Raw genomic sequence first — 288,358 nt, 5'->3', positions numbered from 1 at the left:
CACACCGTTTTAGACAAACACAACCGTGTTGTTATCTTCCCTTAGGACAAGGAATCTGCTTCTTTTTTGTCGTCGCATGTGTCATCAACTATTATTGGCCAGTAATTGTTTCCTTTCTACCTCTTTTCTTGCAAACACGGCTATCCATTTCACGTCGTTGCTATTGCGACCTTTTGGTGAACTACACAAATCACTTTTTTCTTAAGAGTGTTTTGTGCAGTTGTACTAAAATGTCACACGGGCAACGTCTCTACATTTCAGTGCGACTGCACAAAGGGAGATTGGTTTTGCTCTATCCTCCTCATCCAACTCCGAGCCTAATCTTCTCCAACTAGTTAGTCTTAAGAGAGACTGCAAAGGTGACCGGCTTCTATTAGTGTGTTTATTGTTTCATCAGCAGTCCTCTATTATCGTAATCACACTTGATATCTTTGGAACAGGGACGCTCAACTCTATTTTAGTGAAACTGCACAAAATGATCGGAATGTTGCATGCTCCAGACAACTACTTTTTTTCCCAACATGCCTTGTTGATTTAGACAGAGCTGGGGGGACGTTGCTGCCAATGAAAGCATGGATCAATTTTAATTTAACACCTTCTCACAACTTTGTCTTCAGTTGTGATGTAATTATTAGCTCTGATCTGCTAATAATTGACATGCATTAGCAAGGAAGTTAGTTTTTTATTGTTTCCGAAAGAGCATCGATGGCAAGACACGCGAAACAAAAGCTGAAAGCTCACACCATTGTACAATTTCATGTCGCTGGAAAATTATTTGTATAGTACGTCAATTATGTTAACAAATGATGGAAGTTTGATAGCATTGCCAGAAGCCTCTTCATCATCCGGGTCCATGTGCCATGCACAAAATTATACTCCTTCGTTCCTAAATATTTGTCTTTTTACAAATTTCAAACGGGCATATTTTAGAGTGTAGATTCACTCATTTTGCTTCGTATGTGTACTCCCTCCGTTCCTAAATATTCTATTCGTCTTAACAGAGATTTCAACAAGTGACTACATACGGAGAAAAATGAGTGAATCTACACTCTAAAATATGTCTATATACATCCGTATGTGCCAGTCCATTTGAAATATCTAAAAAGACAAATATTTGAGAGAGAGAGAGAGTAGTCACTCGTTGAAATCTCTAGAAAGACAAATACTCTGGAGTATATTTAAGAACCTAGGGGGTAGTGCACAACCGCATGGGAGACTCAGCCCGGTCGTTGCGCCACATTAATGTGAGTAATGAGCAGTCAAATCATAAGCCCCACCTTTCCCACTGTAAGTTTCTCTGAAGAAACAACCATCAATACGCTCTTCTTTGAATCCTCTCATACTACTCCGTCCGTCACTTTTTATACAGCGCGCTTCAGAAAAAAGAAAAAATATCTGTGGGACCAAGGCGACTAGCGATCGGCCTGAAAAATAGCATTGTTAGTTATAGAACGGCGTCTATTACTAGAGGGAATAATGCGTACACACATGCATGCAGTGCTTCCACCCCGGGTACACACATGCATGCACTCCATAGTAGTACAGTACATGGAGAGAAAATTGTGGACTTGATTGCGGTTACCACGCCCTAATTAATTGAGCATTATACCAAACGCGTCTAAAGTCTCTCTGGTGGTGGAAATGCATTGAGAGAAATGCATCATAATGAAGCGCACCCTGTAAACTATGATGGAGGGTGGAGTAGTATGAAGGTGCAAAACCAAGTACGCGTACTACTGCACTTGGCTCTTCGCCCCTTCGTGAAGTCGAACAATGATGGTACTCCGCATGTTGGGTACTACAGTGTATGCCTCTGACAATCTGACACTGAATGGACTGATGCATGTCCACCGAGGGTAGGTTGCATTAGTCAAAAGGCGTAAGCGAGCTTCACCTTGTCCTGCAAGCTTCTCCTCGTTCTGCGAGTTGACGGGACACACCAAAAAGTAGTGCTAGTCCATACTCCCTCCTTTCCGGTTAATATGGCTTAATCTTTTTTGCGGGTAAATGAGAGAGCTTTATTCATATATAAGCATTCTTAGGACGATCAGCCAATACACTGGTCACTAGGAAGCGAGGTACCCCGCAAAAAAAGAAGTAGGAAGCGAGGTGTTTCATCAAGCCAGCTCTCGTCCACATTCAAAGTGCAGCAAGCATGGTTCGCACGAAGATGCACCACAAGGTTTGCTGACCTGTTTACATGCTGAATAACAAAAAAGAGCAAATATTATTGAGCGCTACTATTTTTAACATGATATGAGACAGAATTAAGCGAGAATTGTGGCGAGTGTTCCAATCAATCAACTTCCATTATCACATGCGAGAGCCCTCGAAGAGAACCAAATGTGTTGAAGATTGCTTTATCACATTTTAAAATTATAATAAGAGTGCAGACGCTCCACCATCCGGTTCCTAGTACTAGTATAGTACGTACCTTTATGGACTATAGTAGTAGTACTAGTAAACTTTGTGCTTGGCTGTTCGGGAAGTCGAACAATAATAGCACTAGTAGTATAGTGTATGCTTCTGGCAATCTGACACCGAATTAACTGTTGCACGTCCACCGCCTGAACGAGGGAGAGCTTGCATTAGTCAAAAGTTTCTCCTTGTCCTGCGAGCCACCGCGCGCAAGCTTCTCCTGCCCTGCAACCTTCTCCTCGTTCGGCAAGTTGACAAGACACAACAAAGTAATGCTAGTCCATGCTGCCTCCTCTCCGGTTAATATGGCTTAATTTCAAACGAGATAAATACACTGTCTGTCACTGCATATTTGTAAAAATACGGTCAGTGGACTTCATAATACGCTCATTGCGCTCAATATATATACTTTCCGGTGTTCATACGGTCACTAGCTCACCCTGAATGAGTATGTGTGTGCATGCACGTGTAGGTTGAGCACTTGAGCGTGACCGTGTGTGTTCCGTCGTGTGCTCGAACATGCATGCATTAGGGCGTCGTGCGCGTTTTTGCGTCCATGTGTGCGTGTGACTGTTGCATACACGTAGGGGGAGTACGTGTAGGGGCCACTAAGGAGCAGACGAATCACACAGTAAGTTAGTCGGAAGAAGCAACCATCATTTCACTCTTGAATGACACGTACACAATATAAAATGGTTGATATGGAGAGAAAAAGAAACCACTATATATACACTAGCAGGAGCCTAATCTACAAGCCTGCTTGCTTAGGTTGCTCTCTTCACAAGCATAGAACGACGGGCCTGATCCCGCAGCTAGGGGAAGGGAACAATGTTCTGTGTAGACGCAGTCGACATCTGCGAGGGAGAAAACCCATAGTCGGTGCGTCCCAATCGGGGGGTCACCGAGGTATGGGCCGATGTCGCGTCCCAACCGCCCTTCTAGCTACAACCCGACGTCCTAGGTAGTCCATCTTCCTTTTGGAGCCGGCTTGCTCCACTGCCGTAGCTCCATTTCCATGTCGATCTTTCTCTACTTCTACCGGCTTCTACTTGTGATGAGTTTATGTCTCAGAACTAGTGCCAGTACTATTATACTAATCACACTTCTTCAATATCTTTGCCATCAGGGATACTCAGGTCGATTTTAGTGGAACTGCACAAAAGCATCGTATGATCCGAGGATGCCAGCCGTCTTTCCTTCGACAGGTTCTACCTGGCCAGGAAATTAAATCATGTTTAGGGTTTAGGGTTTAAGTTGTAGTGACCCCATCAGTAGTTTTTCTATCGTACACGCTCTCACAACTTTTTTCTTTAGTTGTGACGTAAATATTGGCTATGATCTGTGAATCATTGAGATGCATCGGCATGCGTGTTAGTTTTCCTTTGTATTTGATGGAATGTTGCAACGGGGCAACCTTGGAATAGGAATGAAAATGGAGTGGAAAAGTTTCCGTTTTTCTGGAGAAAAAATGGAAACGGAGAGAAACCAACGTTTCGTTTCGTTGGATCGCGCCATCGAGCAAAACCAACATTTAAATCACGTCTGTCGTGTTCGTGTCTCACCCTCCTCCACGGCTCGACCCCACACAGTCGCTCGGCATGCCACTCACCGCAAACCGAGTAGTATACCATAACTTTCCCGCCTGCTTGTCGATGGATCGCGCCATGGAGTACTAGCACTACTAGAAGAGATTGACGAGTTGGGGGAGGACAGCTAGCTATAGCACGGACTCCCAAGAACTTACTACTGGAAGAGATCGTGCATGTTGTAGCCGGCTATTGCGACCTTTGAACACGGAGCAGCCGCGTGCACCCAGAAGCGGCGCGGGCGACGCTCTCTCGGCCGGCGCACCGCAATCAATGTCGGCGCCAGTGAGAGGTGGCGTCCGCTCTGGTTGGGCATGAATGCGGCACTGACTGTTTTGGGCGGGAAGCACGCGCGGGTGATGAAGAGGGTTTGGGTTGGTCAGGACCGGCCGTGGCAGCGGTCCGGACGTGCGCAAACAAGAGATGTTGTACGTTAATATTGCTGCGTATATAATTAACAACATAAATAATGTGCCAGTTGGACAAATATGATTGGAGATGGAGATGGAAATGGAATTTTACATAAACACGAATATGCATGTCTATGTCTATGTGTGTGTGCGCGACGACTCTCGCGACCTGGAAGCGGGGGCGTGTTTTTGATCGAGTTTTCTTTCTTGGTACGTTAGAAAATCAGTTTGTCTAATTCACATCTAGATGTTATTCAAGGATATCACATCTAAGCTCCCACAAGTATATAATGTAGCAACAAGAAACAAAAAAAGCTAGGAAAATACCACAAACAGAGTGGACATCAACTTATATGTGACATAACTATGTCACATCTAGATGTGTCCTAGACAGACCCTTAAAAAATTGTCCGCCAGTTTTCGTTTCTTTTTTCCGGGAATGCGCGTATTCTATTTAAAACCACTGCTATGGAGAGATTTTTTTACTCCATTATAGCCTCTCGTTTGATAGAGTTTCTCGCATCTCGCTCTCTCACCTTCTCCATATCAAAACAAGATGACAGTGTCCACTCTATCTCTCTCCTCACCGGTGTTCACAGATCCGGTCGAATCCCGTCCGCTGCGGGAGGTGAGGAGGTGCAGCGTTGACATTGTCGCCGCTGGCGACGGAGGAAGCCGATGTGCACCGTCCTCTCGGAGCCGGCGCTAGCACGGACGAAGATCCTCCGCGCCCTTGTTCGCTGCCTTCGTGTGGGCAGATCCCGCCCGCTCGCCTAAACAACATCTCGCCCACCTGAGGTATAACTTCTTGTACTGGTCCAACTCCCTAGGTCGCTGTGTGCGGGTTTTCTTCTATGCGACTACTCCCCAGCTCCCCATGCATAGTAGCTAGGGTTCGTCGGCTGGTCCAACATCACCTACTAATACTATTATAGAGGAAATGCCACTCAAAAAGTTGTCCTGATTTATGCCTCGGTGGAGGTATACATGTTGTTTCAACAAAAAGTACATGGTGGTTGTGCGGTCATTGTCCATTTGGCTGTTGTTAATCTCAGAATTAACTACTGATCTGTTTTAAAAGAATTTCTCTGTTAATATGAATCAATGCAATCATTTTAGAAATGCCACTGTCCTATACTTTGTTCTCCATCAAGATAAGGTAGATGCTTCTTTTTGTGGCCGCATGTTCCATTCTCCTTTATTGGCCAGTAATTGTTTTCTTTTTTGCCTCTTAAAATAGGGATATCTATTCAACTTGTTGCTATAGAAAACTTAAATGTCACACCAGCAACTTTGCTTGATTTCAGTGCAACTGCACAAAACGAGATTGGATTTCCTATTCGTGTTGGCAGATTCATACGTGATCTTGTGTGCGTCATGATAGGTTGGTACTTGCCTTCATCCACATGATCGTGCAGTGTGTTTTGAGATGCTGTGCTACTTGTATTGGTACTGTTTTAAATAAATGATGAATTGAAGCTATTGTATTGTTGTCTTTTCCCATTAAGTAGTGAACAAAAATGGGACCAACCCAGACATGATGCTTGTTGCTTTGTTACAACAAATTCAACATCACCCCCTTTATAAGCTTTGTCGTTCTTTATACATGTTGAAACAAGGCATTGTTAAGATAATGTCTCAGTCAATATGAATGAATCACACTGATGGAGAATTGCTACTCTCCTGCTTTGTTTCCCATTAAGATAAAGTAGATCAGTAGATGCTTTTCTTCTGGGAGTACAAGTCATCAACCGTTATTTCTTAGTAATTGTTTCCCTTATACCTATTGTTGCTTACAGGGATATCAAAATTAAAGCTCGGTTTTATTCCGACTTTGATTTTAGTTGAACTGCACAAAAGGAGCCAATGTGTAAGGCAAACTGCTGCATTACTGGGTCTAGTTGGTCGTTCCACTTTGTAGAAAGAAGCAGTCACTGTTTATCCTACATTACAGAAGGAATGACCGAGAATCTTTACAGAGTATTATTAGACACCAGTGACATGACTAGTCTGCAGAGACCATTGGCAATTTAACAATACGTGGAGTGCCCTGGGCAAAAAGTGCCCAAACAAGTATAAATGCTACGACAGGACTCCACGACCATAGGCATTACATATTTTGAATGGGAAAAGCTTGTCAAAGTTTAATCATTGATGTTAGAAAGAAGACGTTAGTTTAATATATTGGAATTGTAAAACCTTGTCAAAATTTGCTCATTGATGTTAGCCAGAAGACATGCATTTGATATTTTTGAGTGGGACGCCCTTGCTGTGAGCAGCGTCGAGTGTTTTTTCCTTTTCCTGTGTTCAGTTTAGAAGTAAATAGTCACTCTGCTGAGATATTCCTGTGTTAAGAGTTTGTTCTGAATATTGTCTATGTAATGCCAGGCCTTGTGTTCGATTGCAAAGTTGAGCTTGGAATGTTGTGGCATGCGGCATCACGAGTTGTTCACCGTGCCTCCTGAGAATAATGCTTCGCATTGTTTTGCATGTCGATCTAATGCCAGTGATTTGCTTGTTAAGAAGATCATCCTCTTTTGTTGTTTCCGTGCTTAAGAAGTTCATCGTTTGATGTTTCATTCATAGCCTATACGACAAGTCGGGTAGGTTAGACGTGAAACCATATGATCTTCCGACCAACTCATGATATTAGGCCGTGATTGGATCGTCGTTTTCCAACCAAAACCACTTGTAAAACTGACACTTGTAAATTAAAGCAGATGGTCTCGGGCGAAGGCGCTTGGTTGGTCGATTTCGACTAGTAAAATATTGGAAGTACTTGACACACGATAAAAACGCTGAACGACACTTGGACGATTGCTAATCCAGCCATTAGGTGCTGTTTCAACCTTGCCCATGGATGGCATGATATGCACGTCGTGCATGTATCGTCTGGTAATGTCGTCCATATAGCAGTGCTCGTAAAATATACACTGGTCTCTGAAATTACACGCGTAACCCACCGATTTTACTTACAGACCTCGGGCCCTCGGTTTCATTACACCTGTATTTTACGCGTTGTATGTTAATACATGTTTGAAATAAACCAGAGCTCCCAAGCATGGACTTACCGTTTCATGCCGTCTCAGTTTCTCGAAGGTGCTCATAGGTGTCCAATGATCCTGGCTTCCTGAATGAATAGCGGGCGCTGTATCAGACCATCCGTAGGGCCCACGAGGCCCTCTCCGTTGTCCTTCGAGTTGTTGCGCTCGCCTGGCGCCGAGCATTGTTAACATCGTCAACGAACATGAGGATTTAGGAGATGACTTTATTTTGACTAGATGACAGTAGGGACCCACTAGGGCCATAGCCGTACGTACGCAAATGCCTCCTTATTATGTACGACTATATTTTTTTTGCTTTCTCCTGGTTTTGTGACATCACGGTCCCACACCATTGTCAACCTATGTAGTCAATATAAACGAGAGAATTGCACAAGGTGTGGCCGACAGCTGGGACCAAGCAGCTCGAGCAGTATTTGTGTTTTTGAGGCATGAGCACTGCAGAGTTTTTATTGGCGATGATTTCATTGTTGTTTAGAGGAGAGTAGGGTATTAACTGGGCGGGCTGTGGCCCGTCTAGCCCAGCCCAGATATCCAGCCTAGATACTAATTTTTTCAAGATGAAAATGGCTAGCCCAGCTATACATCTTTTTGAGGAATACCCATGCAAGGTCAACTTGTTATTCTCCGCCCCGCTGGGCTGCAAATCTTTCCTAGGAGGGATGCATTAGGCTTAACAGGAAAATGGGCTTTAAAAAATAATAAATGGGATGTAATTATAAAAACTGGGCAGTAACTATAAGAAATGCACCAAACACGAAATTAGTTTATAAAATATTATTTATGGATTTTGAAAATCTTAAATTTTCATTGTTGTGCGCGCAATGTTTCATTGGATTTTTACGTAATATAAATTTATATTGAATCTGACTAGAAATTTCGGGATAAAAATATTTCGGAGCCCATCAAAATGTGGGAAATTTTATTGAATTCTGTCTTCAACGGTTGGTTGAAATTATTAATCATTGTCCTAGCTAGAAAATGGGCTGTACTTTTAACAAACTGTAAATGGGTTGTTGTAAATTCCATTAGAATTCCAAATGGGTTGTACATTCTTACAAAACGCAAATGGACTATAAGTTCTCTGCCACACACTTGTGGGCCTACTAAGTGACGCGTCCCCTAAAATACTAAGTTGACGCGTATGCAAGGCTTTGCCAACTTATTATAGTCAACACACAGTTCTAGCAAAAGTGGCCGTTGGATGTCTATCCAACGGATGTCGTGCTTCTTCTTTAATCTCGGATATTCTTAACTTCGGCCACCCAAAAAATGATTCCTCCCCCTGACATCTGGGGTGCACCATTTCGGAGGCTGACCTATGGGCCTACTAAGTTGGAGCGTACCAAGGGCTTTGTCAACTTAGTCAATAATAAACGTTTCTAGCTTTAGTGACCGTACGATGTCCATCCAACAACCGTAGTGCTTCTTCAACCTATGGTCTTCTTGGTCCAACCGCCGAAAGCAACGCCGGTCGTGCCGCCTGCTCCTACCTCCCGTGGTCGGCTGTGCTGCCGCGGAGGCCTCACCGCCCCCATACTACTCCCACCGCTGGCCAGGCCATCCCTCCACTCACCCACACCCCCTGTTATTCTGCAGCGACGGCAGCCTCACACCGCAGCCGAACGAGTGAACCCTCGTACTCCTCTCCGTGCGGGCTTCCACTGCTGCGTCTTCCCCGGCTCCGCGTCATCCCCTTCCTAGGCCTCGCCGTCGTCCAGACCACCGCCCTAGTGCTCTCGGCACGGCGTGGTCAACGTGGTCAACGACCGACTTCCATCGGAAGAGTACTGTACGTGGAGAGGCTGAGAGCTGGGTCCAGGCGGCCGCAAGGAAGTGCCTCCTTATTACGCGCAAAATAATTATTCCTCCACCTTATAGCAGGGACCCACCGGACGGGCCACCTTATTTCGCAAAAAAAACGTTTCCCCCCTGACTGCTCGGACCCACTGGACGGGCCAGCGTATTTCGCGAAAAAACGTTCCACCTGCTGTCAGCTTGGACCCACCGAAAGTGCCTCCTTATTACACACAAAAAATTGAATACTCCCCCTGCTAGCTGGGACCCACCATGGTGGGAGGCTGACTTGTGGGCCTACTAAGTTGACTGGGACGGGGGCCTTTGTCAACTTTAGTCAATATGAACGATTCTAGCTCCAGTTACCGTACATGCCCATCCAACGGTCGTAGTGCTTCTTCAACCTCTAGTCTTCTTGCTCCAGCCGCCCAAAGCAGCGCCGGTCGTGCCGCATGCTCCTGCCTCCCCTGGCAGGCTGTGCTGCCGCGGAGGTCTCACCGCCCCTACTATTCCCACCGCTGGCCAGGCCCTGCGGCGGCGGCAGCCTCACACCACAGCCGAACCAGTGAACCCTTGTACTCCTCTCCGCGCGGGCTTCCACTGCTGCGTCTTCCCCGGCTCCCTGTCGTCCCCTTCCTAGGCCTCGCTGGCTGGCCCGAGGCTCAGCTGGGCCGGGGGGGTGGTCTAGGCCCAGGGGGCTTCCCCTTTTCTTTTTCTGTTTCTTTTGTTTATTTAACAGAGATAGAAAGGGAATTATTTGGGCAACTATTTAACTTAGCAAAAATTTGGGAGGTGTCCCATTAAATCCCTGGTGATTATAGACAGTGCCAAAAAATATTTTGGAGATCGTAAGAATTCATTTGGTACTTTCCATGAATAGGATAGCATTTAAAAATGTTGAGTTGGTGCTGTTTTAATTACTAATGCTCATCTTTGCACAAGAGTGATGTTGTGTTCCTTAACAAATAACTGTTATGGAATTTGTGACAAACGATGAACATTTTTGCAGCAACTTTTAGGCAACTTCAAACTTCACTTGAATTTGATTTGACTGGAATTTCCAAATGGGTATTGAACAAAGGTGATTAAGAACTATTTGGAAAATGATTAGTTTAATCACATAGGGTTACTGTAGTACGACAATTGGTGTGTTACAAATCTCCTCCACTACACGAAATCTCATCCCGAGATTTAAGTGCAGAAGTAAAGAGTAACTTCGAAAGAACTGACCCTTATATGGTTAATTATCTGGTAAACAATTCAGGGAATGTGGCAGAAGTGTCTTTCGAGTTGAAACTTAAGAAAACATCGAGAGCAAAAGATGAAGGTACAATAGGAAGTTTCAAGCGAATGGACAAACGATCGATACCTGAATAGAGTGTGAGAATGGGGTTCAGAGCAACCGGAACAGTTCATCTCTTGGACGGTGGCTCGTGACAGCACACAAAGCCAAGAGCAATTGATACTTCGGAATATAGGATATACAGGAGAGTCAGATTCCGATCCTATGGAACTGTGGGTTATGGGCCCACCATGTGGGTTAAAATAGAAGGAGCGATGACATCTTGCACGGTCATGATAGCAAGGCATGTCAGAGGGTAGCCTGTCAGTTATGTCGGCAATAATGTCGGTACCAAGGGCGAGGCACAAAGAGAACCATTTTCCTGCTCGTTGAACGAGGCGAACCATTAGGCAGAGTTCTCGTCCATCGGTGGCTACCAGAATGTCATCAACAATAGTAACAGGGTCTTACTGACAGAGTGATACAACGAGGTGTTTACATAAGCATGGAAATAAAACTGCTTATATAATATAGATCACAATAAGGTTTAAACAAACCAATGGAAAGGAAAATGTAATTGTCACATTAAACAGAACAATGGAAAGGAAAATGTGTTTAAACACATATTTCAGGGGTATATCCTTCCCAAGGACAAGCAGAGCATGATATCCATGACAGGATAGAAGTATAAAACCATTTAGGTAAGGGGAAAGAAATTTCATGACATTACCCATACAACGGTGTTTGGATAATTGATAATGAAAATTTAGTATCATGCTTCAAATGTTCTTATTGGAGAACGGATTACCACGAACATGCTTCGAGATAGCATTGACATGGTTTCAAGCAAAGGTCCGACTTTGGATACACCAAGGATCCATCGGAAACAACTTAGAAAATACAACAACAACAAAGCCTTTAGTCCCAAACAAGTTGGGGTAGGCTAGAGGTGAAACCCATAAGATCTCGCAACCAACTCATGGCTCTGGCACATGGATAGCAAGCTTCCACGCACCCCTGTCCATAGCTAGCTCTTTGTCGATACTCCAATCCTTCAGGTCTCTCTTAACGGACTCCTCCCATGTCAAAATCGGTCGACCCCGCCCTCTCTTGACATTCTCCGCACGCTTTAGCCGTCCGCTATGCACTGGAGCTTCTGGAGGCCTGCGCTGAATATGCCCAAACCATCTCAAACGATGTTGGACAAGCTTCTCCTCAATTGGTGCTACCCCAACTCTATCTCGTATACCATCATTCCGGACTCGATCCTTCCTCGTGTGGCCACACATCCATCTCAACATACGCATCTCCGCCACACCTAACTGTTGAACATGTCGCCTTTTAGTCGGCCAACACTCCGCACCATACAACATTGCGGGTCGAACCGCCGTCCTGTAGAACTTGCCTTTTAGCTTTTGTGGCACTCTCTTGTCATAGAGAATGCCAGAAGCTTGGCGCCACTTCATCCATCCGGCTTTGATTCGATGGTTCACATCTTCATCAATACCCCCATCCTCCTGCAACATTGACCCCAAATACCGAAAGGTGTCCTTCCGAGGTACCACCTGGCCATCAAGGCTAACCTCCTCCTCCTCACAGCTAGTAGTACTGAAACCGCACATCATGTACTCGGTTTTAGTTCTACTAAGCCTAAACCCTTTCGATTCCAATGTTTGTCTCCATAACTCTAACTTCCTATTTACCCCCGTCCGACTATCGTCAACTAGCATCACATCATCCGCAAAGAGCATACACCATGGGATATCTCCTTGTATACCCCTTGTGACCTCATCCATCACCAATGCAAAAAGATAAGGGCTCAAAGCTGACCCCTGATGCAGTCCTATCTTAATCGGGAAGTCATCAGTGTCGACATCACTTGTTCGAACACTTGTCACAACATTATTGTACATGTCCTTGATGAGGGTAATGTACTTTGCTGGGACTTTGTGTTTCTCCAAGGCCCACCACATGACATTCTGCGGTATCTTATCATAGGCCTTCTCCAAGTCAATGAACACCATATGCAAGTCCTTCTTATGCTCCCTATATCTCTCCATAAGTTGTCGTACCAAGAAAATGGCTTCCATGGTCGACCTCCCAGGCATGAAACCAAACTGATTTTTGGTCACGCTTGTCATTCTTCTTAAGCGGTGCTCAATGACTCTCTCCCATAGCTTCATTGTATGGCTCATCAGCTTAATTCCACGGTAATTAGTACAACTCTGAACATCCCCCTTGTTCTTGAAGATTGGTACTAATATACTCCGTCTCCATTCTTCTGGCATCTTGTTTGCCCGAAAAATGAGGTTGAAAAGCTTGGTTAGCCATACTATCGCTATGTCCCCGAGACCTTTCCACACCTCAATGGGGATACAATCAGGGCCCATCGCCTTGCCTCCTTTCATCCTTTTTAAAGCCTCCTTCACCTCAGACTCCTGGATGCGCCGCACAAAACGCATGCTGGTCTCATCAAAGGAGTCATTCAGTTCAATGGTAGAACTCTCATTCTCCCCATTGAACAGCTTGTCGAAGTACTCCCGCAATCTATGCTTAATCTCTTCGTCCTTCACCAAGAGTTGGCCTGCTCCGTCCTTGATGCATTTGACTTGGCCAATATCCCTCGTCTTCCTCTCCCGGATCTTAGCCATCTTATAGATGTCCCTTTCACCTTCCTTCGTGCCTAACCGTTGGTAGAGGTCCTCATATGCCCAACCCCTTGCTTCACCAACAGCTCGCTTTGCGGCCTTCTTCGCCATCTTGTACTTCTCTATGTTGTCTGCACTCCTATCCAGGTATAGGCGTCTGAAGCAATCTTTCTTCTCTTTAAGCGCCTTCTGGACATCATCATTCCACCACCAGGTATCCTTATCTTCGCTTCTCCTTCCCCTGGACATTCCAAACTCCTCCGAGGCCACCTTACGAATGCAAGTCGCCATCTTCATCCACACATTGTCCGCATCCCCTCCTTCCTCCCAAGGGCCCTTCTTAAATACCCTCTCCTTGAACACCTGAGCTACCTCCCCCTTGAGCTTCCACCACTTCGTTCTAGCGACCTTGGCACGCTTATCCCGCTGGACACGAATCCGAAAGCGGAAGTCAGCAACCACCAGCTTATGCTGGGGTACAACACTTTCCCCAGGTATCACCTTATAGTCTAGGCACGCACGCCTATCTTCTCTTCTCAAGAGGATGAAATCAATCTGGCTAGAGTGTTGGCCACTACTAAAAGTCACCAGATGTGATTCTCTCTTTCTAAAGAGGGTGTTAGCTACAATCATGTTGTAGGCTAGAGCAAAGCTTAAGACATCTTCTCCTTCTTGATTCTTGATGCCATAGCCAAAGCCCCCATGCGCCCCTTCAAAACCTACCCACGTGGCCATTGAGGTCTCCTCCTATGAAGAGCTTCTCACCAATCGGTACACTCCTAACCATGTCTTCCAAGCCTTCCCAGAACTCCCTCTTGGTGTTCTCATTGTGGCCTACTTGCGGGGCATATGCGCTGATAACATTGAGAACCAAGTCCTCAGCTACCAGCTTGACCAGGATAATCCGGTCCCCACGTCTCCTGACGTCTACCACTCCATACTTGAGGCTCTTGTTGATCAAGATGCCTACGCCATTTCTGTTTGCAGCCGTCCCCGTGTACCACAGCTTGAAGCCGGTATCCTCCACCTCCTTCGCCTTCTGTCCTCTCCATTTGGTTTCTTGGACGCAAAGGATATCAACACCTCTCCTCACTGCTGCATCAACTAGCTCCCGAAGCTTCCCTGTCAGAGACCCTATGTTCCAGCTACCTAAGCGAATCCTCCTAGGCTCGGCTAGCTTCCTTACCCTTCGCACTCGTCGAGTCAAATGCGAAGACCCTTGCTCATTTTCCACTACATCCGGGCGCCGATGTAGTGCGCCACTAACGATGCGACGACCCGATCCTCGCTCACTTGCCACCGTATCCGGATCAAGATACGGCGCGCCACTTGGGGGGTGACGGCCCGGCCCTTGCCCATTTTCCACCACACCCGGGTTCCGATGTGGCGCGTCACTGAGAGGGTTACGCCCCAATGAAAATATTTTGGGTTTCATCTCCATAAGAGTGGCTGAGTTTTTACGTTGGCTCGCCAAGCCTATCACAACCCTCCTCCTTTACCCGGGCTTGGGACCGGCTATGTTGAGACAACATAGGCGGAGTTGGAAACAACTTAGAAAATAAGTCACAGAATTTTAGCAAGGAAAATATGAGGGTGTGGTCGACGGGCTCAGCCACAATCCATCGACATGCCAAAAAGGATGTATTTCCAAAATTATATGAACCAGTTTGTGTTTGGGAAGGCAAGAATGTTATCGATGATAACATAAATCATCGAGGGGGAGGATTGTATTTCTCATCATGAATTCGATTGATATCCTGGAAAAGCTTAGAATGTTGATGATGATCACGACATATTTGTCGAGATATTTCATGAAGAGGTAATCGATCGGCGATGACATCCAGTCAAAGGAATGATGAAGCGAAAGGTTATTGGAACCATGGGTATGACACAAACTCGAAATTAAGCTTGATGTTCAAGGCGAAATGATAAGATGAGGATCGACGTAAGCTTAGCTCATCGTCGGAAGTTGCTCTGGGCATAAGGACCAGGTAGCCCAGTTAAAAGTTGTCACGATAACAATATAGCCGATTAGGCTAGGAATGATGTGATGGGATATAATGTCAGAAGGTAAATCGGAGTAGAGGTTGGACGGGGGAAAATGATTTGTAGAGGATAAGTAATTTTAACTTACCCAGTAAATGGGATCAAGGAGGAAATATGGTCGGGACCATAACTACAAGGGATCCAATTCATGATACCAGAAGAATTATACAAATGAATAAATATCCTTGCAAGAAGCTTTCATGATAAGTTCCACACCGTGTCCGTGGGCATGCACACAAAGGTTCAAGGTCGACTCCCACTTCTACAATGCATAACCTTTCATTTTACTTCTCGCTCTTGATGAAGCTGTAGTATTGAAATTCTATCTGACGAAAAGCCAGTGGATTATAACCGACATAACTTTCGAGTTCACACAGATTAGGGAAGGCATAGTTTCAACCCATCGGGGCATCTTAGGAACGTATGTCATAAATTTCAAGAAAAAATAACACAAACTCGGTAGTAGAGCATGCTTGAGAAAGCAGATGATACAATTTACCAAAAGCATTATGTATCTGAGGAAGGCTCACAAGCTTATTGAATATGAAGGACGTTGTCGGATAAAATCCGAAAAAGGGTCTGGTGGTCCACAAGGGATCTGATGTGAGCCTCAGCATTCAACCAGAGGAAGAAAGAATGCAAGGAGATCATATTATAGAAACAACTGACTAGCTCAAAGCATCAATTGCAAAGGAATTATGAATTCCAGGACAAGGGATCAGAAGCAATGCTCTGATTAGGGATGGATAGGTAGAATAGCCTTAGGGGTACAATCGATGGCGATTTGATTGGTCAAGATTCAGCACATGTTAAAATGACGTCCGAGCCAGAAGGAAGAATTCTAGGATCTGATTGATGATTGCGATCATTCGCAACATATTGTATCAACGGACTCAAAATGATAATGACCAAGGCTGAAAATAAGATTACTAGACTTATGGTATTAACCATAATGCAAGCAAGCACAAAATTCAAGAATAGTAGGCTGTTGAGGATTTTCACAAGAACGAATGGTATTACGAAGACTTTTGTGAAGTACAAGAATCAACTGAGGATGAGCAGATACTCGATAGGTGCACAAGTTATCCATAGGGGTATCCAGGTGACAAGGAACTGCAAGGCAGTAAGCTCAAGGGATTCTCGGAACAACGGAGAGCAGTTCAGGGCATCTTCTAATAACAAGATCAATGGGATAGAATGCAAGATTGGCAAGTGTGTGTAGTTATCCATAAGGATATTTCGGTGGTAGGGAATTGCAAAGGCAATAGGCACAAAGTCTCGAGAGAATATCATAGAGTATCTTCGGAATCTTCTGATGCAGCAAGCGATCATCTGAAATAAGGGGCTCTCCGGGCGGATGTGATCACGAGATCCTAATGTTCGAGTTAGTAAACCATTTAACCAGAATAGAAGAGAGATCAGAGTCCCAAATTATAGACGGGGAGTAAAAGATCCTAATACCACCCAATGGCGACATGGGCCCGTAGGCCACACAGCCATGTTAGTAAAAAAATTTGTAGTGACTAGACTTGACTTCGGTCAAGGAGTTGGAAAGGGGGCTACCTACAGGCAGTCGGCTCTGATACCAACTTGTGACTCCCTCAATTCAATCGTACACTAATCATACACGCAAATGTGTATGATCAAGATCAAGGACTCACGGGAAGATATCACAACACAACTCTAGACACAAATTAAAACAATACAAGCTTTATATTACAAGCCAGGGGCCTCGAGGGCTCGAATACACCAGAGTCAGCGGAAGAAACAATATTTGAGTACAGACATAAGTTAGACAAGATTGCCTTAAGAAGGCTAGCACAAAAGCAACAATGATCGAAAAGGCAAGGCCTCCTGCCTGGGAGCCTCCTAACTACTCTAGGTCATCAGCGGCCATCACGTAGTAGTAGGCACCCGTGGGGTAGTAGTAGTCATCAGTGGTGTCGTCTGGCTCCTGGGATCCGTTATCTGGTCACAACAATCAGGTATAGGAGGAAAAGAGGTAGCAAAGCAACTGTGAGTACTCATCCGAAGTACTTAGCAAGCAAGGATCTACACTACATATGCAACATTGTCAAAGAAAGGTTGTATATATGGACTGGGCTGCAGAAATGCCAGAATAAGAGGGGGGAGAAGCTAGTCCTATCGAAGACTAGCATCTTCTAGAAACCAGCATCTTGCAGCAACATGAGGGAGTAGGGTAGCATAAAGTAAAGTATTAGTAGTGTTATCAACCTCGGCCAGAGATCCTTTCTTGACTCCCTACGAGAAAGCAATCCGAGAGCCAAACTATCCATTCCTCATATCCATTTCTCATATCCATGTCTCATCTCAAGTATCCAGTTCTAGTTGTATCGATCGGATGCAACTCCAAGTGTCCGTTGCCATAGGACAGGCTATCGATAGATGTTTTCTTCCCTGCAGGGGCGCACCAACTTACCCACCACGCTCGATTAACTCCAGCCGGACACACTTTCCTGGGTCATGCCCGGCCTCGGCCAAACAATACGCCACAACCCGACCTAGGCTTAAGAGAGAGGTCAAGCATGTCGGACTAAACCTATGCCTCCTAGGGGTCTTGGGCCATCGCCCCGGGAACTCCTGCACGTTGCGTGGGCGGCCGGTCAGAAGACCTAGCTACCTCCTTCAAAAAGGCAGGTGCTTACCAGTCCAACCCGGCGCGCGCCGCTCAGTCGCTGATGTCTAATAAGCTTCGGCTGATGCATATGACATAGAACGCCCATACTATGCCCACGTGATGGTTAGTGCTATCAGGCCAGAGGCCCCTCGGATCAAATATCCAAACCGTTAGGGTGTTGGTAGTGCGGTCACGAGCAGAGACTGACGAAAGATGTGACCCCATCGCCCCGTCTTGAGTACTTGCGGCAAGGGCTATGAATGCCCGACCACGCCTCGTAAATATCTCGCGGGCACCTTCCAGGTCAACCGGACTCCACATCACTCGCTATTAAGCTTGCGCGGGTACCCCTCAGGGCCGAACCGTCTTTAGTAACACTGTTCAGTGTAAAGTCATAGTAACCATAGTAACTGTGTGTCTAACACCAAGGGGAAAACCCGAGGAATCACCCCCGGTGAATTCCACTCGATGTTATCATCAAGGTGAACGTAAGAGGATCCACCCTCACGGTTCACACTTGAGGGGTTGCACGACAGAGCCGTAGCGGAAGTGGTTAAGGAGGAAATCACCCTCGATGACCTCGACCGTATAGCTACACTATAGAGCTCTCATCAGGAGTGATGTAAGAGGTTCCACCCTTGGCACTCGATGGTAACTCTGCAGAGTCGTACAACTAGGGGGTGATGTGTGCTGTCGGGGCCTAGACATCGATTATATTGATCGAGTCATTGAACATAAAGCAGGGCAACTTGGATAAGGTGGGGGTCACTGATGGATCACTAACCAACCTATACTAAGCAGTTTAGGATAAGCAGGTAAGGTATGAAAACAGGTAACAAAAACGGGCTATGCATTAGAGTAGGATCATACAAAAAGCAGTAGCAGTTCTAATGCAAGCATGAGAGGGAAAGAAATGGGCGATATCGGAATGCTCAAGGAGGGTTCGCTTGCCTGGAAGCTCTATTGAAAAGGAAGAAGTGTCGTCGTCAACGTAGTCGATCACAGGGGCAGCATCAGTCTCGGGGTCTACCGGAGAGAAGAGGGGGAAGAAACAGTAAATACCGAGCAGACAAGGCATCACAAGGCATAACATGGAAATACGCAGTGCTAGAGGTGAACTAACGCGGTACTACACTTTGAAGACGAAGAGGGAAAACACCTGGAGGGGTTTTCCCGGTGTTAGGCATTTTCCGGACGGATTAAAGAGAGGGGAAAGTTCCATGTTCAGCATTCTAGGGGCATGTGACAGATGAACGTACCGCGCATTTGGATTCATTAGATTTTTCTGAGCAACTTTCATGTAGAAAACATTTTCATCCGAGTTAAGGATTATTTTTTATGATTTATCAAAGATTTAAACAATTTTAGAAATTTAATCTAATTAAAAAAAGCGAAAAGGCTAGGTGCACCTGGTGCAGTGCACAAAAGATGCACCAGTGTGACTGACCAGTGGGTCCAGTCAGCTGTTGACTCATCAGTTGACTGGTCCACGGTTGACCAATGAACTGGTCCGATGGGACCCGCCTGTCAATGACCCATGGCCTATATACATTTTTTTAAACTAACTGTTTTTAATTAGTGACCTGGGGCTCAGTTGTTAATGGGGGGGTTAGTGGATTCAGTGGGGATAGTGGGGGGTTAACCCCTAATTAACCGAGGTAGTGGGTCGGCTAGGCTTCCGTGGGCGCAAGGCGCCGGCGGCCTCCCTCAGCAGCGGCGAAGGGCGGGGAGCAGGGGAAGGCCCCAGGCAGCAGCCCTGGTAGGCGCGGCTAGGCGCCAGCAGCGGCTCGCGGGCGGGAGGCTAGGGGGTGCGGTGGAGGGGGGCGGCCGGAACGCGTGGGCACGCCGAGCAGTACGGGCGGCGGGCGGCACGAACGGGCGCAAAGCAGCGACGGCGAGCGCGTGCCCTGGCGGCGAGGCACGACAGGCGAGGTGGGCGCGGGTCGGCGCGTTGGCAAGGCGTCAACAGGCGCGCGGGGTAGGGTGGCAGTAGAAGTACAGTGGCATTAGCGGCAAAGCTTCAGCAGAAGAAGCAGCAGCAGGTAACAGCGCGGCGGCAGCGGCACGGGAGGCCAGCGAGGCACGGCGGGGCGGTCGGCCAAGACGGGCGGGGGCACGGTTGAGGGGAGTAGGGCGCGTGCTCGGGTGCGAGTTAGATTGCGGTGGCCGCAGTAGCGAGGCCAACGGCAGCGGCTGGCTCGGCAATGATGGGGACGGCGTCTACGGGGCGAATGGGGCGGCGTACAGAGAGGGGAAGGAACGGGAGGCTCACCAGGAGCCTGTAGAGGGGCAACGCGGGCTCGAGGGAGGCTCCAGGTGGCCGAATTTCGACGGCGAGGGCGGTGGTGCCGAAGGTGGAAGACGACGAGGATCCGGGGCAGCAACGGCTCCCTGCTCGCGCTGCTGGCCGTAGTTGACGCAGGAGATGCCGTCGGTGCTCCTCGACGTCTTCACTTGGCTCGAGGAGGTCGTCGGCCATGGTCACGGCGAGGCAGCAGCGGCGGCCGCGTCGGGTGGACACAGGGGAGAAAGGGATCTAGGGAGAGGGAGAGTGGAGGACGGAGTGGGGAGCGAGGGGGCAAGTGGGGGAGAGGACCAAGGCGTCGCATGGGGCGGCATCCTCATCGCCTCTGCGGTGACGCCGATGAGCTGGTCCGGGCGGGATTGCTCGGTCACAGGCGCCCGGTCGCGTGAGCAGTGGGGAAGAAAGGCGAGCGAGGGAGTGCGGGGTTGGGCCGGCCTGGCTGGCCCGAGGCTCAGCTGGGCCGGGGGGTGGTCTAGGCCCAGGGGGCTTCTCCTTTTCATTTTCTTTTTCTTTTTCTTTTGTTTATTTAACAAAGATAGAAAGGGAATTATTTGGGCAACTATTTCACTTAGAAAAAATTTGGGAGGTGTCCCATTAAATCCCTGGTGATTATAGACAGTGCCAAAAAATATTTTGGAGACCGAAAGAATTCATTTGGTATTTTCCATAAATAGGATAGAATTTAAAAATGCTGAATTGGTGCTGTTTTAATTACTAATGCTCATCTTTGCACAAGAGTGACGTTGTGTTCCTTAACAAATAATTGTTATGGAATTTGTGACAAATGATGAACATTTTTCCGGCAACTTTTGGGCAACTTAAAACTTCACTAGAATTTGATTTGACTGGAATTTCCAAATGGATATTGAATAAAGCTGATTAAGAACTGTTTGGAAAATGATTAGTTTAATCACAGAGGGTTACTGCAGTATGACACTGGGGGTGTTACAGTATCGCCCCTAGTTGACCGTGGATCGTGTGATCTCTTATGTACTCGAGGATCTAGCATATGTGTGACTATTTCTTGTTGGTTTAGTGTTTCTCTCATGTTTTCCCTCATGTTTCCCCTCGTGTTCTCCGTGTTCATCGCGGGATCCGCTCCTTTCGTGAAAGATCGACTGAATAGGGTTCTACCCTACATCACATATCTTGCCCATTTGAGCAATTGAGCTAGCGTCTATCTAGTATTCGCACAACAAGAGCATTTTCCGTGGTTGCACATTTGAGCTCACCCCTTGGTTGTGCGGATCCCATTTATCTTCCGTGTGTGTGTTCCTAGTGATATCCTTGGGTTTGATCTATTTGCTTTACTTGCATTTTTGTGAACCTCTCAACCTTATCGATATCTTGTCTAACATTTGCTTGAAATTTGGCCACCCTCCTAACCGAGCTACTCCACGAGCCTTCTACTTGTAGGTGTGAGAAACAAACCCGGTTCCAATTCTACTATTGTGGCATTGCATTGAGTGACACTTGTTGCATCCTCAATCCTCGAAAAAGGTAACTTCGGTATTGTTCTCTCATTTTCCTACTCACCCACTTGGTTATGATGGATAGGCCAACTTCATCGGCGAACCCGCTTTTCGAGGAGCAAGAAGGTGATCACGGCTACGTCACCAAGAACCACTTCTTCATCGCTCGACGAGCTCTACATCAAGAGAGCGAAGCATTGGGTGAACGCTTGGAGCAACTCGCCTTCGACCTTCATCAATCGAAAACACGGAAATGAGACTACATCGACGAAAAGTTGAATACACAAATGGAGGAACTCCGCAACCTGATCATGCGACACCTGTCTTCCTCATCATCGTCATCAAGTCGGCTTAACTCATGCCGCCAATCAAGTCGGCAATCTTCGGACTCCTCCTCCTATGAATCAAGTCCTCCCTGAGCTCGAGTCCCTCACCGTGAAGATCCTCAAGATCGCCAACCTCTAGAAAATCCATTCCATGGCAATGGCTTACAAGACTGAATTCGAGCTCGTGAATGGTCGGGACAACAAGCGCAAGAACCAAATGACAAAGAGCAAGTACCTCCACAAGTGCCTCGTCAAGAGACTCTAGATGATGACGCCATTCATCAAGCACAAGCATTCGAAGCAAAATGCGCACTCCGTGAGTCCACTCGAGCCGTTGAAGAGCGCAACCGCCAAGTGCGAGAACAAGAGGAAGCTCTTCGTCGGGAGATCCAAGAAGAAGCCGCGCATCGCGAAGAACAACAAGAAAGGCACAACCAAGCGCATATTCCTCGTCCTCCTCCACGACAAGAACGACACCAAGTGGAACAAGTGCTTCATGACCCTCCTTTGTGCCGAGAGTGACAACATGAGGAATGAGCATTCGAGGACCTCCCTCCACGACAAGGGCAACATCACAACCGCTACTATGATGAAGAACTATGCTACGACAAGCTCAAGTTCACCATGCCCAAGTTCTCTGGAAGCAACGATCCCGAAGAGTATCTCTCATGGGTCTTGAAGGTGGACAAGATATTCCGTCTTCACAACTACGATGAGAAAAATAAGATCGCCACGGCCTCAATCGAGTTCCAAGACTACGTCCTCATTTGGTGGGAACAAGTGATCGACCGACGACAAGCATGAGGAGAACCACCAATAACAACTTGGACGGAAATGAAGGATGTCATGAGAGCTCGCTTTGTGCCTACACACTACACCCGTGATCTCTTCAAGAAGTTGCAACTCCTCAAGCAAGGCACGAAGACGGTGGAAGAATACTACCAAGAGATGGAGATTGCCATGATACGAGCCAATGTCAAGGAAGACGACGAGAAAACAATGGCCCGTTTCTTGAACGGCCTCAACCACCCAATCAAGCGGATTGCCGACTTACAACCATACTCAAACCTTCTCGAGCTAGTTCACCAAGCGACCAAGGCCGAGCGACAAGTGCAAGTTGACCTCAAATACGCCAAGTACTCGTCCAAGACTTTCGGCTCCTACTCTCAAGATCCCGCGACTTAGGCAACTTCTACCTCAATTAGAACATCACCAAGTAGCGGTGACAAGTCAAGTTCCATGCAAGCTATGCCTTCCTCGACTCGTTCTCCGGCAAGCAACTACAAGTCCAAGAATCCATCATCTTCGGCGCCACCAAACGACCCCGTCAAGACAAGTTCTTTCAAGTGCTTCACATGTGGTGGCCGAGGACACAAGTCCTTGGATTGCACCAACAAGAGGACAATGATTTTCAACGATGATGGCACATATGACTCGATGAGTGAAGAAGAAATGGAAGCCCTTGAGCACGTCGCAATGCACCGGCGCGTGAACGAAGATGAAGATGATCAACTGTTTTGTGACAACGATTCAAGTCCCTCTCTCGTGGTCTCCAAGGTCTTAACGCTCCAACACCATCAAGATGAAGACCAATGATGCCACATCTTCCACACCAAGGCCGGCATCAATGGGCGTTCCATGAAGGTCATCATCAACGGAGGAAGTTAACACAACTTGGCAAGCGACGAGCTATGTTCCAAGCTGCAATTGGTCAAGAAGAAGCACCCTCATCCCTAGAAGGTGCAATGGCTAAGCAACTCTGGCACTATCCAAGTGGAGCATATGGTACAAGTTTCTTTCAAGATCAGCGCCTACGAGGACACCTTCGAGTGTGACATAGTACCTATGTCTGTATGCCATCTTCTCTTGGGTCAACCTTGGCAATTTGACCGCGGAGTCACCCACAACAGAAGAACCAACCACTATAGCTTCAAGATGAAAGGCAAGGAATATGTGCTTCGACCAATGTCACCAAGCCAAGTAATCGCCGACAAGCAAGCTTCCACCCATCGTGGAGAGCCTAGTGAGAGAGTGAACCACCAAAAACAAAGTGAGAGCCACAAGCCAAAATTGAGCGCCTCTTCGCCAAGAGAGAAAAACTTAGTCCTCCTAGCCACAAAAAGAGAGATGAGAGACATATGTGAGAACCCATCAAGTGTCATCCACTTTGTCCTCCTATGCAAAGATGAGGTGGCAGAAACTAACAATCCTAATCCTCTCCCTCTAGTGTTTTCTAACTTTTTGCAGGAATTCGAAGATGTCTTCCCCGATGAGTTACCTCCCGGTCTCCCTCCTCTGCGTGGCATTGAACATAGGATCGACCTCATCCCCGACGCACCTCTTCCGAACAAGGCTCCCTACTGCGTCAATGCCGAAGATATCAAGGAGTGGGAGGAGTGCCTACCTATCTCCGAGTACGCCTACAACCATGCAAGACACTCTACCACCGGCAAGTCCACCTTCGAGGTTGTCTACGGTTTCAACCCATTGTCGCCATTGGACATCCTTCCCCTACCGCTTCAAGAATGAGGAAACATGGACGTTAGTGAAAGAGCCACCTACCTCAATAAGATGCATGAAGAAACACATTTTACGACTGAGCGCCATGTACAATGACTCACCTCCAAGCTCAACACCCACAAGTCTCCCATGGTGTTCCAACCAGGTGATCATGTATGGATACATCTACGCAAGGACCGCTTCCCCAAGGAAAGAAAGTCCAAGCTACCCCCGAGAGCCGATGTACCCTTCAAGGTGCTCGCACGCTACAACGACAACACCTACAAGGTCAACATCCCACGCGACAAGTACAATGTGAGCGACATCTTCAATGTCAAAGACTTTGCCAAGTACCAGGGTGATGACGATCACGATCCGTGGTCGGATCTCTCCCAAGGGGGCGAGATGATGCGGAGCATCCTTCCATCATCTCCATGGACTCTACACCAACACATCAAGCCCCACGTGGACCTATGACAATAGAGAGAGCACGCGCTTTGGAAACCAAGGTGAACTCGTTCCTACTTGACTTACATACGGATACGAATGGGACTTGGTTGCTACCTCACCAAAATATGCTACATCTCATTAGGTACGAAGAGGAACACTACCATGAAGCTCATGAGCATCACCAAGGAGAAGGAAGACCACCCCAAGGCCATGCAAACCAAGACGGAGCACAACAGCAGCAACACTGGAAGTCCCAGGTGACCCTGTGTGCACGGGCCTCCGAAACCCCGTGCCCACGGACTGCCCAGGAAGGTGGCGCTGGAGCACCCCGTGCGCACGGGCGTGTACCGTGCCCACGGGACCCCCGTGCGCACGGGCCCAACTTACCTCGTGCGCACGGACCTCCCAGGATGGCTGGCTGAGATTGAACTTCGCCCTCCTCTTCATCTCCTTCGACCCCAAGGCTATATAAGTCGTACCTAGAACCATGTTTACGGTTAGCAAAGTATTAGATAAAACATTATGAGCTTTGCTCCTTGTATCCCCTCCTCTTGGAGATCAGGACCCCTCTTGGGAAGAATCCTTGGGATTATCAAGCCCTCCTCTTGGAGAATATCAAGATCAAGACCTCACCTAGTGGGAAGAACTTACCTAGTGCTATTTTCCTTGAATTGTTCATGTAATCTTGTGGATCTCATGTATGCTACTCGAGTGGATGTGATATTTGGGTTTGTTTGAGTATTTTGTGCCTTGTGTTCTTGAGTGTTCTTCCTCTTTCCCCCTCCAAGTGTGAAAAGACCCCCTAGGGTTTTGCCCTACAACACTTTCTCGTTAAAGGGTGATGCTAAGATATGCCTTAATACTCTTGCTCCTGGTTGTGTGCGTAGTCCCCATGATATGATATGTCACATCTCTGAAACTATTTTCCTGTTCATAAGACACAAGCTACCTTACAGGAAATATTTAACTTTATGCAAATCGAAGAAGAGAATCTCCCTCGAGCTTGGGGAGGCTTATCCAATTACTTAATGCTGTGCCTGATCATCCTCTCAAGAAAAATGAAATACTTGACACTACTGGAATCAGGATCTTTGCCGTCAGCCAGCTCTTTGTCGTCCGCTAGCTGACGGCAATGAAGGTCTTTGCCTTCAGCTTAAAAAAAGCTGACGGCAAAGAAAGAGCTGACGACGAAGACCATGTTTGCCTTCAGCCAGTTCTTTGTCATCTGCTAGCACATGGCATAGAAGAAGACAACAAAGAGGGAGGGTGGCCTACTAACAAGAATCACCTAACGACCACTTTCTTTGTTGTCTGCTAGCAGATGACAAAGCTTCTTTGTCGTCCGCGAGCAGACGGCAAAGATAATAGCCAACCTAACAGTCGTTTCCCCTGGCCCCACCCCACTAGCTACGCTCTTTGCCGTCTACTAGCAGACGACAAAGAAATTAAACCTAACTAAAAAATGGCCAGCCCCGCGCCCCACCTGTCTCTCTCTCTCTTCCTCACCTCACCTGCGCCGCCCCCGTGCTCGCCGGCCCCGCCGACGAACCCCGCCGCGCCCGACCCCCACCGACCCCGCCGCCCCCGACCACCACCATCCCGACGCCCCCCGACCCCCACCGCCCGTGCCCCGACCCCCCGTCGCCCCGGTGCCCCGCTGCTCATCGCCGCTTCGTCCCCCGCCGCCCGACGCTCCACCCCGCGCCCCGACCCCCCACCGCCCATCACGCTCTGCCCGGCGCTCCACCCCGCGCCCCCGACACCCCGGACCCCCTAGCGCCCTGGTGCCCCGCCGTTCTGGCCGCCCGCTGCCCATCGTCGCTCCGCCCCTGGTGAGGTTTCTTTCCTTTTTTCTGTCTTTTTGTTGCTATTTTTGATTTGGGTTAGTTAGTTAGTTTTTTTAGGTTAATTAGTTAGTTGTTTTACGTTGATGTACATAAGTTAGTTAGTTATTTTTAGGTTAATTACTTAGTTAGTTTTTTAGGTTAATTACTTAGTTAGATAAGCCCAAGAACAAGAAAAGAAAAGAAAGAAAGAAGACCTAAAAGGACTAGGAGGAGAAAACATAGAAAAAAGAAGAAGAATAAAAAAGAAAACAAAAAGAAGAAGAAAAGAAGAACTAAAGTCTATTGTTGCTGGGAGAAGCTTATTTCCACAGTTGTCGCAACTAAACCAAGTGTAGCTGGCGCTGCCGCTGCCGCCGGAGATGCGGCGGATATAATAAGTCGGTCATAACCCCTCTTTAGTCTGGTTTGGTTTAGTTGCGACATCCTTGTTTTCATGTTCTTCGTCAATCACCATTCCAAATAATCTGCCTTATTCTCGTAACTTGTCTCAAGCGCGGGAATAAGCCAACCATTTGCTTTTTGATTGAGGGCAATGCTTGCTTTTCCTCGTTTTTAAGGGATGATGACACTGATTGTAGCTATAGTGGGGCAGGAGTGGTGATCGACCTAGCCACTATCTGATGCGGAGCATCCTATGGTCATCCCCATGTGCACTATGATGACTCCCCAAGACCCAAGAGGACATATGACGAGACCTCGAACATACGCCATTGGACACAAGGTGAACTGGCTCCTCTCCGAACCGTCACTTTCCACATGTGAGACATGGCTACTACCTCAAACGTATATGCTATGCATGATCAAGAACCAAGAGGAAGACCATGAAGCAGCTAGGAGCATCAGACGAGAAGGCGAGGACGCGGAGCAAGAGAAGGAGCTGCTCGGAAGCTTCAGCCACCGGACGACCGGACGACGCCAGATGTCCAATGCCTAGACACTCAGCCACTCAGAAGGGCCAGCCGACGGAATCTACCGCGTCCGGATGACCGACAAGTACCGGACGCCCCACACTCTCCAGCAACCGGACGTCCAACCGTCTTCGGAAATCCGGTGCCACCTATTGAGAGCCAAAACGCCAGATGTTTGACAAGTACCGGACTCTCGCGAGCCACCGGACGTCCGGTACCTATCGAACGACCGACGCCTGTCTGCGCATAGTGTAACGCGCCCGAGGCCCATGTACCCCTTCGCCCCTCACTTACCCTTCATGGCCCTAGACTATATATACTCCTCCACCTCCACCATTTGAGGGTTAGCCTAGGTTTAGCTCATTTGACATAGAGCTTTGCTCATCCATACGGATCAACTCCATCGAGAGAGACCGCGCCTCTACGGAGAAGATCCACCTTGGATTCAAGACCCCTTCATGGGATGACCCCTCAAGACCTCCTCACGGAGATGAACTAGTTACCATTTGTATCATCCCTTGTTGATCGTGTATCATGTATCTCTTTGTGTTTCGAGGATCTAGCACAGGTGTGATTGTTTCTTTTCTATTTGAGTGTTCCCTCTCATTTCCCCTCACGTTTCCCCACATGTTCTTCATTTGATCCCCTCCAAATCGTCAAAGATCATCCACTAGGGTTCCACCCTAAATCATCTTGGATCAGAGTAAGGTTGATCACGAATTAGGAGGCCCTACCCCTCTTTTTATCTAGCCTTGTTTTGTTGTGTTCTTCCCTATTTTCGAAAATCCTCACCAAAAATAGCCCCAATTTTTTTGTGATTTGCTGGTATGATGAAGTTCTGTAGATTTGATCCATGGATTTTCTTGGTTTATAGTGGATCTAGCATTTCCCCAAGTTTCCCCATCTTTCATCCATGAAATCTCGTCAATTTTGACCCCCAAACCCCCAAATTCCACCCAAAATCGCGTCTCGGAGCTCAAATCCCGCGTTGACCCCGACCCACCGGACGTCCGACCTTTACCGGACGACCAGGACCCCAAACCCGAACTGAAACATTGGATTTCCAAGCCCGACCGGACGCTCGACGACCGGACATCCGTCCATTACCGGACGTCTGATACGTGTAGTTTCAGACTTCGGCTAATTTTTGTTTTGCCCATAACTAAATTATTCGATCTCTGATTTTGACGTTCTTTAGCTCATTTTGAAGCTCTAGACACCCCCTTCCCACAAAAATACCACCAACATCATTTGACTCCATCAATTGTGAGGAACTTTGGCATCTTTGCCTAGGGTCTTCACCACATCACCCGCATTACCACCACCAACTTCCGCAACCTACCCCATTGTATTCACCATAGCATTAGTGGTTGTTTGAGTTGTGATTTGAGTCTCTTAAGGTGTTTTAGCTACTTAGGGGTGATCCTTCAACTCTGACTCAAATAACCCAATAACCCTACGCTTTTGCATTGCGTACTCCATAGCCCATCATTGCCATTCCGCAATCCCTTTCAGCTTTCACAAAACCACCTCTGCATCATGCTACCACCATTTGACATTTGAGATTTTGAGTTCGTGGTTTTTCAGTTTCCTAAGGTGTTTCGGCTAATTAGGAACAGGTCTACAACGAGAACACCGCCACTCATCATCGCCACGAGGTCGTCATCGTACATAAGGATGGTAACCTCGATGACACCACTGTATATTCCCCTTGCCATTGCATTGATGACCCCTAGCCTATTTTGCGTGACTTACCTATCGAGACTAGCCATTTGAGTATTGTCGGCAACGTTACTTGTGCACATTAGTGATCATTGATCTACACCTCCCATTGCATACATACCATATCATATTGGTATCATCTTGGTATCATATCATCTCGTGTGCCTCTAGTTTGTTCCCACATATACACAATTGCTATCTTGGTTTGTGCATTGTGCAAGAGTGGCCATACACAAAAAAAAGAATAAGATTTTAAGCAAAAGAGAATGAGCAAAGAAGATTGTGAGCAATAGCCATATCGTCATACCACATTGCATATAAGATTGTCATATCCGATCATCTTGGATCATACCACCGGAACATCATACATATATAGCATACTTGGGATAGAACTTCATACATTTCGTATATCATAGGCTGTGCACAAGTGTCATATCCGCCTATTGAGCAATCACGCTAGCATCTCTCTTAAGTTGTGTAACAGGAGCGTTTTCCGTGGATTCCACATTTTGTGCTCATTCCTTCGTTGCACAACCCCATTTATCTATCCGTGTGTGCGTTTCTGTGTGCCATTCATTGCTATTGGTCTACTTGTTTCACTTGTGAATTTGTGAATCTCTTTCAACATTATTGAATCTTGCTAACATTTTGCAATTTTTGTGCCACTATGCTCACCGAGCTCCACCAAAAGCCTTATTTGTGTAGGTGTGAGAAATTGACGAGTTTCGGTGCCAATTGTGCTATTTCCTTGTTACATTATTGAGTGATCATTGATCCATCTTCAACATCGGTCAAGGTACATTTGGTATAGTTCTCTCCTTTCTTCCACTCATATTTGCCCGAGTCTTGTGATGGATAGGAAAGGTATTTCATCTCTGGTCTTCCGCGACAACGACGGTGTGAATAACTACATCACCAAAGCGTCAATCTTCAATCTACAACGACAAATGCAAGGTGGACATTCTACCTTGAGAGAGCGCATCGAGAACCTCTCCATCAACATTCATAACTCTGAAGCAAGGAAAAGGGACTACATCGACAACAAGCTTTTCGAACAAAAGGAGGAGCAAGATGCAAGGATGGAGGAGATTCAGACTTTGTCGGCCAAACATTCTTCCCCTTCATCATCCTCGAGGCGGCGGCGAGCAAGTCAATCATCTTCGGAGCGCCCACACGATGCAAGCGCAATTCGTCCATGTCCACATCTCCATGGCAACGATCATCACATTCGTGATCCACATCATCATGAGGGGAAAGTCACCTCCAAGCATCATGTGCACGACGACGATGACCGACATCTACTACAAGCTCAAGCACAACAAGGACATCATCAACTTGAATATGCTCAACACACGCACACCTACAAGTCCCAACAAGGTCTACATGAAGCTACGGCCAAGCTTCATGAGCAAAAGAGAAGACCGCGAGACGAGCACCACCAAGACGACACTACGGCTACAACAACCACTTCGATATCTTCGCCAAGTGCTATCAATGCATCTTCTCCTTTGGACGTACGACATCTTCGCCTACTTCCCGTGAGTTCGCCTACATCGACATCTTCAACAACGAGACGACCACCTACAAGCGAGGGCGACACTTCCATGTTCGGAAGCCCCTCAAGAAAGATGGCCGAGCATGGGAAATTCCCTTTGGTCATGGAGACGAGCTGCGAGGTGCCACATCATATGGACCTCCAACAACAAGACGGTGAAAAGAAGGTCAAGCAAGGGCCATCCCATTTGACCACGACGGTGAGCATGAATATCTTAAACATAATGAAGACGGCACCCATATTGGACTCATACTCCGAGTCAAGCTACGAGACCGCACATGAGACTTCATCTTTGGTCTCGAAGGAGAGTGATGTTTTGCCACATCCTACGACATTCATATTTGGAGGCGTTATGGATGAGGAGGTTGAGCATGGGACTATCCCTTCAACCAAGGCGGTGATAGGAGTTGAGCATGGAGATGTTTGCACCTACACCTCTCCGACATCCACATATGATGAGATGCCCCAATTGCCATGTGAGGAGAGCCACCACCCCATGAGTGAGATGAGTGACTCCACCATACATGACATTGAGTGCATTTCCTATGAGAGGATGAGTGTGACCACCACTAGCACCACACTAACACGTCACGTGAGTCCACTATGATTTCTAACGACTTACCCTCTACTCTGAGTGTGTTTCCCTTTTGGTGATAGGTCTCCTACATGACGACACGCCTATCCTCGACGAGTCCATACCTCCAATGGAGACGATGATGGCCATGGTGGATGATGATGCACCCCCCACATGGTTCCATCAAGATGAATATGACCACGACTTCGTCTTCAACACCTCACCTACAACAAATCAGTGATGCTCCAAAGGTAACATAGGTGATGGTGCTTCTCTTGTCACACTAGTGGATTATCTTTCAAATGATTGCTTGCATGATGTTGATCTCCTTATGGATTCACCACATACTATATCTTCTACTTGCTTTGATATGCCACCCATTTATGATGAATATGATGATGAGCATGTTGAATTGCCTAGTTGTGATGCTATGAGCTTGTGTATTTCCTTAGAAAATTTGTTGTGATCTTCCTTGATGGCATATTCATACATCATGATCATATTGCCCACCATCAATTGCATGACAACATAATCACATTGAGCACCAATTACCATGTTCATGCTTTTGATACACCATCACATTATGACATCATTTTGCACAATGGTTGCATTGATCACATTCACAACACCTTTGTGCATACAACAAATGCTTTTGTTCCCATGAATGCTTTGCATATCATTCTATATCATCTTGATAAACTTCATGCGCTTTGTCACGAACAATCTTGCCGGACGGACTCATACTTACTTGATGGACACCTTGTGTGTGCTAACCATTGTATTTCCGAGTGTACTTTGTGTTTGCTCATTTTGCATGTACCACATACCGGAGACACCTTGGAGTACTTGGATTGCGCAATACCTTCATATATGTCCACCTACAAGTTCGTCCACGACAACCGTTTTCATGGTGATGAGGATCACGATCTAAGGTTGGATCTTTCCCAAGGGGGGCATATGATGCAGAGCATCCTATGGTCATCCCCATTGATATAGGCGGGGTGTCCCGATCTTTCCATGAGATGATAACTATCGATTTGGTGGAGACGACTTTGACGATCCAACTACAAACGTGCAACGACGTTGTGCCTTAGCAATCGCTAAACCAACTCCGAGAGGGTATTCACCACGCCGGAGCACGATCAACCTGACCACGAAGGTCTATTCCTACAAGCAATCGAAGAACAAGCAAGAATATAATAAAAGCAATCTGAATATGGCGAATATGTATGAAGTATTGATAATGGTGGGGATCCGAAAAGTGGTCTTGGTCTGGTCGTTGGACACAAACGAAGTACACGAAGTTGCAATGGCTAACTTTTAACTAAACAAATCCCAAGGAAAAGCTACTAGATGGATCTACTTATATAGGAGCAAGGGGTGGCGGCCAAGGAGGTGGGAGGACATCCCAAGGCAGCCTAAAACTAAATCTAGGTCGTACAAGGCCAATGGGCCCAAGTGGAGGTGATGTAACACCTTTGGACTTGTATTTTGACTCGGATTCTGCTGCAGCATCAGAGTTTCGTCCACAACTCAACGCTCCGGACGAATTTGAATGTGATTCCAATTGGGTTGGAAAGTGCACGAAATCTAGTTTCCAACAAAAAAAGAATCACCCAATTCGGAGTCCGTATGAAAAACTTGTGTGCGTTTTGATTCAGGTATGTCTGTGCAATCCGAATCTGAATCCAGAACGTGAGAGACTTGGACTCTATCTTCCCTTGGGCCAAAAGTGACGTGAGAGAACATTTTGGACAGCAAATAAACATCTCTTTCTTCCTTATCTTTATATGTGGATTGTACAAATGTCCCATACACCTGCAATTAGACAAAACACAAAAGTGTGTGAAGTATTTTTGTTCTGGATAACATAAATAGATTATTGAATAGTTTGCACTAGAAATCACCTGACAAATATGCATATATGCAATATTTTTGGTCATATCCAAGGTAGTCATGTCCTCATCATCCTCCCCTTCTTGAAAATAAAGCCGTCCTCGGCGTTGCTTAATCTGAAATGTGGCTAACAAAAGAGACAAGGTGTACATGTTGTATATGTATATGTCATCCATTTTTACTTCCCTTGATTTTTGCATATATGACACATGAATAGATGAGTAACTTGCATAGTTCATAAAATCTAAAGCCAAAAAATTAGCACAAGAAGTAGAAGGCATGAAAATATTGCAACTCAGTTTGCACATATAAGTGAAGCTCTTATTCATTTCAAAAGATTGACAATGTTCATCATTAAACCATCCAACATTGGTGAATAAACCTTACTTGCATCAAATTTACATGCTACAACATGCTTAAATAAGCAAACATGCAATAAGTCATTCAACACAGAATCATCACCAAGATTAGAGGTCATATCAAAATGATTAAACATTGGTTCTTTTGCATCAATAGTTAATTCAATGGGTGCACTCAAAATTGTTGGTATTTCAGTTGTTTGATCACATGGCAAAGTCAAATTATCAACGTAGTCCTCTAAAATAGGTGGTGTGATCAAAGTAGTGGGTAGCTCATCAGATGGTGCATTCAAATTGACAAGACATTCATCATTCTCATGTAGAGATGGAAGATCAGTACCTTTGTCATTACCTCTTATGATCAACTCAGATGATGTAGCCACTCTCGGGGGCGATGTGTCACATGGTGGAGGTGATGTAGTCCTGACAACAACGGATGTGGTTGTCATAGTATGCCTAGTAGTTGAAGGAACAATCATATCAACTCTTGGAATGTGCACCGTGCGCTTGTTCTCCTCGTGGCCAACACGTCATTTTATTTCCTGTTCAGCTTTGCAAGCAAGATGAAACAAATGGTCCATAGGATAACACTCTTCATGAATTAGTATCTCTTGCATATCACGGTTTAATCCTCCCCAAAATCTATCCATAAAATCATCTTCACTTTCTTCTAAAGAGGAATGCAACAAGGTAGTTTGTAAATCATCATAATATTTTGTTACAGTTTCACTACCTTGTTTTAAGTGTTGCAACTTCTTAATCATGTCACGAGTATAATAAGCAGGGACGAAAGTATGTCGCATGGCAAGTTTCAAATCATCCCAAGTAGTAGGTATATAATCAGGGTGTAACCGACAATATTCACTCCACCAAACCAAAGCATAACCAGTGAAAGAACCAACCGCAACCTTAACCTTTTTATGTTCATTGAAATTATGGGAAGCAAATATATTTCTTATGTCGAACTCCCATTCAATATATAAAGCAGGTTTAAAACGGCCATTAAATGGTGGTATAGATACATTAACCTGATCATGTGCATTTGGATGTTTGTGCACCTCTCGTGACGGTTGTGGTATTTGCAAAGGTGGTGACACGTCTCCCGCGATCGACAAAGCCCATGAATTGACTCTGGATCCTGTCATGATTAGTAGAACAAGAAACAAAACCCAAAAATAATGTTCCTATAACTACTAGGATGTGGTGGTAAAACGCTCACAGTAAAGCAAATATCAATGTCTTACAAGTTCTTACCATGCAGCAGGCGGTGATCGGCAACCAGCGGTGTCAAGTAACTCCGAATATTGAGTAAAGCGATTGCCAGGGGATCGTACGTATACACGGTGTAGAAATATGTGGAGCTGGGTTGGCTATATATGGTAGCAAAAGATTAGCAATAATCAATTCAAAGATGCAATGTTGAATAAACGCTCAACGACGGTACTGTGCTAGTCCTAGGCTAGACCGGACTAGAGACACGAGCCTAGAACATTAATAAGGTCACGGCGTAGCACAACTAGCATCAATGAGGGATACTAAGTAGCTCTTGACAGCAAGATATAAGTGAAGATCACAACGGCAGTGAAGATAATGATGAAAAACAACTGCCAAGCAGGATATACAACAACTCTCTCTCCAACTTTCCTCTTGAAAAGTTTGAGACAATTTTCTGATAAATTCTTTCAAAGAATGCTACTAACTCAAGCTTTCCAATGCAAAAAGAATCACTCAATTCCGAGTTGATATGAGGAGTCAAAGAATTCTAAAACTGGCCTAAAAAATTGGAATAAGCTGTGTTCACGAACTTCGGAGGGCAAAAAGACCTATTTAGAAGCCGATTTTGAGGTGTCAAATATTGAACTTGCTTCTGCAACTATTTAGATGCGGCTCGTCGCTATCTTCAATTTGAGTACTCATGGAGCCAAAACGGACTTCGTATGAGGAAGATACACCTGTTTTACTGAACAGTGCGCAAAACAGATTCCAATCCGAATTCAGGTACGAGATTGATTCTAGATAGATCCAATTTTTTTTTCTTCTCTCTTTTTTTCTCACGCTTTTTTTTCTTTTTCTTCACCTTTTTTTCTCTGACTTTTTTTTCTCTCATTTTTTCTCTCTTTTTTTTCCCTCTTTCCAAAACAAACTAGATCTCAACTATTATTATGACAATGAATGGTGGGTAGCACATGGTGGAAATTGATGGATGGATGGTGGACAGCGGAAGATATAATGATGCAGCGGTGGTGGTAGCGGTGGTAGTATATGGATACGGATTCGGAGCGGTGGCGGATAAGCGGTGGTGGTAGATGGCAGGGGCGATGATGATGGTGCGGCGGCGGCGTGACAACTTATGACCAGAACTCGAAACTCTAAAAGACTAGACTCTAAGACCAGCAACTAGACACGACGATGCAACCACAAATTCAACAAAGCAAACCCTAAAAAGATTATGCAAAGGCTCAGATTGGTTCGGATATGATGAACTAACCCTAATTTTTTATGGCTTTTTCGTGGACTGTAGGTATGAAGAACAGACTCGATCTAAACTACAAAAAACTGTAAAATCTCACCGAGCAACCTGGAAATCTGATACCACTTGATAGAGGCGGGGTGTTCCGATCTTTCGATGAGATGATAACTATCGATTTGGTGGAGACGACTTTGACGATCCGACTACAAACGTGCAACGACGTTGTGCCTTAGCAATCGCTAAACCAACTCCGAGAGGTTATTGACCACGCCGGAGCACGATCAACCTGACCACGAAGGTCTATTCCTGCAAGCAATCAAAGAACAAGCACGAATATGATAAAAGCAATCTGAATATCGCGAATATGTATGAAGTATTGATAATGGTGGGGATCCAAAAAGTGGTCTTGGTCTGGTCGTTGGACACAAACGAAGTACACGAAGTTGCAATGGCTAACTTTTAACTAAACAAATCCCAAGGAAAAGCTACTAGATGGATCTACTTATATAGGAGCAAGGGGTGGCGGCCAAGGAGGTGGGAGGACGTCCCAAGGCAGCCTAAAACTAAATCTAGGTCGTACAAGGCCAATGGGCCCAAGTGGAGGTGATGTAACACCTTTGGACTTGTAGTTTGACTCGGATTCTGCTGCAGCATCAGATTGTTTCGTCCACAACTCAACGCTCCGGACGAATTTGAAGGTGATTCCAATTGGGTTGGAAAGTGCACGAAATCTAGTTTCCAACAAAAAACGAATCACCCAATTCGGAGTCCGTATGAAAAACTTGTGGGCGTTTTGAGTCAGGTATGTCTGTGCAGTCCGAATCTGAATCCAGAACGTGAGAGACTTGGACTCTATCTTCTCTTGGGCCAAAAGTGACGTTAGAGAACTTTTTGGACAGCAAATAAACATCTATTTCTTCCTTATCTTCATATGTGGATTGTACAAATGTCCCATACACCTGCAATTAGACAAAACACAAAAGTGTGTGAAGTATTTTTGTTCTGGATAACACAAATAGATTATTGAATAGTTTGCACTAGAAATCACCTGACAAATATGCATATATGCAATATTTTTGGTCATATCCAAGGTAGTCATGTCCTCATCACCCATGTACACTATGACGAATCCCCAAGACCCAAGAGGACATATGACGAGACCTCGAACATACGCCATTGGACACAAAGGTGAACTCGCTCCTCTCCGAACCGTCACTTTCCAGATGTGAGACATGGCTACTACCTCAAACGTATATCCTATGCATGATCAGGAACCAAGAGGAAGACCATGAAGCAGCTAGGAGCATTAGACGAGAAGGCGAGGAAGCGGAGCAAGAGAAGGAGCTTCTCGAAAGCTTCAGCCTCCAGACGACCAGCCGACGCCGAACGTCCGACGCATGGACACTCAACCAACAAGAAGGGCCAGCCGATGGAAGCTACAGCGGCCAGACGACCGACAAGTACCGGACACCCGACACTCTCTAGCGACCGGAGATCCGACCGTATCCAGAAATCCGGTGCCACCTATCCAGAGCCAAAACACCGGACGTCACAAGTATCAGACGACCGAACCTTCTCGAGGCACCGGACGTCCGGTACCTATCGGACGGCCGACGCCTGTCTGCGCACAGTGTAACGGGCCCGAGGCCCATGTACCCCTTCGCCCCTCACTTACCCCTTCGCGGCCCTAGACTATATATACTCCTCCACCTCCACCATTTGAGGGTTAGCCTAGGTTTAGCTCATTTGAGTTAGAGCTTTTCTCATCCATACGGATCTACTCCATCGAGAGAAACCCACCTCTACGTAGATCATCCACCTTGGATTCAAGACCCCTTCATGGGATGACCCCTCAAGACCTCCTCATGGAGATGAACTAGTTACCATCTGTATCGTCCCTTGTTGATCGTGGATCGTGTATCTCTTTGTGTTTCCAGGATCTAGCACATGTGTCATTGTTTCTTGTCTATTTGAGTGTTCCCTCTCATTTCCCCTCGTGTTTCCCCTCGTGTTCTTCATGGGATCCCCTGCAAATCGTGAAGGATCGGCCACTAGGGTTCCACCCTACATCATTATCATTATCCGGCCATGTTCCAAATGCAACCCATTTTAATACACCTTTTACCCGTAAACCGCTTCAACCACTGTGGGGTGTATTATTGGTCTCACGACGTGGTTCCTACTACAGCTAGTGTAGGATTCAACTAGTTGATCCCGTTTACCTTCATTATGAAAAACCATTTTTCCGGTGCATCGAAGTGTTAAGAGCAACCAAAACATTTTTAAGAAAACGTACGAGACCAAATGTCTACGGACATGTCTGCCATAACCAGGTGCAGCGATAGAGGAGTAAGTCATCAGACCATAGACATCAAATAAGGGCCGATTCTTTTAGCGCTTATAGCTAGCTATGGAAATAAGCTGCCCCTCCCCAACTGATTTTAGAAACCTAACATAAATATTTTAGACAAGAGGAAGAAGGAAAATAAGGAAAAGGAAGCCAAATCACTGGGCCCTATACGAGCTCCTCGTGGTAAGTTTCTCCTGCATATTAGCCAAATCATGCACGTAATGTTTGTTTCATTACTAACTAATATGACTAACTTGTGAAAACAAAATGTGCAGCCCGTGTGCAAGAAAAACAGTCAGACCCCTCCGTCGATGCCCCAGATTGGTATAGCAGACACGGTGAGTTTCATTTGAATGGTCATTAGTTACTAGTATTGACATTTCAGTTGCATCATGCTAATGAGACATTGCAAATGATCTTTGGTGCAGCATGCCTCCCGACAAGCATCGACCGATCCTTCTCTGTCTCGCACTGGCGCAACCCCGACCCCAACCGGTCCTTCTCTGTCTGGCACTGGTGATGCGGAGCATCCCAAGGTCATCCCCATGGACCTACCTATGTCACCCTGACAAGAGCACGAACAAAGGCTATCAAAGATAAGGTTGATGAGGACATGACTACCTTAGATACGACCAAAAATATTGCATACATGCATATTTGTCAGGTGATTTCTAATGCAAACTATTCAATAATCTATTTATGTTATCCAGAACAAAAATACTTCACACACTTTTGTGTTTTGTCTAATTGCAGGTGTATGGGACATTTGTACAATCCACATATGAAGATAAGGGAAAATGAAAAATTTAGGTTGTGTTCAAAAAGTCCTCTCACGTCACTTTTGGGCCAAGAGAAGATAGAGTCCAAGTCTCTCACGTTCTGGATTCAGATTCGGACTGCACAGACATACCTGACTCAAAACGCCAACAACTTTTTCATATGGACTCCGAATTGGGTGATTCTTTTTTTGTTGGAAACTAGATTTCGTGCTCTTTCCATCCCAATTGGATTCACCTTCAAATTCGTCCGGAGCGTTGAGTTACGGACGAAACAATCTGACGTTGCAGCAGAATCCGAGTCAAACTACAAGCCCAAAGGTGTTGCATCACCTCCACTTGGGCCCATGAGCGTTGAGATCGTTCCCATCTTCGCTTGATCCAATCTACATCTTAGCTAGTTTGTTTTGGAAAGAGGGAGAGAGAAAAAAAAGATAGAGAAAAAAACGAGAGAAAAAAAAGTAAAAAAAAAGTCAGAGAAAAAAAAAAGAAAGGAAAAGAAAAAAAATGTGAGAAAAAAAAGAGAGGAGAAAAAAAACAAAATTCGGATCTATCTAGACTCAATCTCGTAGTTGAATTCGGATTGGAATCTGTTTTGTGCACTGTTCAGTAAAACAGGCATAACTTCCTCATATGAAGTCTGTTTTGGCTCCGCGAGTACTCAAATGAAAGCTAGCAACGAGCCGCATCTAAATAGTTGCAGAAGCTACTTCAGTATTTGGCACCTCAACATCAGCTTCTAAATAGGTCTACTGCTATTGTGATCTTCACTTATATCTTGCTGTTCAGAGCTACTTCATATCCTTTATTGATGCTAGTTGTGCTACGACGTGACCTCATTAGTGTTCTAGGCTCGCGTCTCTAGTTTGGTCTAGCCTAGGACCAGCACAGTTCCGTCGTTGAGCGTTTATTCAACATTGCATCTCTGAATTGATTATTGCCAATCTTTTGCTACCATATATAGCCAACCCAGCTCCACATATTTCTACACCGTGTATACGTACGTTCCCCTAGCAATCGTTTTACACAATCTTCGGAGTTATTTGACACCGCTGGTTGCCTGTCACCACTTGCCGCATGGTAAGAACTTGTAAGATATTGATATTTGCTTTACTGTGAGCACTTTACAACCACATCCTAGTAGTTCATAGGAACATTATTCTCAAATTTTGGTTCTTGTTTCTACTAATCATGACAGGTTCCAGAGATAGAAGTTCTTGGACGACGGACACATCTTCACCATCACGAGAGTTGGGACAACACACACAAGCATATGGTCAGGTTATCTCTTTACCATCATTGGAGGGTATATTTAATCCTGCTATTTATCTAGCTTGGGAGCTTGAAGTAGAAGAAGTTTTTAGTCACCATGATTTTTCTGAACTTGAGAGAGTACGAGCTACCATTAGAGCATTTACTGGTTTTGCTTCTGTTTGGTGGAGTGTACATTGTAAGAAAAACATTGATAACCAACCCACAACTTGGAAAGTTTTGAAAGCTGTAATGAGACAACAATTTTTTCCTCCTTATTATCGTCGTGAATTGCGTCGCAAATTGGAGCAATTAAAACAAGGCAGTAACACTGTTCATGCTTACTACCAAGAGTTCAAATCTTATATGCATCATTGTGACATAGAAGAATCTGAGGATGATACAATGAATAGAGTTTTTGGTGGTTTGAACCATGATATTCATGCAAGATTTCAGTATATTCCTCGTTGCATTACTGGTATGTATGTCCGTGCTTGTACCTTTGAGAGACAGATACAGGAGGATGCATTGGGTGACTACAACAACTACTATTCCAGTTCATGCTCACCACCGCCGGTTGGTTACTCCACTATTGCACCTACTAGAGCAGCCCCACCTTGGATTGTGAGCGCGATATCATCTCAAGAGTATGGTACATTGTTAATGTCCGTACCTACATCAGCTACATCTCTGCGAGGTAACAGTAAAGGTATTGATGATATAACTTCACATGAGAATGAAGCATGCCTAGTTAACTTGAATGCATCATGTGTTGAGTTACCTGTTGATTTGAGCACACCACCTATTTTAGAGACTCTTATTACTTTCACGAATGCGTCATGTGATCAAAGAACTGAAATATCAACAATTTTGAGTGCACCCATTGAATTAACTGTTGATGCAAAAGAACCAATGTTTAATCATTTTGATATGACCTCTAATCTTGATGATGATTCTGTGTCCAATGACTTATTACATATTTGCTTATTTAAGCATGTTGTAGCATGTAAATTTGATGCAAGTAAGGTTTATTCATCGAAGTTAGGATGGTTTAATGATGAACATTGCCAATCTTTTGAAGTGAATAAGAGCTTCACTTATATGTGCAAACTGAGTTCCAATATTTTCATGCCTTCTACTTCTTATGATAATTTTTTGGCTTTAGATTTTATGAACAATGAAAGTTACTCATGTATACATGTGACATATGTGCAAAAATCAAGGGAAGTTAAAACGGATGACATATACATATACAACATGTACACCTTGTCTCTTTTGTTAGCCACATTTCAGATTAAGCAATGCCGAGGATGGCTTTGTTTTCAAAAAGGGGAGGATGATGAGGACATGACTACCTTAGATACGACCAAAAATATTGCATACATGCATATTTGTCAGGTGATATCTAATGCAAACTATTCAATAATCTATTTATGTTATCCAGAACAAAAATACTTCACACACTTTTGTGTTTTGTCTAATTGCAGGTGTATGGGACATTTGTACAATCCAGATATGAAGATAGGGGAAAAGGAGAAGTTTAGGTTGTGTTTAAAAAGTCCTCTCACGTCACTTTTGGGCCAAGAGAAGATAGAGTTCAAGTCTCTCACGTTCTGGATTCAGATTCAGACTGCACAGACATACCTGACTCAAAACGCCAACAACTTTTTCATACGGACTCCGAATTGGGTGATTCTTTTTTTGTTGGAAACTAGATTTCCTGCTCTTTCCAACCCAATTGGATTCACCTTCAAATTCGTCCGGAGTGTTGAGTTACGGACGAAACAATCTGATGTTGCAGCAGAATCCGAGTCATACTACAAGCCCAAAGGTGTTGCATCACCTCCACTTGGTCCCATGAGCCTTGTACGACCTAGGGTTAGTTTTAGGCTGCCTTGGGACGTCCTCCCACCTCCTTGGCCGCCACCCCTTGCTCCTATATAAGTAGATCCATCTAGTAGCTTTTTCCTGGGGTTTTGTTTAGATCAAAAGTTCGCCATAGCTGCAACTTCGCGTACTTTGTTTGTGTCCAACGACCAGACCAAGACGTCACAGAACCCCACCTTGATCAATAAAGCTTTCATCTTATATTCGCAATATCCAGATTGCAATCTCAATTTCTTGCTTGTTCTTCATTTGCTCGCAGGAAACAGACCCTCGTGGTCAGGTTGATCGTGCTCCGGCGTGGTCAATAACCCTCGGAAGTTGGTTTAGCGATTGCTAAGGCGCGACGTCTCGCACGTTCGTAGTCGGATCGTCAAAGTCGACTCCCACAGAAAACGATAGCCACCATCTCATCGAAACATCGGGACCCTCGCCTCTATCAAAGGTGAACTTGCTCCTTTTCAAACTACCACTTTCTATGCATGAGACATGGCTCCTACCTCAAGCGGAACCACTATGTGTGATCAGGTACTTGGAGGAGAGCCATGGAGCAGCTACGCCCATCGGACAAGACGGCGAGGACACCAAGCGTCAAGCCCAAGGAAATCTGGCCAAAGAAGACTACAACTGCTGGACGTCCGACCTGGACCGGACGTCCGATGACTCCCAGGACACAAATGACCGACCATCTCCGGACGACCAGCGCTACTACAGCCGAGCGGAAATAGCGGAAGTCCGAGGAAGACCGGATGACTGGCGACCGGACGACCGGACCCCTACGGATGTACGATGCCACGATGACCGAACGTAATCTATGGAAGTCTGAAGACCTACGGACGTCCGGACCGTCCCGGGCCTCTGGACGTCCGATGCCCACCGGACGTCCGCCCCCTGGCTGTGTCCAGTTGCGGGATGAGGCCCATGTACCCCTTCACTTTACCCCCCTTTTGTACCACAACTATAAATAGACCCTCCTCCTCCTAGCTGGGGTTAGCAAAGGATTGGCTCATTTTGTGTGAGAGATTTGCTCATCCACTTGGTTACCTCCACCGCCCCACTTCCGCATACGCATTCCCATACCACCACCAATTTCCGCAACCACAATTGCTTACTCGCTTCGGACTCCGTACATATTTTGCCATGTTTTGCCTTTGAGAATTTGAGTTGCGGTTCTGTGTCCTATTGTGTTTCAGCTATATACGTACGGTACGGTTCGACATCTCCGCCGCTCATCTTCGCCACGGATTCGTCATTGACTACAACCACTCCACCATTTTGACACCATACCGTAAGCAAGAACGGTAACCTCATCTTGGTATCGCGATACATCATTCTTGCCATTACATTGATAGCCATCATAGCCCAATTTTCCATATCTTACCCATTGAGGCTAGCCTTTGAGTATTGCCGGCAACATGACCTGTGCACATTAGTGGTCATACATCACATAGCATACATACCATATCATTGGTGCATATCTTGGTATCAACTCTTGTGTCACAAAGTTGTTATCGCATACACAATTGCTATCTTGGTTCATGAAGCATTGCATGAGAAAAGAGCTCAAAATAGGAAGAGCCAACCATGCTTTTAAGCAAAAAGGAAAGATAAGCAAAGAGCTTTTAATCAAGAACCATAGCATCATACAACATTAAGATTGTCATACTAGATCATCTTGGATCATATCCTCAGAATACCATACATAGAGCATACTTGGGATAGAAGCCATTGCATTTTTGCTTAATAGGTTGTGCACAAGGCTTCATATCCGCCTATTGTGCAATCATGCTAGCGTCTCTCTAGTGTTGTGCAACAAGAGCATTTTCGTGGATTCCACATTTTGGCTCTCCTTGGTTGCATGACCCCACTTATCTCTTTGCGTGTGTGTTTCTGTGTACCATATGATGAGGACATGGCTACCATAGTTACACCCATATCCCCTGTTGTTTTACCTCTTGAATAGTTGCTAGAGCTCAGATACGCCAATTAAATTATCAGGTACTTTCGTTTCTTGGTAATGTTTCTAGTGTTCATGAGAATATGATGCTGCCTAACTTAGATACATTTGTGTTGCTTGCAATTTAAGGGCCTAACACGGACAAGAAGGATGAACATTGGAGCATGGTCAATCATGGAGATGAAGGTGCGTGCAAAGAGAACAAGAACGGAGGTTCAAGTGGAGATTTCCGGACTTTGAAGCCACCATGATGACATACAAGAAGATGGACGAAATATACAACATGGCCTTTCATAAATTTCCTCCATAGCTTATTATTGGTGTTGCGCCACCTTATTTTGGGCCAGGCCCATGTAATCTATTTTTAGAGTCCATATTGTAGGGGAAACAACTTAGGAGGTGTTTTAGTCCCACCTTGCCAAGGGTGGACAAAATCCCCTCTCTTTTCCCTATATATATAGCCCTTAAGGCTTCGTTTAGACTTGGGATTTGTTTAGTTAAAAGTTAGCCATTGCAACTTCGTGTACTTCGTTTGTGTCCAATGACCAGACCAAGACCGCTTCCGGATCCCCACCATTATCAATACTTCATATATATTTGCGACATTCAGATTGCTTTATCATATTCTTGCTCGTTCTTCGATTGCTTGCAGGAATAGACCTTCGTGGTCAGGCTGACCGTGCTTCCAGCATCGTCAGTAACCTCAGGAGATTGGTTTAGCGGTTGCTAAGGCGCAACGTCGTGCATGTTTGTAGTCGGATCGTCAAAGTCGTCTCCACCAAATCGATAGTTATCATCTCATCGAAAGATCGGGACCCTCGCCTCTATCAAGTGGTATCAGTTTTCAGGTTGCTCGGTGAGATTTTCCAGTTTTTCGTAGTCAGGTTGCATTTGTTCTTCATACCTAGAGTCCAAGAAAAAGCCACAAAAAGAGAGAGTTAGATTAGTTCATCCGTATCCCAGACAGTCTGAGCCTTTCGCTATTATCACTTAGTTTTTGCATGGTTGAAATTTTGGTTGCATCGTGTGTCGAGTTGCTGGTTTTTAGTGTCTAGACTTTTAGAGTTTCGGGTTCTAGTCACGTTTTGTTCATGCTGTCTCCACAACCACCATCATCCAGTTCCTTGTCATCATCCGCTGCCACTTATTTTGTTCACCGCCACCACCACCATCCATCCATTATCATTGTTCATCGCCGTCTTGGAGCATCATTCGTCTCGTGGAGAGAAAAAGTTGAGGAAAGATCCTACAAGAAAGAGAGAGCAGATTCATTTTGCAAGTAGAGACCGAAGCCAAAAAAAGGTTAGGTGCACACATCCATCGCTGGTTGCAATCTCTCACGGTTTCTTTAAAAAAATTGGAAGAAGCGAGAGAAAGCTCGGATCGGTTGGAAAGGAAAGAGACCGAATCAGTTAGAAAAAAAACGAGGAGCAGATCGGTTGGGATTGGGACGTGATTCCCTCCCACGTTGGTTGGGTTATTTGGAAAGTACTAGTCAGCCACGTTGGATATTGGAAGTAAAAAAAAACTGACCGATGAATTGTTAGCGGTGATCCGAATAAGTCAAGAAAGATTAAAGGAGGAAAGAGATATGTTTTTGTTTATTTGGGAAGGAGGAAATAAATCTGGACATAAATCAAGGAGAGGTGGTTGTTTCCACGCTTGGAAGAAAAAAAGGAAGTACAACCGGTTGGGAAAGCTGTGTTTTTCTCTTGTTGTCTATTTTCACATTCTGAAAGTTCTCTTGGAGGAAAGAAAGGGAAGTAAAAAAAAGAGTGCCCATATGATTCTTTGGAAGTTTTAGGGGTAGATCTGTTTGGAAAGTTTAGTACTACCCCATACGAGAATTCTAGCATTGGGTTTCTCTCTATTTAAAGAGGGACGTGGCTTGCTTTGGAAAGTGTGTTCAGCGCAAAGAAAAAAAGTTGGAAGGGAAACGAATTGAGAGAGAAAAAGTTTCTGCCATTAATTGATCCGATTTTTGTGCTACTGGTTGTTTGGAAGGCCACGTTCGGTCCTTACGAAGGCAAGTCAGATCAGCCAAAAAAAGAGATAACGTGAGGAGTTTGGAAGGTTTTGTCTGTGGGAGAAAAAAATAGAAGCTGCTTCGTTTAGAAGAACTGATCAATAAAAAGAAAGGCAGGTTTGGATCAAAAAAAATTTTGCCTTGTTTTTCTCTCAAGGAAAGTCCACGCTGGTTGCCTAAATCTTTGATTCGTTTTTGGCATGGAATAATTTCGGTTGAGATTTATTGTTGCGGGACCCAGCCATTGATCACGTGAGGAAAGAGATCCTTGTAGTTTTTTTTCAAATAAAAAAGGAAATAGTACGAGGATTGCACCAACGTGTGTTTTGCCTGAAGGTATTTTTTTGTATAGAAGGAAAGAGAAGAAGGACCGATCACAAAGGAAACTGGTAGGAAAAAAAGATTACGTGGCTAGTACTATTTTTTGTGGACAATTAAGCTTCTGGATTGGTACACTGTACCGTACCTTTGGATACATTGGATTTGACCGAACAGAAATAAAAGGTGTGTTAATTGATTTGTTTCGAAGTGTTATATTTCTCCTGTCTGCTGACTTTTGCTCACATACAAACTTGCTACTCTAGTTGATTCTATCGCGTGAATTCATTTGTGTCTTAGACTCGCGTCTCTAGCACGGTCTAGCCTAGGACCAACACTCGACCACTTTAAACGAATTTTCAGCTTGCATTAATCAACGTGGTTGTAGCATTTTTTTCACATATATAAAGCCAACCCAGCTCCACATATTTCTACACCGTGTATCCATACGTTCACCTAGCAATTGCTTTACCCAACTTTTGGAGTTACTTGACACCGCTGGTTGCCGATCACCGCCTGCTGCATGGTAAGACATTGTAAGACATTGATATTTGCTTTACTGTGAGCGTTTTACTACCACATCCTAGTAGTTATAGGAACATTATTTTTGGATTTTGTTTCTTGTTTCTACTAATCATGACAGGATCTAGAGTCAATCCATAGGCTTTGTCGATCGCGGGAGACGTGCCACCACCTATGCAAATTCCACAACGATCACGAGAGGTGCATAAACATCCAAATGCACATGATCAGGTTAATGTTTCTATACCATCATTTAATGGCCGTTTTAGACCTGCTTTATATATTGAATGGGAGTTTGACATAAATATTATATTTACTTCCCATAATTTTGATGAACGTAAAAAAGTTAAGGTTGCGGTTGGTTCTTTCACTGGTTATGCTTTAGTTTGGTGGAGTGAATATTGTCGGTTACACCCTGATTATATACCTATTACTTGGGATGATTTGAAACTTTCCATGCGACATACATTCGTCCCCGCTTATTATACTCGTGACATGATTAAAAAGTTGCAACATTTAAAACAAGGTAGTGACACTGTAACGAAATATTATGATGATTTACAAACTACCTTGTTGCATTCCTCTTTAGAAGAAAGTGAAGAAGAATTTATGGATAGATTTTGGGGAGGATTAAACCGTGACATTCAGGATGATGAGGACATGACTACCTTGGATATGACCAAAAATATTGCATATATGCATATTTGTCAGGTGATTTCTAGTGCAAACTATTCAATAATCTATTTATATTATCCAGAACAAAAATACTTTACACACTTTTGTGTTTTGTCTAATTGCAGGTGTATGGGACATTTGTACAATCCACATATGAAGATAAGGAAGAAAGAGATGTTTATTTTCTGTCCAAAAAGTTCTCTCACGTCACTTTTGGCCCAAGAGAAGATAGAGTCCAAGTCTCTCACGTTCTGGATTCAGATTCGGACTGCACAGACACACCTGACTCAAAACGCACACAAGTTTTTCATACGGACTCCGAATTGGGTGATTCTTTTTTTGTTGGAAACTAGATTTCGTGCACTTTCCAACCCAATTGGAATCACCTTCAAATTCGTCCGGAGCGTTGAGTTGTGTACGAAACAATCTGATGCTGCAGCAGAATCCGAGTCAAACTACAAGTCCAAAGGTGTTACATCACCTCCACTTGGGCCCATTGGCCTTGTACGACCTAGATTTAGTTTTAGGCTGCCTTGGGACGTCCTCCCACCTCCTTGGCCGCCACCCCTTGCTCCTATATAAGTAGATCCATCTAGTAGCTTTTCCTTGGGATTTGTTTAGTTAAAAGTTAGCCATTGCAACTTCGTGTACTTCGTTTGTGTCCAACGACCAGACCAAGACCGCTTACGGATCCCCACCTTTATCAATACTTCATATATACTCGCAATATTCAGATTGCTTTTATCATATTCTTGCTTGTTCTTCGATTGGTTGCAGGAATAGACCTTCGTGGTCAGGTTGATTGTGCTCCAGCGTGGTCAATAACCTTTCGGAGTTGGTTTAGCGATTGCTAAGGCGCAACGTCGTGCACGTTTGTAGTCGGATCGTCAAAGTCATCTTCACCAAATCGATAGTTATCATCTCATCGAAAGATCGGGACCCTCGCCTCTATCAAGTGGTATCAGTTTTCAGGTTGCTCGGTGAGAATTTCCAGTTTTCCTAGATGAGATTTATTTTCTTACCTATTGTCCAAGAAAAAGCCACAAAAAAGAGTTAGATCTATTCATCCTTGGTCCAAGCCAGTCTGAGCCTTTGCAATTTTCCTTTCATTGCTTGCATAGTTGAATTATCGGTTGCATCGTCGTGTCGAGTTGCTGGTCTTAGTGTCTAGGTCGTTTAGAGTTTCGAGTTCTGTTCACATTAGTCACGTCGCCGCTGCATCATTATCCCTTCCGCTGTCCATCACCCATCCATCAATTTCCTCCACGTGCTACCCACCATTCATTGTCATAATCATAGTTGAGATCGTTCCCATCTTCGCTTGATCCAATCTACATCTTATCTAGTTTGTTTTGAAAAGAGGGAGAGAGAAAAAAAAGATAGAGAAAAAAAAAGTAAAAAAAAGGTCAGAGAAAAAAAAAGAAAGGAAAAGAAAAAAAAAGCGTGAGAAAAAAAAAGAGAGAAGAAAAAAAATTGGATCTATCTAGAATCAATCTCGTACCTGAATTCGGATTGGAATCTGTTTTGCGCACTGTTCAGTAAAACAGGTGTATCTTCCTCATACGAAGTCTGTTTTGGCTCCGTGAGTACTCAAATTGAAGATAGCGACGAGCCGCATCTAAATAGTTGCATAAGCTAGTTCAATATTTGACACCTCAAAATCGGCTTCTAAATAGGTCTTGTTGCCCTCCGAAGTTCGTGAACACAGCTTGTTCCAATTTTTCAGGCCAGTTTTAGAATTCTTTGACTCCTCATATCAACTCGGAATTGAGTGTTTCTTTTTGCATTGGAAAGCTTGAGTTAGTAGCATTCTTTGAAAGAATTTATCAGAAAATTGTCTCAAACTTTTCAAGAGGAAAGTTGGAGAGAGAGTTGTTGTATATCCTGCTTGGCAGTTGTTTTTCATCATTATCTTCACTGCCGTTGTGATCTTCACTTATATCTTGCTGTCAAGAGCTACTTAGTATCCTTCATTGATGCTAGTTGTGCTACGCCGTGACCTTATTAGTGTTCTAGGCTCGCGTCTCTAGTCCGGTCTAGCCTAGGACCAGCACAGTACCGTCGTTGAGCGTTTATTCAACATTGCATCTTTGAATTGATTATTGCTAATCTTTTGCTACCATATATAGCCAACCCAGCTCCACATATTTCTACATCGTGTATACATACGCTCCCCTGGCAATCGCTTTACTCAATATTCGGAGTTACTTGACACCGCTGGTTGCCGATTACCGCCTGCTGCATGGTAAGAACTTGTAAGACGTTGATATTTGCTTTACTGTGAGCGTTTTACCACCACATCCTAGTAGTTATAGGAACATTATTTTTAGGTTTTGTTTCTTGTTCTACTAATCATGACAGGATCCAGAGTCAATTCATGGGCTTTGTCGATCGCGGGAGACGTGCCACCACCTTTGCAAATACCACAACCGTCACGAGAGGTGCACAAACATCCAAATGCACATGATCAGGTTAATGTATCTATACCACCATTTAATGGCCGTTTTAAACCTGCTTTATATATTGAATGGGAGTTCGACATAAAAAATATATTTGCTTCCCATAATTTCGATGAACATAAAAAGGTTAAGGTTGCGGTTGGTTCTTTCACTGGTTATGCTTTGGTTTGGTGGAGTGAATATTGTCGGTTACACCCTGATTATATACCTACTACTTGGGATGATTTGAAACTTGCCATGCGACATACTTTCGTCCCTGCTTATTATACTCGTGACATGATTAAGAAGTTGCAACACTTAAAACAAGGTAGTGAAACTATAACAAAATATTATGATAGAGTCCAAGTCTCTCACGTTCTGGATTCAGATTCGGACTGCACAGACACACCTGACTCAAAACGCACACAAGTTTTTCATACGGACTACGAATTGGGTGATTCTTTTTTTGTTGGAAACTAGATTTCGTGCACTTTCCAACCCAATTGGAATCACCTTCAAATTCGTCCGGAGCGTTGAGTTGTGTACGAAACAATCTGATGCTGCAGCAGAATCCGAGTCAAACTACAAGTCCAAAGGTGTTACATCACCTCCACTTGGGCCCATTGGCCTTGTACGACCTAGATTTAGTTTTAGGCTGCCTTGGGACGTCCTCCCACCTCCTTGGCCGCCACCCCTTGCTCCTATATAAGTAGATCCATCTAGTAGCTTTTACATGGGATTTGTTTAGTTAAAAGTTAGCCATTGCAACTTCGTGTACTTCGTTTGTGTCCAACGACCAGACCAAGACCGCTTCCGGATCCCCACCATTATCAATACTTCATATATATTTGCAATATTCAGATTGCTTTATCATATTCTTGCTCGTTCTTCGATTGTTTGCAGGAATAGACCTTCGTGGTCAGGTTGATTGTGCTCCAGCGTGGTCAATAACCTTTCGGAGTTGGTTTAGCGATTGCTAAGGCGCAACGTCGTGCACGTTTGTAGTCGGATCGTCAAAGTCATCTTCACCAAATCGATAGTTATCATCTCATCGAAAGATCGGGACCCTCGCCTCTATCACAGGAGATACTAATTCATGAAACATGTTATCCTATGGACCGTTTGTTTCGTCTTGCTTGCAAAGCTGAACAGGAGATAATAAGACGCGTTGCCCACAAGATAAACAAGCGGAAGGTGCAAATCCCACGAGTTGCGACGGTTGTTCCTTCCACCACTGCGTCTCCTATGGCAACAACATCCATTTTTGAGAGCAATACATCACCTCCACCATGTGACGTGTCGCCACCTAGAGTGCCTACATCATCTTTATTGATCATAAGAGGTCCACATGAGTATGATGAATGCCTTGTCAATTTAAATGAACCATGCGATGAGCTACCTACTACTTTGATCACACCAGCTATTTTAGAGGACTATGTTCATGATTTGACTTTGCCATGTGGTCAAACAATTTTGAGTGAACCCATTGAATTAACTATTGGTGCAAAAGAACCATGTGAATCAGTGAAAAGATCAGATTTGGATCAAATATGTTTGAAAATAGTTGTGCCAATGTTTAATAATTTTGATATGACCTCTAATATTGGTGATGGTTCATCAAGGTTGGGATGGTTTAATGATGAGCATTGCCAATCTTTTATTATGAATAAGAGCTTCACTTATATGTGCAAACTAAGTTGCAATATTTTCATGCCTTTGACTTCTTGTGATAATATATTGGCTTTATTTTTCACGACTTTTGAAGGGTGCTCTTGTATAACTGTGTCACATGTGCCACAACTGAGATCAGTTAAAATGGATGACATATACATATACAACGTGTACACCTTGTCTCTATTGTTAGCCATATTTCAGATTAAGCAACGCCGAGGACGACTTTGTTTTCAAGAAGGGGAGGATGATGAGGACATGGCTACCACAGTTACACCCATATCCCCTGTTGTTTTACCTCTTGAACAGTTGCTAGAGCTCAGATACGCCAATTAAATTATCAGGTACTTTCGTTTCTTGGTAATGTTTCTAGTATTCATGAGAATATGATGCTGCCTAACTTAGATACATTTGTGTTGCTTGGAATTGAAGGGCCTAGCACGGACAAGAAGGATGAACATTGGAGCATGGTCAACCACGGAGATGAAGGTGCGTGCAAAGAGAACAAGAACGGAGGTTCAAGTGGAGATTTCCGGACTTTGAAGCCACCATGATGACATACAAGAAGATGGACGAAATATACAAGATGGCCTTTCATAAATTTCCTCCATAGCTTATTATTGGTGTTGCGCCACCTTATTTTGGGCCAGGCCCATGTAATCTATTTTAGAGTCCATATTGTAGGGGAAACAACTTAGGAGGTGTTTTAGTCCCACCTTGCCAAGGGTGGACAAAATCCCCTCTGTTTTCCCTATATATATATAGCCCTTAAGGCTTCGTTTAGACTTGGGATTTGTTTAGTTAAAAGTTAGCCATTGCAACTTCGTGTACTTCGTTTGTGTCCAACGACCAGACCAAGACCGCTTCCGGATCCCCACAATTATCAATACTTCATATATATTTGCGATATTCAGATTGCTTTATCATATTCTTGCTTGTTCTTCGATTGCTTGCAGGAATAGACCTTCATGGTCAGGCTGACCGTGCTTCCAGCATCGTCAGTAACCTCAGGAGATTGGTTTAGCGGTTGCTAAGGCGCAACGTCGTGCACGTTTGTAGTCGGATCGTCAAAGTCGTCTCCACCAAATCGATAGTTATCATCTCATCGAAAGATCGGGACCCTCGCCTCTATCACCATATTTTTGCTATTGGTCTACTTGTTGCATTGCGAACTTGCGAATCTTGTCCAGCATCATTGAAGCTCACTTACAATTGCATCAATTGTTTTGCCACCATACTAACCGAGGTCCACCATAAGCTTTTACTTGTGTAGGTGTGAGAAACTGATAAGAATTGGTACCAATTGTGCTATTTCCTTGTTCCACATTGAGTGATCATTGATCCATTTTCAACACCGGTCAAGGTACGTTTGGTATAAGTTCTTCTCCAGCTCCCACTCACATATTTTCGAATGATGGATAGGCCAAGTACTTCTACCAACCCACTCTACATCGAACAAGACGACGACATGACCTTCTACGTCACAAAGAGTCACCTCTTTGGTGCACAACGTGCTTTGCATCAAGAGCAACAAGAAATGAGTGAACGCATCGACAACCTCGCCACTAACTTGCGACTCTCCGAGCAACGCACAAGAGACTATTTCGACCACAAGCTCGACGACCACAAGCAAGAGAATGATGCAAGAATGGACAAGATTTGTGCTTTGTTGCTCAACCGCTCTTCTTCCACTTCGTCCTCATCAAGACGGAGCCGCTCAAGTCGACACTCCGACTACACCATCTCCGGATCAAGTACACCGACATCCAATACTCTTCGCCATGCCGCGCGCCAAGAACGTCAAGCCAACTGCAACGCTCTACACGACAACAACTCTCAAGAACAACGTCATCGTCAAAACCAAGCTACCTTTGCGAAAGCACGAGAACGGCAACGCCAACGCCAACATGAAGAGGAAGTGCGAGCGCGCCTACACCAAAATGCACAAGATGCCGAGGCACAACGTCAAGAACAACAATTGCGAGAAGCTCAAGCACTTGAGGCGCAACAAGCCCTCCGAGAATCAAGTCGAGCCGTAGCCAACCGAGGCCGACAAGCTCGTGAGCATCAAGAAGCGCTCCATAATTAAGTCCACAAACGAATATATCAAGCTCGCATGCATCATCAAGCTCGACAAGTTTCTCCACAAGCTCACCAAGAACATCAAGTTCAGCAAGAGCAAGAAGACATAGGAAATCCTCCACGATAAGAGCAAGTTGTGAGAGACGATCCTCCTCGTCAAGGACGTCATCATCCCCGACTCGAACACAATGAAGAGCAACGCTACGGCAAGTGATAGAGGCAAAGGTGTCCCGTCTTTCGATTAGAGGATGGATATCGCTTTGGTGGCAGTCGACTTTGACGATCCGACTACGAACGTGCAAGGACGTCGCGCCTTAGCAATCGCTAAACCAACTCCGAGATGTTATTGACCACGCCGGAGCACGATCAACCTGACCACGAGGGTCTGTTTCCTGCGAGCAAACGAAGAACAAGCAAGAAACTGAGATTGCAATCTGGATATTGCGAATATAAGATGAAAGCTTTATTGATCAAGGTGGGGTTCTGTGACGCCTTTGTCTGGTCGTTAAACACAAACGAAGTACGCGAAGTTGCAGCTATGGCGAACTTTAATCTAAACAAAACCCAAAGTCTAAACGGTGCCCTAAGGGCTGTATATATGGAGGAAGAGAGGGGGAATTTCGTGTTCCTTGGTGGAGGGGTCCGAAATCAACCCTATCTCTAGTTTCCCCACACATACGGACTCTAAAAATAGCCTATACTTATGTATTTCGAAATTACATGGGCCTGGCCCAATAAAAAGGTGACGCAGCACCTATAATAGCCTCGGGACGAAATTTATGAAGTGGCATCTTGTATATTTCGTCCAAGGCTTCATGCACCCATTATGGTGGCTTCAAAGTCCTAAAATCATCACTTGTAACTCCGTTCTTGTTCCCCTTGCGCATAGCATCATCTCCATGCTTGTTCTTGCTCCAATGTTCATCCTTCTCCAAGCTAGGCCCTTCATTTGTAAGCAAAACAAATGTATCCAATTTAGGCAGCATCATATTCTCATGAACATTAGAATCATTACCAAGAAACGAAAGTACCTGTAATTTAATTGGCGTGCGCGAGCTCTAGTAATTGGTCCCGTATATGTAGCAGTAGGGGCTGTGGGTGTAACAATGGTATTGATGTCCTCATCATCCTCCCCTTCTTGAAATGAAGTCGTCCTCGACGGAAGCTCATCTTCCTCACCCAAATAAGGCTTCAAATCTGCAATGTTAAAAGTGGGACTAACCCCAAAATCTGCAGGCAGCTCAAGTTTATATGCATTATCATTTATTTTCTCTAACACCTTAAAGGGACCATCAACACGTGGCATTAGCTTTGATTTGCGCAAATCAGGAAATCTATCCTTACGCAAATGTAACCAAACAAGATCTCCAGGTGCAAACACAACATGTTTTCTACCCTTATCTCCAGCAAGTTTATATTTAGCATTCATACGCTCAATGTTTTCCTTAGTTAACTCATGCATTTTTAAAATCAATTCAGCACGTTGTTTAGCATCAAAATTAACCTTCTCCGAAGATGGAAGAGGCAACAAATCAATAGGTGCACGAGGTAGGAAACCATACACAACTTCAATAGGGCACATCTTAGTAGTAGAATGCAATGAACGATTATAAGCAAATTCAATATGAGGCAAGCATTCCTCCCACATTTTCTTATTATTCTTCAAAACAGCCCTAAGCATAGTAGACAACGTTCTATTGACTACTTCAGTTTGTCCATCAGTTTGGGGGTGACAAGTAGTACTAAAAAGCAGTTTAGTCCCCAACTTAGCCCATAAACATCTCCAAAAGTGGCTAAGAAATTTAGTATCACGATCTGAAACAATAGTATTTGGCACACCATGCAAGCGAATAATTTCACGAAAGAACAAATCAGCAACATTAACAGCATCATCGCTTTTATGACATGGTATAAAGTGTGCCATTTTCGAGAATCTATCCACGACAACAAATATGCTATCCCTCCCCTTCTTTGTTCGAGGTAAACCTAAAACAAAGTCCATAGATATATCCTCCCAAGGAACACTAGGTACAGGCAAAGGCATATATAAACCATGAGGATTGAGTCGTGACTTAGCTTTTTGACATGTAGTGCATCGAGCAATAAAACGCTCAACATCCCGTCTCATCTTTGGCCAAAAGAAATGTGTAGCAAGTACGTCCTCCGTCTTTTTCACGCCAAAGTGTCCCATTAATCCTCCTCCATGCGCCTCCTGCAACAACAAAAGACGAACGGAGCTAGCTGGAATGCATAGCTTGTTAGCACGAAACACAAATCCATCGTTAACGACAAACTTGTTCCACATTCTACCTTCTTTACAATTCTGCATTACATCTTTAAAATCAGCATCATGCACATATTGATCTTTGATGGTCTCCAAACCAAATATTTTGAAGTCAAGTTGTGAAAGCATAGTATAGCGACGAGACAATGCATCAGCAATAACATTTTCTTTTCCCTTCTTGTGTTTAATGACATAAGGGAAAGTCTCAATGAATTCAACCCATTTAGCATGTCTACGATTCAGTTTAGCTTGACTTTTAATATGTTTCAAAGATTCATGATCAGAATGTATAACAAATTCTTTGGGCCATAAATAATGTTGCCATGTTTCTAAAGGCCGAACAAGAGCATATAATTCTTTATCATAAGTAGAATAATTCAGACTAGGCCCACTCAATTTTTCAAAAAAGTATGCAACATGTTTGCCATCTTGTAATAACACACCTCCTAATCCAATTCCCTAGCATCACATTCAAGCTCAAAAGTCTTATTAAAATCAGGAAGTTGGAGTAAAGGAGCATGTGTCAACTTATCTTTCAATACCGAGAAGGCTTCTTCCTGTGCGGTACCCCAAAGAAAAGACACATCTTTCTTTGTAAGCTCATTGAGAGGTGCAGCAATGGTGCTGAAATCTCTCACAAAACGCCTATAGAATCTAGCGAGGCCAAGAAAACTCCTCACTTGTGTGACCGTTTTGGGGTGCGGCCAACTCTCAATAGCTTCAATCTTGGCTTTATCAACTTCAATTCCCTGTGGAGTAACAACATAGCCAAGAAAAGATACTCGGTCGGTGCAAAAGGTGCACTTCCCAAGGTTACCAAACAAACGTGCATCACGTAGAGCAATAAAAACAGCACGTAAATGTTCCAAATGTTCTTCCAAAGATCTGCTATAAATCAATATGTCATCAAAGTAAACTACCACAAATTGTCCAATGAAAGCACGTAAAACTTCGTTCATTAATCTCATGAAAGTACTAGGTGCATTAGTTAACCCAAAAGGCATGACTAACCACTCATATAATCCAAACTTAGTTTTAAATGCTGTTTTCCATTCATCTCCCAATTTCATACGAATTTGATGGTATCCACTACGCAAATCAACTTTGGAGAATATTGTAGAGCCACTCAATTCATCAGGCATATCATCTAGCCTAGGAATAGGATGACGATAACGAATGGTAATATTATTAATGCCTCTACAATCAACACACATACGTGATATACCATCCTTTTTCGGCACTAGAATAATAGGAACAGCACAAGGACTAAGGGATTCGCGTATATAACCTTTGTCGAGAAGCTCTTGTACTTGACGCATAATCTCCTTCGTCTCCTCTGGATTGGTACGGTATGGTGCACGGTTTGGCAGTGAAGCACCGAGAATTAAGTCAATCTGATGCTCAATCCCTCGAATAGGCGGTAATCCCGGTGGCACGTCTTGTGGAAAGACGTCAGCGAACTCCTGCAAAATGTTAGTGACAGCAGGAGGCAAAGAGGAAGGCATGTCCTCGAATGAAAATAATGCCTCTTTGCACACAAAAGCATAGCAAACAGATTTGCTGAAATCTAGCTCATCAATATCAGATTTGGTGGCAAATAAACATGCACTTTTCAATTTAATTTCAGAAGCAACACTAGATGGTTTATTATTAGGCTTCATTTGTTGCTCAAATTCTTTTGCCACAATCTGATTTTCACTCTTATTCTTCTCCTGTTTTGCTTTATTAGCTCTATTAATATCATCTTTCAAAATGGAATCAGGAGTCATAGGAAGCAAAGTAATATTTTTATCCTTATGAACAAGAGTATAGTGATTGTTTCTACCATGATGTACAATTTTTTTATCAAATTGCCATGGTCTACCAAGTAATAAGGAACATGCTTGCATAGGTACCACATCACAATCAACATAATCAGCATATGTAGAGATACTAAAATGCACACGAACAGTACGTGTTACCTTAACCTTGCCGCTGTTGTTGAACCATTGGATGTAGTAAGGATGTGGATGTGGTCTTGTGGTGAGAGAAAGCTTCTCCACCATCTCCATGCTAGCCAAGTTGTTGCAGCTCCCTCCGTCTATGATGACGCGCACAGAACGTTCCTTCACAACTCCCTTGGTATGGAACAAATTGTGCCTCTGATTTTGCTCAGCTTGTGTGACCTGCACACTCAGAACACGTTGAGCAACTAAACATTCATACCTGTCAGCGTCTTCAGGAGCCATGTATTGCGTCTCATGATCAGAATCATCTCCACCATGTTCTTCACGTGTAATAAGAGCCAAGGTCTCCTCATCATAGTCACTAGTGGACTCATATCCACCATCCGCGGTAGCAATCATCACACACGGAGATTTGCATTCTCTCGCATAATGACCTCCTCCCTTACAACGACGACAAATAATATCACTTGTATGCCCTGTTGATGCTATGGAAGAAGAAGAACGCTGTGCAGGCCCCGCAGGTGCGCTCTTGGCAGATAATGGTGGTTGTGCCTGTTTTCTTGTATCACGGCTGGAGGTGGCACCTGATGGAGGTGCTGGTGCAGTTGAAGTAGAAGATGCATGTGGTGTCCATGATGAAGGTCGGCCTGCAGAAAAGTTAGTTCACGCCAATGCTTGTCGATCCTGCACTTCACGTTCAGCTTTACAAGCAAGATGGAATAACGAGTGATATTAGTATACTCCTTATAGTATAGAATGGTCTGAATCTCTCTATTTAATCCACCCAGAAAACGTGCAAGCATAGCTTCATTCTCCTCAACAATACCGCATCTAATCATGCCACTTTGTAATTCCTGATAATATTCTTCTACAGAATTTTTTCCTTGTCTTAAGCGCTGTAATTTTTGAAGCAATTCACGTTAATAATATGGTGGAACCCAACGAGTACGCATAGCAGTTTTCAAAGCAACCCAAGTAGTTGGAATAGGATATAATCTACAATGTTCAGACCACCATACACATGCAAAACTAGTGAAAGCACAAACAGCAGCGGCAACCCGTCTCTCCTCGGGATATTGTAAACATGTAAATCGTTGTTCAGTTTCTAACTCCCAAGTAAGATATATATCAGGAACATATCTACCCTCGAAAGGTGGAATATTCAATTTCAGTTTAGGAAGATGGTCATGATCTCGTACCTGAGGGAAAGCCCTACCATTGTGATTATTTGCATGTGGACGACCTGGTGGTTGTGGTGCAGGTGGTTGCACGTAGTTCTGATTTTGAGCAACCTCATCCTCGTAATCTCCCACATAATCATCCTCCTCCGCATCAGCAGCAGGAGCCACAGAAGTATCAACAGCAGCACCAACAGTTTGGCCAAACGCAAGAGGAACACGGCTCGCTCGGCGGAGGTCTGTTTCGCGACGTGGAGGTAGTCGTTGTTGTTGTTGTTGGAGAGGTGCGTTAGGTGCAGCGGGTGGTGGTGGTGGAAGACGCGCGAGCAATTCATTAAACTTGTTATCGAGCTTTGTTTCGAATGTCTTCTCCATGCCATCTATCTTCTCCATGGCCTCTTCAAATCTGTTTAGCACATCTTGCACCTGTCCACTCATCATTTACTGAAATTTATCATGCAAATTGATAGAGGCAAAGGTGTCCCGTCTTTCGATGAGAAGGTGGATTTCGCTTTGGTGGAAGTCGACTTTGACGATCCGACTACGAACGTGCGAGGACGTCGCGCCTTAGCAATCGCTAAACCAACTCCGAGAGGTTATTGACCACGCCGGGGCACGATCAACCTGACCACGAGGGTCTGTTTCCTGCGAGCAAACGAAGAACAAGCAAGAAACTAAGATTGCAATCTGGATATTGCGAATATAAGATGAAAGCTTTATTGATCAAGGTGGGGTTCTGTGACGCCTTTGTCTGGTCGTTGAACACAAACGAAGTACGCGAAGTTGCAGCTATGGCGAACTTTTAATCTAAACAAAACCCAAAGTCTAAACGATGCCCTAAGGGCTGTATATATGGAGGAAGAGGGGGGAATTTCGTGGCCCTTGGTGGAGGGGTCCGAAATCAACCCTATCTCTTGTTTCCCCACACATACGGACTCTAAAAATAGCCTATACTTATGTATTTCGAAATTACATGGGCCTGGCCCAATAATAAGGTGACGCAGCACCTAAAATAGCCTCGGGACGAAATTTATGAAGTGGCATCTTGTATATTTCGTCCAAGGCTTCATGCACCCATTATGGTGGCTTCAAAGTCCTGAAATCATCACTTGTAACTCCGTTCTTGTTCCCCTTGCGCATGCCATCATCTCCATGCTTGTTCTTGCTCCAATGTTCATCCTTCTCCAAGCTAGGCCCTTCATTTGTAAGCAAAACAAATGTATCCAATTTAGGCAGCATCATATTCTCATGAACATTAGAATCATTACCAAGAAACGAAAGTACCTGGTAATTTAGTTGGCGTGCACGAGCTCTAGTAATTGGTCCAGTATGTATAGCAGCAGGGGCTGTGGGTGTAACAATTGTATTGATGTCCTCATCATCCTCCCCTTCTTGAAATGAAGTCGTCCTCGACGGAAGTTCATCTTCCTCACCCAAATAAGGCTTCAAATCTGCAATGTTAAAAGTGGGACTAACCCCAAAATCTGCAGGCAGCTCAAGTTTATATGCATTATCATTTATTTTCTCTAACACCTTAAAGGGACCATCAGCACGTGGCATTAGCTTTGATTTGCGCAAATCAGGAAATCTATCCTTACGCAAATGTAACCAAACAAGATCTCCAGGTGCAAACACAACATGTTTTCTACCCTTATCTCCAGCAAGTTTATATTTAGCATTCATACGCTCAATGTTTTCCTTAGTTAACTCATGCATTTTTAAAATCAATTCAGCACGTTGTTTAGCATCAAAATTAACCTTCTCCGAAGATGGAAGAGGCAACAAATCAATAGGTGCACGAGGTAGGAAACCATACACAACTTCAAAAGGGCACATCTTAGTAGTAGAATGCAATGAACGATTATAAGCAAATTCAATATGAGGCAAGCATTCCTCCCACATTTTCTTATTATTCTTCAAAACAGCCCTAAGCATAGTAGACAACGTTCTATTGACTACTTCAGTTTGTCCATCAGTTTGGGGGTGACAAGTAGTACTAAAAAGCAGTTTAGTCCCCAACTTAGCCCATAAACATCTCCAAAAGTGGCTAAGAAATTTAGTATCACGATCTGAAACAATAGTATTTGGCACACCATGCAAGCGAATAATTTCACGAAAGAACAAATCAGCAACATTAACAGCATCATCGCTTTTATGACATGGTATAAAGTGTGCCATTTTCGAGAATCTATCCACGACAACAAATATGCTATCCCTCCCCTTCTTTGTTCGAGGTAAACCTAAAACAAAGTCCATAGATATATCCTCCCAAGGAACACTAGGTACAGGCAAAGGCATATATAAACCATGAGGATTGAGTCGTGACTTAGCTTTTTGACATGTAGTGCATCGAGCAATAAAACGCTCAACATCCCGTCTCATCTTTGGCCAAAAGAAATGTGTAGCAAGTACGTCCTCCGTCTTCTTCACGCCAAAGTGTCCCATTAATCCTCCTCCATGCGCCTCCTGCAACAACAAAAGACGAACGGAGCTAGCTGGAATGCATAGCTTGTTAGCACGAAACACAAATCCATCGTTAACGACAAACTTGTTCCACATTCTTCCTTCTTTACAATTCTGCATTACATCTTTAAAATCAGCATCATGCACATATTGATCTTTGATGGTCTCCAAACCAAATATTTTGAAGTCAAGTTGTGAAAGCATAGTATAGCGACGAGACAATGCATCAGCAATAACATTTTCTTTTCCCTTCTTGTGTTTAATGACATAAGGGAAAGTCTCAATGAATTCAACCCATTTAGCATGTCTACGATTCAGTTTAGCTTGACTTTTAATATGTTTCAAAGATTCATGATCAGAATGTATAACAAATTCTTTGGGCCATAAATAATGTTGCCATGTTTCTAAAGTCCGAACAAGAGCATATAATTCTTTATCATAAGTAGAATAATTCAGACTAGGCCCACTCAATTTTTCAGAAAAGTATGCAACAGGTTTGCCATCTTGTAATAACACACCTCCTAATCCAATTCCACTAGCATCACATTCAAGCTCAAAAGTCTTATTAAAATCAGGAAGTTGGAGTAAAGGAGCATGTGTCAACTTATCTTTCAATACCGTGAAGGCTTCTTCCTGTGCGGTACCCCAAACAAAAGGCACATCCTTCTTTGTAAGCTCGTTGAGAGGTGCAGCAATGGTGCTGAAATCTCTCACAAAACGCCTATAGAATCCAGCGAGGCCAAGAAAACTCCTCACTTGTGTGACCGTTTTGGGCTGCGGCCAACTCTCAATAGCTTCAATCTTGGCTTTATCAACTTCAATTCCCTGTGGAGTAACAACATAGCCAAGAAAAGATACTCGGTCGGTGCAAAAGGTGCACTTCCCAAGGTTACCAAACAAACGTGCATCACGTAGAGCAATAAAAACAGCACGTAAATGTTCCAAATGTTCCTCCAAAGATCTGCTATAAATCAATATGTCATCAAAGTAAACTACCACAAATCGTCCAATGAAAGCACGTAAAACTTCGTTCATTAATCTCATGAAAGTACTAGGTGCATTAGTTAATCCAAAAGGCATGACTAACCACTCATATAATCCAAACTTAGTTTTAAATGCTGTTTTCCATTCATCTCCCAATTTCATACGAATTTGATGGTAGCCACTACGCAAATCAACTTTGGAGAATATTGTAGAGCCACTCAATTCATCAAGCATATCATCTAGCCTAGGAATAGGATGACGATAACGAATAGTAATATTATTAATGCCTCTACAATCAACACACATACGTGATGTACCATCCTTTTTCGGCACTAGAATAATAGGAACAGCACAAGGACTAAGGGATTCGCGTATATAACCTTTGTCGAGAAGCTCTTGTACTTGACGCATAATCTCCTTCGTCTCCTCTGGATTGGTACGGTATGGTGCACGGTTTGGCAGTGAAGCACCGGGAATTAAGTCAATCTGATGCTCAATCCCTCGAATAGGCGGTAATCCCGGTGGCACGTCTTGTGGAAAAACGTCAGCGAACTCCTGCAAAATGTTAGTGACAGCAGGAGGCAAAGAGGAAGGCACGTCCTCGAATGAAAATAATGCCTCTTTGCACACAAAAGCATAGCAAACAGATTTGCTGAAATCTAGCTCATCAATATCAGATTTGGTGGCAAATAAACATGCACTTTTCAATTTAATTTCAGAAGCAACACTAGATGGTTTATTATTATGCTTCATTTGTTGCTCAAATTCTTTTGCCACAATCTGATTTTCACTCTTATTCTTCTCCTGTTGTGCTTTATTAGCTCTATTAATATCATCTTTCAAAATGGAATCAGGAGTCATAGGAAGCAAAGTAATATTTTTATCCTTATGAACAAGAGTATAGTGATTGTTTCTACCATGGTGTACAGAATTTTTATCAAATTGCCATGGTCTACCAAGTAATAAGGAACATGCTTGCATAGGTACCACATCACAATCAACATAATCAGCATATGTAGAGATACTAAAATGCACACGAACAGTACGTGTTACCTTAACCTTGCCGCTGTTGTTGAACCATTGGATGTAGTAAGGATGTGGATGTGGTCTTGTGGTGAGAGAAAGCTTCTCCACCATCTCCATGCTAGCCAAGTTGTTGCAGCTCCCTCCGTCTATTATGACGCGCACAGAACGTTCCTTCACAACTCCCTTGGTATGGAACAAATTGTGCCTCTGATTTTGCTCAGCTTGTGTGACCTGCACACTCAAAACACGTTGAGCAACTAAACATTCATACCTGTCAGCGTCTTCAGGAGCCATGTATTGCGTCTCATGATCAGAATCATCTCCACCATGTTCTTCACGTGTAATAAGAGCTAATGTCTCCTCATCATAGTCACTAGCGGACTCATATCCACCATCCGCGGTAGCAATCATCACACGCGGAGATTTGCATTCTCTCGCATAATGACCTCCTCCCTTACAACGACGACAAATAATATCACTTGTGTGCCCTGTTGATGCTATGGAAGAAGAAGAACGCTGTGTAGGCCCCGCAGGTGCGCTCTTGGCAGATAATGGTGGTTGTGCCTGTTTTCTTGTATCACGGCTGGAGGTGGCACCTGATGGAAGTGCTGGTGCAGTTGAAGTAGAAGATGCACGTGGTGTCCATGATGAAGGTCGGCCTGCAGAAAAGTTAGTTCGCCCCAATGCTTGTCGATCCTGCACTTCACGTTCAGCTTTACAAGCAAGATGGAATAAACGAGTGATATTAGTATACTCCTTATAGTCTAGAATGGTCTGAATCTCTCTATTTAATCCACCCAGAAAACGTGCAAGCATAGCTTCATTCTCCTCAACAATACCACATCTAATCATGCCAGTTTGTAATTCCTGATAATATTCTTCTACAGAATTTTTTCCTTGTCTTAAACGCTGCAATTTTTGAAGCAATTCACGTTGATAATATGGTGGAACCCAACGCGTACGCATAGCAGTTTTCAAAGCAGCCCAAGTAGTTGGAATAGGATATAATCTACAATGTTCAGACCACCATACACATGCAAAACTAGTGAAAGCACAAACAGCAGCAGCAACTCGTCTCTCCTCAGGATATTGTAAACATGTAAATCGTTGTTCAGTTTCTAACTCCCAAGTAAGATATATATCAGGAACATATCTACCCTCAAATGGTGGAATATTCAATTTCAGTTTAGGAATATGGACATCATCTCGTACCTGAGGTGGTGGTGCAGGCCTACCATGACGAATATATACCTGGGGTCGACCTGCTGGTGGTGGTGCTGGTGGCTGCTCGTAGATCTGATTTTGATCAACCTCATCCTCATAATGACCCGCATACTCATCATCCTCCTGGGTACCAGCAGGAGCAGTAGCAGGAGCCAAAGAAGCACCAACAGCAGTAGCAGCGGCACCAGAAGTTTGTCCTGTCTCAATAGGAACACGCTGTGCTCGTCCATACTGATTCGGAAGGGGGCGTAGTTGTTGTTGTTGCAGAGGTGCGACAGGTGCAGCCGGTGGTGGAAGACGCGCAAGCAGTTCATTAAATCTGTTATCGAGCTTTGTTTCGAACGTCTTCTCAAGGCCAGTGATCTTCTCCATGGCCTCTTCAAAATTGTTCAGCACATCTTGTACCTGTTCAGTCATCATTTGCTGAAACTTATCATGAAGCTCCTTGTTCGATAAGTTCTCCCAGTCAATCTCGTCGGCTTGTGATCCTGGCATGGTTAGCAGCAATAGAAACACACAAGAATATGATCCTACAGACTACTAAGAAGTGGTGGTGGTGTATCACAAATCCGTCAAGCAAATCTCAAATTCTTACCAGTTCTTACCCAGCAGCAGGCGGTGATCGGCAACCGTTGTAGTCAAAAACTCTCAAAGCGTGGATAGAGCGATTACCAGGGAGAGTCGAACACACGACGTAGATGTATGTGGAGCTGGGAAGGCTTATAGTATGGTAGCAAAAAGGGTCAGCAATAATCAATTCAGAGATGCAAAGTTGAATAAACGCTCAACGACGGTACTGTGCTGGTCCTAGGCTAGACTGTGCTAGAGACGCGAGCCTAGAACACCAACAAAATCACGGCGCGGCACGTAAACAAGGGAAAAGCACACTCTGAATTTTTTTTTCGCTCTTTTTTTTGCGCTCTTTTTTTTGCGCTGTTTTTTTTTGCGAAAAATCACTATAATGGCGAGTGTCTCAAAACTCTTCCTAGCTCAAACTGACAGGATGGGCACGAAATTTTTCGACCATTTTTTTTTTCGACTGCCCGGACCCAAAACTGGAAACGGGTCAAAAAAAACTTCCTATAATGGCACCTGTCTCAAAACACTCAGAAACACCTAAAAATAGGATAGCCAGAAATTTTTCGAAAAATGCGTTTTCGAAAAATTTTGGGCCTAAACGGAGCGTGGCTACCCGACACTTTTTTTTCCGAAACCTACTCCAGCAAGGAAACACGAATCGGAATCTAGATGGATCTCGAAAACAACCCTAATAAGCAAGGAACTCGTATTGGTGGTGGATATATGGTGGTGGTATATGGCAGCGGTGGTGGTAGCGGTGGTAGTATATGGATATGGATCGGTGGTGGTATATGGCCACGGATTGGTGGTGGTATATGGATACGGATTCGGAGCGGTGGCGGATAAGCGGTGGTGGTAGATGGCAGGGGCGATGATGATGGTGCGGCGGCGGCGTGACAACTTATGACCAGAACTCGAAACTCTAAAAGACTAGACGCTAAGACCAGCAACTAGACCGACGATGCAACCGCAAATTCAACAAAGCAAAACCCTAAAAAGATTATGCAAAGGCTCAGATTGGTTCGGATATGATGAACTAACCCTAATTTTTTTTGTGTGGCTTTTTCGTGGACTGTAGGTATGAAGAACAGACTCGATCTAAACTACGAAAAACTGTAAAATCTCACCGAGCAACCTGGAAATCTGATACCACTTGATAGAGGCAAAGGTGTCCCGTCTTTCGATGAGAAGGTGGATTTCGCTTTGGTGGAAGTCGACTTTGACGATCCGACTACGAACGTGCGAGGACGTCGCGCCTTAGCAATCGCTAAACCAACTCCGAGAGGTTATTGACCACGCCGGGGCACGATCAACCTGACCACGAGGGTCTGTTTCCTGCGAGCAAACGAAGAACAAGCAAGAAACTAAGATTGCAATCTGGATATTGCGAATATAAGATGAAAGCTTTATTGATCAAGGTGGGGTTCTGTGACGCCTTTGTCTGGTCGTTGAACACAAACGAAGTACGCGAAGTTGCAGCTATGGCGAACTTTTAATCTAAACAAAACCCAAAGTCTAAACGATGCCCTAAGGGCTGTATATATGGAGGAAGAGGGGGGAATTTCGTGGCCCTTGGTGGAGGGGTCCGAAATCAACCCTATCTCTTGTTTCCCCACACATACGGACTCTAAAAATAGCCTATACTTATGTATTTCGAAATTACATGGGCCTGGCCCAATAATAAGGTGACGCAACACCTAAAATAGCCTCGGGACGAAATTTATGAAGTGGCATCTTGTATATTTCGTCCAAGGCTTCATGCACCCATTATGGTGGCTTCAAAGTCCTGAAATCATCACTTGTAACTCCGTTCTTGTTCCCCTTGCGCATGCCATCATCTCCATGCTTGTTCTTGCTCCAATGTTCATCCTTCTCCAAGCTAGGCCCTTCATTTGTAAGCAAAACAAATGTATCCAATTTAGGCAGCATCATATTCTCATGAACATTAGAATCATTACCAAGAAACGAAAGTACCTGGTAATTTAGTTGGCGTGCACGAGCTCTAGTAATTGGTCCAGTATGTATAGCAGCAGGGGCTGTGGGTGTAACAATTGTATTGATGTCCTCATCACAAATCCTTATTCGTCATGTTCTCCCAGTCAGTCTCGTCGGCCTGTGATCCTGGCATGGTTAGCAGCAATAGAAACACACAAGAATATGATCCTACAGACTACTAACAAGAGGTGGTGGTGGGTGTCACAAATCCGTCAAGCAAATCTCAAATTCTTACCAGTTCTTACCCAGCAGCAGGTGGTGGTCGGCAACCGTTGTAGTCAAAAACTCTCAAAGCTTGGATAGAGCGATTACCAGGGAGAGTCAACCGCACGACGTAGATGTATGTGGAGCTGAGAAGGCTTATAATATGGTAGCAAAAAGGGTCAGCAATAATCAATTCAGAGATGCAAAGTTGAATAAACGCTCAACGACGGTACTGTGCTGGTCCTAGGCTAGACTGTGCTAGAGACGCGAGCCTAGAACACCAACAAAATCACGGCGCGGCACGTAAACAAGGGAAAAGCACACTCTGGAATTTTTTTTCGCTCTTTTTTTTTTGCGCTCTTTTTTTTTGCGCTGCTTTTTTTTGCGAAAAATCACTATAATGGCGAGTGTCTCGAAACACTTCCTAGCTCAAACTGACAGGATGGGCACGAAATTTTTTCAACCATTTTTTTTTTCAACTGCCCGGACCAAAAAACTGGAAACGGGTCAAAAAAACTTCCTATAATGGCACCTGTCTCAAAACACTCAGAACACCTAAAAATAGGATAGCCAGAATTTTTTTTTTCCGAAACCTACTCCGGCAAGGAAACACGAATCGGAATCTAGATGGATCTCGAAAACAAACCTAATATGACAAGAACTCGGATTGGTGGTGGATATATGTTGGTAGATGGCAGCGGTGGTGGTATATGACAGCGGTGGTGGTATATGGATACGGATTCGAAGCGGTGGCGGATAAGCGGTGGTGGTAGATGGCAGGGGCGATGATGATGGTGCGGTGGCGGCGTGACAACTTATGACCAGAACTCGAAACTCTAAAAGACTAGACTCTAAGACCAGCAACTAGACACGACGATGCAACCGCAAATTCAACAAAGCAAAACCCTATTTAGATTATGCAAAGGCTCAGATTGGTTCGGATATGATGAACTAACCCTAATTTTTTTGTGGCTTTTTCGTGGACTGTAGGTATGAAGAACAGACTCGATCTAAACTACGAAAAACTGTAAAATCTCACCGAACAACTTGGAAATCTGATACCACTTGATAGAGGCAAAGGTGTCCCATCTTTCGATGAGAGGATGGATATCGCTTTGGTGGCAGTCGACTTTGACGATCCGACTACGAACGTGCGAGGACGTCGCGCCTTAGCAATCGCTAAACCAACTCCGAGAGGTTATTGACCACGCCGGAGCACGATCAACCTGACCACGAGGGTCTGTTTCCTGCGAGCAAACGAAGAACAAGCAAGAAACTGAGATTGCAATCTGGATATTGCGAATATAAGATGAAAGCTTTATTGATCAAGGTGGGGTTCTCTGACGCCTTTGTCTGGTCGTTGAACACAAACGAAGTACGCGAAGCTGCAGCTATGGCGAACTTTAATCTAAACAAAACCCAAAGTCTAAACGGTGCCCTAAGGGCTGTATATATGGAGGAAGAGAGGGGGTATTTCGTGGCCCTTGGTGGAGGGGTTCGAAATCAACCCTATCTCTGGTTTCCCCACACATACGGACTCTAAAAATAGCCTATACTTATGTATTTCGAAATTACATGGGCCTGGCCCAATAAAAAGGTGACGCAGCACCTATAATAGCCTCAGGACGAAATTTATGAAGTGGCATCTTGTATATTTCGTCCAAGGCTTCATGCACCCATTATGGTGGCTTCAAAGTCCTAAAATCATCACTTGTAACTCCGTTCTTTTTCCCCTTGCACATAGCATCATCTCCATGCTTGTTCTCACTCCAATGTTCATCCTTCTCCAAGCTAGGCCCTTCATTTGTAAGCAAAACAAATGTATCCAATTTAGGCAGCATCATATTCTCATGAACATTAGAATCATTACCAAGAAACGAAAGTACTTGATAATTTAATTAGCGTGTGCGAGCTCTAGTAATTGGTCCCGTATATGTAGCAGTAGGGGCTGTGGGTGTAACAATGGTATTGATGTCCTCATCAGCAAGTTAAAGTTCACCATGCCCAAGTTGAATGGAGGCAATGATCCCGAAGAGTACCTTTCATGGGCATTGAAGGTCGACAAAATCTTCCATTTGCACAAATATGAAGAAGAGAATAAGATTGCGATGGCATCCCTTGAATTCCAAGACTATGTCCTCAGTTGGTGGGAACAAGTCATTGAGCGTCAAGAGGCAAGAGGTGAACCACCCATCTGATGTAGGGTGAAACCCTATACGGCCGATCTTTCACGAAAGGAGCGGATCCCGCGAAGAACACAAAGAACACGAGGGGAAACACGAGGGGAAATCATAAAGGGGAACACAAGAGAAACACTCAAACCAACAAGTATGATCCATGATACATGATCCACGATCAACAAGGGACGATACACGGTAACCGGTTCTTCTCCAAAGGAGGTCTAGATGGGGCCACCCAAAAGGGGTTCTTGAATCCAAGGGGATCTTCTCCGTAGAGGGGTCGCAGTCTCACTCAAGGAGTAGATCCGATGTGGATGAGCAAGGCTCTATCTCTAATATGAGATATCACAATGCTAACCCTAACTGGGAGGAGGAGGGGGTCTATATATAGTGTTAGCCCACAAAGGGGTAAGTGAGAGTGATGTAGGGTAGAACCCTAATCGCCCGATCTTTCACGAAAGGAGCGGATCCCACAATGAACACGAAGAACACGAGGGGAAACACGAGAGGAAACACGAGAAAATCACTAAACCAACAAGAAATAGTCACACATATGCTAGATCCTCGAATACATAAGAGATCACACGATCCACGGACAACTAAGGATGATACAAAGGTAGCCGCTCTTCTCCGTGAGGAGGTCTTGAATCCACAAGGGGATCTTCCCTTAGAGGGGTCTTGAATCCAAAGGGATCTTCTCCGAAGAGGGGCCGCGGTTTCTCTCATGAAGTAGATCCGATGTGGATGAGCAATGCTCTATCTTTAAATATGAGCTGAACCAATGCCAACCCTAGCTAGGATGAATAGGAGGTCTATTTGTAGTCTTAGTGCAAATGGGGGCGGGGGGGCGAAAGGAGGGGGTACATGTGCTTCGGGACCGAAACTAGACACAGCCAGGTAGCAGACGTACGCTGGGGACCGGTCGTCCGGTGTCTCAGGGGCGGCCGGACGTCCGGTGGTCGCCGGTCGTCCGCTTGTTCTGGCTTGGATGCTGGTGTAGCGGATTTTCGGCAGAGGTCAGTCGTCCTGTCGCCGGACATCCGGAGGCGTCGCACTTCTGCTCGTGTGGCTCGGGTGCAGGGGCACCGGACGTCCGGGCCGGGCCGGACGTCCGCTCACTGTAGCTCGGCTGGGGCTTCAGGCGCCGGACGTCCGGTCTCGACCGGTCATCCGGTGGCTGGGACTTCTTCCGTAGCTCCCCTTCTTCTCCGTCTTCATGTCCATCTTCCTCTTCTGGTCCTCCTCACTCCTTAGCTTCTCCATGGCCAACTCCTTGATACCCGAGTATGCACAATGTCTGCATTTGAGGTAGTAGTGATGTCTCATGTGCATTGAAGTGGAAATGTGAGAGGAGAGATGTCACCTCGGTTTCGAGAGCTCTTGCACGTGCTCGAGTCTTGGGTCTGCTAGGCACTTGGTGAGGCGATGGTAGGTCCCTGGGGATGACCTTGGGATGCTCCGCATTGTTGTTGTAGCATGCAAGCACCTTGAAGGGTATATCCGCTCATGGTCGAAGTTTGGACTTGCGTTCTTGGGGAAATCGGTCCTTGCGAAGGTGTAGCCACACAAGATCTCCAATGTTGAATACCATAGGGCGCTTGTTGATGTTGAGCTTGGTCGCAAGTCACTGTACTTGGCGCTCGATGGTATGCCTTGTATCTTCATGCACCTTCTTGAGATGATTCACACGTGCACTTGCGTCCAAATTGATGCGCTCTTGGAGTTGTAGAGGAAGAATGTCCAATGGTGACAATGGGTTGAATCCGTAGATGACCTTGAAGGGGGACTTGCCGGTTGTTGAGTGTTTTGCTCGGTTGTAGGCAAACTCGGCGATAGGTAGAAACTCCTCCCACTCCTTGATGTTCTTCTTGATGAGTAATCGAAGTAGAGTGGAGAGTGTGCGGTTGGTCACCTCCGTTTGACCGTCGGTTTGCGGATGATACACCATGGAGATGAGTAGCTTGATTCCGAGCTTGGCGCATAGGGTCTTCCAAAAGTATCTTAGGAACTTGACGTCGCGGTCCGAGACGATTGTCTTTGGCACTCCATGTAGACGCAATATTTCCCTACAAAAGAGATTGGCAACATGTGAAGCATCGTCTATCTTGTTGCAAGGAATGAAATGTGCCATCTTAGAGAAACGGTCCACAACGACAAATATCGAATCCTTTCCATATATAGTCCTAGGCAATCCAAGTATAAAATCCATGATAATATCTTCCCATGGCTGATATGGAATTGGGAGAGGCATGTAAAGGCCATGGGATTGAGCTTGTGACTTAGCTTTGCGACATGTAGAGCATCGGTTGGTGAAGAGGTTGACATCGCGAAACATCTTGGGCCAATAGTAGTTCTTGGAGAGCGTAGCGAAAGTCTTGCCGCGTCCAAAATGTCCCATTAGTCCTCCTCCATGAGATTCCTACAAAAGCAACAAACGGAGAGAAGACTCAGGGATGCAAAGCTTGTTAGCTCTCATAAGATATCAATCTTTGATGTAATAGCGTTCCCAAGACGTGTGCGTCAAACACTTGGCATAAGGAGTAGCAAAAGTAGGATCATGCTCATGCAAGTCTTTTATGTGTTCAAAGCCAATGACATCCAATTCAAGTTGAGTCACAAGCATGCATATGCGGGAAAGAGCGTCCGCCACAACGTTTTCCTTACCTTTGATGTACTTGATGACATAAGGAAAAGACTCAATAAATTCACTCCATTTAGCATGACGCTTGTTCAACTTGGTTTGGCCCTTAAGGTACTTAAGTGTTTCATGATCGGTATGAATGATGAATTCATGAGGGCGAAGATAGTGTTCCCATTCGTGCAAAACATGCACTAAAGCATATAGCTCTTTGTCATAAATGGGGTAATTGAGTTGCGCTCCGGAGAGTTTCTCACTAAAGTAAGCTATGGGGCGCTTCTCTTGCATTAAAACACCTCCTATGCCATTACCACTAGCATCACAATGAATCTCAAAGGTTTGTCAAAGTCGGGTAATGCAAGCACGGGGGCATGAGTAACCAAATTCTTAAGCCCATTGAAAGAGGTATCTTGGGATGGTCCTCAAACAAAAGGAACATGTTTCTTGCTCAAAGCATGCAAATGCGAAGCAATGGTGCTAAAATCTTTCACAAAGTGATGATAGAAACCCGCAAGGCCAAGAAAGCTACGCACTTGATGCAAGTTGGTTGGTTGTGGCCAAGTTCTAATAGCATTGATCTTGGAATCATCAACATGAACACCCTTAGAGGAAACAACAAAACGCAAGAAAACGAACTCATCAACGCCGAAAAGACACTTTTCCATGTTAGCAAAGAGATGCTCGTTTTGAAGAGTTTGCAAAATGGTTCGCACATGGGTGACATGATCTTGGAGAGATTTGGTATAAACAAGGATATCATCGAAGTAGATCACAACAAACACACCAATGTAAGGGCGAAAGACATGATTCATAAGACGCATAAAAGTACCCAGTGCTTCTGATAGACCCATAGGCATGACTAACCACTCATACAACCCAAACATGGTTTTGAAAGCGGTTTTCCATTCATCACCCTCTTGTATGCGTATTTGATAGTAACCACTTTTAAGATCAATCTTGGAGAATATAGTGGCACCACTAAGTTCATCAAGCATATCGTCAAGGCATGGGATGGGATACCTATAGCGAACGGTGATAGCATTGATAGGTCTAAAATCGGAGCACATGTGAAAGCTACCATCTCGGTTTGGCACAAGAATGACTGGAACGGCACAAGGGCTCAAACTTTCATGCAGATGTCCATGGTCTATGAGATGCTTTACTTGCCTTTGTATTTCTTTGGTTTCTTTGGGGTTGACGTGGTAGGGAGCTTTGTTCGGAAGAGGTGCTCCAGGGATGAGGTCGATGCGGTGCTCGATGCCTCGTAGTGGAGGTAGTCCCAGAGGTAGCTCGTCGGGGAAAACATCTTGAAATTCCTGCAAAAGAGAAGACAACACTAAAGGTAGAGCATGAGAGGTGTTAGCTTGTGTTGCATTGTCCTTGCACAAATGGACATAGTGTAGGACACTAGATGGGTTCTCACACACTCCTCTTATCTCACTTTTGGTGGCAAATAGGACTAAGTTTTTCTTTTCGCTCATCGTGGAGGCACTCGATTAGGGCTTGTGGCGCCCACTCTCTTTTTGGTGGCTCGCTCTCTCACTATTCTCTCCACGATGGGTGGCTTGCTTGTTGGCGATCACTTGGCTTGGAGACATGGGGCCAAGTATGTACTCCTTTCCTTTCATCTTGAAGATGTAGTGGTTCGTTCGGCCGTTGCGGATGACACCCTATCAAATTGCCATGGGCGTCCAAGAAGAAGGTGGCAAACGGTCATTGGAACGACGTCATATTCCAAAGTTTCTTTGTAGGCACCAATTTTGAAGGAGACTTGTACTCGATGCTCGACTTGGATAGTGCTGGAGTCGCTAAGCCATTGAAATTTGTAGGGATGTGGGTGATTTGTCTTGGGCAATTGGAGCTTGGAGCAAAGTTCTTCACTTGCGAGGTTATGCCAACTCCATCCATCGATGATGACCTTGACGGATCGTCCATTGATGTCGGCCTTGGTATGAAAGAGGTGGCACCGTTGGTCTTCTTCTTGGTGATGTTGGAGAGTCAAGACCTTGGAGACAACTAGAGCGGGACTTGAATCTTCATCGCAAAAGACTTGTTCCTCTTCATCGTTCACTTGCTGGTGCATGGCGACTTGCTCAAGAGCATCCATTTCTCCTTAACTCATTGAGTCATAAGTGCCGTCGTCGTTGAGGATCATGGTTCGCTTGTTTGTGCACTCATGAATAAGTCACACATGTGCTAGATCCTCGAGTACATAAGAGAAGATACACGATCCACGGACAACTAAGGATGATACAAGGGTAGCCGGTCTTCTCCGTGAGGAGGTCTTGAGTTCTTCCCTAAAAGGGGTTTTGAATCCGCTTGGAGGATCTTCTCCGGTGGACGCTCGAATCTCCGTGGAGAAGGTAACCAAGTGGATGAGCAAAGCTCTCACACAAACATGAGCTAAACCTGTGCTGACCCTAGATAGGAGGAGGTGGGGGAGTATATATAGTCTATGTCCACGAAGGGGTAAGTGAGAGGGGGATACATGGGCTCTAGGCCCGTTCTCTGCGCGCAGGCAGGGCGGTAGTACCGGCCAAAGGGCGGTAGTACCGCTTAGGCGGTAGTGCCGCTTGGACAGCGGTAGTGCCGGACCCGAGTCGTGCGAATACTGGCGTTTGTGGGGTTGAACGGTAGTGGCGAGCGGCAGTGGGGAGCAGTAGTACTACCTGTAGGCGGTAGTACTGCTGGAGGGGGCGGTGGTACCGCTCATTCTGGAGCGGCCGGATCCTCTTCATGCTCTTGATGTCCATCTCGCACCGTAGCTTCTTCTAGGTTGGTTCCTTGGTACCTAAACACACAAAGCATCTCCGATTGAGGTAGCAGCCATGTCTCAAGTGCGGGAACTGACAGTTCAAAGAGGAGTGAGTCCACCTTGTGTCCCATGGCGTATGGTTGAGGTCTCATCATATGTCCTGTTGGGGCTTGGAGAGTAGTCAGAGTGTACAGGGGATGAACGTGGGATGCTCCGCATCATCTCCCCTCCCTTGGCAAAGATCCGACCTCGGATCGTGATCCTCATCACCATGGAAACGGTAGTCGTGGACGGACTTGTAGTAGGACGAAGTGGAAGACATTGCGCTATCCAAGTACTCCAAGGTGTCTCCGGAGTGTTGTACATGCAAAAAGAGCAAACACAAGGGACACTCGTAAATACAATGGTTAGCGCACACAAAGTGTCCATCATGTAAGAATGAGTCTGTGCAACAAGATTGTTTGTGACAAAGCGCATGAAGCTTATCAAGATGATCTAGAATGATATGCAAAGCATTCATGGGAGAAAATGCAATCAATGTGCACACAAATGTGTTGTGAATATGATCAATGCAACCATGGTGCAAGATGATGCCATAGAGAGACAGTTTATCACTAGCTTGAATATGGCAATGGATGCTCAAGATGATTATGTGATCATGCAATTGATGATGGGTAATATGATCATGATGTATGAATATGCCATCAAGAAAGATCACAACAAATTTGCTAAGGAAATGCACAAGATCATATATCATGGATGACATGGGAATACAAGATGCAACAAGGCAATCATAATGTGAGTCAATCCATGCATAAGATGCAAATTTGTCATGTATATGATATGTCCATCGAGCATGACATGGGTGAGCACAATCAATAAGTATGGAGGTGTTGGTGTACCAATGCTCGATGTTGTTGCATGATTGGAGGTTCGAAGGTGCTTCCAATAAGTCCGAGCGCTCCTCAATGTGAAGGTCCATAGAGTCAATCTTCAATGTCGCTCCTCCGTTCGCGAGATGTACCCTGTAGACAACAAGAAGGAAACAACAATGAAAATTGACCCATCCAATATGCATATTGTAGGATGGCTCAAAGGGAAGGAGTTCACCGTAGGAGATTCTCGCAAATGTTGGTGTTGCACATCGTGTATGCCTTCACATGACCAAATTGTCTCATGACGGTATCGCCTTGTGAATCCTTCAAAATGAAAGAACATGGCAAACACTCGGAAAAACAAATGAGGTTAGCGGAGATGCAAAACCTATCATTCGTGTGGTAAAATACCCAACAAGTGGATGTATCATGTTCATCATAAGAAAGGTCAAGGGAGCATTTCATAGTATGGAGGCATATGATGTGAGAACAACCAAATAGAATAGGCGCAATCAAGCAAGCATGCATCACAAGTAAAGTGTCCAAGTCTCCAAGATCGATAATCATAGATGCAACAATTGGAGGCAATCGACAATGAACAAAATATATCAAGTGAGAGGCATGAACATATACGTCATCAACCCAAGAAAGCAAGTAATAATGGAACATGGGTATTGCGACAAAGCAAGCAATCATATGAATCAAGGCAAGCAAGCTAGTAGTGCGAAGATGCAACGTACTAGAAGGAATCATGTCAAGTATTTCATGTGTGCAAATGGTAGTCATGAATAATGCACAAGACACATCACAAGCATGAAAGCAAGATATGAGCAAAATAGCATCAATAGCATGAGGCACATGATAAACATGGCAATAGTAACAATGATCTCCGCCAAGAATGCAAATACACATAGGAGTAGCATAATGGTGAATCATGGGTAGATTCAAGCAAGGGTCACAATTGCATGGCAAAGGCATAGAAGCAAGCATAGCATGCAAAGTGAACACGGTACAATGAGCATGAAGCGATAAGAGGTATATAGCCCATAGCCGTATGAGAGCCAAGTGAGAGAGATGTGCGTAGTCCTCGTGCGAAGGGAATGGTGGTAAGGATAGTCCATGGGAACCCAAGTCATCTTTGCTCTCAAGAGCTTGTTTCGTCAACTCTTGGGATTGAGAGGTTGACGAGTATACATGAGTACCTACACAAAACAAATACAAAGGGAAAATTGTGTTTGCGTGGTAGATGTACACATCATCCATCATGATGCGCACGTGCAAGTGTTGGTTAGCACAAAATATCCAATGCTCGAATAAATGAGATGTGTGATATAGAAACATGTCATCCATCATGATAGGTTTGTTGTTATGTATAGCATAATGGAGACTCAAATTGTTTAATGCATCACAAGAAATATGTAGAGCATTGTTATTCATGGAATGCATATGGTGCACACAAGGGATTTAATCATGCGATACACAATAATTTTCATGGCATGGCATAGTAGATGAATTGTGCAAATCATGTAAAGGAAGCATAGCAATATCATCACATGAAAAACAGAAGCCAATGACCATCATCTCGTCATCTATGCCGTAAGTGCAAATGGGATTTATGTGAATGGGGCATGCATAGTCACTATGTTGAGATTGAAATGATGCAATATGGGATATCTCACTGATAGCATATGACAAGTTCAATGGATTGTCAAACATGATGTGACCAATAGAATTTTCACATGATATCCTATGGAGCATAGCATCACAACTAGGCAAATCAACATGCTCATCATCATATTTATCATAAATAGGTAAGTCATGACATGAAGAAGTCGCACTAGCATGAAGCATGGGTATAGGTGTGTCAACATCATGCAAGCAATCATTCGTAAAATAGTCCACTAGTGGGACAAGAGAAGCACCATCACCTATGTTGCCTTTGGAGCATCTCTCATGTGTTGTAGGTGAGGTGTCGAACACCAAGTCGTGGTCATCTTCATCGTGATGGAACCATGTGGGGGTGCGTCAATGTCCACCAAGGCCATCATCGTCTCCATTGGAGGTATGTACTCGTCGAGGATAGGCGTGTCATCATGTAGGAGACCTAGCACCAAAGAAGAAAACACACTCGGAGTAGAGGTTAAGTCATTAGAAATCATAGTGGCCTCACATGCCGTGTCAACTACCTCACTCACTAAGTGTTGTGGCTCACTCACTCCCGATAAGATGCTCTCACTCGCATGGTTGGTGTTGTCACTCAAATGGCTGTCAACCTCACATAGAGTGTGTGGCATGCTCTCAAGTGTGGGGCTAGTGGTGGTCACACTCATCCTCTCATAGGTAATGCTCTCAATGCCACGTATGGTGGAGTCACTCATGTCACTCATGTGGTGGTGGCTCTCCTCACATGGCAATTGCGGCATCTCGTCATATGTGGGTGTTGGAGAGATGTAGGTGCAAATGTCTCCATGCTCAATCATGTCGTAGTCGTAGCCATGGATGAAGGCCGAAGATGGCACATCATGACTCTCCTCTAAGACCAAAGATATGGTCTCATGTGCGGTCTCGTAGCTTAACTCGGAGTATGAGTCCAATATGGGCGCCGTCTTCATGTTGTTGAAGAGGTTTGTGCTCGTCGCCGTGGTCGAAGGGGATGGCCCTTGCTCGACCTTCTTGTCACCGTCTTGTTGTAGGAGGCCCATATGATGTGGCAATTCGTAGCTCGTCTCCATGACCGAAGGGAATGTCCCATGCTCGGTCATCTTCCTTGGGGGGCTTCCGAAGATGGAAGTGTCGCCCTCGCTTGTAGGTGGTCTCCTTGTACTTGATGATGTCGATGTAGGCGAACTCACGGGAAGTAGGCGAAGATGCTGTACGTCCAAAGGCGAACATGCCTTGATAGCACTTGACGAAGATGCCAAAGTGGTGGCGGTAGTAGCCGTTGCGCCATCTTGGTGGTGCTCGTCTCGCAGTCTTCTCTTTTTCTCTTGAAGCTTGGCGTGAAGTATTGCTTGTTGGGACTTGTGCATTTGCGCTTGGTGAGCATCTTCATGTTGATGGTGTCGTTGTCGTGCTTGAGCTTGATGGCGTTCGTCGTCGTCGTGCACATGTTGCCTGGAGGTGACTTGCCCTTCATGACGAGGTGGATCACAAACGTGATGGTGGTCGCCATGGAGATGTGGACGTGGACGACTTGCACTTGTATCGCTTGGGCGCTTCGAAGAGGATCGATGTGATTGCTGCCGTCGTGAAGATGACAAAGGGGAAGTAGACTTGATCAAGGCCCAAATATCCTCCATCCTTGCATCTTGCTCCTTCTTTTGTGCAGAAAGCTTGTTGTCGATGTAGTCACGTTTCCTCGCTTCGGAGTGGCGAATGTCGATGGAGAGGTTCTCGATGCGCTCTCGCAATCTTGATTGTGCGCCTTGCATTTGTCGTTGTAGATCGGAGATGGACACTTTGGTGATGTAGTTGTTCACGCCGTCGTTGTTGTGGAAGACCGGAGATGAAATGCCTTGCCTATCCATCACTCCAAGAGAAAAATGTGAGTGGTAGAAAGAGAAGAACGAATACCAATTGTACCTTGACCGAAGTTTAAAGTGGATCAACGATCACTCCAATGTCGATAAGGAAATAGTACAATTGGTACCAATTCTTGTCGGTTTCTCACACCTACACAAATAAGGCTTATGGTGGAGCTCGGTGAGGATAGTGGCACAAAAATTTGATGTAAAATGTTAGCAAGATTCTATAATGTTGAAAAAGATTCACAGATTTTCAAGTGAAACAAGTGGACCAATAGCAATACGTAGCACACGGAAACACACACACGGATAGATAAATGGGGTAGTGCAACCAAGGATGAGCACAAAATGTGGAATCCACGGAAAACGCTCGTGTTGCACAACGCAAGAGAGACGCTAGCACGATTGCTCAATAGGCGGATACGACACTTGTGCACAACCTATAAGATGCAAAATGTATGAACTTTCTATCCCAAGTATGTTTTGTATGTATGGCTCCCAGTGTTATGATCCAAGATGATCTTATATGACAATGTGGTATGATGCTATGGCACTTGCTTACAAACTTTTTGTTCACTCTTTTTCTTTGCTTAAAATCTTTATTCTCTTTTTATGGCCACTTTTGCACAATGCACAAACCAAGATAACAATTGTGTATATACGGGAACAAACTTGAGGCACAAGAGACGATATGATGATACTAATATGATATGGTATGTATGCAATGTATGGTGTAGATCACTAATGTGCACAACTAACCTTGCCGGCAATACTCAAATGGCTAGTCTCGATAGGCAAGTTACGGAAAATGGGCTAGGGGTTAACAATGCAATGGCAAGAGAATATACAATGGAGGGATACCCCGATACCGAGATGATATGGAGGTTTCCGTCCTTGGCGATGATGAGTGGCGGTGATCTTGATGGAGATACCAAAATGATGGAGACTCGTCCCTAAGTAGCCGAAACACCTTAGGAAACAGAAAAACCGTGAACTCAAAATCTCAAATGTCAAATTTCAAATGGTGGTAGCGGGAATGTGGTGGTGGTTTCGGAAGCTCAATGGGATTGCGGAAATGCAATTATGGGATTTGAGACGCAATGCGTAAGTGGAGGGTAAGATGGTGGACTATACACGGTGTCGGAGTCGTAAGCATGGTCCCTAAGTAGCCAAAATACCTTAGGAGACACAACTCACAACACAAACAAAATTGGGTTAAGTTGGGGTGGCGGAAGTGTATGGTGGGCAAGCCTATGCGGATGTTATGGTCGTGGTGGTTGATGAAGAAGAAACCGTCCCTAAGTAGCCTAAACACCTTAGAAGACTCGAATCACAACTCAAGCAACCACTAATGCTATAGGGAACAAAATTGGTTAGGTTGCGGAAGTCGGTGGTGGTGTAGTGGAGGATGTGGTGGAAGCCCTAGGCAAAGATGCCAAAGTTACATAAATTTGATAGAGTCAAATGATGTTTAAACCTATGTATATGGATTGGGGATGTCAATAGCTACTCAACGAGCTAAAGAACGCGAAAATCGGACTCCGGATGTGAAAGTTATGGTCGAAATGGTGAAACTCGGAATGCTGAAACAGGGAGGGGCGGAAGTACCGCTTGGAAGGGTGGTAGTACCGCTTGTGGAGCTCAGCGGTAGTACCGCTTGGTGGGGCGGTAGTACCGCTCGTGTCGGGAAAATTCGCAGAACTGGATCGGGGCGATTTTTGGGGCGGAAACGGATGATTTCGAGGTCAAAATTCGAGCGATTTCGTGGATGGGAAGTGGAGAAAATTGGGGAGATGATAGATCCACTTGAAACCAAGCAAATCTATGGATCAAATCCAACAAAACTTCGTCAAACCAACAAATCACAAAAAAAATTGAGGCTATTTTTGGTGGGGATTTTCGAATTTAGGGAAGAACACAACAAATTTAGGCTAGAAAACGAAAAGGGGAGGCTCCGAAATTGTGATCAACGTGGCTCATGATACCAAGATGATGTAGGGTAGGAACCCTAGGGGCCGATCTTTCACGAAAGGAGCGGATCCCGTGAAGAACACGAGGAACACGAGGGGGAAAAGAGGGAAAACACAAAGGGAAACACAAGAGGAAACACTAAACCAACATGAATAAGTCACACATGTGCTAGATCCCCGAGTACATAAAATAAGATACACGATCCACGGACAACTAAGGACGATACAAGGGTAGCCGGTCTTCTCCATGAGGAGGTTTAGAGTTATTCCCTAAAAGGGGTCTTGAATCCGCTTGGAGGATCTTCTCCGGTGGAGGCTCGAATCTCCGTGGAGAAGGTAACCAAGTGGATGAGCAAAGCTCTCACACAAACATGAGCTAAACCTTATCTGACCATAGATAGGAGGAGGTGGGGGAGTATATATAGTCTATGTCCACGAAGGGGTAAGTGAGAGGGGGATACATGGGCTCTAGGCCCGTTCTCTGCGCGCAGGCACGGCGGTAGTACCGGCCAAAGGGCGGTAGTACCGCTTAGGCGGTAGTGCCGCTTGGACAGCGGTAGTGCCGGACCCGAGTCATGCGAATAATGGCATTTGTGGGGTTGAACGGTAGTGGCGAGCGGCAATGGGGAGCTATAGTACCGCCTGTAGGAGGTAGTACCGCTGGAGGGGGCGGTAGTACCGCTCGTTCTGGAGCGGCCGGATCCTCTTCATGCTCTTGATGTCCATGTCACACCGTAGCTTCTTCTAGGCTGGTTCCTTGGTACCTAAACACACAAAGCATCTCCGATTGAGGTAGCAGCCATGTCTCAAGTGTGGGAAGTGACGGTTCAAAGAGGAGTGAGTCCACCTTGTGTCCCATGGCGTACGGTTGAGGTCTCATCTTATGTCCTCTTGGGGCTTGGAGAGTAGTCAGAGTGTACATGGGGATGAACATGGGATGCTCCGCATCACTTCAGGATCGTTGCTTCCATTGAACTTGGGCATGGTGAACTTTAGCTTGCCATAGCATTGCTCCTCATTGTGTTGGGGTCGGGGATGATGACGCCCATATTGTTGATGATTGTCAAGCTCGTGTTGCTCTTGGCGAGGAGGGTTGTCGACCTCATGTTGTGATGAGGACATCAATACAATTGTTACACCCACAGCCCCTGCTGCTATACATACTGGACCAATTACTAGAGCTCGTGCACGCCAACTAAATTACCAGGTACTTTCATTTCTTGGTAATGATTCTAATGTTCATGAGAATATGATGCTGCCTAAATTGGATACATTTGTTTTGCTTACAAATGAAGGGTCTAGCTTGGAGAAGGATGAACATTGGAGCAAGAACAAGCATGGAGATGATGGCATGCGCAAGGGGAACAAGAACGGAGTTACAAGTGATGATTTCAGGACTTTGAAGCCACCATAATGGGTGCATGAAGCCTTGGACGAAATATACAAGATGCCACTTCATAAATTTCGTCCCGAGGCTATTTTATGTGCTGCGTCACCTTATTATTGGGCCCGGTCCATGTAATTTTGAAATACATAAGTATAGGCTATTTTTAGAGTACGTATGTGTGGGGAAACAAGAGATAGGGTTGATTTCGGACCCCTCCACCAAGGGCCACGAAATTCCCCCCTCTTCCTCCATATATACAACCCTTAGGGCATCGTTTAGACTTCGGGTTTTGTTTAGATTAAAAGTTCGCCATAGCTGCAACTTCGCGTACTTCGTTTGTGTTCAACGACCAGACAAAGGCGTCACAGAACCCCACCTTGATCAATAAAGCTTTCATCTTATATTCGCAATATCCAGATTGCAATCTCAGTTTCTTGCTTGTTCTTCGTTTGCTCGCAGGAAACAGACCCTCGTGGTCAGGTTGATTGTGCTCCGGCGTGGTCAATAACCTCTCGGAGTTGGTTTAGCGATTGCTAAGGCGCGACGTCCTCGCACGTTCGTAGTCGGATCGTCAAAGTCGACTGCCACCAAAGCGATATCCATCATCTCATCGAAAGACGGGACACCTTCGCCTTTATCAAGTGGTATCAGATTTCCAGGTTACTCGGTGAGATTTTACAGTTTTTCGTAGTTTAGATCGAGTCTGTTCTTCATACCTACAGTCCACGAAAAAGCCAAAAAAAATTAGGGTTAGTTCATCAGATCCGAACCAATCTGAGCCTTTGCATAATCTTTTTAGGGTTTCGCTTTGTTGAATTTGCGGTTGCATCGTCGTGTCTAGTTGCTGGTCTTAGCGTTAGTCTTTTAGAGTTTCGAGTTCTGGTCATAAGTTGTCACGCCGCCACCGCACCATCATCATCGCCCCTGTCACCTACCACCACCGCTCCGAATCCGTATCCATATACCACCACCAATCCCTATCCATATACCACCACCGATCCATATCCATATATTACCACCACTGCCATATACCACCACCGCTGCCATATACCACCACCATATATCCACCACCAATCCGAGTTCCTTGCATATTAGGTGTGTTTTTGAGATCCATCTAGATTCCGATTCGTGTTTCCTTGCCGGAGTAGGTTTCGGGAAAAAAAAATCTGTTTAGGCCCAAAATTTTTCGGAAACCACCCTCCATTTAGGCCCAAAATTTTTCGAAAACGCATTTTTTGAAAAAATTTCTGGCTATCCTATTTTTAGGTGTTTCTGAGTGTTTTGAGACAGGTGCCATTATAGGAAGTTTTTTTTGACCCGTTTCCAGTTTTTGGGTCCGGGTAGTCGAAAAAACGAAAAAAAAATTGGTCGAAAAAATTTCGTGCCCATCCTGTCAGTTTGACCTAGGAAGAGTTTTGAGACACTCGCCATTATAGTGATTTTTCGCAAAAAAAGCAGCGCAAAAAAAAGAGCGCAAAAAAAAGAGCAAAAAAAAATATATTCCAGAGTGTGCTTTTTCCTTGTTTACGTGCAGCGCCGTGATTTTGTTAGTGTTCTAGGCTTGCGTCTCTAGCACGGTCTAGCCTAGGACCAGCACAGTTGAGCATTTTTTTTCGTTGAGCATTTATTCAACTTTGCATCTCTGAATTGATTATTGCTGACCCTTTTTGCTACCATATTATAAGCCTTCCCAGCTCCACATACATCTACGTCGTGCGTTTGACTCTCCCTGGTAATCGCTCTATCCAAGCTTTGAGAGTTTTGACTACAACGGTTGCCGATCACCGCCTGCTGCTGGGTAAGAACTGGTAAGAATTTGAGTTTTGCTTGACGGGTTTGTGATACACCACCACCACTTCTTAGTAGTCTGTAGGATCATATTCTTGTGTGTTTCTATTTGCTGCTAACCATGATAGGATCACAAGCCGATGAGACTGATTGGGAGAACCTGACGAACAAACAGCTACATGATAAATTTCAGCAAATGATGAGTGGACAGGTGCAAGATGTGCTAAACAGATTTGACGAGGCCATGGAGAAGATAGATGGCATGGAGAAGATGTTCGAAACAAAGCTTGATAGCAAGTTTAATGAATTTCTCGCGCGTTTACCACCACCACCGCCGGCTGCACCTATCGCACCTCTGCAACACCAATAACAACGCATCCTTCCGAATCAGTATGGACGAGCGAAGCATGTTCCTATTGAGGATGGCCAAACTTCTGGTGCTGCTGTTCCTGTTATTGATGCTTCTTTGGCTCCTGCTACTGCTGCTGCTGGTACCCAGGAGGATGATGAGTATGCGGGCGATTATGAGGATGAGGTTGATCAAAATCAGAACTACGTGCACCCACCAGCACCACCACCAGCAGGTCGACCTCAGGTATATATTCGTAATGGTAGGCCTGCACCACCACCTCAGGTACGAGATGATGTGCATATTCCAAACTGAAATTGAATATTCCACCATTTGAGGGTAGATATGTTCCTGATATATATCTTACTTGGGAGTTAGAAACTGAACAACGTTTTACATGTTTACAATATCCCGAGGAGAGACGGGTTGCTGCTGCTGTTTGTGCTTTCACTAGTTTTGCATGTGTATGGTGGTCTGAACATTGTAGATTATATCCTATTCCAACTACTTGGGCTGCTTTGAAAACTGCTATGCGTACGCCTTGGGTTCCACCATATTATCAACGTGAATTGCTTCAAAAATTGCAGCGTTTAAGACAAGGGAAAAATTCTGTAGAAGAATATTATCAGGAATTACAAACTGGCATGATTAGATGTGGTATTGTTGAGGAGAATGAAGCTATGCTTGCACGTTTTCTGGGTGGATTAAATAGAGAGATTCAGACCATTCTAGACTATAAGGAGTATACTAATATCACTCGTTTATTCCATCTTGCTTGTAAAGCTGAACGTGAAGTGCAGGATCGACAAGCATTGGCGCGATCTAACTTTTCTGCAGGCCGACCTTCATCATGGACACCGCGTGCATCTTCTACTTCAACTGCACCAGCACCTCAATCAGGTGCCTCCTCCAGTCGTGATACAAGAAAACAGGCACAACCACCATTATCTACCAAGAGCGCACCTGCTGGGCCTGCACAGAGTTCTTCTTCTTCCATGGCATCAACAGGGCACACAAGTGATATTATTTGTCGTCGTTGTAAGAGAGGAGGTCATTATGCGAGAGAATGCAAATCTCCGCGTGTGATGATTGCTACCGCAGATGGTGGATATGAGTCCGCTAGTGACTATGATGAGGAGACTTTGGCTCTTATTACACGTGAAGAACATGGTGGAGATGATTCTGATCATGAGACGCAATACATGGCTCCTGAAGACGCTGACAGGTATGAATGTTTAGTTGCTCAACGTGTTTTGAGTGTGCAGGTCACACAAGCTGAGCAAAATCAGAGGCACAATTTGTTCCATACCAAGGGAGTTGTGAAGGAACGTTCTGTGCGCGTCATAATAGACGGAGGGAGCTGCAACAACTTGGCTAGCATGGAGATGGTGGAGAAGCTTTCTCTCACCACAAGACCACATCCACATCCTTACTACATCCAATGGTTCAACAACAGTGACAAGGTTAAGGTAACACGTACTGTTCGTGTGCATTTTAGTATCTCTACATATGCTGATTATGTTGATTGTGATGTGGTACCTATGCAAGCATGTTCCTTATTACTTGGTAGACCATGGCAATTTGATAAAAACTCTGTACACCATGGTAGAAACAATCACTATACTCGTGTTCATAAGGATAAAAATATTACTTTGCTTCCTATGACTCCTGATTCCATTTTGAAAGATGATATTAGTAGTGCTAATAAAGCAAAACAGGAGAAGAATAAGAGTGAAAATCAGATTGTGGCAAAAGAATTTGAGCAACAAATGAAGCCTAATAATAAACCATCTAGTGTTGCTTCTGAAATTAAATTGAAAAGTGCATGTTTATTTGCCACCAAATCTGATATTGATGAGCTAGATTTCAGCAAATCTGTTTGCTATGCTTTTGTGTGCAAAGAGGCATTATTTTCATTCGAGGACGTGCCTTCCTCTTTGCCTCCTGCTGTCACTAACATTTTGCAGGAGTTCGCTGACGTCTTTCCACAAGACGTGCCATCGGGATTACCGCCTATTCGAGGGATTGAGCATCAGATTGACTTAATTCCCAGTGCTTCACTGCCAAACCGTGCACCATACCGTACCAATCCAGAGGAGACGAAGGAGATTATGCGTCAAGTACAAGAGCTTCTCGACAAAGGTTATATACGCGAATCCCTTAGTCCTTGTGATGTTCCTATTATTCTAGTGCCGAAAAAGGATGGTACATCACGTATGTGTGTTGATTGTAGAGGCATTAATAATATTACTATTCGTTATCGTCATCCTATTCCTAGGCTCGATGATATGCTTGATGAATTGAGTGGCTCTACAATATTCTCCAAAGTTGATTTGCGTAGTGGATACCATAAAATTCGTATGAAATTGGGAGATGAATGCAAAACAGCATTTAAAACTAAGTTTGGATTATATGAGTGGTTAGTCATGCCTTTGGGTTAACTAATGCACCTAGTACTTTCATGAGATTAATGAACGAAGTTTTACGTGCTTTCATTGGACGATTTGTGGTAGTTTACTTTGATGACATATTGATTTATAGCAGATCTTTGGAAGAACATTTGGAACATTTACGTGCTGTTTTTATTGCTCTACGTGATGCACGTTTGTTTGGTAACCTTGGGAAGTGCACCTTTTGCACCGACCGAGTATCTTTTCTTGGCTATGTTGTTACTCCACAGGGAATTGAAGTTGATAAAGCCAAGATTGAAGCTATTGAGAGTTGGCCGCAGCCCAAAACGGTCACACAAGTGAGGAGTTTTCTTGGCCTCGCTGGATTCTATAGGCGTTTTGTGAGAGATTTCAGCACCATTGCTGCACCTCTCAATGAGCTTACAAAGAAAGATGTGCCTTTTCTTTGGGGTACCGCATAGGAAGAAGCCTTCTCGGTATTGAAAGATAAGTTGACACATGCTCCTTTACTCCAACTTCCTGATTTTAATAAGACTTTTGAGCTTGAATGTGATGCTAGTGGAATTGGATTAGGCGGTGTGTTATTACAAGATGGCAAACCTGTTGCATACTTTTCCGAAAAATTGAGTGGGCCTAGTCTGAATTATTCTACTTATGATAAAGAATTATATGCTCTTGTTCGGACTTTAGAAACATGGCAACATTATTTATGGCCCAAAGAATTTGTTATACATTCTGATCATGTATCTTTGAAACATATTAAAAGTCAAGCTAAACTGAATCGTAGACATGCTAAATGGGTTGAATTCATTGAGACTTTCCCTTATGTCATTAAACACAAGAAGGGAAAAGAAAATGTTATTGCTGATGCATTGTCTCGTCGCTATACTATGCTTTCACATCTTGACTTCAAAATATTTGGTTTGGAGACCATCAAAGATCAATATGTGCATGATGCTGATTTTAAAGATGTAATGCAGAATTGTAAAGAAGGAAGAATGTGGAACAAGTTTGTCGTTAACGATGGATTTGTGTTTCGTGCTAACAAGCTATGCATTCCAGCTAGCTCCGTTCGTCTTTTGTTGTTGCAGGAGGCGCATGGAGGAGGATTAATGGGACACTTTGGCGTGAAGAAGATGGAGGATGTACTTGCTACACATTTCTTTTGGCCAAAGATGAGACGGGATGTTGAGCGTTTTATTGCTCGCTGCACTACATGTCAAAAAGCTAAGTCACGACTCAATCCTCATGGTTTATATATGCCTTTGCCTGTACCTAGTGTTCCTTGGGAGGATATATCTATGGACTTTGTTTTAGGTTTACCTCGAACAAAGAAGGGGAGGGATAGCATATTTGTTGTCGTGGATAGATTCTCGAAAATGGCACACTTTATACCATGTCATAAAAGCGATGATGCTATTAATGTTGCTGATTTGTTCTTTCGTGAAATTATTCGCTTGCATGGTGTGCCAAATACTATTGTTTTAGATCGTGATACTAAATTTCTTAGCCACTTTTGGAGATGTTTATGGGCTAAGTTGGGGACTAAACTGCTTTTTAGTACTACTTGTCACCCCCAAACTGATGGACAAACTGAAGTAGTCAATTGAACGCTGTCTACTATGCTTAGGGCTGTTTTGAAGAATAATAAGAAAATGTGGGAGGAATGCTTGCCTCATATTGAATTTGCTTATAATCGTTCATTGCATTCTACTACTAAGATGTGCCCTTTTGAAGTTGTGTATGGTTTCCTACCTCGTGCACCTATTGATTTGTTGCCTCTTCCATCTTCGGAGAAGGTTAATTTTGATGCTAAACAACGTGCTGAATTGATTTTAAAAATGCATGAGTTACCTAAGGAAAACATTGAGCGTATGAATGCTAAATATAAACTTGCTGGAGATAAGGGTAGAAAACATGTTGTGTTTGCACCTGGAGATCTTATTTGGTTACATTTGCGTAAGGATAGATTTCCTGATTTGCGCAAATCAAAGTTAATGCCACGTGTTGATGGTCCCTTTAAGGTGTTAGAGAAAATAAATGATAATGCATATAAACTTGAGCTGCTTGCAGATTTTGGGGTTAGTCCCACTTTTAACATTGCAGATTTGAAGCCTATTTGGGTGAGGAAGATGAACTTCCGTCGAGGACGACTTCATTTCAAGAAGGGGAGGATGATGAGGACATCAATACAATTGTTACACCCACAGCCCCTGCTGCTATACATACTGGACCAATTACTAGAGCTCGTGCACGCCAACTAAATTACTAGGTACTTTCGTTTCTTGGTAATGATTCTAATGTTCATGAGAATATGATGCTGCCTAAATTGGATACATTTGTTTTGCTTACAAATGAAGGGCCTAGCTTGGAGAAGGATGAACATTGGAGCAAGAACAAGCATGGAGATGATGGCATGCGCAAGGGGAACAAGAACGGAGTTACAAGTGATGATTTCAGGACTTTGAAGCCACCATAATGGGTGCATGAAGCCTTGGACGAAATATAATAGATGCCACTTCATAAATTTCGTCCCGAGGCTATTTTAGGTGCTGCGTCACCTTATTATTGGGCCAGGTCCATGTAATTTCGAAATACATAAGTATAGGCTATTTTTAGAGTACGTATGTGTGGGGAAACAAGAGATAGGGTTGATTTCGGACCCCTCCACCAAGGGCCACGAAATTCCCCCCTCTTCCTCCATATATACAGCCCTTAGGGCATCGTTTAGACTTCGGGTTTTGTTTAGATTAAAAGTTCGCCATAGCTGCAACTTCGCGTACTTCGTTTGTGTTCAACGACCAGACAAAGGTGTCACAGAACCCCACCTTGATCAATAAAGCTTTCATCTTATATTCGCAATATCCAGATTGCAATCTCAGTTTCTTGCTTGTTCTTCGTTTGCTCGCAGGAAACAGACCCTTGTGGTCAGGTTGATCGTGCTCCGGCGTGGTCAATAACCTCTCGGAGTTGGTTTAGCGATTGCTAAGGCGCGACGTCCTCGCACGTTCATAGTCGGATCATCAAAGTCGACTGCCGCCAAAGCGATATCCATCATCTCATCGAAAGACGGGACACCTTTGCCTTTATCATGTTGCTCTTGTCGTGGAGGATTTCCATTGTCTTCATGTTCTTGATGAGCTTGATGTCGTTGAGGAGCTCGTGGAGGAACTTGTCGAGCTTGACGTTGCACGCGAGCTTGATGTCGTCGTTCATGAGCTTCTTCGCGAAGTGCTTCTTCATGTTCACAAGCTTGTCGGCCTCGGTTGGCTATGGCTCGACTTGAATCTTGGAGTCCTTGTTGCGCCTCAAGTGCTTGAGCGTCACGAATTTGTTGTTCTTGACGTTGTGCCTCGGCATCTTGTGCAACTTGGTGTAGACGCGCCCGCCCTTCCTCTTAATGTTGGCGTTGTCATTGCCGATCTCGTGCTAGCACAAAATCCACTCGGGTTTTATGTTGTCGGTGCTCTTGAGAGTCGGTGACGTGTAGAGGATTGAAGCTTGCTTGACAATTGTTGCGCGCGGCACGTCGAAGAGTGTTCAATGTCGGTGTACTTGAGCCGGAGAGGGTGAAGTCAGAGTGTTGACTTGAACGACTCCTTCTTGAAGAGGACGAAATGGAAGAAGAGCGGTTGAGCAACAAAGCACGAATCTCATCCATACTTGTGTCGTTCTCTTGCTTGTGATCATCGAGCTTGTGGTCGAAGTAGTCCCTTGTTCGTTGCTCGGAGAGTTGCACGTCGGCGGCGAGGTTGTCGACACGTTCACTCATTGCTAGCTGCTCTTGATGCAAAGCACATTGTGGACCAAAGAGGTGGCTCTTGGTGACGTAGGAGTTCATGTCGTCGTCATGCTCAATGAAGAGTGGGTTGGTAGAGGTACATGGCCTATCCATCATTCCAAGATAAAAATGTGAGTGGTAGAAAGAGAAGAACGTATACCAAATGTACCTTGACCAAAGTTGAAGGTGGATCAATGATCACTCCAATGTGGAATAAGGAAATAGCACAATTGGTACTAATTCTTGTCAGTTTCTCACACCTACACAAGTAAAAGCTTATGGTGGAGCTTGGTTAGGATGGTGGCACAAAATTTGATGTAATTGTAAGTGAGCTTCAATAATGTTGGAAAAGATTTGCAAGATTGCAATGCAATAAGTAGACCAAGCAATATAAGGTACACGGAAACACACACGCAAAAATATAAGTGGGGTTGTGCATTTGGAATCCACAAAAAATGCTCGTGTTGCACAACACTAGAGAGACGCTAGCACGACTGCATAATAGGCAGATACAAGACTTGTGCACAACCTACTAAGCAAAAATACAACGACTTCTATCCCAAGTATGTTCTATGCAAGGTGTTCCTATCGGTGTCAAAACCGGCGGATCTCAGGTAGGGGGTCCCGAACTATGCGTTTAAGGCGGATGGTAACTGGAGGCAGGGGACCCAATGTTTTACCCAGGTTCGGGCCCTCTCGATGGAGGTAATACCCTACGTCCTGCTTGATTGTTCTTGATGATATGGGTATTACAAGAGTTGATATACCACGAGATCAGAGAGGCTAAACCCTAGAAGCTAGCCTATGGTATGATTGTACGTTGTCCTATGGACTAAAACCCTCCGGTTTATATAGACACCAGAGGGGGCCAGGGTTACACAAGGTTGGTTACAAAGGAGGAGATATACATATCCGTATTGCCTAGCTTGCCTTCCACGCCAAGTAGAGTCCCATCCGGACACGGGAGGAAGTCTTCAATCTTGTATCTTCATAGTCCAATAGTCCGGCCAAAGGATATAGTCCGGCTGTCCGGAGACCCCCTAATCCAAGACTCCCTCAGTAGCCCCTGAACCAGGCTTCAATGACGATGAGTCCGGCACGCGGTGTTGTCTTCGGCATTGCAAGGCGGGTTCCTCCTCCGAATACATCGTGGAAGAGTTTGAATACAAGGATAGTGTCCGACCATGCAAAATAAGTTCCACATACCAGCATAGAGAGAATAATACTTCCACAAATCTAATCTGCTAACACGTTTCGATACTATGACATCACTCCATGGCGCGGTTATTATGCGAACCGCTTTTCTCAACCAGCTCCGCACATATCGCGAGGCGGTTTTCTTGATACGTCTTGTCAAAGCAGAGATTGTGTTCCCCTTATCACGGGATTCTCATCAATACGGACGTGGGTAACCCAACCGCGCCATCAATTACGGCGCCTGGGGAATAAGCGGTTTTGCCAGGAAAGTGGGGAGACTCATCGCTTCCTCCGGCCATATAAAGGGACAAAGATCTACTTTTTTCACCCACGCCTTCTTCCTTCTCACTTACCCATTCCCGCACACTCGAGCTCTAGCGTCCAAGAACGCATTCCTCTTCTCGAACCACTCCAAGCATGTCTGGAGCAGGAGGAAAGTGGATGGTTTTCTCCGTCACGGAGGAAAACATCAAAAAGTTACGGGAGGCCGGATACCTACCTGCGAATATCGCGCATCGGCTGCCGAATGCGGGACATATCGTCCCAACGCCCGAACCCCATGAGAGGGTAATTTTCCTTACCCATTTCATTCGCGGACTGGGATTTCCTCTCCACCTGTTTGTCCGAGGGCTCATGTTCTACTATGGGCTGGATTTCCATGATCTGGCCCCCAACTTCATCCTCAACATCTCAGCGTTTATCGTCGTGTGCGAGGCCTTCCTCCGCATCAGGCCCCACTTCGGCCTATGGCTGAAAACCTTCAATGTCAAACCGAAGGTGGTGGGTGGCCAGCAAGCAGAATGCGGAGGCACCATGGTGGGCAAGATGCCTAATGTCACCTGGCTCGAGGGTACCTACATGGATACCATAAATGGGTGGCAATCTGGGTGGTTCTACATCACCGAGCCGCACGCCTCCAACTGGGTGGCGGCCCCCAAATTTCGATCCGGAATCCCCACGCGGCTCACCTCCTGGAAGAAGAAGGGCATGTCCTGGGGTTGTTTGGTAGAGCTGACCGGACTCCAGACCTGCATCTAGAACATGAGGAACAAGAAAATCAAGCTCGTCAACGTGGTCCAGGTTATGCTCTTCCACCGGATCCTTCCGTGCCAATAATGGGCATTTGTTTTGTGGGAGTTTGACTCGGCCCAGCACCAGACGCTGCGAGAGCTCTACGGCACGACACACGAGGACGTCTGGAAGGTGCTGTTCAAGGGCTCCGAGATGCCTCCCTTCCTCTCCGAGGACCGCGGACTCAGCGCAAAGCGCTGCGCCCATCCGGTAGGCTTTTATATCACTCAGGGTATTTATGTGCCCTGGCTTAGTTATATGCTGGATCTAAGCTTTTATGTCATTAACAGGACTAGATAAAGATAGCGGAGCAGCTTGATTGCCCGGCCCCCCTGCCCGAAGATCCTGCAAATGCTCTTCTAACAGAGATGCTGACTCCGGCACCTTACGAGGTGCCGGAAAAGACGGCCAAGAAGAAGGCCACGGGGACCCGAAAGGGTCTTCAGCGCAAGATGGTTCTGTCGGGCTCATCATCCGATGAGTCCGACGCGCACTCCTCCCATGGAAATGAGGAGGAGGAGAAAGGCTCTCCCCCCAAGCCGGGGGAGACAAGAAAAGGATGGCCGACCCATCTGGGGAGGCTGAAGGGTCCAAGAAGGGAAAGACCCTCCCTCCGGACTATGCCACGACGGCCGCCGACAGCGGCGACGAGTGGCTACCCAGGGACAAGCCCCTGGCGAAATCGTAAGTGTCCGGACACCATAGTACTTCGTGGTATGTTTTATTGTACTGCCTTTGCTTACGCTGAACCTGATTATGCAGTCCGGCCCGAGCTCGTCTCGACGTACCCTCGTCGAGCGGCTCTTTGAGCACGTCGGATATGAACAGCGGTTCTCCTCCGACGGCTTCCACCCCTCGCCATATGTACAAGGCCGAGGTGGTGTCTCAAACGGCACCGACCCAAGGGGAGGCGGTCCTGGGGGCGCCTCACGGCGACCTCCCGGACCCTGGGTACCAAGGGAGCGAGGCTCCTACGGGCTTCGAGTTCGGGCCCCAGCCGGATACTGCGCCGGAACCTTCGATGGTTTCGGACTCCGGCAGGCGGTCCCTCATTAAGGGGGCCAACCATCTGTGTCGGTGTCCTCTGTCCAACCAGAGGCACCGAACAACTTGCTGGAGTGCGGTGGTTAAGAAGGTTCGGTCCGCCAAGAACGGACTGACGGAAGCTTGCGCCAGCCTCCTAACAGGCTTTGAGGTAAGCATTCAAAATAAAAATATTACCGCATAGATAGTAGCCCCTGATGCTCTGTTTGGCGTTCGCGAAGAAAAGCCGAATAGAGTATCAAATGATAACTCAGGAGTCTAATTAGAGTATGTCTATGTGTATGTGCAGGCTTCCCTGCTGGCCGCTGCCGCACGTACTACGGAGGTCTCTGCGCTGAAGCAGGCCCTGAAGCGGTCCAAGGACGAGCTCAGCCTTACCAAGGGGCAGCTCGAAGAGAGCAAAGGTAAGATATACCCCAGTTTATATAGTTAAAAAGAAGTTCGGTGTAAAGTAATAGGATCATCATGAATTTGTCAGGGGCCACGACCGAGGTGGAGACCCTGAGGATGGCGTTGTCCGCGGCCAAAGACAAAGCAGCCAAAGAACGTATTGAACGGGAGAAACAAGAAGCCCGTGTGGGCGAGGTGCAGCAAGAGCTCGAGGATCTTGCCAAAAAGCACGAGTCCTTGGAGCTTGACTCCAAGACGCGGGAGTCCGAGCTCACGCAGGCGCTTGAAAGCGTCCGGAGCGCCAAGGACGAAGCCCACAAGGCCCTCCAGGAGATTCATGCGGCAAAGAAGATAGCAGCGGGTAAGGCATTCAATATGCAAAGCAAGCATGTGAAGGAGACTTTCCTTTTTCTTACCCGAGTTCGGAGCTCTCCAGGAGCGTCTGCAGATCTTCCCCACGGTGTGCTGGATGCCGCAAAGTTTTACCGGGCTAAGGAGGGGAGCTCAGCGGAGAAGTTGTTCTGGTCTGAGTATACTCGGACCGAACACCCCGTGTCCTTGACCGACCAGCTGAAGCAGTTGGTCGAACTTGACAAGGCGACCGAACAGGCCATGAGGGGCCTTATAGTCGGGATGTGGCCTGGCGAGCCCCTGTCCGTCAGCTACTTTGGTCTGGTGAGGCGGCTGGTGGAAGCCTGCCCACGGCTTGAAGTCATCAAGCGATCCGTCTGCATCGAAGGTGCACGTAGAGCTTTTGCCCGGGCGAAGGTGCACTAGGCGAAGCTGGACGCCGTGAAGCTTGTGAAGGAGGGGCCGCCGGCAAGGAGCATCGCCGCCCCGAGAATTACTATGAGAGCGTCCTGAAGGTTCCTGCTTAGTGGCAGATGAGTGTGCCAAGGATGTAATTTTTGAATGAACATGCCCATGTGATCCTGTAATATGAAACGAGTTCTTTTGCGCCATGCAATGCTTTCTTAATTTAAAATATTACCTTCTGTGCGGCCATTTATAAAATCTGAGAGTTGGCCAGTCGTCGGCTTCTGCCCCCATGTAGCTAGTACTAGGGTGTTCGGGATAAATCTGAATACTCTTTACCCCAATTTTGGGTCCTTCAAGGGAGGTGCTCAGCGCAACGAACTAGGCAAACGGACTATAATGCTTTAACACTCTCACTTAGCCATAGACGTCTATGATTTTAAATTTTCGGCGAAGCCCCTGGTATTTGGAAGGCCGAATTTGGGGCGCTATACACGCCTAAGCCGGACAAGGCCGACTCTTCACCTGAAGCGGAAAATGTCTTTAGGGACTTGAGACCTCTCAAACAGCAACCAGTCTCTCGCCTTATCATGATAGTCAGTTTTTGGCTTTCTCTACTGAGGTGCTCGTCCGGAAGAACCAGGACACAATCGCAGTAGTTCTCCCACTGCTACCTTAGCCGATATAGCGGAACGTAAGGTACCAAAGCATGAGAGCCGGGCAACCCATCATTTGACCCAAGACATGATTCGGAGCTGATGCATATAATGCTATAAGTTCGAGGTGCCGCACTATCGAAAGTGTTCGGACTTCTTGCGCCGTATTATGGGGTAAACGAGAGCCCCTGGCGTACTGGTCGTACCCGAGCGTGCAGGTGCGGAATGTCGTAAATGAACATATAAGAGAAAGAGAAAAACTTAAATAATGCAATGACTGATTAATAATATGCATTGTTATTTGAATAATACGTTGAAGCGTACTGGTACAAGTAGTGCAATAAGCTGAAAGTAGGACAATTTGAAATGTCCCATCCAAGGCAAGCTACGGATACATAGTGAAAAGCGGGTATATAAAGTATTACTAGAGACCAGCTAGCGGTTCCCGTGTTCATCTTAACTTCTAGCCGCCTCAGTTGTTGCTTTCGGAATGTGTCTGGCAGTCGTACTGCCGGAAAGGCCTTCCGAAGAGTTAGGCCCTAAAAGAGAAAAGGAATGTCAAAGGTATACAACCCCTGGTGTGGTTAAGCCACAATGCGGGGCGTGTACTGATTGTGCCCCCGCCTATGTCCATGGTATTTTCAATGCATAGTTATGTACACGTGGCACGAATTTCATCGCTGCACAGGGACTGGGACAGGGGCCGAATTGCTAGGCGAGCGCAGATCGCGCCAGGCGATCCTGTTGTAGATCATTCCGGACTCGCTTGATGGTGTCCGAGGGCTGTAATGCCGAATGAGTGGTCTGTCTGAACAGGCTGCTTTGTGCCTCTGCTGCAAGGGCCGCAGTGTGCTCTTCCGTAAGGAGCGAGTGTTCTGTGTTTCCATTTACTATTATGACCCCGGGAGGTCCTCGCATCTTGAGCATGAGGTATGCGTAATGCAGAACTGCATTGAATTTTGTAAATGTTGTCCGTTCGAGCAGTGCATGATAGCCACTGCGAAACGGGACGATGTCGAAGATTAACTCTTCGCTTTCGAAGTTATTTGGTGATCCGAAGAACACTTCCAATGTGATTGAGCCTATGCAATGGGCCTCGACACCTGGGATGACACCTTTAAAGGTGGTTTTGCTGGGTTTGATCCTTGAGGGATCGATACCCATTTTTCGCATTGTATCCTGATAAAGCAGGTTCAGGCTGCTGTTGCCGTCCATAAGGACTCGAGTGAGATGAAAGCCGTCAATGATGGGGTCTAGGTCCAGTGCGGCAGACCCGCCATGACGGATGCTAGTGGGGTGGTCCCTATGATCGAAGGTGATCGGACAAGCAGACCATGGGTTGAACTTCGGGGCGACGGGCTCCATCGCGTAGACGTCCCTTAGTGCATGCTTCCGCTCCCTCTTGGGAATGTGGGTTGCGTATATCATGTTTACTGTCTTTACTTGTGGGGGAAACCCCTTCTGTCCCCCTGGGTTTGGCGGCCGGGGCTCCTCCTCGTCATCGCTATGTAGCCCCTTGTCCTTGTTTTCGGCATTTAACTTGCCGACCTGCTTCAACACCCAACATTTTCTGTTGGTGTGATTGGCTGGCTTTTCAGGGGTGCCATGGATTTGACACGAGCGATCCAGTATGCGATCCAAACTGGACGGAGCCGGAGTATTTCTTTTGAATGGCTCTTTCTACTGACCGGATCTAGAGCCTTTGAATCCGGTGTTGACTGTCGTATCTTCGGTGTTATCGCTGTTATTGCGGCGCTTTGGTCTATTACGATGCTGCCTACCGTTAACGACTTTGGTATCCGAGGTGTCCGGATTCCTTGATGTGTTGTTGCTGCGAGCCAGCCAGCTGTGCTCGCCCGCGCAAAAGCGGGTCATGAGTGTTGTGAGGGCTGCCATAGATTTCGTCTTCTCCTGGCCGAGGTGGCGGGCGAGCCACTCATCGCGGATGTTATGTTTGAATGTCGCTAGGGCTTCTGCATCCAGACAGTCTACAATTTGATTTTTCTTGGTCAGGACCCATGTCCAGAATTGTCTGGCCTATTCCCCTGGCTGCTGGGTTATGTGGCTCAAGTCATCAGCATCCGGTGGCCGCACATAAGTGCCCTGGAAGTTGTCAAGAAATGCATCTTCCAAATCCTCCCAACTGCCGACGGAATCTGCTGGCAAGCTATTCAGCCAATGCCGAGCTGGTCCTTTGAGTTTTAGTGGGAGCTACTTGATGGCATATTGATCGTCACCACGAGCCATGTGGATGTGAAGGAGGAAATCCTCAATCCATACAGCGGGATCTGTTGTGCCATCGTATGATTCGATATTTATGGGTTTGAAACCCTACGGGAATTCATGATTCATAACTTCATCAGTGAAGCATAAGGGGTGTGCGGCACCTCTGTGCCGGGCTATATCCCGACGTAGTTCGTATGAGTCTTGTCTGCTGTATTCGGCCCGGCCGGGTTTACTTTTGGTGTATCCGACGTGACGATCATCGTCCCGTGTGGGCACACGTGTTCGTGTCCCGTATATTGACCTTGCAATTTTTGCCTTGCTGTCCAAGATGTCTCGCAGGTCCTCTGTGTTTCCCCAGGCCTTAGTATCTTTGACCGAGTGGCGACGGGGTGCGGACTGAAATTTGGGCTGAAACGCATCTTTGGCTCGGCCGCATAATGGTCGGTCAGCCGCATCGTACACTGGTGGATGAGGTTTCAATGCTTCCTCCTTGAGGTGAGGTAGCAACCTACGTTTTGGGTAACTCTTGGACGGGCGCTCGAGTTCATGCTCCTTGGCCACAAGGACTTCGGTCATCTGTCCGCTAGCATGTCTTGATCAGCTTGAAGCTGTTGCTGTTTCTTCTTTAGGCTATTTGTCGTGGCCATAAGCCGGCGCTTGAAGCGCTCTTGCTAGACGGGGTCCTCAGGCACGATAAATTTGTCGTCGCCGAGGCTCGCCTCATCTTCGGAGAGAGGCATGTAATTGTCCTCCTCCGGTTCTCCATCTGCTGCCTGCTCTGGAGGGCTAGCTTGTTCGTCCTCTAGCTCTTTGCTGTGCTGCAGGGGATTGTTGTTGTCTTCGGCGCTATCCGGAGTGTTATTATCTTCTGTGCCGGTATCACTGCTCTTGCTCTGGCGGGACTTAGAGTGGCGCCGCTGACGTTGGCGCTTAGGTTGCTTCTTGGAGGGGTCATCCTCCGCTTTCTCCTCGCCGTTGGCTTCTTTGGGGGTATCCACCATATATATATATATATATATATATATATATATATATATATATATATATATATATATATATATATATATATATATATATATATCATATGATGAGGTGGCGGTCCATTGCCCCGAGGACAGTGGATCCTTTCGTATCCAGCTTCGTCGTCCATACTGTCGAAGTCTTCGGAGCCGAAGTCGAGCATGTCGGTTAAGTCATCGACAGTGGCTACTAAGTGGGTGGTGGGTGGGCAGCGAATTTCTTCGTCGTCCGCATCCCATTCTAGCCGGACATAGTTTGGCCAAGGTTCTCCTGACAGGGAGAGAGACCTTGATGAATTTAGCACATCTCCAAAAGGTGAGTGCTGAAAGATATCCGCGGAGGTGAACTCCATGATCGGCGCCAAGTCAGACTCGACAGGCACGGATACGAGCGGCTCAGAGTCAATGGCCGAAGATGAATCTAGAGGTTCGGCAACACGGCTCTCGTAAGGGGTGAAGTCAGTATCCGGCTCTATCGCCGCTGAGAGTGCGGCCTCCATGGCGGGGTCCATCCCTCTGCTCTCGGATTGCGCGACTTGCTCCGGATTAGAAGCCGGGGTAGCTGCGGATGCGATCTCCCGAACACTGTCCGGCGGTAGAGTTACGTCTTGCTCGTCGTGACTACGCGGCGCGTCCGGCATGGGCTCGAATCCGTCGAAGATTAAGTCTCCGCGGATATCGGCCATGTAGTTCAAGTTTCCAAATCTGACCTGATTGCCAGGGGCGTAGCTCTCTATCTGCTCGAGATGGCTAAGCGAATTGGCCCGTAGTGCAAAGCCACCGAATATGAAGATCTGTCCGGGGAGGAAAACCTCACCCTGGACCGCATCGCTAGCGATGATCGAAGGAGCCATCGAGCCTTATGGTGACGACACCGTGGAACTCTCAATGAAAGCACCAATGTCGGTGTCAAAACCGGTGGATCTCGGGTAGGGGTCCCGAACTGTGCATCTAAGGCGGATGGTAACAGGAGGCAGGGGACACAATGTTTTACCCAGGTTTGGGCCCTCTCGATGGAGGTAATACCCTATGTCCTTCTTGATTGTTCTTGATGATATGAGTATTACAAGAGTTGATCTACCACGAGATCAGAGAGGCTAAACCCTAGAAGCTAGCTTGTGGTATGATTGTATGTTGTCCTACGGACTAAAACCCTCCAGTTTATATAGAAACCGGAGGGGGCTAGGGTTACACAAGGTCGGTTACAAAGGAGGAGATATACATATCCGTATTGCCTAGCTTGCCTTCCACGCCAAGTAGAGTCCCATCCGAACACGGGATGAAGTTGTCAATCTTGTATCTTCATAGTCCAACAGTCCGGCCAAAGGATATAGTCCAGCTGTCCGGAGACCCCCTAATCCAGGACTCCCTTAGTTCTAATGAAATGATCCAAGATGATCTAGTATGCCAATCTTAATGTTGTATGATGCTATGGTTCTTGCTTAAAAGCTCTTTGCTTATCTTTCCCTTTTGCTTAAAAGCTTGTTTGGCTCTTTGGTGTTTGAGCTCTTTTCTCATGCAATGCTTGACGAACCAAGATAGCAATTGTGTATATGCACCAATGATGTATGTATGCTATGGGAAGTATGATCATTAATGTGCACAAGTCTCGTTGCCGGCAATACTCAAAAGCTAGTCTCGATGGGTAAGCGACGCAAAGGAGTAAGGCTATGATGGCTATCAATGTAATGACAAGAATGATGTATCACGATACCAAGACGAGGTTACCATTCTCGCTTATGGTATGGTGTCAAAATGGTGGCACGAATACCAAGATGTAGTCGATGTGATCGTTGTTGATGATGCGTCCGTGGCGAAGATGAGCGGCAGTGATGTTGATGTCGAACCTTACCTAGATAGCCAAAACACAAAAGGACACGGAACCGCAACTCAAACTCAAAGCTCGAAGTGGCAAAATGTGCCGGAGAGCGAAACGGGTAAGTAATGTTGGTGGTATGCGAAGTGGTGATGGTGTATAGGTGGTGGGAGTGCGTATGCGGAAATGTGGGGCGGTGGTGGTGATGAAAACTGTAAAAATCAGTTTCGTCAGGGAACACCGGACGTCCGGTGGTGAGCGGTCGTCCGGTCGTTGGACGTCTAGTGGCGAGCGGACGTACGGTGCCTGGGCACTGTTCGGGCACGGGATGAACTGCACGTGGGTGGGGGTGGAAGAGGTGAAATTCATCGAATCTGGGCGATTTCGTGGATGGAAAGGGTGGGGAAAGGGGGGAAAAGCTAGATCCACTCAAAACAAAGCAAATTCATAGATCAAATCCAACAAAATTTCAACACACCAACAAATCAAAAAATATTTTGGGGCTATTTTTGTGGGGAATTTTTGAATTAGGGACAAAATCAACAAGAACTAGGCTAGAAACACAATGAGGAGGCTCCGAAATCATGATCAACATGGCTCTGATACCAAGATGATGTAGGGTAGAACCCTAATCACCCGATCTTTCACGAAAGGAGCGGATCCCACAATGAACACAAAGAACACGAGGGAGAGAACACGAAGGGAAACACGAGAGGAAACACGAGAAAATCACTAAACCAACAAGAAATAGTCACACATATGCTAGATCCTCGAGTACATAAGAGATCACACGATCCACGGACAACTAAGGACGATACAAAGGTAGCCGGTCTTCTCCATGAGGAGGTCTTGAATCCACAAGGGGATCTTCCCTTAGAGGGGTCTTGAATCCAAAGGGATCTTCTCCGATGATGGGTCGTGGTATCTCTCGTGGAGTAGATCCGATGTGGATGAGCAATGCTCTATCTCTAAATATGAGCTAAACCAATGCTAACCCTAGCTAGGATGAATAGGAGGTCTATTTATAGTCTTAGTGCAAATGCGGGATGAAAGGAGGGGGTACATGGGCTTCGGGTCCGAAACTGGACATAGCTAGGTACCGGACGTCCGCTGGGTACCGGTCGTCCGGTGTATCAAGGGCGGCCAGAAGTTCGGTGGTCACCGGTCGTCCACTCATTCTGGCTTGGATGCTGGTGTAGCAGATTTCCGGCAGAGGTCGGTCGTCCGGTCGCCGGACGCCCGGAGGTGTCAGACTTCCGCTCGTTTGGCTCGGGTGCAGGGGCGCCGATCGTCTGGTCCGGGTCGGATGTCCGCTCGCTGTAGCTCGGCTGGGGCTTCAGGCGCCGGACGTCCGATCCCGATCGGTCATCCGGTGGCTGGGACTTCTTCCACAGCTCCCCTTCTTCTCCGTCTTCACGTCCATCTTCCTCTTTTGGTCCTCCTTGTTCCTTAGCTTCTCTATGGCCAAATCCTTGATACCTGAGTATGCACAATGTCTCTGTTTGAGGTAGTAGCCATGTCTCATGTGCATCGAAGTGGAAATGTCAGAGGAGAGATGTCACCTCGGTTCCAAGATCTCTTGCACGTGCTCGAGTCATGGGTCCGCTAGGCACTTGGTGAGACGATGGTAGGTCCATGGGGATGACGTTGGATGCTCCACATCAGAGAGGGGGGATACATGGGCCCTTGGCCCGTTCACTGTGCGCAGACAGGCGCCGGATGTCCGGGCTGGGGGCCAAATGTCCGGGGCTTCGCAACGGGCCGGATGTCCGGGCTGGAGGGGCCAGATGGGCTGGCGGGGTCGGTTCCAGATGCGTTCGGTGATGGAGGGGCTGGATTTCCGGTGAAGGGGCCGGATGTTCGAGGCTTCGGGAGGAGCCGGATGTCCGGGGTGATGGCTGGATGTCCCGGCTGCGATGGACCTTTGCGGTGCTCTCTGGATGGCCGATGCCGGATTTCCGAGGGTCGGACCGGATGTCCGGGCTGGGGCTGGATGTCCGGCCGCTGTAGCAGCTGGCGTTTCTTCCTTCTCCTTCCTTCACATCCATGCATGCTTGGCCTTGGTCCTTGGGCTCTCCATGGTCTCCTCGGGTGTACTTGAGTATGCACAAGGTCCGCGCTTAAGTAGCACCCATGTCTTACATGCGGAAAGGGAAGATTCGGAAAGGAGCGAGTTCACCTTAGGTCCAAAGGTGTATGCTTGAGTGTACATGGGGATGATCGTAGGATGCTCGACATCATCTCCCATCCCTTGGGAAAGATCTGACTTCATCAAAAACCTCATCACCATGGAAATGGATGACATGGACGGACTTGTAGCTGGACAAAGTGGAAGACATGGCACAATCCAAGTACTACAAGGTGCCGCCGGAGTGGTATACGTGCAAAAGGAGCAAACACGAACGACACTCGGAAATACAATGGTTATCACACACAAAGTATCCATCATGTAAGAATGAGTCCATGCAGCAAGATTGCTCGTGACAAAGCGCATTAAGCTTATCAAGATGATGTAGAATGATATGTAAAGCGTTCATGGGAGTAAAAGCATTCATTGTACACCCAAATGTGTTGTGAATATGATCAATGCAACCACGGTGCAAAATGATGTCATAATGGGACGGTGTATCAATAGCATGAAGATGGTAATTGGTGCTCAATGTGAGTATGTGATCATGCAATTGATGATGGGCAATATATGATCATGATGTATAAATATGCCATCAAGGAAGATCACAAGAAATATGCTAACAAAGTGCACAAGCTCATATATCATGGATGACATGGAAATAGATGCAACAAGGCAATCATAATGTGGGTCAATCCATGCATAAGACACAAATTTGTCATGTGTATGATATGTCCATCGAGCATGACATGTGTGAGCACAATCAATTGATATGGAGGTGTTGGAGTACCAATGCACGATGTCGTGGCATGAGTGGAGGTTCGAAGGTGCATCCAATAAGTCCGAGCGCTCCTCAATTTGAAGGTCCATAGAGCCAATATCCAATGTCGCTCCTCCGTTTGCGAGATGTATCATGTAGACAACAAGGAGACAACAATGAAAGAGTGACCCATCCAACATGCGTATTTGAGAATGGCTCAAAGGGAAGGAGTTCACCTTTATAAGAATGTCGAAAATGTTGGTGTTGCACATCATATACGCCTTCACATAACCAATATGTCTCGTGATGGAAATGCCTTGAGAATCCTTCAAAATAAAAGAACATGACAAACACTCGGAAAAACAAATGAGGTTAACGGAAATGAAAAACCTATCATTCGAGTGGTGATATACCCAACAAGTGTTTTCATCATTCTTATCATAAGAAAGGACAAGGTGTGGTAAGGTATGAAAGCATATGATACGACTACAACCAAATACATTAGGCTCAAGTAAACAAGCATGCATCACAAGTAAAGTTTCAAAGTCTGCAAGATTAAAAAGCATAGCATGGTTGCACTCACTACAAGTGGATATGAGAGGTGCAACCAATAGAGACAAGAGACAATGATCAAGATAAATCATGTGAGAGGCAAGAGCATATATGTCATCAACCCAAGAAAGTGAGTAAGAGTGTAACATGGGTGATGCGACCAAGCAATCAATCATATTGATCAAGTCAAGCAAGTTAGCAGTGCAAAGATGCAACGTACTAGAAGGGATCATGTCAAGCATGTCATGGGTTCAAATAGTGTGCATGAATAATTCGCATGACATAGCACAAGCATGAAAGCAAGATATGAGGAAGGTATCATCATTGTATTGGCAAGAGGTCGTACGGAAATAGCAATGGAACATAATGGCTCTCCCAACACAACAAGCATCAATAGCATGGGGCACAAAGAAATCATGGCAATAGCTACAAGTATCTCCACCAAGCATGCAAATACACATAGGAGTAGCATAATTGTGAACCATGGGTACATGCAAGCAATGGTCACAATTGCATGGCAAAATCATGTAAAGATGCATAACATGCAAAGTGAACAAGATACAATGGGCATAAATGAACAAGTGATATATAGCCCATAGTCGTATGAGAGTCAAGTAAAAGAGATATGCGTAGTCGTTGCGCGAAGAGAATGGTGGTAAGGATAGTCCATGGGATCCCAAGTAATCTTTGCTCTTAAGAGCTCGTTTCATCAACTCTTGGGATTGAGAAATTGACGAGTATATGTGAGTACCTACAAAAAACAAAGAGAAAGGAAAAATTGTGTGTGCGTGGTATATGTAGACATCATCCATCATGATGCATACGTGCTTGTGGTGGTTAGCACCAAATATCCAATGCTCAAATAAATGAGATGCATGATGAGGACATCAATACAATTGTTACACCCACAGCCCCTGCTGCTATACATACTGGACCAATTACTAGAGCTCGTGCACGCCAACTAAATTACCAGGTACTTTCGTTTCTGGGTAATGATTCTAATGTTCATGAGAATATGATGCTGCCTAAATTGGATACATTTGTTTTGCTTACAAATGAAGGGCCTAGCTTGGAGAAGGATGAACATTGGAGCAAGAACAAGCATGGAGATGATGGCATGCGCAAGGGGAACAAGAACGGAGTTACAAGTGATGATTTCAGGACTTTGAAGCCACCATAATGGGTGCATGAAGCCTTGGACGAAATATACAAGATGCCACTTCATAAATTTCGTCCCGAGGCTATTTTAGGTGCTGCGTCACCTTATTATTGGGCCAGGCCCATGTAATTTCGAACTACATAAGTATAGGCTATTTTTAGAGTCCGTATGTGTGGGGAAACAAGAGATAGGGTTGATTTCGGACCCCTCCACCAAGGGCCACGAAATTCCCCCCTCTTCCTCCATATATACAGCCCTTAGGGCATCGTTTAGACTTTGGGTTTTGTTTAGATTAAAAGTTCGCCATAGCTGCAACTTCGCGTACTTCGTTTGTGTTCAACGACCAGACAAAGGCGTCACAGAACCCCACCTTGATCAATAAAGCTTTCATCTTATATTCGCAATATCCAGATTGCAATCTCAGTTTCTTGCTTGTTCTTCGTTTGCTCGCAGGAAACAGACCCTCGTGGTCAGGTTGATCGTGCTCCGGCGTGGTCAATAACCTCTCGGAGTTGGTTTAGCGATTGCTAAGGCGCGACGTCCTCGCACGTTCGTAGTCGGATCGTCAAAGTCGACTTCCACCAAAGCGAAATCCACCATCTCATCGAAAGACGGGACACCTTTGCCTCTATCAAGTGGTATCAGATTTCCAGGTTGCTCGGTGAGATTTTACAGTTTTTCGTAGTTTAGATCGAGTCTGTTCTTCATACCTACAGTCCACGAAAAAGCCACACAAAAAAATTTAGGGTTAGTTCATCATATCCGAACCAATCTGAGCCTTTGCATTATCTTTTTAGGGTTTTGCTTTGTTGAATTTGCGGTTGCATCGTCGTGTCTAGTTGCTGGTCTTAGAGTCTAGTCTTTTAGAGTTTCGAGTTCTGGTCATAAGTTGTCACGCCGCCGCCGCACCATCATCATCGCCCCTGCCATCTACCACCACCGCTCCGAATTCGTATCCATATACCACCACCAATCCGTGCCCATATACCACCACCGATCCATATCCATATACTACCACCGCTACCACCACCGCTGCCATATACCACCACCATATATCCACCACCAATCCGAGTTCCTTGCTTATTAGGTTTGTTTTCGGGATCCATCTAGATTCCGATTCGTGTTTCCTTGCCGGAGTAGGTTTCGGAAAAAAAAAGAGTCGGGTAGCCACGCTCCGTTTAGGCCCAAAATTTTTCGAAAACGCATTTTTCGAAAAAATTTCTGGCTATCCTATTTTTAGGTGTTTCTGAGTGTTTTGAGACAGGTGCCATTATAGGAAGTTTTTTTTGACCCGTTTCCAGTTTTTGGGTCCGGGCAGTCGAAAAAAAAAAATTGGTCGAAAAAATTTCGTGCCCATCCTGTCAGTTTGAGCTAGGAAGAGTTTTGAGACACTCGCCATTATAGTGCTTTTTCGCAAAAAAAAACAGCGCAAAAAAAAAGAGCGCAAAAAAAAAGAGCGAAAAAAAAATTCAGAGTGTGCTTTTCCCTTGTTTACGTGCCGCGCCGTGATTTTGTTGGTGTTCTAGGCTCGCGTCTCTAGCACAGTCTAGCCTAGGACCAGCACAGTACCGTCGTTGAGCGTTTATTCAACTTTGCATCTCTGAATTGATTATTGCTGACCCTTTTTGCTACCATACTATAAGCCTTCCCAGCTCCACATACATCTACGTCGTGTGTTCGACTCTCCCTGGTAATCGCTCTATCCAAGCTTTGAGAGTTTTTGACTACAACGGTTGCCGATCACCACCTGCTGCTGGGTAAGAACTGGTAAGAATTTGAGATTTGCTTGACGGATTTGTGATACACCACCACCACTTCTTAGTAGTCTGTAGGATCATATTCTTGTGTGTTTCTATTGCTGCTAACCATGCCAGGATCACAAGCCGACGAGATTGACTGGGAGAACTTATCGAACAAGGAGCTTCATGATAAGTTTCAGCAAATGATGACTGAACAGGTACAAGATGTGCTGAACAATTTTGAAGAGGCCATGGAGAAGATCACTGGCCTTGAGAAGACGTTCGAAACAAAGCTCGATAACAGATTTAATGAACTGCTTGCGCGTCTTCCACCACCGGCTGCACCTGTCGCACCTCTGCAACAACAACAACTACGCCCCCTTCCGAATCAGTATGGACGAGCACAGCGTGTTCCTATTGAGACAGGACAAACTTCTGGTGCCGCTGCTACTGCTGTTGGTGCTTCTTTGGCTCCTGCTACTGCTCCTGCTGGTACCCAGGAGGATGATGAGTATGCGGGTGATTATGAGGATGAGGTTGATCAAAATCAGATCTACGAGCAGCCACCAGCACCACCACCAGCAGGTCGACCTCAGGTATATATTCGTCATGGTAGGCCTGCACCACCACCTCAGGTACGCGATGATGTCCATATTCCTAAACTGAAATTGAATATTCCACCATTTGAGGGTAGATATGTTCCAGATATATATCTTACTTGGGAGTTAGAAACTGAACAACGATTTACATGTTTACAATATCCTGAGGAGAGACGAGTTGCTGCTGCTGTTTGTGCTTTCACTAGTTTTGCATGTGTATGGTGGTCTGAACATTGTAGATTATATCCTATTCCAACTACTTGGGCTGCTTTGAAAACTGCTATGCGTACGCGTTGGGTTCCACCATATTATCAACGTGAATTGCTTCAAAAATTGCAGCGTTTAAGACAAGGGAAAAATTCTGTAGAAGAATATTATCAGGAATTACAAACTGGCATGATTAGATGTGGTATTGTTGAGGAGAATGAAGCTATGCTTGCACGTTTTCTGGGTGGATTAAATAGAGAGATTCAGACCATTTTAGACTATAAGGAGTATACTAATATCACTCGTTTATTCCATCTTGCTTGTAAAGCTGAACGTGAAGTGCAGGATCGACAAGCATTGGGGCGAACTAACTTTTCTGCAGGCCGACCTTCATCATGGACACCACGTGCATCTTCTACTTCAACTGCACCAGCACCTCCATCCGGTGCCACCTCCAGCCGTGATACAAGAAAACAGGCACAACCACCATTATCTGCCAAGAGCGCACCTGCGGGGCCTGCACAGCGTTCTTCTTCTTCCATGGCATCAACAGGGCACACAAGTGATATTATTTGTCGTCGTTGTAAGGGAGGAGGTCATTATGCGAGGGAATGCAAATCTCCGCGTGTGATGATTGCTACCGCGGATGGTGGATATGAGTCCGCTAGTGACTATGATGAGGAGACATTGGCTCTTATTACACGTGAAGAACATGGTGGAGATGATTCTGATCATGAGACGCAATACATGGCTCCTGAAGACGCTGACAGGTATGAATGTTTAGTTGCTCAACGTGTTTTGAGTGTGCAGGTCACACAAGCTGAGCAAAATCAGAGGCACAATTTGTTCCATACCAAGGGAGTTGTGAAGGAACGTTCTGTGCGCGTCATAATAGACGGAGGGAGCTGCAACAACTTGGCTAGCATGGAGATGGTGGAGAAGCTTTCTCTCACCACAAGACCACATCCACATCCTTACTACATCCAATGGTTCAACAACAGCGGCAAGGTTAAGGTAACACGTACTGTTCGTGTGCATTTTAGTATCTCTACATATGCTGATTATGTTGATTGTGATGTGGTACCTATGCAAGCATGTTCCTTATTACTGGGTAGACCATGGCAATTTGATAAAAATTCTGTACACCATGGTAGAAACAATCACTATACTCTTGTTCATAAGGATAAAAATATTACTTTGCTTCCTATGACTCCTGATTCCATTTTGAAAGATGATATTAATAGAGCTAATAAAGCACAACAGGAGAAGAATAAGAGTGAAAATCAGATTGTGGCAAAAGAATTTGAGCAACAAATGAAGCCTAATAATAAACCATCTAGTGTTGCTTCTGAAATTAAATTGAAAAGTGCATGTTTATTTGCCACCAAATCTGATATTGATGAGCTAGATTTCAGCAAATCTGTTTGCTATGCTTTTGTGTGCAAAGAGGCATTATTTTCATTCGAGGACGTGCCTTCCTCTTTGCCTCCTGCTGTCACTAACATTTTGCAGGAGTTCGCTGACGTTTTTCCACAAGACGTGCCACCGGGATTACCGCCTATTCGAGGGATTGAGCATCAGATTGACTTAATTCCCGGTGCTTCACTGCCAAACCGTGCACCATACCGTACCAATCCAGAGGAGACGAAGGAGATTATGCGTCAAGTACAAGAGCTTCTCGACAAAGGTTATATACGCGAATCCCTTAGTCCTTGTGCTGTTCCTATTATTCTAGTGCCGAAAAAGGATGGTACATCACGTATGTGTGTTGATTGTAGAGGCATTAATAATATTACTATTCGTTATCGTCATCCTATTCCTAGGCTAGATGATATGCTTGATGAATTGAGTGGCTCTACAATATTCTCCAAAGTTGATTTGCGTAGTGGCTACCATCAAATTCGTATGAAATTGGGAGATGAATGGAAAACAGCATTTAAAACTAAGTTTGGATTATATGAGTGGTTAGTCATGCCTTTTGGGTTAACTAATGCACCTAGTACTTTCATGAGATTAATGAACGAAGTTTTACGTGCTTTCATTGGACGATTTGTGGTAGTCTATTTTGATGATATACTGATTTATAGCAGATCTTTGGAAGAACATTTGGAACATTTACGTGCTGTTTTTATTGCTCTACGTGATGCACGTTTGTTTGGTAACCTTGGGAAGTGCACCTTTTGCACCGACCGAGTATCTTTTCTTGGCTATGTTGTTACTCCACAGGGAATTGAAGTTGACAAAGCCAAGATTGAAGCTATTGAGAGTTGGCCGCAGCCCAAAACGGTCACACAGGTGAGGAGTTTTCTTGGCCTCGCTGGATTCTATAGGCGTTTTGTGAGAGATTTCAGCACCATTGCTGCACCTCTCAACGAGCTTACAAAGAAGGATGTGCCTTTTGTTTGGGGTACCGCACAGGAAGAAGCCTTCACGGTATTGAAAGATAAGTTGACACATGCTCCTTTACTCCAACTTCCTGATTTTAATAAGACTTTTGAGCTTGAATGTGATGCTAGTGGAATTGGATTAGGAGGTGTGTTATTACAAGATGGCAAACCTGTTGCATACTTTTCTGAAAAATTGAGTGGGCCTAGTCTGAATTATTCTACTTATGATAAAGAATTATATGCTCTTGTTCGGACTTTAGAAACATGGCAACATTATTTATGGCCCAAAGAATTTGTTATACATTCTGATCATGAATCTTTGAAACATATTAAAAGTCAAGCTAAACTGAATCGTAGACATGCTAAATGGGTTGAATTCATTGAGACTTTCCCTTATGTCATTAAACACAAGAAGGGAAAAGAAAATGTTATTGCTGATGCATTGTCTCGTCGCTATACTATGCTTTCACAACTTGACTTCAAAATATTTGGTTTGGAGACCATCAAAGATCAATATGTGCATGATGCTGATTTTAAAGATGTAATGCAGAATTGTAAAGAAGGAAGAATGTGGAACAAGTTTGTCGTTAACGATGGATTTGTGTTTCGTGCTAACAAGCTATGCATTCCAGCTAGCTCCGTTCGTCTTTTGTTGTTGCAGGAGGCGCATGGAGGAGGATTAATGGGACACTTTGGCGTGAAGAAGACGGAGGACGTACTTGCTACACATTTCTTTTGGCCAAAGATGAGACGGGATGTTGAGCGTTTTATTGCTCGATGCACTACATGTCAAAAAGCTAAGTCACGACTCAATCCTCATGGTTTATATATGCCTTTGCCTGTACCTAGTGTTCCTTGGGAGGATATATCTATGGACTTTGTTTTAGGTTTACCTCGAACAAAGAAGGGGAGGGATAGCATATTTGTTGTCGTGGATAGATTCTCGAAAATGGCACACTTTATACCATGTCATAAAAGCGATGATGCTGTTAATGTTGCTGATTTGTTCTTTCGTGAAATTATTCGCTTGCATGGTGTGCCAAATACTATTGTTTCAGATCGTGATACTAAATTTCTTAGCCACTTTTGGAGATGTTTATGGGCTAAGTTGGGGACTAAACTGCTTTTTAGTACTACTTGTCACCCCCAAACTGATGGACAAACTGAAGTAGTCAATAGAACGTTGTCTACTATGCTTAGGGCTGTTTTGAAGAATAATAAGAAAATGTGGGAGGAATGCTTGCCTCATATTGAATTTGCTTATAATCGTTCATTGCATTCTACTACTAAGATGTGCCCTTTTGAAGTTGTGTATGGTTTCCTACCTCGTGCACCTATTGATTTGTTGCCTCTTCCATCTTCGGAGAAGGTTAATTTTGATGCTAAACAACGTGCTGAATTGATTTTAAAAATGCATGAGTTAACTAAGGAAAACATTGAGCGTATGAATGCTAAATATAAACTTGCTGGAGATAAGGGTAGAAAACATGTTGTGTTTGCACCTGGAGATCTTGTTTGGTTACATTTGCGTAAGGATAGATTTCCTGATTTGCGCAAATCAAAGCTAATGCCACGTGCTGATGGTCCCTTTAAGGTGTTAGAGAAAATAAATGATAATGCATATAAACTTGAGCTGCCTGCAGATTTTGGGGTTAGTCCCACTTTTAACATTGCAGATTTGAAGCCTTATTTGGGTGAGGAAGATGAACTTCCGTCGAGGACGACTTCATTTCAAGAAGGGGAGGATGATGAGGACATCAATACAATTGTTACACCCACAGCCCCTGCTGCTATACATACTGGACCAATTACTAGAGCTCGTGCACGCCAACTAAATTACCAGGTACTTTCGTTTCTTGGTAATGATTCTAATGTTCATGAGAATATGATGCTGCCTAAATTGGATACATTTGTTTTGCTTACAAATGAAGGGCCTAGCTTGGAGAAGGATGAACATTGGAGCAAGAACAAGCATGGAGATGATGGCATGCGCAAGGGGAACAAGAACGGAGTTACAAGTGATGATTTCAGGACTTTGAAGCCACCATAATGGGTGCATGAAGCCTTGGACGAAATATACAAGATGCCACTTCATAAATTTCGTCCCGAGGCTATTTTAGGTGCTGCGTCACCTTATTATTGGGCCAGGCCCATGTAATTTCGAACTACATAAGTATAGGCTATTTTTAGAGTCCGTATGTGTGGGGAAACAAGAGATAGGGTTGATTTCGGACCCCTCCACCAAGGGCCACGAAATTCCCCCCTCTTCCTCCATATATACAGCCCTTAGGGCATCGTTTAGACTTTGGGTTTTGTTTAGATTAAAAGTTCGCCATAGCTGCAACTTCGCGTACTTCGTTTGTGTTCAACGACCAGACAAAGGCGTCACAGAACCCCACCTTGATCAATAAAGCTTTCATCTTATATTCGCAATATCCAGATTGCAATCTCAGTTTCTTGCTTGTTCTTCGTTTGCTCGCAGGAAACAGACCCTCGTGGTCAGGTTGATCGTGCTCCGGCGTGGTCAATAACCTCTCGGAGTTGGTTTAGCGATTGCTAAGGCGTGACGTCCTCGCACGTTCGTAGTCGGATCGTCAAAGTCGACTTCCACCAAAGCGAAATCCACCATCTCATCGAAAGACGGGACACCTTTGCCTCTATCAATGCATGATATAGAAACATGTCATCCATCATGAGAGGTTTGTTTTATGTATAGCATAATGGAGACTCAAATTGTGTAATGCATCACAAGACATATGTAGAGCATTGTTATTCATGGAATGCATATAGTGCATGCAATTATGGGAATCATGCAAAGGATAGGATGTATTAAAATCTCCTAATATGTATGAGGCAACTATGGGGGTCTCCTCATGAGCATTAGTGGAAACATCACATGGAGAATATTGGCAACATTCAAAGCAATGCATATCCGAAGCAATGTGTTCATGGCATGACATAGTAGATGAATTGCACAAATCATGTAAAGGAAGCATGGCAATATCATCACATGAAAAACAAAAGCCAACGACCATCATCTTGTCATATATGCCATAAGTGCAAATGGGATTTATTTTAATGGGGCATGCATAGCTACTACATTGAGATTGAAATGATGCAATATGGGAGACCTCACTCATAGCATATGACAAGTTCAATGGATTGTCAAACATGAAGTGACCAACATAATTTTCACATGATATCCAATGGAGGATAGCATCACAACTAGGCTAATCAACATGCTCGTCATCATATTCATCATAAATAGGTAAGTCATGACATGAGTAATTCGCATTAGCATGAAGCATGGATGGATCAACATCATGCAAGAAATCATTGGGGAGATAGTCCACTAGTGGGACAAGAGAAGCACCATCACCTAGGTTACCTTTGGAGCATCGCTCATGTGTTGTAGGTGAGGTGTCGAAGATCCACTCGTTGTCATCTTCATCTTGATGGAACCATGTGGGGGGTGCATCATCTTCCACCATAGCCATCATCGTCTCCATTGGAGGTATGGACTTGTCGAGGATAGGCGTGTCGTCATGTAGGAGACCTAGCACCAAAGAATCAAACACACTCAGAGTAGAGCTTAAATCATTAGAAATCATAGTGGCCTCACGTGTCGTGTCTACTACCTCACTCACTATCTGTTGTGGCTCGCTCACTCTCTCTCGTATGCTCTCACTCATATGGTTTGTGGAATCACTCAAATGGCTCTCAACCTCACATAGGATGTGTGGCATGCTCTCAATTGTGCGGCTAGTGGTGGTCACATCATCCTCTCATCGGAATGCACTGAATGTCATATATGGTGGAGCACTCATTTCACTCATAGGTTGGTGGCTCTCCTCACATGGAAATTGGGGCATCTCATCATATGTGGGTGTCGGAGAGATGTAGGTGCAAATATCTCCATGCTTAATCATGTCGTAGTCGTAGCCGTGGATGAAGGCCAAAGATGGCACATCATCACTCTCCTCTAAGACCAAAGATAAGGTCTCATGTGCGGTCTCGTAGCTTGACTCGGAGAATGAGTCCAATATGGGCGCCATCTTCATGTTGTTGAAGAGGTTCATGCTCGTTGACGTTGTCGAAGGGGATAGCCCAAGCTCGACCTTCTTGACAATGTCTTGTTGTTGGAGGCCCATATGATGTGGCACCTCGTAGATCGACTACATGACCGAAGGGAAATTCCCATGCTCGGCCATCTTCCTTGAGGGGCTTCCGAAGATGGAAGTGTCGCCCTCGCTCGTAGGTGGTCGCCTCGTTGGTGAAGATGTCGATGTAGGCGAACTCATAGGAAGTAGTCAAAGATGACGTACGTCCAAAGGCAAAGATGCCTTGATAGCACTTGGCGAAGATGCCGAAGTGGTTGTTGTAGCCGTAGCTCCGTCTTGGTGGTGCTCGTCTCGCGGTCTTCTCTTATGCTCATGAAGGTTGGCCATGGCGTGATGTAGGGCTTGTTGGGACTTGTGCATTGGCGCTTGGCCTGCATCTTCATGATGATGGTGTCGTTTGCATGCTTGAGCTCGATGGCGTTTGTCGTCGTCGTGCACATGATGCTTGGAGGTGACTTGCCCTTCATGACGATGTGGATCAGGAACATGATGGTGGTCGCCATGGAGATGTGGGCATGGACGACTTACGCTTGCATCATTTTTGTGCTCCGAAGACTTGTGATTTGAACATCGTCGCCTTGAGGATGATGAAGGGGAAGAACGATTGATCAACAAGGTCCAAATCTCCTCCATCCTTGCATCTTGCTCCTCCTTTTGTGCGGGAAGCTTGTTGTCGATGTAGTCCCTTTTCCTTGCTTCAGAGTGACAAATGTTGATGGAGAGGTTCTCGATGCGCTCTCACAATCTTGATTGTGCGCCTTGCATTCATCATTGTAGATCGAAGATTGACGCTTTGGTGATGTAGTTGTTCACGCCATCGTTGTTGTGGAAGACCGGAGATGAAATGCCTTGCCTATCCATCACAATACTCAAGCAAATATGAGTGGAGAAAGTAGAAGAACTATACCAAATGTACCTTGACCGATGTTGATGATGGATCAATGATCACTCAATGATGTAAAAAGGAAATAACACAATTGGTACCAATTCTTATCGGTTTCTCACACCTACACAAATAAGGCTTATAGTGGAGCTCGGTGAGGATAGTGGCACAAATATTTGATGCAAAATGTTAGCAAGAGTCAATAATGTTGAAAGGGATTCACAAATTTGCAAGTGAAACAAGTAGACCAATAGCAATGAATGGCACACGGAATCGCACACACAGATAGATGAATGGGGTCGTGCAACCAAGGAATGAGCCCAAAATGTGGAATCCACGGAAAACACTTGTGTTGCACAACTAAAGAGAGACGCTAGCACGGTTGCTCTATAGGCGGATACGACACTTGTGCACAACCTATAAGATGCAAAATGTATGAACTTCTATCCCATGTGTGCTATATATGTATGATGTTCCGGTGGTATGATCCAAGATGATCGGATATCACAATCTTATGCAATGTGGTATGATGCTATGGCACTTTCTTACAAGCTCTTAGTTCACTCTTTTTCTTTGCTTAAAACCTTTTTTCTTTTTTATATGGCCACAATGCGAAATGCACAAACCAAGATAGCAATTGGGTATATATGGGAACAATCTTGTGACACAAGGGACGATGTGATACCAATTTGATATGGTATGTATGCAATGTATGGTGTAGATCACTAATGTGCACAAGTAACATTGCCAGCAATACTCAAATGGCTAGTCTCGATAGGCAAGTGACGCAAAATGGGCTAGGGGTTATCAATGCAATAGCAAGGGAATATACAATGGAGGGATACCGCGATACCAAGATGATATGGAGGTTACCGTCCGTGGTGATGATGAGTGGCGGTGTTCTTGATGTAGATACCAAGATGATGGAGACTCGTCCCTAAGTAGCTGAAACACCTTAGGAAATGGAAAAACCGCGAACTCAAAATCTCAAACGTCAAATGTCAAATGGTGGTAGCGGGAAATGCGGTGGTGGTTGCAGAAGCTCAGTGGGATTGCGGAAATGCAATGATGGGATTCAAGACGCAATGCGGAAGTGGAGGGTAAGGTGGTGGACTATACAAGGTGTCAGAGTTGGAAGCATGGTCCCTAAGTAGCCGAAACACCTTAGGAGACACAACTCACAACACAAACAAAATTGGGTTAATTTGGAGTGGCGGAAGTCTATGGTGGTCAAGCCTATGCGGAAGTTATGGTGGTGGTTGATGAAGAAGAAGTCGTCCCTAAGTAGCCTAAACACCTAAGGAGACTCAAATCACAACCTCAAATGTGATGGGGAACAAAATTGGTTAGGTTGTGGATGGCTATGATGGTTTTGCGGAAGTTATGGTGGAAGCCCTGGGCAAAGATGCCAAAGTTTCAAAACTTTGATGGATTCAAATGGTGATGGTAGTATTTTTGTGGGAAGGGAGATGTCAATAGCTTCAAAACAAGCTAAAGAATGTCAAAATCGGACTCCGGATGAATTAGTTATGGACAAAACGGTGACACGGTGATGGCTGAAATGTCAGGGGCCGGACATCCGAGGGTGGGGCCGGAAATCCGGGACCTGATGTCCAGAACCGCGCGCGAACTGCGCTCCAGGAGCCGGATGTCCGGCTTGGGGCCCGGATGTCTGGCCACGCGGCCCGGATGTCCGTCCTGAGGCCGGGATGTCCGGCCCGATGATTCGTGATCGGAATTTCGACTTCGAAACTCGATTTGGGGCGGAAATTGATGATTTTGGAGGCAAAATTTGACGGATTTTGTGGATGGAAGGTGGAGAAAAGTGGGGAGAACCTAGATCTACTCAAGACACAATGAATCCATGGATCGAAATCAACAAAACATTATCAAACCAACAAATCACAAAAAAATTAGAGGGCTATTATTGTGGGGAATTTTCGAATTTAGGACGAAATCAACAAAATTAGGCTAGAAAACAAAGAGGGGAGGCTCCGAAATCGTGATCAACGTGGCTCATGATACCAAGATGATGTAGGGTGAAACCCTATATGGCCGATCTTTCACGAAAAGAGCAGATCCCACGAAGAACGTGAAGAACACGAGGGGAAATCACAAAGGGGAACACAAGAGAAACACTCAAACCAACAAGTATGATCACACATGTGCTAGATCCATGAACACAATGGAAGATACATGATCCACGATCAACAAGGGACAATACACGGTAACCGGTTCTTCTCCAAAGGAGGTCTTGATGGGGGCACCCAAAAGGGGGTCTTGAATCCAAGGGGATCTTCTCCGTAGAGGGGTCGCGGTTTCTCTCAAGGAGTAGATCCGATGTGGATGAGCGAGGCTCTCTCTCTAATATGTGCTATCACAACGCTAACCATAACTTGGAGGAGGGGGGGGGGTCTATATATAGTGTTAGCCCACGAAGGGGTAAGTGAGAGGGGGGATACATGGGCCCTTGGACCGTTCACTATGCACAGATAGGCGCCGGATGTCCGAGCTGGGGGCCGGATGTCCAGGGCTTCGCAACGGGCCGGATGCCCGGGCTGGCGGGGTCGGTTCCAGATGCATTCGGTGATGGAGGGGCCGGATTTCCGAGAGAAGGGGGCCGGATGTCCGGGGCTTCGGGAGGAGCCGGATGTCCACGGTGAAGGCCGGATGTCCGGGCTGCGCTGGACCTTTGCGGTGCTCTCTGGATGGCCGATGCCGGATTTTCGGGGGTCGGGCTGGATGTCCGAGCTGGGCCGGATGTCCGGGCTGGGGCCAGATATCCGGCCGCTGTAGCAGCTGGCCTTTATTCCTTCTCCTTCCTTCATTTCCGTGCACGCTTGGACTTGGTCCTTGGGCTCTCCAGGGTATCCTCAGGTGTACCTGAGTATGCACAAGGTCCGCGCTTGAAGTAGCACCCATGTCTTACATGCAGAAAGGGAAGATTTGGAAAGGAGAGAGTTAACCTTAGGTCCAAAGGCGTATGCTTGAGTGTACATGGGGATGATCGTAGGATGCTCCGCATCACCATCACTACTTGGGCGCAAATGAAGGATATCATGAGAGCATGCTTCGTGCCAACCTACTACAACCGCAACCTCTTCAAGAAACTCCAACTACTCAAGCAAGGAACCAAGAGCGTTGAAGAATACTACAAGGAATTGGAGATTGACATGATATGATCCAATGTCAGGGAAGATGATGAGCAAACTATGGCACGTTTCCTGAATGGACTGAATCACCCTATCAAGAAGATCGCCGACTTCAAACCATACTCGAACCTCATCGAGCTAGTGCATCAAGCTACCAAAGCGGAATGTCAAGTGCAAGATGACTTCAAGTATGCAAAGTTCTCATCCAAGTCCTATGGTTTCTCCAACACCCAAGCTTCAATGACTCCAACACCTTCTACATCAACCAAGCCTTCCACAAGCAACAACGACAAGTCGAGTTACAAGAAAACTTCGACAACTCCAAGTCATCATCCCACAACAAGCAACTTCAAGCCGAGAGCTTCATCATCATCTACCCCAACCGATGAGACCGTCAAGGCAAGTTCCTTAAAATGTTTCACATGCGGAGGTCGATGCCACAAGTCCTTTGAATGTAGCAACAAGTGGACCATGATCCTCAATGACGATGGTACATATGACTCCATGAGTGACGGAGAAACGAACGCACTTGAGCAAGTCGCCATGCACCGTCAAGTGAACGATGAAGAGGAACAAGTATTTTGTGATGAAGATTCAAGTCCCGCTTTCTTGACTCTTCAACATGATGCGGAGCATCCTACGGTCATCCCGATGGACCTATCATCGTCTCACGAAGTTCTAAGAGGACCTATGACCCGAGCTGGAGCTAGAGCTCTCGAGACCGAGGTGACTTCTCTCCTTAGTGGTATTGCATATGATCCCCTCGAGACATGGCTACTACTTAAGTCCGAGATGTTGTGCATGATTAGGTACCAAGAGGACCCTCCCGAAGATGCACGTGAAGACGAACAAGCCGCCAAGTCCATGGATGAAGAGGAACACCGAGAGGAGAAGAAGGAAGCTCCAGGACCCGAACATCCGGCCCCGAGCCTGGACATCAGGCCGCGGGAGACTTCAACTACAATAGCCTTCCAGCTGCCGCGCATCTACAGGCCCCGAACATCCGGCCACAGCCCGGACATCCGGCCCGGCCTGGAAATCCGGCCTCAAACCCGGATATCCGGACAGCACCTATACAGAGAGCAGCAAGGCCAACGCCTCCAACCCGGACATCCGGACATCCGGCCCCTCGTGAAAGCCCGGACATCCGGCCCGACGCCCGAATGTCCGGCCTCCCCTGTTTGCGTACAGTGTAAGGACTCGAGGCTCGTGTACCCCTTCGCCCACCTAGACTATATATACTCTTCTCCTACCTACGTTTTAGGGTTAGCATTGGTGCTCATATTAGAGATAGAGCATTGCTCATCCACATCGGATCTACTCCAGGAGAGAGACCGTGACCCCTCTTCGGAGAAGATCCCTTTGGATTCGATACCTCCTTGCAGAGAAGACCATCAAGACCTCCTCACGGAGAAGACCGTCACCTTTTGTATCGTCCCTAGTTGACCGTGGATCGTGTGATCTCTTATGTACTCAAGGATCTAGCATATGTGTGACTATTTCTTGTTGGTTTAGTGATTCTCTCGTGTTTCCCCTCGTGTTGCCCCGTGTGTTTTCCCCCGTCTTCTTCGTGTTTTTCATGGGATCCGCTCCTTTCGTGAAAGATTGGGCGATTAGGGTTCTACCCTACATCATCTTGGTATCTAGAGCCACGTTGACCACGATTTCAGAGCCTCCCCGTTGTGTTTCTAGCCTTGTTTTTGTTTCTTTTGTCCCTAATTCGAAAATTTCCCCACAAAAATAGCCCCAATTTTTTTGTCATTTGTTGGTGTGATGAAGTCTTGTTGGATTTGATCCGCGGATTTCGTGTGTTGCAGGTAGATCTAGCCATCCATCCACTTTTCCCCAATTTCTATCCAGAAATTCCTCCAAATTTTGCCCGGATTCACCACTTTCCACGCGGAGTTCGTCCGTATCCAGTGCCCAAACATCTGGCCCGACCGCCCGGACATCCGGCACCCCAGACATCCGGCCATCAAGCCCGGACATCCGGCTCATGGCAGCAACATGTCCATCCACCGCCCCGTTTCCCGTCCATATTTCGCCAAATTTTCTTCCGGTGCCCACATACACTTCCGCATACCACCACCACTTCCGCATAGCACCGCCATATACCACACCACCATCGCTTACCACTCCCAATTCCGACAATTTTGGTCCAATTTTGCTTTGAGAATTTGAGTTGTTGTTCCGTGTCCTATTGTCTTTCGGCTATTTATGTACGGTTTGACATCAACATCACCGCCGCTCATTTTTGCCATGGACGCGTCATTAAAAATGACCACCTTGACTATATCTTGGTATTCATGCCACCATTTTGACACCATACCGTATGCAAGAAGCGGTAACCTCACCTTGGTATTAGACATATCATTCTTGCCATTACTTTGATAGCCATCATAGCCTTACTCCTTTGCGCCGCTTACCCATCGAGACTAGCCTTTGAGTATTGCCGGCAACCTGACTTGTGCACATTAGTGATCATTCTTCCCATAGCATACATACATCATTGGTGCATATCTTGGTATCATCGCTTGTGTCACGAGATTGTCATCGCATACACAATTGCTATCCTGGTTCATGAAGCATTGCATGAGAAAAGCGCTCAAACAACAAAGAGCCAAACAAGCTTATAAGCAAAAGGGAAAGATAAGCAAAGATCTTTTAAGCAAGAACCATAGCATCATACAACATTAAGATTGTCATACTAGATCATCTTGGATCATATCATCGGAACACCTTGCATAGAGCATACTTGGGATAGAAGTCGTTGCATTTTTGCTTAGTAGGTTGTGCACAAGACTTCATATCCACCTATTGTGCAATCGTGCTAGTGTCTCTCTAGTGTTGTGCAACAAGAGCATTTTCGTGGATTCCACATTTTGGCTCATCCTTGGTTGCACGACCCCACTTATCTCTTTGCGTGTGAGTTTCCGTGTACCTTATATTGCTTGGTCTACTTGTTGCATTGCAAACTTGCGAATCTTTTCCAACATTATTGAAGCTCACTTACAATTGCATCAAATTTTGTGCCACCATCCTAACCAAGCTCCACCATAAGCTTTTACTTGTGTAGGTGTGAGAAACCGACAAGAATTGGTACCAGTTGTGCTATTTCCTTGTTCCACATTGGTGTGATCATTGATCCACCTTCAACTTCGGTCAACGTACATTTGGTATACATTCTTCTCTTTTTCCCACCCACATATTTCCCTTGGAATGATGGATAGGAGAAGTACTTCTACCAACCCACTCTTCAGTGAACACGACGACGACATGAACTCCTACGTCACAAAGAGCCACCTCTTTGGTGTACAACGTGCTTTGCATCAAGAGCAACAAGCAATGAGTGAATGCATTGACAACCTTGCCACCGACTTGCGACTCTCCGAGCAACGTACAAGAGACTACTTGATAGAGGCAAAGGTGTCCCGTCTTTTGATGAGATGATGGATTTCGCTTTGGTGGCAGTCGACTTTGACGATCTGACTATGAACGTGCGAGGACGTTGCGCCTTAGCAATCGCTAAACCAACTCCGAGAGGTTATTGACCACGCCGGAGCACGATCAACCTGACCACGAGGGTCTGTTTCCTGCGAGCAAACGAAGAACAAGCAAGAAACTGAGATTGCAATCTGGATATTGCGAATATAAGATGAAAGCTTTATTGATCAAGGTGGGGTTCTGTGACGCCTTTGTCTGGTCGTTGAACACAAACGAAGTACGCGAAGTTGCAACTATGGCGAACTTTTAATCTAAACAAAACCCGACGTCTAAACGATGCCCTAAGGGCTGTATATATGGAGGAAGAGGGGGGGGGGAATTTCGTGGCCCTTGGTGGAGGGGTCCGAAATCAAACCTATCTCTTGTTTCCCCACACATACGTACTCTAAAAATAGCCTTTACTTATGTATTTCGAAATTACATGGGCCTGGCCCAATAATAAGGTGACGCAGCACCTAAAATAGCCTCGGGATGAAATTTATGAAGTGGCATCTTGTATATTTCGTCCAAGGCTTCATGCACCCATTATGGTGGCTTCAAAGTCCTGAAATCATCACTTGTAACTCCGTTCTTGTTCCCCTTGCGCATGCCATCATCTCCATGCTTGTTCTTGCTCCAATGTTCATCCTTCTCCAAGCTAGGCCCTTCATTTGTAAGCAAAACAAATGTATCCAATTTAGGCAGCATCATATTCTCATGAACATTAGAATCATTACCAAGAAATGAAAGTACCTGGTAATTTAGTTGGCGTGCACGAGCTCTAGTAATTGGTCCAGTATGTATAGCAGCAGGGGCTGTGGGTGTAACAATTGTATTGATGTCCTCATCATCCTCCCCTTCTTGAAATGAAGTCGTCCTCAACGGAAGTTCATCTTCCTCACCCAAATAAGGCTTCAAATCTGCAATGTTAAAAGTGGGACTAACCCCAAAATCTGCAGGCAGCTCAAGTTTATATGCATTATCATTTATTTTCTCTAACACCTTAAAGGGACCATCAGCACGTGGCATTAACTTTGATTTGCGCAAATCAGGAAATCTATCCTTACGCAAATGTAACAAAACAAGATCTCCAGGTGCAAACACAACATGTTTTCTACCCTTATCTCCAGCAAGTTTATATTTAGCATTCATACGCTCAATGTTTTCCTTAGTTAACTCATGCATTTTGAAAATCAATTCAGCACGTTGTTTAGCATCAAAATTAACCTTCTCCGAAGATGGAAGAGGCAACAAATCAATAGGCGCACGAGGTAGGAAACCATACACAACTTCAAAAGGGCACATCTTAGTAGTAGAATGCAATGAACGATTATAAGCAAATTCAATATGAGGCAAGCATTCCTCCCACATTTTCTTATTATTCTTCAAAACAGCTCTAAGCATAGTAGACAATGTTCTATTGACTACTTCAGTTTGTCCATCAGTTTGGGGGTGACAAGTAGTACTAAAAAGCAATTTAGTCCCCAACTTAGCCCATAAACATCTCCAAAAGTGGCTAAGAAATTTAGTATCACGATCTGAAACAATAGTATTTGGCACACCATGCAAGCGAATAATTTCACAAAAGAACAAATCAGCAACATTAATAGCATCATCGCTTTTATGACATGGTATAAAGTGTGCCATTTTCGAGAATCTATCCACGACAACAAATATGATATCCCTCCCCTTCTTTGTTCGAGGTAAACCTAAAACAAAGTCCGTAGATATATCCTCCCAAGGAACACTAGGTACAGGCAAAGGCATATATAAACCATGAGGATTGAGTCGTGACTTAGCTTTTTGACATGTAGTGCAGCGAGCAATAAAACGCTCAACATCCCGTCTCATCTTTGGCCAAAAGAAATGTGTAGCAAGTACGTCCTCCGTCTTCTTCACGCCAAAGTGTCCCAGCTCTGATACCACTTGATAGAGGTAAAGGTGTCCCGTCTTTCGATGAGATGATGGATATCACTTTGGTGGCAGTCGACTTTGACGATCTGACTATGAACGTGCGAGGACGTTGCGCCTTAGCAATCGCTAAACCAACTCCGAGAGGTTATTGACCACGCCGGAGCACGATCAACCTGACCACGAGGGTCTGTTTCCTGCGAGCAAACGAAGAACAAGCAAGAAACTGAGATTGCAATCTGGATATTGCGAATATAAGATGAAAGCCTTAGCAATCGCGAAACCAACTCCGAGAGGTTATTGACCACGCCGGAGCACGATCAACCTGACCAGTTTGTAATTCCTGATAATATTCTTCTACAGAATTTTTCCCTTGTCTTAAACGCTGCAATTTTTGAAGCAATTCACGTTGATAATATGGTGGAACCCAACGCGTACGCATAGCAGTTTTCAAAGCAGCCCAAGTAGTTGGAATAGGATATAATCTACAATGTTCAGACCACCATACACATGCAAAACTAGTGAAAGCACAAACAACAGCAGCAACCCGTCTCTCCTTGGGATATTGTAAACGTGTAAAACGTTGTTCAGTTTCTAACTCCCAAGTAAGATATATATCAGGAACATATCTACCCTCAAATGGTGGAATATTCAATTTCAGTTTAGGAATATGCACATCATCTCATATCTGAGGTGGTGGTGCAGGCCTACCATTACGAATATATACCTGAGGTCGACCTGCTGGTGGTGGTGCTGGTGCGTGCACGTAGTTCTGATTTTGATCAACCTCATCCTCATAATCGCCCGCATACTCATCATCCTCCTGGGTACCAGCAGCAGCAGTAGCAGGAGCCAAAGAAGCATCAATAACAGGAACAGCAGCACCAGAAGTTTGGCCATCCTCAATAGGAACACGCTTCACTCGTCCATACTGATTCGGAAGGATGCGTTGTTGTTGGTGTTGCAGAGGTGCGATAGGTGCAGCCGGCGGCGGTGGTGGTAAACGCGCGAGCAATTCATTAAACTTGCTATCAAGCTTTGTTTCGAATGTCTTCTCCATGTCATCTATCTTCTCCATGGCCTCATCAAATCTGTTTAGCACATCTTGCACCTGTCCACTCATCATTTGCTGAAATTTATCATGTAGCTGTTTGTTCGTCAGGTTCTCCCAATCAGTCTCATCGGCTTGTGATCCTACCATGGTTAGCAGCAAATAGAAACACACAAGAATATGATCCTACAGACTACTAAGAAGTGGTGGTGGTGTATCACAAACCCGTCAAGCAAAACTCAAATTCTTACCAGTTCTTACCCAGCAGCAGGCGGTGATCGGCAACCGTTGTAGTCAAAACTCTCAAAGCTTGGATAGAGCGATTACCAGGGAGAGTCAAACACACGACGTAGATGTATGTGGAGCTGGGAAGGCTTATAATATGGTAGCAAAAAGGGTCAGCAATAATCACTTCAGAGATGAAAAGTTGAATAAACGCTCAACGACGGTACTGTGCTGGTCCTAGGCTAGACCGTGCTAGAGACGCGAGCCTAGAACACTAACAAAATCACAGCGCTGCACGTAAACAAGGAAAAAGCACACTCTGGATTTTTTTTTGCTCTTTTTTTTTGCGCTCTTTTTTTTGCGCTGCTTTGTTTATTTTTGTGAAAAATCACTATAATGGCGAGTGTCTCAAAACTCTTCCTAGGTCAAACTGACAGGATGGGCACGAAATTTTTTCGACCAATTTTATTTTGTTTTTTCGACTGCCCGGACCCAAAAACTGGAAATGGGTCAAAAAAAACTTCCTATAATGGCACCTGTCTCAAAACACTCAGAAACACCTAAAAATAGGATAGCCAGATTTTTTTTCGAAAAATGCGTTTTCGAAATTTTTGGGCCTAAACGGAGGGTGGTTTACGGACTCTTTTTTTTCGAAACCTACTCTGGTAAGGAAACACGAATCGGAATCTAGATGGATCTCAAAAACACACCTAATATGCAAGGAACTCGGATTGGTGGTGGATATATGGTGGTGGTATATGGCAGCGGTGGTGGTATATGGCAGCGGTGGTAATATATGGATATGGATCGGTGGTGGTATATGGATACGGATTGGTGGTGGTATATGGATACGGATTCGGAGCGGTGGTGGTAGGTGACAGGGGCGATGATGATGGTGCAGTGGCGGCGTGACAACTTATGACCAGAACTCGAAACTCTAAAAGACTAACGCTAAGACCAGCAACTAGACACGACGATGCAACCGCAAATTCAACAAAGCAAAACCCTAAAAAGATTATGCAAAGGCTCAGATTGGTTCAGATATGATGAAATAACCCTAATTTTTTTTGGCTTTTTCGTGGACTGTAGGTATGAAGAACAGACTCGATCTAAACTAGGAAAAACTGTAAAATCTCACCAAGCAACCTGGAAATCTGATACCACTTGATAGAGGCAAAGGTGTCCCGTCTTTCGATGAGATGATGGATATCGCTTTGGTGGCAGTCGACTTTCACGATCCGACTATGAACGTGCGAGGACGTCGCGCCTTAGCAATCGCTAAACCAACTCCGAGAGGTTATTGACCACGCCGGAGCACGATCAACCTGACCACGAGGGTCTGTTTCCTGCGAGCAAACGAAGAACAAGCAAGAAACTGAGATTGCAATCTGGATATTGCGAATATAAGATGAAAGCTTTATTGATCGAGGTGGGGTTGTGTGACGCCTTTGTCTGGTCGTTGAACGCAAACGAAGTACGCGAAGTTGCAGCTATGGCGAACTTTTAATCTAAACAAAACCCGACGTCTAAACGATGCCCTAAGGGCTGTATATATGGAGGAAGAGGGGGGGGGGAATTTCGTGGCCCTTGGTGGAGGGGTCCGAAATCAACCCTATCTCTTGTTTCCCCACACATACGTACTCTAAAAATAGCCTATACTTATGTATTTCAAAATTACATGGGCCTGGCCCAATAATAAGGTGACGCAGCACCTAAAATAGCCTCGGGATGAAATTTATGAAGTGGCATCTTGTATATTTCGTCCAAGGCTTCATGCACCCATTATGGTGGCTTCAAAGTCCTGAAATCATCACTTGTAACTCCGTTCTTGTTCCCCTTGCGCATGCCATCATCTCCATGCTTGTTCTTGCTCCAATGTTCATCCTTCTCCAAGCTAGGCCCTTCATTTGTAAGCAAAACAAATGTATCCAATTTAGGCAGCATCATATTCTCATGAACATTAGAATCATTACCAAGAAATGAAAGTACCTGGTAATTTAGTTGGCGTGCACGAGCTCTAGTAATTGGTCCAGTATGTATAGCAGCAGGGGCTGTGGGTGTAACAATTGTATTGATGTCCTCATCACTACTTCGACCACAAGCTCGACAATCACAAGCAAGAGAACGACGCAAGAATGCACGAGATTCGTGCTTTGTTGCTCAACCGCTCTTATTCCACTTCGTCCTCATCAAGACGGAGCCGCTCAAGTCGACACTCCGACTTTACCCTCTCTGGCTCAAGTACACCGACATCGAACACTCTTCGCCGTGTCGCGCGCAACGATCATCAAGCAAGCCTCAATCCTCTATGCGACACCGACTCTCAAGAGCACCGACACCGTCAAAACCAAGCTACCTTTGCTCAAGCACGAGAGCGGCAACGATAACGCCAACACGAAGAGGAAGAGCGAGTGCGTCTACACCAAGAAGCACAAGATTCTGAGGCACAACGTCAAGAGCAACAATTGCGAGATGCTCAAGAACTTGAGGCGCAACAAGCCCTCCTAGATTCAAGTCGAGCCGTAGCCAACCGTGGCCGACAAGCTCGTGAACATGAAGAAGCACTTCGCGAAGAAGCTCACGAACGACGATATCAAGCTCGCGTGCAACGTCTAGCTCGACAAGTTCGTCCACAAGGTCGCCAAGACCACCAAGTTCAACAAGAACAAGACGACATTGGAGATCCCCCACGGCAAGAGCAAGATGCGCGAGACGATCCTCCTTGTCAAGGACATCATCATCCCCGACCCCAACACAATGAAGAGAAATGCTACGGCAAGCTAAAGTTCACCATGCCCAAGTTCAATGGAAGCAACGATCCCGAAGAGTACTTTTCATGTGCATTGAAGGTCGACAAAATCTTCCAGTTGCACAACTATGAAGAAGAGAAGAAGATCGCCATGGAATCCCTTGAGTTCCAAGACTATGTCCTCATTTGGTGGGAACAAGTTATCGAGCTCCGTGAGGCAAGAGGTGAACCACCCATCACTACTTGGGCACAAATGAAGGATGTCATGAGAGCACGCTTCGTGCCTACCTACTACAACCGCGACCTCCTCAAGAAACTTTAACCACTCGAGCAAGGAACCAAGAGCGTTGAAGAGTACTATAAGGAGAAGGAGATTGCCATGATAAGAGCCAATGTCACGGAAGATGATGAGCAAACTATGGCACGTTTCTTGAATGGAATCAACCATCCTATCAAGAAGATCTCCCACTTCCAACCATACTCGAACCTCATCGAGCTAGTGCATCAAACAACCAAAGCGGAACATCAAGTGCAAGACGATTACAAGTATGCCAAGTTCTCATCCAAGTCATGCAGCTTCTCCAACACCCAAGCTTCAACGACTCCAACACCGTCTACCAAGCCTTCTACAAAGAAACGTCGATAAGTCGAGTTCCTAGAAAGCTTCGTCAACTCCAAGTCATCCTCCTACAACGAACAACTTCAAGCCGAGAGCTTCATCATCATCTACTCCAACCGATGAGACCGTCAAGACGAGTTCCTTCAAATGCTTCACATGCGGAGTCCGAGGCCACAAGTCATATGAGTGGACCAACAAGCGGACCATGATCCTCAACGACGACGGCACTTACGACTCAATGAGTGAAGGAGATATGGAAGCCCTTGAGCAAGTGGCCATACACCGGCAAGTGAACTAAGAAGACACAGAACAAGTCTTTTGCGATGAAGTTTCAAGTCCCGCTCTACTTGTCTCCAAGGTCTTGACTCTTCAACATCACCAAGAAGAAGACCAAATATGCCATATCTTTCGTACCAAGGCCGACATCAATGGAAGATCCCTCAAGGTCATCATCGATGGAGGGAGTTGGCATAACCTCGCAAGTGAAGAACTTTGCTCCAAGCTCCAATTGCCCAAGACGAAGCACCCGCATCCCTAGAAAGTTCAATGTCTTAGCGACTCCGGCACTATCCAAGTTGAGCATCGAGTACAAGTCTCCTTCAAAATTGGCGCCTACGAAGACACTTTGGAGTGTGACATCGTTCCAATGACCGTTTGCCACCTTGTTCTTGGACGCCCATGGCAATTTGATAGAGGTGTCTGTAACGCCCCGAGACCGATGTGCCAGGTGTCGTCCAGCTATTCGCTGTTGTTGCCTTGTCATAGCTTGCGTGTCATGCATTGCATATCATGTCATCATGTGCATTTCATTTGCATACATGTTCGTCTCATGCATCTGAGCTTTTTCCCCGCTGTCCGTTTTGCAATCCGGCGTTCCGTTCTCCTCCGGTGGTCATTTCTACCTTTCTTTCTTGTGTGGGGATTAAACATTTCCGGATTGGACCGAGACTTGCCAAGCGGCCTTGGTTTACTACCGGTAGACCGCCTGTCAAGTTTCGTACCATTTGGACTTCGTTTGATACTCCAACGGTTAACCGAGGGACCGAAAAGGCCTCGTGTGTGTTGCAGCTCAACACCCTTCCATTTTGGCCCAAAACCCACCTAACTCTGCTCCATCATCTCGGTCCTTCGATCACGATCGCGTGGCTGAAAAATGCACCTCATTTGGACTCTCCTAGCTCCCTCTACCTATAAAAGAGCACCCCTCCCCGAAATTTCCGATCAATTCGCGGATGAAACCCTAATCCTCTTCCCCTCTCGCCCGCCGGACATGTCCGTCCCGGCCGGACGAGATCGCGCCGCCGCCCCGGGCGAATCCGAGATCCACACGTGGACGTCGCCGTCCTACCGCCGCCGCCTCCCGCGGAGCCCATCCGGGGCCCGCGCGGGCCCAGTTTCGCCGCCGCCGCACGGGAGCGCCCGACCGCGCCCGGCTCCCCTTCGCCTTGCCGGAGCATCGCCGGCCGCCTCGCTGACCACCCTCGCCGGTGAACCCCCAGGCAGGAGCTCTGCCGCCCCTCCTCTTCATCTCCCTGCCTCTCCCTAACCTCTCTCCTCTCCCCTGCAGCGATCCTCGCCGCCACCACCACGGATCCGGCGGGATCTGGCCCCCACCGCCCGGATCCTTCCATCCCCGATGGGATCCGCCTCCCTCCTCCGTCGAAGACCCGCTGCCGCCTCGCCGTTGACCTAGGGCGCCGCCGCCCTGTTCCTGTTCGTGCGCCAGGCGCGAGGAGGACGACGCCCTCGCTCGCGTGGGCCGCCTTGGCCTCCCAGGCCCAGCATCGTCGGCCTGCCTCCTCCTCCTTCACGGGCCGAAGCCCATGGGTGAGGCCACACCCCAGCGCCCCACCTCTATTTTTTTTCTCCTGTTGGGCCAGCTTGATTCGGCCCGAGTCACTCTTTTTATTTCGCGAACAAATTTACTAATTTTCCAGAGAAAACCTGTTTTACAGAAAAGTCCCCCTGGTTCATGCATTTAATAACTCACTAACCGTGCATCAGATTAAAATGTTTTATATATGAAACTTGCTCAGAATTTTGTGTAGATTAATAATATCCAACTTTCATCTATGTTTGAAATGTCTAAAATGATGTTTATTTAAATTTGCTATGCCATGTTAAAATGATTTAATTCATAACTATTCAACCGTAGCTCCAAATCTAACAAACTTTATATGTAAATGGGGTGGAAAAATGCCTAGTTTATCATGGTGACCTTACTTTGCAGGTTTAACAACTCTAAAATTGTGTTTAGGGCAGAACAGTACCAAATCCATAATATGCTCATGAGGAGTTTCCGGGCTTGTTGTTTTGTGGTTCCGGCCTCATTTAAACTTGCCTAGTTAGATAGTTTCATTATGTTTCACCTCTTGCCATGTTAACAACATTTAATCTTGTTGGTTACCTAAACGAGAGAGAACTAAATAAGTCATGTGGTGTTTTCTTCAATATGCAACTCCGTTGCATATTGTGCTCCACTTAATTTGTAGGATTGTTGGTGCACTCATACTTGGTTGTGCATCATGCCATGATTTTGTGGTGGTTGTTTACTATGTTGTGTGCTTCTTTCGGTGTTGCTTCTTCGGGTTGGTTCCGATAACGTTGCGTTTGTGAGGATCCGTTCGACTACGTCCGTTTGTCTTCTTCATGGACTCGTTCTTCTTCCTTGCGGGATTTTAGGCAAGATGATCATACCCTCGAAATCACTTCTATCTTTGCTTTGCTAGATGCTCGCTCTTTTTCTATGCCTATGCTGCGATACCTACCACTTGCTTATCATGCCTCCTATTTTGTTGAACCAAGCCTCTAACCCACCTTCTCCTAGCAAACCGTTGATTGGCTATGTTACCGCTTTGCTCAGCCCCTCTTATAGCGTTGTTAGTTGCAGGTGAAGATTGAAGTTTGTTCCATGTTGGAACATGGAGATGTTGTTCCCTGTTGGAACATGCTTATTTGTTGGGTTATCACTATATATCTTATTTAATTAATGCATCTATATACTTGGTAAAGGGTGGAAGGCTCGGCCTTATGCCTGGTGTTTTGTTCCACTTTTGCCGCCCTAGTTTCCGTCATATCGGTGTTATGTTCCCGGATTTTGCGTTCCTTACGCGGTTGGGCTATATGGGAACCCCTTGACAGTTCGCCTTAAGTAAATGACGAGGACATGACTACCTTGGATACGACCAAAAATATTGCATACATGCATATTTGTCAGGTGATTTCTAATGCAAGCTATTCAATAATCTATTTATGTTATCCAGAACAAAAATACTTCACACACTTTTGTGTTTTGTCTAATTGCAGGTGTATGGGACATTTGTATAATCCACATATGAAGATAAGGGAAAAGGAGAAGTTTAGGTTGTGTTCAAAAAGTCCTCTCACGTCACTTTTGGGCCAAGAGAAGATAGAGTCCAAGTCTCTAACGTTCTGGATTCAGATTCGGACTGCACAGACATACCTGACTCAAAACGCCAACAACTTTTTCATACGGACTCCGAATTGGGTGATTCTTTTTTTGTTGGAAACTAGATTTCGTGCTATTTCCAACCCAATTGGATTCACCTACAAATTCGTCCGGAGCGTTGAGTTACGGATGAAACAATCTGACGTTGCAGCAGAATCCGAGTCAAACTATAAGCCCAAAGGTGTTGCATCACCTCCACTTGGGCCCATGAGCCTTGTACGACTTAGGGTTAGTTTTAGGCTGCCTTGGGACGTCCTCCCACCTCCTTGGCCGCCACCCCTTGCTCCTATATAAGTAGATCCATCTAGTAGCTTTTTCCTTGGGATTTGTTTAGTTAAAAGTTAGCCATTGCAACTTCGTGTACTTCGTTTGTGTCCAACGACCAGACCAAGACCGCTTCCGGATCCCCACCATTATCAATACTTCATATATATTTGCAATATTCAGATTGCTTTATCATATTCTTGCTCGTTCTTTGATTGCTTGCAGGAATAGACCTTCATGGTCAGGCTAACCGTGCTTCCAGCATCGTCAGTAACCTCAGGAGATTGGTTTAGCGATTGCTAAGGCGCAACGTCGTGCACGTTTGTTATCGGATTGTCAAAGTCGTCTCCACCAAATCGATAGTTATCATCTCATCGAAAGAACGGGACCCTCGCCTCTATCAGTAAAGCTTCTCCAGCAATGCCCAACATTGGTTTTACCATTTGCCTCCTAGCCTTTTCTTTTCCCTTGGGGGTCGCGCGCCCAAGGGTCATCATTATTTTAACCTCCCCCCTCGGGCCAGTGCTCCTCTGAGTGTTGGTCCGAACTGAGCTGCCTGCGGGGCCACCTCGGGGAAACTTGAGGGTTGGTTTTACTCGTAGCTAGTCTCATCTGAGTGTGCCCTGAGAAAGAGATATGTGCAGCTCCTATCGGGAATTGTCGGCACATTCGAGCGGTGTTGCTGGTTTAGTTTTACCCTGTTGAAATGTCTTGTTGTACCGGGATACCGAGTCTAATCGGAATGTCTCGGGAGGAGGTCTATTCCTTCATTGACCGTGAGAGCTTGTGATGGGCTAAGTTGGGACACCCCTGCGGGGATTTGAACTTTCGAAAGCCGTGCCCGCGGTTATGGGTAGATGGGAATTTGTTAACATCCGGTTGTGGAAAACCTGAAGTTGACCTTAATTAAAATGAATCAACCGTGTGTGTAACCGTGATAGTCTCTTTCCGGCAGGGTCCGGGAAGTGAACACGGTTGTTGGAGTTATGCTTGACGTAGGTTGTTTAGGATCACTTCTTGATCATACTTTTACCGACCGTGCTTTGCCTTCTCTTCTCGCTCTCATTTGCGCATGTTAGTCACCATATATGTTAGTCGCTTGCTGCAGCTCCACCCCATACCTTTACCTTACCCATAAGCTTAAATAGTCTTGATCGCGAGGGTGCGAGATTGCTGAGCCCCCGTGACTCACAGATACTCCCAAAACCAGCTTGCAGGTGTCGATGAGTCCGTGCAGATGACGCAACCAAGCTCAGGAGGAGCTCGATGAAGATCTTGTCCTTTGTGTTGTTTCTTTCTAGTTGATCAGTAGTGGAGCCCAGTTGGGGTCGATCAGGGACCATGTCGCATTTGGGGTTCTTCTTTTATTTTGGTTCCGTAGCCGGACCTTGATTGTATTTGGTTGATGTAATGCTTTATTCTTGTAATTGTGTGAAGTGGCGATTGTAAGCCAACTATGTATCTCTTTCCCTTATGTATTACATGGGTTGTGTGAAGATTACCTCACTTGCGACATTGCTTTCAATGCGGTTATGCCTCTAAGTCGTGCTTCGACACGTGGGAGATATAGCCGCATCGAGGGTGTGATAGTGTCATCCACAACGGCCGAACAAACCACTACATCTTCAAGAGGAAAGGAAAGGAGTACGTACTTCGCCCATGTCTCCAAGCCAAGTGATCGCCGACAAGCAAGCCACCCATCATGGAGAGAATAGTCAGAGAGCGAGCCACCAAAAAGAGAGTGATTGCCACAAGCCCAAATCGAGTGCCTCCACAATGAGCGACACGAAAAACTTAGTTCTCTTTGCCACCAAAAGTGAGATATATAACGACCAAACCTCAAAGGATTTGAGTCTCTGTGCTTACCGTGCTAGTCCCTAGATCGAACTCGCTAGCACACACAATATAGATGAATACAAGAATATCAAGTGCATCATTTATTACATCGTATGATCCAGAATATATAAAATAAAACAATCTGCATAGCACTTGGCTAGCTTTATTCAATCAAACAGCGGAAAGTAGCAGAAAATAACGATGAGTCCCATCATAGCCCACTGGCAATGCTGAGTGCAGACTCGCGACCCTAACGGTACTTACTCTTTGTCTGAATATCCTACAACATAAGACGTTGCAGCCATATAGGTCAATACTTGGAATGTATTGACAAGTTACACAGGAGTAATAATAAAGCAGACCTACATGTATATGCATAGTACAACAAAGGAAGGCTTGAGGGTTTATTTTTTGCAGAAAGCTGATTTTATCCTAATAACTACCTAATAGTCAAATTTTTATTTAGTTCTTTTATTACTACAATTAAATATACGAGGTTGAGTTGGCAAAATCAACTCGAACCTACCCTTTATTAAGTTGCCCACAAATATTATTAAGTGTCAGATCTGTCAAGATCATCCAACAACTGTAATGGCATAGTCGCTCAAAGTTGCCCATAACTAGGGACACGGCTAATCATGATTAGTTTTTAATACTCTGCAGAGTTTAGTACGTTTACCCACTTGACCCAACCCAAAGATTGAGGCGAAGTCTTTCAGAAGCAGTCCCCTAGTCCCAATAGTAGGCCCATCCCAACTATTATATCTACATCTGCTGGCACATCCGGGTAAGGGTTCCACAACTGATCACTAAGCCAGAGCCCATTTAGCCAGTGGTCGCACATGGAAGCTACTAGTCACTAAGTCTGTCTGATCTTTTTGAGCCTGGGCGGCCGTCCACTTACATTCAGAAGGTATAAACCATGATTTTCTTGAAACCACCCTAGCAATACCAATTCCGCCTAGAGGTGAATTAAATCCTGAGTTACTACTCAAATTATTATATATATAATCCTCACATAATCTCAATGAATACACGAACCAATCCCCGTCTACATAGCATAGCAACTAAAACTACCACGATCTGCAATGACGGGAGATAGCTCAACAATATAGCAAAATAATATAATAATCCTATACATGCATATATTCATAGTGTGATATAACTACATGCATAGAAAACAATAGGTAAAGGATGATCAACATGTAACTTGCCTTGGTTCTGGTTCAGAAAGTCACACTCCTAACAATAGTTCGCGTCGCACTCCGGACAATCTACACGTTTCACACAATTCAACAAATCAATCACTGGAACATGAAAAGAACCAAAACAAAACCAACAGCAAGAAAACCATTTTTAAAACTCAATAACAGAAGCTTAACAGCACCTAAATGCACTGCGGTTACAACGCAAAAAGAAATAATCGACTCCAATGAACGGTTTGAAAGATACGGCCTCTGGAAGGTTTAATTCAAATTCAAACAAATTTGAATTTGAATTGTGCAAACATGTGAGATTTTGGTACTGTGGTAATGTGTTAGTTTTGGTGAGTGCACAGGAAAAAGAATTACCCAAATTGGATTTATAGAATAAAAGATATCGCTAAAAGAATTTTGGATGAAAAATTTGTGAAAGACAAAAAGAAACAGAAAACTCCTAGACACTGTAGCAACTCCTGTGCGTGCCCTGTAGCTAACTGCCACGTGGTAGCACGTGATTGGCTGCAGGACCTCCTATGCGTGTGTGCTCACCCAAAGCGAGGACGGCAACGGCGGTCTCGGGCGTCGGTGGCGACGCTTCTACGGTGGTGCTCCGGCGAAGGTGAGGTGACGGGCGGAGGCGGCTTCGAGTTGCGGACGCGGTCGTGAGGTCAAATGACGACGGGCCGTGCTCTGCGGGCAATGGTAACGGCGAGAACGCGGTGTGCTCTGGCGGCGGCGGACGATCTTGTTCTTCTCGCTCTGCTACGACTCGGGAAAAAGCAGAGTATCACAAGGATGCGGACCGAAGAGGGGAACCAGAGGGAGAAAATGAAGCAGCTGGAGTGCCCTTACGACGATGGTAGCGTCCGATGAACGGTGGCGGACTCGGAGCTCGATGGCGAGATCCAACTCGCCCCAGGTGGCGCTTGCGGCAGAAACAGAGGTCGGGAGGGGGTCGCGGGGTCTCTCAAGCAGTTGGGCTCGCGTACGACGGGTCAACAGCGCTCGAAGTGGACCAGGACGCGGGGTCAAGTCAGGCTCGGCCTCGGCGTGCGTGCGCGCGGTGTCCGGCTTGGTGGAGGGGACGAACAGGGGCTCGAGATTGATTGGGCGCGGGCGAGCGATGTGGGTCAGGTGCGGGCGTACCGCTTCAGCAATGACTGCAAGCGAGCAGGCTGCGGTGCTGGCGGTTGCTGGGCCGCGCGTGTGCGCTGCTGCGCTGGCTGGCTGGTGTTTTTTTAATAAAGACAAAAACAAGACAAAATAAATAAAATAAAACACACAATATAAATTCTAAATAAAAATATCTAGACACACAGTCAAAATATCCCTATAGCTATAAACTACAGGAACACTAGTTCCAATACTAATGCAATTTTGTAAAATCCTTTTGATGCAATAGGTCACTCAAACAGCAAAATAGCACACAATTTAAAATATTCTTGAGATTAATAAAAATACCAGAACATATTAGATGAACTGGAAATAATATTTTGCACATTATGAACATTTTAAAACAGGGGGAAGTCATGTTATCTCCTCTCCAATAAATTGCCTTTAGTTGCATAATGATTCAAATATTGAAGAAAGACAAATAATGCAATAAAAATATGATATGCATATGAATGATCTAATAACATCCTAATTTAGGAAAATTGGGATGTTACGAACCTACCCCCCTTAAGATGAATCTCGCCCTCGAGATTCGGGCTGGCTAGCAAATAGGTGTGGGTGATCCTGCCTGAGATCTTCCTCTTGTTCCTAGGTAGCTTCCTCCTCTGTATGATAATCCCACTGAACCTTGCATAAGTTGATTGCCTTGGTGCGAGTAACTCTCTCTGCTGTCTCTAGAATCTTAATAGGGTTCTCCTCATATGTCAAATCACTCTCCAACTGAATTGCCTCAAGTGGCACTGTGTCCCTCAATGGAACATCCATCATCTCTGCATGGCACTTCTTCAACTTAGATACATGAAACACATTATGAACTCCAGACAAGGATTCTGGTAACTCCGGCTGATAAGGTACCTCTCCTCTACGCTCCAAGATCTTGTAAGGCCCCACAAAACGTGGTGCTAACTTACCTTTGATTCCAAACCTCTTAATTCCACGAAGTGGTGAAACTCTAAGGTATGCACGGTCTCCTACCTCATATGTCACCTCCTTACATTTCGCATCTGCATAACTCTTCTGCTTGGACTGTGCTATCTTCAGGCTATCACGAATCAACTTGGCCTTCTCCTCAGCATCTCTGATCAAGTATGGTCCAAAGAACTGACGTTCTCCAACCTCATCCCACATTAACGGGGTCCTGCACTTCCTACCATACAATACCTCAAATGGTGCCATCTTTAGACTAGCCTGATAACTGTTATTATATGAGAACTCTGCATAAGGTAAATTATCATCCCAACTGGACCCATAGTCCAAAGTACAAGCTCTCAACATATTCCCCAAAATCTGATTTACCCTCTCTGTCTGTGGATGGAAAGCTATACTAAACTCCAGCCTGGTGCCCAATGATTCATGCAACTGACGCCAAAACTTAGATGTGAACTGAGTACCTCTATCAGACACTGATAGAGGCGGGGTGTCCCGATCTTTCGATGAGATGATAACTATCAATTTGGTGAAGATGACTTTGACGATTCGACTACAAACGTGCACGACGTTGCGCCTTAGCAATCGCTAAACCAACTCCGAGAGGTTATTGACCACGCCGAAGCACAATCAACCTGACCACGAAGGTCTATTCCTGCAAGCAATCGAAGAACAAGCAAGAATATGATAAAGCAATCTGAATATTGCGAATATAGATGAAGTATTGATAAAGGTGGGGATCCGTAAGCGGTCTTGGTCTGGTCGTTGGACACAAACAAAGTACACGAAGTTGCAATGGCTAACTTTTAACTAAACAAATCCCAAGGAAAAGCTACTAGATGGATCTACTTATATAGGAGCAAGGGGTGGCGGACAAGGAGGTGGGAGGACGTCCCAAGGCAGCCTAAAACTAAATCTAGGTCGTACAAGGCCAATGGGCCCAAGTGGAGGTGATGTAACACCTTTGGACTTGTAGTTTGACTCGGATTCTGCTGCAGCATCAGATTGTTTCGGCCACAACTCAACGCTCCGGACGAATTTGAAGGTGATTCCAATTGGGTTGGAAAGTGCACGAAATCTAGTTTCCAACAAAAAAAGAATCACCCAATTCGGAGTCCGTATGAAAAACTTGTGTGCGTTTTGAGTCAGGCATGTCTGTGCAGTCCGAATCTGAATCCAGAACGTGAGAGACTTGGACTCTATCTTCTCTTGGGCCAAAAGTGACGTGAGAGAACTTTTTGGACAGCAAATAAACATCTCTTTCTTCCTTATCTTCATATGTGGATTGTACAAATGTCCCATACACCTGCAATTAGACAAAACACAAAAGTGTGTGAAGTATTTTTTTCTGGATAACATAAATAGATTATTGAATAGTTTGCACTAGAAATCACCTGACAAATATGCATATATGCAATATTTTTGGTCATATCCAAGGTAGTCATGTCCTCATCATCCTCCCCTTCTTGAAAATAAAGCCGTCCTCGGCGTTGCTTAATCTGAAATGTGGCTAACAAAAGAGACAAGGTGTACATGTTGTATATGTATATGTCATTCATTTTTACTTCCCTTGATTTTTGCATATATGACACATGAATAGATGAGTAACTTGCATAGTTCATAAAATCTAAAGCCAAAAAATTAGCACAAGAAATAGAAGGCATGAAAATATTGCAACTCAGTTTGCACATATAAGTGAAGCTCTTATTCATTTCAAAAGATTGACAATGTTCATCATTAAACCATCCCAACATTGGTGAATAAACCTTACTTGCATCAAATTTACATGCTACAACATGCTTAAATAAGCAAACATGGAATAAGTCATTCAACACAGAATCATCACCAAGATTAGAGGTCATATCAAAATGATTAAACATTGGTTCTTTTGCATCAATAGTTAATTCAATGGGTGCACTCAAAATTGTTGGTATTTCAGTTGTTTGATCACATGGCAAAGTCAAATTATCAACGTAGTCCTCTAAAATAGGTGGTGTGATCAAAGTAGTGGGTAGCTCATCAGATGGTGCATTCAAATTGACAAGGCATTCATCATTCTCATGTAGAGATGGAAGATCAGTACCTTTGTCATTACCTCTTATGATCAACTCAGATGATGTAGCCACTCTCGGGGGCGATGTGTCACATGGTGGAGGTGATGTAGTCCTGACAACAACGGATGTGGTTGTCATAGTATGCCTAGTAGTTGAAGGAACAATCATATCAACTCTTGGAATGTGCACCGTGCGCTTGTTCTCCTCGTGGCCAACACGTCGTTTTATTTCCTGTTCAGCTTTGCAAGCAAGATGAAACAAATGGTCCATAGGATAACACTCTTCATGAATTAGTATCTCTTGAATATCACGGTTTAATCCTCCCCAAAATCTATCCATAAAATCATTTTCACTTTCTTCCAAAGAGGAATGCAACAAGGTAGTTTGTAAATCATCATAATATTTTGTTACAGTTTCACTACCTTGTTTTAAGTGTTGCAACTTCTTAATCATGTCACGAGTATAATAAGCAGGGACGAAAGTATGTCGCATGGCAAGTTTCAAATCATCCCAAGTAGTAGGTATATAATCAGGGTGTAACCGACAATATTCACTCCACCAAACCAAAGCATAACTAGTGAAAGAACCAACCGCAACCTTAACCTTTTTATGTTCATTGAAATTATGGGAAGCAAATATATTTTTTATGTCGAACTCCCATTCAATATATAAAGCAGGTTTAAAACGGCCATTAAATGGTGGTATAGATACATTAACCTGATCATGTGCATTTGGATGTTTGTGCACCTCTCGTGACGGTTGTGGTATTTGCAAAGGTGGTGGCACGTCTCCCGCGATCGACAAAGCCCATGAATTGACTCTGGATCCTGTCATGATTAGTAGAACAAGAAACAAAACCCAAAAATAATGTTCCTATAACTACTAGGATGTGGTGGTAAAACGCTCACAGTAAAGCAAATATCAATGTCTTACAAGTTCTTACCATGCAGCAGGCGGTGATCGGCAACCAGCGGTGTCAAGTAACTCCGAATATTGAGTAAAGCGATTGCCAGGGGAGCGTACGTATACACGGTGTAGAAATATGTGGAGCTGGGTTGGCTATATATGGTAGCAAAAGATTAGCAATAATCAATTCAAAGATGCAATGTTGAATAAACGCTCAACGACGGTACTGTGCTGGTCCTAGGCTAGACCGGACTAGAGACGCGAGCCTAGAACACTAATGAGGTCACGACGTAGCACAACTAGCATCAATGAAGGATACTAAGTAGCTCTTGACAGCAAGATATAAGTGAAGATCACAACGGCAGTGAAGATAATGATGAAAAACAACTGCCAAGCAGGATATACAACAACTCTCTCTCCAACTTTCCTCTTGAAAAGTTTGAGACAATTTTCTGATAAATTCTTTCAAAGAATGCTACTAACTCAAGCTTTCCAATACAAAAAGAATCACTCAATTCCGAGTTGATATGAGGAGTCAAAGAATTCTAAAACTGGCCTGAAAAATTGGAACAAGTTGTGTTCACGAACTTCGGAGGGCAAAAAGACCTATTTAGAAGCCGATTTTGAGGTGTCAAATATTGACCTAGCTTCTGAAACTATTTAGATGCGGCTCGTCTCTATCTTCAATTTGAGTACTCACGGAGCCAAAACTGACTTCGTATGAGGAAGATACACCTGTTTTACTGAACAGTGCGCAAAACAGATTCCAATCCGAATTCAGGTACGATATTGATTCTAGATAGATCCAATTTTTTTTCTTCTCTCTTTTTTTTCTCACGCCTTTTTTTTCTTTTTCCTTTCTTTTTTTTCTCTGACTTTTTTTTACTTTTTTTTCTCTCTTTTTTTTCTCCCTCTTTCCAAAACAAACTAGATAAGATGCAGATTGGATCAAGCGAAGATGGGAACGATCTCAACTATGATTATGACAATGAACGGTGGGTAGCACGTGGAGGAAATTGATGGATGGGTGGTGGACAACGGAAGGGATAATGATGCAGCGGCGACGTGACTAATGTGAACAGAACTCGAAACTCTAAACGACCTAGACACTAAGACCAGCAACTCGACACGACGATGCAACCGATAATTCAACTATGCAAGCAATGAAAAGAAAATTGCAAAGGCTCAGACTGGCTTGGACAAAGGATGAATAGATCTAACTCTTTTTTTGTGGATTTTTCTTGGACAATAGGTAAGAAAATAAATCTAATCTAGGAAAACTGGAAATTCTCACCGAGCAACCTGAAAACTGATACCACTTGATAGAGGCGGGGTGTCCCGATCTTTCGATGAGATGATAACTATCAATTTGGTGAAGATGACTTTGACGATTCGACTACAAACGTGCACGACGTTGCGCCTTAGCAATCGCTAAACCAACTCCAAGAGGTTATTGACCACGCCGAAGCACAATCAACCTGACCACGAAGGTCTATTCCTGCAAGCAATCGAAGAACAAGCAAGAATATGATAAAGCAATCTGAATATTGCGAATATAGATGAAGTATTGATAAAGGTGGGGATCCGTAAGCGGTCTTGGTCTGGTCGTTGGACACAAACAAAGTACACGAAGTTGCAATGGCTAACTTTTAACTAAACAAATCCCAAGGAAAAGCTACTAGATGGATCTACTTATATAGGAGCAAGGGGTGGCGGCCAAGGAGGTGGGAGGACGTCCCAAGGCAGCCTAAAACTAAATCTAGGTCGTACAAGGCCAATGGGCCCAAGTGGAGGTGATGTAACACCTTTGGACTTGTAGTTTGACTCGGATTCTGCTGCAGCATCAGATTGTTTCGGCCACAACTCAACGCTCCGGACGAATGTGAAGGTGATTCCAATTGGGTTGGAAAGTGCACGAAATCTAGTTTCCAACAAAAAAAGAATCACCCAATTCGGAGTCCGTATGAAAAACTTGTGTGCGTTTTGAGTCAGGTATGTCTGTGCAGTCCGAATCTCAATCCAGAACGTGAGAGACTTGGACTCTATCTTCTCTTGGGCCAAAAGTGACGTGAGAGAACTTTTTGGACAGCAAATAAACATCTCTTTCTTCCTTATCTTCATATGTGGATTGTACAAATGTCCCATACACCTGCAATTAGACAAAACACAAAAGTGTGTGAAGTATTTTTGTTCTGGATAACATAAATAGATTATTGAATAGTTTGCACTAGAAATCACCTGACAAATATGCATATATGCAATATTTTTGGTCATATCCAAGGTAGTCATGTCCTCATCAGACACTACCTTCCTTGGAACTCCATGCAGACAAACAATTTTAGACATATAAATCTTTGCTAGCTGAGCACTGGTATAAGTAGTCCTTACTGGGATGAAGTGCGCAACTTTAGTCAAATGATCAACAACTACCCAAATAAAATCTTAACTGGATCGAGTCCTAGGTAGACCTGTAATGAAATCCATACCAATCCCATCCCACTTCCATTCAGGTATAGGCAATGGTTGTAACAAATCTGCTAGTCTCTGATGTTCTACTTTAACTCTCTGGCACACATCACATGTTGCAATATATCCAGCAATTTCCCTCTTCAGGCTAGGCCACCAAAATCTTTCCCTCAAATCCAAATACATCTTAGTATTACCTGGCTGAATAGAATAAGGTGAATCATGCGCCTCCTGAAGAATCAACTTCCTGATATCTGCATCCCGAGGAACACAAATACGCTTCTCAAACCATATGGCTCCATGTTCATCCTCATGGAAACCATCTGCCTTACCTTTAACCATGTTCGCTTTTATCTCAGCAATCTCCTTATCATCCTTTTGAGCTTCTCTGATCCTGTCAAGCAAAGTAGGCTTTACCTCATGTGTTGCTAAATATCCCTCAGGAACCATCTCCAACATAAGATTCCTGAACTATTCACATAACTCGGGTGGCATATTATCAACATAAATTGCATTAGCATGGCTCCCACGACTCAACGCATCAGCAACAACATTAGCCTTACCAGGATGATACTGCACATTCAAATCATAATCCTTAATAAACTCCAACCATCTCCTCTGCCTGAGGTTCAAATCCTTCTGAGTAAAAATATACTTCAAGCTCTTATGATTAGTAAATATATCACAATGATTACCAATAAGATCTGGCCTCCAAGTTTTCAATGCATGCACAACTGAGGCTTACTCCAAATCATGTGTAGGATAATTGTGCTCATGATTCTTAAGATGGCATGAAGCATATGAAACAACTTTACCTCCTTGCATCGAAACACTCCCAAGTCCTTGACGAGAAGCATCACAATATAGCTAGAAGTCCTTATGTATATCTGGCAGAGTTAAAACCAGTGCTGTAACCAAACGCTGCTTCAATTCCTGAAAGCTGGCTTCACATTCATCAGTCCAAACAAAATTCTTCTCCTTCTTCAGCAATTCAGTCATAGGCTTTGCAATCTTGGAAAAGTTCTCAATAAACCTCCTGTAATAACCTGCAAGGCCCAAAAAGCTGCGAATCTCTCCAACTGTCATGGGTGTCTCCCACTCTGTAAATGCAGCAACCTTAGATGGATCAACTGTAACTCCATTACCTGACACGACATGTCCAAGGAATGCTACCTCATCTAGCCAAAACTCACATTTGCTAAACTTGGCATACAACTGATGTTCCCTTAATTTCTCCAATACCAAACGCATATGCACCTCATGCTCTTGCTTATTCTTGGAGAACACCAATATATCATCAATGAAAACAACCACAAATTTATCCAAGAACTCCATAAACACCTTGTTCATCATATTCATGAAGTATGCAGGAGCATTAGTCAATCCAAATGACATAACAATATATTCATACAACCCATACCTCGTAGTAAAAGCAGTCTTTGGAATATCTTACTCAGGAATCTTCAATTGATGATAACCACAACGAAGATCAATCTTAGAAAACACAGTAGCTCCCTCCAACTGGTCAAATAGATCATTTATCATAGGCAAAGGATACTTATTCTTAATCATTACCTCATTCAAAGAACGATAATAAACACACATCCTCAAAGTCCCATCCTTCTTCTCCACAAACAAAACTAGAGCTCCCCAAGGTGATGAACTTGGGCGAATAAATCCTTGTGCCTGCTGTTAGAATAATTCTGAGGCCACCGTCGATCTATCGAGGATCAAGCAATCACACAAGCACGACACCGAGATTTGTTAATGAGGTTCACCATCATGGCTACAACCCCGGGGCCTGACTACGGGCGCTCCTCCCCGTGACACCGTCACAATACCGCACCTTGGCCGCCTGGGCGCCGGCACACGCCGCCGGCTCCCCTGCGTGCCCGTGCTATTATGTTGGCATCGGTTACATCGTGTGTCTACCCCCGCTATATAAGATAGGCCTAGGATACAGATGTCCTACTAGGACACGACTCCACATCCTATGTAAACACAATACAACTCATAGTCCAATTGTAACCTACCTTGTACACTATATTCGACACAACTCCAACAAGCTCCACCTTGGCGAATATTCTCCACCACCTTTTGTTTGTCAATGCATCAAACTTCCATGTACATTGGACTTGAGCTTATCCCATGAGTACCACTGCTGCTCCAAAGACTCCATGCGACTCCACCTGCAACTTGTAGTCCCTTCTTTTCTTCAACACAGTCAACACTCAAGCAAAATTAAGTTCCTTGTTACTCTAGTTTGTGCTCCCAACTTCTAGAGTATCCGTCCAACGCCATCACACACTGATCACTGACCTGCGTGAAAGTGAACAACTCACATATTGGGTGTCACACATAAGAGTTACCTGAACTCAACATCACCGCTCCTTTCTTGACTGTCCTGTCTGAAACTTGAAGGAATTTCACCGTTGCTTGTAGTCATCCCGAGTCAAATTCGCAGTTGTCTCACCACATGTATGACCACCAGAGCCCTGGCCCGTATCCATGTCCCGTGCTAACTGCACGCCTCGCCGCTATTACCGTGTCGAGCCTCCACTGTCCCAGTCGAGTCTCAAGGGTCGTGAAACACACCACTCAACCCCCACTGCAGAGTACCATCGATCATCACCGACCGATGTCGAGTTTCACGCTTCCATCAGACCACTGGGCTCCAGTCCGAACTACGTGCCTCTCGCTTTTTCCCCTTTGCTGGATAGGCTTCGATTCCCTGGATCCTTACACCGTAGCCCCTCAATCCAGCTCCACCTTCGACATGACTCCATGGTAGATGATCAGTCCACCCTCACGCCTCATCAACTTCAAGCTCCGTGTATACCGTCTTGAATCAATCCCGCACCATAGTCCTGTCGAAGCCGCACAAGCCTCGGGCCTGTGCACCACGTGTTTCCATGCCCAGAAGTCGGTCACCATCAGCATCACGCTCCTACGTCGTCTTCGCCGATCCCACTGCCAACTTCTGTACCAACCGACTTGCGTCGATCCGTCAGACTGACTAGTCTGACCCAGCCGAACTTGTCTGGCTCCATGACACGCTCGAGGCTCCCAAATCGTCGTCCGCGAATTTTCATCCATCACATGATAATTCGATCTTAGCTGAATTGACTTCCCGCAGCACCTTCAAGCATCCCTGTTATGCCAACAAATTTTCATCCTTGTCCGCCATAACTCAAGGTTTTCAGTCCCGTCGAACTTCTCCACCTCAAACTAGGTACCGGATGACGCCATAGTTCTTTGTACGGCTGACCTTGAAAAATAACCGAGCTTCTTTCCACGATGCCAAAGTACATAATCAAACCTAACGTGGTCACCTCCCAGTACTAGTAGCAATTTAATCAAAACAATGTTGGTCTTCACATGGTGTAGCTCCTAGGCTCAACTCTCGATGCTAGCTATTGCCTTGTAAGTACTTGCCAATTCCGATGGATGCACATATCCCTTGATGGATTTCTTTTGCTAATTGACTTGATCTGCCTGCGTCCGTGTTGAACGAGGACTCGGTCCTCTTTTGGTCCAAAACAAATCACGTGAACACACCACGCAGCCGCTGCCTTGCCTGCAGCTCCGGACCTGAACCATGGCCTAGCCGGCCATGTTGCCACACAAGCACCTTAGGCCGACCTGCTGTCAGCCCATCCAAGCACCTACTGCCAGCCCATCCCTGCTTTGACGCCTGCTGCTCCAACTGCTATTGCCGCACGTCACGCACTCGTCCTCGTAGCTTTCCGAATAGATCTTTGCTGCCACCGTTCTGATCCGCCGACAAACTTTCTTTCGTCTCCAGCTCGGTTTTAACTCCACAGCTAAAATCTCTCGGCTCCGCTTCCTCTAGATCAACAATCCGCTACCTCCAAACAACATAGCTCATGATACCACTTGTTAGAATTAATTCCGAGGCCACCGTCGATCTATCGAGGATCAAGCAATCACATGTTAACGAGGTTCACCATCATGGCTACATCCCCGGGGCCTGACTACGGGCGCTCCTCTCCGTGACACCGTCACAATACCGCACCTCGGCCGCCCTGAACACCGGCACATGCCGCCGGTTTCCCCTGCGTTCCGGTGCTATTATGTTGGCATAGGTTACATCGTGTGTCTACCCCCGCTATATAAGAGAGGCCTAGGATACAGATGTCCTACTAGGACACGACTCCACATCCTATGTAAACACAATACAACTCATAGTCCAATTGTAACCTACCTTGTACACTATATTCGACACAACTCCAACACCTGCAATTCCCTTATCTGCTTCTTCAATTCCTCCAACTCTTGAGGAGGCATTCTATATGGTATATTTGTAATAGGTCCAATGCCCGATATTAAATCAATAAAAACTCAATATCTCTATCTGGTGGCATACCTGGCAACTCCTCTGGAAACACATCTGGATAATCTCTCACAATTGGCAGCTCTTCTAGGCTACCCCCCTTAAGAGAGTTCACCTGCACCTGATTATGCTTATGCTTACATACATATTTGATCCTCTTCCCTTTCGGTGCACTGAGAGTAATAGATCGACTTGCACAATCAATACGACATTTATATAACTACAACCAATCCATACCCAAAATAATATCCAGACCTTGTGACTTCAATATAATCAAATTCGTAGGAAACTCATGCTTCCCAATAGACAAAGTCAACTGATGACAACCAACACCTTCTATAATCTCAGCTCGCGGAGAACTCACTCTAATAGGCATACTAAGGGTTTTGGTTGGCAAGAATAGATGAGTTATAGATATAATAGGGCCAAAGACTATGTATATATAAATATATTCTACCCATATGCATAATATGATCAAGCCAACAAACCCAACAATGAATAACACCAACAAACAAACAACAAACAACAAACGATATAATAATATTATATATATATATATATAGTCGAATAATTTCGACACTAAGCAATTTAACAAACAACTACCAATCAAGCAAACAATCTAGTATCTTCATACCACAAAAGTGGGCATAATCAGATACGCTAACACGATAACGTTGCAATATAAAACAAGCGTGAATGGTGGTCTCAGCACTAGTTCCTACTTAACTGTTCAAGATACTTGAGGGGGTTAACTAATAAACAACGAGAAGTATAACTAGTTGATAAAATAATTTTTCACTCCTATGGATTTTCTAATACATTTTCTAGGGTCACGTCCTACAGTCAACACACTGCTCTGATACCATCTGTAATGACCAAACCTCTAAGGATTTGAGTCTCTGTGCTTACCATGCTAGTCCCTGGATCGAACTCGCTAGCACACACAGTATAGATGAATACCAGAATATCAAGTGCATCATTTATTAGATCATATGATCCAGAATATATAAAATAAAACAATCTGCATAGCACTTGGCTAGCTTTATTCAATCAAACAGCGGAAGGTAGCAGAAAATAACAATGAGTCCCATCATAGACCACTGCCGATGCTGAGTGCAGACTCACAACACTAATGGTACCTTACTCTTCGTCTGAATATCCTGCAACATGAGATGTTGCAGCCATATATGTCAATACTTCGAATGTATTGGCAAGTTACATAGGAGTAATAATGAAGCAAACCTACATGTATATGCATAGTACAACAAAGGAAGGCTTGATGGTTTTTTTTTGCAGAAAGCTAATTTAATCCTAATAACTACCTAATAGTCAAATTTTTATTTAGTTCTTTTATTACTACAATCAAATACACGAGGTTGAGTTGGCAAAATCAACTCCAACCTACCCTTTATTAAGTTTCCCACAAATATTATTAAGTGTCACATCTGTCAAGATCATCCAACAACTGTAATGGTATAGTCGCTCAAAGTTGCCCATAACCGGAGACACGGCTAATCATGATTAGTTTTTAATACTCTGCAGCGTTTAGTACGCTTTACCCACTGGACCCAACCCGAAGATTGAGACGAAGTCTTTCAGAAGTAGTCCCCTAGTCCCAATAGTAGGCCCATCCCAACTATTATATCTACATCTGCTGGCACATCCGGGTAAGGGTTCCAGAACTGATCAACTAAGACAGAGCCCATTTAGCCAGTGGTCGCACATGGAAGCTACTAGTCACTAAGTCTGTCTGATATTTTTGAGTCTGGGCGGCCGTCTACTTACATTCAGAAGGTATAAACCATGATTTTCTTGAAACCACCCTAGCAATACCAATTCCGCCCAGAGGTGAATTAAATCCTGAGTTACTACTCAAATTATTATATATATAATCCTCACATAAGCTCAATGAATACACAAACCAATCCCTGTCTACATAGCATAGCAACTAAAACTACCACGATCTGCAATGACGGGAGATTGCTCAACAATATAGCAAAATAATATAATAATCCTATACATGCATATATTCATAGTGTGATATAACTACATGCATAGAAAACAATAGGTAGAGGATGATCAACATGTAACTTGCCTTGGTTCTGGTTCAGAAAGTCACACTCCTGACAATAGTTCGCGTCGCACTCCGGACAATCTACACGTTGCACACAATTCAACAAATCAATCACTGGAGCACGAAAAGAACCAAAACAAAACCAACAGCAAGAAAACCATTTTTAAAACTCAACAACAGAAGCTTAACAGCACCTAAATGTACTACGATCACAACGCAAAAAGAAATAATCGATTCCGATGAACGGTTTGAAAGATACGGCCTCCGAAAGGTTTAATTCAAATTCAAACGAATTCAAATTTGAATTGTGCAAACATGTGAGATTTTGGTACTATGATAATGTGCTGGTTTTTGTGAGTGCACAAGAAAAAGAATTACCTAAATTGGATTTATAGAATAAAAGATATAGCTAAAAGAATTTTGGATGAAAAATTTGTGAAAAACAAAAAGAACACAGAAAACTCCTAGACACTGTAGCAACTCCTGTGCGTGCCCTGAAGCTAACTGCCACGTGGCAGCACGTGATTGGCTGGAGGATCTCCTGTGCGTGCGTGCACACCAAAAGCGAGGACGGCGGCGGCGGTCTCTAGCGGCGGCGGCGGCGCTTCTCCGGCGAAGGTGAGGTGATGGGCGGAGGCAGCATCGAGTTGCGTACGCGGTCGTGAGGTGAAACGATGACGGGGCGTGCTCTGCGGGCGACGGTGACGGCAAGAATGCAGTGTGCTCCGGCGGCGGCGGACGATCTTGTTCTTCTCGCTCTGCTGCGACTCAGGAAAAAGCAGAGTATCACACGGATGCAGAGTGGAGAGGGGAACCGGAGGGAGAAAATGAAGCGGCTGGAGTGCCCTTACGACGATGGCAGCGTCCAATGAACGGAGGCGGACTCGGAGCTCGATGACAAGATCCAACTCGCCCCAGGCGGCACGTGCGGCAGAAACAGAGGTCAGGAGGGGGTCGCGGGGTCTCTCGAGCAGTTGGGCTCGCGTACGATGGGTCAGCAGCGCTCGAAGTGGACCAGGACACGGGGTCGAGTTGGGCTCGGCATCGGCATGCGTGCGCACGGTGTCCGGCTCGGTGGAGGGGATGAACAGGGGCGCGGGCGAGTGATGCGGGTCAGGTGCGGGCGTACCGCTTCAGCAACGACTGCGAGCGAGCGGGCTGCGGGGCTGGCGGTTGCTGGGCCGCGCGTGTGCGCTGCTATGCTGGCTGGCTGGTGTTTTTTTAATAAGACAGCAGCAGGACAAAATAAATAAAATAAAACACACAATATAAATTCTAAATAAAAATACCTAGACACACAGTCAAAATATCCCTATAGCTATAAACTAGAGGAACACTAGTTCCAATACTAATGCAATTTTGTAAAATCCTTTTGATGCAATAGGTCACTCAAACAGCAAAATAAATAACAATTTAAAATATTCTTGAGATTAATAAAAATACCAGAACACATCAGATGAACTGGAAATAATATTCTACACATTATGAATATTTTAAAACAGGGGAGAAGTCATGTTATCTCCGCTCCAATAAATTTCCTTTAGTTGCATAATGATTCAAATATTGCAGAAAGACAAATAATGCAATAAAAATATGATATGCATATGAATGATCTAATAACATCCTAATTTAGAAAAATAGGGATGTTACAAGATACGAGGAGTGTGTGAGAACCCATCTAGTGTCCTACACTATGTCCTTTTGTGCAAGGACAATGCAACACAAGCTAACACCTCTCACGCTCTACCTTTAGTGTTGTCTTCTCTTTTGCAGGAATTTCAAGATGTTTTCCCCGACGAGCTACCTCCGAGACTACCTCCGCTATGAGGCATCGAGCACCGCATTGACCTCATCCCCGAAGCACCTCTTCCAAACAAAGTTCCCAACTGCGTCTACCCCGAAGAAACCAAAGAAATGCAAAGGCAAGTAAAGCATCTCATAGACCATGGACATGTGTGTGAAAGTTTGAGTCCTTGTGCCGTTCCGGTCATTCTTCTGCCAAAAAGCGACTGTAGCTTTTGCATGTGCTCCGATTGTAGACCTATCAATGCAATCACTGTTCGCTATATGTATCCCATTCCACGCACATCCGCATATTCTCTAAAGTTGATCTTAAAAGTGGTTACTATCAAATCCACATACAAGAGGGTTATGAATGGAAAACCGCTTTCAAAACCAAGTTTGGGTTGTATGAGTGGTTAGTCATGCCTATGGGTCTATCGGAAGCACCGGGTACTTTCATGTGTCTTATGAATCATGTCTTTCACCCTTACATTGGTGTGTTTGTTGTGTTCTACTTCGATGATATCCTTGTTTTTAGCAAATCTCTCAAAGATCATGTGTAACGCCCTCGATGCGGCTATATCTCCCACGTGTCGAAGAACGACTTAGAGGCATAACCGCATTGAAAGCAATGTCGCGAGTGAGGTAATCTTCACACAACCCATGTAATACATAAGGGAAAGAGATACATAGTTGGCTTACAATCGCCACTTCACACAATTACATGAATAAAGCATTACATCATCCAGATACAAACAAGGTCCGACTACGGAACCAAAATAAAAGAAGACTACCCCAAATGCTACACAGATCCCCGATCGTCCCGACTGGGCTCCACTACTGATCAACCAGGACGAAACAACGCAAAGGACAAGATCTTCATCGAGCTCCTCCTTAAGCTTGGTTGCGTCACTACACGGTTCAACGGCACCTACAAGCTGGTTTTGGAAGTATCTGTGAGTCACGAGGACTCAGCAATCTCGCACCCTCGCGATCAAGGCTATTTAAGCTTATAGGTAAGGCAAGGTAGTATGTGGAGCTGCAGCAAGCGACTAGCATATATGGTGGCTAAACATACGCAAATGAGAGCGAGAAGAGAAGGCAAAGCACGATCGTGAAACTATGATCAAGAAGTGATCCTAGAACAACCTACGTCAAGCATAACTCCAACACCGTGTTCACTCCCCAGACTCCGCTGGAAAGAGACCATCACGGTTACACACGCGGTTGATGCATTTTAATTAAGGTCAACTTCAGGTTTTCTACAACCGGACATTAACAAATTCCCATCTGCCCATAACCGCGAGCACGGCTTTCGAAAGTTCATAACCCTGCAGGGGTGTCCCAACTTAGCCCATCATAAGCTCTCACGGTCAACGAACGATAAACCTTCTCCCGAGACATTCCGATCAGACTCGGCATCTGATGAGGACATCAATACAATTGTTACACCCATAGCCCCTGCTGCTATACATACTGGACCAATTACTAGAGCTCGTGCACGCCAACTAAATTACCAGGTACTTTCGTTTCTTGCTAATGGTTCTAATGTTCATGAGAATATGATGCTGCCTAAATTGGATACATTTGCTTTACTTACAAATGAAGGGCCTAGCTTGGAGAAGGATGAACATTGGAGCAAGAACAAGCATGGAGATGATGGCATGCGCAAGGGGAACAAGAACGGAGTTACAAGTGATGATTTCAGGACTTTGAAGCCACCATAATGGGTGCATGAAGCCTTGGACGAAATATACAAGATGCCACTTCATAAATTTCGTCCCGAGGCTATTTTAGGTGCTGCGTCACCTTATTATTGGGCCAGGCCCATGTAATTTCGAAATACATAAGTATAGGCTATTTTTAGAGTCCGTATGTGTGGGGAAACAAGAGATAGGGTTGATTTCGGACTCCTCCACCAAGGGCCACGAAATTCCCCCCTCTTCCTCCATATATACAGCCCTTAGGGCATCGTTTAGACTTTGGGTTTTGTTTAGATTAAAAGTTCGCCATAGCTGCAACTTCGCGTACTTCGTTTGTGTTCAACGACCAGACAAAGGCGTCACAGAACCCCACCTTGATCAATAAAGCTTTCATCTTATATTCGCAATATCCAGATTGCAATCTTAGTTTCTTGCTTGTTCTTCGTTTGCTCGCAGGAAACAGACCCTCGTGGTCAGGTTGATCGTGCTCCGGCGTGGTCAATAACCTCTCGGAGTTGGTTTAGCGATTGCTAAGGCGCGACGTCCTCGCACGTTCGTAGTCGGATCGTCAAAGTCGACTTCCACCAAAGCGAAATCCACCATCTCATCGAAAGACGGGACACCTTTGCCTCTATCAAGTGGTATCAGATTTCCAGGTTGCTCGGTGAGATTTTACAGTTTTTTAGTAGTTTAGATCGAGTCTGTTCTTCATACCTATAGTCCACGAAAAAGCCACAAAAAAAATTAGGGTTAGTTCATCATATCCGAACCAATCTGAGCCTTGCATAATCTTTTTAGGGTTTTGCTTTGTTGAATTTGCGGTTGCATCGTCGTGTCTAGTTGCTGGTCTTAGAGTCTAGTCTTTTAGAGTTTCGAGTTCTGGTCATAAGTTGTCACGCCGCCGCCGCACCATCATCATCGTCCCTGCCATCTACCACCACCGCACCGAATCCGTATCCATATACCACCACCAATCCGTGTCCATATACCACCACCGATCCATATCCATATACTACCACCGCTACCACCACCGCTGCCATATACCACCACCATATATCCACCACCAATCCGAGTTCCTTGCTTATTAGGTTTGTTTTCGGGATCCATCTAGATTCCGATTCGTGTTTCCTTGCCGGAGTAGGTTTCGGAAAAAAAAAATCTGAGTGTTTATGAGTGTTTTTCGAAAACTTTTTAGGCCCAAAATTTTTTGAAAACGCATTTTTCGAAAAAATTTCTGGCTATCCTATTTTTAGGTGTTTCTGAGTGTTTTGAGACAGGTGCCATTATAGGAAGTTTTTTTTGACCCGTTTCCAGTTTTTGGGTCCGGGCAGTCGAAAAAAAAAATTTGGTCAAAAAAATTTCGTGCCCATCCTGTCAGTTTAAGCTAGGAAGAGTTTTAGACACTCGCCATTATAGTGATTTTTCGCAAAAAAAAAGCAGCGCAAAAAAAAAGCGCAAAAAAAAAGAAAAAAAAAGAAAAAAGCGAAAAAAAAAAATTCAGAGTGTGCTTTTCCCTTGTTTACGTGCCGCGCCGTGATTTTGTTAGTGTTCTAGGCTCGCGTCTCTAGCACAGTCTAGCCTAGGACCAGCACAGTACCGTCGTTGAGCGTTTATTCAACTTTGCATCTCTGAATTGATTATTGCTGACCCTTTTTGCTACCATATTATAAGCCTTCCCAGCTCCACATACATCTACGTCGTGCGTTTGACTCTCCCTGGTAATCGCTCTATCCAAGCTTTGAGAGTTTTTGACTACAACGGTTGCCGATCACCGCCTGCTGCTGGGTAAGAACTGGTAAGAATTTGAGATTTGCTTGACGGATTTGTGACACCCACCACCACCACTTGTTCGTAGTCTGTAGGATCATATTCTTGTGTGTTTCTATTGCTGCTAACCATGCCAGGATCACAAGCCGACGAGATTGACTGGGAGAATTTATCGAACAAGGAGCTTCATGATAAGTTTCAGCAAATGATGACTGAACAGGTGCAAGATGTGCTGAACAATTTTGAAGAGGCCATGGAGAAGATCACTGGCCTTGAGAAGACGTTCGAAACAAAGCTCGATAACAAGTTTAATGAATTGCTCGCGCGTCTTCCACCACCACCACCCGCTGCACCTAACGCACCTCTCCAACAACAACAACAACGACTACCTCCACGTCGCGAAGCAGACCTCCGCCGAGCAAGCCGTGTTCCTCTTGCGTTTGGCCAAACTGTTGGTGCTGCTGTTGATACTTCTGTGGCTCCTGCTGCTGATGCGGAGGAGGATGATTATGTGGGAGATTATGAGGATGAGGTTGATCAAAATCAACACTACGTGCAGCCACCTGTACCACCACCAGCAGGTCGACCTCAGGTATATATTCGTAATGGTAGGCCTGCACCACCACCTCAGGTACGAGATGATGTCCATATTCCTAAACTGAAATTGAATATTCCACCATTTGAGGGTAGATATGTTCCTGATATATATCTTACTTGGGAGTTAGAAACTGAACAACGATTTACATGTTTACAATATCCTGAGGAGAGACGAGTTGCTGCTGCCGTTTGTGCTTTCACTAGTTTTGCATGTGTATGGTGGTCTGAACATTGTAGATTATATCCTATTCCAACTACTTGGGCTGCTTTGAAAACTGCTATGCGTACGCGTTGGGTTCCACCATATTATCAACGTGAATTGCTTCAAAAATTGCAGCGTTTAAGACAAGGGAAAAATTCTGTAGAAGAATATTATCAGGAATTACAAACTGGCATGATTAGATGTGGTATTGTTGAGGAGAATGAAGCTATGCTTGCACGTTTTCTGGGTGGATTAAATAGAGAGATTCAGACCATTCTAGACTATAAGGAGTATACTAATATCACTCGTTTATTCCATCTTGCTTGTAAAGCTGAACGTGAAGTGCAGGATCGACAAGCATTGGGGCGAACTAACTTTTCTGCAGGCCGACCTTCATCATGGACACCACGTGCATCTTCTACTTCAACTGCACCAGCACCTCCATCCGGTGCCACCTCCAGCCGTGATACAAGAAAACAGGCACAACCACCATTATCTGCCAAGAGCGCACCTGCGGGGCCTGCACAGCGTTCTTCTTCTTCCATGGCATCAACAGGGCACACAAGTGATATTATTTGTCGTCGTTGTAAGGGAGGAGGTCATTATGCGAGAGAATGCAAATCTCCGCGTGTGATGATTGCTACCGCGGATGGTGGATATGAGTCCGCTAGTGACTATGATGAGGAGACTTTGGCTCTTATTACACGTGAAGAACATGGTGGAGATGATTCTGATCATGAGACGCAATACATGGCTCCTGAAGACGCTGACAGGTATGAATGTTTAGTTGCTCAACGTGTTTTGAGTGTGCAGGTCACACAAGCTGAGCAAAATCAGAGGCACAATTTGTTCCATACCAAGGGAGTTGTGAAGGAACGTTCTGTGCGCGTCATAATAGACGGAGGGAGCTGCAACAACTTGGCTAGCATGGAGATGGTGGAGAAGCTTTCTCTCACCACAAGACCACATCCACATCCTTACTACATCCAATGGTTCAACAACAGCGGCAAGGTTAAGGTAACACGTACTGTTCGTGTGCATTTTAGTATCTCTACATATGCTGATTATGTTGATTGTGATGTGGTACCTATGCAAGCATGTTCCTTATTACTTGGTAGACCATGGCAATTTGATAAAAATTCTGTACACCATGGTAGAAACAATCACTATACTCTTGTTCATAAGGATAAAAATATTACTTTGCTTCCTATGACTCCTGATTCCATTTTGAAAGATGATATTAATAGAGCTAATAAAGCAAAACAGGAGACGAATAAGAGTGAAAATCAGATTGTGGCAAAAGAATTTGAGCAACAAATGAAGCCTAATAATAAACCATCTAGTGTTGCTTCTGAAATTAAATTGAAAAGTGCATGTTTATTTGCCACCAAATCTGATATTGATGAGCTAGATTTCAGCAAATCTGTTTGCTATGCTTTTGTGTGCAAAGAGGCATTATTTTCATTCGAGGACGTGCCTTCCTCTTTGCCTCCTGCTGTCACTAACATTTTGCAGGAGTTCGCTGACGTCTTTCCACAAGACGTGCCACCGGGATTACCGCCTATTCGAGGGATTGAGCATCAGATTGACTTAATTCCCGGTGCTTCACTGCCAAACCGTGCACCATACCGTACCAATCCAGAGGAGACGAAGGAGATTATGCGTCAAGTACAAGAGCTTCTCGACAAAGGTTATATACGCGAATCCCTTAGTCCTTGTGCTGTTCCTATTATTCTAGTGCCGAAAAAGGATGGTACATCACGTATGTGTGTTGATTGTAGAGGCATTAATAATATTACTATTCGTTATCGTCATCCTATTCCTAGGCTAGATGATATGCTTGATGAATTGAGTGGCTCTACAATATTCTCCAAAGTTGATTTGCGTAGTGGATACCATCAAATTCGTATGAAATTGGGAGATGAATGGAAAACAGCATTTAAAACTAAGTTTGGATTATATGAGTGGTTAGTCATGCCTTTTGGGTTAACTAATGCGCCTAGTACTTTCATGAGACTAATGAACGAAGTTTTACGTGCTTTCATTGGACGATTTGTGGTAGTCTATTTTGATGATATACTGATTTATAGCAGATCTTTGGAAGAACATTTGGAACATTTACGTGCTGTTTTTATTGCTCTACGTGATGCACGTTTGTTTGGTAACCTTGGGAAGTGCACCTTTTGCACCGACCGAGTATCTTTTCTTGGCTATGTTGTTACTCCACAGGGAATTGAAGTTGACAAAGCCAAGATTGAAGCTATTGAGAGTTGGCCGCAGCCCAAAACGGTCACACAAGTGAGGAGTTTTCTTGGCCTCGCTGGATTCTATAGGCGTTTTGTGAGAGATTTCAGCACCATTGCTGCACCTCTCAACGAGCTTACAAAGAAGGATGTGCCTTTTGTTTGGGGTACCGCACAGGAAGAAGCCTTCACGGTATTGAAAGATAAGTTGACACATGCTCCTTTACTCCAACTTCCTGATTTTAATAAGACTTTTGAGCTTGAATGTGATGCTAGTGGAATTGGATTAGGAGGTGTGTTATTACAAGATGGCAAACCTGTTGCATACTTTTCTGAAAAATTGAGTGGGCCTAGTCTGAATTATTCTACTTATGATAAAGAATTATATGCTCTTGTTCGGACTTTAGAAACATGGCAACATTATTTATGGCCCAAAGAATTTGTTATACATTCTGATCATGAATCTTTGAAACATATTAAAAGTCAAGCTAAACTGAATCGTAGACATGCTAAATGGGTTGAATTCATTGAGACTTTCCCTTATGTCATTAAACACAAGAAGGGAAAAGAAAATGTTATTGCTGATGCATTGTCTCGTCGCTATACTATGCTTTCACAACTTGACTTCAAAATATTTGGTTTGGAGACCATCAAAGATCAATATGTGCATGATGCTGATTTTAAAGATGTAATGCAGAATTGTAAAGAAGGAAGAATGTGGAACAAGTTTGTCGTTAACGATGGATTTGTGTTTCGTGCTAACAAGCTATGCATTCCAGCTAGCTCCGTTCGTCTTTTGTTGTTGCAGGAAGCGCATGGAGGAGGATTAATGGGACATTTTGGCGTGAAGAAGACGGAGGACGTACTTGCTACACATTTCTTTTGGCCAAAGATGAGACGGGATGTTGAGCGTTTTATTGCTCGATGCACTACATGTCAAAAAGCTAAGTCACGACTCAATCCTCATGGTTTATATATGCCTTTGCCTGTACCTAGTGTTCCTTGGGAGGATATATCTATGGACTTTGTTTTAGGTTTACCTCGAACAAAGAAGGGGAGGGATAGCATATTTGTTGTCGTGGATAGATTCTCGAAAATGGCACACTTTATACCATGTCATAAAAGCGATGATGCTGTTAATGTTGCTGATTTGTTCTTTCGTGAAATTATTCGCTTGCATGGTGTGCCAAATACTATTGTTTCAGATCGTGATACTAAATTTCTTAGCCACTTTTGGAGATGTTTATGGGCTAAGTTGGGGACTAAACTGCTTTTTAGTACTACTTGTCACCCCCAAACTGATGGACAAACTGAAGTAGTCAATAGAACGTTGTCTACTATGCTTAGGGCTGTTTTGAAGAATAATAAGAAAATGTGGGAGGAATGCTTGCCTCATATTGAATTTGCTTATAATCGTTCATTGCATTCTACTACTAAGATGTGCCCTTTTGAAGTTGTGTATGGTTTCCTACCTCGTGCACCTATTGATTTGTTGCCTCTTCCATCTTCGGAGAAGGTTAATTTTGATGCTAAACAACGTGCTGAATTGATTTTAAAAATGCATGAGTTAACTAAGGAAAACATTGAGCGTATGAATGCTAAATATAAACTTGCTGGAGATAAGGGTAGAAAACATGTTGTGTTTGCACCTGGAGATCTTGTTTGGTTACATTTGCGTAAGGATAGATTTCCTGATTTGCGCAAATCAAAGCTAATGCCACGTGCTGATGGTCCCTTTAAGGTGTTAGAGAAAATAAATGATAATGCATATAAACTTGAGCTGCCTGCAGATTTTGGGGTTAGTCCCACTTTTAACATTGCAGATTTGAAGCCTTATTTGGGTGAGGAAGATGGACTTCCGTCGAGGACGACTTCATTTCAAGAAGGGGAGGATGATGAGGACATCAATACAATTGTTACACCCATAGCCCCTGCTGCTATACATACTGGACCAATTACTAGAGCTCGTGCACGCCAACTAAATTACCAGGTACTTTCGTTTCTTGCTAATGATTCTAATGTTCATGAGAATATGATGCTGCCTAAATTGGATACATTTGTTTTGCTTACAAATGAAGGGCCTAGCTTGGAGAAGGATGAACATTGGAGCAAGAACAAGCATGGAGATGATGTCATGCGCAAGGGGAACAAGAACGGAGTTACAAGTGATGATTTCAGGACTTTGAAGCCACCATAATGGGTGCATGAAGCCTTGGACGAAATATACAAGATGCCACTTCATAAATTTCGTCCCGAGGCTATTTTAGGTGCTGCGTCACCTTATTATTGGGCCAGGCCCATGTAATTTCTAAATACATAAGTATAGGCTATTTTTAGAGTCCGTATGTGTGGGGAAACAAGAGATAGGGTTGATTTCGGACTCCTCCACCAAGGGCCACGAAATTCCCCCCTCTTCCTCCATATATACAGCCCTTAGGGCATCGTTTAGACTTTGGGTTTTGTTTAGATTAAAAGTTCGCCATAGCTGCAACTTCGCGTACTTCGTTTGTGTTCAACGACCAGACAAAGGCGTCACAGAACCCCACCTTGATCAATAAAGCTTTCATCTTATATTCGCAATATCCAGATTGCAATCTTAGTTTCTTGCTTGTTCTTCGTTTGCTCGCAGGAAACAGACCCTCGTGGTCAGGTTGATCGTGCTCCGGCGTGGTCAATAACCTCTCGGAGTTGGTTTAGCGATTGCTAAGGCGCGACGTCCTCGCACGTTCGTAGTCGGATCGTCAAAGTCGACTTCCACCAAAGCGAAATCCACCATCTCATCGAAAGACGGGACACCTTTGCCTCTATCAGCATCCCGGTTCTACAAGACACTTCGACAAAGATAAAAACAAGTCCAGCAACATCGCTCAATTGTGCCGACAAATCCCGATAGGAGCTGCACATATCTCGTTCTCAGGGCACACTGAGATGAGACTAGCTACGAGTAAAACCAAACCTCAAGTTGCCCCGAGGTGGCCTCGCAAGCAGCCTAGTCAGACCAACACTCAGAGGAGCACTGGCCCAGGGGGGTTTAAAATAAGATGACCCTTGAGTCTGCGGAACCCAAGGGAAAAAGAGGCTAGGTGGCGAATGGTAAAACCAATGTTGGGCACTGCTGGAAGAGTTTTATTCAAGGCGAACCGTGAAGGGGTTCCCATTATAGCCCAACCGCGTAAGGAACGCAAAATCTGGGAACATAACACCGATATGACGGAAACTAGGGCGGCAAGAGTGGAACAAAACACCAGGCATAAGGCCGAGCCTTCCACCCTTTACCAAGTATATAGATGCATTAATTAAATAAGGTATATTGTGATATCCCAACAAGTAAACATGTTCCAACAAGGAACAACATCACCATGTTCCAACAAGGAACAAACTTCAATCTTCACCTGCAACTAACAACGCTATAAGAGGGGCTGAGCAAGCGGTAACATAGCCAAACAACGGTTTGCTAGGACAAGGTGGGTTAGAGGCTTGGTTCAACAATATAGGAGGCATGATAAGCAAGTGGTAGGTATCGCAGCATAGGCATAGCAAAAGAGCGAGCATCTAGCAAGCAAAGATAGAAGTGATTTTGAGGGTATGGTCATCTTGCCTGAAATCCAGCAAGGAAGAAGAACGAGTCCATGAAGAAGACAAACGGATGTAGTCGAACGGATGCTCACAAACACGACGTGACCAAACCGAAGAAGCAACACCAGAAAGGAGCAAACAACATAGTAAACAACCACCACATAACATGGCATGATGCACAACCAAATATGATGCATGTCCGGTTTAATGAAGCATGGCATGGCAAAGTGCAACAAACAACCCTACAAATTAAGTGGAGCTCAATATGCAACAAGTTGCATATTGACGAAACACCACGACAAGTTATTTAGTTCGATCTCGTTTATGTACCCAGCAATATTAAATGTTGTTAAACATGGCAAGAGGGTGAAGCAAAGTAAAACTACCCATCTAGTCAAGGTTAAATGAGGCCGGAAGCAATGAACAACAATTCCGGTAAATCCCCATATGCATATATTAGGTTCGGTATTGTTCTGCCCTAAACACAATTTTAGAGTTGTTAAACATGCAAAACAAGTACACCATGTTAAACTAGGCAAAATTCTACCCCATTTACATATAAAGTTTATTAAATCTGGAGCTACGGTTATTTAGTTATGAAATAAATCATTTTAACATGGCATAGGAGCAAATTTAACCAAACAATATTTTAAACATTTTAAACATAGATGAAAGTGGGATATTATTTAACTAGGCAAAATTCTAGACATTTTACATATATCGTTTGTTTTAATCCGATGCACGGTTAATTAGTTAGGATATGCATGAAGTGCAAGGGTTTTTCTGTAAAACTGTAGTTCTCTGGATAATTGGACAAATCACAGAACCAGGAAAAAACATAAGCGGGCCGAAACATGGACTGGGCCAACAGGAGGAAAGGAAGGTGGGGCGCTGGGGGTGTGGCTTCACCTAGTGGGCCTCGGCCCAGGACGATGGAGCAGTGGGCCGGCTGGTTCGCTAGGTGGCGCTGGGCCGGAGGTGTGGCTGCGGTCCATGTAGGCGAAGGAAGGGCGCGGTCAACGCAGCGCTGCTGGAGCTAGGCTTCGCACGAGGAAAAGGAGGGGGTCAACGTAGACGGGCGAGCGGACTCGAGCAGTTCGAGTTGACGGCGGCGCGAAGCAGAGGAAAATCCATGGTGCGGCGAGGGACTTGGCGGCGGGCGGCAAAGCGGACGGGTAGCTCCGGGCGAGGGCGGCCGCGAGGCGCCGGATCTGAAGCAGAACGCGGTGACGGCAGAGCTGCATCGGAGTGCTTCCATGGGGCTCCTGCGGAGAAGAACACAAAGAGCGAGAGAGCGAGATGTGAGACGAGGAGAAAAGGGAAACATAGGAAGGAGAAGGCGCGGACTCATCTCCGGTGAGGGGCTCTGGCGGCTACGCTCTCCGGTGGCGACTGGTTGGCGGAGGAGCTTCTCAGCACAGCAGCGGCGGGGTCGAACGGTGAAACTCGGGAGGAGCAGGGCGACGGCATGTCTCGGGCGCAGATGGGCTTCCAGGGCCCCGATCTGGGTTCCACGGGCCCTGCGCAAGGTGGGAGGCAGGCAGGGGCGCGTGGCGCAAGGGGAGTGGAGGAGGCTGGCTGGCGGTGACGGCATAGCGAACGGTTGCGCACCAAGTGGTGAGGTGGAGGTGAAGGGCGCCAGAAAACGAGGAGGAGGTGGATGGATCTGGCTGGTGGTGCGATTTTCGAGGGGGATGCGGCGGCTGAGGGTAGGGGAAGGCTAGGGGCACCCAAAAATGGCAAGGAGGGCTTCTTAAGTAGGCAGGGGTCTAGGGTTAGGGGTTTTCATCCGTTTTCGGACCCTCGGATCACGATCGGACGGCTCCAGACACGAGGAGGAGTAGGCTGGGCCTAGGTGGGCTGTGTAGACGATCTAGAGAGGAAAGAGAGGGAAAGCCCGACAACAGTTTTCGTAGACCGAAAACGTCCGACGTTAGACCGGCTATATTGTCGCTATAGTTTAAAGGTTGGGCTATCAAACGAATTCCGAATGCGATGAAACTTGACATGCGGTCTATCTACACTATAATAAGACCACATGCCAACTTTCAACCCAATCCGAGAACATTTTCCGGTCACTTATAAAATACTATTTCGGACGTGCCGCAGGCGCGTGCAGGTGTGTCTGGACTCAGAACAGACAACGGACGGAACTGGGGGAACCCGGACGGATGCAAGTTTTGAAACATGATGATGCAATGCACATGATGACATGATAAGATGCAACACGCAAGCAAATGACATGACAACGACGGCGAATAACTGGAAGACACCTGGCACATCGGTCTCGGGGCGTCACAACACTCCACCACTACGAGAGGATCTCGTCCCGAGATCTAGAATGGCACCGAAGGGAAAACGGAAGAGAAAGAGAAGTGGTAAAACTAAGTTGCTTCTTTTACAAACGAGTGAGACCACAGAACCTTGAAAAGGTTAAGCCATTCTCGAGAAAATAATACAACGGAGATGAACAAAGTCGAAAACACTCCGTTAGAAAAGAGGAACAAGGAGCATTGTGAAAAAAAACCTTGAGGTTGAAGGGAAAGATATATATTGAAACCACTCCGGTTAAAACAAGATAGAGAAGGATTAAGAATGGTATAATTTGGACAGCACTCCGACTGAAAAGAAAAGGAATTGAATAAGAACTTGACAAGAAGAGAGTATGCTTGATGAAATCAACAATACACTGTTTTCGGAACTATTGAAAGAATGGCACAAGGGGGGTAAGAAGGATCTCAGACAGCACTCCGGTTGAGAAGGGAGTCAAAATTTGATAAGATGAGAGAGCTCGAATGAAAACACGACACTCCGGTTGGATGGATAAGCAAAAGAAAGAACATGAACTTCACAATATGAGATGATGAGTGAAGAGAGGATCATCACAATGCCTCCGGAAGAAATATAAGAATGGAAACAAAAGAACAAAGAAGAAGACAACAAGTTCTGCCTGAAATGAATTTGGGAGAGCATCCATAAGAAGAAGGATTGAACAGAGTTGTTGGGAAATCAACAACGAAAAGAACAGGCTTGTTGAGGGCTTATGGAAAATATCTCAAGAACTTGAGGTGAAAACCTGCCATAAATGGAAACAAGATTGGATTGATATGAACAAGGAGACAAGAAACTTATTTCATCGGGAGGATAAATGAAGAACTTGGGTCATTTATAAGCACCATAAATAGCAACAATCCTTAGGGAAAGCTTTAGGTGAAATACAACCCAAGATAACTCCAACAAAGCGATTGATGGATTGAGAAGAGCTCATGCTCGAAGAAATTGGTGGGTTTAACTATCGCATTCTTGACAATTGTTGTATCATAAAACACGAACTCAAATTGTCAAGAGTGACATAATACCTCCTCCGATGATACGGTAGAAAGAATTGCACTCCAGATTGCAAGATGAAGAATGATTGAGCTCCTCTGAAAAGAATCTCAATGAACACTTCGAGAAGGAATTAAATCCTTGATGAACCATCATGAAGAACCTTCATGAAGAACTCCGGCAACAAAAGAAATGATCAAACAGAAGGAAAGAGAGGTCGAAAAAACACAAGGTGAAACCTTGTAATGCTTTAGATGTATCTTCGAGATGATATAATTGCGAGAGCTTGGAACTCCAGAAAAGAAAGATGAGCTATTGAAACCAAGAATTTGATGATCCTCCAGAATAAGGAATTGAATTTAGTTGATATAACAAGAATAAGAATTACATTATGCTTCTCCTTCACCAATTAAATTGGTGACAAACAATGGATTTGACATATTACTTATTCTCGTAGAAAGATTAAGAGAGATATAACATAAACTTGAGACGGTCTTCAACAAGCCATCGATAGGATTTGGAAAACAACGAATGAGTTGATATGATAACCATGGAATAGAATCTTGAGCAAACCACCGTAAGAATTGAAAATGAACATAGAGAAGATAAAGAAACACCGGGAAGAATTATCAAATGAACGAAGGTGCTTGAGGGAATTTAGATCCATGAGAACAAAGAGATCCCGAGCTGATTAGAGAAAACTTGAATGATGCACCGGTAAGATTTGGAGAAAGAGAGCTGAAAGCTGAGAATGAATAAGTCTTCTGAAATGATGGGCTCCGGAGGAAGGAAAAGAGAAAACAACTCATGAAATGCTCCGGATGGATGAAGAGAATTCCCACAATCGAAAATAATAATGAGATGGTGGCATCAAGCTAGAACCATGAATCTTGAAGAGAATGGAGCAAGATTAAAGAGAAACTCTTCTTCGGTATTCAAAATCCGAGAATGACGACGAGAAACACCACCATGAATTGTTGAGACACTCCGGAAGAATCAAAAGCGAAGATGTTGAGCCAACAATGAAAAGAATGTGGACGATCTTGGAGAAAAACATAAGACTGATGATAATTCATTCTTACGTCAAACTTTAGAAAAGAATTTGAGAAGCTCCGGAAAAATAAGAAGAGTCAGGTAAGATCCTGGGAAAAGACCTGTGGGTTAGGGCCCACTGAAAAGAAGCACCATTGAAATGATTTAAAAGGGAGGTTGCACCGGTTGAATTAAATGGTTTGAATGAGATAACAATCTCGAAAGATCTTGAATGAATGAGGAGTGGAAACATGAACCTTCGAGATATCTTCAGCACACCCGAACAAATGAAGAGGTGCACCAGCATGGAAAAACATTTGAAACGAGGAAAGGATATGGTCAACACCAAAACTTGAATTCGACCCACCAGAGAAGAAAATGACGAATAATGATGAACTAGAAGCTTCGTTAGAATCTTCATGAGAAACACCGGGTAAGAACATTGAAAGGAAAGAAAGAAGAGACTTCACGTCAAGAAAATGATACTTGATTAAGACACCTGAGTTCTTGAAGAAGACAAGCGTGGGTGGGTGGGAAAAACAAAGGCAACTTGGAGACAGATGAAACGAACACCATTGAGAAGAGTTAGAGTTTCTCTTACGGATGAGACAAATGATAGGATCATCTTGAAGAGAATCGCACCGGCTGACAAGGATTGACATGAAAAACTCGATGATCGAGAAGGATTAGTATTCTCATCGGAGTATGAGAACAACATTTGGGGAAGGTATGGAATCAACACTTGACATCGAAGCAACTCGAATACCACAAGTCAAAGCAAAACAAAGGATTGGCTTGCAGAATAACCCGGAACAAACATATGACAGAGATTTCGTCCGAAGTTTTCGTGGTGGGGCCTACACGGGCTCGATCGTACATCACCATCATGTACAAGGCAGTGCACATGACATACGAAGCGTCCCCGAGTCGGCATAGCCAAGGACTCTTTAAGACACAATGAGACCACTGTAAAACCAACCGTGAATAGGCGGACCACTAGACGTCGAACCCCAATTTCATATCATATATCCGTCGGAAAGATATCCTAAGAGCTACTTGAATTCCCACTTATAAACTCCCGAAATTTTCCGGTTATGCAATCAAGTGTTGGGGATACAGGGGAAGCATAATATCTCACCCAAAACTAACAAATCCTACATCCAGCTATATCCATCCTTCAACACATAACCAAATAAAACTTCGGAAATCATTTACCTCAACCTTCGAAAAGCATCCGTTATACGAGTTATGGCAATACTCCCGAACTCACGCCCCAGTACTGGGTGGCGTCGAGGTTATCTCACCAACAACTGCATAAAAGAGATTTTCGATGTCGGCGAAACTAAACTCAGGTATTCCAGAACTGCAACGATAAAATTGTGACGACAACACCTCGGAGCTCAACTCCCCGGGACACTGCCACAACCCCTAAATGTCAGGAGGCACCAAGAACAATGTTCTCGTCACAAAACCATTGGAACGATTCCGAGATACCCGCGTGATCCTAAATTTTTTTTAGTGAAATTTGAGAAGAGAAGAGTCAAAACTCTACGTCAGGATGCCTCACCAGAGCGACGAAGGGACTGAGGAGTAAAAAGAATTCCTAACTCTCCGATATATATAATCCTAAATGACTCAAAACATTTTTCTAGACTCAACAACGTCAGCTATTCGATCAAGCAGGGGGCTCCTAAGGTCGGGGAAGGCTCTGATTACCAACTTGTAACGCCCTCGATGCGTCTATATCTCCCACGTGTCGAAGAACGACTTAGAGGCATAACCGCATTGAAAGCAATGTCGCAAGTGAGGTAATCTTCACACAACCCATGTAATACATAAGGGAAAGCGATACATAGTTGGCTTACAATCGCCACTTCACACAATTACATGAATAAAGCATTACATCATCCAGATACAAACAAGGTCCGACTATGGAACCAAAATAAAAGAAGACTACCCCAAATGCTACACAGATCCCTGATCGTCCCGACTGGGCTCCACTACTGATTAACCAGGACGAAACAACGCAAAGGACAAGATCTTCATTGAGCTCCTCCTTGAGCTTGGTTGCATCACTGCACGGTTCAACGGCACCTGCAAGCTGGTTTTGGAAGTATCTGTGAGTCACGGGGACTCAGCAATCTCGCACCCTCGTGATCAAGACTATTTAAGCTTATAGGTAAGGCAAGGTAGTATGTGGAGCTGCAGCAAGCGACTAGCATATATGGTGGCTAAACATACGCAAATGAGAGCGAGAAGAGAAGGCAAAGCACGATCGTGAAACTATGATCAAGAAGTGATCCTAGAACAACCTACGTCAAGCATAACTCCAACACCGTGTTCACTTCCCGGACTCCGCCGGAAAGAGACCATCACGGTTACACACGCGGTTGACGCATTTTAATTAAGGTCAATTTCAGGTTTTCTACAACCAGACATTAACAAATTCCCATCTGCCCATAACCATGGGCACGGCTTTCGAAAGTTCATAACCCTGCAGGGGTGTCCCAACTTAGCCCATCACAAGCTCTCATGGTCAACGAAGGATAAAACTTCTCCCTAGACATTCCGATCAGACTCGGCATCCCGGTTCTACAAGACACTTCGACAAAGATAAAAACAAGTCCAGCAACACCGCCTGAATGTGCCGACAAATCCCGATAGGAGCTGCACATATCTCGTTCTCAGGGCACACTCAGATGAGATTAGCTACGAGTAAAACCAAACCTCAAGTTGCCCCGAGGTGGCCCCGCAGGCAGCTCAGTCAGACCAACACTCAGAGGAGCACTGGCCCAGGGGGGTTTAAAATAAGATGACCCTTGAGTTTGTGGAACCCAAGGGAAAAAGAGGCTAGGTGGCGAATGGTAAAACCAATGTTGGGCATTGATGGAAGAGTTTTATTCAAGGCGAACTGTCAAGGGGTTCCCATTATAGCCCAACCGCGTAAGGAACGCAAAATCCGGGAACATAACACCGATATGACGGAAACTAGGGCGGCAAGAGTGGAACAAAACACCAGGCATAAGGCCGAGCCTTCCACCCTTTACCAAGTATATAGATGCATTAATTAAATAAGGTATATTGTGATATCCCAACAAGTAAACATGTTCCAACAAGGAACAACATCTCCATGTTCCAACAAGGAACAAACTTCAATCTTCACCTGCAACTAACAACACTATAAGAGGGGCTGAGCAAGCGGTAACATAGCCAAACAACGGTTTGCTAGGACAAGGTGGGTTAGAGGCTTGGTTCAACAATATAGGAGGCATGATAAGCAAGTGGTAGGTATCGCAGCATAGGCATAGCAAAAGAGCGAGCATCTAGCAAGCAAAGATAGAAGTGATTTCGAGGGTATGGTCATCTTGCCTGAAATCCCGCAAGGAAGAAGAACGAGTCCATGAAGAAGACAAACGGATGTAGTCGAACGGATCCTCACAAACACGACGTTATCGGAACCAACCCGAAGAAGCAACACCGGAAAGGAGCAAACAACATAGTAAACAACCACCACATAACATGGCATGATGCACAACCAAATATGATGCATGTCCGGTTTAATGAAGCATGGCATGGCAAAGTGCAACAAACAACCCTACAAATTAAGTGGAGCTCAATATGCAACAAGTTGCATATTGACGAAACACCACGACAAGTTATTTAGTTCGATCTCGTTTATGTACCCAGCAATATTAAATGTTGATAAACATGGCAAGAGGGTGAAGCAAAGTAAAACTACCTATCTAGTCAAGGTTAAATGAGGCCGGAAGCAACGAACAACAATTCCAGTAAATCCCCATATGCATATATTAGGTTCGGTACTGTTCTGCCCTAAACACAATTTTAGACTTGTTAAACATGCAAAACAAGTACACCATGTTAAACTATGCAAAATTCTACCCCATTTACATATAAAGTTTATTAAATCTGGAGCTATGGTTATTTAGTTATGAAATAAATCATTTTAACATGGCATAGGAGCAAATTTAACCAAACAACATTTTAAACATAGATGAAAGTTGGATAGTATTAACCTAGGCAAAATTCTAGACATTTTACATATAAAGTTTGTTTTAATCCGATGCACGGTTAATTAGTTAGGATATGCATGAAGTGCAAGGGTTTTTCTGCAAAACTGTAGTTCTCTGGATAATTGGACAAATCACAGAACCAGGAAAAAACATACGCGAGCCGAAACACGAACTGGGCCAACAACAGGAAAGGAAGGTGGGGCGCTGGGGGTGTGGCTTCACCTAGTGGGCCTCGGCCCAAGACGATGGAGCAGTGGGCCGGCTGGTTCGCTGGGTGGCGCTGGGCCGGAGGCGTGGCTGCGGTCCATGTAGGCGAAGGAAGGGCACGGTCAACGCAGCGCTGCTGGAGCTAGGTTTCGCACGAAGCAGAGGAGGGGGTCAATGCAGACGGGCGAGGGGACTCGAGCAGTTCGAGTTGACGGCGGCGCGAAGCAGAGGAAAATCCATGGTGCGGCAAGGGACTTGGCGGCGGGCGGCAAAGCGGACGGGTAGCTCCGGGCGAGGGCGACCGCGAGGCGCCGGATCTGAAGCAGAACACGACGGCGGTAGAGCTGCATCGGAGTGCTTCCATGGGGCTCCTGCGGGGAAGAACACCGAGAGCGAGAGAGCGAGATGTGAGACGAGGAGAAAAGGGAAACATAGGAAGGAGAAGGCGCGGACTCATCTCTGGCGAGGGGCTCTGGCGGCTACGCTGTTCGGTGGCGACTGGTTGGTGGAGGAGCTTCTCAGCACAGCAGTGGCGGGGTCGAACGGTGAAACTAGGGAGGAGCGGGGCGACAGCATGTCTCAGGCGCAGATGGGCTTCCAGGGCCCCGATCTGGGTTCCACGGGCCCTGCGCAAGGTGGGAGGCAGGCAGGGGCGCGTGGCGCGAGGGGAGTGGAGGAGGCTGGCTGGCGGTGACGGCGTAGCGAACAGTTGCGCACCAAGTGGTGAGGTGGAGGTGAAGGGCGCCAGAAAACGAGGAGGAGGTGGATGGATCTGGCTGGTGGTGCGGTTTTCGAGGGGGATGCGGCGGCTGAGGGTAGGGGAAGGCTAGGGGCACCCAAAAATGGCAAGGGGGGCTTCTTAAGTAGGCAGGGGTCTAGGGTTAGGGGTTTTCATCCGTTTTCGGACCCTCAGATCACGATCGGACGGCTCCAGACACGAGGAGGAGTAGGCTGGGCCTAGGTGGGCTGTGTAGACGGTCTAGAGAGGAAAGAGAGGGAAAGCCCGGCAACAGTTTTCGGAGATCGAAAACGTCCGACGTTAGACCGACTATATTGTCGCTATAGTTTAAAGGTTGGGCTATCAAAGGAACTCCGAATGCGATGAAACTTGACAGGCGGTCTATCTACACTATAATAAGACCACATGCCAACTTTCAACCCAATCCGAGAACATTTTCCGGCCACTTATAAAATACTATTTCGGATGTGCCGCAGGCGCGTGCAGGTGTGTTTGAGCTTAGAACGGACAACAGAAGGAACTGGGGGAACACAGACGGATGCAAGTATTGAAACATGATGATGCAATGCACATGATGACATGATAAGATGCAACACGCAAGCAAATGGCATGACAACGACGGCGAATAACTGGAAGACACCTGGCACATCGGTCTCGAGGCGTCACATCATGTCACCCATGTTCGAACCGTTTTGCAAACTCTTTGAAAAGAGCGCCTATATGCTAACATGGAAAAGTGCCTTTTTGGCGTTGATAAGCTCGTTTTCTCAGGTTGTGTTGTATCTTCTAAGGGTGTTCATGTTGATGACTCCAAGATCAATGCTATTGAAACTTGGCCACAACCAACCAACTTGCATCAAGTGCGTAGCTTTCTTGGCCTTGCGGGTTTCTATCGTCGCTTTGTGAATGATTTTAGCACCATTGCTTCTCCTTTGCATGCTTTGAGCAAGAAAAATGTGCCTTTTGTTTGGGGACCACCTCAAGATACCGCTTTCAATGAGCTTAAGAATTTGCTTACTCATGATCCCGTGCTTGCTTTACCCAACTTTGACAAGCCCTTTGAGATTCACTGCGATGCTAGTGCTAATGGCATAGGAGGTGTGTTAACGCAAGAGAAGCGCCCCATAGCTTACTTTAGTGAGAAACTCTCCAGAGCGCAACTCAATTACCCCATCTATGACAAAGAGCTATATGCTTCAGTGCGAGTTTTGCACGAATGGGAACAATATCTTCGCCCTCATGAATTTATCATTCATACCGATCATGAAACGCTCAAGTATCTTAAGGGCCAAACCAAGTTGAACAAGCATCATGCTAAATGGAGTGAATTTATTGAGTCTTTCCTTATGTCATCATATAACACCCACGATGCGGGTATATCTCCCACGATTCAAGGCACAACTTAGAGGCATAACCGCATGGTGGCTTAGTCGCGAGTGGGGTAATCTTCACACAATCCCATGTACTGAATAAGAAAGGGATAAGGAGTTGGCTTACAATCGCCACTTCACACAAATACAAGTTAAACATACATCATCCAGAGTACAATCAAGGTTCGACTACGGAACCAAAATAAAAGAAGACAACCCCAAAGGCTGGATCCTCGATCGTCCCAACTGGGCTCCACTACCGATCACCCGGAAATGACACATAACAACGATCAAGATCTTCATCGAGCTCCCACTTGAGCTCGGTTGCGTCACCTGCACTGGTATCATCGGCACCTGCAACTGTTTGGAGGTATCCGTGAGTCACGAGGACTCAGCAATCTCACACCCGCGAGATCAAGACTATTTAAGCTTATGGGTAGGGTAAGGTAATGAAGTGGAGCTTCAGCAAGCACTAAGTATATATGGTGGCGAACATACACAAATAAGAGCGAGAAGAGAAGCAATGCAACGGTCGAGAAGCTAGAAGTGATCAAGAAGTGATCCTGAAACTACTTACGTTCAAGCATAACACAAGACCGTGTTCACTTCCCAGACTCTGCTGGAAAGAGACCATCACGGCTACACACGTGGTTGATGCATTTTAATTAAGCCAAGTGTCAAGTTCTCTACAACCGGATATTAACAAATTCCCATCTGCCACATAACCGCGGGCACGACTTGCGAAAGTTTAAACCCTGCAGGGGTGTCCCAACTTAGCCCATCACAAGCTCTCATGGTCAATGAAGGATATTCCTTCTCGTGGAAAGACCCAATCAGTCTCGAAATCTGGGTTACAAGACATTTCTACAATGGTAAAACAAGACTAGCAAAGCCACCCGATGTGTCGACAAACCCGATAGGAGTCGCATGTATCTCATTCTCATGGCAACACCGGATGAGACTAGCTACGAGTAGAACCAGCCCTTAAGTTTTCCCGAGGTGGCCCCGCAGGCAACTCGGTTCGGACCAACACTTAGAGAAGCACTGCCCCCCCCCCCCGGGGGGGGGGGGTTAAAATAAAGATGACACTCGGGTTTGCCGACCCAAGGGAAAGGTATAGGTTGTTAGGCAAATGTAAAACCAAGGTTGGGCCTTGCTGGAGGAGTTTTATTCAAAACGAACTGTCAAGGGGTTCCCATAACACCCAACCACATAAGGAATGGAAAATCAAGGAACATAACACCGGTATGACGGAAACTAGGGCGGCAAGAGTGGAACAAAACACCAGGCATAAGGCCGAGCCTTCCACCCTTTACCAAGTATATATATGCATTAATTAAATAAGATATATTGCGATATCCCAACATATCCATGTTCCAACATGGAACAAACATCAGCTTCACCTGCAACTAGCAACGCTATAAGAGGGGCTGAGCAAAAGCGGTAACATAGCCAAACAACGGTTTGCTGGAAGGTGGGTTAGAGGCTTGACATGGCAATATGGGAGGCATGATATAACAAGTGGTAGGTCGCGCGACATAGAGATAGAGCGAACAACTAGCAAGCAAAAATAGAAGTGATATCAAGGGTATGATCATCTTGCCTGAGATCCTGCAAGGAAGAAGAACGAGTCCATGAAGTAGACGAACCAACATAGTCGAACGGATCCTCACAACTCCATAACGAAACCGAAGCTAACAAGAGAAGCAACCCAGAAAGAAGCTAACAACAAAGTAAACAACCATCACATAAACATGACATGATGCACAACCAAGAATGATGCATGTCCGGTTTAAAGAAACATGGCATGGCAAAGTGCACAAACAATACTACAAATTAAGTGGAGCTCAATATGCAACGAGTTGCATATTGACAAAACACCACATTCATTTATTTAGTTCTCTCCCGGTTATGTACCCAACAAAATTAAGTGCTATTAAACATGGCAAGGGGTGAAGCATATGGAAACTACCTTTCTAGGCAAGTTTAAATGAGGCCAGAAATAACAAACAACAAGTCCGATAAATCCCCATATGCAAATTTTAGAGTTGGTACTGTTCTGTCCTAAAGCATATTTTATTTTTGTTAAACAGTAAAACAAAGTGCATCATGTTAAACTAGGCATTTTTCTACCCCATTTACATATAAAGTTTGTTAAGTTTGGAGCTACAGTTATTTAGTTATGAAACTAATCATTTTAGCAAGGCATATGAGCAAATTTAATCAAACAACATTTTAAACATTTTAAACATGGATGAAAGTGGCATATTATGAAACTACACAAAATTCTAAGCATTTTACTTATATAAGTTATTTTAATATGATGCAAGGTTTGTTAATTATTAAATGCATGAACAATAGGGGGTTTTCTACAAAACTATAAATCCTGGGAAAAAGACAAATCGCAGATCTGAAAAAAACCCAGAGGCGGGCCGAATCGGACTGGGCCAACAGTGCATAGGAGGCGGCTGCTCACATTGGGCCAACAGGCCAAAGGGGAAGAAGAGTGGTGGGCCGGCGGATCTGGGCTTGAAGACTGCTGGGCACGGGTGAGGCCCACGATGCCATGTCAACGGGCGCAGAGGCCACGTGCGGGTGTTGACGAGATAACGAAGCGGATCGGGTGCGTCTCATCCTCCTACTTGAAGCAGAGGAGGAGGCGGTGGTTGACGATGCCGGGGACATCGGCAGGGACGGCAGCGGACGAACAAGGCAAGGAAGAGAGCCGGCAGGAGCCACGGCGAGGATCCGGCGCAGGTCGGGTCCCAGTGGCCGGATCCGGAGGTGGCCGGAGACGTTCAGCGTGGTCAACGCGAACTGCAGGGGAGTGGGATGTGTGCTCGTCCTTGCATAAGCGCATGATGCAGGAGGAGGGAGGCGTCCATGGCAGGGAACCGCGATGGCAGCAGGCATCACAGGAGGTCCGGGACAAGGCACCGATGAACATGGGGATGGGGCGGACCCGACGCCTGGAGGCAGAGGAAGCAGAGATGACCCGAGGTCGCAGTTGACCAGGGCGGCGTGGCGAGGGGTCCTTGTCCGGTAACTTGTCAGACGGCGACGACGCGAGGAGGCTCTGGACGGCGACGAGGTGTTGCACGAGGGGAGGAACGCGTGGCCTCGGGCACCTGGCTATCGAAGCAGAGGAGCGGGACGACGCTGCAGCTATTGTCGCCGGCGGCGTGGACGCGCAAGGCCGCACGGAGGCGCTGGTGCTCACGATCCACTCGGGAACGAGCAGAGGAGGGAAGAGGAGGCACAACCTCGGGCGTCCTCGAGCATGCAGGTGGGCTACGAGGCAAGGCGGCGAGCTTGATGGGACACAGAGGGGAGGCGGTAGTGGAGATGCTCGGGACCCTCCTGGTCCAAATCGAGCGAGGAAGGCGGACTCGAGCTGCAGCCATGGCCGGGAAGCTCCTGTAGGGGAAAAGACGAGGATAGAGATGGTGTGAGCGAGAGAGAGACAGTGGAAAAGAGAAGGACGGGAAGGAGGAGCGCGACGACCCTACTAGCTGCCGGCGAGGGGCGGCTCGGGGGGGGGGGGAGGGGGGGCTCGAGCACAAGGAGCGGGGCTTGTCGTGGTTCTAAGTCTGACAGTAATGTAAGGGGGTAAGTATGGAGAGGCGAGGTCTTAGCTATGGAGAGGTTGTAAGGACGCAAGGTTTACGAGTTCAGGCCCTTGTCGGAGGAAGTAAAAGCCCTACGTCTCGGAGCCCGGAGGCGGTCGACTGGATTATGTGTGTATGAGTTACAGAGGTGCGAACCCTTGTCTCGGAGGAGGGGGGTGGCTTATATAGAGTGCGTCAGGACCCCGGCCAGCCCACGTTACGAAGGGTTCAATGTACATTAAGGCAGGGCGTTACTGATAACGCTAGTAATAAAGTGCTATGATGACCATAAAGGCTACTTAATGACCGACCGTTAGCGTGTGGAGTGACTTTAGGTCTCCTGGCCGTCGAGTGGTTGGATCTTGGTCGAGTAATTGCTTCTTGGTCGAATGTCTTCGAGTCTGTCGAGTGGAACACCTCCAAGTCGATTGAAAGGTGATTTATTCTAAAGGTGTCCTTGGGTAGGGCAGTTAGGACAGGTCCGTGACCCTACCCTAGGTACATTCCTTCATCATTAGCCCCTGAATGGATCGAGGTATGAGTGGGGAAGGAGTTGAGGACTTCTTCGACTCGTTTTCTGTGCCGTGAGCATATCTTGTTTCGGATCAACGGACCTGAGTGCTGACAGCAACCCCCTTTTCAGTCGCCTTGATCCATTCTTAATTCTTCGCCGAGTGATTTTCTTTACTTGTAAGGCTCCGAGTGATGGTGCGGAGGAGATCTTTGGTCTGACAAGTTATTTGTTACCCGCGGATTTAGTGGGATCCGAATTTTGGGAAGCGCGCGGGACGGGGGAGGCCGCAGTAATCGGACGAGATAGAGGAGAGCCACCTCGATCCCCGCGCCACCTTTTTTGCCATGTATCACTCGTGCGGTCGTTACAGGATTTGACAGAGCCATCTGGGCCTACCTGTCAGCCACTCGGAAGCGGTCTCATATAAGGCGTTGGACCGGAGTCTCCCGAACAGTGCGCCCTATTATCTCTTCTCCTCCTCACACCTCTCCTCTGCGCTCGCTCTCACTCCAGCGCCACCGCGCCACACGCCCCTCGTTGGCGACAATGGTGAAGGAGAAGACAGCGGCTCTGGAGCGGGCAAACAAGGCGACGGCAAGGTCAAAGGGGAAGGCGACGAGCCGGGGCAGATCTTCCTCACAGACTGGCCTGCCGAAGGGTTGGATCTAGGGCGACTGGATCCACTCGAGGATCTCCCAAGAAGACCTCGACGACCTGGCCGAGGGAGGGCTGATCCCCTACGACTCGGCGCGGCTTTCGGGGAAGGAATCCGAGCCGCAACCCCGGGAGGGTGAGCGCGTTCTTCTTGCCACCCACGTCGACCGTGGGTTTTCCTTGCCTCCTCATCCTTTCTTCCGAGGGTTTATGAACTTCTTTGCGGCTCAACTCCACCATTATAACCCCAACTCAATCGTTTATCTTGCTACGTTCATTTCCTTGTGTGAGAACTTCTTGGGTTGTCGACCTCACTGGGGTCTTTTCAAGCATATTTTCACTTGTCGCTCCCAGACAGTGAAAAAGGCTAATCCGAGTGACGAGAGGACCCAAGTGATCCAGATGTGTGGGGGTCTTGGTATCCAGACGAGGGGAAAAATCTCCTTTCCGGCCATGATTCTTCCCGACTCGGTTCGCGGATGGCAGTCGACCTGGTTCTACTGCAAAGACTAGTCGACGCTAGGGCAATCGACTGGCCTCCCTCCCTTTACCATGGACCGAGTGGAAAAACCCTCCCCTTTGAAGGTGCTCCCGGAGGAGAAGGCGCATGTGAAGGTGTTGGTCAACCGAGTGGTCCAGCTCATTCGTGACGGGGTCACTGGTATGGATCTCTTGGAGGTCTTCCTTCAGCGGCGCATCCAGCCTCTCCAAGCCCGAGACCACCCGATGTGGATGTATTCGGGTCTAGAAGATTCCACTTGGATCCACCCGGAGGAGGTCGATGATGACACGCTGGAGAAGTGGTTGTCGAGCATTACCGGGAACAAGGACAATCCCAGAGGAGACTGGAGAGTTCCCCCATTCGACCAGTCGCGTGCACCAGAGCAGGTCTGATTCTGAGTTTTTGCTTGTAATCTGAATTCACTCACGCAGCTGTCTGTATTGCGTCGACTGACTTTGTTCTCCCTGCTTTCTTTCAGGCCATTATTGAAATGTATTCGATGCCCAACAGGGAGCAAGAGCAAGCTCTGGAAGGCGAGGCGAGTGGTGGTGAAAGTGGCGAGTGGACCTCCGATGGTGAAGGGGATGGAGGAAGCGACGACTCAAGTGATGGGGAAGAAGTCAAGTCGCCTCCTTGCATAGAGAGGCGATCCAAGCTTGACCAAGAACGGCCGAGTGCCCGCGACAAGGCAACTGCTTAGGCTGGTCAGTCTTCGAAGCGTCCTCGGATCTCTTCACCAACCCCGATTGAGAAGGCGCCAAAGCACCCCAAAGTTGCAGAGCCGAAGACTCGGAAGGCGCTGCCAAAAATCAAGATCGATATCCCTGTCGCCTCCGCGTGAGTGTCTCTCCTTGTATTCATTCGACGCTCCGCGCTGTTTGTTTTTCTTGTTTTAACTGGACGAACTTTGGAATTGTCAGCGCTGCCACTTCCGGGACCTCAGCTTACAGGGATGATGATGAGGTGATGGAGGATGCGGTCACTTCTAATCCGGGTATGATTTCTGCTATACTATCTTTCTTCGGTCGATTCAACTGCATCGTGCATCATTGGGTGTCGTGATTTTGGCAATTTGAAGTTTGCACATCTCCCAACATTATTGACCTCCCTGATGATGATGAAGAGCCCGAGAGGCCTTTGACGAGGAAGAGTAGGCGAGGTCCTGTAAGTGAGGCGCTACAGTCGACGCCAAGGGCGGAACCAGTCGTTCAGGACACTGGTGACGTCAATCGGGGTTCTGTTACCTTCGTGGAGCCCCTGTCGAGTGGCTTGCCTTCTTCTTCAACTTCTCAGGCCCCTGTCGACCCGCCTTCAGTTTTTGCGACCCATCATGTCCCAGAGGACGAGGTGAATGCTGCTAGGGAAGCCATACGCCAGGCGGGCATTATGATGGAGAAGATGAAGATGGTGCGGGACGCCAGCCAAGCCGCCTATGATGCCAGCTCGGCTCTCCAGAGCAACGTTCAGGTTAGTCGGCTATCTGAAGATTCTTTCCGTAAATCTTTGCATCTGTACACCCACTGGGTGCGTCGATTGAAGTTTTGGACTAGTGGGGGCACGCTGAGTGCACCCACTGGGTCTAGTTCCCGAGACTACGGTGGACTGTTGGCAGTCGACTGTAGTCTTTGTATTTTGCCGAATGTATAAACCAAACTAGTAGTTTGTCTCTTCCACTCGACTTCGGCGGGCCGGTCGAGTGGGATCAGAACTGGTGGGGGCACGCTAAGTGCACCCACTGGGTGTAGTCCCTGAGACTATGGTGGACTGCGGGCAGTCGACCGTAGTCTTAGTATTTATTGCCTTTGTTGTTTTTTGCTGTAAAAATAACTTCTCCCCTTTGATTTCAGAAATCTTGCGATCTTGGAGCTCGCTTTGCTGACTTGGAGAAGCAGCAGATTCAACTGAACCTTGATTTGGAGCTGGCTAGGATAGAGCTGCAAAAGGTCAGAGACGGCGCCGCAGGTAAGACGATTTTGTCGACTGGTTAGTTGTAGGCTTGAGTACCCTTCTGCCATTTCCGAATCAATCATCATTTCTTTGCAGAAAAACTGAGAGAAGCTTCGGCGAAGAAGGGTCAGGACTTGGCTGCTGCTCATAAGGAGGCTGACGACAAGACCGCTCTGGCCGAACAGAAGTTGGCTTCGGTCGGCCAGTTAGAAGAAGAGAACACCAGGCTGAAGACCGCTCTGAATGAAGCCAAAAGGGAGTGTACACGCTGGAAGAAGGATAACCTCAACCTGAACAAAAAGATGGAAGGCATCGCTCGCAAGAGGGACGATCTGGAGAGCTACCTGAGGAGCCTTGCCAAGAAGTTGTACATCAAGCTTGAAGGTGCACATTTAGTTCCGACTGGTGTTTTTTTTTTGTGTCGACTCAGTGTATGAAAATTGACTTATCCTTGGATCATGAATGCAGAGTTTTGCCAGAACTTTGAAGAGGAGACTGGGCGGATCGAACTAGGTTTGGTTTCAATCAACTCTCCCGTGAAAGATGAAACTGCCATGAATTTGCTCCGACTGGAATCTCGCATCGACGGTGCCGTGGACTACTTGGCTCGACTGAAGGTCGCCATGTCACGAATCGACCCGGCACTTTTACCAGAGGCTACGCTCCAAAACGATCTCGAGTCTCTGATGACTCGGCTTAACGGAATCCCTGACCGAGTGCAGGAGTGGAAGAAGTCTTCTGCTCGGTGTGGCGCTGATGTGGCTCTGTCCTTGGTTCGTCTCCACTACAAGGAGGTGCGACAAGACAAGCTGGCAGCAATCAAGGTCGCCAGCACCCAGAAGCATGACTTCCGAACCTTTATGGAGACTTTCATCGCTGCAGCCACTCGGATAGCCGACGGCGTCGACCTGGATGAGTTCGTCGAGCCTGCCAGCCCTCCTCCCGCGGAGTGAACAAACTCTTATGTCCCACCTTAAATTTGCCTCGGAATGCCGAGTGGTTTTTGTAACCGTTAAACTTCTTCGGGCTACATGCCCGAGTACTTCGATCTGTGGTCTGGAACCTTTAGAATTTATCTGAACTTGGTTTACCGTTGAATATCTTTATGAATCTCCTGCTGAGTGAACCCATTCTTCATTCGAGACAAATTTTGCACTCCAGCGTAGTTCCGAAGGAGAGAGAAGCAGTCGACCCATGTCTTGTATTTGTGGCGAAGCTCCCGAAGGGAAGGCGGTGGTCGACCCACACCCTGTTACTGTAGAGTGGGACGGAACGCACATTGTATTTGTGGCGAAGCTCTCCAGGAGAAGGTGGCTGTCGCCCCGCACTTCATTACTGTAGAGCGGGATGAATCACGCATTGTATTTGTGGCGAAGCTCTCCAGGAGAAGGTGGCAGTCGACCCGCCCCTCGTCGTCCTTGAGGATTGAGATGTGTTTCGTACTTAGGCGAGTACTGGACTGCAACTAAGCCCCTGAGTGGGAGGATCGCTCTCCACTCGGTAGGATTTTTTTCAAACTTAGACGAGTGCCAGACTGCAGCTAAGTCTCCTAGTGAGAGAACCTAGGCGAGTACTGGACTGCAGCTAAGCCCCCGAGTGGGAGGATTGCTCTCCACTCGGTAGGATTTTTTCAAACTTAGGCGAGTGCCTGACTGCAGCTAAGTCTCTAAGTGGGAGAACTTAGGCGAGTACTGGACTGCAGCTAAGCCCCCGAGTGGGAGGATTGCTCTCCACTCGGTAGGATTTTTTCAAACTTAAGCGAGTGCCTGACTGCAGCTAAGTCTCTTAGTGGGAGAACTTAGGCGAGTACTGAAGTGCAGCTAAGCCCCCGAGTGGGAGGATTGCTCTCCACTCGGTAGGATTTTTTCAAACTTAGGCGAGTGTCTGACTGCAGCTAAGTCTCTAAGTGGGAGAACTTAGGCGAGTAATGGACTGCAGCTAAGCCCCCGAGTGGGAGGATTGATCTCCACTCGGTAGGATTTTTTTCAAACTTAGGCGAGTGTCTGACTGCGGCTACGTCTCTAAGTGGGAGAACTTAGGCGAGTACTGGACTGCAGCTAAGCCCACAATTGGGAGGATTGCTCTCCACTCGGTAGGATTTTTTCAAACTTAGGCGAGTGCCTGACTGCAGCTAAGTCTCTAAGTGGGAGAACTTAGGCGAGTACTGGACTGCAGCTAAGCCCCCGAGTGGGAGGATTGCTCTCCACTCGGTAGGATTTTTTTTAAACTTAGGCAAGTGCCTGACTGCAGCTAAGTCTCTAAGTGGGAGAACTTAGGCGAGTGCTGGACTGCAGCTAAGCCCCCGAGTGGGAGGATTGCTCTCCACTCGGTAGGATTTTTTTAAACTTAGGCGAGTGCCTGACTGCAGCTAAGTCTCTAAGTGGGAGAACTTAGGCGAGTGTTGGACTGCAACTAAGCCCCCGAGTGGGAGGATTGCTCTCCACTCGGTAGGATTTTTTGCAAACTTAGGCGAGTGCCTGACTGCAGCTAAGTCTCCAAGTGAGAGAACTTAGGCGAGTACTGGACTGCAGCTAAGCCCCCGAGTGGGAGGATTGCTCTCCACTCGGTAGGATTTTTCAAACTTAGTCGAAACGGATTCGCAGCTAAGCCCCCCCCCCCCCGAGTGGGAGGCTGGCTCGCCACTCGGTAGGATTTTTCAAACTTAGGCGAAACGGATTCGCAGCTAAGCCCCCCCGAGTGGGAGGCTGGCTCACCACTCGGTAGGAAACTGTTTTTACAAACTTAGGCGAAGCGGATTCACAGCTAAGCCACCCACTAGGGGATTTCTTACGCAAACAAAAACAATAATAATCACTGGGAAAATTATAACGCTCTTGTCTTTGATAAATAAACTACATGAGTTTTTCTTATTACATCTCATCCGAGTGAGAATTCAAGTATGAGAGGGGCGGAGTAGCTTCGCATTCCAGGCTCGTGGCTCATCAATCTGGCGATTGACATTGTAGAGGTGGTATGCTCCATTGTGGAGGACTCTGGTGACTATGAAGTGGCCTTCCCAAGTAGGAGCGAGCTTGTGTGGTTTCTGCTGATCCACTCGGAGGACTAAGTCTCCTTCTTAGAAGGCTTGGCTCTTCACGTTTCTGGCATGGAATCGACGCAAGTATTGCTGATAGATGGTCGATCAAATCAAAGCCATTTCTCTTTCTTCTTCTAGGAGGTCGACTGCGTCCTGCCGGGCTTGTTCTGCCTCATCTTCTGAGTAGAGCTCAACTCTGGGAGCGTTGTGAAGCAGGTCACTCGGTAAGACTACCTCGGCTCCGTAGACCAGAAAGAATGGGGTTCTTCTAGTCGATCGATTCGGGGTTGTCCTCAATCCCCAAAGGACTGATGGAAGCTCGTCGACCCATGCACCTACTGCATGCTTGAGATCGTGCATCAATCGGGGTTTCAGTCCTTTGAGAATTAGGTCGTTTGCCCTTTCTGCTTGCCCATGCGACTGGGGGTGAGTGACTGAAGCATAGTCGACCCGAGTGCCCTGAGAGGCGCAGAAGGCCCTAAATTTGTCGGAATCGAAGTTTGACCCGTTGTCGGTGATGATGCTGTGTGGAACTTCATATCTGAATATCAACTCTCTGATGAAACTGATAGTGGTGCAAGCATCAAGATTCTTGTTAGGCTTGGCTTCAATCCATTTGGTGAACTTGTCGACTGCTACCAGCACGTGAGTGAAGCCGCTCCTGCCTGTTCTCAATGGTCCAACCATGTCCAGCCCCCAAACAGCGAAGGGCCAGACGAGTGGAATGGTTTTTCAGGGCTGACGCGGGCTTGGGCAGCATATTGGAGTAATACTGACATCCTTCACATTTGTCGACTATCTCTTTAGCCATCTCATTGGCCCTTGGCCAGTAGAACCCCGCTCGGTATGCTTTAGCCACAATGGTCCGAGAGGACGCATGATGACCACAGGTCCCCGAGTGGATATCGTTAAGGATCATCTGACCTTCTTCTGGTGTGATACACTTCTGGCCGACCCCAGTCGCGCTTTCCCTATATAACTGTCCCTTTATGACTTTAAAGGCCTTGGATCGACGGATGATCTGTCGAGCCTCTTCCTCGTCTTCTGGGAGTTCTTTCCTTAGGATGTACGTGATGTACGGTTCTGTCCAGATGGGAGTGATAACCAGCACCTCCATAATCAAGTCGACCACAGCTGGAATTTCAACTTCAGTCGGATCCGTGGCGCTTTTTGGCTGCGGGGCCTCTTCCGTGAAGGGATCCGCCTGGACTGATGGTGTGTGGATATGTTCCAGACACACATTGCTGGGAATGGCTTCTCTTTTGGAACCTATTTTCGCCAGATCATCAGCTGCTTGATTTTTTAGTCGGGGTATGTGGTGAAGCTCTAACCCCTCGAATTTCTTCTCCAGCTTTCTCACTGCATTGCAATAACCAGTCATGGCTGGACTTCTGACGTCCCATTCCTTCATCACTTGATTGACCACTAAATCTGAGTCGCCATAGACCATGAGGCGACGGACGCCGAGTGAAATGGCCATGCGCAACCCATATAAAAGTGCTTCGTATTCTGCCTCGTTGTTAGAGGAATCAAAGTGGATTTGAAGAACATATCTGAGTTTATCTCCTCTAGGGGAGATCAACACCACTCCGGCACCGGAACCATTTAGCATCTTGGAACCGTCAAAGAACATGGTCCAATGCTCCGAGTGAACCTGAGTCGGCAGTTGTTGTTCAATCCACTCGGCGACGAAATTCGCGATTGCCTGGGACTTGATAGCTTTCTTTGCCTCAAACTTGATATCTAGGGGAAGGAGTTCGATCGCCCATTTTGGCACTCACCGGTTGCATCCCTGTTATGCAGGATCTCTGACAATGGAGCGTCGCTGACGACTGTAATGGAATGATCAGAGAAGTAGTGAGCAACTTTCTTGGTGGTCATATAAATCCCATATACAAGCTTCTGATAGTGAGGATATCTTTGCTTCGATGGGGTCAAGACTTCAGAAATATAATATACTGGGCGCTGAACTTTGAAGGTTTTCCCTTCTTCTTCCCGCTCGACCGTAAGTACTGTATTGATGACTTGTCCTGTGGCTGCAATGTAAAGCAGCAAAGGCTCTTTGCTGATTGGGGCAGCAAGCACCGGCTGGGTGGAGAGCAGAGCTTTGAGCTCTGCAAACGTTGCATCAGCTTCAGGAGTCCACTCGAACTTGTCGGACTTCTTCATCAATCGGTAAAGAGGTAATGCCTTTTCACCGAGACGAGATATGAATCAACTTAGGGCGGCCAAACAACCAGTAAGCTTCTGGACGTCATGCACTCGCACAGGGCTTTTCATTCGGAGTATAGTGCCAACTTTTTTTGGATTGGCGTCGATTCCCCGTTCGGAAACGAGAAAGCCGAGTAACTTTCCGCCAGGGACTCCGAATGTACACTTTGATGGATTAAGCTTGATATCATACCTCCTGAGGTTGGCAAAGGTTTCATCAAGGTCAGTCAGCAGGTCGGAACCCTTCTGTGACTTGACCACAATATCGTCCATGTATGCTTCCACGTTCCGACTAATTTGAGTGAGTAAACACTTCTGAATCATCCTCACGAATGTGGCTCCGGCATTCTTGAGGCCGAACGGCATGGTAACATAACAGAAGCACCCGAATGGAGTGATGAAAGCTGTCTTGATCTCGTCAGGTCCATATATACGGATCTGATGGTACCCAGAATAGGCGTCTAAGAAAGACAGTCGCTCACATCCCGCAGTCGAGTCGACTATCTGGTCGATGCGGGGGAGAGAAAAATGATCTTTCGGGCAGGCCCGATTGATATGTTTAAAGTCAATGCACATGCGAAGTGACTTGTCCTTCTTGGGGACCATGACAACGTTGGCGAGCCACTCGGAGTGGTAGATTTCTCGGATGAACTCTGCTGCTAAGAGCCGAGCCACCTCTTCGCCAATAGCTTTTCTCTTTTGGACGGCGGACCGTCGAAGATGTTCCTTGACAGGTTTTACTTTTGAGTTGACTCTCAGGCGATGCTCAGCTAGCTCACTGGGAACACCTGGCATGTCAGAAGGCTTCCATGCGAAGATGTCCCAGTTCTCACGAAGGAACTGGATGCGCGCTTCTTCCTATTTGGAGTCGAGTGTTGTCGAGATATGAGTCGGGGCGGCGCTGGGGTCGGTCGGGTGGATATGAGCTGTCTTCGTGTCGCCAGTCGACTGGAAAGCTGACTCTGTAGCGGGCTTCTTGGCTCACAACAGATCACTCGGATCTGCAGTCTTCTGGTATTCCTGCAACTCCACCACAGCCATCTGCGCGCCGGCGATCTTTGAACCCTTCTGAAAACATTCTTCCGCTTTCTTCCGATTGCCCATAATGGTAATCACACCTTTGGGGCCAGGCATCTTCAATTGAGATACACGTAACATGGTCGGGCCATGAAGCGTGCATAAGCTGGCCTGCCCAAAATAGCATGATAGGCACTCTGGAAGTCTACAACTTCAAATGTCAACTTTTCTTTGCGGCAATTCTTGGAATCACCGAAAACCACATCAAGAGCAATCTGGCCGAGTGATTCAGCCTTCTTCCCAAGAATGACTCCATGGAAGCTCATGTTACTGGCACTAAGTCTGGACATCGGAATGCCCATCCCCTTCAATGTCTCAGCGTATAATATGTTCAAACCACTGCCACCATCCATCAGGACTTTGGTCAGTCGAGTGCCTTCAACAACTGGGTCGACCACCATAGCTTGCCTCCCAGGGGTGGCGATGTGCGTTGGGTGGTCGGACTGGTCGAATGTTATGGCAGTCTGAGACCATTTCAGGTAACTAGGTGTCGCCGGAGCGACCATATTCACCTCTTGGTTAATAACTTTCAGTCGACTTTTGCTCTCAACATCAGCAAAAATCATCAGGGTGGAATTGACTTGAGGGTATCCGTCATCACTGTCCTCTTTGTCCTCGACCTTGTCTGACTCCTTTTCCTTACCCTTGGGCTGCTTGCTCTGAAACTGCTGGATCAAGAGTCGACACTGCCGAGTGGTATGTTTCGGTTAAATAAAATTACCCTCTTCATCTTTCTTTGTGTGGACGAGACATGGTAAGTCCAACACATCATTTCCCTCCTGGTCTTTAACCTTTTTGGGATTCCAAGGCCCTTTAGGTTTCCCTTTAGACTTTCCTTGGGCCAAAGCTAAGGCTTCCCCTGGAGCTGCTGGCTCGACTCTCCGCTTCTGTTTTCGATTGGAATTGCCTCCGGTTTCTTGGGCAACTGACTTGAGCTTTCCACTTCTGAGTCGATCCTCATCTTCACCATTAGCGTACTTGGTGGCAATCTCCATCATCCGATTCAGGGACATATCTCCGGTTTGACCGAATTTCAAATTCAGCTCTCTGTACTTGACGCCTTCCTTGAAGGCACAAACTGCTTGGTGGTCAGGCACATTCTCCACCGAGTGATGTAACGTGATCCATCTCTGGATGTAATCTCTCAAAGTTTCATTCGACTTTTGCACACAAGACCGCAGTTCCGTTAGTCCTGCTAGTCGCTTGCATGTGCCCTCAAATGTGGTGACGAACACTCGGGAGAGATCTTCCCAAGTGTAAATGCTGCTAGGCGCTAACTGGTTTAGCCACGCTCTGGCCGAGCCCTCCAACATGAGAGGCAGGTGCTTCATGGCCACTTCATCATTGCTGCCGCCAATCTGGATGGCCACTCGGTAGTCCTCGAGCCAAGTATCGGGCTTGGACTCGCCAGTGAACTTACTGACTCTAGTCGCCAACCTGAAATTGGGAGGAATCACAGTAGCCCCGATGGCTCTACTAAAGCACTCTGGCCCCGAAACATGTACTCTGCTGCTGGCAGGCGCATCTCTGTCGTGGCCTTCTCGGTGAGCTCTGTTCCTGTCGACCAGACCCTGGACGAGGATGGATCTCGCATCAAAGCCTGGCCCTCTGGGGTCGACTGGAATCCTTCACCCACCACTATGAGGGCGCCTGTCATCCTCCTGGCGAGGCACATACGACCCGCTCCTCGGGGGAGGCGTGGGCACTCGACGTCGACTGTCATGATCGACTCGGTGATCATACTACTCATGGTTCCCATACTGGTCACACCGGTCTCCACGTCCCTCACGCCTCGGGGGCGATCTCAGGCTGTGAGCCGACTGGATTGTGTCCGCGGCAACGGATCTGCTGTGAATTCTGTTCCATGATTGAGAAACAGTGGAATTCTAATCTCCTGCTGCCTGGAGTAATGCTCTGATCTGCAGCAAGACTCTGCCAGCCTCCGACTAGGAAGGCTGAATCGACTCTGCTATACGGGCCGCAGCTGCTAAATTCTGAATCGGAGTCCGATATACCTGCGGGGGCGGGAAGAGCTGACGTCGACTGGATTCGGGAACCCGTTGTCGCGCACGCTCGTCGAGTGCTCGCTGGAGGTTCTCGAGTCGAGTGTGCTCGGCCAAGTTTGCCAAGCACGCGTCCTCCAAGGCGCGAGCCTCGGGGGTTTCTCCAATGATAGGAGTGTGCAGAGCATCCATGTTCCGGCGGCAAAGTTCTTCTCTCTGTAGTGACGTGAGAGGCTCGGGAAGATATTCCTCATGGGGACGCGACGGGTCGCCTCCTCCTACGCCTCCGTCGGTGAGGGTAAAACCAGGGGGACTGGGCGGCTCATCGACCATCAGAACCTCCGCCGCCGGATCGCTGTTGTCGCACTCGGATGCAGTCTCTTCGGAGCCAGTCGACAGGTCGAACAAGCCGTAGAGGGATTCGTTGGGCTCGATCGCCGCAACTTGAGGGGTGGCCGACTGACGGGCCACCGCGTGTCTCACCCACCGCTGAAGTCTCGACCGACCGGAGCGCTTGCGCCGGCGGGAAACGGGGAGGGAGGACAGCACAGGAGCCGACCGGTAGGGGGTCGACAGTTGCCGCAGGAGAACGCCGCGGACGCACACGCTAAAGTGCATTGCCCCGCGGAGAGGGAGCGCGTCCACGTCGAGCGGAGCCTCCTGAAGCCAGGCGGAGTCATCGGCGATGAACGTGAGCGTGCCGAGACGGATCTCGCGGCCCTCCACCAAAACTCCGTCGAAAACCATGATGATTCGGGTCGGAAAAGATCGCAACTCCTCCAACAAAACGCTAAAACACCTGCCCCACGGTGGGCGCCAACTGTCGTGGTTCTAAGTCTGACAGTAATGTAGGGGGGTAAGTATGGAGAGGCGAGGTCTTAGCTATGGAGAGGTTGTAAGGATGCTAGGTTTACGAGTTCAAGCCCTTCTCGGAGGAAGTAAAAGCCCTACGTCTTGGAGCCCGGTTGCGGTCGACTGGATTATGTGTGTATGAGTTACAGAGGTGCGAACCCTTGTCTCGGAGGAGGGGGTGGCTTATATAGAGTGCGCCAGGACCCCGGCCAGCCCATGTTACGAAGGGTTCAATGTACATTAAGGCAGGGCGTTACTGATAACGCTAGTAATAAAGTGCTATGATGACCATAAAGGCTACTTAATGACCGACCGTTAGCATGCAGAGTGACTTTAGGTCTCCTGGCCGTCGAGTGGTTGGATCTTGGTCGAGTAATTGCTTCTTGGTCGAATGTCTTCGAGTCTGTCGAGTGGAACACCTCCAAGTCGATTGAAAGGTGATTTATTCTAAAGGTGTCCGTGGGTATGGCAGTTAGGACAGGTCCGTGACCCTACCCTAGGTACATTCCTTCATCAGGGCTGGATGCTCTGGTTGGTGGGTGGCTGAAGGCCAGAAGGACGAGGGTGCTGGTTGGCTCGACTGGGAATTCAAGGGAGAGGAGGTGGACAGATCGGGATGGATCCCTAGGACGATGGTGAGTGGGTGGCGGCGGCGATCGGGAAGGATGGGACAAGAGGGCTAGGATCTAGGGTTTGACCCGATTTGGAATGAGGTAGCTTATATATAGGGAAAGGGGATGGCTTGGGGTAGATTTGGACCCTCCGATTAAATCGGACGGTCGAGAATAAATAGGCTAGGGAGTCCAATAAATAAAACGAAGATGTTTTATAGATGTTTGGGGATGTTCCGGACCCATCGATCATGACTGCTCGGGTCGGGTCCGGGACAGTTTCCGGACACGTGTGAGGGGTGTCTATGCAGAGAGGTTAGGTGGTTAGACAAGAGGGAACCGAGAACCCAGTTGGTCTCAGAACGGTCAACGAAGGTGAGGGTTTTGATGGGCTCAGAAAAGAGAGAGAAGAGAGATGCTCGGCAGCAGGTTCGGAGACCGAAAAGTCCGATCAATAAACCAACTATAATGCTGCTATAGTTAACCATTGGGGCGTCAAACGGACTCCGAATGAGATGAAACTTGGCAGGCGACCTACTAACAACATAACAACACCGCATGCCAACTTTCAACCCATTCCGAGAACATTTTCCGACCACTTATAAAATAATATTTCGGACGTGCCGCGGGTGCGTGTAAGTGTGTCTGGGCTCATAACGGACAACGGATGGAACTGGGGGCACCCGGACGGATGCAAGTTTTGAAAACATGCAGGTGCAATGCGTATGATGCCATGATGAAATGCAACATCCAAACGAATGACATGGAAATGATGACGAATAACTCGAAGACACCTGGCGCAATGGTCTCGGGGCGTTACAACACTCCACCACTACAAGAGGATCTCGTCCCGAGATCAAGGATGGCACCAGAGAGAAAACGGAAGAGGAAGAGGAGAGGTAAAACTAAGTTGCTTCTTTGACAAATGAGTGAAACCAAAGAACCTTGATAGGTTAAACAATTTCAAGAAAAGAATACAATGGAGACGAACGAAGTTGAAAACACTCCGTTAGAAAAGAGGAACACGGAACATTACTAGAACCTAGAGCTTAGTGACAACATATATATAGAAACCACTCCGGTTAAAACAAGATAGAGAAGGAATAAGAGTGATATAATTTGGACAACACTCCAATTGAGCAGGGAGGCAAAACTTGATAAGATGAGAGAACTTGAATGGAGGACACGACACTCCGGTTGAATGGATAAGCATAGTAAAGAACATGATCTTTGACAAAAATGGGACGATGGATCAAAGTGAGCAACATCACAATGCCTCCGGAACGAAAGAATAGAAGCTAGATCGTTAGGAAGAAAGAAAGTAGAAGAAAATGATAACTTCTACCACCAATGAATTTGAAGGCATCCTTAGAAAGAAGGATTGAATGGAGTTGTTGAAAATTAAACAACAAATACCAATTTGTAACACCCACAATGCGGCTATATCTCCCACGTGTCGAGGCACGACTTAGAGGCATAACCGCATAGTGGTTTTGTCGCAAGAAGGGTAATCTTCACACAATCCCATGTACTAAATAAGAAAGGGATAAAGAGTTGGCTTACAATCGCCACTTCACACAAGTATAAGTTAAACATACATCATCCAGAATACAATCAAGGTCCGACTACAGAACCAAAATAAAAGAAGACAACCCCAAATGCTAGATCCCCGATCATCCCAACTGGGCTCCACTATTGATCAACGGGAATTGAAACAAAACAACGATCATGATCTGCACCGAGCTCCCACTTGAGCTGGGTTGCGCCACCTGCACTGGTATCATTGGCACATGCAACTATTTGGAAGTATCTGTGAGTCACGAGGACTCAGCAATCTCGCAACCACGAGATCAAGACTACTTAAGCTTATGGGTAGGATAAGGTAATGAGGTGGAGCTGCAGCAAGCACTAAGCATATATGGTGGCTAACATATGCAAATAAGAGCGAGAAGAGAAGCAAAGCAACGGTCGAGAAGCTAGAAGTGATCCTGAAGCTACTTACATTCAAGCATAACACAAGACCGTGTTCACTTCCCGGACTCCACCGGAAAGACACCATCACGGCTACACACGCGGTTGATTAACTTTAATTAAGTTAAGTGTCAAGTTCTCTACAACCGGACATTAACAAATTCCCATCTGCCACATAACCGCGGGCACGACTTTCGAAAGTTTATACCCTGAACGGGTGTGCCAACTTAGCCCATCACAAGCTCTCAAGGTCAACAAAGGATATTCCTTCTCCCGAAAAGACCCGATCAGTCTCAGAATCCCGGTTACAAGACATTTCGACAATGGTAAAACAAGACCAGCAAAGCAACCCGATGTGCCGACAAATCCCGATAGGAGTCGCACATATCTCGTTCTCAGGGCACACCGGATGGGCTAGATGTTAGGTTGGCATAGACCCTGGTTGCCCAGGGGGCGCCGGACATCGCCCTGGATGGACCAACACTCAGAGGAGCACTGGCCCGGGGGGGGGGGTAAATAAAGATGACCCTCGGGCTCCGGAAACCCAAGGGAAAAAGGCTTAGGTTGTTAGGCAAATGTAAAACCAAGGTTGGGCCTTGCTGGAGGAGTTTTATTCAAAGTGAACTGTCAAGGGGTTCCATAACACCCAACCGCGTAAGGAACGCAAAATCAAGGAACATACACCGGTATGACGGAAACTAGGGCGGCAAGAGTGAAACAAAACACCAGGCATAAGGCCGAGCCTTCCACCCTTTACCAAGTATATAGATGCATTAATTCAAATAAGAGATATTGTGATATCCCAACATATCCATGTTCCCACATGGAACAAACTTCAACTTCACCTGCAACTAGCAACGCTATAAGAGGGGCTGCTCAAAAGCGGTAACATAGCCAAACAACGGTTTGCTAGGAAGGTGGGTTAGAGGCTTGGCATGGCAATATGGGAGGCATGATATAACAAGTGGTAGGTAGCGCGACATAGCGATAGAGCAAACAGCTACCAAGCAAGGATAGAAGTGATATCGAGGGTATGGTCATCTTGCCTGAGATCCCGCACAAAAGAAGAACGAGTCCATGAAGAAGACAAACGGGCGTAGTCGAATGAATCCTCACAACTCCAGAACGAAACCGAAGCTAATGAGAGAAGCAACCCAGAAAGAAGCAAGCAACATAGTAAACACACAAGCATAAACATTGCATGATGCACAACCAAGGATGATGCATGTCCGGTTTAATGAGGCATGGCATGGCAAAGTGCACAAACAACACTACAAATTAAATGGAGCTCAATATGCAACAAGTTTCATATTGATGAAACACCACATGACTTATTTAGTTCTCTCCCGTTTATGTACTCAACAAAATTAAATGTTATGAAACATGGCAAGGGGTGAAGCATATAAAAACTACCTATCTAGGCAATTTTAAATGAGGCCGGAACAACAAACAACAATTCCGGAAAAATCCTCATGTGCATATTTCAAAATTGGTACTGTTCTGCCCTATACACAATTTTAGAGTTGTTAAACATGCAAAGTAATGCCACCAAGTTAAACTAGGCATTTTTCTACCCCATTTACATATAAAGTTTATTTAAAATGGAGCTACGGTTATTTAGTTATGAAATAAAGCATTTTAGCATGTCATTTAAGCAAATTAATGCAACAACAATTTAAACATTTTACACATGGATGAAAGTTGGATATTATTAATCTACACAAAATTCTAAGAATGTTTCATATAAAGTTTGTTTAATTCTGATGCATGGTTGTAGAGTTTTTATATGCATGCAATTTGAGGGGTTTTCTGCAAAACTGGTGTTCTCTGGAATAATTAGCTAAATCGTCTAGGAAAAAAACATGCACCGAGCCGAAACTATCTAGCCCAACAAGCACAGGACAGGGGTTGGGCGCTGCTCACCATGGGCCTCTGCCCTGTTCAGTGGAGGAGGAGGCATGCCCGCAGCTGGTCTAGCAGATCTGGGCCGCGGGGAGGCTGCAGCGGGCTGACCCACGAAGGCAAGGCAAGGGCACGGCCCACGTGCGTGAGGAGGAATCCCTCGTCCTCTGCTCACACGAGGGCGAGGTAGGAGGTCAACGTGCCGGCGACCGGCGACGGGACGGCGCTCCGGTGGCGGGGCGGTCTGGCAAATGGCGTGGATGGATAGATCCGGGTGTGGGGATCCCAGATCCGGCTGGCGACGGGGACAAGGAGCTCGGGGCGGGGATGGAAAAGTCTAGATCTGGCCGGACACAGCGGCGCACTCCGGCGGTTCTTCTGCAGGAGGACGCGAGCGAGGGAGCTCCGGCGGGGATGCGGGAGGAGCTGCAGGCGGAGGGGTCGCCGGCAGAGGCAAGCGGCAGCGCAGCGGATGCAAGTGTGCGGCGGCGCGAGGCGCATGCGGGCAGCGGCACTTGGGAGGAGCTCGGGCCCAGACCGGCCTCGGGCGGGCGGCAGTCGGGCCTGGCGGTCCGCGGTGCTGGGGAGGGGCGCGTGGCACAACGCGGTTGGCCGAGCCGGCGGCTCATGCGACGGCGCGACCTGTGGGACGGCGCCAAGTGGCGGGAGGTGGCTGGGGCGCGCTGAAAATAAGGCGGCAGCGGCTAGAGGATAGGGGAGAGGCTAGGGGCGACCAAAATGGCAAGGGAAGGGGTTTGAATAGTCAGGGGGTCTAGGTTAGGGTTAGGAGGGGGTTTGGAGGGGTTTTTGAGGTTGTTTCGGACCCTTCGATGATGATCCGACAGCACCGGTCGGAGGGGGTTTAGGTGGGCTGTGGAGAGTGATCTTGGACTGAGAGGAGAGGGAAGAAATGCAGCCCAGCACGGTTTTCGGAGACTCAAAACGTCGGACGAATGACCGACTATATTGTCGCTATAGATATCCGTTGGGGCATCAAACGAACTCCGAATGCAATGAAACTTGACAGGCGACCTACTAACAACATAAAAACAGCGCATGCCAACTTTCATCCCATTCCGAGAACATTTTTCGTCCACTTATAAAATAATATTTCAGACGTGCCTTGGGCGCGTGCAAGTGTGTCTGGGCTCAAAACGGACAACGGAAAGAATGGGGAGGCCGGGACGGATGCAAGTTTTGAAAACATGATGATGCAATGCACATGATGACATGGCAAGAAGCAACACACAAGCGAATGACAAGGCAACAATAGCGAATAACTGGAAGACACCTGGCGCATCGGACTCGGGGCGTCACAACACTCCTCCACTACAAGAGGATCTCGTCCCGAGATCTAGGATGGCACTGGAGGGAAACGGAATAGGAAGAGAAGAGGTAAAACTAAGTTCCTTCTTGGACAAACAAGTGAAACCACGAACCTTGAGAGGTTGAACAAATTGAATGAAAGAATGCAACGAAGATGAACAAAGTTGAAAACACTCTGTTATAAAAGAGGAACAAGGAACATAACTAGAATCTTGTAGGTTGAAAGACATAAGAAAAAGGGTTGCAATGGACAGGAAGTACGTGCAAGCACTCCGAATGAAACGAGATGTACAAGGAACGATAAGTATCAATTACGACAACACTTCGGTTGGAAATGGAAGGCAATAATATGAACTTGGCCAAATGAAAGCTATTGAATGAGACTCCGGTTAGAAGAGGAATGATAACCACAACACTCCGGTTAAAACAAGATAGAGAAGGAATAAGAATGATATAATTTGGATAGCACTCCGACTGAGAAGGGAGGCAAAACTTGATAAGATGAGAGAACTTGAATGGAGTACACGAGACTCCAGTTGAATGGATAAGCAAAGGAAACAACAAGATCTTGGGAAAATGAGGTGATGAGTGGAGAGAGCATCATCAGAATGCCTCCAAAAGAAATGAAAGAATGAAATGAAAAGAACGGAGAAGAGAAAATATCCTCTCCCACAAATAAATTGGGAAAGCATCCTTACGAAGAAGGGTTGAACGGAGTTGTTGGAAAATCACAAAAAAGAATAAGCTTGTAGTGGGCTTATGCAAAACGTCTTAACATTATGAGGTAAAATTCTGCCACTCATGGAAACAATGGATTGGATTGATATCAACAAGGAGACGAGAAACTTATTTCACCGGGAGGATAAATGAAGAACTTGGGTCATTTATGAGCACCATAAGTAGCAACAATCCTTAGGGAAAGCTTTAGGTGAAATACAACCCAAGATAGCTCCAACTAATAGATTTATTGGTTGCAAAGGATCTCCTCAAGGAAGGGAAAATGATGGATTTAAACTATCTCATTCTTGACAACTTGAATCATGAAGGGGAATTATCAAGAATGACATAACACCACCTCAAAAGATAAGGGAGAAAGGATTGAACTTCACTTTGGAATGCAAGATGAAGAATTCTTGAACTCCTGAAAACAAGACATGTGTTGAGCACCCTGTTTAATTTTGAGTATAGCTAGGCGGATCAAAACTCCGAGAGAAAATCTTGAAGAATAATTGAAGAATGAAAAGAATCCTTGACAAACCACCATGTAGAGCCTCCATGAAGAACTCCAGTAACAAAAGAATGATCAAACAAAAGGAAATAGAAGTTGAAAACACAAGGTGAGGCCTTGCAATGATTTAGATGGAGCTTCGCGACGAGATAAAGCGGAAAACTTGAAATTCCGCAAAAGAAAAGATGAAGCATCTCAAACTGAGAAATGTGACATGAAGAAGAACTCTGGAACGAAGAAACTAGATCACTTGGATGAAACATAATAAGAATTACGTTATGCGTATCCTTCATCAATTAAATTAATGACCCACAATGGATTTGGCATACTACTTATTATCGTAGAAATGATTAAGATAGATATGGTGCAAACTTGAGAAGGTCTTGATGGATCCACCGGTGGGGTTTGGAAACAACGAATGAATTGATATGATAACGAAGGAAGAGAAATCTTGAATGAACCACCGTAAGAATTGAAAATGAACAAAGAAAAGATAGCGAAACACCGTGAAGAGTTATAAAATGAACGAAGATACTTGAGAGAATTTAGATATAAGATGACGAAGAGATCACGAGCTGATTAGAGAATATTTGACTGATGCACCGATAAGATTTGGAGAACGAGAGCTGAAAGCTGGAATGAATAATTCTGAGATGATGGGCTTCGGTGAATCAAACTGAAAAGACTCCTGAATTGCTTCAGATGGATGAAAAGAATTCTCAAAATCAAAAATAATTTTGAGAGGATGGCAGCAAGCTAGAACCATGAATCTTCAAGAGAACAGGTATGATTGAAGAGAAACTCTTCTTCGGTCTCCAAATCCGAGAATGACGATGAGAAACACCATCAAGAATTGTTGAGACACTCCAGAATGATTAAAAGAGGAAAGGTTGAACCAAAGATGGAAAGAATTTGAAAACGATATTGGAGAAGGCAATTGACTGATGAAAATTCCTTCTTATGTCAAACTTTAGAAGATTTGAGAATAGCTCAGAGCAAATTAGAAGAGTCACGTAAGATCCTGGGAAAATACCTGTGGGTTAGGGCCCACTCAAGAGAAACACCGTTGAACGATTTAAAAGGAAGATTGCACCGGTTGAATTAAATGGCTTGAATGAGATAACAACCTCGAAATAGGTTGAACGGATCTTGAATGAAAAGATGAGCCTTCTGAGATATCTTCAACACTCCAGAACAAATGAATAGCGAGAAGTGAATGATTAAGAGGTGCACCATCATGAGAAAGCATTTGAAACGAGGAAAAGAAATGATCGACAAAGCTTTAATTGAACCCACCGAAGAAGAAAATAATGAAGAATAATGAGCTTGAAGCTTCCTTAGCATCTTCATGAGAATCATCGGGTAAGAACATTGATGGAAAAGAATGGAGAGACTCCCCATCAATAAAAGGATACATGATTAAGAAATCTGAGTCCTTGAAGAAAAAAAGGGTGGGTGGGCGGGAAAACAAAGGCAACTTGGGGACAGATGAAACGAACAACATTGGGAAAACCGAGAGGTGATCTTGCGGATGTTGAAAATGATCGGATCCACTTGAAGAGGAGCACGCCGGTTGAAAAGAATTAACATGACAATCTCGATAAACAAGAAGGATTAGCACTCCCATAGAAATATGAGAACACCGTTTAGAAAAGGTATGGAATCACATTTGACATTGAAGCAACTCGAATACCACAACTCAAAACAAAACAAAGGATTGGCTTGCAAAATAAGCCGGAAACAGACATATGATAGACCCCATATTGTATCATGTGTCTCTTGGAAAGATATCCTACGATATACTGGAATTCCCACTTATAAACTCCCGAAACTTTTTGGTTATGCAATCTGGTGTTGGGGATACAGGGGAAGCATAATATCTCACCCAAACTAACAATCCCTACATCCATCTGTATCCACCCTTCAACACATAACCAAGAAACCTTCGGAAATCATGTACCTCAACCTTCGAAAAGCATCCGTTATACGAGTTATGGCAATACTCCCAAACTCCCGCCCAGTACCAGGTAGGGTCGAGGTTATCTCACGAACAACTGCATAAAAGAGATTTTCTATGTCGACGAACTCATGTATTCCAGAACTGCAACAATAAAATTGTGACGACAACACCTCGGAGCTCAACTCCCCTGGACACTGCCACAACCCCTAAATGTCAGGAGGCACCAAGAACAATGTTCTCATCACAAGACTATCGGAACGATTCCAAGATACCCGCGTGATCCTAAAAAAATCATGAAATTTGAGGAGAGGAAAGTCAAAACTTCTACGTCAGGAGGCCTCACCAGAGCGACGAAGGGACTGAGGAGTAAAAAGAATCCTACTCTCCGATATATATAATCCTAAGACTCAAAACATTTTGTTCTAGACTCAACAACATCAGTGATTCGATCAAGCAGGGGGCTCCTAAGTCGGGGATGGCTCTGATTACCAACTTGTAACACCCACAATGTGGCTATATCTCCCACGTGTCGAGGCACGACTTAGAGGCATAACCGCATTGTGGTTTAGTCGCAAGTGGGGTAATCTTCACACAATCCCATGTACTGAATAAGAAAGGGATAAGGAGTTGGCTTACAATCGCCACTTCACACAAATACAAGTTAAACATACATCATCCAGAGTACAATCAAGTTCGACTATGGAACCAAAATAAAAGAAGACAACCCCAAATGCTAGATCCCCGATCGTCCCAACTGGGCTCCACTATCGATCACCCGGAAAAGACACATAACAACGATCAAGATCTTCATCGAGCTCCCACTTGAACTCGGTTGTGTCACCTGCACTGGTATCGCCGGTGCCTGCAACTGTTTGGAGGTATCCGTGGGTCACGAGGACTCAGCAATCTCACACCCGGGAGATCAAGACTATTTAAGCTAATGGGTAGGGTAAGGTAATGAAGTGGAGCTGCAGCAAGCACTAAGCATATATGGTGGCTAACATACGCAAATAAGAGCGAGAAGAGAAGCAACGCAATGGCCGAGAAGCTAGAAGTGATCAAGAAGTGATCCTGAAACTACTTATGATCAAGCATAACACAACACCGTGTTCACTTCCCAGACTCCGCCGGAAAGAGACCATCACGGCTACACACGCGGTTGATGCATTTTAATTAAGTCAAGTGGCAAGTTCTCTACAACCGGATATTAACAAATTCCTATCTGCCAGATCACCATGGGCACGACTTTCAAAAGTTTAAACCCTGCAGGGGTGTCCCAAGTTAGCCCATCACAAGCTCTCACGGTCAATGAAGGTGAGGGGTTTGATGGGCTCAGAAAAGAGGGAGAGGAGAGATGCCCGGCAGAAGGTTTGGAGACTGAAATGTCCGACGAATAAACAAACTATAATGCCGCTATAGTTAACCGTTGGGGCGTCAAACAGACTCCGAATGCGATGAAACTTGGCAGGCGGCCTACTAACAACATAACAACACCACATGCCAACTTTCAACCCGTTCCAAGAACATTTTCCAGCCACTTACAAAATAACATTTCGGACGTGTCGCGAGCGCGTGCAAATGTGTCTGGGCTCAGAACGGACAACAGACGGAACCGGGGGAACCCGGACGGATGCAAGTTTTGAAAACATGCAAGTGCAATGTGTATGATGCCATGATGAAATGCAACAACCAAACAAATGACATGGCAATGATGGTGAATAACTGGAATACACCTGGCGCAACGGTCTCGGGGCGTTATACATCAAGTACATTAAAGGTAAGGACAATATTGTGGCAGATGCCCTTTCCCGCATATGCATGCTTGTTACTCAACTTGAATTGGATGTCATTACCTTTGAGCACATAAAAGACTTGTATGAGCATGATCCTATTTTTGCTACTCCTTATGCCAAGTGTTTGACGCACAACTCTTGGGAACGCTATTACATCAAAGATGGATATCTTATGAGAGCTAACAAGCTTTGCATCCCCGAGTCTTCTCTTTGTTTGTTGCTTTTGCAGGAATCTCATGGAGGAGGACTAATGGGACATTTTGGACGCGACAAGACTTTCTCTACGCTCTCAAAGAACTACTATTGTCCCAAGATGTTTCACGATGTGAACCGCTTCACCAACCGATGCTCTACATGTTGCAAAGCTAAGTCTAAAGCTCAATCCCATGGCCTTTACACGCCTCTCCCAATTCCATATCAACCATGGGAAGACATTAGCATAGATTTTGTACTTGGATTGCCTAGGACTAGAAACGGAAAGGATTTGGTATTTGTCGTTGTGGACCGTTTCTCTAAGATGGCACATTTCATTCCTTGCAACAAGATAGACGATGCTTCACATGTTGCCAATCTCTTTTGTAGGGAAATATTGCATCTACATGGAGTGCCAAAGACGATCGTCTCGGACCATGACATCAAGTTCCTAAGCTATTTTTGGAAGACCCTATGCGCCAAGCTCGGAATCAAGCTACTCTTCTCCACGGCGTATGATAGAGGCGAGGGTCCCGATCTTTCGATGAGATGATAACTATCAATTTGGTGGAGACGACTTTAACAATCCGACTACAAACGTGCACGACGTTGCGCCTTAGCAATCGATAAACCAATATCCTGAGGTTACTGATGATGCTGGAAGCACGGTCAGCCTGACCACGAAGGTCTATTCCTGCAAGCAATCGAAGAACGAGCAAGAATATGATAAAGCAATCTAAATATTGCAAATATATATGAAGTATTGATAATGCTGGGGATCCGGAAGCGGTCTTGGTCTGGTCGTTGGACACAAACGAAGTACACGAAGTTGCAATGGCTAACTTTTAACTAAACAAATCCCAAGGAAAAAGCTACTAGATGGATCTACTTATATAGGAGCAAGGGGTGGCGGCCAAGGAGGTGGGAGGACGTCCCAAGGCAGCCTAAAACTAACCCTAGGTCGTACAAGGCTCATGGGCCCAAGTGGAGGTGATGCAACATCTTTGGGCTTGTAGTTTGACTCGGATTCTGCTGCAACGTCAGATTGTTTCATCCGTAACTCAACTCCCCGGACGAATTTGAAGGTGAATCCAATTGGGTTGGAAAGAGCACGAAATCTAGTTTCCAACAAAAAACGAATCACCCAATTCGGAGTCCGTATGAAAAAGTTGTTGGCGTTTTGAGTCAGGTATGTCTGTGCAGTCCGAATCTGAATCCAGAACGTGAGAGACTTGGACTCTATCTTCTCTTGGCCCAAAAGTGACGTGAGAGGACTTTTTGAACACAACCTAAACTTCTCCTTTTTCCTTATCTTCATATGTGGATTATACAAATGTCCCATATACCTGCAATTAGACAAAACACAAAAGTGTGTGAAGTATTTTTGTTCTGGATAACATAAATAGATTATTGAATAGCTTGCATTAGAAATCACCTGACAAATATGCATGCATGCAATATTTTTGGTCGTATCCAAGGTAGTCATGTCCTCATCATCCTCCCCTTTTTGAAAACAAAGCCGTCCTCGGCGTTGCTTAATCTGAAATATGGCTAACAAAAGAGACAAGGTGTACATGTTGTATATGTATATGTCATCCAGTTTAACTTCCCTTGATTTTTGCACGTATGACACATGTATACATGAGTAACTTTCATAGTTCATAAAACTAAAGCCAAAAAATTATCACAAGAAGTAGAAGGCATGAAAATATTAGAACTCAGTTTGCACATATAAGTGAAGCTCTTATTCATTTCAAAAGATTCGCAATGTTCATCCTTAAACCATCCCAACTTTGGTGAATAAACCTTACTTGCATCAAATTTACATGCTACAACATGCTTAAATAAGCAAACATGCAATAAGTCATTGGACACAGAATCACCACCAAGATTGGAGGCCATATCAAAATGATTAAACATTAGTTCTTTTGCATCAACAGTTAATTCAATGGGTGCACTCAAAATTGTTGATATTTCAGTTGTTTGATCACATGACGCATTCATGACAGTAACAAGATTCTCTAAAATAGGTGGTGTGCTCAAATCAACAGGTAACTCAATACATGACACATTCAAGTTAACTAGGCATGCATCATTCTCATGTGAAGTTATATCATCAATACCTTTACTGTTACCTTGTGGCAAAGATGTAGCTGATGTATGTATGGACGTTGACAATGTACCATACCGTTGAGATGATGCCGCGCTCATAATCCGAGGTGCAATGATGGAGGAACCTATCGGCGGTGGTGAGCATGAACTGGAATAGTAGTTGTTGTAGTCACCTAATGCATCCTCCTGTATTTGTCTCTCAAAGGTAGAAGCACGGACATACATACCAGTAATGCAACGAGGAATATACTGAAATCTTGCCTGAATATCATGGTTCAAACCACCAAAAAATCTATTCATTGTATCATCCTCAGATTCTTCTATGTCACAATGATGCATATAAGATTTGAACTCTTGGTAGTAAGCATGAACAGTGTTACTGCCTTGTTTTAATTGCTCCAATTTGCGACGCAATTCACGACGATAGTAAGGAGGAAAAAATTGTTGTCTCATTACAGCTTTCAAAACTTTCCAAGTTGTGGATTGGTTATCAATGTTTTTCTTACAATGTACACTCCACCAAACAGAAGCAAAACCAGTAAATGCTCTAATGGTAGCTCGTACTCTCTCAAGTTCAGAAAAATCATGGTGACTAAAAACTTGTTCTACTTCAAGCTCCCAAGCTAGATAAATAGCAGGATTAAATCTACCCTCAAATGATGGTAAAGAGATAACCTGACCATGTGCTTGTGTGTGTTGTCCCAACTCTCGTGATGGTGAAGATGTGTCCGTCATCCAAGAACTTCTATCTCTGGAACCTGTCATGATTAGTAGAAACAAGAACCAAAATTCGAGAATAATGTTCCTATGAACTAATAGGATGTGGTTGTAAAGTGCTCACAGTAAAGCAAATATCAATATCTTATAAGTTCTTACCATGCGGCAGGTGGTGACAGGCAACCAGCGGTGTCAAATAACTCCGAAGATTGTGTAAAACGATTGCCAGGGGAACGTACGTATACACGATGTAGAAATATGTGGAGCTGGGTTGGCTATATCTGGTAGCAAAAGATTAGCAATAATCAATTCAGAGATGCAATGTTGAATAAACGCTCAACGACGGTACTGTGCTGGTCCTAGGCTAGACCAAACTAGAGACGCGAGCCTAGAACACTAATGAGGTCACGTCGTAGCACAACTAGCATCAATAAAGGATATGAAGTAGCTCTAGACAGCAAGATATAAGTGAAGATCACAATAGCAGTAGACCTATTTAGAAGCTGCTGTTGAGGTGCCAAATACTGAACTAGCTTCTGTAACTATTTAGATGCGGCTCGTCGCTAGCTTTCATTTGAGTACTCGCGGAGCCAAAACAGACTTCATATGAGGAAGTTATGTCTGTTTTACTGAACAGTGCACAAAACAGATTCCAATCCGAATTCAACTACGAGATTGAGTCTAAATAGATCCGAATTTTGTTTTTTTTCTCCTCTCTTTTTTTTCTCACACTTTTTTTTCTTTTCCTTTCTTTTTTTTTCTCTGACTTTTTTTTACTTTTTTTTCTCTCGTTTTTTTTCTCTATCTTTTTTTCTCTCTCCCTCTTTCCAAAACAAACTAGATAAGATGTAGATTGGATCAAGCGAAGATGGGAGCGATCTCAACTATGATTATGACAATGAACGGTGGGTAGCACGTGGAGGAAATTGATGGATGGGTGGTGGACAGCGGAAGGGATAATGATGCAGCGGCGACGTGACTAATGTGAACAGAACTCGAAACTCTAAACGACCTAGACACTAAGACCAGCAACTCGACATGATGATGCAACCGATAATTCAACTATGCAAGCAATGAAAAGAAAATTGCAAAGGCTCAGACTGGCTTGGACAAAGGATGAATAGATCTAACTCTTTTTTGTGGATTTTTCTTGGACAATAGGTAAGAAAATAAATCTAATCTAGGAAAACTGGAAATTCTCACAGAGCAACCTGAAAACTGATACCACTTGATAGAGGCGAGGGTCCCGTTCTTTCGATGAGATGATAACTATCGATTTGGTGGAGACGACTTTGACAATCCGACTACAAACGTGCACGACGTTGCGCCTTAGCAATCGCTAAACCAATCTCCTGAGGTTACTGACGATGCTGGAAGCACGGTCAGCCTGACCACGAAGGTCTATTCCTGCAAGCAATCGAAGAACGAGCAAGAATATGATAAAGCAATCTGAATATTGAAAATATATATGAAGTATTGATAACGGTGGGGATCCTAAAGCGGTCTTGGTCTGGTCGTTGGACAAAAAACGAAGTACACGAAGTTGCAATGGCTAACTTTTAACTAAACAAATCCCAAGGAAAAAGCTACTAGATGGATCTACTTATATAGGAGCAAGGGGTGGCGGCCAAGGAGGTGGGAGGACGCCCCAAGGCAGCCTAAAACTAACCCTAGGTCGTACAAGGCTCATGGGCACAAGTGGAGGTGATGCAACACCTTTGGGCTTGTAGTTTGACTCGGATTCTGCTGCAACGTCAGATTGTTTCATCCGTAACTCAACGCTCCGGACGAATTTGAAGGTGAATCCAATTGGGTTGGAAAGAGCACGAAATCTAGTTTCCAACAAAAAAAGAATAACCCAATTCGGAGTCCGTATGAAAAAGTTGTTGGCGTTTTGAGTCAGGTATGTCTGTGCAGTCCGAATCTGAATCCAGAACGTGAGAGACTTTGACTCTATCTTCTCTTGGCCCAAAAGTGACGTGAGAGGACTTTTTGAACACAACCTAAACTTCTCCTTTTCCCTTATCTTCATATGTGGATTATACAAATGTCCCATACACCTGCAATTAGACAAAACACAAAAGTGTGTGAAGTATTTTTGTTCTGGATAACATAAATAGATTATTGAATAGCTTGCATTAGAAATCACCTGACAAATATGCATGTATGCAATATTTTTGGTCGTATCCAAGGTAGTCATGTCCTCATGCGTATCATCCACAAACCGATGGCCAAACGGAGGTGACCAACCGCACACTCTCCGCTCTACTTCTCGTACTCATCAAGAAGAACATCAAGGAGTGGGAGGAGTGTCTACCTATTGCCGAGTTCGCCTACAACCGAGCAAGACACTCAACAACCGGCAAATCCCCCTTCGAGGTCGTATATGGATTCAACCCATTGTCCCCATTGGACATTCTCCCTCTACAACTACAAGAGCGCATCAATTTGGATGCAAGTGCACGTATGAACCATCTCAAGAAGGTGCATGAATATACAAGGCACACCATCGAGCGCCAAGTACAATGACTTGCGACCAAGCTCAACATCAACAAGCAACCCAGGCTAGTCGACATTGGTGATCTTGTGTGGCCACACCTTCGCAAAGACCACTTCCCCACCGAACGCAAGTCCAAGATTCTACCTCGAGCGGATGGACCCTTCAAGGTGCTCGCACGCTACAACAACAATGCTTACAAGATTGACCTCCCGCGTGACAAGTACAACGTGAGCGACATCTTCAATGTCAAGGACCTTTCGCCCTACCATGGTGATGAAGAATTTGATCTGAGGTCGGATCTTCCCCAAGGAAGGGGAGATGATGCGGAGCATCCCAAGGTCATCCCCATGGACCTACCATCGTCACACCAAGTGCCTAGTGGACCCATAACATGAGCATGTGCAAGATCTCTCGAAACCGAGGTGACATCTCTCCTCTCACAAGTTCACTTCGATGCACATGAGACATGGCTACTACCTCAAACAGAGACATTATGCATACTCAGGTGTTAAGGAGTTAGCCATGAAGAAGCCAAGGAGCAAGGAGAATCAGAAGAGGAAGATGGACGTGAAGAAGAAGAGATGCGGAAGAAGCTACAGGCTCCGGACGACCGACATGGGCCAGACGTCCGACCCAGCCCGGACGTCCCACACACCCACACCCGAGCCAAAACTACGGATTTCCGAAGCCAGCCGGACGACTGACCCCCGGACGACCTACCCCAATCGGACGCCCGACCGAAGACCACCCAAGCCAAATCTACGGACGTCCGACAGGCACCGGACGTCCGGATCCTCGCGAGCCTCCGGACGAACGGTGACTCCCGTCGTCCAACGCCTGTGTGCTGTTATGTGTTGGGCCGCAGCCCATGTACCCCTTCGCCCCTCTTTTGCACTAAGACTATAAATAGACCTCCTATTCCTTCTAGCTAGGGTTAGCGTTGTGATAGCTCATTTGAGAGATAGAGCTTCGCTCATCCATATCGGATCTACTCCATGAGAGAGACCGCGGCCCCTCTACGGAGAAGATCCTCTTGGATTCAAGACCCCTCGCGGGAAGATCCCCTCATGGATTCAAGACCTCCTCACGGAGAAGAACCGGTTACCTCGTGTATCGTCCCTTGTTGATCGTGGATCATGTATCTCCCTTTGTGTTCATGGACCTAGCATATGTGTGACTACATCTTGTTGGTTTGAGTGTTTTCTCGTGTTTCCGCTCGTGTTTCCCCTCGTGTTCTTCACGAGATACGCTCCTCTCGTGAAAGATCGGGCCACTAGGGTTCTACCCTACATCACGGGTCTACCTCCACTATGAGGCATTGAGCACCGAATGAACCTCATCCCCGGAGCTCCTCTTCCTAACAAGGCCCCCTACCGCGTCAACCCCGAAGAAACCAAAGAAACACAAAGGCAAGTAAAACATCTCATAGACCATGGACATGTGCGTGAAACTTTGAGTCCTTGTGTCGTCCTGGTCATTCTTGTGCCAAAAAGAGATGGTATATTTCGCATGTGTTCTGATTGTAGACCCATCAATGCAATCACCATTCTCTATAGGTATCCCATTCCACGCCTTGATGATATGCTAGATGAACTTAATGGTGCCACTATTTTTTCCAAAATTGATCTTAAAAGTGATTACTATCAAATCCGCATACAAGAGGGTGATGAATGGAAGACTGCTTTCAAAACAAAGTCTGGTTTGTATGAGTGGTTAGTCATGCCTATGGGTTTATCAGAAGCACCAGGTACTTTCTGCGTCTTATGCATTATGTGTTTCGCCCTTATATTGGTGAGTTTGATGTGGTCTACTTCGACGATATCCTTGTTTTTTGCAAATCTCTCAAAGATCATGTCACCCATGTTCGAACTGTTTTGCAAACTCTTCGAAAAGAGCGCCTCTATGCTGACATGGAAAAAATGCCTTTTTGGCGTTGATAAGCTCGTTTTCTTGGGTTTTGTTGTATCGTCTAAGGGTGTTCATGTTGGTGACTCTAAGATCAATGCTATTAAAACTTGGCCCCAACTAACCAACTTGCAACAAGTGCGTAGCTTCCTTGGTTTAGCCGGTTTCTACCGTAGATTTGTGAAGTACTTTAGCACCATTGCTTCACCTTTGCATGCTTTGAGCAAGAAGAATGCACCCTTTGTTTGGGGGATTGAAAGATACCGCATTCGATGAGCTTAAGAATTTGCTTACCCATGCTTCCGTGCTTGCTTTACCCAACTTTGACAAACCCTTTGAGATTCATTGCAATGCTAGTGCTAATGGCATAGGAGGTGTGTTAACGCAAGAGAAGCGCCCCATAGCTTACTTTAGTGAGAAACTTTCCGGAGCGCAACTCAATTACCCCATCTATGTGTTGGGTTTCATAGTAATTTCAAAAAAATTCCTACGCGCACACAGGATCATGTGATGCATAGCAACGAGAGGAGAGCGTTGTCTACGTACCCAACGCAGACCGACTGCGGAAGCGATGACACGACGTAGAGGAAGTAGTCGTACGTCTTCACGATCCAACCGATCAAGCACCGAAACTACGGCACCTCCGAGTTCGAGCACACGTTCAGCTCGATGACGATCCCCGGACTCCGATCCAGCAAAGTGTCGGGGAAGAGTTCCGTCAGCACGACGGCGTGGTGACGATCTTGATGAACTACAGCAGCAGGGCTTCGCCTAAACTCCGCTACAGTATTATCGAGGAATATGGTGGCAGGGGGCACCGCACACGGCTAAGGAATTGATCACGTGGATCAACTTGTGTCAACTTCTATGTTTAGAGGTGCCCCTGCCTCAGTATATAAAGGAGGAGAGGAGGGGAGGCTGGCCGGCCAAGGGGGGGAGGCGCAGGAGAGTCCTACTCCCACTGGGAGTAGGATTCCCCCTCCAATCCTAGTCCAACTAGGATTCCTCGGAGGGGAAAAGAGGAGGAGGGGGCCGGCCACCTCTCCTAGTCCTAATAGGACTAGGGGAAGGGGGGGGGGCGCGCAGCCCATCTAGGGCAGCCCTTTCTCTTTTCCACTAAGGCCCACTATGGCCCAAATAGCTCCCGGGGGGTTCCGGTAACCCTCTCGGTATTCCGGTAAAATCCCGATTTCACCTGGAACACTTCCGATATCCAAATATAGGCTTCCAATATATCAATCTTTACGTCTCGACCATTTCGAGACTCCTCGTCATGTCCGTGATCACATCCGGGACTCCGAACAACCTTCGGTACATCAAAATGCATAAACTCATAATATAACTGTCATCGTAACCTTAAGCGTGCGGACCCTACGGGTTCGAGAACAATGTAGACATGACCGAGACACGTCTCTGGTCAATAACCAATAGCGGGACCTGGATGCCCATATTGGCTCCTACATATTCTACGAAGATCTTTATCGGTCAGACCGCATAACAACATACGTTGTTCCCTTTGTCATCGGTATGTTACTTGCCCGAGATTCGATCGTCGGTATCCAATACCTAGTTCAATCTCGTTACCGGCAAGTCTCTTTACTCGTTCTGTAATACATCATCTTCACAACTAACATATTAGTTGTAATGCTTGCAAGGCTTATGTGATGTGTATTACCGAGAGGGCCCAGAGATACCTCTCCGACAATCGGAGTGACAAATCCTAATCTCGAAATACACCAACCCAACATCGACCATTGGAGACACCTGTAGTACTCCTTTATAATCACCCATTTACGTTGTGACGTTTGGTAGTACCCAAAGTGTTCCTCCGGTAAACGGGAGTTGCATAATCTCATAGTCATAGGAACATGTATAAGTCATGAAGAAAGCAATAGCAACATACTAAACGATCAGGTGCTAAGCTAATGGAATGGGTCATGTCAATCAGATCATTCTACTAATGATGTGACCTTGTTAATCAAATAACAACTCATTGTTCATGGTTAGGAAACATAACCATCTTTGATTAACGAGCTAGTCAAGTAGAGGCATACTAGTGACACTCTGTTTGTCTATGTATTCACACATGTATTATGTTTCCGGAAAATACAATTCTAGCATGAATAATAAACATTTATCATGATTATAAGGAAATAAATAATAACTTTATTATTGCCTCTAGGGCATATTTCCTTCAGTCTCCCACTTGCACTAGAGTCAATAATCTAGATTACACTGTAATGAATCTAACACCCATGGAGCTTTGGTGCTGATCATGTTTTGCTCGTGGAAGAGGCTTAGTCAACGGGTCTGCAACATTCAGATCCGTATGTATCTTGCAAATCTCTATGTCTCCCACCTGGACTAGATCCCGGATGGAGTTTGAAGCGTCTCTTGATGTGTTTGGTCCTTTTGTGAAATCTGGATTCCTTTGCCAAGGCAATTGCACCAGTATTGTCACAAAAGATTTTCATTGGACCCGATGCACTAGGTATGACACCTAGATCGGATATGAACTCCTTCATCCAGACTCCTTCATTTGCTGCTTCCGAAGCAGCTATGTATTCCGCTTCACATGTAGATCCCGCTACGACGCTTTGTTTAGAACTGCACCAACTGACAGCTCCACCGTTTAATGTAAACACGTATCCGGTTTGCGATTTAGAATCGTCCGGATCAGTGTCAAAGCTTGCATCAACGTAACCTTTTACGATGAGCTCTTTGTCACTTCCATATACGAGAAACATATCCTTAGTCCTTTTCAGGTATTTCAGGATGTTCTTGACCGCTGTCCAGTGATCCATTCCTGGATTACTTTGGTACCTACCTGCTAAACTTATAGCAAGGCACACATCAGGTCTGGTACACAGCATTGCATACATGATAGAGCCTATGGCTGATGCATAGGGAACATCTTTCATATTCTCTCTATCTTCTGCAGTGGTCGGGCATTGAGTCTTACTCAATTTCACACCTTGTAACACAGGCAAGAACCCTTTCTTTGCTTGATCCATTTTGAACTTCTTCAAAATTTTGTCAAGGTATGTGCTTTGTGAAAGTCCAATTAAGCGTCTTGATCTATCTCTATAGATCTTAATGCCTAATATGTAAGCAGCTTCACCGAGGTCTTTCATTGAAAAACTTTCATTCAAGTATCCCTTTATGCTATCCAGAAATTCTATATCATTTCCAATCAGTAATATGTCATCCACATATAATATCAGAAATGCTACAGAGCTCCCACTCACTTTCTTGTAAATACAGGCTTCTCCGAAAGTCTGTATAAAACCAAATGCTTTGATCACACTATCAAAACGTTTATTCCATCTCCGAGAGGCTTGCACCAGTCCATAAATGGATCGCTGGAGCTTGCACACTTTGTTAGCTCCCTTTGGATCGACAAAACCTTCTGGTTGCATCATATACAACTCTTCTTCCAGGAATCCATTCAGGAATGCAGTTTTGACATCCATTTGCCAAATTTCATAATCATAAAATGCGGCAATTGCTAACATGATTCTAACGGACTTAAGCATCGCTACGGGTGAGAAGGTCTCATCGTAGTCAATTCCTTGAACTTGTCGAAAACCTTTTGCGACAAGTCGAGCTTTGTAGACAGTAACATTACCATCAGCGTCAGTCTTCTTCTTAAAGATCCATTTATTCTCAATTGCTTGCCGATCATCGGGCAAGTCAACCAAAGTCCATACTTTGTTCTCATACATGGATCCCATCTCAGATTTCATGGCTTCAAGCCACTTTGCGGAATCTGGGCTCACCATCGCTTCTTCATAGTTCGTAGGTTCATCATGATCTAGTAGCATGACTTCCAGAACAGGATTTCCGTACCACTCTGGCGCGGATCTTACTCTGGTTGATCTACGTGGTTCAGTAGTATCTTGATCTGAAGTTTCATGATCATTATCATTGGCTTCCTCACTAACCGGTGTAGGTGTCACTGAAACAGTTTTCTGTGATGAACTACTTTCCAGTAAGGGAGCAGGTACAGTTACCTCGTCAAGTTCTACTTTCCTCCCACTCACTTCTTTCGAGAGAAACTCCTTCTCTAGAAATGATCCATTCTTAGCAACGAATGTTTTGCCTTCGGATCTGTGATAGAAGGTGTACCCAACAGTTTCCTTTGGGTATCCTATGAAGACACATTTCTCCGATTTGGGTTCGAGCTTATCAGTTTGAAGTTTTTTCACATAAGCATCGCAGCCCCAAACTTTAAGAAACGACAACTTTGGTTTCTTGCCAAACCACAGTTCATAAGGCGTCGTGGCAGGGGGCAGGGGGCACCGCACACGGCTAAGGAATTGATCACGTGGATCAACTTGTGTCAACTTGTGTGTTTAGAGGTGCCCCTGCCTCAGTATATAAAGGAGCCAAGGGGGGAGGGTGCGCCGGCCAGGAGGAGGAGGCGCAGGAGGAGTCCTACTCCTACCGGGAGTAGGACTCCCCTCCAATCCTATTCCAATTAGGATTCCCAAGGGGGAAAGAGGGAGAGGGGTGGCCGGCCACCTCTCCTAGTCCTAATAGGACTAGGGGAAGGGGGGAGGCGCGCAGCCCCCTTGGGCTGCCCTTTTCTCCTTTCCACTAAGGCCCATGAAGGCCCATGTGGTTCCCGGGGGGTTCCGGTAACCTCCCGGTAACCCGGTAAAATCCCGATTTCACCCGGAACACTTCCGATGTCCAAACATAGGCTTCCAATATATCAATCTTTATGTCTCGACCATTTCGAGACTCCTCGTCATGTCCGTGATCACATCCGGGACTCCGAACAACCTTCGGTACATCAAAATGCATAAACTCATAATATAACTGTCATCGTAACCTTAAGCGTGCGGACCCTACGGGTTCGAGAACAATGTAGACATGACCGAGACATGTCTCTGGTCAATAACCAATAGCGGGACCTGGATGCCCATATTGGCTCCTACATATTCTACGAAGATATTTATCGGTCAGACCGCATAACAACATACGTTGTTCCCTTTGTCATCGGTATGTTACTTGCCCGAGATTCGATCGTCGGTATCCAATACCTAGTTCAATCTCGTTACCGGCAAGTCTCTTTACTCGTTCCGTAATACATCATCTCACAACTAACATATTAGTTGTAATGCTTGCAAGGCTTATGTGATGTGTATTACCGAGAGGGCCCAGAGATACCTCTCCGACAATCGGAGTGACAAATCCTAATCTCGAAATACGCCAACCCAACATCGACCATTGGAGACACCTGTAGTACTCCTTTATAATCACCCAGTTACGTTGTGATGTTTGGTAGTACCCAAAGTGTTCCTCCGGTAAACGGGAGTTGCATAATCTCATAGTCATAGGAACATGTATAAGTCATGAAGAAAGCAATAGCAACATACTAAATGATCGGGTGCTAAGCTAATGGAATGGGTCATGTCAATCAGATCATTCTACTAATGATGTGACCTCGTTAATCAAATAACAACTCTTTGTTCATGGTTAGGAAACATAACCATCTTTGATTAACGAGCTAGTCAAGTAGAGGCATACTAGTGACACTATGTTTGTCTATGTATTCACACATGTATTATGTTTCCGGTAAATACAATTCTAGCATGAATAATAAACATTTATCATGATTATAAGGAAATAAATAATAACTTTATTATTGCCTCTAGGGCATATTTCCTTCAGTCTCCCACTTGCACTAGAGTCAATAATCTAGATTACACTGTAATGATTCTAACACCCATGGAGTCTTGGTGCTGATCATGTTTTGCTCGTGGAAGAGGCTTAGTCAACGGGTCTGCAACATTCAGATCCGTATGTATCTTGCAAATCTCTATGTCTCCCACCTGGACTAGATCCCGGATGGAGTTGAAGCGTCTCTTGATGTGTTTGGTCCTTTTGTGAAATCTGGATTCCTTTGCTAAGGCAATTGCACCAGTATTGTCACAAAAGATTTTCATTGGACCCGATGCACTAGGTATGACACCTAGATCGGATATGAACTCCTTCATCCAGACTCCTTCATTTGCTGCTTCCGAAGCAGCTATGTATTCCGCTTCACATGTAGATCCCGCTACAACGCTTTGTTTAGAACTGCACCAACTGACAGCTCCACCGTTTAATGTAAACACGTATCCGGTTTGCGATTTAGAATCGTCCGGATCAGTGTCAAAGCTTGCATCAACGTAACCTTTTACGATGAGCTCTTTGTCACTTCCATATACGAGTAACATATCCTTAGTCCTTTTCAGGTATTTCAGGATGTTCTTGACCGCTATCCAGTGATCCATTCCTGGATTACTTTGGTACCTCCCTGCTAAACTTATAGCAAGGCACACATCAGGTCTGGTACACAGCATTGCATACATGATAGAGCCTATGGCTGATGCATAGGGAACATCTTTCATATTCTCTCTATCTTCTGCAGTGGTCGGGCTTTGAGTCTTACTCAATTTCACACCTTGTAACACAGGCAAGAACCCTTTCTTTGCTTGATCCATTTTGAATTTCTTCAAAATTTTGTCAAGGTATGTGCTTTGTGAAAGTCCAATTAAGCGTCTTGATCTGTCTCTATAGATCTTAATGCCTAATATGTAAGCAGCTTCACCGAGGTCTTTCATTGAAAAACTTTTATTCAAGTATCCCTTTATGCTATCCAGAAATTCTATATCATTTCCAATCAGTAATATGTCATCCACATATAATATCAGAAATGCTACAGAGCTCCCACTCACTTTCTTGTAAATACAGGCTTCTCCAAAAGTCTGTATAAAACCAAATTCTTTGATCACACTATCAAAACGTTTATTCCAACTCCGAGAGGCTTGCACCAGTCCATAAATGGATCGCTGGAGCTTGCACACTTTGTTAGCTCCCTTTGGATCGACAAAACCTTCTGGTTGCATCATATACAACTCTTCTTCCAGAAATCCATTCAGGAATGCAGTTTTGACATCCATTTGCCAAATTTCATAATCATAAAATGCGGCAATTGCTAACATGATTCGGACGGACTTAAGCATCGCTACGGGTGAGAAGGTCTCATCGTAGTCAATTCCTTGAACTTGCCGAAAACCTTTTGCGACAAGTCGAGCTTTGTAGACAGTAACATTACCATCAGCGTCAGTCTTCTTCTTAAAGATCCATTTATTCTCAATCGCTTGCCGATCATCGGGCAAGTCAACCAAAGTCCATACTTTGTTCTCATACATGGATCCCATCTCAGATTTCATGGCTTCAAGCCACTTTGCGGAATCTGGGCTCACCATCGCTTCTTCATAGTTCGTAGGTTCATCATGATCTAGTAGCATGACTTCCAGAACAGGATTTCCGTACCACTCTGGCGCGGATCTTACTCTGGTTGATCTACGTGGTTCAGTAGTATCTTGATCTGAAGTTTCATGATCATTATCATTGGCTTCCTCACTAACCGGTGTAGGTGTCACTGAAACAGTTTTCTGTGATGAACTACTTTCCAGTAAGGGAGCAGGTACAGTTACCTCGTCAAGTTCTACTTTCCTCCCACTCACTTCTTTCGAGAGAAACTCCTTCTCTAGAAATGATCCATTCTTAGCAACGAATGTTTTGCCTTCGGATCTGTGATAGAAGGTGTACCCAACAGTTTCCTTTGGGTATCCTATGAAGACACATTTCTCCGATTTGGGTTCGAGCTTATCAGTTTGAAGTTTTTTCACATAAGCATCGCAGCCCCAAACTTTAAGAAACGACAACTTTGGTTTCTTGCCAAACCACAGTTCATAAGGCGTCGTGGCAGGGGGCAGGGGGCACCGCACACGGCTAAGGAATTGATCACGTGGATCAACTTGTGTCAACTTGTGTGTTTAGAGGTGCCCCTGCCTCAGTATATAAAGGAGCCAAGGGGGGAGGGTGCGCCGGCCAGGAGGAGGAGGCGCAGGAGGAGTCCTACTCCTACCGGGAGTAGGACTCCCCTCCAATCCTATTCCAATTAGGATTCCCAAGGGGGAAAGAGGGAGAGGGGTGGCCGGCCACCTCTCCTAGTCCTAATAGGACTAGGGGAAGGGGGGAGGCGCGCAGCCCCCTTGGGCTGCCCTTTTCTCCTTTCCACTAAGGCCCATGAAGGCCCATGTGGTTCCCGGGGGGTTCCGGTAACCTCCCGGTAACCCGGTAAAATCCCGATTTCACCCGGAACACTTCCGATGTCCAAACATAGGCTTCCAATATATCAATCTTTATGTCTCGACCATTTCGAGACTCCTCGTCATGTCCGTGATCACATCCGGGACTCCGAACAACCTTCGGTACATCAAAATGCATAAACTCATAATATAACTGTCATCGTAACCTTAAGCGTGCGGACCCTACGGGTTCGAGAACAATGTAGACATGACCGAGACATGTCTCTGGTCAATAACCAATAGCGGGACCTGGATGCCCATATTGGCTCCTACATATTCTACGAAGATCTTTATCGGTCAGACCGCATAACAACATACGTTGTTCCCTTTGTCATCGGTATGTTACTTGCTCGAGATTCGATCGTCGGTATCCAATACCTAGTTCAATCTCGTTACCGGTAAGTCTCTTTACTCGTTCCGTAATAAATCATCTCACAACTAACATATTAGTTGTAATGCTTGCAAGGCTTATGTGATGTGTATTACCGAGAGGGCCCAGAGATACCTCTCCGACAATCGGAGTGACAAATCCTAATCTCGAAATACGCCAACCCAACATCGACCATTGGAGACACCTGTAGTACTCCTTTATAATCACCCATTTACGTTGTGACGTTTGGTAGTACCCAAAGTGTTCCTCCGGTAAACGGGAGTTGCATAATCTCATAGTCGTAGGAACATGTATAAGTCATGAAGAAAGCAATAGCAACATACTAAACGATCAGGTGCTAAGCTAATGGAATGGGTCATGTCAATCAGATCATTCTACTAATGATGTGACCTCGTTAATCAAATAACAACTCATTGTTCATGGTTAGGAAACATAACCATCTTTGATTAACGAGCTAGTCAAGTAGAGGCATACTAGTGACACTCTGTTTGTCTATGTATTCACACGTGTATTATGTTTCCGGAAAATACAATTCTAGCATGAATAATAAACATTTATCATGATTATAAGGAAATAAATAATAACTTTATTATTGCCTCTAGGGCATATTTCCTTCAGTCTCCCACTTGCACTAGAGTCAATAATCTAGATTACACTGTAATGAATCTAACACCCATGGAGCTTTGGTGCTGATCATGTTTTGCTCGTGGAAGAGGCTTAGTCAATGGGTCTGCAACATTCAGATCCGTATGTATCTTGCAAATCTCTATGTCTCCCACCTGGACTAGATCCCGGATGGAGTTGAAGCGTCTCTTGATGTGTTTGGTCCTTTTGTGAAATCTGGATTCCTTTGCCAAGGCAATTGCACCAGTATTGTCACAAAAGATTTTCATTGGACCCGATGCACTAGGTATGACACCTAGATCGGATATGAACTCCTTCATCCAGACTCCTTCATTTGCTGCTTCCGAAGCAGCTATGTATTCTGCTTCACATGTAGATCCCGCTATGACGCTTTGTTTAGAACTGCACCAACTGACAGCTCCACCGTTTAATGTAAACACGTATCCGGTTTGCGATTTAGAATCGTCCGGATCAGTGTCAAAGCTTGCATCAACGTAACCTTTTACGATGAGCTCTTTGTCACTTCCATATACGAGAAACATATCCTTAGTCCTTTTCAGGTATTTCAGGATGTTCTTGACCGCTGTCCAGTGATCCATTCCTGGATTACTTTGGTACCTCCCTGCTAAACTTATAGCAAGGCACACATCAGGTCTGGTACACAGCATTGCATACATGATAGAGCCTATGGCTGATGCATAGGGAACATCTTTCATATTCTCTCTATCTTCTGCAGTGGTCGGGCATTGAGTCTTACTCAATTTCACACCTTGTAACACAGGCAAGAACCCTTTCTTTGCTTGATCCATTTTGAACTTCTTCAAAATTTTGTCAAGGTATGTGCTTTGTGAAAGTCCAATTAAGCGTCTTGATCTATCTCTATAGATCTTAATGCCTAATATGTAAGCAGCTTCACCGAGGTCTTTCATTGAAAAACTTTTATTCAAGTATCCCTTTATGCTATCCAGAAATTCTATATCATTTCCAATCCACATATAATATCAGAAATGCTACAGAGCTCCCACTCACTTTCTTGTAAATACAGGCTTCTCCGAAAGTCTGTATAAAACCAAATGCTTTGATCACACTATCAAAACGTTTATTCCAACTCCGAGAGGCTTGCACCAGTCCATAAATGGATCGCTGGAGCTTGCACACTTTGTTAGCTCCCTTTGGATCGACAAAACCTTCTGGTTGCATCATATACAACTCTTCTTCCAGGAATCCATTCAGGAATGCAGTTTTGACATCCATTTGCCAAATTTCATAATCATAAAATGCGGCAATTGCTAACATGATTCGGACGGACTTAAGCATCGCTACGGGTGAGAAGGTCTCATCGTAGTCAATTCCTTGAACTTGTCGAAAACCTTTTGCGACAAGTCGAGCTTTGTAGACAGTAACATTACCATCAGCGTCAGTCTTCTTCTTAAAGATCCATTTATTCTCAATTGCTTGCCGATCATCGGGCAAGTCAACCAAAGTCCATACTTTGTTCTCATACATGGATCCCATCTCAGATTTCATGGCTTCAAGCCACTTTGCGGAATCTGGGCTCACCATCGCTTCTTCATAGTTCGTAGGTTCATCATGATCTAGTAGCATGACTTCCAGAACAGGATTTCCGTACCACTCTGGCGCGGATCTTACTCTGGTTGATCTACGTGGTTTAGTAGTATCTTGATCTGAAGTTTCATGATCATTATCATTAGCTTCCTCACTAACCGGTGTAGGTGTCACTGAAACAGTTTTCTGTGATGAGCTACTCTCCAGTAAGGGAGCAGGTACAGTTACCTCGTCAAGTTCTACTTTCCTCCCACTCACTTCTTTCGAGAGAAACTCCTTCTCTAGAAATGATCCATTCTTAGCAACGAATGTTTTGCCTTCGGATCTGTGATAGAAGGTGTACCCAACAGTTTCCTTTGGGTATCCTATGAAGACACATTTCTCCGATTTGGGTTCGAGCTTATCAGGTTGAAGTTTTTTCACATAAGCATCGCAGCCCCAAACTTTAAGAAACGACAACTTTGGTTTCTTGCCAAACCACAGTTCATAAGGCGTCGTCTCAACGGATTTTGATGGTGCCCTATTTAACGTGAATGCGGCCGTCTCTAAAGCATATCCCCAAAATGATAGCGGTAAATCAGTAAGAGACATCATAGATCGCACCATATCTAGTAAAGTACGATTACGACGTTCGGACACACCATTACGTTGTGGTGTTCCGGGTGGCGTGAGTTGCGAAACTATTCCACAATTTTTCAAATGTACACCAAACTCGTAACTCAAATATTCTCCTCCACGATCAGATAGTAGAAACTTTATTTTCTTGTTACGATGATTTTCAACTTCACTCTGAAATTCTTTGAACTTTTCAAATGTTTCAGACTTATGTTTTATTAAGTAAATATACCCATATCTGCTTAAATCATCTGTGAAGGTGAGAAAATAACGATATCCGCCATGAGCCTCAATATTCATCGGGCCACATACATCGGTATGTATGATTTCCAACAAATCTGTTGCTCTCTCCATAGTACCGGAGAACGGTGTTTTAGTCATCTTGCCCATGAGGCACGGTTCGCAAGTACCAAGTGATTCATAATCAAGTGGTTCCAAAAGTCCATTAGTATGGAGTTTCTTCATGCGTTTTACACCGATATGACCTAAACGACAGTGCCACAAATAAGTTGCACTTTCATTATCAACTCTGCATCTTTTGGTTTTAACATTATGAATATGTGTATTACTACTATCGAGATTCAATAAGAATAGACCACTCTTCAAGGGTGCATGACCATAAAAGATATTACTCATATAAATAGAACAACCATTATTCTCTGATTTAAATGAATAACCGTCTCGCATTAAACAAGATCCAGATATAATGTTCATGCTCAACGCTGGCACCAAATAACAATTATTTAGGTCTAATATTAATCCCGAAGGTAGATGTAGAGGTAGCGTGCCGACTGCGATCACATCGACTTTGGAACCGTTTCCCACGCGCATCGTCACCTCGTCCTTTGCCAGTGCCCGCTTATTCTGTAGTCCCTGTTTCGAGTTGCAAATATTAGCAACAGAACCAGTATCAAATACCCAGGTGCTACTGCGAGCATTGGTAAGGTACACATCAATAACATGTATATCACATATACCTTTGTTCACCTTGCCATCCTTCTTATCCGCCAAATACTTGGGGCAGTTCCGCTTCCAGTGACCAGTCTGCTTGCAGTAGAAGCACTCAGTTTCAGGTTTAGGTCCAGACTTGGGTTTCTTCTCTTGAGCAGCAACTTGCTTGCCGTTCTTTTTGAAGTTCCCCTTTTTCTTCCCTTTGCCCTTTTCCTTGAGACTAGTGGTCTTGCTAACCATCAACACTTGATGCTCCTTCTTGATTTCTACCTCCGCAGCTTTCAGCATTGCGAAGAGCTCGGGAATAGTCTTGTTCATCCCTTGCATATTATAGTTCATCACGAAGCTCTTGTAGCTTGGTGGCAGTGATTGGAGAATTCTGTCAATGACGCAATCATCCGGAAGATTAACTCCCAATTGAATCAAGTGATTATTATACCCAGACATTTTGAGTATATGCTCACTGACAGAACTGTTCTCCTCCATCTTGCAGCTATAGAACTTATTGGAGACTTCATATCTCTCAATCCGGGCATTTGCTTGAAATATTAACTTCAACTCCTGGAACATCTCATATGCTCCATGACGTTCAAAACGTCGTTGAAGTCCCGATTCTAAGCCGTAAAGCATGGCACACTGAACTATCGAGTAGTCATCAGCTTTGCTCTGCCAGACGTTCATAACATCTGGCGTTGCTCCAGCAGCAGGCCTGGTACCCAGCGGTGCTTCCAGGACGTAATTCTTCTGTGCAGCAATGAGGATAATCCTCAAGTTACGGACCCAGTCCGTGTAATTGCTACCATCATCTTTCAACTTTGCTTTCTCAAGGAACGCATTAAAATTCAACGGAACAACAGCACGAGCCATCTATCTACAATCAACATAAACAAGCAAGATACTATCAGGTACTAAGTTCATGATAAATTTAAGTTCAATTAATCATATTATTTAAGAACTCCCACTTAGATAGACATCCCTCTAATCCTCTAAGTGATCACGTGATCCAAATCAACTAAACCATAACCGATCATCACGTGAGATGGAGTAGTTTTCAATGGTGAACATTGTTATGTTGATCATATCTACTATATGATTCACGCTCGACCTTTCGGTCTCCGTGTTCCGAGGCCATATCTGCATATGCTAGGCTCGTCAAGTTTAACCTGAGTATTCTGCGTGTGCAAAACTGGCTTGCACCCGTTGTAGATGGACGTAGAGCTTATCACACCCGATCATCACGTGGTGTCTGGGCACGACGAACTTTGGCAACGGTGCATACTCAGGGAGAACACTTCTTGATAATTTAGTGAGAGATCATCTTATAATGCTACCGTCAATCAAAGCAAGATAAGATGCATAAAAAGATAAACATCACATGCAATCAATATAAGTGATATGATATGGCCATCATCATCTCGTGCTTGTGATCTCCATCTCCGAAGCACCGTCATGATCACCATCGTCACCGGCGCGACACCTTGATCTCCATCGTAGCATCGTTGTCGTCTCGCCAATCTTATGCTTCCACGACTATCAGTACCGTTTAGTAATAAAGTAAAGCATTACATCGCGATTGCATTGCATACAATAAAGCGACAACCATATGGCTCCTGCCAGTTGCCGATAACTCGGTTACAAAACATGATCATCTCATACAATAAAATTCAGCATCATGCTTTGACCATATCACATCACAACATGCCCTGCAAAAACAAGTTAGACGTCCTCTACTTTGTTGTTGCATGTTTTACGTGGCTGCTACGGGCTTAAGTAAGAACCAATCTCACCTACGCATCAAAACCACAACGATAGTTTGTCAAATAGACTCCGTTTTAACCTTCGCAAGGACCGGGCGTAGCCATACTTGGTTCAACTAAAGTTGGAGAGGCAGTCGCCCGCAAGCCATCTCTGTGCAAAGCACGTCGAGGGAACCGGTCTCGCGTAAGCGTACGCGTAAGGTTGGTCCGGGTCGTCTCGTCCAACAATACCGCCGAACCAAAATATGACATGCTGGTAGGCAGTATGACTTGTATCGTCCACAACTCACTTGTGTTCTACTCGTGCATATAACATCAACATCATTAACCTAGGCTCGGATGCCACTGTTGGGTTTCGTAGTAATTTCAAAAAATTTCCTACGTGCACACAGGATCATGTGATGCATAGCAACGAGAGGAGAGCGTTGTCTACGTACCCAACGCAGACCGACTGCGGAAGCGATGACACGACGTAGAGGAAGTAGTCGTACGTCTTCACGATCCAACCGATCAAGCACCGAAACTACGGCACCTCCGAGTTCGAGCACACGTTCAGCTCGATGACGATCCCCGGACTCCGATCCAGCAAAGTGTCGGGGAAGAGTTCCGTCAGCACGACGGCGTGGTGACGATCTTGATGAACTACAGCAGCAGGGCTTCGCCTAAACTCCGCTACAGTATTATCGAGGAATATGGTGGCAGGGGGCACCGCACACGGCTAAGGAATTGATCACGTGGATCAACTTGTGTCAACTTCTATGTTTAGAGGTGCCCCTGCCTCAGTATATAAAGGAGGAGAGGAGGGGAGGCTGGCCGGCCAAGGGGGGGAGGCGCAGGAGAGTCCTACTCCCACTGGGAGTAGGATTCCCCCTCCAATCCTAGTCCAACTAGGATTCCTCGGAGGGGAAAAGAGGAGGATGGGGCCGGCCACCTCTCTTAGTCCTAATAGGACTAGGGGAAGGGGGGGGGGGGCGCAGCCCATCTAGGTCAGCCCTTTCTCTTTTCCACTAAGGCCCACTATGGCCCAAATAGCTCCCGGGGGGTTCCGGTAACCCTCTCGGTATTCCGGTAAAATCCCGATTTCACCTGGAACACTTCCGATATCCAAATATAGGCTTCCAATATATCAATCTTTACGTCTCGACCATTTCGAGACTCCTCGTCATGTCCGTGATCACATCCGGGACTCCGAACAACCTTCGGTACATCAAAATGCATAAACTCATAATATAACTGTCATCGTAACCTTAAGCGTGCGGACCCTACGGGTTCGAGAACAATGTAGACATGACCGAGACACGTCTCTGGTCAATAACCAATAGCGGGACCTGGATGCCCATATTGGCTCCTACATATTCTACGAAGATCTTTATCGGTCAGACCGCATAACAACATACGTTGTTCCCTTTGTCATCGGTATGTTACTTGCCCGAGATTCGATCGTCGGTATCCAATACCTAGTTCAATCTCGTTACCGGCAAGTCTCTTTACTCGTTCTGTAATACATCATCTTCACAACTAACATATTAGTTGTAATGCTTGCAAGGCTTATGTGATGTGTATTACCGAGAGGGCCTAGAGATACCTCTCCGACAATCGGAGTGACAAATCCTAATCTCGAAATACACCAACCCAACATCGACCATTGGAGACACCTGTAGTACTCCTTTATAATCACCCATTTACGTTGTGACGTTTGGTAGTACCCAAAGTGTTCCTCCGGTAAACGGGAGTTGCATAATCTCATAGTCATAGGAACATGTATAAGTCATGAAGAAAGCAATATCAACATACTAAACGATCAGGTGCTAAGCTAATGGAATGGGTCATGTCAATCAGATCATTCTACTAATGATGTGACCTCGTTAATCAAATAACAACTCATTGTTCATGGTTAGGAAACATAACCATCTTTGATTAACGAGCTAGTCAAGTAGAGGCATACTAGTGACACTCTGTTTGTCTATGTATTCACACGTGTATTATGTTTCCGGAAAATACAATTCTAGCATGAATAATAAACATTTATCATGATTATAAGGAAATAAATAATAACTTTATTATTGCCTCTAGGGCATATTTCCTTCACTATGACAAAGAGGTATATGCTTTAGTGCGAGTTTTGCATGAATGGGAACATTATCTTCGCCCTCATTAATTTGTCATTCATACCGATCATGAAACGCTTAAATACCTCAAGGGTCAAACTAAGTTGAACAAGCGTCATGCTAAATGGAGTGAAAAAATTGAGTCATTTCCTTATATCATCAAGTACATTAAAGGTAAGGAAAATGTTGTGGAGGACGCTCTTTCCCGCATATGCATGCTTGTTACTCAACTTGAATTGGATGTGCATGATCCTACTTTTGCTATTCCTTATGCCAAGTGTTTGACGCATACCTCTTGGGATCACTATTATATCAAAGATGGTTATTTTATGAGAGCTAAAAAACTATGCATCCCCGAGTCTTCTCTTCGTTTGTTGCTATTGCAAGAATCTCATGGACGAGGACTAATGGGACATTTTGGACGCGACAAGACTATTGCTACACTCTTCAAGAACTATTTTTGGCCCAAGATGTTCCGCGACGTCAACCGCTTCTCCAACCTACGTGCGACATGTCGCAAAGCTAAGTCCAAAGCTCAATCTCACGGTCTTTATACTCCTCTTCCTATCCTATAACAACCATGGGAAGATATTATCATGGATTTTGTGCTAGGTTTGCCTCGAACTAGAAACGGAAATCATTACATGTTTGTTGTTCTTGATAGATTCTCTAAGATGGCACATTTCATTCCTTGCAACAAGATAGACGATGCTTCACATGTTGCTAATCTCTTTTCTAGGGAAATCTTACGGCTACATGGAGTGCCAAAGACAATAGTCTCAGACCGTGACGTCAAGTTCCTAAGCTACTTCTAGAAAATCTTATGCGCCAAGCTCGGAATCAAGCTACTCTTCTCCACGGCTTACCATCCACAAATCGACGGCCAAACGGAGGTGACCAACCGCACACTCTCCGCTCTACTTCGCGTGCTATCAAGAGGAACATCAAGGAGTGGGAGGAGTGTCTACCTATTGCCGAGTTCGCCTACAACCATGCAAGACACTCAACTAGCGGCAAGTCCCCCTTCGAGGGCATCTACGGATTCAACCCATTGTCACCATTGGACATTCTCCCTCTACCACTACAAGAGCGCAACAATATGGACGCAAGTTGATCCGGAGCATCCTACGGCCATCCCCATGGACCTACCATCGTCTCACAAAGTGCCAAGAGGACCTATGACTCGAGCTAGAGCTAGAGCTCTCGAGACCGAGGTGACTTCTCTCCTTAGTGATATTGCATATGATGTCCACGAGACATGGCTACTACCTAAGTCTGAGGTGCTGTGCATGATTAGGTACCAAGAGGACCCTCCCGAAGATGCACGTGAAGATGGACAAGACACCAAGTCCACAGATGAAGAGGAACGTCGAAAGGGGAAGAAGGCACATCTAGGGCCCGGACATCCTGCCCTGAGCCCAGACATCCGGCTGCTAGAGACATCAGCTACAACTGCCTTCCAGCCGTTGGAAATATATAGCCCCGGACGTCCGGCCCCAGCCCGGAAATCCGTCCTCTCGCCCGAATATCCAGACAAGCTACAACAGAGAACAGAAGGGAACCCTCGCCAGCCCGGACATCCGGCCCTCCACGAATGCCCGGACATCCGGCCTGAAGCCCGGACGTCCGGCCTCCCTTGTCTACACACAATGTAAGGGCCCGAGGCCCGTGTACCCCTTCGCCCACCTAGACTATATATACTCTTCTCCTACCTAAGTTTTAGGGTTAGGAAAGTAGTAGCTCATTTGAGATAGAGCTTTGCTCATCCACATCGGACCTACGCCATGAGAGAGACCGCGGCCCCTTGATACGTCTCCAACATATCTATAATTTTTGATTGTTCCATGCTATATTATATTCTGTTTTGGACCTTATTGGGCTTTATTATACACTTTTATATTATTTTTGGGACTAACCTATTAACCGGAGGCCCAACACAGAATTGCTGTTTTTTTGCCTATTTTAGGGTTTTGCAGAAAAGGAATATCAAACGGAGTCCAAACGGAATGAAACCTTCGGGAACGTGATTTTCAGAACGAACATGATCCAGAGGACTTGGACCCTACGTCAAGCAATCAACACAGAAGGCACGAGGTAGGGGGCCACGCCTACCCTCCCCCAGGCGCGCCCTCCACCCTCGTGGGCCCCTTGTTGCTCCACCGACATACTCCTTCCTCCTATATATACCTGCGTACCCCCAACCTACCAGATACGGATCCAAAACCCTAATTCCACCATCGTAATTTTCTGTATCCACGAGATCCCATCTTGGGGCCTGTTCCGAAGCTCCGCCGGAGGGGGCATCGATCACGGAGGGCTTCTACATCAACACCATACCTCTCCGATGAAGTGTGAGTAGTTTAATTCAGACCTACGGGTCCATAGTTATTAGCTAGATGGCTTCTTCTCTCTTTTTGGATCTCAATACAAAGTTCTCCCCCTCTCTTGTGGAGATCTATTCGATGTAATCTTCTTTTGCGGTGTGTTTGTTGAGACCGATGAATTGTGGGTTTATGATCAAGTTTATCTATGAACAATATTTGAATCTTCTCTGAATTCTTTTATGTATGATTGGTTATCTTTGCAAGTCTCTTTGAATTATCAGTTTGGTTTGGCCTACTAGATTGATCTTTCTTGCAATGGGAGAAGTGCTTAGCTTTGGGTTCAATCTTGCGGTGTCCTTTCCTAGTGACAGTAGGGGCAGCAAGGCACGCACTGTATTGTTGCCATCGAGGATAACAAGATGGGGTTTATATCATATTGCATGCGTTTATCCCTCTACATCATGTCATCTTGCTTAAAACATTACTCTGTTCTCTTGAACTTAATACTCTAGATGCATGCTGGATAACGGTCGATGTGTGGAGTAATAGTAGTAGATGCAGGCAGGAGTCGGTCTACTTGTCTCGGACATGATGCCTATTGATAGAGGCAAAGGTGTCCCGTCTTTCGATGAGATGATGGATATCGCTTTGGTGGAAGTGGACTTTGACGATCCGACTACGAACGTGCGAGGACGTCGCGCCTTAGCAATCGCTAAACCAACTCCGAGAGGTTATTGACCACGCCGGAGCACGATCAACCTGACCATTAGGGTCTATTTCCTGCGAGCAAACGAAGAACAAGCAAGAAACTAAGATTGCAATCTGGATATTGCGAATATAAGATGAAAGCTTTATTGATCAAGGTGGGGTTCCGTGACGCCTTTGTCTGGTCGTTGAACACAAACGAAGTACGCGAAGTTGCAGCTATGGCGAACTTTAATCTAAACAAAACCCCAAGGAAAAAGCTACTAGATGGATCTACTTATATAGGAGCAAGGGGTGACGGCCAAGGAGGTGGGAGGACGTCCCAAGGCAGCCTAAAACTAACCCTAGGTCGTACAAGGCTCATGGGCCCAAGTGGAGGTGATGCAACACCTTTGGGCTTGTAGTTTGACTCGGATTCTGCTGCAACGTCAGATTGTTTCGTCCGTAACTCAACGCTCCGGACAAATTTGAAGGTGAATCCAATTGGGATGGAAAGAGCACGAAATCTAGTTTCCAACAAAAAAGAATCACCCAATTTGGAGTCCGTATGAAAAAGTTGTTGGCGTTTTGAGTCAGGTATGTCTGTGCAGTCCGAATCTGAATCCAAAACGTGAGAGACTTGGACTCTATCTTCTCTTGGCCCAAAAGTGACGTGAGAGGACTTTTAGAACACAACCTAAACATCTCCTTTTCCCTTATCTTCATATGTGGATTGTACAAATGTCCCATACACCTGCAATTAGACAAAACACAAAAGTGTGTGAAGTATTTTTGTTCTGGATAACATAAATAGACTACTGAATAGTTTGCATTAGGAATCACCTGACAAATATGCATGTATGCAATATTTTTGGTCGTATCCAAGGTAGTCATGTCCTCATCATCCTCCCCTTTTTGAAAACAAAGCCGTCCTCGGCATTGCTTAATCTGAAATGTGGCTAACAAAAGAGACAAGGTGTACATGTTGTATATGTATATGTCATCCATTTTAACTTCCCTTGATTTTTGCACATATGTCACATGTATACATGAGTAACTTTCATTGTTCATAAAATCTAAAGCCAAAAAATTATCACAAGAAGTAGAAGGCATGAAAATATTGCAACTCAGTTTGCACATATAAGTGAAGCTCTTATTCACTTCAAAAGATTGGCAATGTTCATCATTAAACCATCCTAACTTCGATGAATAAACCTTACTTGCATCAAATTTACATGCTACAACATGCTTAAATAAGCAAACATGCAATAAGTCATTGGACACAGAATCATCTTCAAGATTAGAGGTCATATCAAAATGATTAAACATTGGTTCTTTTGCATCAACAGTTAATTCAATGGGTGCACTCAAAATTGTTGATATTTCAGTTGTTTGATCACATGACGCATTCATGACAGTAAAAAGAGTCTCTAAAATAGGTGGTGTGCTCACATCAACAGGTAACTCAACACATGATGCATTCAAGTTAACTAGGCATGCTTCATTCTCATGTGAAGTTATATCATCAAGACCTTTACTGTTACCTCGCAGAGATGTAGCTGATGTAGGTACGGATGTTGACAATGTACCATACTCTTGAGATGATATCGCGCTCACAATCCGAGGTGGGGCTGCTCTAGTCGGTGCAATAGTGGAGTAACCAACCGGCGGTGGTGAGCATGAACTGGAATAATAGTTGTTGTAGTCACCCAATGCATCCTCCTGTATTTGTCTCTCAAAGGTACAAGCACGGACGTACATACCAGTAATGCAACGAGGAATATACTGAAATCTTGCCTGAATATCATGGTTCAAACCACCAAAAAATCTATTCATTGTATCATCCTCAGATTCTTCTATGTCACAATGATGCATATAAGATTTGAACTCTTGGTAGTAAGCATGAACAGTGTTACTGCCTTGTTTTAATTGCTCCAATTTGCGACGCAATTCACGACGATAGTAAGGAGGAAAAAATTGTTGTCTCATTACAGTTTTCAAAACTTTCCAAGTTGTGGGTTGGTTATCAATGTTTTTCTACAATGTACACTCCACCAAACGGAAGCAAAACCAGTAAATGCTCTAATGGTAGCTCGTACTCTCTCAAGTTCAGAAAAATCATGGTGACTAAAAACTTGTTCTACTTCAAGCTCCCAAGCTAGATAAATAGCAGGATTAAATCTACCCTCAAATGATGGTAAAGAGATAACCTGACCATATGCTTGTGTGTGTTGTCCCAACTCTCGTGATGGTGAAGATGTGTCCGTCATCCAAGAACTTCTATCTCTGGAACCTGTCATGATTAGTAGAAACAAGAACCAAAATTCGAGAATAATGTTCCTATGAACTACTAGGATGTGGTTGTAAAGTGCTCACAGTAAAGCAAATATCAATATCTTACAAGTTCTTACCATGCGGCAGGTGGTGATAGGCAACCAGCGGTGTCAAATAACTCCGAAGATTGTGTAAAACGATTGCCAGAGGAACGTACGTATACACGGTGTAGAAATATGTGGAGCTGGGTTGGCTATATATGGTAGCAAAAGATTAGCAATAATCAATTCAGAGATGCAATGTTGAATAAACGCTCAACGACGGTACTGTGCTGGTCCTAGGCTAGACCAAACTAGAGACGCGAGCCTAGAACACTAATGAGGTCACGTCGTAGCACAACTAGCATCAATAAAGGATATGAAGTAGCTGTGGACAGCAAGATATAAGTGAAGATCACAATAGCAGTAGACCTATTTAGAAGCTGATGTTGAGGTGCCAAATACTGAACTAGCTTCTGCAACTATTTAGATGCGGCTCGTCGCTAGCTTTCATTTGAGTACTCGCGGAGCCAAAACAGACTTCATATGAGGAAGTTATGCCTGTTTTACTGAACAGTGCACAAAACAAATTCCAATCCGAATTCAACTACGAGATTGAGTCTAGATAGATCCGAATTTTGTTTTTTTTATCCTCTCTTTTTTTTCTAATTTTTTTTCTTTTCCTTTCTTTTTTTTCTCTAACTTTTTTTTACTTTTTTTTCTCTTTTTTTTCTCCCTCTTTCCAAAACAAACTAGATAAGATGCAGATTGGATCAAGCGAAGATGTGAACAATCTCAACTATTACTATGACAATGAATGGTGGGTAGCACGTGGTGGAAATTGATGGATGGGTGGTGGACAGTGGAAGAGATAAAGATGCAGCGGTGGCGTGACTAATGTGAACAGAACTCGAAACTCTAAACGAACTAGACACTAAGACCAGCAACTCGACACGACGATGCAACCGATAATTCAACTATGCAAGCAATAAAAAGAAAATTGCAAAGGCTCAGACTGGCTTGGACCAAGGATGAATAGATCTAACTCTTTTTTTATGGCTTTTTCTTGGACAATAGGTAAGAAAATAAATCTAATCTAGGAAACTGGAAATTCTCACCGAGCAACCTGAAAACTGATACCACTTGATAGAGGCAAAGGTGTCCCGTCTTTCGATGAGATGATGGATATCGCTTTGGTGGAAGTCGACTTTGACGATCCGACTACGAACGTGCAAGGACGTCGCGCCTTAGCAATCGCTAAACCAACTCCGAGAGGTTATTGACCACGCCGGAGCACGATCAACCTGACCACGAGGGTCTGTTTCCTGCGAGCAAACGAAGAATAAGCAAGAAACTAAGATTGCAATCTAGATATTGCGAATATAAGATGAAAGCTTTATTCATCAAGGTGGGGTTCTGTGACGCCTTTGTCTGGTCGTTGAACACAAACGAAGTACGCGAAGTTGCAGCTATGGCGAACTTTAATCTAAACAAAACCCCAAGGAAAAAGCTACTAGATGGATCTAACTATATAGGAGCAAGGGGTGGCGGCCAAGGAGGTGGGAGGACGTCCCAAGGCAGCCTAAAACTAACCCTAGGTCGTACAAGGCTCATGGGCCCAAGTGGAGGTGATGCAACACCTTTGGGCTTGTAGTTTGACTCGGATTCTGCTGCAACGTCAGATTGTTTCGTCCGTAACTCAACGCTCCGGACGAATTTGAAGGTGAATCCAATTGGGATGGAACGAGCACGAAATCTAGTTTCCAACAAAAAAAGAATCACCCAATTCGGAGTCCGTATGAAAAAGTTGTTGGCGTTTTGAGTCAGGTATGTCTGTGCAGTCCGAATCTGAATCCAGAACGTGAGAGACTTGGACTCTATCTTCTCTTGGCCCAAAAGTGACGTGAGAGGACTTTTTGAACACAACCTAAACATCTCCTTTTCCCTTATCTTCATATGTGGATTGTACAAATGTCCCATACACCTGCAATTAGATAAAACACAAAAGTGTGTGAAGTATTTTTGTTCTGGATAACATAAATAGACTATTGAATAGTTTGCATTAGGAATCACCTGACAAATATGCATGTATGTAATATTTTTGGTCGTATCCAAGGTAGTCATGTCCTCATCACCTATATACATGATCATACCTAGATATTCTCATAACTATGCTCGATTCTGTCAATTGCTTAACAGTAATTTGTTTGCCCACCATGAATACTTATGCTCTTGAGAGAAGCCACTAGTGAAACCTATGGCCCCCGGGTCTATCTTTCATCATATTAATCTTCCAATACTTAGTTATTTCCTTTGCCATTTATTTTACTTTGCATCTTTTCTTTCTCTTTATCATAAAAATACCAAAAATATTATCTTATCATATCTATCAGATCTCACTCTCGTAAGTGACCGTGTAGGGATTGGCAACCCCTTATCGCGTTGGTTGCGAGGATTTATTTGTTTGTGTAGGTGCGAGGGACTTGTGTGTGGCCTCCTACTAGATTGATACCTTGCTTCACAAAAACTGAGGCAAATACTTACGCTACTTTGCTACATCACCCTTTCCTCTTCAAGGGAAAACCAATGCAAGTGCTCAAGAGGTAGCGCCCCTCTTCGGAGAAGATCCCTTTGGATTCAAGACCTCCTCATGGAGAAGACATCAAGACCTCCCCACGGAGAATATCGTGCTACTTGTATCGTCCTTAGTTGTCCGGGGATCTTGTATCTTCCTTTGTGTTCATGGATCTAGCATATGTGTGACTATTTCTTGTTGGTTTAGTGAGCCTCTCGTGTTACCCCTTGGGTTCCCCTTGTGTTTTCCCTCGTATTCTTCATGGGATCCGCTCCTTTCGTGAAAGATCGGCCCCTAGGGTTCCTACCCTACATCATCTTGGTATCTAGAGCCACGTTGACCATGATTTTGGAGCCTCCCCGTTGTGTTTCTAGCATTGTTTTTGTCCCTAATTCGAAAATTCCCCACAAAAATAGCCCCAATTTTTTTTGTGATTTGTTGGTGTGATGAAGTTTTGTTAGATTTGATCCGCGGATTTTGTGTGTTGCAGGTAGATCTGGCTTTCCATTCACTTTTCCCCAATTTCCATCCATAAATTCCTCCAAATTTTGCCCAGATTTTCCACCTTCCACGCGAAGTTTGTCCGGATCCAGAGCCCGGACATCCGGCCCAACCGCCCGAACATCCAGCCATCAAGCCCGGACATCCGGCCCTTGGCAGCAACATCTCCATCCACCGTCCCGTTTTTGATGAGGACATCAATACCATTGTTACACCCACAACCCCTACTGTTACATATACTGGACCAATTACTAGAGCTCGCGCACGCCAATTAAATTACCAGGTACTTTCATTTCTTGGTAATGATTCTAATGTTCATGAGATTATGATGCTGCCTAAATTGGATACATTTGTTTTGCTTACAAATGAAGGGCCTAGCTTGGAGAAGGATGAACATTGGAGCAAGAACACACATGGAGTTGATGGCATGCGCAAGGGGATCAAGAACGGAGTTACAAGTGATGATTTCAGGACTTTAAAGCCGCCATAAGGAGTGCATGAAGCCTTGGACGAAATATACAAGATGCCACTTCATAATATTCGTCCATAGGCTATTCTAGGTGCTGCGTCACCTTATTAATGGGCCAAGCCCATGTAATTTTGAAATACTTAAGTATAGGCTATTTTTTAGAGTCTGTATGTGTGGGGAAACAAGAGTTAGGGTTGGTTTCGGACCCCACCCTCAAGGGCCACGAAATTCCCCCCTCTTCCTCCATATATACAGCCCTTAGGGCGTCGTTTAGACTTTGGGTTTTGTTTAGATCAAAAGTTCGCCATAGCTGCAACTTCGCGTACTTCGTTTGTGTCCAACGACCAGACCAAGACGTCACAGAACCCCACCTTGATCAATAAAGCTTTCATCTTATATTCGCAATATCCAGATTGCAATCTCAGTTTCTTGCTTGTTCTTCGTTTGCTCGCAGGAAACAGACCCTCGTGGTCAGGTTGATCGTGCTCTGGCGTGGTCAATAACCCTCGGAAGTTGGTTTAGCGATTGCTAAGGCGCGACGTCTCGCACGTTCGTAGTCGGATCGTCAAAGTTGACTCCCACAGAAAATGATAGCCACCATCTCATCGAAACATCAGGACCCTCGCCTCTATCAAGTGGTATTAGATTTCCAGGTTGCTCGGTGAGATTTTACAGTTTTTCGTAGATTAGATCGAGTCTGTTCTTCATACCTACAGTCCACGAAAAAGCCACAATTTTTTTTAGGGTTAGTTCATCATATCCGAACCAATCTGAGCCTTTGCATAATCTTTTTAGGGTTTTTGCTTTGTTGAATTTGCGGTTGCATCGTTGTGTCAAGTTGCTGGTCTTAGAGTCTAGTCTTTTAGAGTTTCGAGTTCTGGTCATAAGTTGTCACACCGCCGCCGCACCATCATCATCGCCCATCTACCACTTTTGCTTATCCGCCACCGCTCTGAATCCATATCCATATACCACCACCAATCCGTATCCATATACCACCACCAATCTGTATCCATATACCACCACCGCTACCATATACCAACACCGCTGCCATATACCACAACCATATATCCACCACCAATCCGAGTTCTTCTCATATTAGGTTTGTTGTTGAGATCAATCTAAATTCCGATTCGTGTTTCCTTGCCTGCGTAGGTCTCGAAAAAAAAAGAGTCTGGAGACCCCCGGGCAGTTTTTAGGCCAAAATTTTCCCGGGCAAAATTTTTTTCCCTATCCTATTGTTAGGCTTTTCTGAGTCTTTTGAGCCACGTGCCATCATAGTGATTTTTTGTCGCACTTTTTCGTCGTCGCTGCCCTGATTTCCGAAAAAAAAGTGAAAAAAAAAATTTCGTGCCCATCCTATCAGTTTGACGAGGGAAGAGTTTTGAGACACTCGCCATTATAGTGATTTTTCGCAAAAAAAAGAGGAGCGCAAAAAAAAGGAGCGCAAAAAAAAGAGCGAAAAAAAATCGTTCCAGAGTGTGCTTTTCCCTTATTTACGTGCAGCGCCGTGATTTTGTTAGTGTTCTAGGCTCGCGTCTCTAGCACAGTCTAGCCTAGGACCAGCATAGTACCGTCGTTGAGCGTTTATTCAACTTTGCATCTCTGAATTGATTATTGCTGACCCTTTTTGCTACCATACTATAAGCCTTCCCAGCTCCACATACATCTACGTCGTGCGTTTGACTCTCCCTGGCAATCGCTCTATCCAAGATTTTGAGAGTTTTGACTATAACGGTTGCCGATCACCGCCTGCTGCTGGGTAAGAACTGGTAAGAATTTGAGATTTGCTTGACAGATTTGTGACACCCGCCACCACCACCACTTGTTAGTAGTCTGTAGGATCATATTCTTGTGTGTTTCTATTGTTGCTAACCATGCCAGGATCACAATCCGATGAGACTGACTGGGAGAACTTGACAAACAAGGAGCATCATGATACGTTTTAGCAAATGATGAGTGTACAGGTGCAAGATGTGATAAACAGATTTGAAGAGGCCATGGAGAAGATAGATGGCATGGAGAAGACGTTTGAAACAAAGCTCGATAACAAGTTTGCTGAATTGCTTTCGTGTTTTCCACCACCACCACCGGCTGCTCCTGCCGCACCTCTGCAACAACAGCAACAACACCGACTACCTCCACGTCGGGAAACAGCCCTCCGCCGAGTGAGCCGTGTCCCTCTTCAGTCGGGCCAAACTGCTGGTGCTGCTGTTGATACTTCTGTGGCTCCTACTGCTGATGTGGAGGAGGATGATTATGTGGGAGATTATGGGGATGAGGTTGATCAAAATCAAAACTACGTGCCACCACCAGCACAACAACCACCAGGTCGTCCACATGCAAATAATGGCAATGGTAGGGCTCATCCTCAGGTACGAGATCATGACCATCTCCCTAAACTAAAATTGAATATTCCACCATTTGAGGGTAGATATGTTCCTGATATATATCTTACTTGGGAGTTAGAAACTGAACAACGATTTACATGTTTACAATATCCCGAGGAGAGACGTGTTCCTGCTGCTGTTTGTGCATTCACTAGTTTTGCATGTGTTTGGTGGTCTGAGCATTGTAGATTATTTCCTATTCCGGCTACTTGGGCTGCTTTGAAAACTGCTATGCATACTCGTTGGGTTCCACCATATTATCAACGTGAATTACTTCAAAAATTGCAGCGCTTAAGACAGGGAAAAAATTCTGTAGAAGAATATTATCAGGAATTACAAACTGGCATGATTAGATGTGGTATTGTTGAGGATAAGGAAGCTATGCTTGCACGTTTTATGGGTGGATTAAATAGAGAGATTCAGACGATTCTAGAGTATAAGGAGTATACTAATATCACTCATTTATTCCATCTTGCTTGTAAAGCTGAACGTGAAGTGCAGGATCGACAGGCATTGGCGCGGACTAACTTTTCTGCAGGTCGACCTTCATCATGGACACCACGTGCATCATCTACTTCCACATGTTCTGCTACACCGGCGCCTCCGTCGGCTGCCACCTCCAACCGTGATACAATAAAGCAGGCACAATCACCACTATCTGCCAAGAGCACACCTTCTGGGCCTGCAAAGAGCTCTTCTTCATCCATGGCATCAACAGGGCAAACACATGATATTATTTGTCGATGTTGCAAGGGTGGAGGTCATTATGCGAGAGAATGCCCATCTAAGCGTGTGATGATTGTTACTGAGGATGGTGGGTATGAGTCTGCTAGTGACTATGATGAGGAGACTTTGGCTCTTATTACACGTGACGAACACGGTGGAGACGATTCTGATCATGAGACGCAATACATGGCTCCTGAAGATGCTGACAGGTATGAATGTTTAGTTGCTCAACGTGTTTTGAGTGTGCAGGTCACACAAGCTGAGCAAAATCAGAGGCACAATTTGTTCCATACCAAGGGAGTTGTGAAGGAACGTTCTGTGCGCGTCATAATAGACGGAGGGAGCTGCAACAACTTGGCTAGCATGGACATGGTGGAGAAGCTTTCTCTCACCACAAGACCACATCCACATCCTTACTACATCCAATGGTTCAACAACAGCGGCAAGGTTAAGGTAACACGTACTGTTCGTGTGCATTTTAGTATCTCTACATATGCTGATTATGTTGATTGTGATGTGGTACCTATGCAAGCATGTTCCTTATTACTTGGTAGACCATGGCAATTTGATAAAAACTCTATACACCATGGTAGAAACAATCACTATACTCTTGTTCATAAGGATAAAAATATTACTTTGCTTCCTATGACTCCTGATTCCATTTTGAAAGATGATATTAATAGAGCTAATAAAGCAAAACAGGAGACAAATAAGAGTGAAAATCAGATTGTGGCAAAAGAATTTGAGCACCAAATGAAGTCTAATTATAAACCATCTACTGTTGTTTCTGAAATTAAATTGAAAAGCGCATGTTTACTTGCCACCAAATCTGATATTGATGAGCTAGATTTCAGCAAATCTGTTTGCTATGCCTTTGTGTGCAAAGAGGCATTATTTTCATTCGAGGACGTGCCTTCCTCTTTGCCCCCTGCTATCACTAACATTTTGCAGGAGTTCGCTGACGTCTTTCCACAAGACGTGCCACCGGGATTACCACCTATTCGAGGGATTGAGCATCAAATTGACTTAATTCCCGGTGCTTCGCTACCCAACCGTGCACCATACCGTACCAATCCAGAGGAGACGAAGGAGATTATGCGTCAAGTACAAGAACTGCTCGACAAAGGTTATATACGCGAATCCCTTAGTCCTTGTGCTGTTCCTATCATTTTAGTGCCAAAAAAGGATGGTACGTTGCGTATGTGCGTTGATTGTAGAGGCATAAATAATATTACTATTCGTTATCGTCATCCTATTCCTAGGCTAGATGATATGCTTGATGAATTGAGTGGCTCTACAATATTCTCCAAAGTTGATTTGCGTAGTGGATACCATCAAATTCGTATGAAATTGGGAGATGAATGGAAAACAGCATTTAAAACTAAGTTTGGATTATATGAGTGGTTAGTCATGCCTTTGGGGTTAACTAATGCACCTAGTACTTTCATGAGGTTAATGAACGAAGTTTTACGTGCTTTCATTGGACGATTTGTGGTAGTTTACTTTGATGACATATTGATTTATAGCAAATCTTTGCAGGAACATTTGGAACATTTACGTGCTATTTTTATTGCTCTACGTGATGCACGTTTGTTTGGAAACCTTGGAAAGTGCACCTTTTACACCGACCGAGTATCTTTTCTTGGCTATGTTGTTACTCCACAGGGAATTGAAGTTGATAAAGCCAAGATTGAAGCTATTGAGAGTTGGCCGCAGCCCAAAACGGTCACACAAGTGAGGAGTTTCCTTGGCCTCGCTGGTTTCTATAGGCGTTTTGTGAGAGATTTCAGCACCATTGCTGCACCTCTCAACGAGCTTACAAAGAAGGATGTGCCTTTTGTTTAGGGTATCGCACAGGAAGAAGCCTTCACGGTATTGAAAGATAAGTTGACACATGCTCCTTTACTCCAACTTCCTAATTTCAATAAGACTTTTGAGCTTGAATGTGATGCTAGTGGAATTGGATTAGGAGGTGTGTTATTACAAGATGGAAAACCTGTTGCATACTTTTCTGAAAAATTGAGTGGGCCTAGTCTGAACTATTCTACTTATGATAAAGAATTATATGCTCTTGTTCGGACCTTAGAAACATGGCAACATTATTTATGGCCCAAGGAATTTGTTATACATTCTGATCAGGAATCTTTGAAACACATTAAAAGTCAAGCAAAACTAAACCGTAGACATGCTAAATGGGTGGAATTCATTGAGACTTTCCCTTATGTCATTAAACACAAGAAGGGTAAAGAAAATGTTATTGCTGATGCCTTGTCTCGTCGTTATACTATGCTTTCACAACTTGACTTTAAAATATTTGGTTTGGAGACCATCAAAGATCAATATGTTCATGATGCTGAATTTAAAGATGTATTGCAGAATTGTAAGGAAGGGAGAACTTGGAACAAGTTCATTCTTAACGATGGATTTGTGTTTCGTGCTAACAAGCTATGCATTCCAGCTAGCTCCGTTCGTCTTTTGTTGTTGCAGGAGGCGCATGGAGGAGGATTAATGGGACACTTTGGCGTCAACAAGACGGAGGATATACTTGCTACACATTTCTTTTGGCCAAAGATGAGATGGGATGTTGAGCGTTTTGTTGCTCGCTGCACTACATGTCAAAGAGCTAAGTCACGACTCAATCCTCATGGTTTATATATGCCTTTGCATGTACCTAGTGTTCCTTGGGAGGATATATCTATGGACTTTGTTTTAGGTTTACCTCGAACAAAGAAGGGGAGGGATAGCATATTTGTTGTCGTGGATAGGTTCTCGAAAATGGCACACTTTATACCATGTCATAAAAGCGATGATGCTGTTAATGTTGCTGATTTGTTCTTTCGTGAAATTATTCGCTTACATGGTGTGCCAAATACTATTGTTTCAGATCGTGATACTAAATTTCTTAGCCACTTTTGGAGATGTTTATGGGCTAAGTTGGGGACTAAGCTGCTTTTTAGTACTACTTGTCACCCCCAAACTGATGGACAAACTGAAGTAGTCAATAGAACATTGTCTACTATGCTTAGGGCTGTTTTGAAGAATAACAAGAAAATGTGGGAAGAATGCTTGCCTCATATTGAATTTGCTTATAATCGTTCATTGCATTCTACTACTAAGATGTGCCCTTTTGAAATTGTGTATGGTTTCCTACCTCGTGCACCTATTGATTTGTTGCCTCTTCCATCTTCAGAGAAGGTTAATTTTGATGCTAAAGAACGTTCTGAATTGATTTTAAAAATGCATGAGTTAACTAAGGAAAACATTGAGCGTATGAATGCTAAATATAAACTTGCTGGAGATAAGGGTAGAAAACATGTTGTGTTTGCGCCTGGAGATCTTGTTTGGTTACATTTGCGTAAAGATAGATTTCCTAATCTGCACAAATCAAAGCTAATGCCACGTGCTGATGGTCCTTTTAAGGTGTTAGAGAAAATAAATGATAATGCATATAAACTTGAGCTACCTGTAGATTTTGGGGTTAGTCCCACTTTTAACATTGCATATTTGAAGCCTTATTTGGGTGAGGAAGATGCGCTTCTGTCGAGGATGACTTCATTTCAAGAAGGGGAGGATGATGAGGACATCAATACCATTGTTATACCCACAGCCCCTACTGTTACATATACTGGACCAATTACTAGAGCTCGCGCACGCCAATTAAATTACCAGGTACTTTCGTTTCTTGGTAATGATTCTAATGTTCATGAGATTATGATGCTGCCTAAATTGGATACATTTGTTTTGCTTACAAATGAAGGGCCTAGCTTGGAGAAGGATGAACATTGGAGCAAGAACACACATGGAGTTGATGGCATGCGCAAGGGGATCAAGAACGGAGTTACAAGTGATGATTTCAGGACTTTAAAGCCGCCATAAGGAGTGCATGAAGCCTTGGACGAAATATACAAGATGCCACTTCATAATATTCGTCCATAGGCTATTCTAGGTGCTGCGTCACCTTATTAATGGGCCAGGCCCATGTAATTTCGAAATACTTAAGTATATGCTATTTTTTAGAGTCCGTATGTGTGGGGAAACAAGAGTTAGGGTTGGTTTTAGACCCCACCCTCAAGGGCCACGAAATTCCCCCCTCTTCCTCCATATATACAGCCCTTAGGGCATCGTTTAGACTTTGGGTTTTGTTTAGATCAAAAGTTTGCCATAGTTGCAACTTCGCGTACTTCGTTTGTGTCCAACGACCAGACCAAGACGTCACAGAACCCCACCTTGATCAATAAAGCTTTCATCTTATATTCGCAATATCCAGATTGCAATCTCAGTTTCTTGCTTGTTCTTCATTTGCTCGCAGGAAACAGACCCTCGTGGTCAGGTTGATCGTGCTCCGGCGTGGTCAATAACCCTCGGAAGTTGGTTTAGCGATTGCTAAGGCGCGATGTCTCGCACGTTCGTAGTCGGATCGTCAAAGTCGACTCCCACAGAAAATGATAGCCACCATCTCATCGAAACATCGGGACCCTCGCCTCTATCAGTTTTTCGTCCATATTTGGACAAATTTTGTTCCAGTGTCCACATACACTTCTGCATACGACCACCACTTCCGCATAGCACCACCATATACTACATACACCACCATCGCTATACACTACCAACTCCGACAATTTTGGCCCGTTTTGTCTTGAGAATTTGAGTTGTGGTTCCGTGTCCTATTGTGTTTTGGCTATTTAGGTACGGTTCGACATCAACATCACCGCCGCTCTTCTTCTCCATGGACGCACCATTAACAACGACCATCTCGACAACATCATATAGGTATTTGCGCCACTCATTTGATCACCATCATCCGTTCTTGCCTACGGACAAGGAACCAAGAAGTGGTAACATCATCTTGGTATTGGATACATCATACTTGCCATTACATTGATATCCATCATAGCCTTATACTTTTGTGTCTCTTACCCATCGAGACTAGCCTTTGAGTATTGCCGGCAACGTGACTTTTTCAGATTAGTGATCATACTTCCCATAGCATACATACATATCATTGGTGCATATCTTGGTATCATCTCTTGTGTCACAAGATTGTCATCGCATACACAATTTCTATCTTGGTTTGTGAAGCATTGCATGAGAAAAGAGCTCAAACAACAAAGATCCAAACAAGCTTTTAAGCAAAAGGGAAAGATAAGCAAAGAGCTTTTAAGCAAGAACCATAGCATCATACAACATTAAGATTGTCATACTAGATCATCTTGGATCATATCACTGAAACACCATACATAGAGCATACTTGGGATAGAAATCGTTGCATTTTTGCTTCATAGGTTGTGCACAAGTTTTCGTATCCGCCTATTGTGCAATCGTGCTAGCGTCTCTCTAGTGTTGTGCAACAAGAGCATTTTCGTGGACTCCACATTTTGGCTCATCCTTGGTTGCACAACCCCACTTATCTCTTTGCATGTGTGTTTCCGTGTACCTTATATTGCTTGGTCTACTTGTTGCATTGCAAACATGCAAATCTTTTCCAACATTATTGAAGATCACTAACAATTGCATCAAATTTTGTGCCACCATCCTAACCAAGCTCCACCATAAGCTTTTACTTGTGTGTGAGAAACCGACAAGAATTGGTACCAATTGTGCTATTTCCTTGATTCTACATTGGAGTGATCATTGATCCACCTTCAACTTCGGTCAAGGTACATTCGGTATACGTTCTTCTCTTTCTCCCACTCACATATTTCTCTTGGAATGATGGATAGGCCAAGTACTTCTACCAACCCACACTTCATCGAGCAAGACAACGACATGAACTCCTACGTCACCAAGAGCCACCTCTTTGGTGCACAACGTGCTTTGTATCAAGAGCAACAAGCAATGAGTGAATGCATCGACAACCTCGTCACCGACTTGCGCCTCTCCGAGCAACATACAAGAGACTACATCAACCACAAGCTCGACGATCACAAGCAAGAGAACAACACAAGAATGGACGAGATTCGTGCTTTGTTGCTCAACCGCTCTTCTTCCACTTCGTCCTCATCAAGACGAGCCGCTCAAGTCGACACTCCGACTTCACCCTCTCCGGCTCAAGTACACCGACATCGAACACTCTTCTCTATGCCGCGTGCAACGATTGTCAAGCAAGCCTCAATCCTCTACACGACACCGACTCTCAAGAGCACCGGCACCATCAAAACGAAGCTACCTTTGCGCAAGAACGAGAACGGCAACGACAACGCCAACACGAAGAGGAAGAGCGATCGCGTCTACACCAAGAAGCACAAGATGCCGAGGCACAACGTCAAGAGAAACAATTGCGAAATGCTCAAGCACTTGAGGCGCAAAAAGACCACCAAGATTCAAGTCGAGCCGTAGCCAACCGAGGCCGACAAGCTCATGAACATGAAGAAGAACTTCGAGAAGAAGTTCACGAGCGAAGATATCAAGCTCGCGTGCAATGTCAACCTCAACAAGTTCCTCCACAAGCTCGCCAAGAACATCAAGTTCAACAAGAACAAGACAACATTGGACATCCTCCACAGCAAGAGCAAGTTGTGAGAGACGATCCTCCTTGTCAAGGACGTCGTCATCCCCGACCCGAGCACAATGAAGAGCAACACTACGGCAAGCTAAAGTTCACCATGCCCAAGTTCAATGGAAGCAATGACCCCGAAGATTACCTTTCATGGGCATTGAAGGTCGACAAAATCTTCCATTTGCACAACTATGAAGAAGATAAGAAGATCGCGATGGCATCCCTTGAGTTCCAAGACTATGTCCTCATTTGGTGGGAACAAGACATTGAGCGCCGTGAGGCAAGAGGTGAACCACCACTCACTACTTGGGCGCAAATGAAGGATGTCATGAGAGCATGCTTCGTGCCTACCTACTACAACCGCGACCTCTTCAAGAAACTCCAACTACTCAAGCAAGGAACCAAGAGCGTTGAAGAGTACTACAAGGAGATGGAGATTGCAATAATACGAGCCAATGTCACGGAAGATGATGACCAAACTATGGCACCTTTCTTGAATGGACTCAATCATCCCATCAAGAAGATCGCTGACTTCCAACCATACTCGAACCTCATCGAGCTAGTGCATCAAGCTACCAAAGCGGAACGTCAAGTGCAAGAAGACTTCAAGTATGCCAAGTTCTCATCCATGTCATATGGATTCTCCAACACCCAAGTGATGAGGACATCAATACCATTGTTACACCCACAGCCCCTGCTACTATACATACTGGACCAATTACTAGAGCTCGCGCACGCCAATTGAATTATCAGGTACTTTCATTTCTTGGTAACGATTCTAATGTTCATGAGAATATGATGCTGCCTAAATTGGATACATTTGTTTTGCTTACAAATGAAGGGCCTAGCTTGGACAATAAATATGAACCTTGGAGAAAGTTCAAGCATGGAGATGATGGCGTGCGCAAGGGTAACAAGAACAGAGTTACAAGTGATGATTCCACGACTTTGAAGCCAACATAATGAGTGCATGAAGCCTTGGACGAAATATACAAGATGCCACTTCATGAATTTCGTCCAGAGGCTATCCTAGGTGCTGCATCACCTTATTTTTCTGCCAGGCCCATGTAATTTCGAAATACTTGATTATAGGCTGTTTTTAGAATCCATAAGTCCGGATAAACAAGAGTTAGGGTTGGTTTCGGACCCCTCCTCCAAGGGCCACGAAATTCCCCCTCTCTCCTCCATATATACAACCCTTAGGGCATCGTTTAGACTTTGGGTTTTGCTTAGATTAAAAGTTCACCATAGCTGCAACTTCGTGTACTTCGTTTGTGTCCAACGACCAGACCAAGACGTCACAGAACTCCAACTTCATTAATAAAGCTTTCCTATTTTATTCGCAATATCCAGATTGCAGTCTTAGTTTCTTGCTTGTTCTTCGCTTGCTCGCAGGAAATATACCCTCGTGGTCAGGTTGCTCATGCTCCGGCATGGTCAATAACCCTCGAAAGTTGGTTTAGCGATTGCTAAGGCGCGACGTCTTCGCACGTTCGTAGTCGGATCGTGAAAGTAGACTCCCACAAAAACGATATCTATCTCATCGAAACATCGGGACACCTTCGCCTCTATCAAGGGGTATCAGTTTTTCAGGTTGCTCGGTGAGATTTTACAGTTTTTCGTAGTTTAGATCGAGTCTGTTCTTCATACCTACAGTCCACGAAAAAGCAAAAAAAATTAGGGTTAGTTCATCATATCCAAACCAGTATGAGCCTTTGCATAGTCTTTTCAGTATTTTGCTTTATTGAATTTGCGGTTGCATCGTCGTGTCTAGTTGCTGGTCTTAGAGTCTAGTCTTTTAGGGTTTCGAGTTTTGGTCATAAGTTGTCATGCCGCCGCCGCACCATCATCATCGCCCCTGCCATATACCACCTCCAATCCGTATCCATATACCACCACCAATCCGTATCCATATACCACCAGCAATCCGTATCCATATACTACCACCACTGCCATATCCTACCACCATATATCCACCACCAATCCGAGTTCCTTTCATATTAGGTTTGTTTTTGAGATCCGTCTAATTTCCGATTCGTGTTTCCTTGCCTGAGTAGGTTTTGAAAAAAAAATCAGGAGACCCCCGGGCAGTTTTTAGGCCAAAATTTTCGCAGGCATTTTTTCCTGACCTATTTTTAGGCTTTTCGGAGTCTTTTGAGCCACGTGCCATAATAGTGATTTTTGTCGCACTTTTTCGTCGTCGCTGCCCTGATTTCCGAAAAAAAGTCAATTTTTTTTCATGCCCATCCTGTCAGTTTGACCTGGAAAGAGTTTTGAGACACTCGCCATTATAGTGATTTTTCGCAAAAGAAAGAGGAGTGCAAAAATAAAACAGAGCGAAAAAATATTCCAGAGTGTGCTTTTCCCTAGTTTACGTGCAGCGCCGTGATTTTGTTAGTGTTCTAGGCTCGCGTCTCTAGCACAGTCTAGCCTAGGACCAGCACAGTACCATCGTTGAGCGTTTATTCAACTTTGCATCTTTGAATTGATTATTGCTGACCCTTTTTGCTACCATATTATACACCTTCCTAGCTCCACATACATCTACGTCTTGCATTTGACTCTCCCTGGTAATCGCTCTATCCAAGCTTTGAGAGTTTTGACTACGACGGTTGCCGATCACCGCCTGCTACTGGGTAAGAACTGGTAAGAATTTGAGATTTGCTTGAAGGATTTGGGACTCCCACCACCACCTCTTGTTAGTAGTTTGTAGGATCATATTCTTGTGTGTTTGTATTGCTGCTAACCATGGCAGAATCACAAGCCGATGAGACTGACTGGGAGAACATGACGAATAACGAGTTGCATGATAAATTTTAGCAAATGATTAGTGGACAGGTGCAAGATGTGCTAAACAGATTTGAAGAGGCCATGGAGAAGATAGATGGCATGGAGAAGACATTCGAAACAAAGCTCGATAACAAGTCTAATGAGTTTCTCGCGCGTCTTCCACCACCACCACCGGCTGCACCTAACGCACCTCTACAACAACAACAACAGCAACAACACCTACCTCCACACCACGAAATAGCCCTCCGCCGAGCGAGCCGTGTCCCTCTTGCGCCTGGCCAAACTCTTGGTGCTACTGTTGATACTTCTGTGGCTCCTGCTGCTGATGCGGAGGAGGATGATTATGCGGGAGATTACGAGGATGAGGTTGATCAAAATCAGAACTAGGTTGTCCACATGCAAATAATGGCAATGGTAGGGCTCCCCTTAGGTACAAGATCATGACCATCTCCCTAAACTGAAATTGAATATTCCACCGTTTGAGTGCAGATATGTTCCTGATATATATCTTACTTGGGAGTTAGAAACTGAACAACGATTTACATGTTTACAATATCCTAAGGAGAGCGTGTTCCTGCTGCTGTTTGTGCTTTCACTTGCTTTGCATGTGTTTGGTGGACTGAACATTGTAGATTATATCCTATTCCAGCTACTTGGGCTGCATTGAAAACTGCTATGCATACTCGTTGGGTTCCACATCAACGTGAATTAATTCAAAAATTGCAGCATTTAAGACAAGAAAAAAATTATGTAGAAGAATATTATCAGGAATTACAAACTGGCATGATTAGATGTGGTATTGTTGAGGAGAATGATGCTATGCTTGCATGTTTTATGGGTGGATTAAATAGAGAGATTCAGAACATTCTAGAGTATAAGGAGTATAATAATATCACTCATTTATTCCATCTTGCTTGTAAAGCTGGACGTGAAGTGCATGATCGACAGGCATTGGCGCGAACTAACTTTTCTGCAGGTCGATCTTCATCATGGACACCACATGCATCCTTTACTTCCACTACACCAGCACCTCCATCAGGTGCCACATCCAGCCGTGATACAAGAAAGCAGGCACAAGCACCACTATCTGCCAAGAGCACACCTGTCGGGCCTGCGCAGAGCTCTTCTTCTTCCATGGCATCAACAGGGCACACAAGTGATATTATTTGTCATAGTTGTAAGGGAAGAGGACATTTTGCGAGAGAATGCAAATCTCAGTGTGTGATGATTGCTACTGAGGATGGTGGGTATGAGTCTGCTAGTGACTATGATGAGGAGACTTTGCCTCTTCTTACACATGAAGAACACGGTGGAGATGAGTCTGATCATGAGATGCAATGCATGGCTGCTGAAGATGCTGACAAGTATGAATGTTTAGTTGCTCAACGTGTTTTGAGTGTGCAGGTTACACAAGCTAAGCAAAAGCAGAGGCATAATTTCTTCAATACAAAGGGGGTTGTGAAGGAACATTCTGTTCACATCATCATAGATGGAGGGAGCTGCAACAACGTGGCTAGCATGGAGATGGTGGAGAAACTATCTCTCACCACAAGACCACATCCACATCCTTACTACATCTAATGGTTCAACAACAGCGGCAAGGTTAAGGTAACACATACTATTCGTGTGCATTTTAGTATCTCTACATATGCTGATTATGTCGACTGTGATGTGGTACCTATGCAAGCATGTTCCTTATTACTTGGTAGACCATGGCAATTTGATAAAAAATTATGTACACCATGGTAGAAACAATCAGTATACTCTTGTTCATAAGGACAAAAATATTACTTTGCTTCCTATGACTCCTGATTCCATTTTGAAAGATGATGTTAATAGAGCTAATAAAGCAAAATAGGAGAAAAATAAGAGTGAAAATCAGATTGTGGCAAAAGAATTTGAGTAACCAATGAAACCTAATAATAAACCATCTAGTGTTGCTTCTGAAATTAAATTGAAAAGTGCATGTTTACTTGCCACAAAATCTGATATTGATGAGATAGATTTCAGCAAATCTGTTTGATATGCTTTTGTGTGCAAAGAGGCATTATTTTCATTCGAGGACGTGCCTTCCTCTTTGCCCCTGCTGTCACTCACATTTTGCAAGAGTTCGCTGACGTCTTTCCACAAGATGTGCCACCGGGATTACCACCTATTCGAGGGATTGAGCATCAAATTGACTTAATTCCCGGTGCATCGCTACCCAACCGTGCACCATACCGTACCAATTCAGAGGAGACGAAGGAGATTATGCGTCAAGTACAGGAGTTGCTCGACAAAGGTTATATACGGGAATCTCTTACTCCTTGTGTTGTTCGTATTATACTCGTGCCTAAAAAGGATGGTACATCGCGTATGTGTGTTGATTGTAGAGGCATTAATAATATTACTATTCGTTATCGTCATCCTATTCCTAGGCTAGATGATACGCTTGATGAATTGAGTGGCTCTACAATATTCTCCAAAGTTGATTTGCGTAGTGCATACCATCAAATTCGTATGAAATTGGGAGATGAATGGAAAACAACATTTAAAACTAAGTTTGGATTATATGAGTGGTTAGTCATGCCTTTTGGGTTAACTAATACACCTAGTACTTTCATGAGACTAATGAACGAAGTTTTACGTGCTTTCATTGGACGATTTGTGGTAGTCTATTTTGATGATATACTAATTTATAGCAAATCTTTAGAAGAACATTTGGAACATTTACATGCTGTTTTTATTGCTCTACGGGATGCACATTTGTTTGGTAACCTTGGGAAGTGCACCTTTTGCACCGACCGAGTATCTTTTCTTGGCTATGTTGTTACTCCACAGGGAATTGAAGTTGAGAAAGCCAATATTGAAGCTATTGGGAGTTGGCCGTAGCCTAAAACGGTCACACAAGTGAGTAGTTTTCTTGGCCTCACTGGATTTTATAAGCGTTTTGTGAGAGATTTCAGCACCATTGCTGCACCTTCGCGTAATGTTGTGTTTGCACCGGGAGATCTTGTTTGTTTACATTTGCGTAAGGATCCTAATTTGCGCAAATCAAAGCTTATACCACGTGCTGATGGTCCTTTTAAGGTGTTACAGAAAATAAATGATAATGCATATAAACTTGAACTGCTTGCAGATTTGCGGTTAGTCCCACGGCCCCTGCTGCTATACATACTGGACCAATTACTAGAGCTCACGCACGCCAATTGAATTATCAGGTACTTTCATTTCTTAGTAACAATTCTAATGTTCATGAGAATATGATGCTGCCTAAATTAGATACATTTGTTTTGCTTACAAATGAAGGGCCTAGCTTAGACAAGAAAGATGAACCTTGGAGCAAGTTCAAGCATGGAGATGATGGCGTCCGCAAGAGGAACAAGAACGGAGTTACAAGTGATGATTCCAGGACTTTGAAGCCACCATAATGAGTGCATGAAGCGTTGGACGAAATATACAAGATGCGACTTCATAAATTTCGTCCAAAGGCTATCCTAGGTGTTGCATCACCTTATTTTTGGGCCAGGCCCATGCAATTTCGAAACACTTGATTATAGGCTGTTTTTAGAGTCCGTATGTATGGGGAAACAAGAGTTAAGGTTGGTTTCCAACCCCTCCGACAAGGGCCATGAAATTCCCCCTCTATCCTCCGTATATACAACCCTTAGGGCATCGTTTAGACTTTGGGTTTTGTTTATATTAAAAGTTCGCCATAGCTGCAACTTCGCGTACTTCGTTTGTGTCCAACGACCAGACCAAGACGTCACAGAACCCAACCTTCATTAATAAAGCTTTCTTCTTTTATTCGCAATATCCAGATTGCAATCTTAGTTTCTTGCTTGTTCTTCGTTTGCTCACAGGAAATAGACCCTCGTGGTCAGGTTGATCGTGCTCCGGCGTGGTCAATAACCCTCGGAAGTTGGTTTAGCGATTGCTAAGGCGCGACGTCTTTGCACGTTCGTAGTCGGATCGTCAAAGTTGACTCCCACAGAAAACGATATCTATCTCATCGAAACATCAGGACACCTTCGCCTCTATCAGTATTCTAGGTGCTGCGTCACCTTATTTTTGGGTCAGGCCCATGTAATTTCAAAATACTTAATTATAGGCAGTTTTTAGAGTTTGTATGTGTGGGGAAACAAGAGTTAGGGCTGGTTTCGGACTCCTCCTCCAGGGGCCACGAAATTCCTTCCCCCTCTCTCCTCCATATATACAGCCCTTAGGACATCGTTTAGACTTTGGGTTTTGTTTAGATTAAAGTTTGCCATAGCTGCAACTTCGCGTACTTCGTTTGTGTTCAACGACCATACAAAGGCGTCACAGAACCCCACCTTGATCAATAAAGCTTTAATCCTATATTCGCAATATCCAGATTGCAGTCTCAGTTTCTTACTTGTTCTTCGTTTGCTCGCAGGAAACAGACCCTCATGGTCAGGTTGATCATGCTCCGGCGTGGTCAATAACCCCTCGGAAGTTAGTTTAGCGATTGCTAAGGCGCGACATCTCGCGCGTTTGTAGTCGGATCGTCAAGGTTGACTCCCACACAAAAAGATAGCCACCATCTCATCGAAACATCGGGACACATTTGCCTATATCAAGTAGTATCAGATTTCCAGGTTGCTCGGTGAGATTTTACAGTTTTTTCGTAGTTTAGATCGAGTCTGTTCTTCATACCTACAGTCCATGAAAAAGCCACAAAAAATAGGGTTAGTTCGTCATATCCGAATCAATCTGAGCATTTGCATATTCTTTTTAGGGTTTTGCATTGTTGAATTTGCGGTTGCATCGTCGTGTCTAGTTGGTGGTCTTAGTGTCTAGTCCTTTAGAGTTTTGAGTTCTGTTCACAAGTAGTCACGCCGCCGCTGCGTCATCATCATCACCGCTGCCATATACCACCATCATCATCACCGCTGCCATATACCACCATTATCGTCACCGCTGCTGAGGGAGTCCTGGATTAGGGGGTGTTTGGGTAGCCAGACTATACCTTCAGCCGGACTCCTGGACTATGAAGATACAAGATTGAAGACTTCGTCCCTTGTCCGGATGGGACTTTCCTTGGCATGGAAGGCAAGCTTGGCGATGCGGATACTCAAGATCTCCTACCATTGTAACCGACTCTATGTAACCCTAACCCTATCCGGTGTCTATATAAACCGGAGGGTTGTAGTCCGTAGGCAATCAACTCCATATACAACAATCATACCATATGCTAGCTTCTAGGGTTTAGCCTCCTTGATCTCGTGGTAGATCTACTCTTGTACTACCCATATCATCAATATTAATCAAGCAGGACGTAGGGTTTTACCTCCACCAAGAGGGCCTGAACCTGGGTAAAACATCATGTTCCCTGCCTCCTGTTACCATCCGGCCTAGACGCACAATTCGGGACCCACTACCCGAGATCCGCTGGTTTTGACACCGACATTGGTGCTTTCATTGAGAGTTCCTCTGTGTCGTCGCCTTTAGGCCCGATGGCTCCTTTGATCATCAACAATGATACGGTCCAGGGTGAGACTTTTCTCCCCGGACAGATCTTCATCTTCGGCGGCTTCGCTCTGCGGGCCAATTCGCTCGGCCACCTGGAGCAGATCGAAAGCTACGCCCCTGGCCATCAAGTCAGGTTTGGAAGCTTAAACTACACGGCTGACATCCGCGGAGACTTGATCTTCGACGGGTTCGAGCCATGGCCAAGCGCACCGCACTATCTCGAGAGGCATGATCTAGCTCTGCCCCCGGACAGTGTCCTGGAGGCCGCACATGCACCGGTTCCGACCCTAACTCGGAGCCTATTGCGCCAATCGAGGATGAGCGGTTGGACGTCACCTCGGGGGCTTCAATCTCAAAGGCGATCGAGCCGAACGCTAGCCCCGCACTCTGCATGACCCATGACTCCGAGGATCCGGACTCTGTTCCGAACTCCGAACCCCCCGTGCCCCTGCCGATCGAATCCGATTGGGCGCCGATAATGGAGTTCACCGCCGCAGACATCTTTCAGCACTCGCCTTGTGGCGATATCCTGAACTCTCTCAAGTCTCTCTCCTTATCAAGAGAGCCTTGGCCGAACTACGGTCAGCGAGGATGGGATACAGACGATGAAGAAATTCAAAGCCCACCCACCACCCACTTGGTAGCCACTGTCAACAATTTAAACGACGTGCTCAACTTCGACTCTGGAGACATCGACAGCATGGATGACGATGTAGGAGATACCGATGAACCAACGCCCATAGGGCATTGGACAGCCACCTCATCTCACGATGTGTACATGGTGGATACCCCTAAAGGAAGCGACAATGAGGAAAAAGGGGATGGGACGGGAGATCGACCCCCCGAAAAGCAATCAAAGTGTCGGCGTAAACGCCGACCCAAGCCCCGCCTCGACAAAAACCCAGCCATAGAGCAGGATGAGCCGGTAGACGACGAGCAGGCCTTGGAGCAACCGTCCGAACAGGGCAACACGGATAGAGAAACCGAACATCCCTCCTCCGGCGAAAACGGCATTCCGGACGACCTCACACCGAATAAACCTATGGAGCAGAAGAATCTCCACGAGAGGCTCGTTGCAACTGCACGCAGCCTAAAAAAGAAGAAGCGGAAGCTAAAAATAGCGAAAGATGCACTCCGGATTAAATGGAGCAAAGTAATCAATACCACAGATAAATACGGCGACAGTCGCCGCACTAAAAGCTATCCGAAAAGAAAGCTACTGCCTGAATTCGACGAAGAGGCCCTAGAGCCCTCGCATTCAAAAAATGAAAAAGCCACACGGTCGGATAGACGACCCCATAAAGCGGCAAGCGGTGCCGCACCTAAATCGGCATGCGACCCACTTAAGGATTCGCATCATGGCCCAGTCAGGTCCATTTATGGGCCAAGAAAGCAAGCTCTCGTAAGCAACGCTATGAAGCCATCATCAGAATCCGGCACACCCAAATACAGGGGCGCCGCACACCCCCTATGTTTCACCGACGAGGTCCTGGACTATGAATTTCCAGAGGGATTCAAACCCGTAAACATAGAGGCATATGATGGAACAACAGACCCTGGAGTTTGGATCGAGGATTATATCCTCCACATACACATGGCTAGAGGAGATGATCTCCACGCCATAAAATATTTACCCCTTAAGATTAAAGGGCCAGCCCGGCATTGGCTTAAAAGCCTTCCCGAAAACAAAATTGGAAGCTGGGAAGAGCTCGAGGATGCTTTCCGAGCAAACTTTCAAGGGACCTATGTCCGCCCTCCGGATGCAGACGATCTTAGTCACATAACTCAACAACCCGGAGAATCAGCTCGGCAGTTCTGGAATAGATTCCTCACTAAAAAGAATCAGATTGTCGACTGTCCGGACGCCGAAGCCTTAGCAGCTTTCAGGCACAACGTCCGAGACGAATGGCTCACCAGACACCTCGGCCAAGAAAAGCTAAGAACAATGGCCGCACTAACAAGCCTCATGACCCGCTTTTGTGCAGGGGAGGACAGCTGGTTGGCAAGGTGCGGCCCAGCGACCCAAGTACATCCGAAACTAGGGATGGAAATGGAAAACCGTGACGCAACAAGGACCGTCGCTGGACTAAGGACAAAAGTCCGAAGAGCACGGCAGTCAATGCCGGATTCAAAGGCTCACGACAAAATCAGGCAAAATCGCCCCCCCCCAAGGACAACAGGGACGATCCATCCAACCTAAATAAAATCCTGGACAGGATATGTCAGATACACAGTACTCCCGGGAAACCTGCTAACCATACCCACAGAGACTGTTGTGTTTTCAAGCAATCCGGTAGACTCAATGCCGAACATAAGGGGCTCGACATACCAAGCGAAGACGAGGACCAACCCCAAAAGCAGAGCACCAGGAAACAAAAGAACTTCCCACAAGAAGTAAAAACAGTGAACTCACTTCACATAACAAAACGTGCGGCGCCCGTAAAGGTACGCACCACACGGCCCATCCCCAAAGGGTCCTGCCACTGGTTGTCAAAACCAATCATCTTCGATCAGCTAGATTATTCTAGAAATATCAAGAATGTAGGCTGGACTGCCTTGATACTCGATCCAATAATTGGCGGACTCCAGTTTTCAAATGTCCTTATGGACGGCGGCAGTGGACTAAACCTGATATATCAGGATACAATCCAGCACATGGGGATAAACCCGGCAAGAATCCGCCGCGGCAAAACCTCCTTTCAAGGGGTAATACCTGGTCCGGACACCCATAGTATGGGTTTTCTCCGGCTCGAATCATATTCGGCTCTGCCAATAACTTCCGCCGCGAAAAGCTGACCTTCCATATCGTCCCGTTCTCAAGTCGCTATCAAGCACTACTGGGACGCGTAGCTTTCGCTCGTTTTAACGCAATACCGCATTATGAATCTCTTACGCTTAAGTTGCCCGGTCCATGAGGTATCATCTCTTTGAAGGGGAAGCACTAAAGTGCACCTCCCCGAGCGGAGGACTGTGCGGCCGCTTTGATAGCCCCACAGCAAAATGGCCTCACCGGCCAAAAAACTTCGAAATAGGTCATTCAAGACCACGAACGCGGATAGACGAGTTCGGTGCAAAATCATCATTGATGCAGGCCTAGAAGCCATATACCCCCGCACTAGGGGCTCCACGCATATAAAATAAGAGACAATAAAGCTCAATCTTATATTTTACTTTATACTTTGTTTATTTTAAACTTTTTCGGCACGACCCGTTTTCAACTTAGTTTCTCTCTTTTACAGATGAACGTCGTGCGGCGCCCGTCCAGGTTACGGCACAACGGAGACACAGGCGCAGACGTGCAGTAGGGACCCGTCCTAAAGGATTCTTTTTAGATTAAGACCCTGCGTAAACCTTTTTTACTGTCTCTTGTTGCTACACATCCCCTGGTTTTTTCTGATATAACCAAGGAGGAGGCTGGCGTCTTGGCATGTGGCCACGTCAGAATTTTTGCACGTACCTGGACACTAGGGGCTTTTTTAATAAAGAGTGTTGTTTCGCCCGCACTCATAAAGACCGAACACCTTAGGGAGTGTTCGGCGTCGCCAGTTTTGGCATTATATGCATCAGCTCCGAATCATGTCTTTGGTCAAATGTTGGGTTGCCCGGCTCCTGAGTTCGGTTACCTTACGTTCCGCTCTATCGGCTAAGGTAGCACCAGGAGAACTACTGCGATTGTGCCCCGGTTCGGCCGGGCGAGCACCTCAGTAGATAAAGCCGAAAACTGACTGTCATGATGTAGCGTGAGACTGGTCAGCCACTCGATGACCTATCAGAATCTATCGGATTCCTCCGCTTTAACGAAGGGCCGCTTCCCGGTCAGGCACATACACGCCCCGAACTCGGACGAGCGCAGTTGCCACCAATGGGCTACCTAAATAGTCTCATTGTCAAACTCCTATGGCTAAGTGAAAGTGTTAAAGCATTATAGTCCGGTTGCCTGGCCCACTGCGCTATCACCTCCTTTGTAGGACCAAGACATTGGGTTAAGTGTGAAAATGCGTCTTCTGCGAGCACCCAGCACTATGTGCGTGGGGGCTGAAGCCAACGACTGCCATCTTTCAGATTTTGTATATATATATATATCTTAAAACGGCCGCACATGAGGTGTTCCCAATACTTGGAGGCACAAGTATAAAAAGGGCCACTACAGTTTATCAAAATATTACTTTATAATTACATATGCTATCATAACATAGCATCTTTCAGGCACTGCGTCTCTATTACACGAGCGCCTTCAAGAACTTCCTGAAAATAGTGCTCGGAGGGTACTCGGCTTTTGTCCGAATCTCGGGACGCAACAACGGTGGTCTCCATCTTTGCCTAGTATGTCTTAACATGGGCAAGAGCCATCCTAGCGCCCTCTATGCATGCTAACCTCTTCATTGCATTTATATGTGGCACCGCGTCAAGGAATTGCTGCACCAAGCTGAAATAACTCTTCGGCTCCGATCTCCCCGGCCACAGGTGACCCATGACGTACTTCATGGCGAGTCCAGACAACCTATTCAGTTCGGCCCATTGAGCCAAACGATCATCCACTGCCAGTGGACGCTCTGGATTGTGAAACTGCGACCAGAAAAGCTTTTCCACTTCGCGATCTTTCTGATCTCGAAAGTGTTCGGTCGCATCAGCAGCACTCGCTGCCAAGTCCAGATAAGTATCCTCCACACTCCACATCCGGTCCAACGGAGCAAACTTCGGATCACAAAATTTCCTTTGCAGCATAAAGGGCTTTCCAGCCGCAATCTGTTCGGCCTGACGCAGCTCCTCCTTCGCAGCTCTCATCGCAGAGCGCGCGTCGTTGGCATTGGCAACGGCCTTCTCTAAGTCCGTCTGTTTCGCCTGGTCTTCTTTTTCAAGAAGTCTGCAACGGTCTATAGCGCTTTTTAACTTTTCGGCCATCTCGGCCATCTCTTCCTTGCTTCGGCAATGAGCAGCCTGTTCGGCTCTCAGCTCTTCAAGGGCTTTCCTGGTGGCCGCATCACTTTCGCTGGCTTGTTCCTTAGCTCGGGCAAGTTCTGCCCTAAGACTCTCCACGGAGGCCGCACCATCTGCGTCAAGCACACACATCGTAAGACATAGGCATAAAACTGTTCTTACCTAATGCCGCCCGAGGAATTACATACCTTGAGCCTTATCAAGCCGCTTATTGACAAAAGTGATGTCGGCATCTGCCATGTCCAGTTGCCGCTTTAGTTCGGCAAAATCGTCAGTTCGGCTCGATTCCGGACACCCTGCCGCCTACATTCAAAGGCGACATCTTAGACCTGGGATTATGATCCTCCGTGTGCCGTCATTTCTCGACGACGCGCAGAGTCTCAGGGGCTACTATCTACACAGGGCGCATCTTATTCATGCGCAACTAACAAAAGTATACATTATCTAATGTAACTCGAAACCCATCAGTAAACTTTTGACGGCCTCATATAATCCGCTCTCTACGGATGAAATCCTTTCAACCACCGTGCCCATCAATGCACGGTGCTCCTCTGAGATAGAAGCTCGCCCCAGCAGAATCTTTAGCTCCTCCGGCCGAGCACCAAACGGTGCCGGGCTCGTCCCATGACCTCTTTCGAAGGCCGGACGCGGAGAACCTCGGGGGGCCGCATAGCCACCTTCCACCCCTGCCGGATTTGGAGAAACCCTCCGCGACGACACCTTAGGGTCGCCCGCCTCGCTAGGCGGCACGGCAGGGGGAGGCGTCCCGCTCTCCATCATCTCCGGAAGGAGATCCCCCGAAGACGAGCTTTGCTGAGAAGGGCTGAGGTCCGAGCTACAAGATAAAGGTTTGGTTAATCTTCTCAGATATAAATCAAGGATTTCCCTCATCCCTCAAAAGGAAAATCTTTTCTCCACTTATGGCTCGCTGGAGGGCTGATCCCCTTGAGGGCGTAGTCCGGCCGAGGAACTCCCCGGCGTCGGACCCTCTGACGAGGATTTTCTCCCCCGTTTCGAGGCCATGGTTTCTGGGTCGTCAGAGGCGGCTCTCTTCTTCCCCTTAGGAGAGGAATTGTCGGTTCCTCCCTTCGGAGCAGCCTCCTTCAAGGAGGCCATAGCTTCCTTGTCCTCCCCCTCCAAAGGCATTATCTCCAGCATCCTGACCAGCACGGGATCCGGCCTGGTTTTAGGAAGGGGAGCTGGACACCTGATCAGCTTTGCCTTCACTATCCACTCCTGTTTAAAAGGACGACTCTTTTAGGGGCAAGTTTATGACAATTATACGGATAGAAGGTCCGGGCACAAGGTTGCTTACTTGAGTATCCGGGCGATTGCAGCTTAGGCCTGTGTCCTCGGTTAAATTCGGACACATCTCTTGTGATCCGAAGAACAGTCTATACATCTCCGCAGGCGTTGTGCCCATAAAGTTCTGGAGAGCTCGCGGTCCCTCTGGATTAAACTCCCACAGGCGAAGGGGGCGATGTTTGCCGGGCAATAGTCGGCGAATCAGCATGACCTCCGTCACCTTGACCAAGCTGAGGTCTCCTTCCAAGAGATCCTTAAGTCGGCCCTGTAACAAGGGCACGTCTTTGGGCAAACCCCAATCTAACCCTCTGTTAACCCATGACGCTAGCCGTGGTGGGGGACCCGAGCGAAAGGCAGGAAGCGCCACCCACTTGGTGCTCCGGGGAGTGGTGATATAAAACCACTCTCGTTGCCACAAGCCTAGCTCCTCTTGAAAGGAGCCCTCAAGCCATGGAGCATCAGCATTTTTGCTTATAATAGCGCCTCCGCACTCTGCGTGCCGTCCCTTGATCATCTTCGGCTCCACTTTGAAAGTCTTGAGCCATAATCTGAAGTGAGGGGTAACACGGAGGAACGCTTCACATACAATGATAAATGAGGAGATATGGAGGATAGACTCCGGAGCTAAGTCGTGAAATTCCAGCCCGTAATAAAACAGTAGGCCCCTCACAAAGGGATCCATCGGGAAGCCTAACCCTCGAAGGAAGTGAGACACAAACACTACACTCTCACCGGGCTGGGGACTGGGGATAGCCTGCCTTTGAGCAGGCAACCTGTGCGAAATTTTGGCGGTCAAGAACTTAGCCTCTCTCAACTTTAGCACGTCCTCCTCCGTGACGGAGGAGGGCATCCATCGGCCTTGAAGGTCGGAACCAGACATTGTCGAAGGTCTGAGACGCCCGGAATCTGGAGCCTAGGGTGTTGGAACTCGAGGCGACGGGCGAACTTGTTTTGGGATTGGAGAAAAGGAGTAAGGCCCTGGTCTCTTTATAAAAGGTTGAATACCAGGAGCCCTCCCCGTAACCGTTTGGGACTCGCCTTTAATCGAGAAAACATGCTAACGGGCATGATTAGGTTACCCACGTCCGTATTGATGAGAATCCCGTAAAGGGGGGGGGGGTACATGATCTCTGCTTTGACAAGACGTGCCAAGGAAACCGCCTCGCAAAACACGCTGCGGTGGAAAAGTGAAAACGATTCGAGTGAAGGACTTGGCTGTAGTGTGATGACGCACTGCGGAATACGTCAGCAGATTTGATTTGTGTTGATATTATTCTCTTTATGGCAATATGTGGAAGCTTATTTTGCAGAGCTGGACACTACTCTTGGTGTTTACAATCTGCTATGAAGGACTTGGAGGAGGAACCCGCCTTGCAATGCCGAAGACAATTTACACGCCAGACTCGTCGTCATTGAAGCCTGGTTCAGGGGCTACTGAGGGAGTCCTGGATTAGGGGGTGATGAGGACATCAATACAATTGTTACACCCACAGCCCCTGCTGCTATACATACTGGACCAATTACTAGAGCTCGTGCACGCCAACTAAATTACCAGGTACTTTCGTTTCTTGGTAATGATTCTAATGTTCATGAGAATATGATGCTGCCTAAATTGGATACATTTGTTTTGCTTACAAATGAAGGGCCTAGCTTGGAGAAGGATGAACATTGGAGCAAGAACAAGCATGGAGATGATGGCATGCGCAAGGGGAACAAGAACGGAGTTACAAGTGATGATTTCAGGCCTTTGAAGCCACCATAATGGGTGCATGAAGCCTTGGACGAAATATACAAGATGCCACTTCATAAATTTCGTCCCGAGGCTATTTTAGGTGCTGCGTCACCTTATTTTTGGGCCAGGCCCATGTAATTTCGAAATACATAAGTATAGGCTATTTTTAGAGTCCGTATGTGTGGGGAAACAAGAGATAGGGTTGATTTCGGACCCCTCCACCAAGGGCCACGAAATTCCCCCCTCTTCCTCCATATATACAGCCCTTAGGGCATCGTTTAGACTTTGGGTTTTGTTTAGATTAAAAGTTCGCCATAGTTGCAACTTCGCGTACTTCGTTTGTGTTCAACGACCAGACAAAGGCGTCACAGAACCCCACCTTGATCAATAAAGCTTTCATCTTATATTCGCAATATCCAGATTGCACTCTTAGTTTCTTGCTTGTTCTTCGTTTGCTCGCAGGAAACAGACCCTCGTGGTCAGGTTGATCGTGCTCCGGCGTGGTCAATAACCTCTCGGAGTTGGTTTAGCGATTGCTAAGGCGCGACGTCCTCACACGTTCGTAGTCGGATCGTCAAAGTCGACTTCCACCAAAGCGATATCCATCATCTCATCGAAAGACGGGACATCTTTGCCTCTATCAAGTGGTATCAGATTTCCAGGTTGCTCGGTGAGATTTTACAGTTTTTCGTAGTTTAGATCGAGTCTGTTCTTCATACCTACAGTCCACGAAAAAGCCACAAAAAAATTAGGGTTAGTTCATCATATCCGAACCAATCTGAGCCTTTGCATAATCTTTTTAGGGTTTTGCTTTGTTGAATTTGCGGTTGCATCGTCGCGTCTAGTTGCTGGTCTTAGAGTCTAGTCTTTTAGAGTTTCGAGTTCTGGTCATAAGTTGTCACGCCGCCGCCGCACCATCATCATCGCCCCTGCCATCTACCACCACCGCTTATCCGCCACCGCTCCGAATCCGTATCCATATACCACCACCGATTCATATACCACCACCGATTCATATCCATATCCATATACTACCACCGCTACCACCACCGCTGCCATATACCACCACCATATATCCACCACCAATCCGAGTTCCTTGCTTATTAGGTTTGTTTTCGAGATCCATCTAGTTTCCGATTCGTGTTTCCTTGCCGGAGTAGGTTTCGAAAAAAAAAAGAGTCGGGTAGCCACGCTCCGTTTAGGCCCAAAATTTTTCGAAAACGCATTTTTCGAAAAAATTTCTGGCTATCCTATTTTTAGGTGTTTCTGAGTGTTTTGAGACAGGTGCCATTATAGGAAGTTTTTTTTGACCCGTTTCCAGTTTTTGGGTCCGGGCAGTCAAAAAAAAAAAATTGGTCGAAAAAATTTCGTGCCCATCCTGTCAGTTTGAGCTACGAAGAGTTTTGAGACACTCGCCATTATAGTGATTTTTCGCAAAAAAAAAGAGCGCAAAAAAAAAGCAGCGCAAAAAAAAGAGCGAAAAAAAAAATTCAGAGTGTGCTTTCCCTTGTTTACGTGCCGCGCCGTGATTTTGTTGGTGTTCTAGGCTCGCGTCTCTAGCACAGTCTAGCCTAGGACCAGCACAGTACCGTCGTTGAGCGTTTATTCAACTTTGCATCTCTGAATTGATTATTGCTGACCCTTTTTGCTACCATACTATAAGCCTTCCCAGCTCCACATACATCTACGTCGTGTGTTTGACTCTCCCTGGTAATCGCTCTATCCAAGCTTTGAGAGTTTTTGACTACAACGGTTGCCGATCACCGCCTGCTGCTGGGTAAGAACTGGTAAGAATTTGAGATTTGCTTGACGGATTTGTGATACACCACCACCACTTCTTAGTAGTCTGTAGGATCATATTCTTGTGTGTTTCTATTGCTGCTAACCATGCCAGGATCACAAGCCGACGAGATTGACTGGGAGAACTTATCGAACAAGGAGCTTCATGATAAGTTTCAGCAAATGATGACTGAACAGGTACAAGATGTGCTGAACAATTTTGAAGAGGCCATGGAGAAGATCACTGGCCTTGAGAAGACGTTCGAAACAAAGCTCGATAACAGATTTAATGAACTGCTTGCGCGTCTTCCACCACCGGCTGTGATGAGGACATCAATACAATTGTTACACCCACAGCCCCTGCTGCTATACATACTGGACCAATTACTAGAGCTCGTGCACGCCAACTAAATTACCAGGTACTTTCGTTTCTTGGTAATGATTCTAATGTTCATGAGAATATGATGCTGCCTAAATTGGATACATTTGTTTTGCTTACAAATGAAGGGCCTAGCTTGGAGAAGGATGAACATTGGAGCAAGAACAAGCATGGAGATGATGGCATGCGCAAGGGAAACAAGAACGGAGTTACAAGTGATGATTTCAGGACTTTGAAGCCACCATAATGGGTGCATGAAGCCTTGGACGAAATATACAAGACGCCACTTCATAAATTTCGTCCCGAGGCTATTTTAGGTGCTGCGTCACCTTATTATTGGGCCAGGCCCATGTAATTTCGAAATACATAAGTATAGGCTATTTTTAGAGTCCGTATGTGTGGGGAAACAAGAGATAGGGTTGATTTCGGACTCCTCCACCAAGGGCCACGAAATTCCCCCCTCTTCCTCCATATATACAGCCCTTAGGGCATCGTTTAGACTTTGGGTTTTGTTTAGATTAAAAGTTCGCCATAGCTGCAACTTCGCGTACTTCGTTTGTGTTCAACGACCAGACAAAGGCGTCACAGAACCCCACCTTGATCAATAAAGTTTTCATCTTATATTCGCAATATCCAGATTGCAATCTCAGTTTCTTGCTTGTTCTTCGTTTGCTCGCAGGAAACAGACCCTCGTGGTCAGGTTGATCGTGCTCCGGCGTGGTCAATAACCTCTCGGAGTTGGTTTAGCGATTGCTAAGGCGCGACGTCCTCGCACGTTCGTAGTCGGATCGTCAAAGTCGACTGCCACCAAAGCGATATCCATCATCTCATCGAAAGACGGGACACCTTTGCCTCTATCATAAGAACTGGTAAGAATTTGAGATTTGCTTGACGGATTTGTGATACACCACCACCACTTCTTAGTAGTCTGTAGGATCATATTCTTGTGTGTTTCTATTGCTGCTAACCATGCCAGGATCACAAGCCGACGAGATTGACTGGGAGAACTTATCGAACAAGGAGCTTCATGATAAGTTTCAGCAAATGATGACTGAACAGGTACAAGATGTGCTGAACAATTTTGAAGAGGCCATGGAGAAGATCACTGGCCTTGAGAAGACGTTCGAAACAAAGCTCGATAACAGATTTAATGAACTGCTTGCGCGTCTTCCACCACCGGCTGCACCTGTCGCACCTCTGCAACAACAACAACTACGCCCCTTTCCGAATCAGTATGGACGAGCACAGCGTGTTCCTATTGTGCCAGGACAAAATTCTGGTGCCGCTGGTACTGCTGTTGGTGTTTCTTTGGCTCCTGCTACTGCTCCTGCTGGTACCCAGGAGGATGATGAGTATGCGGGCGATTATGAGGATGAGGTTGATCAAAATCAGATCTACGAGCAGCCACCGGCACCACCACCAGCAGGTCGACCTCAGGTATATATTCGTAATGGTAGGCCTGCACCACCACCTCAGGTACGAGATGATGTCCATATTCCTAAACTGAAATTGAATATTCCACCATTTGAGGGTAGATATGTTCCTGATATATATCTTACTTGGGAGTTAGAAACTGAACAACGATTTACATGTTTACAATATCCTGAGGAGAGACGAGTTGCTGCTGCCGTTTGTGCTTTCACTAGTTTTGCATGTGTATCGTGGTCTGAACATTGTAGATTATATCCTATTCCAACTACTTGGGCTGCTTTGAAAACTGCTATGCGTACGCGTTGGGTTCCACCATATTCTCAACGTGAATTGCTTCAAAAATTGCAGCGTTTAAGACAAGGAAAAAATTCTGTAGAAGAATATTATCAGGAATTACAAACTGGCATGATTCGATGTGGTATTGTTGAGGAGAATGAAGCTATGCTTGCACGTTTTCTGGGTGGATTAAATAGAGAGATTCAGACCATTCTAGACTATAAGGAGTATACTAATATCACTCGTTTATTCCATCTTGCTTGTAAAGCTGAACGTGAAGTGCAGGATCGACAAGCATTGGCGCGAACTAACTTTTCTGCAGGCCGACCTTCATCATGGACACCACGTGCATCTTCTACTTCAACTACACCAGCACCTCCATCCGGTGCCACCTCCAGCCGTGATACAAGAAAACAGGCACAACCACCATTATCTGCCAAGAGCGCACCTGCGGGGCCTGCACAGCGTTCTTCTTCTTCCATGGCATCAACAGGGCACACAAGTGATATTATTTGTCGTCGTTGTAAGGGAGGAGGTCATTATGCGAGGGAATGCAAATCTTCGCGTGTGATGATTGCTACCGCGGATGGTGGATATGAGTCCGCTAGTGACTATGATGAGGAGACATTGGCTCTTATTACACGTGAAGAACATGGTGGAGATGATTCTGATCATGAGACGCAATACATGGCTCCTGAGGATGCTGACAGGTATGAATGTTTAGTTGCTCAACGTGTTTTGAGTGTGCAGGTCACACAAGCTGAGCAAAATCAGAGGCACAATTTGTTCCATACCAAGGGAGTTGTGAAGGAACGTTCTGTGCGCGTCATAATAGACGGAGGGAGCTGCAACAACTTGGCTAGCATGGAGATGGTGGAGAAGCTTTCTCTCACCACAAGACCACATCCACATCCTTACTACATCCAATGGTTCAACAACAGCGGCAAGGTTAAGGTAACACGTACTGTTCGTGTGCATTTTAGTATCTCTACATATGCTGATTATGTTGATTGTGATGTGGTACCTATGCAAGCATGTTCCTTATTACTTGGTAGACCATGGCAATTTGATAAAAATTCTGTACACCATGGTAGAAACAATCACTATACTCTTGTTCATAAGGATAAAAATATTACTTTGCTTCCTGTGACTCCTGATTCCATTTTGAAAGATGATATTAATAGAGCTAATAAAGCACAACAGGAGAAGAATAAGAGTGAAAATCAGATTGTGGCAAAAGAATTTGAGCAACAAATGAAGCCTAATAATAAACCATCTAGTGTTGCTTCTGAAATTAAATTGAAAAGTGCATGTTTATTTGCCACCAAATCTGATATTGATGAGCTAGATTTCAGCAAATCTGTTTGCTATGCTTTTGTGTGCAAAGAGGCATTATTTTCATTCGAGGACGTGCCTTCCTCTTTGCCTCCTGCTGTCACTAACATTTTGCAGGAGTTCGCTGACGTTTTTCCACAAGACGTGCCACCGGGATTACCGCCTATTCGAGGGATTGAGCATCAGATTGACTTAATTCCCGGTGCTTCACTGCCAAACCGTGCACCATACCGTACCAATCCAGAGGAGACGAAGGAGATTATGCGTCAAGTACTAGAGCTTCTCGACAAAGGTTATATACGCGAATCCCTTAGTCCTTGTGCTGTTCCTATTATTCTAGTGCCGAAAAAGGATGGTACATCACGTATGTGTGTTGATTGTAGAGGCATTAATAATATTACTATTCGTTATCGTCATCCTATTCCTAGGCTAGATGATATGCTTGATGAATTGAGTGGCTCTACAATATTCTCCAAAGTTGATTTGCGTAGTGGCTACCATCAAATTCGTATGAAATTGGGAGATGAATGGAAAACAGCATTTAAAACTAAGTTTGGATTATATGAGTGGTTAGTCATGCCTTTTGGGTTAACTAATGCACCTAGTACTTTCATGAGATTAATGAACGAAGTTTTACGTGCTTTCATTGGACGATTTGTGGTAGTTTACTTTGATGACATATTGATTTATAGCAGATCTTTGGAGGAACATTTGGAACATTTACGTGCTGTTTTTATTGCTCTACGTGATGCATGTTTGTTTGGTAACCTTGGGAAGTGCACCTTTTGCACCGACCGAGTATCTTTTCTTGGCTATGTTGTTACTCCACAGGGAATTGAAGTTGATAAAGCCAAGATTGAAGCTATTGAGAGTTGGCCGCAGCCCAAAACGGTCACACAAGTGAGGAGTTTTCTTGGCCTCGCTGGATTCTATAGGCGTTTTGTGAGAGATTTCAGCACCATTGCTGCACCTCTCAATGAGCTTACAAAGAAAGATGTGCCTTTTCTTTGGGATACCGCACAGGAAGAAGCCTTCACGGTATTGAAAGATAAGTTGACACATGCTCCTTTACTCCAACTTCCTGATTTTAATAAGACTTTTGAGCTTGAATGTGATGCTAGTGGAATTGGATTAGGAGGTGTGTTATTACAAGATGGCAAACCTGTTGCATACTTTTCTGAAAAATTGAGTGGGCCTAGTCTGAATTATTCTACTTATGATAAAGAATTATATGCTCTTGTTCGGACTTTAGAAACATGGCAACATTATTTATGGCCCAAAGAATTTGTTATACATTCTGATCATGAATCTTTGAAACATATTAAAAGTCAAGCTAAATTGAATCGTAGACATGCTAAATGGGTTGAATTCATTGAGACTTTCCCTTATGTCATTAAACACAAGAAGGGAAAAGAAAATGTTATTGCTGATGCATTGTCTCATCGCTATACTATGCTTTCACAACTTGACTTCAAAATATTTGGTTTGGAGACCATCAAAGATCAATATGTGCATGATGCTGATTTTAACGATGTAATGCAGAATTGTAAAGAAGGAAGAATGTGGAACAAGTTTGTTGTTAACGATGGATTTGTGTTTCGTGCTAACAAGCTATGCATTCCAGCTAGCTCCGTTCGTCTTTTGTTGTTGCAGGAGGCGCATGGAGGAGGATTAATGGGACACTTTGGCGTGAAGAAGACAGAGGACGTACTTGCTACACATTTCTTTTGGCCAAAGATGAGACGGGATGTTGAGCGTTTTATTGCTCGCTGCACTACATGTCAAAAAGCTAAGTCACGACTCAATCCTCATGGTTTATATATGCCTTTGCCTGTACCTAGTGTTCCTTGGGAGGATATATCTATGGACTTTGTTTTAGGTTTACCTCGAACAAAGAAGGGGAGGGATAGCATATTTGTTGTCGTGGATAGATTCTCGAAAATGGCACACTTTATACCATGTCATAAAAGTGATGATGCTGTTAATGTTGCTGATTTGTTCTTTCGTGAAATTATTCGCTTGCATGGTGTGCCAAATACTATTGTTTCAGATCGTGATACTAAATTTCTTAGTCACTTTTGGAGATGTTTATGGGCTAAGTTGGGGACTAAACTGCTTTTTAGTACTACTTGTCACCCCCAAACTGATGGACAAACTGAAGTAGTCAATAGAACGTTGTCTACTATGCTTAGGGCTGTTTTGAAGAATAATAAGAAAATGTGGGAGGAATGCTTGCCTCATATTGAATTTGCTTATAATCGTTCATTGCATTCTACTACTAAGATGTGCCCTTTTGAAGTTGTGTATGGTTTCCTACCTCGTGCACCTATTGATTTGTTGCCTCTTCCATCTTCGGAGAAGGTTAATTTTGATGCTAAACAACGTGCTGAATTGATTTTAAAAATGCATGAGTTAACTAAGGAAAACATTGAGCGTATGAATGCTAAATATAAACTTGCTGGAGATAAGGGTAGAAAACATGTTGTGTTTGCACCTGGAGATCTTGTTTGGTTACATTTGCGTAAGGATAGATTTCCTGATTTGCGCAAATCAAAGTTAATGCCACGTGCTGATGGTCCCTTTAAGGTGTTAGAGAAAATAAATGATAATTGATAGAGGCGAGGGTCCCGATCTTTCGATGAGATGATGGATATCGCTTTGGTGGAAGTCGACTTTGACGATCCGACTACGAACGTGCGAGGACGTCGCGCCTTAGCAATCGCTAAACCAACTCCGAGAGGTTATTGACCACGCCGGAGCACGATCAACCTGACCACGAGGGTCTGTTTCCTGCGAGCAAACGAAGAACAAGCAAGAAACTAAGATTGCAATCTGGATATTGCGAATATAAGATGAAAGCTTTATTGATCAAGGTGGGGTTCTGTGACGCCTTTGTCTGGTCGTTGAACACAAACGAAGTACGCGAAGTTGCAGCTATGGCGAACTTTTAATCTAAACAAAACCCAAAGTCTAAACGATGCCCTAAGGGCTATATATATGGAGGAAGAGGGGGGAATTTCGTGGCCCTTGGTGGAGGGGTCCGAAATCAACCCTATCTCTTGTTTCCCCTAGCATCACATTCAAGCTCAAAAGTCTTATTAAAATCAGGAAGTTGGAGTAAAGGAGCATGTGTCAACTTATCTTTCAATACCGAGAAGGCTTCTTCCTGTGCGGTACCCCAAAGAAAAGGCACATCTTTCTTTGTAAGCTCATTGAGAGGTGCAGCAATGGTGCTGAAATCTATGACAAAATGCCTATAGAGTCCAGCGAGGCCAAGAAAACTCCTCACTTGTGTGACCGTTTTGGGTTGCGGCCAACTCTCAATAGCTTCAATCTTGGCTTTATCAACTTCAATTCCCTGTGGAGTAACAACATAGCCAAGAAAAGATACTCGGTCGGTGCAAAAGGTGCACTTCCCAAGGTTACCAAACAAACGTGCATCACGTAGAGCAATAAAAACAGCACGTAAATATTCCAAATGTTCTTCCAAAGATCTGCTATAAATCAATATGTCATCAAAGTAAACTACCACAAATCGTCCAATGAAAGCACGTAAAACTTCGTTCATTAATCTCATGAAAGTACTAGGTGCATTAGTTAACCCAAAAGGCATGACTAACCACTCATATAATCCAAACTTAGTTTTAAATGCTGTTTTCCATTCATCTCCCAATTTCATACGAATTTGATGGTAGCCACTACGCAAATCAACTTTGGAGAATATTGTAGAGCCACTCAATTCATCAAGCATATCATCTAGCCTAGGAATAGGATGACGATAACGAATAGTAATATTATTAATGCCTCTACAATCAACACACATACGTGATGTACCATCCTTTTTCGGCACTAGAATAATAGGAACAACACAAGGACTAAGGGATTCGCGTATATAACCTTTGTCGAGAAGCTCTTGTACTTGACGCATAATCTCCTTCGTCTCCTCTGGATTGGTACGATATGGTGCACGGTTTGGCAGTGAAGCACCGGGAATTAAGTCAATCTGATGCTCAATCCCTCGAATAGGCGGTAATCCCGGTGGCACGTCTTGTGGAAAAACGTCAGCGAACTCCTGCAAAATGTTAGTGACAGCAGGAGGCAAAGAGGAAGGCACGTCCTCGAGTGAAAATAATGCCTCTTTGCACACAAAAGCATAGCAAACAGATTTGCTGAAATCTAGCTCATCAATATCAGATTTGGTGGCAAATAAACATGCACTTTTTAATTTAATTTCAGAAGCAACACTAGATGGTTTATTATTAGGCTTCATTTGTTGCTCAAATTCTTTTGCCACAATCTGATTTTCACTCTTATTCTTCTCCTGTTGTGCTTTATTAGCTCTATTAATATCATCTTTCAAAATGGAATCAGGAGTCATAGGAAGCAAAGTAATATTTTTATCCTTATGAACAAGAGTATAGTGATTGTTTCTACCATGGTGTACAGAATTTTTATCAAATTGCCATGGTCTACCAAGTAATAAGGAACATGCTTGCATAGGTACCACATCACAATCAACATAATCAGCATATGTAGAGATACTAAAATGCACACGAACAGTACGTGTTACCTTAACCTTGCCGCTGTTGTTGAACCATTGGATGTAGTAAGGATGTGGATGTGGTCTTGTGGTGAGAGAAAGCTTCTCCACCATCTCCATGCTAGCCAAATTGTTGCAGCTCCCTCCGTCTATTATGACGCGCACAGAATGTTCCTTCACAACTCCCTTGGTATGGAACAAATTGTGCCTCTGATTTTGCTCAGCTTGTGTGACCTGCACACTCAAAACACGTTGAGCAACTAAACATTCATACCTGTCAGCGTCTTCAGGAGCCATGTATTGCGTCTCATGATCAGAATCATCTCCACCATGTTCTTCACGTGTAATAAGAGCCAAAGTCTCCTCATCATAGTCACTAGCGGACTCATATCCACCATCCGCGGTAGCAATCATCACACGCGGAGATTTGCATTCTCTCGCATAATGACCTCCTCCCTTACAACGACGACAAATAATATCACTTGTGTGCCCTGTTGATGCCATGGAGGAAGAAGAACGCTGTGCAGGCCCCGCAGGTGCGCTCTTGGCAGATAATGGTGGTTGTGCCTGTTTTCTTGTATCACGGCTGGAGGTGGCACCGGATGGAGGTGCTGGTGCAGTTGAAGTAGAAGATGCACGTGGTGTCCATGATGAAGGTCGGCCTGCAGAAAAGTTAGTTCGCCCCAATGCTTGTCGATCCTGCACTTCACGTTCAGCTTTACAAGCAAGATGGAATAAACGAGTGATATTAGTATACTCCTTATAGTCTAGAATGGTCTGAATCTCTCTATTTAATCCACCCAGAAAACGTGCAAGCATAGCTTCATTCTCCTCAACAATACCACATCTAATCATGCCAGTTTGTAATTCCTGATAATATTCTTCTACAGAATTTTTTCCTTGTCTTAAACGCTGCAATTTTTGAAGCAATTCACGTTGATAATATGGTGGAACCCAACGCGTACGCATAGCAGTTTTCAAAGCATCCCAAGTAGTTGGAATAGGATATAATCTACAATGTTCAGACCACCATACACATGCAAAACTAGTGATGAGGACATCAATACAACTGTTACACCCACAGCCCCTGCTGCTATACATACTGGACCAATTACTAGAGCTCGTGCACGCCAACTAAATTACCAGGTACTTTCGTTTCTTGGTAATGATTCTAATGTTCATGAGAATATGATGCTGCCTAAATTGGATACATTTGTTTTGCTTACAAATGAAGGGCCTAGCTTGGAGAAGGATGAACATTGGAGCAAGAACAAGCATGCAGATGATGGCATGCGCAAGGGGAACAAGAACGGAGTTACAAGTGATGATTTCAGGACTTTGAAGCCACCATAATGGGTGCATGAAGCCTTGGACGAAATATACAAGATGCCACTTCATAAATTTCATCCCGAGGCTATTTTAGGTGCTGCGTCACCTTATTATTGGGCCAGGCCCATGTAATTTCGAAATACATAAGTATAGGCTATTTTTAGAGTCCGTATGTGTGGGGAAACAAGAGATAGGGTTGATTTCGGACCCCTCCACCAAGGGCCACGAAATTCCCCCCTCTTCCTCCATATATACAGCCCTTAGGGCATCGTTTAGACTTTGGGTTTTGTTTAGATTAAAAGTTCGCCATAGCTGCAACTTCGCGTACTTCGTTTGTGTTCAACGACCAGACAAAGGCGTCACAGAACCCCACCTTGATCAATAAAGCTTTCATCTTATATTCGCAATATCCAGATTGCAATCTCAGTTTCTGATGAGGACATCAATACAATTGTTACACCCACAGCCCCTGCTGCTATACATACTGGACCAATTACTAGAGCTCGTGCACGCCAACTAAATTACCAGGTACTTTCGTTTCTTGTAATGATTCTAATGTTCATGAGAATATGATGCTGCCTAAATTGGATACATTTGTTTTGCTTACAAATGAAGGGCCTAGCTTGGAGAAGGATGAACATTGGAGCAAGAACAAGCATGGAGATGATGGCATGCGCAAGGGGAACAAGAACGGAGTTACAAGTGATGATTTCAGGACTTTGAAGCCACCATAATGGGTGCATGAAGCCTTGGACGAAATATACAAGATGCCACTTCATAAATTTCGTCCCGAGGCTATTTTAGGTGCTGCGTCACCTTATTTTTGGGCCAGGCCCATGTAATTTCGAAATACATAAGTATAGGCTATTTTTAGAGTCCGTATGTGTGGGGAAACAAGAGATAGGGTTGATTTCGGACCCCTCCACCAAGGGCCACGAAATTCCCCCCTCTTCCTCCATATATACAGCCCTTAGGGCATCGTTTAGACTTTGGGTTTTGTTTAGATTAAAAGTTCGCCATAGCTGCAACTTCGCGTACTTCGTTTGTGTTCAACGACCAGACAAAGGCGTCACAGAACCCCACCTTGATCAATAAAGCTTTCATCTTATATTCGCAATATCCAGATTGCACTCTTAGTTTCTTGCTTGTTCTTCGTTTGCTCGCAGGAAACAGACCCTCGTGGTCAGGTTGATCGTGCTCTGGCGTGGTCAATAACCTCTCGGAGTTGGTTTAGCGATTGCTAAGGCGCGACGTCCTCACACGTTCGTAGTCGGATCGTCAAAGTCGACTTCCACCAAAGCGATATCCATCATCTCATCGAAAGACGGGACATCTTTGCCTCTATCAGGGGGTGTTCGAGCAGCCGGACTATACCTTCAGCGGACTCCTGGACTATGAAGATACAAGATTGAAGACTTCGTCCCGTGTCCGGATGGGACTTTCCTTGGCGTGGAAGGCAAGCTTGGCGATGCGGATATTCAAGATCTCCTACCATTGTAACCGACTCTATGTAACCCTAACCCTATCCGGTGTCTATATAAACCAGAGGGTTGTAGTCCGTAGGCAATAAACTCCATATACAACAATCATACCATAGGCTAGCTTCTAGGGTTTAGCCTCCCTGATCTCGTGGTAGATCTACTCTTGTACTACCCATATCATCAATATTAATCTAGCAGGACGTAGGGTTTTACCTCCACCAAGAGGGCCCGAACCTGGGTAAAACATCGTTATCCCTGCCTCCTGTTACCAACCGGCCTAGACGCACAGTTCGGGACCCACTACCCGAGATCCGCCGGTTTTTACACCGACAGCTGCCATATACCACCTTCATCATCATCGCTGCCATATACCCCCATCATCATCGCCACTGCCATATACCACATATGATGGGAAGCATCCTATGGACATCACCATGTCAAGAGTCCGTTTCGAAAGTGACACGTGCTACATCTACTTCACATACACAAAGGTGAATCATCTCCTTTACACATGCTCACTTGACCCCTTCGAAGATGGTATACTACTTGACACCCCTCTCGTGTGCATGCATAGGTATTGTCGGAACTTCATGAATGATGAGGAGGAGTGCAAGCGCCAAGGAACACCTACACCATTCGTGAGAGAAGCATGGAAGAGAAGACGAAAGAAGAAGGAGTTGCAGAGTCTACAGCGACCGGACGACCGGAAGCCACCAGATGTCCGACCCTCTACAACCTCTGGACGACCGACGAACACTGGACATCCAACAAGTCCCAGGCATCGGATTCCGACACTTACCGGAAATCCGGTGTCACCGATCCCAAAGCAAAACGACAGACTTCCGACGCCCGCCGGACGTCCGGTCCCCCTCGAGTCGTCGGATGTCCGACAACGACCGAACGTTCGGTAACTGCCTGTGCGCAGCCGCGGGCCTTTGGCCTTGATCCCTTCCCAATTACCCTTTCGCCCACTTAGACTATAAATACCCCCTACCTCCTCCTAGCTAGGGTTAGCAAAGTAGTAGCTCATTAGAGATAGAGCTTTGATCATCCATTACAGATCTACTCCACGAGAGAGACCGTGGACCCTCTTAGGAGAAGATCCCCTTAGATCCAAGACCCCCATTTGGGTGGCCCCCATCAAGACCTCCTTTGGAGAAGAACCGGTTACCGTGTGATAGAGGCAAAGGTGTCCCGTCTTTCGATGAGATGATGGATATCGCTTTGTTGGAAGTCGACTTTGACGATCCGACTACGAACGTGCGAGGACGTCGCGCCTTAGCAATCGCTAAACCAACTCCGAGAGGTTATTGACCACGCCGGAGCACGATCAACCTGACCACGAGGGTCTGTTTCCTGCGAGCAAACGAAGAACAAGCAAGAAACTGAGATTGCAATCTGGATATTGCGAATATAAGATGAAAGCTTTATTGATCAAGGTGGGGTTCTGTGACGCCTTTGTCTGGTCGTTGAACACAAACGAAGTACGCGAAGTTGCAGCTATGGCGAACTTTTAATCTAAACAAAACCCAAAGTCTAAACGATGCCCTAAGGGCTGTATATATGGAGGAAGAGGGGGGAATTTCGTGGCCCTTGGTGGAGGGGTCCGAAATCAACCCTATCTCTTGTTTCCCTACACATACGGTCTCTAAAAATAGCCTATACTTATGTATTTCGAAATTACATGGGCCTGGCCCAATAATAAGGTGACGCAGCACCTAAAATAGCCTCGGGACGAAATTTGTGAAGTGGCATCTTGTATATTTCGTCCAAGGCTTCATGCACCCATTATGGTGGCTTCAAAGTCCTGAAATCATCACTTGTAACTCCGTTCTTGTTCCCCTTGCGCATGCCATCATCTCCATGCTTGTTCTTGCTCCAATGTTCATCCTTCTCCAAGCTAGGCCCTTCATTTGTAAGCAAAACAAATGTATCCAATTTAGGCAGCATCATATTCTCATGAACATTAGAATCATTACCAAGAAACGAAAGTACCTGGTAATTTAGTTGGCGTGCACGAGCTCTAGTAATTGGTCCAGTATGTATAGCAGCAGGGGCTGTGGGTGTAACAATTGTATTGATGTCCTCATCATCCTCCCCTTCTTGAAATGAAGTCGTCCTCGATGGAAGCGCATCTTCCTCACCCAAATAAGGCTTCAAATCTGCAATGTTAAAAGTGGGACTAACCCCAAAATCTACAGGTAGCTCAAGTTTATATGCATTATCATTTATTTTCTCTAACACCTTAAAAGGACCATCAGCACGTGGCATTTGCTTTGATTTGTGTAGATTAGGAAATCTATCTTTACGCAAATGTAACCAAACAAGATCTCCAGGCGCAAACACAACATGTTTTCTACCCTTATCTCCAGCAAGTTTATATTTAGCATTCATACGCTCAATGTTTTCCTTAGTTAACTCATGCATTTTTAAAATCAATTCAGAACGTTCTTTTGCATCAAAATTAACCTTCTCTGAAGATGGAAGAGGCAACAAACCAATAGGTGCACGAGGTAGGAAACCATACACAATTTCAAAAGGGCACATCTTAGTAGTAGAATGCAATGAACGATTATAAGAAAATTCAATATGAGGCAAGCATTCTTCCCACATTTTCTTGTTATTCTTCAAAACAGCCCTAAGCATAGTAGACAATGTTCTATTGACTACTTCAGTTTGTCCATCACTTTGGGGGTGACAAGTAGTACTAAAAAGCAGCTTAGTCCCCAACTTAGCCCATAAACATCTCCAAAAGTGGCTAAGAAATTTAGTATCACGATCTGAAACAATAGTATTTGGCACACCATGTAAGCGAATAATTTCACGAAAGAACAAATCAGCAACATTAACAGCAGCATCGCTTTTATGACATGGTATAAAGTGTGCCATTTTCGAGAACCTATGATAGAGGCGGAGGTGTCCCGTCTTTCGATGAGATGGTGGATTTCGCTTTGGTGGAAGTCGACTTTGACGATCCGACTACGAACGTGCGAGGACGTCGCGCCTTAGCAATCGCTAAACCAACTCCGAGAGGTTATTGACCACGCCGGAGCACGATCAACCTGACCACGAGGGTCTGTTTCCTGCGAGCAAACGAAGAACAAGCAAGAAACTAAGATTGCAATCTGGATATTGCGACTATAAGATGAAAGCTTTATTGATCTAGGTGGGGTTCTGTGACGCCTTTGTCTGGTCGTTGAACACAAACGAAGTACGCGAAGTTGCAGCTATGGCGAACTTTTAATCTAAACAAAACCCAAAGTCTAAACGATGCCCTAAGGGCTGTATATATGGAGGAAGAGGGGGGAATTTCGTGGCCCTTGGTGGAGGGGTCCGAAATCAACCCTATCTCTTGTTTCCCCACACATACGGACTCTAAAAATAGCCTATACTTATGTATTTCGAAATTACATGGGCCTGGCCCAATAATAAGGTGACGCAGCACCTAAAATAGCCTCGGGACGAAATTTATGAAGTGGCATCTTGTATATTTCGTCCAAGGCTTCATGCACCCATTATGGTGGCTTCAAAGTCCTGAAATCATCACTTGTAACTCCGTTCTTGTTCCCCTTGCGCATGCCATCATCTCCATGCTTGTTCTTGCTCCAATGTTCATCCTTCTCCAAGCTAGGCCCTTCATTTGTAAGCAAAACAAATGTATCCAATTTAGGCAGCATCATATTCTCATGAACATTAGAATCATTACCAAGAAACGAAAGTACATGGTAATTTAGTTGGCGTGCGCGAGCTCTAGTAATTGGTCCAGTATGTATAGCAGCAGGGCCTGTGGGTGTAACAATTGTATTGATGTCCTCATCATCCTCCCCTTCTTGAAATGAAGTCGTCCTCGACGGAAGTTCATCTTCCTCACCCAAATAAGGCTTCAAATCTGCAATGTTAAAAGTGGGACTAACCCCAAAATCTGCAGGCAGCTCAAGTTTATATGCATTATCATTTATTTTCTCTAACACCTTAAAGGGACCGTCAGCCCGTGGCATGAGCTTTGATTTGCGCAAATCAGGAAATCTATCCTTACGCAAATGTAACCAAACAAGATCTCCAGGTGCAAACACAACATGTTTTCTACCCTTATCTCCAGCAAGTTTATATTTGGCATTCATATGCTCAATGTTTTCCTTAGTTAACTCATGCATTTTTAAAATCAATTCAGCACGTTGTTTAGCATCAAAATTAACCTTCTCCGAAGATGGAAGAGGCAACAAATCAATAGGTGCACGAGGTAGGAAACCATACACAACTTCAAAAGGGCACATCTTAGTAGTAGAATGCAATGAACGATTATAAGCAAATTCAATATGAGGCAAGCATTCCTCCCACATTTTCTTATTACTCTTCAAAACAGCCCTAAGCATAGTAGACAATGTTCTATTGACTACTTCAGTTTGGCCATCAGTTTGGGGTGACAAGTAGTACTAAAAAGCAGTTTAGTCCCCAACTTAGCCCATAAACATCTCCAAAAGTGGCTAAGAAATTTAGTATCACGATCTGAAACAATAGTATTTGGCACACCATGCAAGCGAATAATTTCACGAAAGAACAAATCAGCAACATTAACAGCATCATCGCTTTTATGACATGGTATAAAGTGTGCCATTTTCGAGAATCTATCCACGACAACAAATATGCTATCCCTCCCCTTCTTTGTTCGAGGTAAACCTAAAACAAAGTCCATAGATATATCCTCCCAAGGAACACTAGGTACAGGCAAAGGCATATATAAACCATGAGGATTGAGTCGTGACTTAGCTTTTTGACATGTAGTGCATCGAGCAATAAAATGCTCAACATCCCGTCTCATCTTTGGCCAAAAGAAATGTGTAGCAAGTACGTCCTCCGTCTTCTTCACGCCAAAGTATCCCATTAATCCTCCTCCATGCGCCTCCTGCAACAACAAAAGACGAACGGAGCTAGCTGGAATGCATAGCTTGTTAGCACGAAACACAAATCCATCGTTAACGACAAACTTGTTCCACATTCTTCCTTCTTTACAATTCTGCATTACATCTTTAAAATCAGCATCATGCACATATTGATCTTTGATGGTCTCCAAACCAAATATTTTGAAGTCAAATTGTGAAAGCATAGTATAGCGACGAGACAATGCATCAGCAATAACATTTTCTTTTCCCTTCTTGTGTTTAATGACATAAGGGAAAGTCTCAATGAATTCAACCCATTTAGCATGTCTACGGTTCAGTTTAGCTTGACTTTTAATATGTTTCAAAGATTCATGATCAGAATGTATAACAAATTCTTTGGGCCATAAATAATGTTGGCATGTTTCTAAAGTCCGAACAAGAGCGTATAATTCTTTATCATAAGTAGAATAATTCAGACTAGGCCCACTCAATTTTTCAGAAAAGTATGCAACGGGTTTGCCATCTTGTAATAACACACCTCCTAATCCAATTCCACTAGCATCACATTCAAGCTCAAAAGTCTTATTAAAATCAGGAAGTTGGAGTAAAGGAGCATGTGTCAACTTATCTTTCAATACGGAGAAGGCTTCTTCCTGTGCGGTACCCCAAAGAAAAGGCACATCTTTCTTTGTAAGCTCATTGAGAGGTGCAGCAATGGTGCTGAAATCTCTCACAAAACGCCTATAGAATCCAGCGAGGCCAAGAAAACTCCTCACGTGTGTGACCGTTTTGGGCTGTGGCCAACTCTCAATAGCTTCAATCTTGGCTTTATCAACTTCAATTCCATGTGGAGTAACAACATAGCCAAGAAGAGATACTCGGTCGGTGCAAAAGGTGCACTTCCCAAGGTTACCAAACAAACGTGCATCACGTAGAGCAATAAAAACAGCACGTAAATGTTCCAAATGTTCTTCCAAAGATCTGCTATAAATCAATATGTCATCAAAGTAAACTACCACAAATCGTCCAATGAAAGCACGTAAAACTTCGTTCATTAATCTCATGAAAGTACTAGGTGCATTAGTTAACCCAAAAGGCATGACTAACCACTCATATAATCCAAACTTAGTTTTAAATGCTGTTTTCCATTCATCTCCCAATTTCATACGAATTTGATGGTAGCCACTACGCAAATCAACTTTGGAGAATATTGTAGAGCCACTCAATTCATCAAGCATATCATCTAGCCTAGGAATAGGATGACGATAACGAATAGTAATATTATTAATGCCTCTACAATCAACACACATACGTGATGTACCATCCTTTTTCGGCACTAGAATAATAGGAACAACACAAGGACTAAGGGATTCGCGTATATAACCTTTGTCGAGAAGCTCTTGTACTTGACGCATAATCTCCTTCGTCTCCTCTGGATTGGTACGATATGGTGCACGGTTTGGCAGTGAAGCACCGGGAATTAAGTCAATCTGATGCTCAATCCCTCGAATAGGCGGTAATCCCGGTGGCACGTCTTGTGGAAAAACGTCAGCGAACTCCTGCAAAATGTTAGTGACAGCAGGAGGCAAAGAGGAAGGCACGTCCTCGAGTGAAAATAATGCCTCTTTGCACACAAAAGCATAGCAAACAGATTTGCTGAAATCTAGCTCATCAATATCAGATTTGGTGGCAAATAAACATGCACTTTTTAATTTAATTTCAGAAGCAACACTAGATGGTTTATTATTAGGCTTCATTTGTTGCTCAAATTCTTTTGCCACAATCTGATTTTCACTCTTATTCTTCTCCTGTTGTGCTTTATTAGCTCTATTAATATCATCTTTCAAAATGGAATCAGGAGTCATAGGAAGCAAAGTAATATTTTTATCCTTATGAACAAGAGTATAGTGATTGTTTCTACCATGGTGTACAGAATTTTTATCAAATTGCCATGGTCTACCAAGTAATAAGGAACATGCTTGCATAGGTACCACATCACAATCAACATAATCAGCATATGTAGAGATACTAAAATGCACACGAACAGTACGTGTTACCTTAACCTTGCCGCTGTTGTTGAACCATTGGATGTAGTAAGGATGTGGATGTGGTCTTGTGGTGAGAGAAAGCTTCTTGATAGAGGCAAAGGTGTCCCGTCTTTCGATGAGATAGTGGATTTCGCTTTGGTGGAAGTCGACTTTGACGATCCGACTACGAACGTGCGAGGACGTCGCGCCTTAGCAATCGCTAAACCAACTCCGAGAGGTTATTGACCACGCCGGAGCACGATCAACCTGACCACGAGGGTCTGTTTCCTGCGAGCAAACGAAGAACAAGCAAGAAACTGAGATTGCAATCTGGATATTGCGAATATAAGATGAAAGCTTTATTGATCAAGGTGGGGTTCTGTGACGCCTTTGTCTGGTCGTTGAACACAAACGAAGTACGCGAAGTTGCAGCTATGGCGAACTTTTAATCTAAACAAAACCCAAGGAAAAAGCTACTAGATGGATCTACTTATATAGGAGCAAGGGGTGGCGGCCAAGGAGGTGGGAGGACGTCCCAAGGCAGCCTAAAACTAACCCTAGGTCGTACAAGGCTCATGGGCCCAAGTGGAGGTGATGTAACACCTTTGGACTTGTAGTTTGACTCGGATTCTGCTGCAGCATCAGATTGTTTCGTCCACAACTCAACGCTCTGGACGAATTTGAAGGTGATTCCAATTGGGTTGGAAAGTGCACGAAATCTAGTTTCCAACAAAAAAAGAATCACCCAATTCGGAGTCCGTATGAAAAACTTGTGTGCGTTTTGAGTCAGGTATGTCTGTGCAGTCCGAATCTGAATCCAGAACGTGAGAGACTTGGACTCTATCTTCTCTTGGGCCAAAAGTGACGTGAGAGAACTTTTTGAACAGCAAATAAACATCTCTTTCTTCCTTATCTTCATATGTGGATTGTACAAATGTCCCATACACCTGCAATTAGACAAAACACAAAAGTGTGTGAAGTATTTTTGTTCTGGATAACATAAATAGATTATTGAATAGTTTGCACTAGAAATCACCTGATAAATATGCATATATGCAATATTTTTGGTCATATCCAAGGTAGTCATGTCCTCATCATTAAAAGTCAAGCTAAACTGAATCGTAGACATGCTAAATGGGTTGAATTCATTGAGACTTTCCCTTATGTCATTAAACACAAGAAGGGAAAAGAAAATGTTATTGCTGATGCATTGTCTCGTCGCTATACTATGCTTTCACAACTTGACTTCAAAATATTTGGTTTAGAGACCATCAAAGATCAATATGTGCATGATGCTGATTTTAAAGATGTAATGCAGAATTGTAAAGAAGGAAGAATGTGGAACAAGTTTGTCGTTAACGATGGATTTGTGTTTCGTGCTAACAAGCTATGCATTCCAGCTAGCTCCGTTCGTCTTTTGTTGTTGCAGGAGGCGCATGGAGGAGGATTAATGGGACACTTTGGCGTGAAGAAGACGGAGGACGTACTTGCTACACATTTCTTTTGGCCAAAGATGAGACGGGATGTTGAGCGTTTTATTGCTCGATGCACTACATGTCAAAAAGCTAAGTCACGACTCAATCCTCATGGTTTATATATGCCTTTGCCTGTACCTAGTGTTCCTTGGGAGGATATATCTATGGACTTTGTTTTAGGTTTACCTCGAACAAAGAAGGGGAGGGATAGCATATTTTTGTCGTGGATAGATTCTCGAAAATGGCACACTTTATACCATGTCATAAAAGTGATGATGCTGTTAATGTTGCTGATTTGTTCTTTCGTGAAATTATTCGCTTGCATGGTGTGCCAAATACTATTGTTTCAAATCGTGATACTAAATTTCTTAGCCACTTTTGGAGATGTTTATGGGCTAAGTTGGGGACTAAACTGCTTTTTAGTACTACTTGTCACCCCCAAACTGATGGACAAACTGAAGTAGTCAATAGAACGTTGTCTACTATGCTTAGGGCTGTTTTGAAGAATAATAAGAAAATGTGGGAGGAATGCTTGCCTCATATTGAATTTGCTTATAATCGTTCATTGCATTCTACTACTAAGATGTGCCCTTTTGAAGTTGTGTATGGTTTCCTACCTCGTGCACCTATTGATTTGTTGCCTCTTCCATCTTCGGAGAAGGTTAATTTTGATGCTAAACAACGTGCTGAATTGATTTTAAAAATGCATGAGTTAACTAAGGAAAACATTGAGCATATGAATGCTAAATATAAACTTGCTGGAGATAAGGGTAGAAAACATGTTGTGTTTGCACCTGGAGATCTTGTTTGGTTACATTTGCGTAAGGATAGATTTCCTGATTTGCGCAAAGCAAAGTTAATGCCACGTGCTGATGGTCCCTTTAAGGTGTTAGAGAAAATAAATGATAATGCATATAAACTTGAGCAGCCTGCAGATTTTGGGGTTAGTCCCACTTTTAACATTGCAGATTTGAAGCCTTATTTGGGTGAGGAAGATGAACTTCCGTTGAGGACGACTTCATTTCAAGAAGGGGATGATGATGAGGACATCAATACAATTGTTACACCCACAGCCCCTGCTGCTATACATACTGGACCAATTACTAGAGCTCATGCACGCCAACTAAATTACCAGGTACTTCCGTTTCTTGGTAATGATTCTAATGTTCATGAGAATATGATGCTGCCTAAATTGGATACATTTGTTTTGCTTACAAATGAAGGGCCTAGCTTGGAGAAGGATGAACATTGGAGCAAGAATAAGCATGGAGATGATGGCATGCGCAAGGGGAACAAGAACGAAGTTACAAGTGATGATTTCAGGACTTTGAAGCCACCATAATGGGTGCATGAAGCCTTGGACGAAATATACAAGATGCCACTTCATAAATTTCGTCCCGAGGCTATTTTAGGTGCTGCGTCACCTTATTATTGGGCCAGGCCCATGTAATTTCGAAATACATAAGTATAGGCTATTTTTAGAGTCCGTATGTGTGGGGAAACAAGAGATAGGGTTGATTTCGGACCCCTCCACCAAGGGCCACGAAATTCCCCCCCTCTTCCTCCATATATACAGCCCTTAGGGCATCGTTTAGACTTTGGGTTTTGTTTAGATTAAAAGTTCGCCATAGCTGCAACTTCGCGTACTTCGTTTGTGTTCAACGACCAGACAAAGGCGTCACAGAACCCCACCTTGATCAATAAAGCTTTCATCTTATATTCGCAATATCCAGATTGCAATCTTAGTTTCTTGCTTGTTCTTCGTTTGCTCGCAGGAAACAGACCCTCGTGGTCAGGTTGATCGTGCTCCGGCGTGGTCAATAACCTCTCGAAGTTGGTTTAGCGATTGCTAAGGCGCGACGTCCTCGCACGTTCGTAGTCGAATCGTCAAAGTCGACTTCCACCAAGCGATATCCATCTTCTCATCGAAAGACGGGACACCTCTGCCTCTATCATCTTTGCACACAAAAGCATAGCAAACAGATTTGCTGAAATCTAGCTCATCAATATCAGATTTGGTGGCAAAGAAACATGCACTTTTCAATTTAATTTCAGAAGCAACACTAGATGGTTTATTATTAGGCTTCATTTGTTGCTCAAATTCTTTTGCCACAATCTGATTTTCACTCTTATTCTTCTCCTGTTGTGCTTTATTAGCTCTATTAATATCATCTTTCAAAATGGAATCAGGAGTCATAGGAAGCAAAGTAATATTTTTATCCTTATGAACAAGAGTATAGTGATTGTTTCTACCATGGTGTACAGAATTTTTATCAAATTGCCATGGTCTACCAAGTAATAAGGAACATGCTTGCATAGGTACCACATCACAATCAACATAATCAGCATATGTAGAGATACTAAAATGCACACGAACAGTACGTGTTACCTTAACCTTGCCGCTGTTGTTGAACCATTGGATGTAGTAAGGATGTGGATGTGGTCTTGTGGTGAGAGAAAGCTTCTCCACCATGTCCATGCTAGCCAAGTTGTTGCAGCTCCCTCCGTCTATTATGACGCGCACAGAACGTTCCTTCACAACTCCCTTGGTATGGAACAAATTGTGCCTCTGAGTTTACTCAGCTTGTGTGACCTGCACACTCAAAACACGTTGAGCAACTAAACATTCATACCTGTCAGCGTCTTCAGGAGCCATGTATTGCGTCTCATGATCAGAATCATCTCCACCATGTTCTTCACGTGTAATAAGAGCCAATGTCTCCTCATCATAGTCACTAGCGGACTCATATCCACCATCCGCGGTAGCAATCATCACACGCGGAGATTTGCATTCCCTCGCATAATGACCTCCTCCCTTACAACGACGACAAATAATATCACTTGTGTGCCCTGTTGATGCCATGGAAGAAGAAGAACGCTGTGCAGGCCCCGCAGGTGCGCTCTTGGCAGATAATGGTGGTTGTGCCTGTTTTCTTGTATCACGGCTGGAGGTGGCACCGGATGGAGGTGCTGGTGCAGTTGAAGTAGAAGATGCACGTGGTGTCCATGATGAAGGTCGGCCTGCAGAAAAGTTAGTTCGCCCCAATGCTTGTCGATCCTCCACTTCACGTTCAGCTTTACAAGCAAGATGGAATAAACGAGTGATATTAGTATACTCCTTATAGTCTAGAATGGTCTGAATCTCTCTATTTAATCCACCCAGAAAACGTGCAAGCATAGCTTCATTCTCCTCAACAATACCACATCTAATCATGCCAGTTTGTAATTCCTGATAATATTCTTCTACAGAATTTTTCCCTTGTCTTAAACGCTGCAATTTTTGAAGCAATTCACGTTGATAATATGGTGGAACCCAACGCGTACGCATAGCAGTTTTCAAAGCAGCCCAAGTAGTTGGAATAGGATATAATCTACAATGTTCAGACCACCATACACATGCAAAACTAGTGAAAGCACAAACGGCAGCAGCAACTCGTCTCTCCTCAGGATATTGTAAACATGTAAATCGTTGTTCAGTTTCTAACTCCCAAGTAAGATATATATCCGGAACATATCTACCCTCAAATGGTGGAATATTCAATTTCAGTTTAGGAATATGGACATCATCTCGTACCTGAGGTGGTGGTGCAGGCCTACCATTACGAATATATACCTGAGGTCGACCTGCTGGTGGTGGTACAGGTGGCTGCACGTAGTGTTGATTTTGATCAACCTCATCCTCATAATCTCCCACATAATCATCCTCCTCCGCATCAGCAGCAGGAGCCACAGAAGTATCAACAGCAGCACCAACAGTTTGGCCAAACGCAAGAGGAACACGGCTTGCTCGGCGGAGGTCTGCTTCGCGACATGGAGGTAGTCGTTGTTGTTGTTGTTGGAGAGGTGCGTTAGGTGCAGCGGGTGGTGGTGGTGGAAGACGCGCGAGCAATTCATTAAACTTGTTATCGAGCTTTGTTTCGAACATCTTCTCAAGGCCAGTGATCTTCTCCATGGCCTCTTCAAAATTGTTCAGCACATCTTGCACCTGTTCAGTCATCATTTGCTGAAACTTATCATGAAGCTCCTTGTTCGATAAATTCTCCCAGTCAATCTCGTCGGCTTGTGATCCTGGCATGGTTAGCAGCAATAGAAACACACAAGAATATGATCCTACAGACTACGAACAAGTGGTGGTGGTGGGTGTCACAAATCCGTCAAGCAAATCTCAAATTCTTACCAGTTCTTACCCAGCAGCAGGCGGTGATCGGCAACCGTTGTAGTCAAAAACTCTCAAAGCTTGGATAGAGCGATTACCAGGGAGAGTCAAACGCACGACGTAGATGTATGTGGAGCTGGGAAGGCTTATAATATGGTAGCAAAAAGGGTCAGCAATAATCAATTCAGAGATGCAAAGTTGAATAAACGCTCAACGACGGTACTGTGCTGGTCCTAGGCTAGACTGTGCTAGAGACGCGAGCCTAGAACACTAACAAAATCACGGCGCGGCACGTAAACAAGGGAAAAGCACACTCTGGAAAAATTTTTTTTCCGCTCTTTTTTTTTGCGCTCTTTTTTTTTTGCGCTGCTTTTTTTTTGCGCTCTTTTTTTTGCGAAAAATCACTATAATGGCGAGTGTCTCAAAACTCTTCTTAGCTCAAACTGACAGGATGGGCACGAAATTTTTTCGACCAATTTTTTTTTTGACTGCCCGGACCCAAAAACTGGAAACGGGTCAAAAAAAACTTCCTATAATGGCACCTGTCTCAAAACACTCAGAAACACGTAAAAATAGGATAGCCAGAAATTTTTTCGAAAAATGCGTTTTCGAAAAATTTTGGGCCTAAACGGAGCGTGGCTACCCGACTCTTTTTTTTTTCCGAAACCTACTCCGGCAAGGAAACACGAATCGGAAACTAGATGGATCTCGAAAACAACCCTAATAAGCAAGGAACTCGGATTGGTGGTGGATATATGGTGGTGGTATATGGCAGCGGTGGTGGTAGCGGTGGTAGTATATGGATATGGATCGGTGGTGGTATATGGACACGGATTGGTGGTGGTATATGGATACGGATTCGGAGCGGTGGTGGTAGATGGCAGGGGCGATGATGATGGTGCGGCGGCGGCGTGACAACTTATGATCAGAACTCGAAACTCTAAAAGACTAGACTCTAAGACCAGCAACTAGACACGACGATGCAACCGCAAATTCAACAAAGCAAAACCCTAAAAAGATTATGCAAAGGCTCAGATTGGTTCGGATATGATGAACTAACCCTAATTTTTTTTGTGTGGCTTTTTCGTGGACTGTAGGTATGAAGAACAGACTCGATCTAAATGACGAAAAACTGTAAAATCTCACCGAGCAACCTGGAAATCTGATACCACTTGATAGAGGCAAAGGTGTCCTGTCTTTCGATGAGATGATGGATATCGCTTTGTTGGAAGTCGACTTTGACGATCCGACTACGAACGTGCGAGGACGTCGCGCCTTAGCAATCGCTAAACCAACTCCGAGAGGTTATTGACCACGCCGGAGCACGATCAACCTGACCACGAGGGTCTGTTTCCTGCGAGCAAACGAAGAACAAGCAAGAAACTGAGATTGCAATCTGGATATTGCGAATATAAGATGAAAGCTTTATTGATCAAGGTGGGGTTCTGAGACGCCTTTGTCTGGTCGTTGAACACAAACGAAGTACGCGAAGTTGCAGCTATGGCGAACTTTTAATCTAAACAAAACCCAAAGTCTAAACGATGCCCTAAGGGCTGTATATATGGAGGAAGAGGGGGGAATTTCGTGGCCCTTGGTGGAGGGGTCCGAAATCAACCCTATCTCTTGTTTCCCCACACATACGGACTCTAAAAATAGCCTATACTTATGTATTTCGAAATTACATGGGCCTGGCCCAATAATAAGGTGACGCAGCACCTAAAATAGCCTCGGGACGAAATTTATGAAGTGGCATCTTGTATATTTCGTCCAAGGCTTCATGCACCCATTATGGTGGCTTCAAAGTCTTGAAATCATCACTTGTAACTCCGTTCTTGTTCCCCTTGCGCATGCCATCATCTCCATGCTTGTTCTTGCTCCAATGTTCATCCTTCTCCAAGCTAGGCCCTTCATTTGTAAGCAAAACAAATGTATCCAATTTAGGCAGCATCATATTCTCATGAACATTAGAATCATTACCAAGAAACGAAAGTACCTGGTAATTTAGTTGGCGTGCACGGGCTCTAGTAATTGGTCCAGTATGTATAGCAGCAGGGGCTGTGGGTGTAACAATTGTATTGATGTCCTCATCATCCTCCCCTTATTGAAATGAAGTCGTCCTCGACGGAAGTTCATCTTCCTCACCCAAATAAGGCTTCAAATCTGCAATGTTAAAAGTGGGACTAACCCCAAAATCTGCAGGCAGCTCAAGTTTATATGCATTATCATTTATTTTCTCTAACACCTTAAAGGGACCATCAGCACGTGGCATTAGCTTTGATTTGTGCAAATCAGGAAATCTATCCTTACGCAAATGTAACCAAACAAGATCTCCAGGTGCAAACACAACATGTTTTCTACCCTTATCTCCAGCAAGTTTATATTTAGCATTCATACGCTCAATGTTTTCCTTAGTTAACTCATGCATTTTTAAAATCAATTCAGCACGTTGTTTAGCATCAAAATTAACCTTCTCCGAAGATGGAAGAGGCAACAAATCAATAGGTGCACGAGGTAGGAAACCATACACAACTTCAAAAGGGCACATCTTAGTAGTAGAATGCAATGAACGATTATAAGCAAATTCAATATGAGGCAAGCATTCCTCCCACATTTTCTTATTATTCTTCAAAATAGCCCTAAGCATAGTAGACAACATTCTATTGACTACTTCAGTTTGTCCATCAGTTTGGGGGTGACAAGTAGTACTAAAAAGCAGTTTACTCCCCAACTTAGCCCATAAACATCTCCAAAAGTGGCTAAGAAATTTAGTATCACGATCTGAAACAATAGTATTTGGCACACCATGCAAGCGAATAATTTCACGAAAAAACAAATCAGCAACATTAACAGCATCATCGCTTTTATGACATGGTATAAAGTGTGCCATTTTCGAGAATCTATCCACGACAACAAATATGCTATCCCTCCCCTTCTTTGTTCGAGGTAAACATAAAACAAAGTCCATAGATATATCCTCCCAAGGAACACTAGGTACAGGCAAAGGCATATATAAACCATGAGGATTGAGTCGTGACTTAGCTTTTTGACATGTAGTGCAGCGAGCAATAAAACGATCAACATCCCGTCTCATCTTTGGCCAAAAGAAATGTGTAGCAAGTACGTCCTCTGTCTTCTTCACGCCAAAGTGTCCCATTAATCCTCCTCCATGCGCCTCCTGCAACAACAAAAGACGAACGGAGCTAGCTGGAATGCATAGCTTGTTAGCACGAAACACAAATCCATCGTTAACGACGAACTTGTTCCACATTCTTCCTTCTTTACAATTCTGCATTACATCTTTAAAATCAGCATCATGCACATATTGATCTTTGATGGTCTCCAAACCAAATATTTTGAAGTCAAGTTGTGAAAGCATAGTATAGCGGCGAGACAATGCATCAGCAATAACATTTTCTTTTCCCTTCTTGTGTTTAATGACATAAGGAAAAGTCTCAATGAATTCAACCCATTTAGCATGTCTACGATTCAGTTTAGCTTGACTTTTAATATGTTTCAAAGATTCATGATCAGAATGTATAACAAATTCTTTGGGCCATAAATAATGTTGCCATGTTTCTAAAGTCCGAACAAGAGCATATGATAGAGGCAAAGGTGTCCCGTCTTTCGATGAGATGATGGATATCGCTTTGGTGGCAGTCGACTTTGACGATCCGACTACGAACGTGCGAGGACGTCGCGCCTTAGCAATCGCTAAACCAACTCCGAGAGGTTATTGACCACGCCGGAGCACGATCAACCTGACCACGAGGGTCTGTTTCCTGCGAGCAAACGAAGAACAAGCAAGAAACTGAGATTGCAATCTGGATATTGCGAATATAAGATGAAAGCTTTATTGATCAAGGTGGGGTTCTGTGACGCCTTTGTCTGGTCGTTGAACACAAACGAAGTACGCGAAGTTGCAGCTATGGCGAACTTTTAATCTAAACAAAACCCAAAGTCTAAACGATGCCCTAAGGGCTGTATATATGGAGGAAGAGGGGGGAATTTCGTGGCCCTTGGTGGAGGGGTCCGAAATCAACCCTATCTCTTGTTTCCCCACACATACGGACTCTAGAAATAGCCTATACTTATGTATTTCGAAATTACATGGGCCTGGCCCAATAATAAGGTGACGCAGCACCTAAAATAGCCTCGGGACGAAATTTATGAAGTGGCATCTTGTATATTTCGTCCAAGGCTTCATGCACCCATTATGGTGGCTTCAAAGTCCTGAAATCATCACTTGTAACTCCGTTCTTGTTCCCCTTGCGCATGCCATCATCTCCATGCTTGTTCTTGCTCCAATGTTCATCCTTCTCCAAGCTAGGCCCTTCATTTGTAAGCAAAACAAATGTATCCAATTTAGGCAGCATCATATTCTCATGAACATTAGAATCATTACCAAGAAACGAAAGTACCTGGTAATTTAGTTGGCGTGCACGGGCTCTAGTAATTGGTCCAGTATGTATAGCAGCAGGGGCTGTGGGTGGAACAATTGTATTGATGTCCTCATCACCGTGTATCGTCCCTTGTTGCTTGTGGATCACGTATCTCCCTTTGTGTTCATGGATCTAGCACATGTGTGATCTATCTTTTTGGTTTTAGTGTTTCTCTCGTGTTTCCCCTCGTGTTCTTCGTGTTTATCGCGGGATCCGCTCCTTTCGTGAAAGATCGGCTGTATAGGGTTCCAGCCTACATCATCTTGGTATCATGAGCCACGTTGATCACAATTTTGGAGCCTCTCCTCTTCGTGTTCTAGCCTAATTTTGTTGTGTTCTTCCCCAATTTCAAAAATCCCCACCAAAAATAG

This window comes from Triticum aestivum, chromosome 3A, assembly GCF_018294505.1.
Source record: "Triticum aestivum cultivar Chinese Spring chromosome 3A, IWGSC CS RefSeq v2.1, whole genome shotgun sequence".
Taxonomy (NCBI): Eukaryota; Viridiplantae; Streptophyta; class Magnoliopsida; order Poales; family Poaceae; genus Triticum; species Triticum aestivum.
Note: the sequence above shows the minus strand (reverse complement) of the source record.